The sequence below is a fragment of the Argentina anserina genome, chromosome 4 (genome assembly GCF_933775445.1).
Source record: "Argentina anserina chromosome 4, drPotAnse1.1, whole genome shotgun sequence".
In the NCBI taxonomy this organism is placed as follows: Eukaryota; Viridiplantae; Streptophyta; class Magnoliopsida; order Rosales; family Rosaceae; genus Argentina; species Argentina anserina.
This window is the reverse complement of record NC_065875.1, coordinates 22,341,412-22,575,624: the sequence shown is the minus strand read 5'-3', so window position 1 is coordinate 22,575,624 and position 234,213 is coordinate 22,341,412. Positions and strand designations below refer to the sequence as shown.

At 38.1% G+C, this 234,213-nt stretch overlaps 26 protein-coding genes, 1 long non-coding RNA gene and 4 pseudogenes across 35 annotated transcripts; 14 read left to right on the top strand and 17 right to left on the bottom strand.

Moving 5' to 3' along the window:
• The first annotated feature begins 11,626 nt into the window (after window positions 1–11,626).
• Window positions 11,627–12,771, top strand: LOC126791976 (transcription factor MYB62). The gene is made up of 3 exons (XM_050518484.1): window positions 11,627–11,812; window positions 11,916–12,045; window positions 12,143–12,771. The coding sequence occupies exons 1-3, from the start codon at window positions 11,659–11,661 to the stop codon at window positions 12,738–12,740; spliced, it is 882 nt and encodes a 293-aa protein (XP_050374441.1). The 5' UTR covers window positions 11,627–11,658; the 3' UTR covers window positions 12,741–12,771.
• Window positions 12,772–14,003: 1,232 nt separating this feature from the next.
• LOC126791955 (glutamine--tRNA ligase) lies at window positions 14,004–20,196 on the bottom strand. The gene is made up of 23 exons (XM_050518458.1): window positions 19,937–20,196; window positions 19,768–19,818; window positions 19,514–19,585; window positions 19,301–19,400; window positions 19,120–19,215; window positions 18,828–18,889; window positions 18,629–18,730; window positions 18,441–18,533; window positions 18,139–18,291; window positions 18,006–18,061; window positions 17,539–17,629; window positions 17,382–17,468; window positions 16,927–17,124; window positions 16,733–16,831; window positions 16,319–16,450; window positions 16,083–16,219; window positions 15,872–15,971; window positions 15,712–15,795; window positions 15,333–15,433; window positions 15,140–15,245; window positions 14,951–15,040; window positions 14,735–14,870; window positions 14,004–14,278 (listed from the first exon to the last, which is right to left on the bottom strand). Exons 1-23 carry the CDS (start codon window positions 20,075–20,077, stop codon window positions 14,187–14,189), a joined length of 2,379 nt encoding a protein of 792 aa, XP_050374415.1. The 5' UTR covers window positions 20,078–20,196; the 3' UTR covers window positions 14,004–14,186.
• A 420-nt stretch (window positions 20,197–20,616) lies between these two features.
• Window positions 20,617–23,422, bottom strand: LOC126791964 (mannose-6-phosphate isomerase 1-like). The gene is made up of 5 exons (XM_050518470.1): window positions 23,027–23,422; window positions 22,772–22,939; window positions 22,055–22,267; window positions 21,367–21,633; window positions 20,617–21,192 (listed from the first exon to the last, which is right to left on the bottom strand). Exons 1-5 carry the CDS (start codon window positions 23,366–23,368, stop codon window positions 20,854–20,856), a joined length of 1,329 nt encoding a protein of 442 aa, XP_050374427.1. The 5' UTR covers window positions 23,369–23,422; the 3' UTR covers window positions 20,617–20,853.
• Window positions 23,423–26,864: 3,442 nt separating this feature from the next.
• Window positions 26,865–28,622, top strand: LOC126791977 (uncharacterized). The gene has a single exon (XM_050518485.1). The coding sequence runs from the start codon at window positions 27,249–27,251 to the stop codon at window positions 28,089–28,091; it is 843 nt and encodes a 280-aa protein (XP_050374442.1). The 5' UTR covers window positions 26,865–27,248; the 3' UTR covers window positions 28,092–28,622.
• Window positions 28,623–34,244: 5,622 nt separating this feature from the next.
• LOC126791973 (uncharacterized) lies at window positions 34,245–36,067 on the bottom strand. The gene is made up of 3 exons (XM_050518479.1): window positions 35,068–36,067; window positions 34,868–34,945; window positions 34,245–34,584 (listed from the first exon to the last, which is right to left on the bottom strand). The coding sequence occupies exons 1-3, from the start codon at window positions 35,965–35,967 to the stop codon at window positions 34,579–34,581; spliced, it is 984 nt and encodes a 327-aa protein (XP_050374436.1). The 5' UTR covers window positions 35,968–36,067; the 3' UTR covers window positions 34,245–34,578.
• Window positions 36,068–38,181: 2,114 nt separating this feature from the next.
• LOC126791993 (uncharacterized) lies at window positions 38,182–38,861 on the top strand. The gene has a single exon (XM_050518504.1). The coding sequence runs from the start codon at window positions 38,239–38,241 to the stop codon at window positions 38,734–38,736; it is 498 nt and encodes a 165-aa protein (XP_050374461.1). The 5' UTR covers window positions 38,182–38,238; the 3' UTR covers window positions 38,737–38,861.
• A 1,172-nt stretch (window positions 38,862–40,033) lies between these two features.
• LOC126791959 (cysteine--tRNA ligase 2, cytoplasmic) lies at window positions 40,034–43,795 on the top strand. Its single transcript, XM_050518466.1, has 9 exons — window positions 40,034–40,277; window positions 40,489–40,552; window positions 41,322–41,483; window positions 41,682–41,852; window positions 41,935–42,216; window positions 42,322–42,447; window positions 42,903–43,136; window positions 43,224–43,334; window positions 43,424–43,795. The coding sequence occupies exons 1-9, from the start codon at window positions 40,108–40,110 to the stop codon at window positions 43,637–43,639; spliced, it is 1,536 nt and encodes a 511-aa protein (XP_050374423.1). The 5' UTR covers window positions 40,034–40,107; the 3' UTR covers window positions 43,640–43,795.
• Window positions 43,796–52,568: 8,773 nt separating this feature from the next.
• LOC126791384 (zinc finger protein GIS3) lies at window positions 52,569–53,595 on the bottom strand. The gene has a single exon (XM_050517832.1). The coding sequence runs from the start codon at window positions 53,480–53,482 to the stop codon at window positions 52,739–52,741; it is 744 nt and encodes a 247-aa protein (XP_050373789.1). The 5' UTR covers window positions 53,483–53,595; the 3' UTR covers window positions 52,569–52,738.
• Window positions 53,596–63,858: 10,263 nt separating this feature from the next.
• LOC126792409 (chaperone protein dnaJ 15-like) lies at window positions 63,859–65,340 on the bottom strand (annotated as a pseudogene).
• Window positions 65,341–66,884: 1,544 nt separating this feature from the next.
• LOC126789882 (chaperone protein dnaJ 15-like) lies at window positions 66,885–70,819 on the bottom strand. The gene is made up of 11 exons (XM_050515947.1): window positions 70,456–70,819; window positions 70,188–70,311; window positions 69,728–69,810; window positions 69,542–69,653; window positions 69,359–69,463; window positions 69,183–69,233; window positions 68,857–68,946; window positions 68,604–68,712; window positions 68,352–68,500; window positions 68,219–68,272; window positions 66,885–67,348 (listed from the first exon to the last, which is right to left on the bottom strand). The coding sequence occupies exons 1-11, from the start codon at window positions 70,584–70,586 to the stop codon at window positions 67,109–67,111; spliced, it is 1,248 nt and encodes a 415-aa protein (XP_050371904.1). The 5' UTR covers window positions 70,587–70,819; the 3' UTR covers window positions 66,885–67,108.
• Window positions 70,820–71,382: 563 nt separating this feature from the next.
• Window positions 71,383–77,771, bottom strand: LOC126792920 (zinc finger protein BRUTUS-like). 2 transcript variants are annotated; one of them, XM_050519432.1, is made up of 14 exons: window positions 77,321–77,771; window positions 76,895–77,104; window positions 76,237–76,431; window positions 75,830–76,155; window positions 75,262–75,487; window positions 74,901–75,069; window positions 73,541–74,782; window positions 73,202–73,394; window positions 72,884–73,105; window positions 72,634–72,771; window positions 72,256–72,490; window positions 72,100–72,159; window positions 71,927–71,998; window positions 71,383–71,839 (listed from the first exon to the last, which is right to left on the bottom strand). In XM_050519432.1, the coding sequence occupies exons 1-14, from the start codon at window positions 77,600–77,602 to the stop codon at window positions 71,699–71,701; spliced, it is 3,711 nt and encodes a 1,236-aa protein (XP_050375389.1). In that variant the 5' UTR covers window positions 77,603–77,771; the 3' UTR covers window positions 71,383–71,698. The 2 variants fall into 2 exon arrangements, with proteins under 2 accessions (XP_050375389.1, XP_050375390.1); XM_050519433.1 differs by having other exon boundaries at window positions 73,202–73,379.
• Window positions 77,772–80,676: 2,905 nt separating this feature from the next.
• Window positions 80,677–85,904, top strand: LOC126790548 (uncharacterized). 2 transcript variants are annotated; one of them, XR_007671744.1, is made up of 13 exons: window positions 80,680–81,043; window positions 81,125–81,272; window positions 81,524–81,678; window positions 82,093–82,275; window positions 82,662–82,737; window positions 82,832–82,909; window positions 83,257–83,342; window positions 83,714–83,787; window positions 84,404–84,449; window positions 84,694–84,803; window positions 84,920–85,094; window positions 85,249–85,366; window positions 85,617–85,858. XR_007671744.1 is itself a non-coding variant. In XM_050516828.1 (12 exons), exons 1-12 carry the CDS (start codon window positions 80,780–80,782, stop codon window positions 85,794–85,796), a joined length of 1,575 nt encoding a protein of 524 aa, XP_050372785.1. In that variant the 5' UTR covers window positions 80,677–80,779; the 3' UTR covers window positions 85,797–85,904. The 2 variants fall into 2 exon arrangements, 1 of the variants encoding a protein (XP_050372785.1); XM_050516828.1 differs by lacking the exon at window positions 85,249–85,366 and having other exon boundaries at window positions 80,677–81,043; window positions 85,617–85,904.
• A 130-nt stretch (window positions 85,905–86,034) lies between these two features.
• LOC126791621 (glycosyltransferase BC10-like) lies at window positions 86,035–87,617 on the top strand (annotated as a pseudogene).
• A 1,868-nt stretch (window positions 87,618–89,485) lies between these two features.
• Window positions 89,486–91,767, top strand: LOC126790975 (glycosyltransferase BC10-like). The gene is made up of 2 exons (XM_050517365.1): window positions 89,486–90,417; window positions 90,959–91,767. Exons 1-2 carry the CDS (start codon window positions 89,851–89,853, stop codon window positions 91,604–91,606), a joined length of 1,215 nt encoding a protein of 404 aa, XP_050373322.1. The 5' UTR covers window positions 89,486–89,850; the 3' UTR covers window positions 91,607–91,767.
• A 923-nt stretch (window positions 91,768–92,690) lies between these two features.
• Window positions 92,691–94,450, top strand: LOC126792408 (glycosyltransferase BC10-like). The gene is made up of 2 exons (XM_050518832.1): window positions 92,691–93,278; window positions 93,788–94,450. Exons 1-2 carry the CDS (start codon window positions 92,691–92,693, stop codon window positions 94,448–94,450), a joined length of 1,251 nt encoding a protein of 416 aa, XP_050374789.1.
• A 494-nt stretch (window positions 94,451–94,944) lies between these two features.
• LOC126791802 (probable leucine-rich repeat receptor-like protein kinase At1g68400) lies at window positions 94,945–97,780 on the bottom strand. Its single transcript, XM_050518290.1, has 2 exons — window positions 96,431–97,780; window positions 94,945–95,799 (listed from the first exon to the last, which is right to left on the bottom strand). Exons 1-2 carry the CDS (start codon window positions 97,773–97,775, stop codon window positions 95,132–95,134), a joined length of 2,013 nt encoding a protein of 670 aa, XP_050374247.1. The 5' UTR covers window positions 97,776–97,780; the 3' UTR covers window positions 94,945–95,131.
• A 3,717-nt stretch (window positions 97,781–101,497) lies between these two features.
• Window positions 101,498–103,644, bottom strand: LOC126791803 (LEAF RUST 10 DISEASE-RESISTANCE LOCUS RECEPTOR-LIKE PROTEIN KINASE-like 2.1). Its single transcript, XM_050518291.1, is given in 4 exon segments — window positions 101,498–101,750; window positions 101,753–102,667; window positions 102,877–102,918; window positions 103,240–103,644. Coding segments are annotated over 4 exon segments (1,317 nt in total). The 5' UTR covers window positions 103,400–103,644; the 3' UTR covers window positions 101,498–101,550.
• Window positions 103,645–121,735: 18,091 nt separating this feature from the next.
• Window positions 121,736–128,058, bottom strand: LOC126792407 (rust resistance kinase Lr10-like). The gene is made up of 5 exons (XM_050518831.1): window positions 127,888–128,058; window positions 127,263–127,455; window positions 127,112–127,144; window positions 125,970–127,005; window positions 121,736–121,796 (listed from the first exon to the last, which is right to left on the bottom strand). The coding sequence occupies exons 1-5, from the start codon at window positions 128,056–128,058 to the stop codon at window positions 121,736–121,738; spliced, it is 1,494 nt and encodes a 497-aa protein (XP_050374788.1).
• A 3,480-nt stretch (window positions 128,059–131,538) lies between these two features.
• LOC126791799 (LEAF RUST 10 DISEASE-RESISTANCE LOCUS RECEPTOR-LIKE PROTEIN KINASE-like 1.1) lies at window positions 131,539–170,426 on the bottom strand. 5 transcript variants are annotated; one of them, XM_050518282.1, is made up of 5 exons: window positions 169,655–170,423; window positions 169,362–169,394; window positions 168,762–169,001; window positions 167,424–168,653; window positions 166,810–167,107 (listed from the first exon to the last, which is right to left on the bottom strand). In XM_050518282.1, exons 1-5 carry the CDS (start codon window positions 170,388–170,390, stop codon window positions 166,983–166,985), a joined length of 2,364 nt encoding a protein of 787 aa, XP_050374239.1. In that variant the 5' UTR covers window positions 170,391–170,423; the 3' UTR covers window positions 166,810–166,982. The 5 variants fall into 5 exon arrangements, with proteins under 5 accessions (XP_050374241.1, XP_050374240.1, XP_050374242.1 ...); XM_050518284.1 differs by lacking the exons at window positions 166,810–167,107; window positions 167,424–168,653; window positions 168,762–169,001; window positions 169,362–169,394 and adding exons at window positions 131,539–132,020; window positions 132,165–133,267; window positions 133,527–133,562 and having other exon boundaries at window positions 169,655–170,426; XM_050518283.1 differs by lacking the exons at window positions 166,810–167,107; window positions 167,424–168,653; window positions 168,762–169,001; window positions 169,362–169,394; window positions 169,655–170,423 and adding exons at window positions 131,544–132,020; window positions 132,165–133,267; window positions 133,527–133,562; window positions 133,999–134,759.
• LOC126791804 (probable protein phosphatase 2C 15) lies at window positions 147,653–150,848 on the bottom strand. The gene is made up of 9 exons (XM_050518292.1): window positions 150,481–150,848; window positions 149,750–150,142; window positions 149,345–149,516; window positions 149,082–149,235; window positions 148,933–148,996; window positions 148,729–148,836; window positions 148,502–148,627; window positions 148,160–148,392; window positions 147,653–147,993 (listed from the first exon to the last, which is right to left on the bottom strand). Exons 2-9 carry the CDS (start codon window positions 149,957–149,959, stop codon window positions 147,771–147,773), a joined length of 1,290 nt encoding a protein of 429 aa, XP_050374249.1. The 5' UTR covers window positions 149,960–150,142; window positions 150,481–150,848; the 3' UTR covers window positions 147,653–147,770.
• LOC126791805 (nicotinamide adenine dinucleotide transporter 2, mitochondrial) lies at window positions 155,910–159,794 on the top strand. Its single transcript, XM_050518293.1, has 9 exons — window positions 155,910–156,304; window positions 156,404–156,487; window positions 156,760–156,866; window positions 156,977–157,022; window positions 157,146–157,255; window positions 158,420–158,514; window positions 158,743–158,831; window positions 158,938–159,032; window positions 159,166–159,794. Exons 1-9 carry the CDS (start codon window positions 156,223–156,225, stop codon window positions 159,547–159,549), a joined length of 1,092 nt encoding a protein of 363 aa, XP_050374250.1. The 5' UTR covers window positions 155,910–156,222; the 3' UTR covers window positions 159,550–159,794.
• On the bottom strand, window positions 160,164–161,084 carry LOC126791806 (uncharacterized). The gene has a single exon (XM_050518295.1). The coding sequence runs from the start codon at window positions 161,004–161,006 to the stop codon at window positions 160,560–160,562; it is 447 nt and encodes a 148-aa protein (XP_050374252.1). The 5' UTR covers window positions 161,007–161,084; the 3' UTR covers window positions 160,164–160,559.
• A 619-nt stretch (window positions 170,427–171,045) lies between the features above and the next one.
• LOC126791801 (LEAF RUST 10 DISEASE-RESISTANCE LOCUS RECEPTOR-LIKE PROTEIN KINASE-like 1.2) lies at window positions 171,046–178,043 on the bottom strand. 3 transcript variants are annotated; one of them, XM_050518286.1, is made up of 4 exons: window positions 177,132–178,043; window positions 173,075–173,104; window positions 172,477–172,746; window positions 171,046–172,339 (listed from the first exon to the last, which is right to left on the bottom strand). In XM_050518286.1, the coding sequence occupies exons 1-4, from the start codon at window positions 177,898–177,900 to the stop codon at window positions 171,366–171,368; spliced, it is 2,043 nt and encodes a 680-aa protein (XP_050374243.1). In that variant the 5' UTR covers window positions 177,901–178,043; the 3' UTR covers window positions 171,046–171,365. The 3 variants fall into 3 exon arrangements, with proteins under 3 accessions (XP_050374243.1, XP_050374246.1, XP_050374244.1); XM_050518289.1 differs by having other exon boundaries at window positions 177,138–178,043; XM_050518287.1 differs by lacking the exon at window positions 177,132–178,043 and adding an exon at window positions 173,341–174,544 and having other exon boundaries at window positions 171,048–172,339.
• Window positions 178,044–188,651: 10,608 nt separating this feature from the next.
• Window positions 188,652–192,063, top strand: LOC126791132 (F-box/kelch-repeat protein At1g57790-like; annotated as a pseudogene).
• Window positions 192,064–192,073: 10 nt separating this feature from the next.
• On the top strand, window positions 192,074–192,579 carry LOC126792405 (low temperature-induced protein lt101.2-like; annotated as a pseudogene).
• Window positions 192,580–195,319: 2,740 nt separating this feature from the next.
• On the top strand, window positions 195,320–198,753 carry LOC126789958 (uncharacterized). Its single transcript, XM_050516053.1, has 6 exons — window positions 195,320–195,976; window positions 196,058–196,269; window positions 196,984–197,269; window positions 197,394–197,479; window positions 197,559–197,650; window positions 198,278–198,753. Exons 1-6 carry the CDS (start codon window positions 195,656–195,658, stop codon window positions 198,508–198,510), a joined length of 1,230 nt encoding a protein of 409 aa, XP_050372010.1. The 5' UTR covers window positions 195,320–195,655; the 3' UTR covers window positions 198,511–198,753.
• Window positions 198,754–199,164: 411 nt separating this feature from the next.
• LOC126789959 (putative glutamine amidotransferase GAT1_2.1) lies at window positions 199,165–201,307 on the bottom strand. The gene is made up of 4 exons (XM_050516054.1): window positions 201,060–201,307; window positions 200,213–200,946; window positions 199,908–200,111; window positions 199,165–199,822 (listed from the first exon to the last, which is right to left on the bottom strand). The coding sequence occupies exons 1-4, from the start codon at window positions 201,148–201,150 to the stop codon at window positions 199,583–199,585; spliced, it is 1,269 nt and encodes a 422-aa protein (XP_050372011.1). The 5' UTR covers window positions 201,151–201,307; the 3' UTR covers window positions 199,165–199,582.
• Window positions 201,308–202,177: 870 nt separating this feature from the next.
• Window positions 202,178–203,957, top strand: LOC126791525 (uncharacterized). The gene is made up of 3 exons (XM_050517983.1): window positions 202,178–202,489; window positions 202,570–202,775; window positions 203,382–203,957. The coding sequence occupies exons 1-3, from the start codon at window positions 202,397–202,399 to the stop codon at window positions 203,692–203,694; spliced, it is 612 nt and encodes a 203-aa protein (XP_050373940.1). The 5' UTR covers window positions 202,178–202,396; the 3' UTR covers window positions 203,695–203,957.
• A 1,060-nt stretch (window positions 203,958–205,017) lies between these two features.
• LOC126792029 (reticulon-like protein B14) lies at window positions 205,018–205,757 on the top strand. The gene is made up of 4 exons (XM_050518536.1): window positions 205,018–205,076; window positions 205,179–205,305; window positions 205,412–205,481; window positions 205,600–205,757. Exons 1-4 carry the CDS (start codon window positions 205,018–205,020, stop codon window positions 205,755–205,757), a joined length of 414 nt encoding a protein of 137 aa, XP_050374493.1.
• A 5,190-nt stretch (window positions 205,758–210,947) lies between these two features.
• Window positions 210,948–212,400, bottom strand: LOC126792028 (uncharacterized). Its single transcript, XR_007671911.1, has 2 exons — window positions 212,163–212,400; window positions 210,948–211,243 (listed from the first exon to the last, which is right to left on the bottom strand). It is a non-coding gene; the product is annotated as an uncharacterized LOC126792028 (long non-coding RNA).
• A 4,375-nt stretch (window positions 212,401–216,775) lies between these two features.
• On the bottom strand, window positions 216,776–221,213 carry LOC126790280 (uncharacterized). Its single transcript, XM_050516458.1, has 12 exons — window positions 221,074–221,213; window positions 220,903–221,001; window positions 220,726–220,810; window positions 220,309–220,378; window positions 219,618–219,678; window positions 219,484–219,537; window positions 218,473–218,629; window positions 218,291–218,387; window positions 217,942–218,051; window positions 217,651–217,757; window positions 217,328–217,438; window positions 216,776–217,228 (listed from the first exon to the last, which is right to left on the bottom strand). The coding sequence occupies exons 1-12, from the start codon at window positions 221,185–221,187 to the stop codon at window positions 217,112–217,114; spliced, it is 1,182 nt and encodes a 393-aa protein (XP_050372415.1). The 5' UTR covers window positions 221,188–221,213; the 3' UTR covers window positions 216,776–217,111.
• Between the last annotated feature and the right edge of the window lie 13,000 nt (window positions 221,214–234,213).

The following is a 234,213-nucleotide window of genomic DNA, read 5'->3' as shown; positions in this document are numbered from 1 at the left end:
AGAAGAGCATACAGTAGACACAGGATGGAGAAAAACTGCGCGTGGTTTCTTCACAATGAATGTAAACGACGCGTGCTTCCCACGCTCTGTTAGTTTATGATAGTGGCCATACTCCGCTAGAGTATGGAATACACTCTGGTAAATCAAAAGGGGAGATAAGAAATACAAAGAGAGAGAGAGAGAGAGAGAGAGCGAAGAGAGAGATGTTTGGTTGCTGTTTTTTTGTTAGTTAGTATTGTACATTAATTAAACGGTGTTTGTCTTGAACTCGGTGATCAATGGAGATTTCTTGACTTTTGCTGAGCTGTCATCACAATAGCCTTTGGATTTCGTGTGAATGGTTAGGATTGAAAACTGAGGACAACTAAGGATAAACTTCAGGTAAGAAGAAGATCCTAATCCCGATTTTATATTATTGTGATTTCAATTTTTAGATGTGTATTTTAGGTCATAAAATATCATTGACCTTTGTTTAGGGTTTGATTAACTATCATTTGGATTTTCAAGATGTGTAAGCGAAGTCTTAAATGTTACTGTATTGTTGCGTGAATGTATATGTGATTTTTGTCTTTGACAAAAAAAAATATTGCATGATCTTTAATACATACTTAAGTTATGTTAACGTGGCAGGATTTCAACTTAGAATCCGTCTTCTTATACAATAAATAATAATATTAAGAATTAGTGTCTTTCAAAACATTGCAGTCAAATTCAAAGTCTAAATGATGATCTGCCTACTTCTTTGGTTAAGAATTAGTGTCTTTCAAAACATTGCAGTCAAACTCAGAGTCTAAATGATGATCCGCCTACTTGTTTGGTGCCAAATTCTAGTTCACTCCATACTACGATAAAAAATTATTTTATTAACTCTCACTTGCCAATCACGCAATTGTGGCAAAAACAACGAAAAATTGAAGATGTGACAAGAGACTTGTAGGAGTTAATCCCACCTTCTACATGCTCAATGCCTTGTAAATTAAGGCATAGCTAGCTAACCTCAATCCATATTTCCCTTGTAGCCAACTCATTTTGAGTTAAATCAGGCTCTAAGATTCAAAACTCTATGTTTCTATGTTATTTGGATTGTCAACATTTCGAATAGAGGTGGTTCTAAGCTGTTTGCCAAAAATTAATAACATTTTTCTTAAGGGGAACCCATCTTTCTATGAGTTAGAGAAAACTCTAATTATGCCAGTCTCCACATCTTTACTATCAGCACTCTTCGTGATAACCCTAGTATGGTTATCTTATGGCCCCCAATCCTGTTTATTAGAAGGGTTTCGTCCCCTCTCTCTATCTATTTACTATCAGCAGATCATTCATCTCCATGGTTGCTGGTCTGCAAGTGATACTATTTTGAGTTGTCATGCTTCGAAACGGTGTGATGATTCAGGTGAGTTGCTCATTCTTTCTATTGATCCATACTCTTCTCTTACTCGATTTTACCCAAGGTGGATTCACGATGCTGCCATGAGGAACGATCATGATTTGCTCTATGGTGGTGGTGGTGGTGGGGAGATTAGATTGAGTAATACCTCCACACTTCTTAGCATCAACATGTGTTTAAGGCTGCATCTAGATCTTCTCAGACATGATAGATATCGATTCATGTAAAGCTTAGAAGCTCTCATCAACGCAAGTTTGCTTCATCGGCTAGCGATGGGGGATGCTTGGTTGCGACTAGGGTTGACAGCGGCCAATCTACAATCCCTTCCTAGGGTTTCACAAGATAAGTTTTAGGTTTGGGCTTTGGAGCATGGGTCTAAATTCAATATTATTTTCGTTTAGTTTAATATGTTGTTTATTGTTATGCTCATATTAGTCATAAAATAGGCTAACTTTTTTCTTTTTTTAATTTTGAGCTTATTACAAAAAAAATAGTTTTCTACTGCATGCTAGTTTTAAGTTAGAGTCATAACCTCTTGTCTGATGTTTTGACAAAGCAGATAGCAGATGAGTATGTATTGGTTATTCCGACCTCATAAAATTTCTATAAAACTTATTGGTTTGCCATAAAAAAACAAAAAAACTGTTTGCCTGATATTTCATTATAATAATCTTCGCTGTTCTATTTTGTATCAAAATTACGTACTTTTATTTTCTAAGAAACGACTCAGCCATTTAACTATTAAAAGTCTGTAATTGAAGAACAAAATAAAGCTGAGCACAAATGCTACGGGAGTCATGTCCGGGGACTACATTGTACAAACTTCTAGGGCTTGGGCCTTGAAAGGCCTTCAAAGTCCAAAGAGTACAAAGCAGAGAGTTGGGCTTTGATCATTGATCATATATATATATATATATATATATATATATATGTGAGTGAGAAACTAAGTTTGTGCTCGATCACTGGATATTCCATTCCTAGGTCCTGCAGTAGGCTTTAATTGAGGGATTTGTTCCAAAAGTAGAAGCTGCAAGCTACCCTAGCCATAATATATCAGCATCAAATCTTCGTTCTAAGCTAAAGAATATATAAACATATATAACATGTGTAAATCATGCATGAAGTTGTGTGTACGAGCTGCAATTCAATTACGTATTCGAGATGTTTGATATTTCAATGAACTTGGACGAAACAAATGCCTGCAGAAAAGTCTGTGCGTACATTGCATATACACAATATGGACAACTTAAAAGGAAGTTGAATTTTGTGACCTAAACATTGTAGTACAGCTTTACAAACAATATAAAGGATCCGAGCTTGCAACAAAACAAAACTTGAAATGTACAAGTCTCAGAAGAACTCAGTCCTCCCAAAACATATATATAGCTTTCTGAATGACATAATTGCCTTTCAATCACCATCTTAACGATAATCACGACGAGTAATGAGGTGGTATTCATGCTATTATCTTCGTTGAATACTTGAATAGAATCGAAAACTAGCAATTTCTCCGGATGATCGATACGTTTATCTATAGCTTATATATTCATCATGATGTAGCATGTGATAGATGACCCGTGTATTTACTGATGTTCATCAGAGACTAACCAACTGATTGCATCGTTCAAACTTTGTACTTGTTGTGAAATTTTAATTGTAACTTGCAAACACACGGTCGTTAATATAGTGAGCAAATACGAGGTCATTCCAAATGAGAATCGATTTGATCCTAACTTAATTAATTTACTAAGAACACAAAAACAATCAAGATATGGTTTTAATATTTTCAAATGACAAATGAGATAAGATTAAAGGAAGAAACAAACAAGATAAAACCTAAGGTATAAGAATCAACCACAAACAATCATATTTATATATCAATACAACTAGTGGATTCTTTTGTCTCTCTTGATGACAATTCTCGTATCTATGTCATTCTCAGGTACTATAGACCATAATTTTCCTTAAATGTATGATGCTCTCCCTCTCGAGTAAATGTCGTATATGTTAGTTATGCTGTCTATCTTTCTCAAGTATAAATTTAACATGTAGGACTCATTACGCTCTAGAAAACAAGAAAATCAAGAAAATCAAGAAAATCATCATTCTCTCTCGAGTAACAATGTAATTTAACCCTTAAAAAACAATGTAATTCACCACACTTAATCACAAGAAGTTTCATAAATTATATTCCATCTTTATTTCAAAATTTATTTTCGAATTATTATATACAAAGCCCTAAGTTTATCAATCAGATAACTTAAACATAAAACATCAATTTAAATAGTAATCAAGCATTCATCAAAAAGAAATTATAAATTCATCAATAAAACATCAAACTATATAAATAATCTTGAAATGACATTATCCTAACCCTAGAAAAATATTTAACAAACTATAATTAAGGAAAACATAACAAAAACATAAAATAATGGAATAGTGAAGATGAATGGAGGGTCTGCTCCTTTAGAGTCTACATTGTACTCCGGAGACCTTCCTCTCATATGAAGTTCGTGCTCCCTTATATAGAGAAGATTCTTAGTTATCTTTGACTTCAGTTTTCTTCTAAGACTTGGGTTTCAGATTCCTTACTTGATATGAAACGGGAAAACCTTGAAATATCTCTTGTAAAAGTAGGAATCCATGTACTATTTGCATCTTCATCTGAATCATTGACCTTGATGTATTGAAATTGAATGCACTTGTGCCATGAAATAACTATCCATGAATACTAATGAACCCGGACATGTTTCATCTCTGACATCTCGTCATTCAAACGATTATAACTTCCTCTTAGAGTATCAAAATCAAGATTCGTAAAATCCTACATAAAATAGACTTCTGCATCTTTCTAATGATATAAGGCTCATGGTCTAATTCGATTCATAACTCTCTCAGGAGGTCGGCAAAGTTAGATGTTCTGCACATACAGATTCTGATAATGAAGTTTATAATTGTCATTTAATCTTTGTTAACTCATTTTAGTTTTTTTTTCTTCTCTATTGGACACAAACACAAATTTATAAAAACACTAATAACATAAATATAAGAGACTATGAGCACACTAGTAGTCCAATTATAGTGTCAATGATTGAAAATGCATGATCATCATCATAGTGGCACAGACATAGTACAACGTACTCTCTCTTTCTCAACCACAGTTCTCCATTAGAGCTGGCATGGGTCACCACTTAGAACACGCGTGAATCCATTGTGGTTTACGACTGATTTCAGTTCTTCATATCTTAGTCTCAATAATTGCAGGAGCTGAACAAATAGAGTGGAATTATCCTGGTTCATATTAATCTTCAGCTTTCTTCACAATCAAAAATAGGAAAGGTGGCAACATCATCTGATGGAACCCTCGACTTAAAATGGAAATCTCTTAGCTTCCGGTAATTGATTCTTATGTGATATCATTGCCCTAAAATCCATTTGAATCTATTCAGTCCTTTGAGCAGGTCCCCCCCCCCCCCTTCCCACCTTGAACGCTTCCTCTTATCTGATCAATTCATAAACATCTCTTAAGGATGAAATGAATTCATTAAAGAGTTAGGAAATATTTCAATATTTCAGTCATGATATGAGGATAATCCTTTATAAAGTGAAGAAATTGTTGTTAAATTCTCCTTTAGAATTATAGTATGAAATACTGCAGAATTCCTTCTCCTGGTACGTGTTACTATTGATACAAGCAACCAATAGAAGCTGCCTATATATCATCACAAACTTGAACTTCATCTATCCAGGACCCTAATCTCAAACCTGGGGTTTTATACCCTTTCCTTTTTCATATAATCTGTAATGTTAACTTATTAAGGATGATACCAGTAATCTTACAGCTGTTGTGAAGCATTTATCCACCTTCTGTAGCTTCCAACTCCCAATCATTAAGTGGAAGTTGAAAATTTTAAGAACATTTATTTTGAATCACAAAATATTGGTTACTCTGTAGTTTGAGGGTATCGACAGTTTACTCCTCAGTACTTTTAATTTCAACTAGTCACTTTTTGTATAATTCAACATTACACAATTTGGTCCAACCGTTAATTGTTTGTTTAGTTATGCCGTCACTTTGCTAACCTGGAATCTTTTTTATGCCAACTCAAGTAGTTATGTCCATATCATCATCATCTATCTTAAACTGAAAATTCTCATATTCATCATGAGCATGCCACCAAAGTGACCACACTCTCTCAGTCACCAACATGGGCATAAACTAACATTCTCTAAGTCCTCTTTAACCTCACTTTCTGGTCTCCGTCTTCTTCACCATCAAAACCAATCTCCAAATCTCCCACTCTCTTCCAACAGACTATTCTCTCCATAGGCATCTTTGCCACCGCTAAACCATCAAAATCAAATATCAAGGACTTCACCTTCTCCACCCAAATCATCAAAATCAGACATTTTGATATGACCAGGGCAAATGCTTAATCTTAATTACAAGTCAATATGCTCATTAAAAGATGTTAACTTTGGAAGGACAAACCATTCACCTGTGCTCATCGCTTTTCAGCGCATCCTTGTCGACGTAGGCTTTGGGTTTTACCATGAACTTATTCAGGTCATCCTCATTCGGGTATAACCTAATATCTAGGGTAAGTCATGCGGGAACCACTATTAAATGAGACGTACCAAAATTTCGGCATAATCTCCTTTGAAAGTAGCGAACCCTTCTTGCACAAAAACGACACTTCTATTTTAACACATCCAACCTCAACACTTGGAATCTACGTGCTCCCTAATATATAAACCAAACTCCATCACAAATTCAAATTAATCAGAGCAAAGTAAAACTACTAAACTGATATAAGCTACAAGAATGAGTATGCCTCACTCCAGGTACCTTTGACCTCCTCAAGATTTTCTTGCAAACTGGGCGGTTGAAAAACAAAGGGCACATGAGAAAATATTTATAAAAAAAACACGTTAGAGTGAGTAGACAAAAAATCCATACTAAAATAAAATAATCGATTATAATTACTTTCTCAATTTTTTATATTACGAAATATTGATGCATGCAATTTAAGGTTATAAATAATGTAATTCGAATGTGAGTTTTAACGAGAATTATCCATTTCACTTTCGATCTTAAGACAAGGAGCAGTCACCACAATAATATAATAACCCCGAAACTTCACACACAAGACCGTTCATTACTCACAACAAATGCAAGACCTCAACACACAACCTACAAGTCACACGTGGATCCCCTCACTCTCTGAATAAATAAATAAATATACACCTGAGGTCCACTAGTATATTACCTCTCTTCTAGTGACTCAGTAACATTAGCAAAACTTATGGTATCTTACTCTCAATAATATCATATCACTGCCGGTACATCATTTCTCTTCTGATTCTAGTAAAAGTAGGCCTCATCATTTAGCCCGCGGATCCGAAAAGCCCGAGGAGGCCCGCAAGCCCGACGGGGTTTTACCCGGCTTGGCCCGCGAGAAAGCCCGCCAAAGTCCGCTTCCATGGGTAGAGGGCCGGGCTTAAATTAAATGTGTGAAACCCGGCCCGCTAAAAGCCTGCAAGGCCCGACCCATAAAAGCCCGCTAAAAATAAAATATTATACATACATATTTTATTAGGTTTAGAATAAAACTATTGCATTATGAAGCAAATATATGAATGAAATTTCTCGGGATCGATCGACACCAGTCGATATGATCGGTATATATATTTAGTGACCCTGTAAAAATTTCATCCAATTCGGACTTCGTTTGGCCGTCGGAATTTTCTGTAAATCGAAAGCACCACTAATATGCCATAAGGGAGGACTTATTACAAATATGCAAATGCCGAAAGCTGTTTGCATATATGAAATCACCTAATTTTTGTTACCTATCGTGCGCGGTTGAACTGAAGAAATCTATTTGGAAAAGTCCCGGTCAATGGGGTTTCAATATGTCAAAACGCCTCTTTTTTAGTTGACCGTTGGTACAAACGGTCAAACCATGTCCAAAACGGACGAAATGTTTACGGGTTCCCTAAATATATATACCGATCACATTTACTGGTGTCGATCGACCATATTTCGAACTGGAGTTGTCGATCGCCGAAGTGTCCACTAATGTATTATAACCTTTATATTAGGTTTATAATAAAACTATCACATTATGAAGTGACTATATGAAGGAAACTTATTGGAATCGATCGATACCAGCCGATGTGATTGGTATATATATTTAGTGACCCTGTAAAAATTTCATCCAATTCGGATTTCGTTTGACCGTCGGAATTTTCGATAAATCGAAAACACCACTAATATGCCATAAGGGAGGACCTATTACAAATATGCGAATGCCGAAAGCCGTTTGCATATATGAAATCACCTAATTTTTATTACCTATCTTGTGCGGTTGAACTGAATAAATATATTTGGCAAAGCCTCGTTCAATGGGGTTTAAATATGTCAAAACGTCTCTTTTTTAGTTGATCGTTGGTACGAACGGTCAAATCATGTCCAAAATGGACGAAATTTTTACGGGTTCCCTAAATATATATACCAATCACATCTACTGGTGTCTATCGACCATATTTTGAATTGGAGTTGTCGATCGCCGAAGTGTCGACTAATGTATTATAACATTTATATTAGGTTTATAATAAAACTATCACATTATGAAGCGACTATATGAAGTAAACTTCTCGGAATCGATCGACACTATCCAATATGATCAGTATTTATATTTAATGATCATTTTAAAATTTCATCCAATTCGGACCTCGTTTGACCGTCGGAATTTCCGGTAAACCAAAAACAACACTAATATGCCATAAGGGGGGACCCATTACCAAGATGTGAATACAGAAAGTTGTTTACATATTTGAAATCACCTAATTTTTGTCACTGATCGTGCGTAGTGGCAATGAGAAAAACCATTTGGCAAAGCCCCTGTCAATGGGGTTTTATTATGTGAAAACGACTATTTTTTTTGTTGACCGAAAATTCCAAGGGTTAAACGAGGTCCGAATTGGATGAAATATTTACAGAGTTCCTAAATATATATATTGATCACATCTATTAGTGTCGATCGACAATATTTCGAAACTAGAATTTATTTGTGACTTTTTTTAGAATGTTTTATAATAATTCTTTTATTGTTTCAAACCCTTAAAAATTAGAATATTATATTTTTTTCTAATACAAGCGCGCAAGTCCCGGCCCGTAAAAACGCGCAAGGCTCGCTTTAGGTGGGCGGGCTTAGATCTTCATATTTGTGAAAATACACGGCCCGGCACAGCCCGCCACTTATTTAAATTTATTAAAGCCTGGCCCGGCCCGTTGACGAGCCCTAAGTAAAAGGACTTGCACCGCTAATCATAATAATATTATCATGTCATATAATATGCCCTCGAGCAATAATAATACTCTCAGGCTCCCAATACCGTCACGTCGCGCTAACTGAGAGGGTATTAGGTTGTCGTGGTATCGTCGACTATACCATATCGCCTCTCAGGCGGAAAAAAAAATCATAAGATACGGTTCTTAACCGTATGAAAATAAATCAATAAATCAGCTAATTCATCCCCTCTCTTCTAGCTTCACATACATGTGAGACCACTATTTCATCCCCTTTGTTCTAGTGTCTCAATATATCTCATACAGTCTATAAACTGACCCCGAGTCTCACCCGGTAACATATGACTAAACACCCTTCTCAATCCACAATAACTGTTGTGTCCCACTAGAATGAGAACTCATATCATACTACACAATATCAACCCCAAACGGAATATCCGATAACACGTGAACTACAAACAAAGCAACCCCACACACTCTATCATCCACACAAGTCGCATAACCTATCCGGCAAGGAATGTCGCAACCCACCACCAAAACCAACACACATAACTGTCATCATATCAATTATCCACCAAGCCAATCATACAATAACCATCATTATCAATACATGAAAACAAACGATCATTTTGAAAATAAAACGCATGCATACATATACATATATAGGAGAATTTTCAGGTGTGGACGTCTGTACCTTACGTAAGATACAGATTCGCCGATTCCGGTGAAGGCAGGCTGCAACGGCGGGGCAGACCACGACAGCCGCACTCCCCACCTCCCGGAGGTCCCGTCTGTGGCGGTCGGAGCTCCATCGGCTACCCACGGCGGCCGGAATCGCGAAATCGCTGGAATCTGCCCAGAAACTTGATTTTTGCAGATTCCGGCCGCCGTGAGCCACCGATGGAGCTCCGGCCGGCACAGACGGGATCACCGGGAGGTGGGTAGTGCGGCTGTGTTAGTCCGCCGCGCCGTTGCGGTCTGCCGTCGTCGGAATTGGCGAATCCGCACGATGCGGACATCCGCACCTGAAGCGGCATGTACATATATATATATATATATATATTTAAAAACAAGGTCCACCCATCAAGTGTAGCTAGTAGCGTCCAGAGTCAGGATCCCCGTCGAGCAAAGTATTTGAATGTTGTCCTGCAATGAGGACTCAATCGGCCGAAAAATGCAGAGGAAAGTTGGAGCAGCGCACCGAAATCCAAATCGAGATGTAGCTCGAATCACTGCCCAACTCCGGTCGAATCATGCTCAGAAGGAAGAGATAAGACGATATGTAGTAGCCCCGAGTTCCAAAGTTGCCAGAAAAGGCCGCACTGCGGCATTAACTTTCAGCCGGATCTTGCGGGTGTTGCTGCGCCGTACACGGCAGTTGGTGGGTGTCAAGGTTGCTCCCAAATAATTGAGAATGGCTAGACGGTTCGAACGGGACCGGTGGTGGCGCTCTAATCGGTGGTCGAACGACCGAGACGTTTCCGGGGAATCGCGTGAAGAGTGGCGCGAACGAGTTTTTGGATTTTCTGATTTTTTTTTAAATTATCTTCCATTTAACCCCCTAATATATACTATTTTCCAAAAAATGCTTTAAACCTCTTTTGATTCGTAACTTTTTCATGCGAACTCCGATTTGGGTGTGTAGCATGTCTACGAACTCGTATCGACGAGCTTTCCAACTTCTGTGAATGAAGTTTTCTTGAAAAGTCAATTTTTAGAGTCGCTACACTTAGTACGACTCTCAATTCGAGTAAAAGGTAAAAATAAAAATCATAAGGAGAGGTAAGAGGTTCAGGGTGTATCAGTCCGCCTCCGCCACCACTAGCTCTCCTTTCTACGCCTCTGCTCCCACTTCTTCGCCATCACCATCATTTGGGACTACCGCTCAATTTGGCTCAACCTCTTCTGATGTGTCACCATTGTTTGGGACCACTACTCATTTCGACTCAACCTCCTCAGCGGCAGCGCCACCCTCTACCACCACTCCAAACTTGTTTGGAAGCTCTGCTCGTTGTTTGGACTTTGGAATGTCATCTTTGAATATGTACTCTTTAACAAGTTGGGCAATTAGTTATGAAAGAAGTTGGAATTTCCTTTCTTTTGTTTCCATATGGAGAAGGAGGGTTATGTGTTTGGGTTTGGAGGTGCGGTATTTCGAGATCTTTAAGATAAAAGAAGTGACATGTATTTTGTTATTTTCTAAAAGCATATTTGGTTCTCACTTCTTAATACGGTAATGTTCTCAGTACTATTTGGGTCTTTGGAAGAAATAAGTAGAGCGTTGAAAATGTGCTTGCATCAGGCATCATTATATTGCAACCACATTGTCAATATCAAATATAAAGTTTCCAACTAAGATAACAACCCTATAATTCCACGCTTAACTTTGTATTTTTCTTGCTAATAAAGCAAATATATTTTGCCTAGTCGATCACGTTTCCTGTACAGAGAATCCAGATTGACAATGGAAGGAAAGGAAGCAATTTCCCTGAAGAAACACCTACAGATATTTCATTTTCATTCTCAATTTAGGACCAAGTGATCTATTCGATCTTCTCTTTCTATAGGACCTTTTCAAATCTATCTAACAGTAACTGTATATGATCAAAAGCAATCAAAGAGTATTGGACAAAATTCAAACACATAATTTGCTATCTTTTTTCAATTTTGGACTGAATATATAGGTTCATTTTGCTATGACCTCAACATCTCTAGCTTAGCCACCTAACACGTATACAACCAAACCTCTCTCAGAACAATTCCATTTTTGTCAGTTCGGAAAGGCAGAACCATGTGGACACACTCTTTTGGTTCAATTCTTATTATTGAACTCTATTCTGCTCTATAAATCTTTGCCTTTTATTTCTGTTCTTCAAGACAAACAACTTTGTAGCACCTCTCTCTCTCTCTCTCTCTTTCTCTCCTAACAAACACATAACCGACTAAGGGGGCATCCATGGCTGGTGTTGCAAACAATGCGTCCACAAGTCCTAAGGATGAAGAGAATGAGCTGAGGAAGGGGCCATGGACGCTTGACGAAGACACCCTGCTGATACATTACATCGCCAACCACGGTGAAGGCCATTGGAATGCCTTAGCAAAATGTGCAGGTTTGTTATAATAGTTGAGTCTCCCTGTCGTGTCACAACCTCATATATAATGATCAATGAAGTAAATGAACTCATTTCTTAATATTTCATTAAACTTGGTCAGGATTGAAGAGGACAGGAAAAAGCTGCCGATTGAGATGGCTGAATTACTTGAAACCTGACATCAAGCGCGGGAACCTTACTCCACAAGAACAACTCATGATCCTTGAACTCCATTCCAAGTGGGGAAACAGGTATCATTTACAGTGTTAGTTAGAGTTATAGCATACATAGTGTTAACTATTTAACTTTGTATTGTTCTGACTCCTGTATTCACTCTGGGAATGTCAGGTGGTCGAAAATAGCGCAACATTTGCCAGGAAGAACAGACAACGAGATTAAGAACTACTGGAGAACAAGGGTGCAAAAACATGCGCGCCAACTTAATATTGAGTCTAATAGCCAAAGGTTTATTGATGCAATTCGATGCTTCTGGATGCCGACTTTGCGTCACAAGATAGAGCAAACTTCTTCACTTAGTTTAGACCATTCAACTTCTCCTTCCAGTTACTTGACTTCTCAGACCTCTTTAGCTCCTCCTCAAACTTACTCAGTTCCTCCTTCTCCATCAAGCAAGGTGGTCTCACACGTATCTGATTATTCCCCAGTTGGAATTTCAAGCCCAAGTCATAATAGTCTTACCTCTGATTCACTTCTGTTACAGCTGCCACGACTTCCAGAACAACCAGCAACTTCATCCTATGCCTTTGAAGCTCTAAGTGACAATCATTATGTGGACTATGACATGGAGGGTTATAGCCTCGACCCTGTTCCAGAAATGGCCTATTACGATAGTTCACAGTTTTATTGCCAGATGGCAGAAAGCGATTGGATATCTGGTAATTACATGACTGACACTATGGAACATGCAGGGGATGTGACATTTTGAGGAAAGATAGGGTGTATTGTACTCTTAAGTGACCAGTTTCATGTATAGGACCATTTAGTTGTAGAGCTGCATTAACTGATGGATGATTTCTAGTATCTGATATTCTGTGTTTGAGCGTTGAAGTAAATGTACTGTCTTTGTAAAAAGACGACATCTTCCATGGCTGTTATCACCGGCCTTTTTCAATTCAAATAGTAGCTCTATAATCTTCAACTAAAAATTATGAAACTGCAGTAACATACAATTTGAAATCCTCATCTCTAAGAACACTCCTTAAACTCAAAGCATATGCTATTGGACAATGTGTTCTCAACGGATCAATCACTTCAACTATACAGGGACAGCTTGTCATGTACAACTACGATAAACCAGTCAATCAACTCCCGGAAATTTCGTGTTTTTGATATTTTTCTAGTCAAATTATTACAATCTGAGCAGCTGTCATTAAAAAAAAGAAAAGGAAATACAAGTATACAACCAACATAACCCCTGTTTTCCCTTTCTTACTAGGATTCAAAGTTGCTTGGCTTCTATTCACGTCACCCGGTGGAAAAGGCATATACGTGCTATTCCAACGGTGAATGATTTAGCTCTAACCAAGTAAGATTCTTGACTTGACTAGTCTATAGGTTTCTCCAGTGGGTATATGACTATGGGTATCTTATGCTTAAATGTCGGTCGTCATCATAGTACAGATTTTGTGAGTAAGTGAAAGCTGATCTGTTTGATTAAGTTGTGCCCGAACATGTGACCCAAAGGCGCTAAGTTTTCATGTGAGGCTGGAAGCCAAGAACGCATGATGGGAAAGCAGAATATGGTTAACTTTATCCTCAATTCAATCCCTTTCAAACTTCAATCAAATCAATCGTCCTTTCACTATCACAAGCAAGCGTGAAGAGACGCAACTCCATTCAGTCAGAGGGAGGCTGTTGATGAGAGGCCCTCTCTTCCTTTCTAAGTTGTGTTAAAAACTAAAGACTCGAAAGAGGTTTCCTGACCTCTGTTATTGCCCATCCTCTGCAACTGAAGCCAATATTTTCCGCAGCCACTTCCCACCCAACCCACGTTTTCTTTCATGTACACAAGTCCAACACAAGAAAGGCACTTAAAATCAAATGACCGAAAGAACCAGGGAGAGCCACTGTCGTTTACCTTTCTAGCAGAAGACGAGTAGGATGTGGAAGTAGTAAGCTCTATCCACTGCACTTGTATAACAATTAACAAGACAAGAATGCACAAAACTAGAAGTATGGCAGAACAGACTAGGATGACAACAATGCAATGCTAATTGTATATATAACTTTGTAGTATAATTGGTTTGAAATATACACAAACAGTATGGTTGAAATAACATCAACTGTCTAAACATGATTAAAAACAGAGGTCAACTTTCGCGATAAAACTACCCACTTTTTTTTTCCCTGTTGAGGCTTCCAAAGATAAGACCTACTTCCCACTCTTGTAGCTATCACGCAGCGTGACCGTACGATTAAATACAAGCTTCTCAGGAGTTGAATCTTTGTCGACCACAAAATAGCCTGGAATTGCATATCGGTAGAAAGTCAGAAAAGAAATCTAGAAATATCTCCAAATTCATGAAATATGAGCAGAAGTCATCTGGAGTCCAGCCACTGTATATAACGCATTACATCTATAGCTCAGCAGTCTTGACAAATTTGAGACTATCATTTGATATATACGATTCTACGGTATACCAAAGATTTATTAGTTAGATTTCCAGTAAAAGGGTTTTTATTTTGTTTTATTTTGTTTTTTCTTCAGGTAAGAGGTTCTTTAAAAGAAATTTTCCAAAGACATCCTGAGCAAAGCTAAGATTAGGTGAAGAAGAACAAAAAAACTAGTACAGAAGTGATAAAGGTAGAATATACTGGACGTGATGCAAAGTTTCTCCCTTGTATTTATGAACTCATGCCTCTATGAAAGCGCCCCTATCTATATCTATAAGACCACCAAAAGTGAATGCAGAAACTTACCAAGTCTTTCGAACTGAAATGTGTCACCAACACCAACACCATTCCCAAGTGATGGAACAGCAAATGCATTTGGTATCACAACTTTTGATTCATTATTCAGATCAGAAAGCCAGTCTTTCTCAAGCTCAGCAGGATTCTGGCACAACCACAATTTTTGTTAGGAAAACAGATGATTATAGAAGGTAGGAAGGTCTTAGAAAATAAAAGATGGCCAACCTCCGACTTGAATAGTCTGTCGAACAATCGAACTTCCACTTTGAGTGGATCAACCCCAGGAGAAGGTTCAGCGGCCCAATGCAGCACCCCCTGTGGAATACATAAATCCAAGGATTCAGGAATGAGTAAGCAGCAGCACGTAATATTGAATCACACTTTAAATTTTGGCACAAGAGAAAGATTATAAACCTTTGGCTTTGTCCTCTTCTCTGGATCATACTCAACCCGTATCTCAAGTACAGACTGATTATCCTCGGCTAAAACAGCATCCACACACTTGATAGGACATGCATATCTGCAACCATGAAGAAAAGGAATATTACTGGGAAGTATACATCTGCTATAAAGTGGCGTAAATATAAAGAACCTGTGCCATATATACCTGAGCAGGGCAGATTTTCCAGGAGCAAGTCCAAAGTAGTCCTTTGAGTCCTTAAGGCGAAAATCGGAGCGCTCAATGTAAAACACTTTGGAAAATGGAACCTGATGTGTATGCCAGACAACATAAGCCACCAACAGTCATAAGTACCACACTTGAAGCAACATTTGAATCAATACAACAGGTAATAACTTAATAATTGATAAAGGTGGTGGCAAGAAAAAAAGTGATATTGGCCAAAAGAAGCTAAGCAATCCTCTTTAAAACTGAAATCCAGCATCCTATATTCATTATCTACAAATTGTATGGGCACAAATACTGTAGGACTTTCATATCTAAGCATTTCTAACAAAACCGATTGATCCATGGAATCCAAGGTTACCTTGTAGGACTCCGCTTCCAAATCCGGCCACTTTCTTGCTTCACAGTCTTTTATGAGACCATCTTTCCAGTTGGTAATGACGACCTTGAAACCAGAATTGATTGGTCATTCAAAGAGCGAAAATCGTTGAAAGCAAAAACAATGGAAGCAAGATTTACACCTTTACAGGATCGAGCACAACCATTGTGCGGGGAGCTGTTTTATTAAGCTCTTCTCTGATGTGGTACTCAAGACGACTCAGATGAATCATACTACAATCACTGCAGCATAAAATCAAAAGTTAATAAATGGTAATGAGCACCATAAATCTTATTGTTATTAGAAGTGGCTCAATCATGATAAATGATATCCATATGCAAATTATATTCGACCTTCTTGTAATCCCAATTCCTCTAACAAACGTATTAATGGCAGTCGATGTAACACCCCGACGTCGTAAACCAGCCAGTGTCATAAGACGTGGATCATCCCAACCATCAACCCACTTATCAGTCACTAGTTGATTTAACTGCGAAATAAATAATAGTTGTGAAGTGTGGAGAAAACTCATACATGATATTGAATATTAAATTCTGAATGAATGAAGCACATCCAGTAGTTGACTCACCTTACGCTTTGACATAACAGTGTTACTGACATTCAGTCTTGAATATTCCCAAACATACGGTTGATATAGGCCCAGAGAATGCAATAACCAGTAGTATGAAGCACGGCGTGTCTCAAATTCTAAAGTGCACAACTGCCATATTCATAGACAAGATAAATAAATAAATCAGCACTCTTTACAAGTTAAACAGAACTAAGTAGGAAAGGATAATACAGTGTCACATAGGAATGCTGTTAGGTAAAGAAATTTCAACTAGTGATATGTGAGCATAGCATTCCGGGTATTATTATAGACAAGAAACATAATGATTCCGCTTGCTCTGGAAAGACAAATTACTCAGATAAATATAAGGACCAAAAATTATTCCACTAAAGTACATCCCATAAGAATACCAATTGGAGGTGTAATACATACCGAATGGGTGATATTCTCAAGAGAATCCACAATGCAATGAGCATAATCATAACTTGGATAGATACACCACTTGTCTCCAGCATGCGGATGAGGAGTAAACTGACAATAATAAATAGATAAAGATAAATCAACCCATAGTATGAGGAAGACATAAGCCTGGGGATTCAAAAAGATTATTTAAGGTAGAAACTTACTTTGATCCGATATGCAATGAGGTCATACATGTTAAAATTATCACTTTGCATATCTTGTTTCATTCTTAAAGTCGCTTTCCCTTCTTCAATAGCGCCACGCCTCATATCCTCAAAAAGTTTAAGCGACTCTTCAATTGGCCTGTCCCTCCAAGGGCTGTTCATCTTTTTCTCCCTGTACTCCTTTATCTCATCCCCCGTCTAAAACCAATGAGAAAAAGTAAGCATTCTTCTCAAACCAATGAAGACTAGTTGACAGCACCCAAACCATTAAATTTAAGTATAACTGATAATTAATAATACTATCCCTCTAGTTGGAGATATTAGCTAGCTAGATATAAGATATGATGGGTCGGGTAATGGTACTGAATTCTACCAAAGACTTGTCCATGTAAGTACACAATACTAAGCATCAAAAGCAATTTCCAATGTATTTATTTATTCATATAACATATAACCTGATGATCAACATAAGCGTGACCGCGTCGTATGAGCTCTACTGCCAAATCATACAGCTCTTGAAAGTAATCACTAGTGTAAGTTATCTGCACAAAAGTTAGGTGTTAGTTACCGCAAGTAAAATAAGCAAAGTTTTTTACCCAACAACTCTTTTACCTTGAACGGTTCCCAACCCATCCAACTGACAATTTCCTGAATATGATCAATATATTCTTTTTTCTCAGCTTCCGGATTTGTGTCATCAAACCTACAAGCAAGAGAGATAATTCATATTGAAAATCTCTTCAAACTAAACATACAAATTTGATAGAAGATTATTTTAAGTCTGCGATGGTAAAATATTAATACACAATACCTCTAGTGTGGTAACAGTTACATTAACATTGCAAAAATCATTACAATTTTTTTTATAGTTTTGATACGCAAAAGGTTTTAGGTCAAATAGTATAAAACCTTCAGCAATATGGAAAGCCAAATAGTATGTCATACAATTTTATAGAGTTAAGATCTCAACTAATAACAGCACGTCACTTATAGGTTTGCATGTTTGTTATCTTTCATCTTCTTATTAGAAGACAAAACATAATTAAAAGGCTGTCAAAGTAACAAGGAATGACTCTCACCTCAGATAGCAGCTACCACCTCTCTCTTTAGCCAGGCCAAAATCAATAAACATTGCCTGATGAATAGGAGATGAGTATAAGTTGGACCTTAAAGAAGTACATATTTTAGCCAAGAAACCATTTATATCCTTACCTTGGCATGGCCTATATGTAGATATCCATTTGGTTCAGGAGGAAAGCGAGTTAAAACTCTCCCCCCAGTCACACTCAAGTGTTTTTCAAGGAGTTCCTTTGAATTGCAACATCTCAGAATAGAACCATCACTAAAGAATACTGAAGTATGAACCTGAAAATTAACATTAGAATAACAAAGTCCTTTAAACGACCTCCAAGTAAGATTTGGCAAATGAGTTAAACAGTTGCTGGTTGGTAAGAAATCAATGCAACACCAATATGCAAGAGAAGAAGAACATAAGAAAATGTGATTGGTATTACCTTAAAGTTCTCTTCTGGTTGAGGGAATATGGCATACGGATTAAGAATTTCTTCACTTGGTTGTTCAGGGGTAGAAACAGCAATAGCTTTTTCCTACACAAGTAGGATGAAAGCAAGAGAAAAATGAAGTGTTCAGTTATCTGTCAATAGCTTACAGGCAGAATGACTAAAGATTATAAAATGCTAACCTCTACTTTAGCAGGCTTCTCTTTCTTCTTTTTAGGAACCTTTACATCATCTTCAGCAGTCCTTTCACCAAGCAATTCACGCAACTTTGTATCAATTGATGCCTGTAACAGTATTAGGCATATGGCATTCAATCACTTAATTGTTAAAACAATATTATATCAATTCTAAAATACAGTCAAAAGATTATAATGAGATTACCTTTACAATTTTTGGGTCAGCCCATGGATGTCTCTTCCTAAGATGTGCAAATAAGTCACCCACTGGAGTCAAATCATAGAACACAAAATTTAATTTCCAATAGAGTACTCATGCCGCATATATAAATAATAATAATTAAAAAATGGAGAGACAGGGGATTGTAGGGATTGGAATGATGAGTTCCATTAGATTGTACGGATTGAAATAAATATGTTTACAATGCATGTTGCAACAATAACTCAATACATGTATCACATGAAAGCCTATACAGTAATCATTTAATAAGACTAACCATTTGTTTTATAGCGCTGCTCTAATATTGCAGTCTTATTCTCTTCAAAAACCTCATCAACAGATTTCTTGATTTCTTCTTTTGAAACTTCAACACCTGCTCGCAAATTTTAATAAGGAAATAAATTTCAGAAACCACAACAACCTTCCACTATATAAAATATACAAAAGCACAATCCTACCAACACCACATGCTTCTTCAAATTCACTTATTTCAAAGTTTCCTGGCCCTGTATTTGCAAAAAATAATAAAGCCGCGTCTAACTGAGCCGGCATTTTAATCTGGAAAGCACAAACTCTCATGAGCTTATAGAAAAACAAATGCAATAATCAATTATTGAATCATAACCACAGCAAGCACTTCAAAATTAAAACTCCGAATGTAGGTCACCAACCTTTGAAGACACAATGTACTCTGCCAATTTCGGCCGATGCACAAGGGCATTTGCTGGAAATTTCGTAGCAACCTGCCACAGATGGTATAGCACAACTATACATTAACAACAAAGCCATAAATTCTTACTAGAAAAATCTCGAAACCGGCGCAAGCTAGAATTCCACAGGACTATAAATTACACTATCATTTACCGAATTACACTCATTTTTACCGAATTAACATCTTAAGCAGAACTAAGTTGAACCTACTCACCGAGTATAGAAGATTACCGACGCTCCGACTACATCCATCGGTAACCGCAGCCTGAGATTTTGAATCAAACCAAAACGAATAAAGTCCATAGCTCTAAACAGGAATTAAGCTACAGAAACAACGAAATTGAGCTCATCGGAGATGAAAAATCAGAAGAAAAATCGTTTACCTCGTGAATAACGGCGGTTAGATTGGCGGTGACCTTGTTGTTAGCGATGGTGTTCTTGGCCGTCCGGTCATCCAGTCCGACCTTCAAGAAGAGATCGAGGTTCCTCTCCTTATCGGCGGCGCCGTCGTCCTTGGAAGGCATCTTTAACGGCGGCGAAGGAGAAGCGAGTGGAAGCTTAGCTAAGAGGTGAGGTGCGGTGGTGGAAAACCCTAATTAAAACCAGGGACTGGGAGGCAGCGAAGCAGACAAGCAGTGTGCTGGTATCAGTGGGTGCGTGGCAGTTTTACTTTGCGGCAATGGCGTGAATTGTTTCTTTATATCTGTGGGCTTTACTTGGGCTTCAAGGAACGGTTTGACCCGAATGGGTCATCGCTCGGAGAGAAAATATCTTTGTGTCGATAATTAACAACCAGAATCTTGCAGAATCTTGTATTTTCGGGGATACTATCTCGAGAATCTTTTCACTTCCTGTTTGGACGAGCATGTTAGAATGACGTGGAAGCTATTTCTATTCTTTGGAAACCCGGTCACACAATGAAATTTCTTCGAATAAACTTTCTCTTAGTTTTGTTGACCAAGAAAAATTCATGATATCTGATATAAAAATGTATAATTGAGGAAAACGAGTTTAAACGACAGTTCAAAATTGAAGAAACAATTTGTATCAAGAGTCTGATGTATTCTGTAGCCAAAAACAAATAATGATACATTCCGAATAAGTATTAAATTAAATTAAATATACATATTAGAACTGGCTTACAAACATATGTTGTTCAGTTGTAAGAAATTCGGAGAAATAAAAAAATTTAAAGAATAAAAGAGCATTACTACAAATGCCTACGGACAAGAATTGTCTGCATATGATCTAAACTTGTGAAGTAAAATGTGATAGTAATTCGGTAATTCTTAAGTGCAGGCTACAAGTCCCTAAAAAATGTGCTGTTCGCCCCCACCCTATACAAATGTAGTTCTGTGGATATAGCAGTAATGCTAATCTTGGTGTGGGCAGGCACAAATAGAACCTCCCCCTCCTCAACTATATCATCATCTGTGACAACGTCATCCTCAGCCAAACCTGCATCAAACCTGCCTTTTCCACCAGTGACTAGGAAAAGGGATGGTCCTATGACGGCGGGAAACACCACTGAAGCAGAATGAGGAAGATTACAGGAATCGACTTCAAATTCTTCAAATGGTGGGACGAATCTTTTTGTGTATGCGTTCATAGAAACTCCTTGCATAATTTCAGGAGCTCCCTGCAGAGCAATAGAGGAAACGGTAAAGATCAGTGCTACTAAAGAGAACGAATGTGGTATACCGCATACATCATAACCAAAACAAAATGCAAGAATATTTAATTAAATGATGAAATATCCCTCTCCATAGATCTACTATCAAACTTATGCATTTATGTACTTTTGATCCATTACCTGTCTGTACTTGAGCATAGAAAGAAGTGTCTGAACATCAATTTGCTTCGAGGTAAGGCCAGCTCGAACAACATTGTCAGAGGTAGCCATACATTCAACACATTCACCAGAAATATATGCATGGGGTTCATTTGGCCCACAGTACAATGCTTCACCACGTTTCAGCTTCACATAGTTCAGGAAAAATGCAGCTATGGCACCCACATCAGCTGGATATTGACTCTCTAATCTGAGTACCAGTTGTTCTTTTACTGTCAATTGCCTTTTCTGGTCCAATCAAGGAGAATAAGGTTATTGCAAAATTAAACCCAATTGGGTTATCAACATTCTATAGTGGACGAATCAACATCTCAGTCCTACTGACCTGAAACAGCATTCTCACTTAAATTTGTCAAGTCTTACCATATTAACTTTTACTGAGGAAGCTAAAATACTAAGCAAAAGTAGATGGTAACAACAACTCTCTTGTCCTGCTGATTGATGAATGCAGATACCTAAACTATTTAGCATATCATGAAGAATGGCCATAGACCTTTCAAATTTTATACACAATGTCACCACAACAAATAAACATCTATGTTCGTAGTAGTGGTTGCATCATTTAACTAAATTGAGTTAAACCAGCATCAAGCATATTTCTATCCGTTATGCAATAAAAATTCACAAAGATTGCAAAGGTGGCATTTACCTTTTTCTCTAGATTAAGACGTCTTTTCAGTCTGGATATTATCTTGGAAATTGTCTCTTTGCTTGACAACATAAGCCGACTGAACATGGCCTCTAAATCTGTGTTTACTTTCCCGTTCTCATGTCGCTCACCTACAAGTAGAATTTTCTCTGCATCTACTACCCCAACCAATTCGGCTATCTCAGGGACAGTACGAAGCATTTCTTTTAGCTCCTGTGATATAGACAAGCATAGAATAAGTAACCAAAAAATTTAATAATGATATAAAGCAAGAGTCATTATTTGACATATGAAACTAGAATGATATAACAGAGCAATTACAAGAGCTATACTAGCCTATCGGTACTTCTCTTTCCCTTAAGTTTTATATATTGGTTTTTCTTATTTTGCTCATGTATCATTATCTCTACGATTTCACAAACGTTACTGAACTCCAGCTTGAAAAAGTTCAAATATGATCCATATATCATTTCTTAATTTCAACTTCAATCATTTTCTTCTTAATGCAAGTATGCTTAACACAACTATGTCATGACAAGTAGTAATAAACCAAAGCAAAAGCAGAATTGAATGCTCCTTCACTAAATATCTCTATCACTAACCATAAGAAACCTCAACTGAAAGTGGTTACAGTCCAACCATGCCAAACACATCATATCATCTACAGCTACCAAAGTCACACACACACACACAAATGAGCTCCAAAACCAATCTCACCTTGAGACTAGTGAATCCACAAAGAGCCTCAAACTCGGTCAGCGCCAATGCCACTTCAGGCTTGTGATTATCATCTTTATAAACACTAGGGTGCAACTTGTGCAGCACCCTGGCCATCTCCTTATCCGGATGCGCCTGTATCGACAAAGCCTTCTGAACTGAAAGCACCTAAAACAAAACACACAACCACCCAAAATCAAACTCTGAATCCTAAAATTCCGGATATAATAATGCAAATCGGAAATTCCATCAAACCTTGCACAAGAACGGAAGATCAGGGCCCCACTTGTGGAGAACCTTCTCTCCGAGGACACTCGGATCCCGGGCGATCCACGACTTGAGGCTGACCGGGTCGTGGTCCGACCCGGGATCATCGGCATAGGAGGGGCCGGATTCATGGGTGCCGATCCAGAACTCGGCGTAGGGCTTGGAGGGGTCGATGTCGGAGCCGGAGTTGAGGGCGGAGAGGCGGGCGACCTTGGAATGGTGGCCGAGAATGCCCCAGTCGTAGTTCTTGACGGAGCAGCGGAGGCGGACGGGTTTGCGGGTGGGCCTCCGCTTCTTTTTCATGGTGTCGTTGTTGGTCCAGGGCTCCATTGTGCTAGCTCATTTCGATTGCGGGAAGGAGGAGGGAGATGAATATATATAATGACAGAGAGCCCCAAATTGCAGGGAAATGGGATTGTGTCGGTGGTGGAATGTGGAAATGGTGAGAGGCTTACGAGAGCCGATGGTCAAAGGTGTACGTCGCTCCGATGGGGTCTTTGGCTGTTTGCTTGGTCCGATGCTATATATATTTTGCGATGCACGACCCTACATCGAGGCTTTTTTTTAATCCGCTGACGACTTTGTCCCTATAGTTGGACCTTAGAAAATGTACGAGCATACGATATGACATTTTGGTCCTCCTCTCAAAGACCAAAGAAAAATGGAAAGCAAGACCAACTATCTAGCATTGCTATATGAGATTCCTATGATATCATCTTTCAGTCACTAAAGCTGGAGGATCATGCAAGACGCAAATTCCCTTAGTTGGGCGTACCGTTCTTAGCTAAGATGTCAGCAACCGAGGTTCGCACTTTCTAGATTGAACAACCTGACAATCCTCAAACTATGGTATCAAGGATCTAAAATTCATCACAATAGTACCTAGAAGGCTAGAACCCTCCTTATTTAGTATTTACAAAACTACATCTTGCGCACAACTTGTTTAAATTTCATGTCATAATAGAAGTATGTTAAAGTTATATTAAATTGAATGCAATTAAAATTTTATATATATATATATACATTCTCTATCCAGAGTGAAGTTCACTCTGAAATTACAGAGTGAAGTTCTAATTTTGGTACATTTTTCGGTCAAATATTTTCATCATAAGCGATTCAATATTTAGGTATGGTATTCAAGATCATCTCTACAAAATTTCATCTAATTCAGACATCGTTAAGGTATTGAAATTAGATTAAATCAATGAATGAATTAAAACTGTTCAACGTGAACCGTTCGTGTAAATCTCAATTTTGAAAGCTCAAACCATTGTCAAATTGAATAAAACTTTGTAGAGATGATCTTGAATACCATACCTAAATATTGAATCGCTTTATGGTGAAAAAAATTTGAACGAAAAGTGTGCTAAAATTGGAACTTCACTCTGTAGTTTCAGAGTGAACTTCACTCTGGATATAGACTATATATATATATATATGAATATGTTATATATTGAAAAATATATTTGAACTAGACCGTGAAAATAAACTGAACATAATGCTTGTAACTCATAATTAAGAATAATGTGAACGTACGATTAAAATTAAATGTCCGTAGTAAGATGTGGAACTAAGGTTTTCACATACACGGATGTGATTTATGAGGACCTTTTCTCTTGAATATAAAGGAATAAAACTATCAATTCGTCATGTTTGTTTCACACGTTGTACATAGGGTAAGGAGTAAGGACAAAGTCGTCAGCTCAAAAACCCGTCAGCTCCTCAATTACAGGGACAAAATGGTCAAGTTGTTCACCAAATAAGCCAGTGCGTGTTCGCGCGCGTATCACTCGTGAAAGCTGTGGTTGCGTTGGGTGTGTTAAAGGAAAAAAACTTGCGTACAAACTAGTATGTACGCGTGCGTCCAAACTCTCGTTTATTTGCACACTTTGCGAATATAAATACATGATTTTAACCGTTCAAATGTTTAGTTTATTACTAAAGATCATTTTTGTAAAAGATCAACATAAACAAAAATCGTCTTCATAGTCGATTGCATCAAACAAATGAACGGTTATGGTGAAAGTTAGTAGTCTCATGATCAACCGTCAATTTGTTTGATACAATCGACTATGAAGACGATTTTTGTTTATGTTGATATTTTACAGAAATGATCTTTAGTAATAAACTAAACTTTTGAACGGTTAAAATCATGTATTTATATTCACAAAGTGTGCAAATAAACGAGAGTTTGGACGCACGCGTACATACTAGTTTGTACGCAAGTTTTTCCCGGTGTTAAAAGTCGTATCTAGGGGCTATTTCGGAATTCTACGTCTCAATCAGAATTTTGTGGTGGGTCTGGCCTTTTTGGGTGTTGCTAACGATATGTGACAACGACACCGTTTTATAGTTCAAGTTGATTAGTTATATCTCCATTTGCTCCAAGTATCATTAGTCATTTAGTCTAGGATATGCCTAGTGCATCTTAACTAGATTCCCGCCACTGCAAGGACATAATACCATGTGGGCGGTGGGAGGAGGAATGTAACCAAGCCCTACATTTGGACCGTACGATATGGTGGTGCCATTGAACCCTAGAACTAGTCGAGTACCAATCGGGTAGTGTACAGATATCTCTCGTCCCCCCAGATTTTAAGTCTGCATTAAGATCATTGTTTCTTATATTCTGTTCGATCAAGTGCAACTTGTGCGAAGAGCTTGTTAGCTTGCTTCACTTAATTGAGCATTAAGAAATGAGAATTTAAATTTTCACTCCAAGTTCACCGTCCACATTACTTGTTTACTATTTTAGTAACTTTTATTTATACGTTATACTATAGAATGTAAGAATCACTAGAAATTATTATTTCATTTCATATGGGGCTAGTAGACTACTTCCTTATCTCTTTCTTGTTAAGGTTGTCAATTTGGTTGTTACAAATGCAGGGGCTTGAGCATTATACCAGTTCCTAGCTTTTACTATACTCATCACTGTCTTTGCCCCTAAATGGGGTAACAAAGTAACATATAAGCTTTAAAATAAGATGCACCTTAATCCACACCATCAGCAACTCATTATTGAACAACCCCACATAGCGTGCCACATTATTGTCGCCATATCAATCATCAAAACTCTCTGTCAGTCAGTTAGACTACAACTCCACACACCCTTAACCCTTTGCCTGCTCACAATCAATAATCAATTACTATTACCTCTAAAAATTTCAGAAATTGTTTGAAGCCCCTTGTTGTAAATCTTCAAAAGATGTAGTATGTTATAAACTTATAATGCTCTCGAAATGAAATCTTGCTTTCATAAACAATTGAAGAAGGAGGGTGACTTCTATGAGTTCTATCAACAAAAAGAAGAAGAATGGTGACTGATATAACAACATCAAACTTTGAAATTCAATATTCCGGAACACTATATAACTTTGGCTCAAACAACCTCTTAGATATGAATATCTGACTGGTATTTTTCACTTATTTGCAAGTTCTAGTACTAAATAGAAAAAACTTAGCTAGCTGTTTTATAAAAATATATGGCAACTAGATCTACCCTCAACCAGTTGTTCCCCCATGCAATTTTGTTCCTTTTCATGCAGAGATCAGATTTTGGGTTTTAATAATCTGCTGAATGTGCGAAATTGCACATGGATTGGTACTCTGTGGATTGATTTGAGAAAGGAAGCTTACCAAGTTATAACATATGAACACATTTTGATTAAATGGCTCCAAACTTTTCTTATCTTCTTTTTTGGACCAGAAGGCAAAACAATCCCAAGAATAAGGCTATTTGCCTCCTAATAAATCCTCTATCACTTTCATCCTGGGATTTCCATCCCCAAAAGTTAAAGTTTCATAGAGAGGAGGGATTCTTTAATAGCCTTTCGGTGCTTATTCAACCACGTTGATACTTTTTACTCTTTCCTGTTTCTTTTTCTGATAACTTGGGCAATATAAGCAGTAGTTTCAGTTCTTCTTCTGCATAACTGATCCGACTCTCCATCGAATTCTCAAGCTCAGACAAGATGGTAAAGCTAAAGCTGCAAGTTTGCAGCCTTGTCATTACCATGTTTCAAATCCATGCCAGCTTTCCTTCTTCCTTTGACTCCAAATCAGTTGACATCCCTCATCATTTTTTGGCTCTCTGGTGATTCAAATTCCCCTTCACCTTGTTTTCTTTGAATTCAAAAGCAGTGGCTTGTAGCAAGTTTGCAAGAGTTACACTATCTCTCTTTCTTATGAAAGTTTCCTGCTTTCAACTATGGCCATTGAGGTGTGCTCGGAGATTTCCAGCCCCGGATTTAGTCCAAGAATTTCGTTTTCTCATGATCTCGACAAGGCAAACTCTCCGGTGCCAAAGGAAGAGCAGCAGCAGCTGCTGCAACGGTTAGACTCCTCTCTAGTGGATTCAAGTTCCGATTTTGACTTCTGCATTGTCAATAATATCAAGCTAGAGCTGTCTTCAGCCGACGAGCTTTTCTCCAATGGCAAGATTCTTCCAGTCCAAATCAAGCCAACTCCCACTACAACAACTCCCAAAGAAACCCTCCTTCACCCTCCTCATCAATCTGCAACAAAGAACACAGAGAAAAAGAGGCTGAAGGAGTTCTTAGAAGACAGCAATGCCGAAGATGAATCTAATGACAATGAAGAGAAGCCTCCGATTGCAAAGCCTTCCTGGCAGTTCAGGAGAAGCAGCAGCCTCAATTTCGATAGTACAACTGCTCGAGGTATGAACATAATCCGATCACTCCATTTTCTTTCGAGAAGCAACTCAACTGGATCAGCTCCAAATCCAAAACAAACATTTACCCCAAATCAGAAACAGCAGCATTTGCAGAAAAACCAATCTACCAACTCAAGAAGAAGATCATCATCAGCATCATCATCATCATGTTCAAGTAGCACTACATACTATCCTTACAACACTTCACCGCGGTCACTGAAGCCATCGTTAAGGAAGAGTGGATCTTACGGCAGCAATGGGATAAGAATTAGTCCAGTCCTAAATCTCCCACCGCCTTACATTTCGAAAGTTACCGTCAGTTTTTTCGGGTTCGGATCTCTGTTCTGTAATGGTAAGTTAAAAAAGAAGAAGAAATGAGATGTCCTCATGTTGAGATACAGATGCAGAATTGCAGATAGCTGTCCAACCATGTGATCATACTCTGTAAAATAAGAAATGTTTAGGAATCTTTTCTGGTAATGTATAGAAGAATAGTTCATCGACTATTTGAGGTTATTACTCGTGAAAACTACAGGGGAGAGAAGTGTAGGGACAGTAAACTCTGCATTTCATATCGAAGTGTTACAGGCTTAGGAGACAAGATAAACAAGGTATCTTTCTCTCAAGCCACTCACATCCCATTCTTTCATTTTTCTCTGCTATTGATTCTTTTTTTATATATAGCACAAACCAAGTATATACGACTCTTTTTTTTCTTCGTTTGATTAAGGGTTTCTTTTTGTTCTTTTCTGCTTTGCGTTACTTAGGATCTTTTAGATTTTGTTTTAAATCGTAGGATTAGCACAGAAAGACAGGTTAGCTGAAGAATCCATCATCTGTGGAAAAGGAGTCATTACTCCCTTTCTTTAGTCCTCAATCATCATTTCCCCAAAGCAAAGGTGTTTAGAATAGCTCATGACATATCTAAACCCCTGGTATGATTTGGGTTTTAAGTAAATCAGGAACTGCATTAACCAAAACTGCTAATAAAATAGATTAAGAACAAGGTGTTAAGATTGAATTTCCATTGATCTGTCTCATTACAATAGACACATATATACTGTCAACCTATACAATTACAATGAATGACTTTCCTAATCTGAGATTGTCATTCCTAACTGAGATGAATCTGTAATGACAATGGCATATAATCATGATTCAATTAGGAGAAGAGAATCAGGATTGATTGAGGATTCAGAATTATTCAGGCTTGACATAGCGTAAAACGCGTTTCACTCCTACAAGATGAGGAGCACGAGGCTGACTCATTACTGAGACAAGGAGTTGACTACAAAGGCAAGACTAGGGCGAGTGATGGTGAGGTACTGCAAAGAACCAACTATCTCACGAAATATCGTTGGATTTGGAAGCAAATCTCCATCAGTGGCAGTGATGATAGTTTTAGTTGACATGGGGGTAGTAGCAGGTTTACAATGTAGCAGATCATGCTTGACAAGAAGACCGTGTGCATACTTTAATGGGTTGATATGAAGGCCACATGAATCACTTATGGTGAAGGACATGATTCATCGACAAAGCCAGGAGGTTGAACCATGTACACATCTTTGTTCAAGAAACCATGTAAGAATGCATTCTTGACATCTAATTGACGAAGAGACCAGTGATGTGAAACAACAAGGCATAACACAGTGCGAATCGTGGTTGGTTTGATGACCGGGCTGTAGGTTTCTTCATAATCCATGTCGTGTTGCTGGTGAAAACCTTTGGCAACAAGCTAAGCTTTGTAACGCTCAACTGAGCCATCAAGATTGTGCTTGATTTTGAATACCCATTTACAGCCAACCACATGTTGAGACGGAGAAGGAGGAATCAACAAAGCATTGATTTTGGTAGCCATAGCATCACGCCACTTCTCATGTTTTGATGCCTGTGAATAACAAGTAGGTTCCAAAGAATCAAGAGTAGTAACAAAAGCTTAAGGGATTGGATACTTAAAGGTGCCATCTTGTCGCTCTCTTGGTTTGGTGACGTCCTTGAGTCTAGTGCGCATGGAATGAGTGGGTGGGACTGGTGGCGCTCGGGGAGGACGAGGAGCTGCAACTAGCAGAGCGACAGGTGAAGGAGGCGCTGATTGGAGATCGGCGATGTGGGATTTGCCGGATTGAGGAAGAACTGGATCTAGAATAGGCGCGGATTGAAGGTCGGCGGATGGCTCGAGAACAGTTAAGGCTGGTCGGTGGCGGTTGTAGGTCAGGAATATATGGCGGGGCGGCATTGGTGGAGGGGCCGGTGCAGAAGATGAAGATGGAGATGAAGGAGGGTCTGGAAGCGCTGGGCGCGTGGAAGGACCTGCGTTGGAAATTGAGGGTGACACCGAGTTATGAGGAGGTGAAGGAGATGTTGGGCTCGGCAGGTGGGCCTGCTGAGGTGCAGATTGGGCCGACGTACAAACTAGTGTGAATTCCACAGTATGAAGCCGTGGGAGGTGGTACATGCAAATTTTTGTATGAGAAAATGATTCTCGTTAAATAAAACATGACACGACACATAGACCCGACTGGTTTTGGGATTGAGACACCGATAGCCTTTATGAATGGGACTATAACCTAGGAAGACACACTCTAGACTACGACTGTTGAATTTGTTGGACTCATTTTGACCAAGGTGAGGGAAACACGAACACCCAAAGACCCGAATAGAGGAATAGGAAGAATGACTGTCATAGAGACGAAAATGAGGAGTGTCCCAATTAAGTGTGGGAGTAGGAAGCAGATTTATGAGATAGACTGAAGTATTTACACCATCAGCCCACAAATTTTGTAGGACCCCTGAGGTAAGGAGAAGAGTGCGAGCAACTATGGCAATGTGAAGGTGTTTCCATTCAACAAGGCCTTTTTTTTGGAGTATATGGATAAGAAAAGCGTTTTTGGATTCCCAAAGACCTACAAAATTGAGATAATGCATGATTGACATATTCAATGCCATTGTCACTTTGAAGATATTGAATAAATCCATGAAAAATGTTACGAATCAATGCTACCAGCGTTTGAAAATGCGTGAGGACCTCATTTTTCCGACACATACGATAAACTCATGCCATGTATATCGAAAATGTTCATCTGTAAACATAAGATAATATCGGAAACCAATGACAAATATTGTAGGGGACATCCAAACATCACTATGAATACCTGAGAATAATGTAGACGAAAATTATTATTAGCAACAAAAGGCAATGTTTGTGACTTGCTAAGAGCACAATTATTACAAAAGGAAGTAAATGACAATTTGGAACCAATAGACGACCCTAAATGAGAGAGAACAAAGGACGAAGGACGGCCCAAACGATTGTTCCAGAGAGATGAGTGAACAAAAGCAAGAGCTTGGGGAGCAAAGGACGCGGAAGACAAGGAGAGAGGATAGAGACCATCTTTACATGGGCCCCGAAACAACAAACGACTAGAATGTAAGCAATATATCTGATAAAAGTCAGGAGTAAACAAGAAGAAGACAAAATTATCCTTCATAAAACAAGCAACAGACAATAGATTTTTACAAATAGATGGAATATGGAAAACATTAAGTAAGGAAAAACTAGACGATCCTAAAGAAAGAGGAAGGGTACCGGTATGAGAAATAAGCATATAACTGCCATCACCCGTGTAGACATTGTGGGGACTGGTGTAAGGCTGAGGCTCATTGAGAGGCAAAGCAGTCATGTGATGAGTAGCTCCCATGTCCGAATACTAGTTAGGATCACCAGAAAAAAGAGCACCAACAAAAGGAACAATGGATGACGGATATTGGTGAGGACATTGTGCTGCATCATGCTGATTGGAATGACAATTCGGGCACCACTGAGGAGAAAATCTAAGAAGCTTATTAACCCATGGGGGTGTGAAGCCCAATTAAAAGGATAATATGTTGGGGGTGCTTGATATTGAGGTTGTGCACTCGGATAGGACCACGAGGTATTAGAGGAGGAGCCGCGTTTGTTGCGATTTCCAGAGTTTGAATTATGACCAGACTGAGCAGAACGGGGCTGGGAGCCTGGGACTCACGGTTATCACGCCGGGAAGGGCTATTTTCATGGGAAAAGGCAGTGGCAGGTGGAGCTTCTATGATGTGTGACTGCTGAGAATCAAAAGCAAGGATCCGAGCCTGGAGATATGTGAAATCAAGGAGAGAGGCTTACTGGGTTAAAGGCATGCGGAGCATAAGGTAGTCAGATCCAAGACCCTGATGGGTGGCAAGCACGAGATCTTCATCAGAAACAGACTTATTGATGGCGGCCAACGAATCAGCAATGGATTTGGCATGACAAAGATAATCGTCAACATTTTGATAGCCTTTCTGAAGGTCAAGGAGCTGCAATTTGAGGCTGGAGTCGCTGGCAACAGGGTTGGGAGTAATTACGAGCAAGATAATCACAAATATCTTTAGAGGTATTGAACCCAACGGTGAGCTAGAGAACTTTTTCAGTTAGCGTGGTGTGGAGGAGACTCACAATCTACTGATTGACCTTCAACCATGCTTTGTACTCTGGAGTAATGGTGGTTTTGGCGGGCTCAACGGTGGTAGCGGCGGTGGTGGTTGTTTTAGGAGTAGGCTGAGGGACGGACCCATCAACATAGCCCCAAAGGTCAGTCCCATTAAGATATGGTTGAATTTGGTTATGCTAGGAGAGATAATTAGTTTTGGTCAGCTTTATGAATTGAGAAGTATGTTGGGAAGGAGGGGAAGGTTCTGCCATGGAGGAAGGATTGAATGTGGAAAGACAGAGAAGACGCTAAAATCTAGAGGTCAGGATCTGTTTTTAGGCTGATACCATGTTAAGATTGAATTTCCATTGATATGTATGAATACAATAAACACACATACTGTGAGCCTATACAATTACAATGAATGATTTTCCTAATTTTAGATGATTGTCATTCCTAACTGAGATGAATACAGTAATGGCAATGGCATATAATCATGATTCAATTAGAAGAGGAGAATGAGGCTTGATTGAGGATTCAGAATTATTCATGCTAATACAAGGCTATACAGCTAGAATGAAGATAAGAAGTGCCTGGGAATAGAAAACTGAAATGGAAATGAGGGGTGATAGATTGCACATGGAAAATAAAAATTGGATCCAGAAAGTGCTGGTTGATGTCAGATTGAACTCTCAAAACAAAAAAGCTTGAGATTGGAGTTGGAGTTCCCACTTGTCTCAGAAGTGGTGGACTGGAGATAGAATGCGTTTTGAACTTTGAAGCACTTGGGCCTCTAGATAGTTGAAGAGAAACAGACTACTGCTGGTCTGAAGAAGCAAACAAGCTTCTGACGCGTATTCAAAAGTCAAGGATGCCGAGTCAAACAACAGTCTTTGGACCCTGGGTCTGAGTATGAAATTTAAGTGCCAAAGAGAATAACAAGTCAGCCAGTTCCACCCAAACCCCACGAGTCAAACAAGGGACTAGTTACTTGCCACGGAGCCAATCTCCTGGACTCCGTCCGGCAAAGACCAAAATCCAAATCCAAAGCCAAAGCCAGCCACAGCATAAGCAATAGCAAAACAAAAGTGAATGATAAGAACATCATGGTTCATGAAGACGGTTGAAAATCACTGAACACAAACTCAAGGGCAATTTGCTTCTCAAATTACTCAACTTCAAAAAGAGAAGAGGCGGGTTTCAACGTTTTACTATTACCAGCAAGGTTGAGGCAAAACAACCGAGATGAACATGTCTACATCATCGTGTCTGGTTTAAAACTTTCAGCATACGCGAGAATAAGAAAGAAAATGACAATTTACATATCTGGAAGCAGAAGTTACTAGTTTTGTTCAATTTTCAAATAACTTGGGAAGAGCATGGTCATGAAGTCCAGCATGCTTTCCCCTATGGGGATTAACAGGGGAATAAAAAGGTATGCGTCTCAAACCAGTAAGAAAGATGAAAAAGTTGAGCAATATAAGGCGAAAGATTCCATTGAACTACAATGTAATCAGACAAACTGACCAACTCTATACGGACCACACCACACAAAATATCTCGCAGAAGTACCAGTAAACAATGAACAAGGAAGTTGTAGAAATCACCGATGTATTTGATGACAGTTAGCAGGTAAGGAAATGAGGGTTTAGCAAGGATGATTAAAACTAGAGCGTACGTCAAAGCAAACATCAGGAGTATTCGGAATACAGCGAAGCTGTCAAGGGCAGTTAAATCATGGTTTGTGAAAATAGATCAACAGTAATGTGTGATCACCAAGCCAAGCAACCAAGAAGCAAAAACAAAATCCCAAATGGTATCACATTTGTGTCCATTCCCAAGAGAAGAGACTATTGATTACTCACTATGAGGAGAATACTACAGGATATGGAAATGAAGATTCCATTTTCATACGAACACTCATCCCCCAAGCGAATCCTCTTCTCTCACATTCACTTATTTCAAGACACGCATTTAAACGAAGAAAACAGCAAAAAGACTCAAACAAATTGTCAAGCAGTAGCCAAAGAACACATCAGATAAAGATGAAGACTGAGTACACTGATATTAATGCGACTTCAACATAAGACAGTCACAAAATCAAGATCATAGAACAGGCATTATATTCCATATAACTAGTTCATATAAGAGTAGCCAACCAGCTTACCTTTATTTACATTTATTTAGAAAGAGGAAGAAAGAAAGAAAGAAAGAAAGAAAGAGAAGATGAATAATAATTAACAACAAAATCATTGTTCCAAAGCAACTGAACATTAAGCAGTGGAGGGGATTCGACCTTTCACCAAATTCCCATTGTACAATGTGTACTGTGGCCTACCACTAATTAGCGCTACCAGCAGCAGCAGAAGTCAGAAAACAGAGCCTTGAAACAATCAGCACAAGCCATCTTTCCCTCCAAACTGCTACCTCTGCAAAACAAATTAAGTTCAAAATCAAGAAAAACAAACTCAGAGAACTCAGTCATCAAAAACAAGCTCAAGTCAGTAAAAAGCAAGAAGAAGAAGAGCGGGAACTTCGAAATTCATGTTCTTCTTCTCAACTTATGATCCCACAGGACAAGTACTCAACTACAAAGAAGCCAAACTGTCATAATTCAGACGCAGACCTTGGGAACTAATTTCGATCATTCCGTTAATATGAAAGCTTGAAACTTTCTGAAATTTCAGAGAGAACTTATAAGAAAGCAAATACCTTGACATTTTCAGGGAACTCAGGGACCTTGTACAAATCAGCCGAGACCTCCGTCAACCACATACCGGGAAACAACGCCTGTAAAATCCAAAACCACCACGAATGTCATTATTTGATTCCACAAAAACCAGAGGAAGAAGAGTAACTTTGGTGGGTAAAATTGCGGGAAAAAAAAGAGTAAAAATTTGGAATTGACTTACATCCAATTGCTTCTGCACCGCTCTAGGCCGCTTCTTGGGGCGGCGGGGAGGGCGGTGGCCGAGCATCTGTATGAAATCCTCCTCGATCTCCTTCTTGGAGAGCGTGGGTGAGAACTTGGGCCTCTCCTTGGGCCGGTCCTTCTTCTCCAGACCCGACCCGGAAGCCCCTCGGACCATCCTCGGCGACTTGCCGCCATTGTTTCCCTCACTCCTCAACGGCGAGTAATTCGCCGCCGTCTTCCTCTCCTCAATTCTCAAACCCTTTCCGCCACCGCCGCCAATTGGAGCCTTGCACTCCGCCCTCCTCTTCCTCAGATTCCACGGCCTCACCGCCGTCGCCGCCGCCGGCGACGATCCCCCCTCCTCCACAGCCACAGCCTCGCCTTCCTCCTCCTCAGCCGCCACGTCAGTAACAACAGCGGCGGCAGCGGAAGCAGCAACCGGCGCCGGCGGCTCGTCGTCGTCGGTATCCGACGGCGGGCGTCGCAAAATCGCGTCTTTCATCTTATCCGCGGCCGTTTTGAATTCAAACATGAGCTTCTCCCTGACGGCATCGATCCCCTCGGCCTCTACGCCGTCGTCGGCGCTCTCGATCCTCGGCCTCCTCACCCTGCTCCGCCTCTCAAACTGACCTTCCGGCTCCCCTCCCCGCCGCCGAGCCACCCCCGCCGCCGATCGACGATCATACGCCGGCGGCGCGTCGGCTTCGGCGTCGGAATCATCCACCTTCATGCAGCGGAGGTGCCTCTGGTTCCCCCACTTCAAATCCCACGGCAGACTGAAATTGTGAAGCGGCTTCCCCCCTGCTGCTGCTCTCTCGGAATTCATCGCCGACGTCGTCGTCGAATTCTTCGCCGCCACCACTCTCGTTCTCTCCTCCGCCGCTCCCGTATACACCATTGATCGGAGACTCAGATGGCTCCACCACTCTCAGATCACACAGAGTCCCCTCTCTCTCTAAATTTTCTCTTGGTTCTCTCTCTCTGGCTCTATTTTGCCCTCTTTTGTTTTCTCTTCACAAATCGCCGGGAAACGTAAGTTTATATATGAGTGGGGGAGAAGGGTAGTCTGCGTCAGGGTACGTTTTAACGTTCGGGTTTTGCCCGAAAATTAGAGCCTTCTTTTATTTTTTCTTTTTTTCTTTTTACTTGCCAGAAGGAAATGTCGTTTCTTAAATAAAAATTCGTGTTTGAATTTCCAATTTTGGGCCTTGGCTAACCTGCGCCGTTATGTTTTTGGCGCACCGCGGGGTTTTCCCGGGTGATGCGTCCCATTTTTGTGCTATGGGTCTTTCATCTCATCAACTGGCCGTTGATTCAAATCTTATTGTTTTTCTTTTCTAGATTGATATTGAAACATTAGGTTTTCAATGTGTTAGTGAACATTTTCCACTCGGAAAATCCATTGAAGAAAAGTATATACTTCAATGAGAAGGTAAATAACTTCGGTCTATACTCGTAAACTTTTTCAATTTTTTCTGTATTTTTTTATAAATATTACATCTTTAATTCGTATTCACATCTTAGGTTCAATATGTACATTTTTAATTCCGAAAACCTATTAAATGAGGATAATATACTTTAACAAAGATGTAAATGACGTCAGTCTATAATATACTTTAACGAGAATGTAAATGACGTCAGTCTATAATATACTTAAATATGAATGTAAATGGCGTCAATCTATATCAAGAAACTATTCTGGTTGTTTTTATACTTAGTTGTATATTACATTTTACATCTAAGTTAATTGTTGGGTGCAATGTGTACATTTTTCAATTCAGAAACCTATTAAATGAGTATAATATGCTTTAACAAGGATGTTAATAACGTAAGTCTATATTACTTTTTAGATTATTTGCATATTACATATTCATGTTCAGTTGTTTAGATTCGATGTGTACAATTTTCATTTCGAAGACCTATTAAATGAGGATAAAATGCTCTAACGGGGATGTAAATGATGACGATCTATATTAGCGAACTTTTGGATTGTTTCTATACTTTCTTAGATATCATATTTGTTAATTAAAATGTACGCAAGTTGTATTTGCAAGCCTATTGTTGTCCCCGACCAACTGAACCTCATTCATGTACAGTGAACCACAATAGATGGTCAACGTATGTTCCAATAAGCCATAGGTTTTACAATAACCAATTGTGTATCGTACCCGGAGTCCAGGATGTAAGGCTAAATGATACTAATACCTTTTTAAAAAAAGGATGCAAAAATATCGCCACTCTATATTAACAAGAATTTAACAATCGATCATGATTCTTTACATTGCTTTATCGTGGATTAATGTATGAATAATATCGTTACTTACCGATTTTATTTTGGACCCCTCCTAATGTCAAATCCTAGTTCCACCCTGATTAGAGGATGTTATGTCATGCTAGACTTCAGTTGACATTGGCCGGAGACGAGCCTCTTGCATTTGGGCGTGTGGTTTGGTCTTAATTCATGGAGAACATACGATCATTCAAATGATTAGTACTTGAAGAATGCACGATCGTTCGATGAATCATGTTTTCTCAATTTCAAAATCAACATTCTGAACCATTGCTAAAATAAATGCTGCAACAAACACTTGTAATTAAAAAAAAAAAAACAGACTAACAATTAACTGCAAATGTAAGCTGACACTGGATCAACACGGGGGAATGTGTGGGGAGAAAGAAAACCTAGACCCTACTCCATACGGTATGCATATTGTCACGTAATCAGGTTTGTGTATGCATGTTTAATGTTTTAATACAATAACAACTTAACAAGGCACTTCGTGCACACAAAAAAAGCCTCAATACTTCGCAGAATGCATGTGATCATATACACGAAAGGTGCCCCAAATCTGGTTTAATTCAGTATTCGAAACCTTGTTCATCAAAGAATTACAGAGATGCCAGGAAGGAAACCCACTCGGGGTCCGACTCCAACGGCTAGTTTCTTATTCTTATATAAGAAGCAACCGACCATTATGCCCACTTTTTACAGCTAGGCTCCCAACCACCAGTAAGATTCGCTTCTCTTCATTCCTTTTCGGCATCCTCTATAAATTCTTTGATCTTTCTCTTTGACTCGATCAACCACATGAAAGCCTAAGCCTTTCTGAAACCAAAAGGGGAGCGCAACTGATCCCAATCTCTCCTTTCAGCTCAGACTTCAGTGAACATGGCCCGAAAACACATGCCCGTTTTGTCGAAGCTCCTTCGTGTCTTCATCTTCATTGCCAAGGTGAGGAAGCTCTCGTTCGAGAAGTACTACTCGTCACTCGTAAGGAAGTCGCAGAGAAACCGAAAGAAGCTGAGGTTTATGGAGAATTACAACTATGGCTTCCACCGCGAGTACGAGTTATCGCCTTCCAACACTCCTCTGATTCGCTACCCTAGAAAGCACTTCGCGAAGAACAGAAGCTCCCTGGACTTGGAGTCTCTGTTATTTCTCTGCAAATGCTGGGGTAGCCTCAAAGTGCTGGAAGGCGAGGACTACGGAGACTTCACCGTGGAAGCTCTTCCGCCAAAAACTGATGGCACTGGAGATGCAAATACGTTGGTTCTGCTGGAGCAGTCGTTAGATTGGGGTGAAGAAGCTTCGATTGATTTGCGGGCTGAGAGGTTCATCGAGAGATTCTATGAGGACATGAGAATGCAGAGGCAGGAGTCTATTTGAATTTGTTAAGATTTTTGGGAGCACATATTGTATGGCATGTTGCTCCAAATCTGTATTTGTTATTTCTTTTTCCTCTCCACAAGATTATTTTTTGACATTGTACGTGGAGATTGATTGGTTTGCAATTTTTTATATTTTTTTTGGGATAATACAAATTTTCATTGGTTGTGTGAAGATTTGGAGTTCTGTATGATTTGGGTTTGATCAGTTCATCATCATCGATCCCTAAACGTAGTGTTGGTGTCCATGACCTGTCTGTTTAGCACCAGCAATATTGGATTTTTTACTTCCTAAAATCTTATATGTTACCATTAGCTGGATCTACATGCAGAGTTCAATACAAATCCAAGAGTGTTTCTCCCGACAATGCCATCATGAGGTTATAGAAATACACTTCACAAACGGATAGACAGTTCCCAAGTTTTATCTTAAATTTGTGATAAGCAATGTAGCGTAGCACCATGCACGGTGTATGTATGTTATGATTTAGAAGTTGGAACAACCTTATTCGTTTTTCCTTTTATTTTGATAACGAAGAATAATACATCACAAATATTGAGAGGCAAGGATATTTCATATTTGCAATCTGTTCACTAGGAACTTATCGAAGAATACAGAACTAGATAACCATATGGTTCTAATGGTTTCAATTACGTATATTGGTTCTCCATGAGAATCAAAATGTTTATACTAGACAAAGAGGTCTGGTAACGAAAACGGTCTTCCATCTTCAGAAGTTCAGAACGATGTAGAAGTTTTGAACAACTTGATTTATGAGCAAGATGTAAGCAGTGTGCACATCATGGTATAGTAATACCACAACTGCATATGTTTATGTAATGGAGTGAACTAATTGACCATTCATAAAAGGAAGAGGAATATGATCTAACGTGAAGTGCATTTGAAAAATATCTAGAGTTCAGAGTTGAAAATAGTAATCAAGAAGTCGATTATAGTTAACTGATTAACAATTTTGTACTTATAAGACGGTATTTTATGTGAAACCATCATCACATTTATCTATTTGATCTATCTAAGTGATCGAAGCTTGAGGGTGCCATACTCTCTCTTCTAAGCCTGGGTTGTTATTGCAAACTTGCAATTTCAATTCAACTTGATGAATGGTTGCCCCAGACCTTCTTTAAGCTGGGTATTTGTAATACAGTAACTAAATTTCACCGTGGTATCTTGATTAACTTCCCCAATCTCACCGTAGTAACTTTCTTTCTTCACCTTTTACGACTCGGTTACTTTTCGTTTTTCCTCTTCTATTTGTTACATCGACCCCCAAATTTATTACTCGGAGCTCATTCTAGGGTTACGTTTCATCAGAACTCAGTAGGGAGCGAGCGGCGGGTTTGATCGGAGAAGATGGACGAGGAGAAGAAGTTTAGGCTTTACAATTCCATGACCCAGGAGAAGGAGGTCTTCAAGCCCCTCGTCCCCGGCCAGGTCAGCATGTACGTCTGCGGTGTCACCGCCTACGCTCTCAGCCACATCGGCCACGCCCGCGCCGCCGTCAATTTCGACATCCTCTACCGGTAAATCTCACCGATCAATTTGCATTTCTCCGATCCACCATCATTCCAACTCGAACTGATATCAAGTTTCTTACTGTAGCATAAATTGGGAATTTTATGGATCTATTGCTGTTTTTTTACAGTTGTTGAGAGTAGTCTATGTGAGCAATTTACCTGGAATAGGTAAATGAATTGAGTAATTAGTTAAAACAGCGACATTGAAATTGCGCAGGTACTTGGAGGAGCTGGGTTATAAGGTCACCTATGTGAGGAACTTCACTGATGTCGACGACAAGGCGCGATTTTTGAACTATGTCGAATGCCGATTTGAACTATATTCTTTATTGCCTGCACTTCTCTTATGTATACTTGGTTTGTAGGAGTTAATAGGGATACTTCATAACTTAATTTTGTTGTAGTTATGGGAAACGAGTTACACAGATTAATATGAGAAAGATAGTGTGGACAAGAAGTCGAAATGTAAATGGCAACCATGCTAGCTGCTCACTAATCTAGAAAATTATCGAAATATATTCAGTATCAATTCTCTATTCACTGTTTTATAAGATTTTGACCTAATTTGCATGTCCAGAATCAGTTTGCGAGCTGTTTCTTTAAAATTGTTTATAATCAGGATGTGCGAAGTAAATAAGTCATTAAAGTTTATATTTATCAGTTTATCTACCAGTTGATTTGGAAATTTGAAGCATCTCTTATGTCTGGCTGTGGCCATTCATTGGTCTGAGTGAGTTACACTCCTTCATTAACTGAATTGTAGATATATAAGGTTTCCTACTATAGTTGCCTTCTGTTTTTCATGTCATGGTATTTATATAAAAAGTATTCAACTCGCAACATGAATTCTGATTTATCTTCAGTTCATTTCATCTCCCAAATCGGTTTAAGTAGCTGTTGTGCTTAAAGTATGCTCTGTAACTTTTTTTTTAATTATTTCACTGTTCTTTCTTCGTACATTGATTACCTATTACCTGATTCTTTTATTTTCTTTTATCAGTTTAGTATACTAAAAAAATGCTGAAGTGTGCTAATGTCTGGATATTTCAGATTATTCGTCAAGCAAATGAGCTTGGGGAAGATCCATTGAGTTTAAGCAATCGCTTTTGCCAAGAATATATCAGTGATATGGGAGACCTCCAATGCCGCACTCCAACCCATGAGCCACGTGTTTCTGATCACATGGAAGAGATATTAGCTATGATAACACAGGTTCTCCAATGCCTCACTCTGTTTCATTTTTCTTGTGTTTTTTTTTCTATTTACAATTATAATTTTTTAAGACAGGTAATCTATATCACCAATTTGAGTTTGATAGTGATAATGCCTCTTCATTCTTTCATGTGTGATGCTTCTCTGCTTTTCTTCTGTCACCTAAATGTCATTTTAAATAGTTGTCTCATCATGTAGATCATTAACAATGACTACGCCTACGTTGTTGATGGTGATGTATTCTTTGCTGTGGAAAAATTCCCAAACTATGGGCAATTGTCTGGGCAAAAGCTGGAACACATGAGGGCGGGTGAGCGCGTTTCAGTTGATTCAAGAAAGAGGAATCCTGCTGATTTTGCACTGTGGAAGGTCTGAAACGTCACAAGTTATCATGTTGTTAGAGTTCTTGTTAATATATCTCAAACTTACAAATATGTCAAAATATTTTCAGTCTGCAAAGCCTGAAGAGCCAAGCTGGGACAGCCCTTGGGGACGAGGAAGGCCAGGGTGGCACATTGAGTGCAGTGCCATGAGCGCAAAATATCTTACGTTCAACTTTGATATTCATGGTGGTGGTATTGATTTGATTTTTCCACATCATGAAAATGAAATTGCTCAAAGTTGTGCTGCATGCCAGGAAGGTTGTGTCAGTTACTGGTTGCACAACGGTCATGTTACTAATAACAACGAGAAAATGTCAAAATCACTGGGAAATTTTTTCACAATTCGTCAGGTAAACTGGTACATTTATTTTCTCTGTCTGCCTAAAAATTATTCTAGAGCTTGTACAGATTGCCATCTTTTGTCAAAATTATATGCGATATCCATTCTGTTGCAGATTACTGAACGGTATCATCCACTGTCTTTGAGGCACTTCTTGTTGAATGCACATTATCGAACTCCTCTCAATTATACTGTCTCCCAGCTGGAGAAATCATCAGATGCAGTGTATTCCATATACAATGTATGACCTCGTGTCCCTTTTTAAGATTTGAATAATTTGTAGTTGGAAGTTTGTTCCTCAGTCCTTTGCTAGTCAACGGGCTAGCGTGCACTTCAACTATTTTTCTTGTTTTGCTTTTCAGTAATTACTCTATTTTGATTTCTAAAACCTGCTATCTATCTCATGGTGTCTGCAAACAGAATTGTGGTGTTAAACATAATGCATGTTGGTGATATATATGAATTTGTGGGGTAGTTAACTTGTTAAGATTCAGACAATCTATGGACAGTCGGATAATGAGCAAACAGAATTGTACTGATTGCTGTTCTTGTGCCTACTCTTTTTTGGAAAAGGTCTACCTGTGCCTCGTATTTGCTAATACAGGAAGCAAAGACAATCTCAATAATGTCGTTGAGTCACTTATAAATGAATCTTGTGTATAATGTCTGGTATCTTATGTTTTTTTTAATTGTTAGACTTTACAAGAATGTGAGGATGCTTTATTACCATTTCAAGATGGGGCCCAGAAGGAAGGTGCAGAACAAAATAGTACAACGGTTAGGATTACAAAAGAAGCCGAACTATTGATCACCAACTTAAAGGATGAGTTCAAGGCTAAAATGTATGATGACTTGAACACTGGAAACATACTGACCGGTGCTTTTAAAGAGGCTTTGAGATTTATAAATGGTTCTTTGAAACCACTCAAGGTAAACCTTTGGCACTAGTTCTTGACTATCTTTTATATGCTTCTGTGTGTATGTGTGTAAGATGGCACTTTTTTTTCTATTTTCCAGAAGAAGAACCCCAAGCAACAGCAACTATACAAGTCACTGGTTGAAACAATGAAAGCTATTAAAAAAGTTCTGGACACGTTGGGGCTGTTATCCCCCAATACATACTCTGAGGTGATATGCATTGCCCCCTTATATTTATATATATAGGATTGAATGCTCTTTGGTTCAAGTTATAAACAAGAATGATTTTCTATGGACAGGTAGTACAGCAATTAAAGGCCAAGGCGTTGACTAGAGCTGGACTTACTGAAGATGATGTGCTGCGTACGATTGCAGACAGGACATTAGCAAGGAAGAACAAGGATTTTGCAAAAACGGATCAGATCAGAATTGAAATGTTGGAAAAGGGTATTCAGATCATGGATGTGGGCAATGAGAGTACCTGGAGACCTCGTGTTTTTACAGAACAAGAATAGTTGAAATTGTTATTAAGATCTGATCACATAACTGATGTTATGTTGAGTTGTCAGTAGTCGTAGTCAGTCTCGGAAGATCCTTTAATATTGTTTGTTTCTTATACTATACAGGGTTCTGCATTATACAATTTGGATAAGAATGTTGATTTGGTACCATTTCCTGTTAGTCTGAGGTGGATTATATAGGAATTTTATTTCATCATTTGCACGGCAGTTCTGGGTATCATTATAGTCCAATTCAGATTGAAATATTGGACACGCCCTGCAATTTCATTGTATCCGCAGGTGCTAGTTTATGATGATATATGCTGAGAATGGCTGTGATGAGTTCATTCTGAGATTCAGAGATTGGATATGGTCAGGATTCTCCGATTCTGTACGAGTGGAGCGAAGCACAATACGGAAAAGGTAATTTGGGATTCAGAATGTAGCGATAAGCAAATTGATCTCGGAAGGAGGTCAAAACGATTGGGCTTTTATGGGGGACTACGATTTTGTTTGAGAGGAGCAAACACTGGACTCTCGGAAATTCTCTTTGCCCTCGAGCAGCGACTCACTTAGCCTCTTAATTAATTAGTCTGGCTAGTTAGCTATGGTGTGATTGTGGGAAATTAGTAAGAGAAAAGGTTTATTTAAGTTCACAAGTGACAGTACAATACGGTGAGAATGTGAGATGATGGATTGGAAATTCTTTAGAGAAATGGTATCAGAAGATAGATTTAAAAAAATATCCCGTCATTAGTTTAACATGTTTTTAGTATAATTGTTTCAAGTGACGAAGCGTAAGAATGAAATTTTGAGTTTTAAACAAAAAATTAACTCGGTTTGCAAACTTTTAAAATTGAAAGTCCATGTCAAGATTTTCAATACTGTTAGTTTCAGATAGTTTAGACATGTGAGAAGATTTTGAAATACAGGTAGAAGATCATAGCCCTGACAGTTTTATTTGTGTAATTTTATGAATCAATAAAGCTCCCGTGGAGTTAATTATATATTTCAATGTGCTTAGCCACACTTGAAGATGCACCATTACTCTCATTTGCATGTACATGGGCACCATTAGCTTCACTAAATATGGAGGCTATATATTAGCATCACCAGATATGGGTGTCATTAATTAACCTGATTATCAATCCTCATTACCCTTGTGAATTTTTTTATGCTATTGTAGTACCACGTGACAATGTCTAGGGGTACTCATTACTTATTATATTTCGACACGTGGATTTATTACACTAAAATTATAATCTAACATATTTTTATTATTTGTGAAATGACTTTCATGTGTATTGATGATTTATGATTTAGGGTTAAGGGTATAAGGTGTAGGATTTAGGGTTTAGAGTTTAGGGTTTTAGAAAGAAACCTAAAATAATCTTTAACAAATAGCTAAAACATAATTTTTCTGATTAAATCTTACGTGTCAAATTGTGATTGAAATGATAGACCACTTGATATTGTCACGTGGTGTTACGGTAGCACAAAAAAATTTCTCTTACTTAGTTACTTCTGCAGGAGATAGGGAAGAAAAGTTCACAACGGGCCACTGAAACCCTAATTGTAAAACTCGCAGTTTTCAGAGAGAAATTAACTACGTATACGTAAATATTGCCTCTGTCGTATCCTTGTTATTCCTTAAATGCACCAGGTAGATCTATAGTACGTATTATTATAGTTGTAGAGAGGTCAGGTTTATGAGTTCAGAAGTAACTGTAGTTAACAGTCTCGAACAGTCGAACCTGCATTGGACCTCTAGGCGCAACCAACAACCCATTCATTACCTTCGAGGCAGTCTTGAAGGCTAGGGCATAGGGCCATAGTTTTAACTCCAGATGAAGGACGAACCCTTTAAATCTGAAACAAACCTAATAAATAAGCTCCATACCAGAACCCTTCAAGCTTTAATTTCGTCTGATTCTGAGTCAACAAGAGAGATAGCTGGCTAGAACTGGACGTAGGACACTCTTCTTGACTGAGATGTCTTCTCCTGAAGTTTACGAGCAACTTCCATCTGATTAATTCTTCCAGGTTGAAACGACTACTTGGCACAGTTGACTACAAGCTATGTTTGTGAAATGCCACCGATTAGAACACAAAGTCCAAATCAAACCCTCTATCAAATGAGAATGAGTAACTCTGAAGACACCATCATTTCAAAAGGCAAGTGATAATTGCTTTCAATTCGAATGGCGGTAGCAAGCCAGCAAGGTCTGAAACCTAAGTGCCAAGTAGGGTCGAACATAGACAAATTTGTGGCAAATCTCAATTCCCACGACGCCAAAAATTCATAAATAACTACCGGTAGAACAAAGTACATCAAAGTGTGTTTGTGCAGCATGTATGGCTTAGGGCACATGCATGGCTTCGTATAAAAGCGAAAGGGAACAGATCGAATGCCGATCGTGTTCAGATTGGACCTAGCTCATGCTAGTTCAAGAAAAAGGCAGATAATGAAAGTGCCTAGCCATCGACCTGAGGATACGAAATGGCTTTTGAAATGTTGTTCTTTTGTAGCTTTAGATTCATCATTATATATAATATATTATATGCTCCCTTGAAAGTTCTTAGCGCCCCGCGCCCGACAAGGAGATCATTGGCAGTTGTATACATCCAGGGCCATGGAGTCCCACAAGTTTAGCTAAGCTAGCTCATACATAGTTTAGGTCTTCGAGCTAGGGAGTACAATTCCTAGTTCACATCTCAGTTTTGTGAAGTTATTATATTCACTCATGTAGGCATATATCAAATCAAGCTTGCTAGCTACCTAATTTTATACAGCACCTTATGATCAGAGGTGGCTAATCATGGATTAAGGACATTTTGAGAGGTGAAAAGACAACATATGCAGTTATATGTGTCTACTGCTTTGAGGCACTTCCTAGTTCCTTCCGGGGCCGGTCCGAGGGATTTGAGGCCAGTGCGAAGAAAAAAAAAGGACTTTACACAAAAAAAAATTGGAAAAATGAATAGAGTTAGATTTTTTTGGAAGTTTGAACAAAGATTGTGAATTGAAGATTGTAGAAAAAAAAAAAAAAGACTTATCGGCATAAGTCAGTTGGAGAACACAATTATATAGTGTGTAGTTTTACATCATTAATTATATTAAATTTATTATCAATTAACAAATAAATTTAAAAAAATAGAATTTTAGACCGTGGGCCCATTGCAGTAGCTGGCTGCCCTCTCTCATGGCCGGCCCTGGTTCCTGCAGAGCAACAATTGCTACTACCTTTTTTTAACAAATACCGATCGCGAGTTTGCTGAGATGGTGGGCTGCATATAAGACGATCGTATGGGTGATCTTTATCCTACACTGAATAATTGACAATTATAGGTGTAGTTGTTAATGTGTTTAGTTACTTAATTAGTGAACCTTAGGCCGGGGAATTTGAGAGATAAATCGGTTGGATTTATTATGACTTTGTGCTTGACATAGTCACATAGATGGTCAATTAAGTTGGTAACGATGCCAATGCTCAATTGAAAGTGTCGTCAGCCAAGAATAATCGATAAGTTCTTCAAAAAAGTTGTTGATGGTAAGTATTTTGCTGGAAGGATTAGAAAATTAATCATATGTTGCTCGATCGTTTTCAATTTACTCTCTTCATACGTTTTAATTAGTATCTTACTTTTAGCCTTTATTAGATTATTACAGATGAAAAGATCTTTTTCATTCTTCACTAAATCATGTACGTTGTAATGAGGAATTTTTGGTGAGTGAGGCGATTTCCCTGTTGCTCAACCTATATATTTGTTTTTTTAAGGACCTATATATTTGCTAAACATATGGAGCAACTGACATATGTAATTACTATTTATGACTTAACTGAGTTCCAAATGTACAAAAATCTGAAAGCTAGGTTAGCTAGATAGCATCAAATTGAACCATATATATATATATATATATAGTCCCTATCCATAGTGAAGGTTCACTCAGGAGTTTCAGAGTGAAGTTCCAATTTTGGCACACTTTTCGGTTAAATTTTTTCACCATAAGTGATTCAATATTTAGATATGCTATTCAAGATCATCTCTATAAAGTTTCATCCAATTTGACAATGATTTGAGCTTTCAAAATTGAGATTTATACGAACAGTTCACGTTGAACAGTTTTAATTCATTCATTGATTTAATCTAATTTCAATACCTTAACGATGTCCGAATTAGATGAAATTTTGTAGAGATGATCTTGAATAGCATACCTAAATATTAAATCGCTTATACTGAAAAAATTTGACCGAAAAGTGTGCCAAAATTAGAACTTCACTCTGAAACTTTAGAGTGAACATTCACTCTGGATAGGGACTGTATATATATATATATATATATATATATATAGCCCTTCTTGGTTGCGGAGGTCCGCACCAAGATTTTGGTGCGGATTTTCATCTTTTTACCACTTTTTGATCAAATTTTCTCATCTCCACCGTCTAGTATCTAGATAATATTGTGTAGATCATCTCTGCAAAATTTCAGCCAATTTGGTAATCATTAAGGCCCTAAAAATTGTGTTTTTCTGTTTAAAATATGAACGGTAATGGTTCGACAGAATTCAGTCCGTCTATTTGTTATTCGATTTTGAGGGCCTTAACGATTACTAAATTGGCTGAAAATTTGCAGAGATGATCTACACAATATTATCTAGATACTAGACGGTAGAGATGAGGACATTCGATCAAAAAGTGGTAAAAAGATGGAAATCCGCACCAAAATCATTGGTGCGGACCTCCGCATTTGAAAAAATCTATATATATATATATGATTTTCGATGTCGAAACATCAACTCCCACTTCATTGGAAAACCTGTTGGATAATGGTGGCAATGCAAAACACACGCAGAGATGAAACTTCATTATTGGCTGTAGTAGAAGGTCATCTATGAACTCAAGCCACACATATATATGTTTCACTTGAAGACTCGCAATATATAACACAAGAAAAAGGCTGCCTATCTTCTCTAGCCTTTATCATTGATCAATTAGATGCAACCATAAAATCACTTAGATATGGGTATCTCATGATTTGAGAAACCATATTGATTCCTCGGTACCAGGCTTAATTAGTTTTAGCGTCCCCATTACTAATTAACATTCTTCATTTTGTCATATTCTTTAGGCGTGCATTATTTAACCATCCCAATTCCGCTTAATTGGATCATGATGACTAGGAACTGAGACGATAGTAATTGAACTCTCATTCATCATTTGATTTAATTAAGTGGAGGGTGACTCTGCCTAATATGCACACTTATATAGAGCTAGTGACTAATTACAGAGATTGAGAGAAAGAGATTTGGTTTGTGGAATGAAGTCATTGAAGTGGATGTCCAAATCAGTTTCATGCCATTGATGAAACGTAAAAAATTGGGATATGAAGTACACCACATTGCTTTATTGGTTAATTATATGCTAAATGCAACGCTCTAACTTAAGAACAACCCTTCTCATGCAAGTGCATGCATAAGTTTCTCGAATCTAGGTTTGTATATTCTTGCACACCTTAGCTACTTCCCTCTTTTTCTTCTTAAACCGCTTCAACTTCATAACCAGCAGATATAGTAGTATAGGTAAACCCCAGAAATCATCCAATCCAATCCAATCCTTTTTTTATTGTACTTGTACAATATAACCTCGATCGATCGTCAGCTTAATTTTCGCTATCAATTCTTTCATCATACTGTAAAGAAATTACAATAAAAATGTACAAGTATTTGTGAATTAAAGATCAAGTACCAACTCAATCATCGTAAATTAGTTTGAGTAATAAACATACACAAGAATATGGGGCATGCGAGAAGTTGATTATTACTGATTAGAGCTTAATTATATGGTGTGATACATTATTCAAAAACTTACAAAATTTGCAGCAGAAAGGCTGTGGGTATTTTGAATAAGATGGCTTGCTTGGCAGGCATTATTTTGCTTTTCTGCAAATTGTGATCAAACCCTTTCAATTATCCGTCTTATTTTCCCCACAAGACAATACAATTAGGACTAACCCTAGCTAGCTACTACTTGTTTATAGTCTATTTGTCCTCAATCTGCAACCAATTATCCTCCAATATTAAAACCCTAGAAGCCTCGTTAAATATCAATTAATCTCTTAATTAAAAATGGCTTGGTTTGACTACTCTACTGTACGTACGTGTGTGATTTTGGACTTGTTTGCTTCATGACTTGGTAGTTAAGTTCAATTAATCTATGAAATTAAGCCTGGTTCACTGCTCTATAGTAGGTGTTTGACTTGATTAAACCCAATCAAGCCATTTTATTTTCAACTAGGTTAGCTATCCAATCAGACCGGTACTGATCGATCTAGCTAGAGCAATCTCCATCTGTTGCATCTCATTGGTCTCACGTTTCAATCACCACCAAGTAAGATGATCAAGAGTGATTGATGAAAAAAAAGGCACCAGCTACCAAACATGAGTCGATTTCAGTCGGAGTTTTCCGTTACCGGAAATCTCCTGAAATTAACAGATCACAATCATCACATTGCTTAATTATCTTTCTTCAATAATTGGTGCCATTCTATTTGGAATCATATCACAGTACGCGAATTTGTCTCTTACGAAGCAGTGAAGAACATCTTGGTTACATGCTAAAGCATATATTGGCACGCCATGCATTCATGTCTAAGACAAAACATTCTCAAGGGAACATCGATCATGTATATAATGGAGAAAGACATAACTCAAAACCAGAAAGTACTACTCCTCCAAATATACATATAGTCGAATATATATAGTTTCTGAATAAATTCGAAGAATATATATAGAAAGGTCTAGCAAGTTCAGGGGACTTTAGTTATGTTGGCCTGGCCGGTGCGAACTTCATCAAGATTTTATATAATGAATCACGGCTTATTACTTTAAGCCCTGATGCTCACTCGAGTAGTCAACACTAAATTGATTCGCATGAGATCTATCTCATACCGATCCTTAACTTTACTAATGGAATAAATTATTGTTCACATTTCAAAAGGCAAATTTTTATAAACAGTACACAAAGTTTAGCTCACTATTAATATTAGGATTTTATGTTTCAAATTATTAACTTTGATACATGAATTTCGAAAACTAGATAAAAACCTATACATGCAGTGATAGACGTCGTTAATCAGAATAGTTTTGACCAAAACTGAAGGGACAAAATAGTCCTTTTATAGGAATTGATATAAGAAATTTTTATGTAGTTTTGGTAGAGGTCGAAGAGAACAGCTGAGGTTTAAGATCTTCAATGTTTTCTGGGTTTTGACAGAGATGATGAAACAATATGAAGGTGAGTTAAAACCCAGATCCATACCCAAAACAATTGAAAAGATCGACCAAACTCATTGGAGTCATTGCTCTTCTTCTCTTTACAGGTCGATTTGGTGACCCATACATTTTTATTCTTCTTCTTGGTCGAATCTTAAAATTCGGTGCGTTGTTGTACCGAAACAGTGATTTGGGCAACTGGGTTTGATTTGGGTCCGAACTAGTGGGCGTAAGAGAGCTTGTGCTTGGGATATGCGGGTCTTCGCCTTCGATTGCGGTGACGGGTTTGTATTATTCTTCTTCTTCCTCGTCTTCGTCCAAGTAATTGGATGAGGAACAAGAAGATGAGAGATACCATTGATTACGGTACGTATTTCCAAATATAAATCAATCTACTGACGAAGATGGAATTGCAAATTCAGAAACAAATATGCATATCCATTTGAACTTTGTGATTTGGATATGGATTATACAGTAATGTAGTTTGAATTTTATGGTTGTGGATTTTGTTAGAATGTAGGATTTACCTTGCAGTTATGGAGGGAGTCTGTATTAGACTCAGGGGTTGAATGATGGCCCTGTTCAATTCGAATGGTTGTGGCAACTTGGAAAAATCTGGTGACCTTGAACAAGGTATCTAGCAAATCTACAACCAAGTATCCAAGCAAGGCCATATCGAAAAAAAAGTATCCAATCAATGTTCTGACTGTTGAATGCAGTAGGCTGAGAAGGGTAAATACCAAAATGTCCCTATAGCAATGGAGAATAACATGCAATTGACCGCGTTAGTAACGGCATGTATAGATTTTAACTAAATTATTAAAAGTCATATACCAAAATTAATGATTTGAAACATGAAGATATTAATAGTGAGTTATACTTCGCGTAAATTTTTCACCATCTCAAAAGTACTTTACAGTATATTCAACATGCTAAACAACCAAAATCTGACGACACACAACAAACCAAACAATTCAAACAACATATCGATCCTCCTGGTTAATTTCTTCTTATTTTGTTCTATACTTCTAGTGGAGAGTATCGAACTTATATTTCGATCTTTCAAACTTTCACTATGATCTTAAGTTTAACTTTCTTGAGGGACCCAACTCAAGTCTGTCATTAATTTGTAACAATTTCGAGTTTAAACTCATTTAATTAGAATAGACACATAATTTCTACACTCGCCTTAACTATTAGCTTTATCATTCCTCGACATTCTAGACTAACTATCGCAAGGTTTATATCCCATTTGATTCAAAGTCGAGTAGCATGACCGTGTGAATGTATTGTAACCAGTTCCAACTTCCAACAAGGAAAAGGACTCATCATCATTTGGACTTGGAATAGATTGCCGCAAAGGATCTTCAATTTTACATGATTTTCACATAAAGCAATCTCGACTTTCGTTTTCCTCTCGACTTTCGTTTTCCCATGACCTAACGCCTTACTGTTACTTGAGTCATGACTTGGTATTAGGTACACATCAAAAACACGTTGCCGACGATCCTATGAGACTCCAAATTTTCAGGTCCCACTTTCATCATTTTAACTTGTAAATTGGGACTGGGATTCCGGTTTCAAATCTCAAAGAATGTAGTGGAGATTCAAACCCAAAACCTAGAGTATATAGTAATTAATCATTCTAAAACCACATAGACAAGCAGAGAATGACAGTAGAAGAGGGTAAGCTACTCCAAATTCAAAAATGTTTTCTTAAAAATGAAATAAATAAATAAAATTGGAAAATGTACAAGATCTCAATACTGAAATAAACATTACGTGCCCAGCTGAATCTAAAATGGAGACGATGTCACTTCTCATGCCGGAGGAGCGGGGAGTCAGAGGCTAAGTTGCAAATCCAAGCCCAGCCCATCATCAAAACTAGGCCCACCATCCCCCGTGAACCTACTCAACGAAGGCCCATCCGCTCTTCCATGGGCCCGGTGGCCCTGCTGCACTTGCTGCCCCATCATCGTCAATGCCGACTCCGCTCCGCCGCTTCCGCCGTAGGCATAACTTCCTCCAACCCTCCCATTCCCCGAGGCTGCCGGAAACACACACCCGTGGGACACCTGGAACTGCGTTGCAGAGCGAGGCACGTACACCCACGAGGGGGATGCAGGAGACGCCGCCGGAACCATCACCGACCCCGTCGGCGCCAACAGGTGATGCGGCGGCGCGAAGGCGGATATTATAGGGTTGCGCGCGTACGAAACGGCAGCGTTACGGCTGGCCTGAAGCTGGGCCCGCTTGATCTGCTGCCTCTCCTTCTTGTGCGCGTTCTGGTGGCCGCCGAGCGCTTGCGAGTTGGCGAATTCTCGGCAGCAGTACTGACACTCGTACTTCCGGTCGCCGGCGGTGGAAAACGCGCCGGATTCCGGCGATCCGGAAGGAGTGGTCTTGTTGGAGTCGAGCACAACGGCTTCGTCGACGTCTTCTTGGGGCTGGTCGACACTGAAGCCAAAGAGTTTTAAGCGCGTGGTGGTAGGACTAGTAGCAGCAGAAGCAGGAGCACTACTAGTGTTGGAGGTGTAGATTGGTCTGGTTTGATATTGTAGCTCTCTTTCTGCAGCCTCTGCCATCCTAGGAACACAGAGAGAGAAAGGGAGAGAGCTTCAAGATGAGGGTTACAGAGAGAGAGAAGGGAAGAGAAAGAAGGGGAAATGACTCAAATGAGGATGTAGTGGAGTTGTTGCATGTGTTGGTGTATTTATATATAAACAGAGAGAGAGGTCTCAAGCTAATTGACTCTTTGATGGTGATGATGTATATACTATGATGTGTATGCATATTTGCTACAGAGAGAGAGAGAGAGAGATGGTTGCGGTTGCGGACATCCCAAGAGTGGGAGAAGAAAGTGAGAGTTGTAATACACTGTAAATATTAGGGAAACACACGACCCAAGAAACAAACTCGGGGCCCCAAAACCAGATTGCACTTGTCTTGCTCTGGCTTTGCCCTATTCTCACCCCTGCATGCCAAAATTTCAGGAATGCCCTTTTGATTAACATGAGGAGGCTTCCTTCCAAATAAGTGATTAGATTAATTACAGGATTGGTACATATTTATATGCATAGTTTATGTTATTTGGGGGTTTGTCATTTCTGAGTGGAGAAGAATGTGATGCATCTGATGCTGAGTATGGTACTACTGTGTTGTTTAACTTTCAATTGGAATTAGAATAAGAATTAGATGTATGATTGGGTTTGTCTACAAGCTAGGGTTTAGCTTAGCTTAGCTTGTTTGTAATTTATATTGGGTGCACAAAGCAAGCACTATGCAAAGCATATGCACTAGTTAACTAATAACCAACAAGAATTGATCGATTAGTTTTCATTTTCGTGAACCGGACGATTTGGTGTTGGGCAGCATCAGAGACTGAGACGAGGCTTTCAATTAGAGGACTACAACCTCATCATCACTCTCATTAGTCAACAACAAGGAAAGATTAGGTTAGAAAAGTCTGGGCAAGTACTTGTAAAATGGGGCCATCTGATGGCTTAATATATTGCGCTTTGGATTAATCAAGAAAACTTTGGGGGGAAGATGGCCAATACCGAAGCTGAAAGAACGTGTTTAATCAAATTAAGAAACCTTGGCTACAGAAGCATCAATTCACACATATATATATATATATATATATATATATATATATATATATAGCACATTAAATCGACATTATTCATTGATTTAACATCAATTGTCATCGACTTAAATTTGTTACAATATAACTATTTAATATTTTTCAATGTGTTTTATACATTCTAATTTTTATACTATTATTTAATTAGAATTTTACTCTAATCAATTATAAATTTATAATTAAATAAAACTTAAAATTTAAAACTTGAAATTTTATTTCATAAAAATTAAAATTACATAAAATTTAAATCACATAAATTATAATTAAATAGTTAGAAAATACTAGTATTCATGATCTTTTGTTGTATCAGTCAATATTTCCAAATAATAATCATCGTCGAATGACGGAGGTAACTCACGTTGCCTAATTTTTTTGCATTCTTTTTCTTCTCTCTATCATAATACTCCTTATTTGTTAGAGTAAAATTGATGGTTTGCATCACTATGATTGCCTCTTCTCTAGTATGCTCTCTTTGCTCCTCCTTTTTTTTTTCTCTAAGCATTCTTTCCTCTTGGGCCTTCATTATAGATTCTCTTATGCCGCTTATGTGTTCGGCAATTTCCAATCCGACTTTTGCTTTTGGAAACAAAGTTGAAAATTATTCGTTCTATTTTAAATTATTATTATTTGTCACTTTTATTTATAATTTAGTCATCAATTTTAGTAAGTGATTTTTGTTGGTTCATTAAAAATTATTAGTTTTGTATCGGTAGTGTTGTATATTTAAGGAGTTATTACATTAAAAAAATACAAGTTTAATTCGAATTTGGTGTTGTAGTATATTATTTCAACAAAGAAACATATAATTGTTTTTTAAATAATGAAATATATATATTCACTAAAAATATTGATATGTATTTATGAAATTATTCACTAAAATAACAATAAAAATAATTTTTGAAGCATAACCCACATGTATTACTGTGATACAAAAGTGTATAAAAAGTAAATAACACTTCTAACAGACTTTTGTGTCACATTAGCACACTAATCCATGAGTTAGAGACGGAGTGTACCGGTGTAGGAATTGTGGCTGGATAACTCATGGATAAGATAGGAAAATGTCTAAGGTCTAAGGTACTACTTTTGCTTAAAAGGCTCATTCGGCGACACGTTATAGATAGGCCCCCATCATAGTTGGTACGTACGTACCCTCATATATATGTGCTTCTCAGTTTCTATAGCTATCTCGTACGTACGACGTATATGTTAGATTTGTCTCATGCACGTACAATTTCAGAAGAAAGGTGAGTGTGAGTGGTTATGATCTATGAACATAACTTGCACCGTAGATTTTGAATTTGAAATTAGCACAAATTTGAAAGTTCGGTTTTCTTAGGTGAAAAATTAAAATAGTAACGTTTATCGGCTACACTAGATTGACAGCTTGTCAACATGCAATCGAGTGTCAGATGTGTATAGACGAGTGTTTTAGTTTTAAAATGTATATTATATATAATGTCCTACTAATAAAGTAATGAGTAAATTCAATTGTACCATACAACCTTGAGCCTCCGAGTGGATCTCGACAAATTGACATTAAGACAATAAATAAAATTTCTCTAAATATCCAAGCTATGTCTACTTAGTAGATCGTGACAGGTTATGTCATCCTCTTAAAATTAACGTATCAGTTGTCATTCTAGATTATCCCAAATAATAAATCAATATCAATAAAAAATATTAAAAATGATATATTGTTTCATAACTGTTGAGATATATAATTTCATTAATATAAAGTGAGAACGACCCATATATATGAGCGCACAATTATAACAAGGGGCAATTGACCATTTGCGCACAAACAAGCCAAAAGTTACCCAACTCAAAATTTAATACACATTCTAATGTTTTAAAGTGGTAAGCCATATATCACTTATACCTTACTAATTTTATCTTATGGTGGGAGATGTTCACTTTACTCCTAATCTAATTCTATCCACTCACCTCCATCTCTCTCTCTCTCTCTCTCTCTCTCTCTCTGACGACGACTCCGATATATACTTTCTCTCATCTCTCTCTTGTTCCTCCATCGCGTTCAACAACGTCCTCAATGTCGGTTCAACCAAGACTCGATCGACACCATCGTAGGCGATTAGAGGACGACTGACTTAGATTGATGTTGATGACTCTATTCGCTTCATCTTGGATTTGTTGACGTGGTACAGTCGCTGACGATCAACATAATGAGGTTGTTAATCAGTTCTAATGGGGATAGGTGAGAGCAAAACGTTATGAAACACCTCCACGAGCTTAGTTGAATAGATATGTAGCTCATATACAATTGGATAAAAGGTTTGAATCTCTAGTTTACTCACCATGACTCAGATGAGGACGATGAGATCATGGTTGTCGTTGAGAAAGAGCGAGATGACGAGGTCATGCTCCACTCCGGCGGGTTCATATATGAATTTGGCTATATGTGATATTTCTTTGTTTTGTTTTCAGTTCAATTCAAGTTTCATTGGTGGTGAGCTCTATTCGAAATATTAGCGATATCACCGATATATCGCTGATATTTCGAATCCAATACGATAAGAGCATATCGGTCAACGCAAAAATGATGGTCAACGGTCAAATATCGGTCAAACTTTGATTATTTTTTTTCCAATCTTTGTTTAATTTTTAATATTTATTTCCTCTTTTTAAAAAAACTTATATTTTTTTTCATTTTTTCATATATATTTTTGATTTATATATATTTTAAATATATATGATGAATTTCAAGTCTAAATAATCATTCTTAAATACTTATTTTTATTTTTAGATGTCGCTCGTGTATTTTAATTGTCATTAAATCAAGTATTTATTTTCTTTAGTTTACTTAGTACCGTTTTTTAGTTTATTTGGTACATATTGAAGTATAATTTTATAAATTTTATTGAAAATAAGTAAATCCGATAAAACCGATATATCCCCGATAAAACCGATATATCCCCCGATATATTGTTTTACCTCTCGACCGATACGATACCGAAAACGATATTTAGACCATTGGTGGTGAGGCTATTATGGCTTTTGGTATTAAAAAGTTTTGTTGTTTTTATTTTTGGTGGTAAAACTAATAGATACCACTCACCACCCCCGAGTTGAGTGTGATATATTGGTGTCTATGGTGATTTGCCATATTTGTATTACCAGTAACATGTTTTTCTAGTACTCAATAATGTTTTTAAGCTATTGGGACTTAGTAACCCGTTTAATGAAGGTCAGTAATGTGTTTATAAGGATGTTTGGAGTCAATAATTTATTGTTAGGGGACACTGGGGCTAGTAATTAATATATTGTTAGGGATTACTAGAGATCGGTAATTTATTGTTAGAGGTTATTAGCGGTTAGTAATTCATTTCTAGTGGTAGTGGTAACCAAATTTATAATTCCGATGACAAGTAACTGAAATTTTGATTTTTGATGACTAGCAGCTTGAAATTTATATTTGATTATTGAGGGTTAATAATTTATTATGGCGAACGGTGACCAGACTCCGGCGATCAAAGATCAGTGTCGAAGTCCTGTGAATAGTGGCCGAAGTCCGGTAATCGGTTCCGGACTCTGACGATCGGCGGTCGGAGTCCGGCGAGGTTTTGGTAAAATATTATCTCTTATAATTTTTTTCTCTCTAAATATTTAAATAGATGAGAGTAAAATAGTAAAAAAAAAATTTAAAATAAGAGTTTTTATACTATTTAGTCAAATAGTATTAGATACTCTTATAGTGATTGGTCACATGTTAAATTTTTTTATTTAAATAATCGATGAGAAGGCTAAATTAGTATTAAATTGTCATTTTTCCTTTATAACAAACACCAATTTACATGAGCGCACAAAAGAAAAATGCACCAATTAATACGTGCATTGAAGCAATAATTAAAGCTAAACACGCACACACTCACAGAGTTGTTAATTGAGTAGGAACGAATTAAAAAGAGATTACGAACTTCACGTAATCTTGGGGGTAGTTTAAAGCTGTTGCAGTAGCGGAACGAAACCCTAGGAAATGAAGATAACATTAAACCCAACTATTTTCTGTGTTTCCCTGACCCCAACTGCTCCTTCGAGTCTTAAACTGCCAGAGAAAACAAGCCTATAAAATTTAAAAAAAAACTATCACCCAAAACTTGGAACATTCAATTCACTTCTTCAATCAGTTCAATGTCTCCATCGATCTCTAATACTTCGCATGCACTTCCCAGTTTTACCCTCACAATGATCGATCTGCAAGATAGATGGCTCTGGAATGCGGAACTCAAATCTCAGGAGCCGACACCTCCCACCAATAGAGCTGCTCGAAGTTCTCTATATTTACTTGAAAGTCAAAACCTCCATGCATGCAAATCTTTCATGGCGGAGGCCCCAGATCTATTACCGTCAAGCTCCCAACTCAGTTTGCATGGCCCAGATGTCGCCATCGTCATTATCTTCCATATCTAGCTACAGATACGCCTGCCCTCCACAATTGCAAAAAGTTTAGCTTCAACGAATTCTAAAGCAGCTGCAGTAGTACTGGTAATGATGGCAGTTTTGTGATTAGAGTCAACATCGGAAGCTCTCAACTCAAGCTAAGCTCTAGCATTAGCTAGCTAAGTCTAAAGTGTTCGATCAGGTGTGTTTTGTTCGGTCCTACCATTACGTGTTGATGATGAGTGATTAGATTAGATTAATCAACGTTTAATTAGCTAGGGATGTTTGCGTGATTGACGTTGCGATCCACGTTAATCAAATGGATGAATAATTTACTTTCTTTTGGAAGAGATCTCTGCGAATCTTACTAACTACGAGAGAAAGAGAGAGAAGGTGAAACATAAGTGATCGAATTTAGCTTCGTAATCTCCCACTTCCATTAGATGGGGATTAGTTTAATCAAATTGTTAATTATTATTGTTATCAGAAAGCTCTTTTCTTTAGCCTCTGGTTAACCCTAAGTCTTCATCAAATCTCAAATTCTGACCCACCCTGTCTCCTCTTTCTCATCTGTTTTATTTCTATTTACTAATTAGTCAAAAAAATTCCCAATCCTAAAAATCTACTCGATCAGATCCCCCATCATCATGTACATCATCACCTTTGGAGCCTAAAGCTTGCAAACTTTTCGACCGTTTGATTTGATTATTAATCACATTACTTCCATAACAAATTAGCTAATGAAACATGAATATCGATGTTAGGTAAACGAAAGTCAAGCTGTCGATCATGGTTAATTCATCACATGAGTGTTCTTCGAATTTTATTTTTTTACCTTTTTTTTACCATCAATTATGGAATGGGACGTTGCGACTTGTGAACTGTCTCTAACTATGTTCAAGTTATAGAACTTATTTGTGGCCCGGTACATTTTCTTCTTCTTCCGGGTTTCGTACCTCTTTAAGTTTTCAGCAAGCAAGACAATGCAATTTGTACCCTATTTTGTGACAGAACAGTCTTTGTACTTGCTTATTACTACTCATATGTCCCTTTTATATTAATGAAACTGATTACTTCATACGAAAAATTTAAGCTGATGGTACTTATCCGTTTTACATAATTGTGTTATTTAGGTTACTTTGATAATACTGCCTAGTTATACTGAGATGGTCATCTAGCATTTAGAAATAAATATTTTCATCATGCAGTAACACTCGTTTCAAATTACAATGCTCTCTCTTTTTTTTTTTGTTGTTGAAGAAAACTCTTTTAATTCATATATATATATATATATATATATATATATACACACACATAAAAGAGACCATCTCAACATATGGAACACAGATGAGTTATTGGGGCCAGGAATAATAATTCATAAGGCACATAGATTTAGGACTTGGGATTACAGATATCTCTGCAGTAACCAGTTTGAAATGATGAATCATATACTAATTTATTTCCGTGAACCTAACAACATACTTCTTTTTGGTTTCTTAATTGGATTCAATGATTTTGATATATATCAGGGTCTCTATATTGACTATTAGGGGAGCAAGGTAGGCAAAGCAAGCTAATCAGCAACTATATACATGGGGCTTCATGGAGTTGGTCCATCTCTAAAAGAAAAAAAAATGTAGGTACTGAAGTGATTGATCTTCGATCGATCAAGTCCATGTGTGTGCCATAAAGGTTGAAGAATTCATCGAGGCTTGTTAGTTGGGAAACAGTATGTGGTTGCTGAATAACTTAATGAATTGTCTCTCTCCCAGGTTGCTCTGTTTATTTCTTGTTATATTAGAAGAAAGTTACTAATTTTCCAAAAGAACTATCAAGGGAACTAGGGAAGTTTAGAGCTTAGACAAACCAATGATCTAGCAAAAACTAGGTAAATTTCACAATATACCTGCAGTTAGTATCATACTCAATGCCAAATCACTTTCTAAGTGTAGAACTATATATAATACCTTTTGATCCGAACTCACTTTGCAAACTTACTGTCAGATTTAAATTTTACTTGTATTAGCAAAATCTATATTTTAGATATTATAAACGCACTGATATCAAAGGAATAAACATGTCGTCAAAGTTGTTTTAAAGAATGTAGACATTTCAGGATATACGTAACCAAGGTCCCTACATAACCATACTCATCGATCATCTACCGGATTTCACTTTACAAAATCCTTGATTATATTGGTTAAGGGGAGCATATAACCAACACAAAACTATTAACCAATGAACTCCAAAACATATTAACGTACACATTGGATTTAAAAGGAGAAAGATGGATTGAAGTCATTGAACATGCTGCCCAAGAGGGAATGAAATATATAGGGGGGAAATGGCTTCAAAAATTCATATTAATAGATTTAGGTATTTCTGTTGGATGTTGTTACACAGGTGACATAGGGCACAAGGTCGTCTCCTCTGATGAAGGGTTACGCATGTGAGGCTGCACCTCATTGGTTCCTCACTATTTGAACCAACTCCGGTAGGGCCGTAACCGCACATTGTGGGACCGACACACACAACCAAGTCGGAGGTCGTCAGGTCGACGAAGAAGGCTAGGGTTTTATAATTGTGCGTCCAATCAGATGGAACTTCTTCTAGAGCTGCTTAATCCTTTTGATTTAATTAACTTAACTACTGTCTGCTTAATTAAGCTTGTTGTAATGGTTTCCACCCCATCTTAGTACAAAAACCACTAAAATTAGGGCCTTAATCATGCTTTCATTTTCTCTCTTTTTTTTTTTAAACTTTCCTAGCCAATATTATCGTCTTAAGATTTCCCAAATCCCCATTATGGCCCGCCGAGTGGTGCTTAATTGCTTATTATTGGTTAAAGATAATTAAACCCAACATAGTTTATATATTTGGGACATGATCCTACTTGCTAGATCATGTTAGAACTCCATTAACTTTCTAATCCCCTTTTGTTTCTTTTGGCAACCCATTACTTTTGGAATGATCCAAAAACAATGTGGTTAATCCAAGCGTTGGTTTGGTTTTTCAAATTGGAAACCCTTTTTTGGATATGTTTTGAGTTTATTTTTTTCTTGATCAGGGCAACAAAATCCCAAACAATATGGGGGTGACTCAAATAAGTCCCTCCAAGTAATCCAAGTGACACTACCTACTTCTTTCTCCAAATTAACAATTAGGGTGTAGGGTTTGGGTGGAGTTAGCTTTAAGTCATGTGAAGTGACCCTCTCCCTCTCAATTATTTAACTAAACACACCCCATTATCAATCTAAGCTTGATTAGAGCTAAACAATAGATCACAGTCTAAAATGTTTATATATATATATATATATAAATGCTTTTGGATTAGAAAAATACACAATTGGAAATCCGTGAAGTGAGTTAGGAGTATAGTGGGACTTTGGTCAATCAATGGGACAAAAGAAATGTGCTTAGCAAAGGTAAATTAAGCGAGTGAGAGAGGGACACATAGTCGGCTAAATACAACCCCAATTAACATGTAACCCAAAAACAACATATGTAAGCTAGCAGCTGGGAGACACCTGCACATGACATGACACAAAGAATGCATTTGAAAACTCTAAGATTAGATTCTGCACTTCTATCTTCCTGGCGTTTGACACAAGTTCAACGCCACTAGCTAGCAAGTCTTCATTGCCACCTTATTCTGTTGACTGCTTCAATCCCTTGATTTCATTTTTCTCCCAAATTCCAACTTTTCATTTATAAGTCATGGCCATAGAGTAATGCATGTATTGAAGTTTATTTTTTATCAAATAAATAATTTAAATATTATAATGAGAGTCGAATTTACTAAATTCCACAAACATAAAGGAGATTGTTGCCGCTAAACAAAATGAACGTACCATATTGTAGATAAGTTATATACTTTTGGCTTTGAAAATATCATTTTGAGATATAATATTATAAGTCACGAATGAAAAAACAACTTGGGGTCAAATAAGCTAAAGACATAATTACAATTTTTTTTCTTAATTATAAGCATTCTTCTTATGTTCAAGAAATCCTAATGTACACAAATACATTGAAATATTAGTATTGCCACACTAAAGCACAACATCTCTGCTAAGATAGAAGAGTGTGCCTCAAACTTAGGTACTTCCACATGTTTAGACAATGTGACAAAAGATTCGGAACCTACTGTTCCTGAACATGGGAATCTCCAATCTAGGACAAGTAAGGAGTTAGGAGTATAGTCAGTCATATATAAATAAGAACCCATTTTTAGGCACATGTGGGACTTTGTCATGGACAAGGAGTTTAAGCATTTCCTAATCTCAATTCTACATGATTTGCTCATCTCTTCGGCTTAAAAAACGAACCCCCAGATATAAATTATGCCTCTATGCCATGAAGAACTTGTCCCTTGGGAACATCCAAAGAGGTTTCATAGATAAGGATACATAAACTTAAAACACAGGTCAAGACAAAGGATGGGTTGATTAAAAATAGGGTTTGAGAATCCAGCTTTGCTTTTAATAGATGCCTCCAGAGGTGTTCTGGTTTGGCAATTTAGTCCCAAAGCAGATAACCTAAGATGGTCAGGTCCATATTTTAAGGAATCGACCATATATTTTCCATGGTTGTTTACTTGTTATTAATTAGTTGCTTGGATTTGGGGAAGTTATATATTAAGCTTTCAAAGAGAGACTGCAATAACTAGGCCTAGTAGGCCATTCTTATATTACAGCCCAACCATGACTGGCGAGGGCCCAATCTCTCCAGAAAAAAGGATAGAGGCGATTAAAAACCTCATAACTAAATCTAAATAAGCAAACTCAGTCAACAGACAAAGGTATCACTTGAAGATTTATACTTCAGCATGGTTCACCTAGATTTTTTACCTTTTTCTTTTTCAATCCATGATTTTGGCTTATCAACTTCTGGATCTTTACCAAGACTGTTCTACTAATTGTCCCTCACAGTGTAAGAAGAATATATACTGTCTCGTTTTTTTAGCAGCTCATCTACCTGCAATCACAGTACTCATAACAAAGCTCACAACTAGACATTCTTTGCTTACATAAATATTCATGTGCAACAATCAAACTTACATATTGTTTTTCAAGGGGTATCTGTTTGTCACTTCTTGAAAGTCTGCGAAGGCCTATAGAAAATATTGATGAAATGAAGTAAACTATTGTAGATTACAGCCATCAGGAGTAACAAGTCACTGATTAATTACTAGCTGACCACAACTAAAAAACATGCGAGGGTTCACAATAAATATATACCTCCTTGAACTCAGTCTCAAATTTGTGAATTTCATCTCTCTTTTTTAAGATCTGAGCCTCAACTTCTCTAAGTTTACATACTTTATCAGTGGATGACTCCACACTGAGTGCCTCGATTTTATAGGGAGTTTTCTTGAAAAAATTATCTCCTGAAGAAATCAGCATACTGTAAGATCGTGATAGAAATATTGGTGAACAGCAAGGTTATGCCAGGGAAAAACTAAAATTAAAGTTGTTCATAGCATAAACAGCGGATATATGACTACCAGCTTTTAGTTGCGAGACCTCACAAGGATAAATACCTTCCAAAGTTTTAAAAAATGCAGCTGGAGCCTATAATAAATAGGATATCTATTAATTCACCATGAACAAGTGATAAATCTTATTACAAAAGAAGAAATAAAGGTGTGCATACCGCATTCAAAGTAGAATCCATTATGTATACTTGAAAATGCAGAAAATACATCCCTGCAGATGGTACATTGCATATCATCTTACTATCTTCCTGTACAGGGAGGACAGTCATTAACTCGACTGGCTAGTTTTGCAACTGTCACATGTCAGATAACAACTGATATTTAAGAAACAAATTGAAAAAATGAACACAATAAAATCAACATCTAAGCAGGTAGGCTGGTTGTGCAAACTTTTTTCTATAAATATATGAGGTGCCAAACATATGAGATTATGAGGTGCCAAACTCTAAAGCAATTGAGCCAGTTGTAGAGTTACAGAGATGAACTGACATGGGATATATTTCGTACCTGTGAGACTATATGATAACCACCATTATTGGGATCTTGCTCAAGATAAAGCAACTGGAAATGATAACAATGTAACGAGGAATGTAAGAATTGTACTAGCAATACACACGAAACATGAATAAATCAAATACGAGTATTATGCACCTTAACTCTGTTTCTTCCATACGTAGTAACTCGCACTACAATCCCCAACTTGGCTTGTTGCTCGCTGATCGTTACACCAAAATAGTGGGCACACTGTTTCTTCACCTGCAGAAAATCACAGAAATTACAGAAGCCAAAGAATTAGCACTACGTTGCAATTGATGATACATAAAAAGTAAAAGCGATACACCAAACAGTACTATTGCGCTCAAAGCAAGAATCACCTTTCCACTAATTGATGTTGCAAGAGAGAGATGTTTGTCACGACCCCGAAATTTTAAGTATAAAATTCGAAAATCGAAGCCATGAAAAGCTCAAAAATAATCTCATTAATTCGAAATTATCTTATCATCACAGTGGATCACTACTGAGTTCATGGTACAACTCAGTTAAATTGATTATTACAAACTCAACTTATAATTCAAGCATTATATCAAATGGAAATGTAAAAATCATCTCAATCCTCACCACAAGATAAAATAAAACAACTTTAAAGTCTTCAGAGTTGTCCGTTGATTCCGCTATTCCACACCTGCGGAACTATCCCCTACACCATCGAATAGGTGTACCGGGATTGTAAACACAAACCCGGTAAGCTTTGCAGCTCGTATGAGTAAAACAACAATATAACTCGCATATAAATACATAATAAAATACATAAAGCATTAATCATAAATGCACTCATGAGTCATTAGACGGCCCATCTGGTTGTCCAATAATATCAAAAAATATATGTGCTCATGAGAAATCGGGTAACCCCTATGTTTACCCAAATACATTTATAATACGGGTACTCATGAGCGCTGGTACACCTCTGTTACCCTTCATGTTAGTACGCCGTTCGACATTGGGCAACCACTTGCTACCCAATATCCAAAATATGGGTACTCATAAGCCGATAACCCATATGTTACCTCTCATGCAGTACACCGGCAGACAAACTAGAGCTCTAACTGTATCGTAACTGTCGCCTGGCCAAGGCTAGGTTCCGACATGCCAACACGCCCGAAGACAGGTCCGAAGACAATAAAACGTTTTAACATCACTAAAGTTAAAACCACGTACAAAACAATCATCACATGTAAATATTAACGCTATAATGAACTTATTTTCAAACAGAAATTATGACAGTGTATAGTATAGCAAACCATATATATGTACTTATTTTACCAATTATACACATACACAATCCACTATATTATATACATATCATAGTTTATTCTTTTTAATTTAGTGTAATTATGAATCTCCGCAAGGGTAGATTCGTCACTGTGAGATTTTACTCACCTTATAATCTTGAGCGTAATTTCCACAATTCTTCAAGTAAATCCTTTACTTGTTGTGTTGATCACCTAGAATAGATAAGAAGTGAATTTAGAAGCGTTACGTAAAACCTTAAATGCCGAAACAGTAATAATGTTTTACTGTTCAACAATTTATAAGGTGAGTACTGTTTCGGCATTTAAGGTTTTACGTAACGCTTCTAAATTCACTTCTTATCTATTCTAGGTGATCAACACAACAAGTAAAAGATTTACTTGAAGAATTGTCGAAATGGCCCAATCTAAAACTAGAGTTCTGAGACTGAAGTGTGTTCAACTCTAAAGGTTTTTCAGCATGAGTTTTTGTTCGTTGGAGTCAAATTGATGATGAATATATTAGAGATGTATTCAGGCAACACATATATCAGTTAGGATCGGCTTTTGTGTTCACCGGAAGGAACTGCTTCAAAATAATAGTTCGTATTGTTACAAGACGGCGAAGACGCTGAAAGAAAACTGGCAAACTTGAGTGTCATGATAATTTATACAGATGCATTTTCTAATTCCCATGTTTTACAGACGCAAATCAAAAACAATACAACAATGGGCAAACCTATAAGAGAAAAAAAAATTCAATCAAATACAAGAGAAGCCTCTGTACGAGTAAAAGGCGCAAGCATTTGCATGAATTGGATATATTTAAGGTCTACCAGTAACGGAAAGCAAAAAAGAAGAATACTGTCCAGACCCTTAATCAAAGCTTCTTATCTGATGCCGATCCTTTGAGGTTAAGATTGAACCATTTCTTTTTAGCTGATTTGTCCTTCCCATCTGAGCCACCATCCTCCTTTGGACTCCCAGCCCTTGAATCTTCGTCAGGGGTTTTGCTACTACTTCCATTGCTTATATTACTACCACCCACAGCATTATTGCCCGTCTTGGTGACAGTGAAAGATGAATGAATACTGTCTCGTTGTTTCAGCAGCTCATCTACCTGCAAATTCAAATTCATGAGCACCAATTCATGAAACAAAAAAAACAAAAAAACAGTCAAGCTTCAGATGATGAAATGTTTCAATAAATGAGTCAGAAAAATGTATCTACTATACTACCCTCACTATACTACCTAGTACCTACCATCATCTCAGAGTGATTCAAAAGAAGTTAAGGAGACTACATATTCATCAACTGTTCAGACATGGAACATTGAACTATGACCCCCATGTCTAATTTGGCCCTCCACTTATGCATCCTGAACTATAGGACACGTCCAGTATCTCTCTTATGTCTTCATCATATATCCTATAACTATTGCGGCAAGGAAGCTCATGCCAATCATATATCCTCCTGTTTCTACCACTACTAAGACATTCCCCAAGCCATACTTCCACCCACAACCTTTCTTACTCTACAATCTACATTACCTCCTCTTCCAACCTATATGGCTTTAGGCTTCACATATGATATCATAGTTCACAGACAATGGAACCCTTCACTTTTCTTTTTCTCTAACTAATACACTAATATACGATTTTTGATGCTGTTGTCTTAATCCTTGAATGTCAAGTTAAGTAAAAAATCTCTCAGTAATTGATTGATTGGGCTGACAAAAGGCTGTTAGGTATTCCCCTACAGTTTAGGAGTTAGTTTCTTAATCTGAAAGACCCCAAACCTGGTCATATGCTTAAACTCAGGCATATCTTTGTTGGTTGAATCAAATTTCCAATACAGTTATACATAAAATCTAAAAGCAAGACTAGGAAAAGAAAAGGAAATCGCCAATAAATAATGCTCATCAGCACCATTACATATGCATCCATAGGTGATATTGTAACTGATAACAAAAGCAGCAAACATGACTTACAGATTGCTTTTCCTGGGTGTATCTATTTGTCACTTCCTGAAAGCGTGCCAATGCCTACATAATAATAAATTGATATATTAGCAATAAGACCAAATCGTATTCCAAGCCAATAAAAAAAAGTCAGGATAAATACCTTCCTATACTCGGTCTCAAATTGGCGAAGCTCATTTCTTTTTCTTAATATTTGAGCCTCAATATCTCTAAGCTTATGTGTTATATCCTCATAAGACCCCACACAAAGTGCCTCAATTGTATAGGTAGCAGTCTTAAAGAAATTATCTCCTGTAAAAAACTCAGTGCATGTTAGTAATGATGATAAGCAATATATCATGCAGGAAGTAGGAAGCCATGGACAAAGAATATGGGAGTGAATCAAAGTTTATACCATAAACAGCGAATATATGAGTTCCAGGTTTTAGTTCTGAAACCTCACAAGGTTGAAGACCTTCCAACCTTTTAAAAAAAGCAGCTTCTGGATCCTTTGCCATGGCTAACTACACCACCATCACAGGGAAGCAACACATTTTCAGTATAAAAAAAAATGGAAATCTATCAAAGACCATTCCCTCAACCCCACCCAAAACCAGTGGTGAGGAGTTTAAAAAAGAGTGAAAGGCACACTACAAATACTAGCATACCGCGTTCAAAGTTGAATCCATTCTGTATACTTGAAAATGCAGGAAATACATTCCTGCAGATGTTATTTTGCCGGTTTTCTCACTATCTTCCTGTACAGAGAATAGAAGTTGGTTAAGCGAAAAATTCTCATAAGTGGTTCAAGAAAAATTCAGTAATTGATAGGCACATTCAAAGCTACGTGTTTGCCTACAAGGGAGGTCTTATAATCCTATTTAAAAGATATCAGAGGATTACACTCCCTGATTGCAAACATGTAAAATTCACAGCAGTTACACAGCTATTATTATAAAGTAAGATGGAGAAACATGGGAATATTATGGAGTACCTGTAAGGCCAAACCGTACCCAGCATTGGCATCTTGCTCAAAATATAGTAACTGGAAATCACAACAATAAAAAGCAAATGTTAGTATTGAACCAGATATTATTAATAACAACTTGGATACCTCATGGTTTTAAATATGGTCAAAATGTTAGAAGAACATGATGCAAATGTGTATACCTTAAATTTACTTTGTGCAGTTGAAGTGACTCTGACTACAATCCCTGCCTCGGCTTGTTGCTCACTGATTGTTACACCAAAAAAGTGGGCACATTGTTTCTCCACCTGCAGGAAATCACAACATAAGTAAAAGCGATGCACCGAAATCAGTACTTTAGCACTAAGATATGAAGCAAGAATCACCTTTCCACTAACTGATGTTCCAATTGGGAGAGGTCTAACTGTAACAGTACCATTTAGAGCTTCTTCAAGCACACTAGCTGAAATTGTAGTCTTGATCGGGACACCCAACTTGCTATAAGGAAATGTATATAAATTATCAAGCAGACATTAATTCGAACCACAAAAGTCTGTCTATCAATATATTACCTGAATAGAGCTGCAAACATTGTATTGACAGTTCCAAGATTTGACAAGTCAATTTCCATGTCCATGCCCTCAGCATCAATGGCCTGGAAAGCGAAACAGAACCTTTAAAAATGGGATGCCCCACTCAATAGCAAAACAACTAGGAGATTGGCAAGGCCGAGTCAAGGGTGCTGGGGTGGCATCAAATGATTCGTAGATATATATTATAGCAAAGCTTTAGATCATTGGGCATTCTTTTGCCCGATAAGTTCATCTAAAGGAAGTGAACATGTCTCACTTGATGGTTATAATAACATAACCAATTAAAATGTAGTAGCACCAGTATATGCAATCCTTTGGCCATAAGTGTATCTTTATAACATACGATTCAATAATCATAACAAACCTAACAATCTTACACACGAACTCGTTCATAAACCAAAACACTGCAAGAGAAAATGAAACAGAAGAAGAGAAAGACCTCGAAGCCGGCATTGTCATACTGCCTCCTCTTCTCGGGGTCAGACAAGATGCTATAGGAGAAGGCAACCTCCTTGAACTGCTCTGCCGCCTCCGGATTATTGGTGTTCTTGTCGGGATGATACCTAATTCACACAATCCCAACATTTGCATGTGAAAACAAACTCCAACACTGGCATCATAATCACTCCCAACCAAACCAAGTAAATCGATACTAAACTTTAGCCAAAACAAATGGTGCTTAAGAGATTAAAACGGCTGAAACTTACTTGAGAGCGAGTTTGCGGTAGGCAGTTTTGATTTCCTGATCAGAAGAATCCCTAGAAACGCATAACACTTCGTAGGGGTCTCGCCGTAGCGGCAGAGCTGATGTGCCTTCCAGTTTCGAACCCGACCCCATCTCTCTCTCTCTCTCTCTGCTCTGTAATAACCGAGAGGACCACAATTCAAAGCTTTTCTTCTTGGATCGCTCTCTTTCTTTCTCTTTTTCTCAAATCTCGGAAAACGAGGACGAGTAGTAATAATGAGAAATTACAACGATTTAAACGAGTCGAGGTTTGACCTGTATCTCGGATCGGAAAAGGGGTTAACTTGAGCTGGATGGAGATTCAAGCCTGACCCAAAGCTTCTCTTCTTCTTCTTTTTCCTTTTTCCTCTTTAATAATATTTTTGCCGTCTTGAATGGTTTTTCTTAACACGGTGGAGATCCGCACGGGAAGTCGCGGGGTAAAACCGTCAAACTGATCTGAAATAGTGTAATATGGTAAATACGATTTATAAGGAGCAACATTAAATTATTACATACTGTAGTTGTAAATATGAATTGCAGAAACTAAAAGGTGACCCAAAATTATGGACTATATAATGATCAATTTATTCATTTTGGCTGACCTGACAAAGACAGAAATCATAGAATGTTGGTTGAAGAGAGATAACTGAAACTCATCGAAGTCATAAGTTTGAGAGATGATACAAAGTGAAAAATCCCAACTTATTATATTGGCCAAACAAAAGGGAAGAAACTAATATTCGTCCAATGTGATGTGCACGAAGCACGATTGGATATTTGGATACGAACTAGGAAGGGTTTACAATCCCAAAATAAGCGCGGGAGCCAATTTGGTTGGGTCAGCCTCTCTCTCTCTCTCTCTCTCTCTCTCTCTCTCTCAAGTACAAATTCATGATCAGTTGATCACTAACGTTATCAACACCTCGCTTGCGTTTCTCAATTACAAAGAGGTACAGAGGTTTTGGCGACATCTCGGACCCCCGCGGAAATGTAATAAAGCCTTCCATTATATTTCAGGGGTATGAGAATGAATAATACATGGAATGCTGAATAAACTATAGTACAGTTCTTCATGGTACATAGTGAGTGGCCGAGTCCAATTTACAGATTTGCCGGATGGTAGTGACTGTACATACATACAACTGTATGCAGATGAAAACTGAGAGCTGGGAATGTGGGAGTGGGATGTAGTATGTCAATGGCATCATATCATATGTCACATCTCAGGTGCTTGATGTTAGGCAGTGCGGGGTCGAATCAACCCTAATTACCTTTGTGTTATAGGATCCACAAGAGCCGCACTTGTGGTACAGCCAGTGGAATCGCGCTGTCCCCTTCTTATCACAGTCATTGCACAGGATATCCTGGACAAACCCAAAAATTATCAGCTTTTAGCTAAACAAGATTAAGAGACGAAAGCGCGCTAAAAGCAGTTTGGATAGTTGGTTTACCTGACAGCGATCCCTGTATTCTTCTGGGAGTTCCTCAGAAGCCAGTAGTGCATCAAGCATGCCAAAGTAAACCTACAAGTTGAAGGAGCAAAAAGATTAATCAAACTTCCACCGACCATCATAAAGAGATTCTGATAACAGATGTGCACAAGTGAAGGAGTTACTATCATTACCGCCATATCTCCTAAAGATCTGCTGCAGATTGGGCAAATGTAGTGACTACAAGTGTATGCCTGAGACAATGAATTAGGGAACAGAATTACATATCAATCTTTCACCAAACCTACTGTTCTCAGACTTGTGAATAATTTTTGTGCAAAAGCACAAACCTGGAAGCAGGCTGAATGCATGTAATGGCCGCAAGGAAGGGCTCTCACAGTAGCACTTGATGTGAACAGAAAGTCGCAGCAAATGGGACAATTTATTTCTAACCCCTTCTCCCTACATTTGTGGTCTAGCAACTTCATCCCCAGGCAACAATTGCACGTCATGCAATGAAAGAAATCAACACCAAGTCCCTTCCCAACACGGCATAAATTGCAGGAAGGACAATGATAAACTGTCCTGGTAATAATATAAACAAGATTTGTTAGAAATCAAACTTTTAGACTAAACCCAGATTACTCAAACAACAAAGTTAGCATTCATCTAGCTTAGGTAACAAAATTATGAAAACCAGCAGAACATAAGTTATGACGGAGTTGTACCTTTCATCATCAAAAAATTTGCAAATATTACAATAGTACTTTGCCATCAAGAATCCACCACAGGAAGATGTTGCACAGACTGGTCCCACAGGCTGAATCTTCAAGCAGCGCATACACATCATTTCAGTTGTAGCCTTCCTGCATTATAAATAGGAGGAAGCACCAACAGTCAATATCCAATCATAAATTCACATAATCAGTACAAAATGTCCTTCAAACGGAAAAGATTCTAGAGTCAGCGTGAGGCTACCTATCCATTGAATGGTCGCTCACTTCATCATGGCAGAACCTGCATGTATATAGTTTCCCACAGCAACTGGCATGGACTTTACAGTTTCTTTTGTAATGCTTACAGCCAAACACTTCCTTCTCTGAATCATGAAATGACGGTGTACATCCAAGCAAATCTTCACCATCTGAACCTTCAAGTGCACCTCCTTGAGGTGATTGCTGTTGAGATGCTATCCAGCGACTGCCATGACCCATTACAGGATCAGAACATATAATTAGAACATTGATACAAATCATGGATGGACAAGTACAAGTAATGATTAAGACATGAGCATACCTAGTCACCAAATTTTGAATAAGATATGCTTTTCTTCTTGGATCAAGAGTTGAATCCCGAGCAACTTTTCTTATTTCTGATTCAAGCTCATTCTGATTCATCCGAAATATGTCTTTCCATCCAGGTTTAAATGTTTCATCACTCTGTTCCAAGCTAGCATATGCATCCGCATCCGAAACTGCAGATGCAAAATCTAATACACAATTAGAATGCTAAGCATATCAAGAGCAACAGCTAGAAAGCACAGCCTATACGGAGAGGGAATTCTTTCACACAATAAAAAATGGGAAAGAGAGAAGGAACGTTTTTAAGGGACAATAGTAACAGAATTATACTGACCGAGAGAAGTACAACTTTCTGGTGTCTCTGTATGTGAAGATTCAGCACAAGTTCCATCCCACCATTCGTCAAGCCACTCACTGAACATAGTATTTTTGGTCGCCTGCTTCCATGTGTCCATCAATTTATTCTGTTCTTCCTGAGTAAGAGCAGCAGTTACCCATGGCAGCATTGATTGGAGAACCTCTGCACCTGTAGTACCAATTATCCTACCAACAATTTTATCTTGTTCCTCCACAGAAAAGTGTTTATCAAACAATGGCCACAACTCGAGTTCTTCACGGAAAACATGTTGGTCCAATGTCACTCTAATGGATTTGCACATGCCCTGAAGCTTTGTGGCTAGCTCAATGTACTTTCTCAAAGTATCAGTATACTCAGAAGAATCATGGTTACTTCGTCCTGAATCACCAGACACTTTTCTAATGCTCATCAATTCACTAAGTTGTGCTAGCTCAGAAAGAACAGAAAATATATCCTCAAACAGTTTCTCTTCTTGCTTGTGATCCAGTGTGTAAGAATGGCTAACATTATGAAGAGTCTCTTTTGCTTCCAACGCTGGGAATACAATGTCATCCTCCGCATTACTATGAGCTCTATATAGACCCCATAACAAACGAAACCTACCAGAAAAATGCCTGATAAAAGTCTCGTTGCAATCATTAAGCTTTCCAGATTCAATATCCAAATACTCCAAGTCTTTACGTATAGCTTTATGGAATTTAAATATGTTATCAATAGGTCGTGTCCCAGTACTAGCATCCGCAGAGCTGAAATCTGTTTCCCAATTGAAAAGACTGGAGTTGAGTGAAGGAGCTGAAGGATTAAAGGATATGGCACGCAGAGATTTTACTGCAGTTAGAGAGACCACTGCCAAGTTACTGTCATTCACTCCCAACCCTGGGACACAGCATGTCTGATTACTGCACGATATCTGAAAAGTATTTCCATTGTCTAAAGGCTGCCCTGCTATAGTTTCTACAGATGACATCAGGCTTACACACTTGGATGGCCTTCGATTATCATCTTCTCCATTTGTTGATTTGCATAAAGGCCTTTGCTTAGTGGAAAACAAAGAAGTGCACAAACATAATGGTTTCTTGCCGATCACTTTTTCACTATCAGTCAGTGTCATTGCTGGACTACAATCAAATGCACTTGAAGACAAACATATGTTCCTCGAACGACCTTTGCATGCCCACCCAGAAAAAAGAGTGACCAATGCTGAATCTGATGCTGGAGCTGCAATTAGATGACTCTACCAGTCAGACTAGATATTGAGAGTACTGAAAATGGTATACAGACTATACAATTTATTGAAATAGCAATGCCAGTATTAATAAGTTAACAGATGATCAACCTGCTAGATAAATGTTCTGAAGGAAAAAACTAGCTTCTTCATCATTAAGTGTTCCTACCAACCATGGTAAGACACATTCAATCAACTTCAATGGCATCATACATAAGCTTTGATACAGAAGTTCTCGTTGTCTTCTAGGGCTAAAATGCTTACGGGCAAGTGGAAGCACCTAAAAACGCGGACATAAGATTTCTGAGCTGTATAAATGTTTATCAGAAAAACAATATTGCAGGAGCATCAGGATTAGATCATGATGAAAATCGCAACAGTCCCTGATGATGTGTTTTAACACATCTCTTTTGTTGTCAAGAAGGCCTATCGAAGATAAGCTAGTCGTACTGGAAATAGAATTAGTACTCACCTGAAGTTCCTCATTCTGGAAGTGTTTCAGTATGCTATCAATAATTTGATCAGCATGAGAGCACAACTTCATACAAAAATCAGAAGTAGATGATTCAGCTCCTGCCCTCTGGATGCTTTCCATGAGGCGCCTAAGCTTGTCAAACTGAATTTCTTCATCTTTATGCTCCTGAGCAAAATTGAGTTCCGCATCTAGAGCAGGGAATATAATTTTGTCCTCAGCAATGCTGCAATCAGAAGCAATAGAAATTCAATGTCCAGTATGAAATGCATGTTATTCCTACTCATCTTTATTCAGTTTTTATAGTTAGTGATCCTTCATAGACATGCCCAAACAGATACTCCAATTGCATAGAACCCAGGACAGCAAAAAAAAAAACAAGGACAGAGAAAAGAATTGGTCCAAGCATGCACATAAATATGCAATTAACAGATTGATTCCTAATAATCTACCCAATTCACAAGGATGAAAATATTATTATTTGAATAAGAGAGCTAAAATTAAAAGAAATGTCTGCTAAAAGGAAAGGATTTGTAGCTGAAAGAAAAAAAAAATGTAAGCAGCATACCTATGAAAAATACAAACTTCTGCAATAAATTGCAGCCTCTTGTTGAATGCAGAAAAATCAGAAAAGTCACCAGAAAGTTGAATCTTCCTGGCTGCCTCTGCTATGTCGTTCAACTCTCTTTTTATAGCATTATGCCATAGCAACAATTCATCTATAGGATTTAACATACTACTGGAATGTTCAGATTTGAGCTCCACACGTTTCCGTTTACAAGTCTTGGACGACTGACCTGTGCACTGGGCCTTCTCTCCAGAATTGTGAACTTGGCCCTCGGCTTTAATTTTGCAGGCAGAAGCTTCTGCTCCTTCCATCCAGGAAAATACAACCTTCACGTCATAAAACTTGATGTCAACATAATACCTCTAAATAACCATCCTAAAATGATGACCCATGAAAAGAACCCTCACCTGCTGCAGAAGCTTCTCTTCTGGTATTACCTTGCTCAAATACTTGTGCATATCCTGACGTTCATCACATGATATGGAGGATGAGAGCCATGGAAGAAATTCCGCCATCATGTTAACAGGAATACTGCACAGAAACTGCCAGACTAACGATGCCTGTTCTTCACATGAAAACTTCTCAATAAGCAATGGGAAAACCTGCAAAATTCAAAGAACAAGCTTGCGCTCATATACCGCTATAAAGAAACAAAGTCTCAATCCAAGAAAATGCTCTTCTCCATTAATTTTTCAACAAGCCAGAATCAAATCATATCCATTGGCCCACTTCGAAAAATATTAATGCGTCACAAGTAGAGAAACTTAAATGTATTAAGTTAACTAATATTCTGATGAGCTAGGAACAGCAAAGTGAATTCCACTTCAGTTAAAAAGTACGATTAAGATTGAATGGAACAGCCTGGACTGCAAAAAAGATTACACAAAAAGGCCAGAACCTCCCAAATATTCGATAGGTTGCTGTTAGATAATTTCCTCCGGAGAAAGATTTTCATCTTATCAACTATGCTTCTAGAACGTATCACAGTTGAATATCAACTCGAAATTCACACAGAAAATAACAACCAGCCTAGAGTAATCAATGCACGAGAGAATCAAACAACACCTGTTCCTCTTCCTTGGACATATGCTGGCTGATTGATGTCTGAAGAGCTCCAGTACACGAAGCCAGCTCTCTCCGGCAGCTTTCCTCATTCTGCATACTCGAGTTCAGCAGCTCAAACAGCTGATCAAACAAAACACTCTCTCCTTCATGCTCGAGGGAGTAAGTTCGAGCCACATTCTTCACACGTATATCCAGAGCTGGAAAAATAACCTACATCACCCAAAAGGCCAAAAACAACAACTCCTTACAGCCTAAATCTAAACACACATTTGCATAGTTCATAGGCCAATAACACTCCATAATCTTCAATTTAATACTACAAAATTAATCAAAACACTAAATTAATTACAGCGCAAAAGTTGAAATTAGAAAATGAAAGCTGGAATTAATACTAGTACGAGTACAATGTTGAGAGCAGAAACGCACCTCGTCCTCGGCATTGCAGTGGTGCTTATAGATGGAGCGGAGGAAGTGGTAGCGCTCCAGCAGCGGCTCGATTCCGGCGGGGGCTCGGCTGGTGGCGAAGGCCACGGCGGCGCGGTGGAGGCCATCGAGCTCGGAGCGAATAGCCTTGTGGAAAAGCAAGAAAATCAGAATCGGAGACTTGTGCGAAGAGTTCTTCTGAGAAGAAGCGTTGGACGGAGACGGATCGAGCGGAGTGAGCGGACCGGCCATTACCGCCACACCACCGCTAAACGGTGCGGCCATATTTATACAATATAGTAGACGAAGAGAGAGGAATGTGATTCAGATTTCCAAAAACCCTAACGCAATTTCAGGCTGGTCACCTAAATGGGCGATACATAATAATGATGATAATCGAAGGCTCAGGTCTTTTCAATTTTCCATTGCGTTTCTGTTTTGTTGTGGCCCTTGTGGAATGTGTGTGCTTCTACGAGGAGCGAGGGAACAAGCTTACGCTTCTTTTTGGGGTAGAGATAAGGGAAGGGGGGCCATATTGTAGTTGTCCACGTGTCGGGTGGAAGGGCCACGGTGTACTAGCCACGGCGGGGTTTGAATGGTTTGGCTTTATGGGCAATCGGGTCTCAAGTAGTACACGTGCTTTCCACGCGTGAGTAGAGACTCCACCACGGTGGTTTTGTCGCTTTCCGACCACGTAAGCTTCCACTGAGTGAGGAAGAATCCGGCTGCCGAGAATTGTTTTTAAAGTGAAAGCGATTGGCGTATGCGTCTATTTCTTGCCATGACTCCATGAGCAGTGGTTTATCTGTGCGCTATTTATCTCGTTGGGCGGTGATTTGTTAGCTGGCCGGTCATATTAACACGTTAGGAGTTATTTAGCCGGAATATTATGATAGGATTAAGTGGATCCGATATTATGCCGCGACGTATAATTAGAGGATGTCATGAATAAGGATGGATTAGAGTGTGAGTTTGGAGCTCTACCAATAGTCTTTTAGTTCGGAATGATTCTCTTACAAAGTAAAAACCGATCTTTGTTTTAGGCTCTTAGCAAGCATAGTTTGCGGACGTAGATAAATCACGAATATCATGGTTTGTCGGTTTGGATAATGGAGATGTATACTCATTGTACTAGTTTGTGTTCTTTCAACGATGAGAACCTTACTTTTCCAATATACCAAAAGAAAAGGAAAGGTCGAAAATGGTGTGCCTAGATTGATAATTGTGTCAATATGATCGGAGGTTGTGGTAGCCTTGAGGCAGCATGCGGCATGCTCGTGTTGTCACAAATCTCCCACAGCGTTGGAGATTCCGCAGCGATTAGGCTCCCATCTGTCCTGCATGGTGCAATATATAAACAAGACATTTGTGCATGTAATTACTCTACATTGCTTTCCCTTGAGTTGGAATTTTTGCGTTATACATATGAACACTACTCATAAGACATAGCTCACAGGCAGAAGTTAAGTTTGGCTTATTAAGGATCGAAAAGACAGAGAGGATCAAATCCCTAATCATACTATGCACGACTCTAATCGGAGCACAAAGTTGTATAATCGTGTTGTTGATTAGGTTTTGGGGTGTTAAGTGGATGATTAAACAATGTTAGTGGCGCGTGGAGGGCTTATGGTTGCCACACATTGTCGGTTAAAATAATTGCGCACGAAACTAGTGCTATTGGATAGTCCACCAAACCACCACTATTGCCACACCATGTAATCCATATTTTTCCTTATCCAAGCAATATGTAATCCATGGATTCTTTCCATGATAGTATCTCACTATCTCCTCCTAAGTTTCTTTAATTGGGTCAAGCGCTTCCCATTTGATTTTCATTAAAAAAGTAAATAAACTAACAAAGCATGTACTTTAATTAACGTCTCGGTGCTTTGATTCTTAGATACAACAATAATTGAAGAACAAAATTGTTGATTATCATATTACTTGATAAGCCAGTGAGCTTATTATTTGCATGTTGCAGAATGATATTCTCATATGCTTTTAGTAGGTTGTTATGCCATTGATAAATTTCTACTGACTCATGATAGGGGGCTATATATAAATTTGTGTTTGAGTTTAACATTTCACTATGTACCTCATCTTGTCTATATACATTCCTAGCGTAATGAAATGAATTATATGTGATCACCCACTGTATTGTTGATAAAATATAATAGTCGCGTATGAATCATCCATGATTATCCTATTTTATGTTTAGCTTCGAATGATCCAATACCTACATCTAATCCATAATCTATATTTGGAAAATTTTATGTTATTGACACAAACACTCAAGATTTTCAAGTCAAGTATCTTGGTCCAAAACTAACCTCAAATAATCATAATAACTTGCACTTTCGTAATGAGAACTATATGAAACAGTACATAATCTTGGAAACCTATTTCCGGATAAGATTTTCCACTTTCGACTTTTCTTGTTCGCTGGCCAATTCAGTTTCCACTTCAATCAAATCATGCATGCTGCTCTTTCTTCAGTGGCTTAGCCTAGGATATTTCATTTCATTGTCCATCTCAACCGTAACAATGTCCCAATTGTTTCTTTTTATCTTGTTGGTTGGGTGCTACTACACTTGTGCCACCATCCATGATCCATCCCGGCCAAGTGACTTCATCCAACTTACACGTATATTTTTCTTTACTTTTTAACCAATTAGATTACATGTGTGCTTGCAATGTTATCCAGATAACTTGGATTGTTGCAACTTGAGTCTTCATTAACGAGTAATTAAATTGAAAATCATTGATATAACATATAAAAGGTAAATATTTGTCTATTAGTCAGTTAGACAGTTGGAAATCGAAGTTGAACGTGGTAAAATGTGAGAACCAGCGATCTTGCTCGTCACAACTCCTCTTTTATGTCATGAAGGCACATATACAGTCAAACATGTTAATTTGTGTGACAAAAATAAGTAAACCTAATAATTAACAAGAACAATCATGACCTGACATCGTGTTTATAAACTTGTCACACACTCGTGATCAAATCAAACATACACAAAAACTAAAGAATAAAACCTATAGACACGCCTCTTTCCAGGTGATCCAACTGCAATGTTGCACACATAGGGGGGGGGAGGGCGTATAATTAAACCAAATACAAGTTGATGCAGTAGAAATTTAGGGTTTCTAAAACACCAACCCGATCTGATCAGATAATCCTTCCATTTGGGAGGGCTTGAATTCTAAGAAGGGTCTAATCCTTCTAGAATTGTCCCCGAGAAGTGGGCTTTACTCAAGTTCAGCCCAATTCAGCACCAACTGTTTATTCTTTTTCCCGGCAAAGTCAAACTCAGTCTCCCACAGTCCCACACTATTCCACCACATCTTCAACTCCCGCGCGGGTGCACCCGTGTTTGGTACACCCACCTTCAAATCAAAACACCTACTATACTCTCTTCCTTTGTTATTCTCCTCTTCGCGATTCAATTCAACTTCTACATGGCGACGCAGCACAAGCTCGCCGTGATCATCGATCACCCTCAAAATGACGCCGCATTTCTCCTCGTCAAGCAGACGCGCCCTCCCAGATTCGACGACGACCAGTACGACTCTTTCCCCGATTCCGACCTCTTTGACTTGCCCTCCGCGCAATTCAACCTTGTAGAACCTCCATCCCACTCCTCAATCGCAGTTCACGCCGCACAGCCCTGGTCGGAGATGATAGATTTGACCAAATTTGACCTCGATTCCGCTCTCAATCAGGTACCTGTGACTTCCACAGCTCAATTTTAATTTCTTTACTGATTAAACCCTTAATTATCATTTATCAATTTGGTTAATCAGGTTTTGGAGCAAGTAGGGTTCAAGGCAGCTGATGCTGGAGACTGGAGGCTGTGGAAGTACGTGGAGGAAGCTCAATTTGGGCCTGGGCCGCCCATCAATTCGGTTTTCGTTAGGGCAAAATCGATAGCCGATCATCAGAATTTACAAGGTTTGCTAACATCACTATCACTCCAGCATTGTGATATCTTGCTTGGTTGCTCAAATGTTCCGATTTTATTGCCTAGCTTTTCAGTCCGATTTGATCATTTTGTTATATCAATGCCAACTATCTGCTAGGAGTTTAGGCAAGTGATGTAGTTAATATAAATCGTGCACCTAGGAGGAGTCGGAAATGGTGAAGAAGTATGCTGTTTTTGGTAAGATTTGGGGAGGGGACTTATGTTGAATGTGCGCATGCAGAGACGTGTAAGTGGATGTCTGTTGAAAGCTGTCTAAGCTGGCTTCAGGAAGCGAAACCGAGGAGTGAGCGTGTGGGGCCTTTGATAGTTGCTGGCCTTATAGATGAATTTGCGCAAACAAGAGAATTGAAGATTCCATCGAGCTTACCTTATCAGGTTTGCTTACTGCATTTTCCAGATGGATTGTGCATGCTTTGAAAAGCTTCCAGGTTTTATTTAGTTAGAAGCACTCATAATCTGGTAGTGATTTGAAGTGCCTTTTCCTCTTTTTATCCGAAATAATACCCACACACCAGCTATTGAACCTGAAGGAACCTAACTAATATGTTGGTGCCAGTGTCGTGCCATTTCCATTCTCCTTGGTTATACCTAACTTGGCTACTATATGCGCTTCAACTGTCAATATCTGATTTAACAGCTTTAATGAGAAAATAAGTTCAACAACCAGGTATTCAACTACTGGTTATGATTATTAAATAAAAACTCCACAATCTTTATCAAACACTACATATTTATGTCTTTGTATGTGATTTTATGGAATTACTGAGTAATTATTTATTTTCTATTCAGGAGTACCCTCCTGGTGTTGTGCTTGTACCTATGGGAAGCAGGACGGGAAAACCTTTCCGTACGACAAACTTGGTTGTTTTTGCACCTAAAAATGTTCCAAATGATTGTGGAAAGGATGGTTTTATCGCATGCGGAGATGCATTGATAGTGGATCCTGGGTGTCGGTCTGAATTCCATGAAGAGGTATGACATGTGAATTTACTCTTTTTCCAGGCCTGTTTAATAGGAGAAAGTATTGAAAAAGAACTACTGGGTGCTTTATCTTGATTATTACAGATTTTATTGTGATTGAAGATTTATTGAATCCTGGAACCAGTTATTATTATTATTTTGTTGTTGTTTAGGTTTAGCTATCTTTTGCCAGGCCTGTTTAATAGGAGAAAGTGTTGAAAAAGAACTACTGGGTGCTTTATCTTGTTTATTTTACAGATTTTATTGTGATAGAAGGTTTCACGAATCATGGAACCAGTTTTTTTTTTTTTTAATCTGTTGAATTTCAATAAATTCCATACAGATGCTGTACCAGTTTAGTTCTTAAAACCAAGACATTTTTTTTTCTGTGTTATCAGCTCAGACAAATTGTAGCTGCTTTGCCAAGAAAATTAATAGTCTTTGTTACTCATCACCATCACGATCATGTGGACGGTAGGTTGCGTACAAATTAACAAAATTTAGGACACACCATCATTTTATTTGGATTGATGTGCAAGTTTTTTTGTTTGTTTTCTTCTTTTACCAGGACTTTCAGTTATTCAACGTTGCAATCCTGAGGCTACATTATTAGCACATGAAAATACTATGCGACGCATTGGAAAAGGTTGTGACTGTAACATTTTGTGTTTCCAGGGACTAAAAAGCCTAGGGAGAAAGATATTAATCTCAATTTTGTGTTTTCCCACACTGTTTCTAGTGATATTCAAATGTGTTTGAATTTTGAGAACTAACATATTCCTCACTCGCTCAGTGTACCAGTCTTTCTGTACCCTCGGTTGAGAACATTATGTTAAGTTTCAAAATACTAGATTGACTATGATAATGGTTAAGCATGATAGATGGATTGTTTATGGGAATAAGGATACCAGTATCTAATTGTTACCTTTCTACTGTTTCCAAGCACTGCTTATAACTTCTACTTCCTAAACTCATGGTCTTATGGGTTAACAGATGACTGGTCTCTTGGCTTTACCTCAATTTCTGGAAACGAAGAGATTTGCATTGGTGGTCAGCGATTGTCTGCCATTTTCTCTCCGGTATTTCTCTTTCTTTAAATCATTTTATATATAAGACAGGATTTAAAATCAAGTGGGCAACCATATCAAATTTATTTTTTCTCCTCATGGAAGTGTCTATGAGTTGACCTGGTAGAAGCTCACATGTGCTTGAGATATTCTATGCCTTCATTACTTTGAATTCTCTAAAGAACTCGCTAAGTTGCTATAGTGATAGCAGCTGTGCCTTCTGTTTCTTTAAAGAAAAGCATGAATAAGGTTATAGCAGCTATATTACAGCTAATATATTAGTTTACTAATGTAATCTATCTTCTTGATATAGTCTGTAAAATTTCTGACACAAAACTTGTTCTCTATGGGTAGTTTTAACATTATCAAATTTTGAAATTCAGGGACATACAGATGGCCATATGGGACTGCTTCATGCTGGTACTCATTCATTGATTGTAGGTGATCATTGCGTGGGGTAAGTAAGATACAAGAGAATTCTTGTTTGCTATGACCATATGTGATTTGAATTGCAGCATTGGAGTAAAGGTTATAATCTCTTATCAGTATTATGTTATCGCTAGGTAGCATGAAATAATGCACCGAGAGATATTGTTGAAACAGTGTCATTGATAGGATCAACTGTCTTCATATGATTTGTTGTATTTTGGAATTGAGTAGAATAAAACAGTAGAATAGTGGAACAATTACAGATGGAATAGAGGCACCTAAGAATGAAGTAAAATAGAAAGAAAAAAGAGATAGCAGCACGATAGTTTAGAGTTCAGTTACTACTGTAGATTCACATTTACTTATAAATGGGTCCTGTTGCTTTTGGGATAAATGCTAATATAGAGTTTCCTGAGTCTGATAATTTGACTAGGGTTAAAATGATGACAACATCGTATCGTAGACTTTATGGCAAACTATGAAATGATTAATCATGTTAGCTAAAAGGTTATGCTGTTGCCTCCATCTTCCCATTTCCTCTAAATAAGTAGTGTAACATGGGATTGATTCTCAAATAGGTCTATAATAGGTGTGGCATTCTTATATGTTGGAACTCTACTAAGAAAAACTTTGGTTTGTTTCAGTCAAGGTAGTGCTATACTGGATGTTACTTTCGGCGGAAATATGACTGTAAGTTCAATCTCGTGTCACACATAGGTTTATTTCCTAGTCTAGTTAACGAATGTATGTTACTTCCGGTGGAAATATGATTGTATGCTCAATCTTGTGTCATACATAGGTTTATTTCCTGGCCTAATTCATGGGGGTGTCATTATAGATCAGACCCGAAAACAACTTTATATTTACTATATGAATGAGAAGCTCTGTTTCTCTTTTCGTTAAAAAAAATCTTTATTTCTCTCTTTATTTACAGGATTACTTTCAATCAACGTTTAAATTTATGGAGATTTCCCCACATGCTCTGATCCCCATGCACGGGAGAGTTAATCTATGGCCAAAGCACATGCTTTGTGGATATCTCAAGTAGGAAACATAAGGCTCTCCTCTCAAACATCTGAATTTGGCCTAAATAGTTTTGAAAAATCATTTCAGTGTAGCTCTGTATCAAATAATGAAACCTATGAGGGTTGCTTTTTCAGGAACCGCAGAGGTAGAGAAAGTTCCATCTTGAAAGCGATAGAAAATGGAGCAGAAACATTATTTGACATAGTTGCAAATGTATATTCTGAGGTTGACCAGAGCTTTTGGGTTCCTGCTTCATCAAATGTGAGACTTCACGTGGATCACCTAGCCGAGCAAGATAAGTTGCCAAAGGTAAAGGTTTCATATCAGAAATCTCTTTCTTTGGTTCGGTATGGTAGCAAAGTCACATGCATGTAGATTAGTGTTGGTGGTTCCAATACACATTTTGCAGCAAGCATATCACACATTAAATCCAGATTCAAACAATTCAATTTAAGCTGTGCAGGGATTTTCTTTAGAAACTTTCTATCGCAGCTCAGTTGCATTTTCTGAGAAGGTCGGTAAATTATGAGCCCAAATGAGGAAGCTGCTGTCTCTCTGGTCCCCTTACAAACTACCTTTAGGTTGGACCCTTTTTTTTTTTTTTGCAACTTTTCGCTGAAATTATATTGATTGTCATGGTACAACTGCATGTGCATTGTAGCAGCTACCACTTGCAACTTCATTGAAGATTTAGAATCTAGACAACCAACTTTGCCTGCCAAATTTTGTTAGTTCCTTACATTAATTAGCATCAGAGAACGAACAGTAGAATATTGTTTATTAGTCCTAGTGAGTGGGGCTTTATAAAGTTTACTGCATTACTCCATGTAGGCATTTTCGATTCAGAAGTTCCAGAAAACTTGTAGATTGCATTTCGTCTCTCGATGGATGTGGGCTTACCTCAGTAACAGCGTCCTCATAAACTGTTCAAAGCCAAGAATACCTCGTCTTCTTGTTGCCGGAGTTGTAGCTAGCTCTGCTGTGTTGTACATGTTTAAAAGACGGGATTAGTTCCATGTAAGATCCTCTTTTGAAATATCTCAAGTAATTGCCATAAACTGGCCATAATAATGTGTTGATACGTATACAACAGTTAGATAATAAACTGTTAAACTGTGCTGATGAAAAAGTTTAGAATTGTGCACTTTATTTTAAATATTTGTTAGTTATGATGTAACTGATACTAGCTCATGATATTGATGATCTCTGCCGTCTGTTGTCTAGGATGAACTTCATGGTCCATCACGTACCCCACACCATTGTTATGGCACTTCTCATGTGCTTTGGCTTCGATCAAAACGTTTTAGCCTACCCCTAGCCCAATCCTGAAACTTTTTCTCTGATCAGAAGAACTATAAATTTGTGTGGCTTCTCGATCTAGGTTTCACAAACACAACCGGAAAGCAGAACGCGAAAGCCAGACAGATGGGGCAGGGTAAGCTCACAGTGATCGTAAAAGAGCTTTCCACAGGTTATGTTCATGTTAAAACCACCATCATACTCTCCTTGTCCGTAGCATTGCTTCTTGTCGTTCTTGGTATGTTTATTATCGATCAAAAACCTGCAAAATTTTCAAGCTCAGAGTACTACATCATCCCTCAGCTGAAGACATTTTCCCCTCTCACTCCTAACTGCACTTGCCATGCACAAAGTCACTGCAACTCATCTGTTTCTCCGCCGTTACTCCCTACTAGTACTCTTCCAAATCTAAGTGATTACATAGCTCCCAAAGAGCTATGGCATTCCATGAGTGATCATGAGCTATTATGGCAAGCCTCTATGACGCCACAGGTCACTGAATACCCTTACAATCGAACACCAAAGGTTGCATTCATGTTCCTAGCAAAGGGAAAATTGCCGTTGGCGCCTCTTTGGGAAAGGTTTTTCAGGGGACATGAAGGCTTTTACTCGGTTTATCTTCATGCAGCACCAGATTTTAAGAACGAGTCACCCGAATCCTCTGTGTTTTACAAGCGAATGATACCAAGCAAGGTCAGAAAGTTACACAAATTATCTTAAAGGTTGCGAGTTTGCAACTTTAGATTCGATGATTCATACTGAAAATCTATTATTTGCAGGAAGTTGAATGGGGAAAGGCGTCAATGGTCGAAGCAGAGAGGCGCCTATTAGCCAATGCCTTACTTGACTTCTCAAATGAGAGATTTGTACTGCTCTCTGAATCATGCATTCCCCTTTTCAACTTCACCACCATCTATAACTACCTCATCAACTCCAACCACAGTTTCATCAGCTCATTTGATGACCCGAGAGGAACTGGCCGGGGGCGCTACAACAAACTAATGTGGCCAACAGTGACATTGTCCGATTGGCGCAAGGGCTCACAATGGTTTGAAGTTCACAGAAACCTTGCCCTAAAGATAGTATCAGATACAACTTACTACCCTCTATTTAGGGACCTCTGCAACCCTCCTTGCTACAACGATGAGCATTAGATGGCAACTCTAGTGAATAAAGTTGGCCCCGGCATGAACTCAAATAGAGGCATTACTTGGGTCAATTGGTCTGTAGGAGGGCCACACCCTGCAACATATATGAGGCAAAATGTGAATGAAGTGTTTCTAAATCAGTTGAGACATGGATTCAATTGTACCTACAATGGTGGCATCAGTGACATCTGTCACCTCTTTGCTAGGAAATTTCATCCCAGTTCACTTGAGCCCCTACTCAACATTGCTCCGGCTCTCTTCCAGTTTAACACCGATAATATTACTACCACTAGATAACACCAGCTGTATGATTTACATCAAGCACTGAGTATTTGTATTGTTACCTTCAAGGGTTAACTTCGGGCTTGTCATAATCTTAACTCGATCACTCACCATTTTCGGAATTCGGAAGAATTCGAACTCCTGATTTATCCTTATCCTAATCCTAACTAATTCACCTCTCTTATTACTTGATCAGCAGTGAATGAGCAAAGAAAAGTAGGTGAGATTTGCCTTTGCATAATTGCATTGAATATAAGAATTGCAACTTGTGTTGTGCAACAATTTGAAACCATCAAGGGGGATCGTTTATTTAAAGTCTCTAGCTGTAATGTCCAGGGAAGTCGGTCATGATGGATACGCGGCCATCAGTATGGACAAGAGACAAAGACTAAACACTTATCATGCACTTTCTTTGTTTCATTTTGGGGCATATGAAATTATGAATAAGACCAACGCTTTACTTTCAGAAGGCGAGGCCACCATGCCTGTTGCTCCACCACCAGTTGATTACCTAGCTTGGTCTCTCAAAATTTAAATTTCTGACCTCAAACTAGTTCTAGATCTCCTTATTTCGATTATGCATGTTTAAAACTTGGCTAGCAGTCTTCCTTTCGGTTATTTTCGAATAGTCAAGGTCCGCATATGATAGCTCAGATAGTCATCATGCAGAGACAAATTTATTTTGACAGTAAGAATAGGGTTTACGTTCTATAACTCTATAAGAAGAGAGTTTCTATATTTCTTCCGGGATGAATCTACACATTCAAAGTATATATGATTAATACTTACCTTATACGTTCATACCAATATATTTAGGTTCAAACAATCATTCTCTTAGATACATGTAACTTTCACAATAAAAGAACGAAACCATCGAATGAGGTATGTTTAATTTCACAATAATTTTGCACCACACAAATTAAAGAAGCTCTGTGATTAATAGATAATAAGCTTCAACAGCAACAAAACGAAGATTAGGAAAGGGTTGTCATCATTAGTCGACAAATTTCCAAGGATTGAAGTTTCAATCAATAGTTGCACCATATCCAAATGGGAAAAAAATTGCGGTTGATCACGAGACTACTAACTTTCACCACAACCGTTCATTTGTTTGATGCAATCGACAAAGCAAACGATTTTTGTTTATGTTCTTTTACAGAAATGATTTTTAGTAATAAACTAAACTTTTGAACGGTTAAAATCATGTATTTATATTCCCAAAACGTGTAAATAAATGAGAGTTTGGACACACACGTACATACTAGTTTGTACGCAAGTTTTTTTCATCCAAATGTAACAGTCACGTTGATTTCACCAGAAAATTCTTGATCGATACATTTCCATGCAAATGAACTATATATTGAAGGAATAGAATCCACAGACCAGAGAGAGAGAGAGAGAGAGAGAGAGAGAGAGAGAGAGAGAGAGATTGTATCAGTTCCCAAAAGCGTGGGCGTTTTGATCAAATCATCCCACAGCAATTGAATCTGAATGGTCGTCGTTGGAACCATACGCGTCCCCATGCAAAGAAAGTGCGTTTTTCACAAGGACTTGCTATTAGAAAAATTATTTAATGGCGGCTATAACTGGTATTCTACTGATTTTTTGTAACATCAATTTTGATTTCAAAGTCCACACAGATAGGTAACGCTTCCGTCGACGTTTCAAAACCATGATCAAAATTCAAACACAATGTAACAGCAAAATTCAGAGTTCGCATCCCACAAGGAAAGTTCTTCTTTCCATCAATATCTACGTTATTATTCCCTTCCTATTTCACATAACAACCCAAATCAGTCTTTGTTTCTTACTCTCTTCAACTGAATAGAGGGTTTTATAGTCACCGAAAATCTGGGTTGTAGATAAAGATTTCGAGGTAAAAAAAAGATTCACAACGCGTTTCATCTACATTAATATTTATAAATATTCATTTCTCCATTTGCAGAATGGGGAGAAAGAGTCATACTCGTAGTCCTACTACGAACGCCTACCCCATGGGTGTTTAGCTAGAAAGGTATAATTAGAAGCTTTCATCGATCATCATATATGGCCTTAAATTCAAGACCGACACCATACCCTTTCTCATTTCTTCTTCCTCTCTCTGTCTTTGCTAAAAAAGGTCCCTGGTGAGACTTACCCTTTTTCTCTTCCTGGGTTTTAGTTCATACTGATACAGTCTTAATCTGTATCAAAGATTTTCATTGATATATACAAGCTTCGTATATTTACAGAGTCTGTTTTGTCAATTTCCTTGGTTCTTCTTATCATTTGATTCAACTTGGGGGATTCCTAGTTTTGGTATTGAGGTTTCTTGTATATTCGTTAATTTACAAGAGATGAAGAGTGGTGGTGGTGCTACTACTCAGAATCTGAGCACCGTAAAATTTGTTCCGAAGCTCATCAAAGTTCAATTCCATCATCTCATCAATGTCCTCTCTTATTTCCTATTCTTTGGTGTTGGAATAACCCTTGGGATGATCCTCACCTTCTATCTCAAAGACTTTTCTTTCAGTCTCCAATTGGCTCAATTCTCCTTCTCAACTTCTTCCAACCAAAACATGATAATGCCTAGTGTGACAGCTGCACAAACCAATTTGAGTCACCCCCACCACATTGGTTTACAGAAATTTCTGAAGCCCCCTGAGATTTTGCACGACATGGACGACGATGAATTGCTATGGAGAGCTTCAATGGCTCCTAAGATCTCAGAATATCCATTCCGTCGAGTTCCGAAAGTTGCCTTCTTGTTCTTGACCAAGGGACCTGTTTATTTGGCCCCATTGTGGGAGTTGTTCTTCAAAGGGCATCGAGGTTTCTACACGATTTATGTGCACTCCGATCCGTCTTACAATGGATCGTACCCTGAAAGTCCGGTGTTTCAAGGCAGAAGAATTCCTAGTCAGGTCAGTGTTTATCAATACGGTTTAGGATTGCGACATTTTTATGAGGCATGATAACCAAATTACAGAGGAAAAAGTTCAGTGAAATATCAATGATTTTACTTTTTCAGTTTTACCTGAATGTTTTATTACTGGTTGGAGCAATGGTGAAATTTAGACTTTTAGAGGGAAAGTTGGTTCTGGGAAAGGGGCAAGTTCAACAACTTATAGCACAAAGTTGATCCAAGGTGGATATGCTCTGTTTATGTCAATAAGAGTGCCTTACAGTTAAGACTTAAGACATCCTACCTACTTAACCAAATCCTTGATCTTCAAGTCACTGAGAATAAATCTAAATATATTTGTATGCAAATTATGATCAAAATGATGCAAATAAATGGGTAGCTAGAACTTTAATCACTATGACATAATTTTGGGAGCTCATATTTGTTAGGCCTTGTACTTTTGATAATAATACCTGCAGAGTCATGATGTCATAGTGTTGATCGATGTTCATCTACTGCTAAATTGTTCTCACAACTTCAATTTTTGAAATGCATTGCAGGAAGTGGAATGGGGAAATGTGAACATGATTGAGGCGGAGCGCCGCCTATTGGCAAATGCAGTACTTGACATCTCAAACGAACGCTTTGTTCTTCTCTCGGAATCATGCATCCCCCTGCACAACTTCCACACCATCTATAACCACCTTATGAATTCGAACAAATCATTTGTTGAGGTCTATGACGATCCAAGTAGTGTTGGCCGGGGGAGATACAGTCCACACATGTACCCGAAGGTCTCATTGTCACAATGGAGAAAAGGGTCTCAGTGGTTCGAGATGAATAGAGAACTTGCCATTGAAGTTGTTGCAGACAAAAAGTACTTCCCACTTTTCCAGAAGCACTGCAGAGGCTCATGCTACGCAGACGAGCATTACTTGCCAACATTTGTTCATATGAAATTTCCGGCAAAGAATTCAAATAAAACCTTGACCTGGTATGATTTTTCGAGGGGAGGACCGCACCCTGCAAAGTTCATAAGAACAGATGTGACAGTTGATCTGCTGAAGAGCTTGAGGAATGGTACCAAATGTTTAGATTATCTAATGACCGGCAACACTTGTCATCACCTGTTTGCTAGAAAGTTCACTCCTGGCACTTTGGAGAGACTGCTGTGGTTTGCACCAAAATTGATGCAGTTCAACAGATAGATATCTATACGGTGATGATTCATCAGATTCATCATCACTAATTTATTCATTCTTGGATTGATTAAGTGTAGGGTACAAAATGGAAATTGGTCTTTCGGATTAGTTTAGGGTTCTTTATTTGAAGATTACACAGAATACAGTTCTTTATTTTCTTTGGTCAAGCCTTTTGTTATTCTAAGTACCCCATGAATGATCCATAACCCAACAGATAGCGAAATTGATGCAGAAAAATTTACGGAGACGAATGCTCGATCTTTCGTTTCATATAAATCCTAAAAAGTTCTTCATTCTTGCGTTAAACAGTGAAGTTAAATAAGATGAATTCGAACCAAAACTTGCAGAATGAAGCAACTTGTTTATGAACTATGTTCAGGATCTTCTACTTAAAGAAGGTAAACTGAGGAATAATACTATTGGCAGTCTTTAGAGATGATCTTGTACCCGTTTTTTCTTAACTTGGAATTTACGAGCTTGATAATAGCTAATTATAATCACTAAATGTTATGATCCGATTGTTATGACCTTTTTATTCATTTGGACGTAAGCAAAAATTTCCCAAATAGAACAGAAGTGTTACGTTTTTCTCTTCTATATCCAATTTATGGGAAATACTAAGGAATAAAATAAGAATCCTGATTTCCTAAACCTCAAGTAGTCAAGTTATTAATCTTTTTGAGCTGTAATCAAGGTTTTGATTCTGATTTTTCTCACAAAAGAAAATAGAACGAAATCAAGCTTCGATTTCATCTCTCACATAGTCACAACTCACATTCCAAATAAATCTAAACTTCCTAATGCAGACAGGTCGAAATAGAGAGCCACGCCTCTCTCCCGGCCGGCCTATCTATTCCATTGGTTGCTCCAAAAAGTCGTCCGAGGCACGTATAAACTATACAGCCATATATATATATTGGTCAAATTCTCTCTGCCTTGGAGAGCCACCTTTCTTCACCGCCATCACTTTCCCTAAGCAGTTTTACTTTTCTTTCTTCATTCTTCTCTTTGTTTCTTCAAACACGTCGATCCCAAAGCTTCTTAAGATCAAGAACCCTCTCGTGTATAGTTTCATAAAGCTAACCTCAATATGAAGGATCATAACCACAACCCTTCAAAGTTCTTCCCTAAGCTAATCAATGTCCAAGTCCACCTCCTCAATCTTCTCTCTTGTTTCCTCATCTTTGGGGGTGGTTTACTCCTCGGAATCGTACTTGCCTCTTCTTATCTCAAGGACTCTTCCTTTATCTTACAAATAGCCCAACTATCAATCTCATCATCATCATCATCATCATCATCTCCGTCCAATAATGCCGATATTACACATGAGCTATATAGTCCAAATGACAGTGTCACAATGTCTAACATGACCGAAGTTCATGTTGGAGCGTTCGAGGAATTTCTAAAACCTCCAAAGGTTTGGCACGACATGGACGATGAGGAATTGTTCTGGAGAGCTTCCATGGCCCCTCGGATATCAGAGTATCCATTCCACCGAGTTCCAAAAGTTGCGTTCATGTTCTTGACAAAGGGACCAATTCATTTGGCCCCATTGTGGGAGAAGTTCTTCCAAGGGCATCAAGGCTTGTACTCAATCTATATCCACTCAGATCCGTCTTACAATGAATCCTCTCACACGGAAAGCCCCATTTTTCATGGCAGAAGAATCCCAAGTCAGGTAGTTTTTCTGCTCATCACTTCAAACTGTATACATAGTCCCCTAGTATATTTTCATGATCTCTTTCGTAATCTATAGTTCAATATTTACATTTTTGGTCGAGTCTTATTTGATCTAAGCCATGATCAACTAGCATAGGTCATAACATATCATTTACCTGAAGAAGCAAATAATTGAGGGTTTACACATTGTGATCTGCAATTAGTCTCTACATTTCTACCTAGCTAGATGTCTTCAATTTCATAAGAAGTAAGATTTGGAGGGAAAAGTAATTTTGGAAGGGGTGAGTAAATTTGAGCAATATATAATGTAACAACTTGATTGACTGAAAATTCTAAAGCCAAATGTGAAGGCATTTGATTACTTGCTCAAGAAGTCTTTCCTCTGTTTAGACATTTGAGAACGTGTTAAACAGTTAAACTACCTTCTTTAAATCACAAAACATATTAACATTTTGCTCATCATTTCATTAGAGATTGTTCTTATCGTGTACTCTATATCTATTGCAGAGAGTAGAATGGGGACATGTGAACTTGATTGAAGCCGAGAGCCGCCTAATCGCGAATGCACTTCTGGACATTTCAAACCAACGTTTTGTTCTGCTTTCAGAAGCATGCATACCCCTCTTCAATTTCTCCACGGTCTACTCTTACCTCATGAACACCAACCAGACTTTTGTACAGGTCTATGATGATCCAAGCGCAGTTGGGCGTGGCCGATATAGTGAAAGCTACTACCCTCAAATCACATTGGATCAGTGGAGGAAAGGGTCGCAGTGGGTTGAAATGGATAGAGACCTTGCGATTGAAGTTGTTTCAGATCAAAAATACTACACAACTCTCCAAAAACTCTGCGTAGGCTATTGCTTTGCAGATGAGCATTACTTGCCAACATTTATGAACATAAGATTTCCGGAAAAGAATTCAAATAGGAGTGTGACCTGGGTGGATTGGACTAGAGGCGGACCTCATCCTGTCGAGTATGCAAGCACAGATGTCACGGTTGAGCTTCTAAACATTCTGAGGACTAGCACCTGGTGTGAATACAATGGAAGGGGCACAAATGTTTGTTTCTTGTTCGCGCGGAAGTTTGCGCCAAATTCTTTGGATAACCTACTGAGGATTGCACCACAGGTAATGCAATTCGACACAGACATAAGGAGTACTAGTTAGTATTGTTAGATTGGATATACTGATTGAGTCTAGAGTACAGAACGAAAATGGTCATGTAGCATTAGCTCTTTTATGCCAATCTTTTTCTTTCATGGGTGATTGGAAACCCAATCATAGCGACATTTACCTTTAAATTTTGGCTAATTAGAAGCGGGATACGCAATTTATACCAGCTCAAATTTACATATTTCATCACTCTATTATAGTCCCAAGCATTTCTTAGATAAGGGAGATATCCTGCCTCATCGGATGAGGGCGCCCTACCTGTCCGGCAGGGAATCCAGGGATAATCATTCCGGTCGTTTATGCACCTATCCCTAATGGAATTGAGAATGAGTAAGAAAAGGATTCTCCAACATATCACCACCATTTTCCGATTACGTACCTCTTATTCTGATTATTTGAGTTGTATCCGGAATATTCATCAAACAAGTTTTCACGAATGAATCCATCTCGAGTGCGGAGAATCTATTTAGGATAGAACTGTGAGCAAAGTTGATAACATTTGCTGATAATAAAACTCTGTATCCCATGGCTTACACCCCAAACCAAACACATAACATGAAAAAGCAAGTTAAGAAATTGGAACTGCCTAGCTAAACCCTAAACCGATCAAAGTGATCTAAGAGCTTTAAAATCCCATGATTTACAACGTAGTGTCATCATCATCGTTAGTGGTCTTCACTGACTTGCTCCGCAAGTGTCCTCCGACAATGCAGGGGACTCCGTCATGGAATCACATGCCTCATGAGGCGGCGACACCGCCACGCCGCGAATCTCATCGATCATCTTCACCACCTGGCTCATCCTCGGCCGTTGATCGGGCATAGCCGCTGTGCAAGCCATTGCCACCTGCAACAGCCCCACCATCTCCTCCTCAATGTCCTTGTACCTCATCAACTCCAAGTCAAACACTTCAGCAGTCCACTCCTCCCTCACCACAGACTGCACCCACCTTGGCAGGTCCACCGACCCACCGTATCCCCCGCCAGACCCGCCATCCACCACCGCAGACGGGCATTTCCCGGTCAACATCTCCAACAGAAGAACACCAAAACCATACACGTCAGACTTATGCGTCACTTTCCGACCATCCACCAACTCCGGAGCTCTGTACCCACACGACCGCGGCGCCGAGGCCGTGGAAGGCGAAAACGCCGATAGTCCGAAGTCAGAGACACGAGCATTGCCGGTCTTGTCCAAGAGAACGTTGGTGGATTTAATGTTCCCATGAGTGAGCTTAAGAGGAGCGCAGGAGCTGTGAATGAAAGCCATACCCCGTGCAGCTCCGGCTGCAATTTTCAGCCTGGTGGTCCAGTCCAGTGGGGTTCGTCCAGGGCCTCTGTTACCTATAATCCAAAACAACCCTAGTAAGATGATGATGATAATTACATGTATCAATTTCCAAACAAAGCCCTAGGGCTTCAGTTTTTGGTCCTATTGAACCAGAAAACAGGGAAAGAGACTGGTCACTTAAGCATCAAAGAAAGCAAAATAAAGATTAAAGATGGAGACTATAAAAGCACACAGGGACAGACTGTCCTCACAGCTCGTTCCGCAAATCGTAATTATGTGCTTTTTTCCTGTTCACTTTGTCTTTAATGGCTCAGAAGCCTACTAAAGCAACTGTGGACCGCCCATCCCTAATTATATAAGATCGATTCTTAAAACCTAGGGAGGCTGAAGCCGTTGGATTTAGTTCCTTTGCCGCACAAAAACTAATCCGACGACTCTGGCTCTCTAGCCAACAAGCCCCACAAAAGGCTCTGCAGGTCACAAGAATCTGGTCTTTTCCAAAATCCAAACACATCATGGTCCAATAAATTCCAACATCCATGACCAACTTCTATTTCTTAACTAAGATTTTATGGTGCATTGAAACATAAACATGCACTGTTGGTAATTAAACTGATTTACTAATCTACCGTTCATGGAGTTAATCAAACTAACAATGGGATACAGAGATGAAGCAAAACTTACCATGAAGCAGCCAGAACAAGCTACCATTGGGCATGTAGTCATAGACGAGCAGCTTCTCCTCCCTAGCGAAATAGTAAGCCCTCAAGCTCACCACGTTAATATGGTTAAGCCGGCCCAGCACCGCCATGTGCTGCTCGAACTGAGTCTTGCCACCGATTTGAGCGTCCTTGAGCCTCTTCACCGCTACAACATTACCATCGTCCAGCACCGCCTTGTACGCCGTACCGAACCTTCCTTTCCCCAGCATCTCCGCCGAGGCTCGGAGAAGATCCTCCAGCTCGAAACGCCTCACCCCTTCGAAGAACACCATCTGCCCCCTCTCGAACGTCGGCTGGCCGCCGGAGTAGGGGCTCGACGAGTAGACTATCTTCTCCGTCTCCAGAAGCTTCGAGCTGCTCTTCCCCTGCCGCATTTTCACCGACAAGTTCCGCCAGAAGTAGCAGTAGAGTAACAGCGACACTAAGAGGAGCACCGCCACGTCGCCGACGATAATGGCGATCAGCGCCGCCGGACTTATCTTCGAACCGCCGGAGTGGCGTGACGTGGACTTTCCTGATTTAGCTGACGTGGAGGTTGAAGGGAGTGAAGTCGGTGAGGATGCCACTACGGTTGCTGGAATTACAGGGGAGGCAATGGCTCCACCGGATCCGGGTCGGGTCGGGTCGGTGACTGTTTTGCAGTTCTGGAACGGCGACCCGCAGAGACCCGGGTTTTGAGCAAATGCAGACTCGGAGAAGATGGACAACGACTTGGGAATCTCGCCGTAGAGACGGTTGGCCGAGACGTTGAACTCCTGGAGATTCGGGAGGTTGAGGCCGGAAATCGGACCGGAGAATCGGTTGGCTTCGAGGCGGAGCGTGAGGAGGTGAGTCAAATGGTTGACCGTCTCGGGAATTGCACCGGACAGGTTGTTGTAGGCCAGATCGAGGCGGTAAAGGCGGAAGAGTGACGTAAGGGAAGCGGGAAATTCGCCGGAGAATTCGTTGTAGGAGAGGAAGAGGAGCTTGAGGGAGGTGAGGTTGGAGAGGTCGGGAATGGGGCCGGAGAGGCGGTTATGCTTCAGGCTGAGAACTCGGAGCTGAGTCAACCCGGCGAGTGGAGAGAGCGAGCCGCGGAGGGTGAGGCCCTCGAGGACGAGGCGGGAGACGCGGTTGCGGGTGCAGGAGACTCCGGCCCAGGCCGTGCATGGGTCGGAGGAGGAGTTCCACGTGGCGAGGGAGTTGGAGGGGTCTGACGTGGCCTTGAAGGCTAAGAGAGCCGAGGCATCTGGGTTTGAGGCTGCGTGAATTATGGAGATGAGGGAAGGAAGAAGAGAGAGGAAGAAGAAGAAGGGCTTGGCTGCCATTGTTGTCTCTGCAAATGAGAGCAAGAGTGAGACTAAGTGTGAGAGTGAGGAGCTGAGCTTAGTAAAAAAAGAAGCGTTGGGGTGATTATTGTAAATAATGGGAAGTCGAGGGGTTTAAGTAGAGAAAATCTGGGGACTTGAGGTGGATTGATCGAGGGGAGAATGCTGGTGAGATTGTACTTGGTTTTACTGTGGGGGGTTTGACAGTAATGCCCTTGACCTCTCAGTGTCAGTGAGTAGTGTAACGCTTGGGATCCATGTCGCTTCATCGTACTAGAGTGGGGATGCGTTACCCGGTTACCGTCAGATTTATTGCCGTAGATGTTAATGACTTGCTTGTTGAGGAGCGAGAGTGATGGGGAGAGATGAATACACGTGGGAGTTGGGCGTGGCGATCATGAGTGAAGCGTGAGTTTAATAGGCTTAATGTGAACCGTGATACAGGTGATCCTCCGTACTCTCACTAGCGTGTCCTGCCCCCACATGATTCTTTTTTTTTTGAATGGAAACCCCCCATGATTCTTAAATTGAGTCAAATGTTCTAATTCTTGTTTAATGTTGATAGTTGATACGATTAATAAAACGGTGAATAGTAAAAACGTGTTATTAGGTGTAACACGGGGACAGTCGATACCAAAACTTTTTCCATATGTGATGCCGCTAAGTAGCCTACACTACCTAACCAGCCTACCCACTTCTCTCACTCAATTGTCTATTGCACAGCAGAAACTATCTAACAAGCGACAACGAGCATATAAGCCACGCGCACACACACAACACAAGTGTTTACGGGAGTCCGCTCCCAACCTTTAACTCATTAAAGGATCAAAAAGATTACAACGAGTACACAAAGTGCTTTCAGCCTTGATCTACCCAAACTCAATCTGCCTAGCCATTCACTTAGTGCGCCTACACTAATCACTCAACCTAAGGGTACAATGAGGATACAATGAGGCTTACAGCCTTCGCAATTCCGACATGCCCTATCTGCCTAGCTCTCTATTATGTTTCCATCACCCTTACAATTGTTCTCTCCTTGCTTGTGTTCTCACAGTCTCTCGATTGTGATTACATCTCTCGTTCTTTCGTTCTACCAATGACAACCCCATTGGCCTAGGTTATGTTGCACTACAATTGTGCATGGCGGTTGATACCCCCAACCGCCCTTGTGTGATGTGGCAGCCTTCATGCTTGCCAAGCAAGCCTTGTAACTCCCATGACACAGCCCACTGACTTCCCTACTGTGCATGAGTAACTGCTGGTCCTATCTTCAAGCTTGAGTCGCCACCTTGCATGAGTAACCACCCACTCACTTGGATAACTGCCCACTGCTTTGGTAACTGCCTTGGATAACTGCCCACTACATGCTTGGTAACTGCCCACTGCTTGGAAGCTGCTCAGTAACTGCCGTGTATGAGTCATACATGCCCCTGCACGCCAAGTGTCGCAGCCTCTGTCGTCGACTTGCATGCACGCTGTGCGCGCGCATGCTTGCTTGATGCATGTGCTTGTCTGCCATCGTACCCTTCCATGCGTGCTGCTGTCTTGCATCCACGCCTATGATCAGTGCTAACGAGGCTAATCTCTAGCTTATAGGTCTGCCTGCTCCGTGCTAGCGAGGCTAACATCCAGCCAATTGCCTGCCCAGTGCTTGCCGAGGTCTGCTGGCGAGGCTAATCTCCATGCCGTGTCAGATCTGCCCACTTGCTTGTTAGCGAGGCTAATATTCAGCCTACAGGTCTGCTAGCGAGGCTAATCTGCCCGCATATGCTAGCGAGGCTAATCTCCAGCCCAACCCTTGCACTTGTCTCCGCATCCTTTGCATTGCTTGGCACCTGACTCTGTGCTTGTAAGGCTCCTGCTAGTGATGCTAATACACAGCCAATCACTGTGCTAACGAGGTTAATACCTCCGCTATTGATCTGTCTTGCTTCTTGCATGCATTCCTTACATGCGTGAGCCTCGTTGAGGCACGGCCCAATGCTCATGCCATGCCCAGCCTATCAGACTCTAAGGTTGTAACACTAGGCCATATAAGTAAGAATTAAACAATTACACAAAAAGTAACTTAATCGACCCCTAATGTAGTGTCTATACGCAGTGAGATTGGTCTAATGGAAATGTATTAAGCCATAAGTGATGCGAACGCTCCAAGAATGCTCACGGTGATAGGAGGGAGGTCTTTAGTTCGAATCTCAACTCGTGAAAAACACCCTAGCTCACCGACTCACACCCTAACTCACCCGTCTATGAGTAAACGAGAAGAAGAAATGTCTATTTATCCCCTACTAGGGGATCCTAATAGGAGGTAGTCATTGATATAGTATATTTTGTATTGAAAGAAAACTATTAGTGAACATATGTCCTCTCGTGTGGACTAGTGTTAGCTCAACTTACTTAGGTACTGGTATCAGTCCACACACAAACGTGTGGAAAAACCGTTTTTTAGAAAATTAATTCTAAAGTACAGTTATTATAGAGAGAAATTAGATATGTAAAATAACTTATTTATCTATTTTTTTCAAATTTATTTATTATTTATTAATTTGGCTTTTACAACTATATCATTTATATATTGAAAACTGAATTGAATCAATCTATAATATAATATTATTAACATATTTTCACAAAAAATTTAGTTGATAAAGTGTGTTTGAATTATAAGATGAATAACCAAATTTTGTCCCCACGAGCGTAAGTGACTAATCTTCAATTCAAGCAGCAACATTGACTCGGTGAGGGTCATGGTGGTCACGTATGTTTTGAGATTTATTTTATTTTGAAACTAGTTACACCTATGTACTGGGTTTTATATTTTTCTTACTTCCGGTGTGCGTATTCCTGATTCTTATACTTTCTGTATTCTTTACGTACAGTATAGGAAAGGACTGACAAAAGGGTTGATCGTCTTCGTCTAACTCTTTTGAATTGCCATTTCACTTTTACAGTTGTATTGGGAGCCGCTAGAATAATATATCAAATCAATAAGTCATTGCTTGGACTTGCATTGGGAACTTGTTAATGTTATCAAAAGCAGCATGAATGGATTATTACATTGGGCGTATTGTTGATCATTTAGTCCAAAATGAGATTGATCATATAAAACAATAGTAACGACCTAAGTGCAATTTAAACAAGGGGTTAGACCTTGGTAATGCATATGAGACGACTTTATATTATAGTATCTTCTTTCTTTGGGGCAGGTAGGGTTCAAAATTGTCTTCCATGTTGAGAGCTTTGCAAAAGAAAAGAGTAGGTGGGAATTTTAAACTTAGCTTTACAAACCACTTGACACACACACCATTTCAATTTTCAAACAGCGAGATATTTGTACGGGGCCTTCACTATGTTCATGCGCTTCAAGAAGCCTGTGCTCCTCCCTGAGCCCAATTACATTAGCATGGAGGCTGGCTTTGCTCAAGCAATTTTTCTTGCCACTCATTCCTAATTCAAAGAGGAAACCAGAAGGACAAAAGGGAAAGAGAGAAAGCATTTTGATTACTATTATCTTAGAACCAAACTGCACACCAACATGTCATGGAAATCTTCTTTCTTGACGAGGATTTCACCCCTTGTTTTCCTGTCGGAGCTTGGAAGCATGCTGACAAAGTTTGAATGGACACTTGTGCAAGGAACACGGGAAGATTACTAAAGGAAAGTCTTATTGATCGATCACATTGTTATGTAGGGTCGTCATCATACTTGTTCTTGACATGCACAAATTATTTACCACATTAAGATTCCTTTGAAATACAAGTATATTAAATATGGAGTTCTATTGTAGTGATACCAAAGTAGAAGAATGTGGTGATTCTAGGGGTTTTGGAGGAGAAGAAGACAAGTAGGGGTTTGGTGGTATCTCCAAAGAATCAATACTCCCTTCCAACATTTCTATCACTTGTTTCATTGCTGGCCGGTTTGAGGGATCAGTTTGTATGCACCATAAGCTCACAATTATCATCTCCTTGCTCTGAATTTGTCTTCCTCGTTCATGATATTGTGCAAGCCAAGTTCTTGATCCAATTCAAGTCGCCTATATATCCAATGGGGAAAGTATATCTCACTTGTATTTTCAACTTCAACACTAATGTTCCTTCTTCCTCCAACCATCTCTGAAAGCATCATTCCATAGCTGTACACATCGGATTTGTGTGAGACACCACCAAAATTTCTACAAAACACTTCTGGAGCAATGTATCCAGCAGTACCTCTAGCACCCAGCATTGATACAATACTCTCATTTCCCTTGCATAATTTAGCAAGGCCAAAGTCTGAGATTTTCGGCGAGAAGTTTTCGTCAAGAAGAATGTTATGAGGCTTAATATCAAAATGCAAAATTCTTGTGTTGCAACCTCGATGTAGATATGCTAGTCCTCGAGCAATGCCAAGTGCAATTCGTTCCAATGCTTCCCACCCCAACTGTTGATCTTTTTGTCGATTCTTTGTATCAAATATGAACTTCTCAAGAGATCCATTAGGCATGAATTCATATATAAGAGCTCTCTTTGAACCCTCAAAACAATATCCTGACAAGTTAACAACGTTGACATGGGAAGTTCTACTGATGGCTGCAACCTCATTCATAAACTCTTCTCCATTACCTTTTGATGTGTTCAAGATCTTCACCGCTACAAGACAACCATCGTTTAGTTTTCCTTTGTATACACCACCGTAGCCGCCTTGTCCTAATTTATTATTAAAGGAGTTGGTCATTTTCTTCACATCCAAGTAGCTGTATCTCTTAACTTGAATTGGTCCATAGTCCATTTGAAATTCCTGAACAGTTTCATGACTGCGAAAATTGTTCATCCAAAAGAAAGTAGATTTCTCAATAAACTTTCTTCTGAAGCAGCGAATTACAATGGATACTATCAGAAGACCACCTACAACACCTGATCAAGAATTAAATTAATCTCACATTTATGCGGTACGAGATGTCAGGAACCAGCGCTGTAATATTGCCGATTGATATCCAAATTTTGAATTCTGAAACTTGATCATGTACTGGGGCACTTGGAAATGGTTTGATTCCAAGGGTCAAACCGTCAAACACTTTATCATATATATATTTTTTAATTAATTGAAGTGTGATCAAACTTACCTAGTCCTAGGCCCAGTTCAATCTTCACTGCCAATGCATCTCCTGCAATACAAATGGCAAAACACCTAGTTAGGCGTTTTTCCAATAATTATGAAGTTTTTGTTTAGTTTCTTTCCCCTTACCTAGCAGACAATTCCATTTCAACAGGCATCAGCCGCCTGGTTTACTTTTTAGACCAACCAATCTAAATGTATTGCATGAATTAGACCGGAGTCCCTATCATCAATGGTAATAGTTTCTATGGCAGTAATATTTATCTATCTAACAATGAACATAAAACATTGATGATAAACGGAGGAAAACAAGAAGGAAGACACAAAAACACAAAACGTTCATGATAAACATTCATGACAAAGAACTAACCTTTACCGTTACAGCTGACGGGATGAGGCCCATCTGGGCAGAAACATCTGAATTGAGACACATTGAGATCGAAACCACACTTCCCCCCACTGCTCTCGCATTCGCCGCAGTTGTCTGCTATCCATTTCATAACAAACCCTCTTCTCAACACCTCTTGCATACCCAACTTAAGAATATCACTCCCATAATCTTCTACGGTTGTATTAACAACCACTTTGCTTCCACACTTTTCAGACACCTGAGCAAATAGTTTCTGTTGATCCCCAGGAAGCGCCAGAACGGAACTACTAGTCCCAAAACAACCGATTTTGTACTTGGAAAACGACTCATCACCCAAAGCTGAGGTGCAATTATATACCAAAAAGATTTCTTTTTGTTTGGGAAGAAGGTCAAAACGACCAGTAGGAAAGGTTATGTTTGTGACTAAGGGAATACAAGAAGGTGAGTTTGAGTTTGAAAGAGCTTTGTTTGAGACGACAAGAGTTTGGTGTTGGTAATTGATATTGTGAACTATGTAAACATCTCCCGCCAATGGAATTGTAGGGTGTTCTGATAGAGCGTTTTATTAAAACGTCTATAATAAACCCTGTAAAACATCATCGTTAGTATAAAATAAGCAGAGATCGTTCTTTCCGGGGAATTGAAGGGAACTCTAAACTTTTAGTGTTAACAAATAATGAGGGGTTTGAGATTGATTATTAACTACTCAAATAAAACCTAAATTATTATTTACATGATCGACTTCTCTTTAACAAACTTAAACCAAATTTACCATTACACCACATAATTACAAGTTCGAACCTATCATGCATTCTAATTCGACCAATTACATACTTTTTAGACACCAATACAATTAGAGCCTTAGGGGATCATCTAATCATGCAAGATTTCAATTAACATTTAGATTGACTTAGGGCCTAATCTAAATTTGCATGCAATCGAATTCAATAACACTTAGAGTAGAAATCAAACAAGATTACATTTAAGCACCAAATCTTTGTTGGAGACATGTTTCATGTGTGGCGTCACCCACCATGGTTTCACATACAAATTTCCAGAATTTTTACCACTTTTAATCAACACAAACCGAACCTACTTAGGGCATGATTCGATTTGTCAATATGGTTGATGAATCTAGCACTCAAACACAATCTTAGGGATTGCATCCAACCACTAAATTCATATGCACATATCTGAAAATTATCTAAAAATATGAGAAAGATGATTAGAACACAACAATAGAAATACAAACTCATTAATTATAAGAACATAGATTTGGCATAGTCTCAAAAAAATATCAAATACAACTGAAATTTAAAACAAATACAAAACCAATATTTCCACATAAACAACAACTTACAATCTTCATAGACAAAGAATTGTAGATTAACACAAATAGACGAAGCCATGGAGATGAGTTGCGAGAATCACACGTTGTAGGAACCTTGGAGGTGTGTCTTCAATGGTGAAACTCGGTGGAGATGATGATGGTTTTGGGGTGGACGGCTTGGCTAATTTGTGAGGGAAGTTTATGGTGGTGTTTTGGTAGAGTTTTGGCTCTTGAATGCTAATGAGAAGTCATCCTATTTGAGAGATGAAGCCATGTATATATAGAGGAAAGATGGAGGGTTTGAAATTGCTTCTTTCTTCCTATAAACATGCCATGCTTTAATCCCCTAAAACATGCCATGTTTTATGCCTTTAATGATCATCTTCTATTTAATTGTTGCATGACTTGGCTCCATCTTTTTTTTTTCTTTAATTATCTCTTCAATCCAATCTGAAAATAAGAAAATAAAATCATAAGTAAGAGATAATTAGTTTCAAAACCTAACAAGGATTCCTAGTCAAACTAGGACTCTAAACCAATTATGCGTTTTAACTCATGTAAGCACAAAAATGCATCCAATACCGCTCAAGACTCTTACTACGACTCAATGACTCAATAGTACAACAATATGGGCTAAGCAAAGTACAAATTGAGGTAAAAACATGTTAAAAACGTCGCACAAAGTGCTCCTATCAACTACCCCACACTTGGGTTTTGCTAGTCCCTTAGCAAAATAAAACTAAATGATACACTATTGCCCCTAAATGATTGTCTCAGAATCTCAAAACACATAGTTTTCAAGTTTAAGTATTTGAATGTAAGCACATAAATTCCAAGTTTCATAAACATGCTTCATAGTATGAATAAGTCAGATACGAGACAATAAGCATTTAACATGTTTAGTCAATCCAATCCTCCTCACGAGGCATACTCTCTTCTTTTCACTCAGATTCATGGTTATCATTCACACATAAGTATATGCAAGAGAAAGGATATTAAGGCATCAAATAACTTGCATATTTCAACAAATGAAAACACTTTGTGAATAACATATGAAAACCTCATTTAACAACTAAGTGCACAAATGGACCAAAACCATATGCTCAACTCTTGTGATCATCTCCACAAACCAAGATTTGCTCATTTTAAGAATCATTAGGATCATTAGATAAGGTAAATGTTTAGGCGTAGCTAAAGGAATGGAATATCAAGGAATCACAAAGGTAATCCTATAGACTTAGCAGAGTAAACATCATCCTTATAACACCACACACCATCAGGGGCCGAATATAACAAGTTGGGCACAATCATCATTCTAACCACAAAGTGAACATGGACAAAAGTCAAGTAAAAATTTTTAGACCTTCAATTACAACTCAACTCCAAATCACAAATGAAAGACAACATAAGATTTTTTCTTTTCTTGCCGAGTTCATCATTCTTTTTTTTTCTTTTTTCTTGTTTTTTTTTTTCGGCAATGCTTGCTTAAAAGCTTGTTGATTTTTTTTTTCAAATGTCTTCCACCCCACACTTATTTCATGTATCATCACAACATCATCTCAATAAGAATTCTGCCAAATCTATAGGACAAGGTAGAGGTAACTATACTAAGCATGGAGATAACATAGGTGATGAATAAAAGACTCAATGTAGGCTCAAATGTGGTTCAACTAAGGGGTCCCAAACAAGGCACATATAGGGATACATGGTTGTTTGGCTAAAGTGGTGGTATTCCTAGAAATGATCCATAAATCATTTTCAAAATCAGAGCATTTTATGACTTAAATGTTTCAATAATCACCAAAGTGAGTTCTAGTAAATTCTAGAGTCCATTAAAAGCTATGACACATAGTTATTGAATATGCAAAGAATAGTGAGGTTTATGAACAACCACGAAATTTCAAATTACATCTCATGAAGAAAGTAAATATAGGCTCAAAAACTCACAGGTTGTTATGGACTTTAAACTGACCAAAACATGTATGTCATAATCAATCAATCGAAATCTCACATGTTCATACCAAATCCACATCATCAATGAAACTTACAATTCAATTCGTATGAAATGCAAAACCATCATCTATGTATTTTAGAGACATAATCATCCTAGACTTTAGGGGCATCCTAAAACTCAATAAAGCAATACAATTTTTTTTTCATTCATTTTTTGGATTTTTTTATATCATGACACAAACAATAAATCAAAGCAAAAACAAACAATCAATGATCTTGCAACCCTACCCCACACTTAGAAAATTACATTGTCCTCAATGTAAGCTCAATAGTAAGAATGTAATTCACAAACATAGAATAAGATCACATATCAACACATATACAATTCAACCATAAAAGTGAAGGGATTAGAAAATTCAAACTCCCGTAGACGACTCCTCCACATATACGGTTGAAATGGGTTGCCTCCCATGCAGCGCTTGAGTTTTATAGTCTCTCAGCCTAGACTCTCTCATGTTCATTCTCATTTAGGCGCATCTCTCACAATTGTCTTCTCATGCGTGTGCTCCTCATATGGCTCATAGTAGGGCTTAAGTCGATGCTCATTCACGTTGAATGTCTTCCCTGTTTTATCATTTTGAATCTCAACTGCACCATGAGCAAACATGTTAGTAACAACAAATGGGCCAACCTAACGCGAACGAAGTTTCACTAGAAACAACATAAGCTTCGAATGGAATAACAGAACTTTCTGGCCCACTTGGAACTTCTTTCCTCTAATCATTTTTTTGTTATTATTTTTCATTTTTTTTGTTTTTTATTCTTTTTTTAATTTTTTTTTTAATTTTTTATTTTATTTTATTTTTAATGTTACGAAATCTACATAAAGTATTACTAAGTCTAATTGATTTTATTCACACACAATCCTAACATTTAAGGTACGTGGAGCAGAGGAGCTAACTGTGCAACGGACTGAAACAGCCCCAGGTAAGGGTCTTGCTTTATCCGATATACCTTAAAAGTTAGAATATCATTTTCTTTTGAAACTATATACATCTATTTATACAAAGTTATTTTATAAGTTATAAAGCGAGGTGGACATGCGGCCTAAGTATGTTGTCTAGACACAAACTCATTCTTTTGTTTCAGAAGGCTGGATAGCTAGATTCAGAGATAGTCGCAAGGCAGGACTCATTTGTTGGACACCACGGAGGCTACACCCTCGAAAGGATGTTTCCACTATCGACTCCATCACCGAGATGTATGTCAGTCTATGGGCCTCTGAGATCCAATTTTGTAAACCTGGAACCAGGGTAATGAAAATAGCATGCCCCTTACTCAGCTCGGAATAAATTTGTGTGTTAGACTGCTCGCAAAGTGTTAATAAAAGCCGCCCTCAACCCCAAGTGACCTTAGCAACGTACAAATGGAGGGTTAAGGCTAATATTAACAAAATGGACTTTACCTATTCCGTTCACTTTATAACTTACAATAAACTAAGCATAAATAAACATTTAGTTTCTTTAAAAATTATCTAAGTGTAACAAGTATCCTATATGCATACTACAACAAAATTAAAACATTTATCACATTTTTTTTTAAAGTTTAATTTTTACTGTGCGTATTTTACTGTACACATACATTTATTTTAAATTTTTTTTTCGATTTACTATTTATTGTATACAAAATTTATTGTTACAAAAATAATTTTTTTTTACTTTTTATTTTTTACAATTTATAAGTATTTTTACATTTTTACACTTTACAAAAAAAAGTAAAAAAAAAATTTACAGAGATTTACTTTTTTTTAGATGTAAAAAAAAAACTTGTAATTGTTTTTACTAAATGTTACTATTCACCGTACTATTCACATGAATTTATTTTTACAAATATACAATATAGTACAAAATTAACACTTCAAAGAATTGAGATTTTCTCAATTCCCCGGCAACGGCGCCAAAATGATAGAGCGTTTTATTAAAACGTCTATAATAAACCATGTAAAACATCATCGTTAGTATAGAATAAGCAGAGATCGTTCTTTCCGGGGAATTGAAGGGAACTCTAAACTTTTAGTGTTAACAAATAATGGGGGGTTTGAGATTGATTATTAACTACTCAAATAAAACCTAAATTATTATTTACATGATCGACTTCTCTTTAACAAACTTAAACCAAATTTACCATTACACCACATAATTACAAGTTCGAACCTATCATGCATTCTAATTCGACCAATTACATACTTTTTAGACACCAATACAATTAGAGCCTTAGGGGATCATCTAATCATGCAAGATTTCAATTAACATTTAGATTGACTTAGGGCCTAATCTAAATTTGCATGCAATCGAATTCAAAAACACTTAGAGTAGAAATCAAACAAGATTACATTTAAGCACCAAATCTTTGTTGGAGACATGTTTCATGTGTGGCGTCACCCACCATGGTTTCACATGCAAATTTCCAGAATTTTTACCACTTTTAATCAACACAAACCGAACCTACTTAGGGCATGATTCGATTTGTCAATATGGTTGATGAATCTAGCACTCAAACACAATCTTAGGGATTGCATCCAACCACTAAATTCATATGCACATATCTGAAAATTATCTAAAAATATGAGAAAGATGATTAGAACACAACAATAGAAATACAAACTCATTAATTATAAGAACATAGATTTGGCATAGTCTCAAAAAAATATCAAATACAACTGAAATTTAAAACAAATACAAAACCAATATTTCCACATAAACAACAACTTACAATCTTCATAGACAAAGAATTGTAGATTAACACAAATAGACGAAGCCATGGAGATGAGTTGCGAGAATCACACGTTGTAGGAACCTTGGAGGTGTGTCTTCAATGGTGAAACTCGGTGGAGATGATGATGGTTTTGGGGTGGACGGCTTGGCTAATTTGTGAGGGAAGTTTATGGTGGTGTTTTGGTAGAGTTTTGGCTCTTGAATGCTAATGAGAAGTCATCCTATTTGAGAGATGAAGCCATGTATATATAGAGGAAAGATGGAGGGTTTGAAATTGCTTCTTTCTTCCTATAAACATGCCATGCTTTAATCCCCTAAAACATGCCATGTTTTATGCCTTTAATGATCATCTTCTATTTAATTGTTGCATGACTTGGCTCCATCTTTTTTTTTTTTTAATTATCTCTTCAATCCAATCTGAAAATAAGAAAATAAAATCATAAGTAAGAGATAATTAGTTTCAAAACCTAACAAGGATTCCTAGTCAAACTAGGACTCTAAACCAATTATGCGTTTTAACTCATGTAAGCACAAAAATGCATCCAATACCGCTCAAGACTTTTACTATGACTCAATGACTCAATAGTACAACAATAAGGGCTAAGCAAAGTACAAATTGAGGTAAAAACATGTTAAAAACGTCGCACAAAGTGCTCCTATCATGTTCATCAATGCAGGAGATTTGAAACCCCGGAAAACCGCAGTAGGCTTCTTGCTGCCCTGGGATGTAGAACGGAAAGCTTATGTTTTGGCCCCCGCAAGTGCTGGGGACACTGCAGTTTTGGTAATATAAGTCTACAGCAAATGAGGTTTCTGATATGAGAAAGAAAATGAGGATGCAGAGGTTTATAATTGGGGGGAAGAAGATGCTCTGCTTCATTTTGGATCTTGAAAATTGGATACAAAGTAGAAACAGTGTTGAATGACTGAGTTATAATGTTGGATGCAAAGCTATGTGGAAAATCAGGTTGGTGTCAATGGTGGCCCAGATGGAAGTAACGTTTGAGTGGTAGAAGGCAATTATTTGACTTGTTGAATTACTCAGAAGAATGAATAATGAGTTTGCCGGTGGATCCTATTAACTTGGTAGATATCTGTCGATACATGTTTTTCCACAGGCTAAAAACCAAAGCTCGACATATATCTGTCGATACATGTTTTTCCACAAGTTAAAAACCAAAGTCAATGGTCTTATAATCATGTCAAGCTTAATATCAAGGTAAGTGTAGATTAAGCACGTCATGCATTTCTCGTAGACCTAAACTACGTTTTGGGGCTTACATAAGGGGTCGTGATTTGGAAGGTAAGGGATCTTGAGAGGCTCCTTGTCGAAATAAAGTACGTAAACAAATTTTTGGCTTGGCAACCAAAATTCATGCATTATGTGACTTTAAATTTGACATTGAATTAGTAGAAAAAGAGATTTTCAACCCAATAAACCCAAAGCTCATTTCTGACCCTAAACCCATCACATGACCCATATCCATTTCAGTTACTTCTTCCTCATTTGACAAACATGTTCTATCATTTTTGTTGCTGGGACTGATACAGAGAGTATGGGAGAGATAATCACTCGCAAATCCTTCAAGATCTCTTTGATTTCTTGCCCTTACAATCTCTTAGAGTGATTTAGGGGGCTATTGTTCGTGATGCCAAGTGAGTTTAGGATTGACGAACGTTCTCTATTTGGAGCGTGTGTATGCGTAGGCGTGCCAGTATGTACGTACGTATGAGAGTGTGTTGACTGTGATTGTGCTGTCTTGACTTCTAATGTCGGCGAATGTGACGAACGTTGAGAACTTTAATTCGCTTGGTCCAACGTGTAGTTTGCCTGGTCTACCCAAGCCTTCTTTCGCGTCTCATTACGAGTTGCTATCGATACTTAATCACTACGTTGTGAGTAAGCATAGCTTTAATAGGTAAATTGGGTGTATCTTGTGACTTGGACACAGTTTAAGCAATCAAATGTATCGTTGTCAAGGGAAGTATTAAACCCAAAGATTATCGTACCTCAGGGATTAGTGGCTAACCCACAATCCTAGGCTAATCGGTACCTAAAGTCACTAGTGCAAATAAAGGAAAGAAATTAAAATAAAGAAAATGCTACTCTAAGGCACCAAGCCTTAGTAATGCTTGGTCTCAGTTCGCACTAAAGCCTAATCACAACTTCAGCCTAGTGATGACTATTTTAAAATGAGTTGATAGGTGTCGGGAATTTGAGTGATTAGATGAAAAGACTAAATTAAACTAACAAAGACAAATAAATAAAAATTAATGAAACTAAACAAGAGGGGGGGGGGTGGGAATTTGGGTACTTGGGATCTATCTAGCGATTTCAATGTAACGAACACATTTTAAACAAACATATATACATATCGACGATTACCAAATCATGTACTTAATGCCGATCAAGGTCACTAAGCCAAATTTCCTTAATGTTGTGTTTGGATGGAGGAAAGTATATGTGCTATTTTTATTAAAGTTTGAGTTGGTGAAGTTGGTTAAAAGTCAAGTATAATTAATTTTAGATAGGGTTGCTTGTAGGTTTGATTCCTACATTCCTTTTTTTCATCCCTGATTTTTTCTCCTCCTTCCCAATTCTTTCATTTTTCAATCATTTTTTTGTTTTTCTCTTTTTTCATCCCTAATTTTTCTTCTCCTTTCCAATTCTTTAATTTTTCAATTTTTTCTCTATTCTTTTACTTTACATTTATGTCTACTATTTTTTATTAGTAAATCTATATTTATTTCTATTCTCTCATCTTTTTGTTTTTCTCTTTTTTCATCCTTGTTTTTTTCTACTCCTTCCCAATTCTTTCATTTTTCATTTTTTCTCTATTCTTTTACTTTACAGTTTTGTCTATTATTTTCTATTAATAAATCTATATTTATTTCTATTATCTCAATTTTCTCATTATTTTTTTTTAGTTACAACATATTCTTTACAAATTCTTTAGATATTTAATTTTCTATCACAAAATTTTTTTATGCCTTAAACCAGCCATACCCATTCTTCATTCATAGTTCCGCCCCTATTAGCATCAACTCTGGTTCAATAGAAAATATCATCTCCTTTATGATTAAGACCCTCCTCTATCACCATGTTATGGTGTCAATGCTGACACATCCAATGAAGTCTCACCTCAGTCATTTCCCTTCAATAACCTCATTACCACACAATTTGATCAGTGTTCTTACTGTTAGAAGCTTCAAAATCTATTTGATGCTTCGACAAGCAAGGAAACTGCAACTTTCATGCTAGTAGACCACCAAATCTGAGTTGCGAGGAATATCATTGTGATACATGCAATACCAACTTCCTAAATTCCTATTGCAGAAGAAGAATAATATGATTACTCCTGCAAAAAGGAAATGGCTCAGAGCAAGAAATCTAAGCATCATGCACTCAAAGCCTTATCCAAACCAAGCAACAAAATATGTCAAGCTCTATCTTTGCTACTGACACACAATTCAAAGAAAAAAAAAATTGATACCAAAGTTCACACCGCAGTAACCATTCTAGCTACTATGCAAATCTTATTGAGATCGGTCACAACACAGCACCCAACTTTATACCCGATCCAGCACCAAGCGACAAGCATACTTAAGCATGCCAAAATAATTAAAACAAGCAATCATGCTCAATCAGACAACAAACAACATTCAATCAAGCTACAAACACTATCATTCAACCAAGCCAAAACTTCTTTACCTGCAAAGAAAACTCAAGCAAGCAACATGCAATACTCAATCAAGATGAAAACATCAGTCCAAGCAAATGACTACTTATTTAAGCCAATTCCAAGTAAGAAGTAAGCAATACTCAACTCAGGCAAAAACGTTAGTGCAAGCAAATTAATACGTACAAGCCAATTCCAAGCGAGAGGCAGCCTTAATTGTCAGTCCCCCAAATAGTATGCTATAATACTTGGAGGTTGATTGAATTTTAGCACATGATCGTTCCATATCATTGTTCAAAACTTCAAACATGCATCTTTCAGACCAACAATTCAAAAAAAAAAAAAACCTTATACAAGCCAGTATCCTTTAAACTAGCCAAAGCGTGTACTGTTTTCTACCATACAACACTTTTCCAAGCCTTTTTACAAGCCAAAGCCATTTCAATGCTAACCTATGTACAATTATAAAGGTGGGCTCACTATAGTTTGCTTTCTAGATTGTTTGTCCCCGTAGCTCACAGTTTTTCCACACTTTTGAGACTGGGTAGAAAGTTAAATGACAAACCAATATCATTACTGTAAGTCTTTCTCAAACCAAATAATCAGTTACTGTATCCAAAGTTTTAACCCTACAGCAAGTGAAACCCCTATACAGTAACAGCAACAGGTACTACTGCATGAAGTTTGCTTATAGCCTTATACAACCATTTGATTCCTCTGCCATGGAAAAGTCACAATTTCAATAAACAAGTTTGATATCCACAAATTCAATCCTTTACCCACAATATTCTAGCAACGACATTAACTGAAACTGAAACCCAGTATATGCTTACTGCAGTAATGAATACCATTTATCATCCAAACCATTCTCCTAGACTAAAGTTCTTCTAATTTTGTGCCCAAATTCCAAAATTCAGGACATTCAGCTCTTCCCCATATCCACCTTCTTTAGCTTTCATTCATCTATAGACCTATCTTTTGTAGTCATCACCGTACCAATCAAAAATTGCACCTACATCATGTTCTTTGTACATAAGCTAAGTGCCTATACAGTAAGTCAATCAAACAAAGATCCATGCAAAATGCATATGCTAAATTTCAAGCAAAATGGATTTTCATGTTCTAAAGCATTCATTTAGGAAGCAGTAGAATTCATGAATCACTCCTGCACAATATATAGCATACAAGACCCCCCCCCCCCCCCCCCCCCCAAAGCATACTCATGAATGAGTGTAACATGCGACACCATGCCAAAGCATATCATATCACAGTAATTAATCTGCCATATTAATTCACCATTGGTAATCTGACAATCAAACAAAGCACAACTCTTTGTACCAATGCATGAACAAGCCACGCAAAGCCATTATCAAGCTCAAGGTGAAATACAATGCACATGCACTAAAAGCAAGTAACGGCTGCTGGGCAATCTCCACGCCAAACCAAGCCAAGCCAAGATATAACACGTTCATCCCCTTGCCTAACGAGCCGATACATGCTAAAGCCTTATTTTTGCAACCATGATGACACTTATCAAATGTCTGTTCACAATACCATGTAGAAGCCACAATTGCAATCTCTCAAACACCATCCGTTTTCATCAAATACCATCCCAAACCCTAAGCTAATACAGTGTTTACCGCGGTGGTGAACAAACAAATTTATCATCAAACCCCTGCATCATAACGACCTTTTCTAAAATCCTAACCAAACTCAATAATTCAAAAGCTTAAAATGCTTTCCACATCCTCTTTCTCCAGTTCCTAACAATCTATAGACATATTAGCTCATATACCACCGCAGCACAATTACATACTCTCATGCTTAGTTCTTTGAGCTAAGTGGCTGTCCAGTAAGTTAGATCTATGCTTATACGCAAATTTCATATGTCAAACACCAAGCAAACAAGCTTTATAATGCTCAAGGCATTCATTATGCACTATTGGAATTCACATGCTTTACGAGGCACCGTGAAGTTACTTATTACAGCAGAAAAACATGATGCTTGCAATCGAGTCATGACTAGAATGAGGGCAAGCAAGTAGTCACAAACTAAGTCACAGAGAAATATTGAGACTACCTCATCAGTCATGCCATATGCAATTAAAAGAAGAAATTCAGATTCGTTTTCCAATGCGAGGGTCATCCTGGAATGATGAATCTCAAACAAGGGGTCCACTTGAGACTCCAAATGAACAAATCATAGTCTGATGTTGTGTTCCAATTGCACCTCAATTTATCCATGGTTCTGGGGGCTATACGTTAAAAGCTCAGCAGTTCATTATCAATGCCGCGGTGATCACCGCATCGACTGAAGAGGCACACCTACAATTGAAGATGCTTGCTTGTTAGCTATGCCCATATTGAATCAAGCTAATGTGAATTCATATACAACCATGTCTAACTAGAAGTCACAACAACAATTCGCTCATTCAAAAATCAAGCCATCAATTGCCATTAATTACTAAATCATGCCTATCTATGCTCTCTTTACCATTTTGTAGACATTTGAAGCTTACCCATTCTCTTTCCATTTAAAAGCCTGAGAACAAATTGCCACCGTAGTATCATCACCTCTATTGTAGCTAGCCATGAGAACAAATTTCCCCAATTTATCGTGTTGCTGCATCAGACGAGCTTGTATTTATCAGAGAAGATTTGGTCGTAGAAATCTGATTTGGAGAGGAAAGAGATTCGGCTCTGTCACCTCTTTCTCCCTGCAGCAACATCTCAAATGAACATATCCTCTCTGTTCTGAGTGTTGAAAAAAAGCCAAGTAGAATATTTTCCCAAGCCCATGCCTACGCACTATTTTGCTCACCACTGTCTCCATGCTAAACATACTGCCAAGCAATTTACAACCAAAGAAGACACGCTAAGTCATACACAAGCTCATGCTAACCACTTACTCCATGCCAAGCTCCTCTCTATCAAGGTCGCACATCTATGATCTATCCGAGACTAATGGGAGGCATGTCAAGGTTAAACAATCTATTTGATCAAGTTCCATGCACTCCCTCTTGGTCCATCAAATGACTGAGGCAACCAAGCCTAAACTGCAATGCACATGCCTAAGCATGGTTATCATAAGCTCAAACGAATTTAAGTCTAGCATATGCCAGCTCTCTTTCTACTTAGGCCAAACACAAATCAAGCACGCAAAAGCCAAGCAAAGAGAGTAATTGCATCTCTTTTCATCAGTCATGCAAAGCAAACCATCAAGCATTATTACGAGCCAAATGCGAATGTCATCAGCATTTATAAAATACTTTATATGCTCTCTTTTTCATCTCGCAAGCTCCATTTTACTCGAGTCATGTATCATATACCACTCACATAGATGCCTACTCCATTTTCATTCATTTGTCCACATATTTTCTCAAATACCGTTGTACACTCTTTGTTACAAAGTTTTAATTGCGTAAAACGAATACTCTCTTCTTCAAAATATCATCCTCACACTTTATCCAAACATGCTCATGCTTTACTTCTAAAATCACTTTGTAAACACTTATTTTTCATTAAAACCATCACGATCATGTGATGAATATATTCATTTACTAGGCTCCAAGATCTCTTGATCATCAAGCCAAGCATTCATTCCATACAAAGCACAATGCTTTAGTCATTGTGTTTCAAATTCACTATTGTTTTCCCCCTTGATCATTAACCATTGTACTTCTGCCCAGCTCATTTGGACGATCTCTTTATTTTATGCCTACTCATTCTTTTTATTATTATTATTATTATTATTATTATTATTATTATTATTATTATTATTATTATAGATAAACATGCGCTCTCTACCTCCATATAAACCTAAATGCTCATCATGCATATTTGATATTCATGCTTACCTCGAGCAACTCTTTTATGTACCCTATTTTATAGTCTTTGCATAGCCTAGATAATCAAGGAGGCTAATGTTGATGCTCGTTTTTCCAGAATCTCAGTCAAAGCTTGACATGCAAATATTCAAGTTAACGACCTTAAAGTCACGACAAAGTCCAATATCAAACCAAGCCAAAACACAATAGACAATCAAATGTAGACCTAAGCTATGTTTAGGGCTTATACAGGGTTTGTGGTGTGGAACGTTATGAATCATGGGAGGCCCTTATTTGAACGAAAATTCATTAATAATCTTGAACTTGGGGCCAAGATTCAAGCCTTACGGGTTGAGTTTTAGTATGGGCTAATAAGAAAAAAGGACAAAAACCCACAATCCTTAATGCCCAAAAGCCCAGCCATATCAGAGTCTAACCCAACCTGTTTATTTTCTTCAAGCTCACCTTTTTTCCATGTAAAAGGAAGGCATGTGAATCAAAATTGAGCTGCTGGGAATTGGCTTGGCCAACTCCGGTAATCTTTTAATACCATAGAGAATATATTTTCATTCTCGGGGTGGCATTCGGTTTAAACGGTTCGGTTTTGGGCTCAAACTGAAAACTAAATTGAAATTAAACTTCGGTTTGATTCGATTCGGTTCACGGTTCTCCAATAGGTCAAACTGAAAACCGAACCGAACGGTTCGGTTCGGTTCAGTTCGGTTGTTTTGGTTTTTTTTTTTTTGGAAAATTTTGTAAATTTGAAAAAAAAAAAACTGAATTACTGAATGAGACGTATAGTTCCATACTTCCATTCGAGGATCTAAACTTTTTTCTTACCCAAAAACAATCATTTCTAACAATCAAAACATTATGATTTTACACAATTTATAGTTTCATACATCATAAAATACAAATTTAAAGTCCAAACTTCAAAGTAAATTGAGTTCACCAAAGTCCAAATAAACATGAAATTTTAAAGTCCAAACTTCAAAGTAAATTGAGTTCACCAAAATCTAAATAAACATGAAATTTTTCATAACAAATGAGTCTCCTTGTGAATGCCATAATCCCTCATTCATCAATTCTCAAGACCATGAAGTGGTGTTTGATGTCAACACATCATTCCAAACATTTCCCACTACCATATTTGAACATGACTCCTTTCGTAATTCTACATCCAATATTAATAAGAGAAACATCACATATTAGAAAATAGAAAAGTATGATGTATATAAACTTTAAAACATTAAATATTAGAAAACATCAAATGTTACCTTCAACAACTTCATGACATATTTCAACCTCTTCCGTACTGAGCTCATGACTTATGAGAACATTATCATTCGTAATCCAATTTGAAGAAATATCAACGCCTCCACCATTTTAGGACTTAATGAAGCACGATATAGATCAATCACCCTCCCACTAGTGCTAAAGCAAGACTCCGAAGCTATAGTGGAAACGGAAATAGCTAATACATCCCTAACAATGCGTGCCAATATAGGGTACTTGTGAGTTCTATTTATCTTCCACCAATTTAACAAATGGAATTTCTCATGATCACTCTCCATAGCATCTCCAAGATACCTATCAATGTCATTGTTAATGAGTTCGCTTTGCTCTTCTCCTTTCTTCTTTCTCCTTCAACATCTTATCAAACTCCGTTAAACCCTCAATTGAAGTTGCACTCCCTACATTCCCCTCATTAGACACTTGAGAACCACTAACACTAAATTCTTCATCTTCCTCATAAACCTTGTAAATATCATACAAGAGGTCTTTCACCATCTTTGAGTTCACCTCCACCCTCTCATCCATCTCCCCAAATAAAATCTCAAAATAATCAACTACTTTCTCAAGCTTATAACGAGGATCAAGTACAATAGCAATAAATATATATTGATTTAACTTATCTAAATCACCCCAATACTTATTATACTTTTCTATCATAGGTTCTCTAATCCCAATCAAATTTGGATTAACTTGTGCTTCTAAAAGACACTTAATTCGAAGCAAATTACCAAATGTATCATGGATTGAAGGATAATGAGAACAACATACCTTCAAGGTGACATCATAAAACGGCTTCAAAAAATCCATATAGCCTTATGCTTCTTCCCAATCAAAACTACTTGGAATGGATGGAGTGTTGCCGTCGAAAAATGATATAGCATTGGGCTCATCACAAAACATCTTATCAAGGACTTTGTGGAACTTATAGGAATATCTCAACATCAAGTAAGTCGAATTCCACCTAGTCAGCACATCCATAATCACACCCCATTTTCCATCAATTTTCATCATCTATTCCCACATATTGAAATTGTTAAGTCTTTGTGGGGAAGACCTAACATACCTCATCGCTGAACGAATAAGCTTGATACAATCATTCATCACACCCAACCCATCATTGACAATCAAGTTGAGAATATCAGCCACACACCTCATTTGCAAATTCCGGCCTCCATACATAATGACATTTGGATTTCCCCAAGAATTCACTCTTCTAATAAGATCTCTAATTGCCACATCATTTGCACTAGCATTATCCACAGTGATAGTGAGGGCTTTGTATATACCCCACTCTTGCAAACAACTCTCCAACACCGCCGCAATAATCTCTCCCTTGTGATTGTGAATTGCACTAAACTTGATGTTCTTCTTGTGCAACACCCAATTGTCATTAATGAAATGTGCCGTGATCACCATATAGCAAATATTTTGAACCGAAGTCCATGTATCTGTCGTCAAACACACTCGATATCTACTCAACATCTTCTTCAAGTTCTCCTTTTTCCGCCAAGTACCTCTTAAACACCAACTTTGCTATTGTCTTACGAGAAGGGGTCACCCAATTGGGATTGAGTCTCGACACAAAATACTTGAACCCATCTCCTTCCACATGCCTAAATGATAACTCATCCACCACAACATAATAGACACATGCATCGGTCATCTCCTCTTGATTAAACTTCCTAATAGCCAACTCATTACTCTTTGGTTTCCAACACAAAATACTTTGCCCCGAAGCCTTCATCTTCTCCATATTAGGAGGGTACTTGCGGCATTTGTCTATGTGATTGTTCAAGTTCGTAGTGCCATTGCCACTAGGATCGGCTAAATACTCATTTCCACAATAATTACAAACTCCCTTCACCCTTTTCGTAGTGCCCTTGCTAACCAAGATCCTCTTAAAATGATCCCACACCGGAGCCCTTTTTTTTTCCTTCAACCGTGCCAACTATGTTTCGTCACTTTATTCTTCCTCTTCTAAATCAACCACCGGGTTGCCAACACTACTAGCTTGAGTATGAGTAGGAGTAGGAGAATGAGCGGGGTCATGATTGGGAGTGGGAGTGGGAATGGCTGCTATTGATTCACCCATATTTACCACATTCTAAGATAGATAAACAAGAAAAATAATATTAATAATGTTGTAACATACCATATAAAGTTATAAACAAGTAATAAAAATTAACATTGATAACAATGTGATATGGATGCACTTACACTTGCACTTGCACTTGTGTTTCCCCCATTTTTTTGTAATGGTACTCTTGGTGTTAGGGGCTGTTGCGACTTTCCTCTTCATTATAAGAAATTAAGCTGTCAAGTAGGGGATATTAGACAAGTTTCATGACAACAAATTAAGCAGATGCGTGGATGATTATATAATATGTGTAGCTTGCAAGTTGCAAGTTGCAACTTCTTCTTAATGGTTTTCTTTTTTCTCTTTCTTTTTTCTCAGCTATTGTAATAAAAAAAATTGAGTTTTAAGACTCCATGCCCATAAGCTCTCAACTCGGTTGATTTAGTACTGTTATAGTTGTTATATACTATCTGCCTTTCTTTGCTTTGATCATAAATAATATAGCTTGTATCTCAATGTACATATGAGTTTATGGTGTAGATATGAAAGATAATTACCATATTCCATAATTCAAAGATAATTTGTTGACAATTTTCACTAATTGAATTGACAATTTGTTGACATGAACTAATTAACCAATGCCATAAGCTCTCAACTCTAAGAAATAGCCAGCACAATTTTCTTGGGCACCAAGCTAGGCAACAATTTGAGAAGATATAATGTGTGGCCACTTCCCAATCATATTAGCATGTTGAACCATGTCCACACCTCCAACAAGCTGAAAGGAATAGGTAAAGAAGCTAAGCCGCATAAAAAAAGATTAAATATATGTGAATCAATAAGAAACAACACTTGTTTAACATCTAACAGCCTAATAAATATTAAAACAGTATCATCTAACAACCTTATAAATATTAAAACAATAACATCTAACAGCCTTATGACATCTAACAGCTTTGTTTAACATCTAATATATACAGCCTCTAAATTATTCCAAACTGTGTCTCCTACATAAGAAAATGCCACAGGGGACAGAACTTGAACCACTACGAAACAACCACAAGACTTGTAGGCATGATAGTTTTGAAATAGATATCATAATGTTTCAGAATTCTTCTTGAGTTTCTGCCAAGACCACCAGGGGATGCATCATCACTATCATGTCTTATAATGCCGTATTCCCATAGGTCTTATACTATTTTATTGCTGGCTGATTGTTACAACTTAGTGTTGGTGATATTTTTGAAGCTAGAGTAGGTTCTGTGGAGGACTACAGTGCTTTTGTTCATCTACTATTTCCTGATGGTATGTTTCTCTTAGTTATGTTTTAGCATTTTTCTAAGTGTTGTTTATTTATCTATTTTTTATTAAAAGAGAAAAAAGTTCAATCTTGTCATATATTTCTATGGAACAGGTCTTTATCATCTGACTGGACTAGTACATGTCTCGGAGGTTTCATGGGATTTAGTTCAGGATGTAAGAGACATGGTCTGATGGATTAAGGGGATTGGTAGCTTATATAAACTTATAACTAGTACATATTACTTAAACTTATGATGCTAATGGGTAGTTCTTATGCATGGAGATGCAATTGTGGGATGATTTCTAGGAGGAAGATCCCTCAACACTGAATTTACACAGCAGAGTAAACAGAATTTTAAATGCAATCAAAGTGAAACGTCACTAATCCATAGAAAATGCTATAATTGATATTTATCTAAATTATAGGATGGGGAATGATATTCTAATAAGTATTAGCTATTTCTCTCTCTAGTTTCTTTAGCTAGAAAAGCTTCCTGGTGTAGCCATAAGTATTAGCTTAAAGGGAACAAGAAAAAAAATGTGCCAGACAATGGCAATTGCACAAGCAGTTTCCGGAACCAGTCAATAATGAACACAAGACATAGAAACTGCACTGACCCCTTATGGCTACTAAAAAGAAAAAGACTATGCGAGAATATACAGCCATAATATCAAGATTTTCATATAAAGGACTAACCTTCTTGACTGCTGCTTCCACAAGCTCTTTGGGTCAGGCTTGGTAACTGATGGAGTCCGGAAATCCTGCAGTCCTGCACCTACTGAAACAAGTTACAATGGTCAATTACCTATTAAATCCTTCACCTACTAATCTAATGTACTACCATTCTGGTCACATTTATCTATCACAAATGATGCAGGTACATTTATCTGGTCACATTTATCTATCACACTAAGCTCAAAGCCTCAACAACCACAGATCAAAATAAGACTACATTTAGTCACTAGAAAACCACAACAAATTATGCATCGGTCACTCAACACATTAAGCATTTAAGCTCAGAGTCTCAAACGCCACAGATCAAAATAAGACTACAAATCCACATACTTCCATTCTTTAACAGTTCAAGCTTATTTAGAACAATACGATTAATTCCTAATAAGATCAAAACTTTAACCAACTTATATGAAACTACAAGTCTACAACCATGTCCAAAGTACAAACAGTCTCAAACTTCAACACAAGTTACAGAACCAGGCCTATAACAGTATAACAAACTAAGTTCTTCAATGGACCGAATGGTCAACCTATAATTACATCCGGATTTAGATTCATTTCATACCCTTTCTCTACTTCAAATTCAATTCAAAATCCATGAGGACCAGCCGACCAGCATGAGAAACATAGAGAGATTAGAAGGGCAGGGCATACGAAATGAGATTAGGGATTTACCTGGAGGAGAAACTTGCGATGTTGACGTCGGGTAGAGAGACTGCGACTCTGCGATGCGGCTAGAGTAGAGAGACTCGAGACTTTGATGCCGACGCCGGCGATGCGGTGGGTCTGCTGAATCAAGAATCTCTTGGTCTCGGCCTCTCGGGTTTTCGGGAAAGTGGGAAACGGCGGATCGTGAACTAGGGTGAGGACTGAGGAAGTGAGGAGTCGAGGGTTTTCATTTAGGGGAATTAAAATGAAACGACGTCGTTTCATTTAGGGTTTTATTTCAGTTCGGTTCGATCAAAACGGTTCGGGTCAACCCCTGAACCGAAACCGACTCGAATTTTTTTTCAGTTTTTCGGTTTTTTTTTTCAGTTCGGTTTATTCTTTGGTTCGATTTTTTTTCAATTTCGATTCGGTTTTTTCAGGTCGGTTCTCGATTTTTCGGTCCGGAGTGCCACCCCTACTTTTCCCAATATCTTAAGACCATGATTAATGATGATTTCTAGGAGTTTTGAAGAGATTTTGACCAATATAATACTTGTTGTCCCAGCAGCAGATTCTGGCGAGATTCAGTAAACTAGGGGTAGAGGAGTGGCGGCACTGCCCATCACAAGCCTAGGGCTGCTAAGGGTCCTTTTGACCTACTATTCCATAGCCTCACTCCGATTAATCAAAAACTCAATATAAATAGAGCCAAAAAATCATGGCTGGGACAAGGACCAGAGACCCAAAAAAAAAGTACCAAAGCTTTAAGAGAAACCCAGAAACTCCATCAGTCCATCCAAAACCAGCCTAGACATCAAAACCTTCCCTTGCAAGCCACGCGTCCTCAATCTCAATGAACTTTCATGCATTCAGCTCATTCACCACATCTTTATATAAGTCTCATCTATCTCTAAAATTCACTGTTGAAAATTTGGAAATCACTTATAAGAAGCACACAACAGCAAACTCTTTTAGATCTCCATCCTTCGGGATTTGCTGGGCCTAGTTCTTGTTACTCAAACAAAATGGATGAGATTCAATGCTTTCCCGTAGCAATTTTGCTGCCGTACAAGCCTGATTGAAAAGTCTCTCACACATATTAATCAACTTGAGGTTAGCTTAATTCGCATGTTTACTTCTATGTGTATAAAAATACACATAATCATCTTGCTAAGGACGTGAAGTCTTTAACGGTCTCGAATGTTGTTGCTAAAGACGTGAGGTCTTTAGCGGTTTGATAGTTGTTCACAAGTTCCCTTGAAGAGGTCTTAAGAGTAAGGTTTATTTGAGGGGTCTTGTTTAGTAGTTGTAATGATTTGTATGTTGAGAGTTGTGTATTCTTTTATGCTCTTCACCCATTTATATAATAGTTAGATTTGAGTTTCAGCGGTTCATTCGTCTTCAAATAATTATAGATTTTTTCTATAGAGAGTTTGATTCTGATTACAATAAGGATTCTCACGTCCTTGCCAATTTTGACAGCTCATAATTACTTGTGATCTTGACAAACAACTTCCTTATGTAAATAGGATTCCGCGGATCCTGTAAAATAAAAATAATAAATATAATTTGGGCCTCATGTATCGGCTTTTGGACTAAATCACTTAGAATTTAACCTGTTGTTAAATTGGGCTCAAACAACTTTGAAAGCCAAGATCTGAGAACGCCGACCTATTTCTTTACCACCACTGTACCTAAACACTGACCACAAATCTCTCCGATGAAGTGAAGAGAAATCCCAAGAACCATCGGTCCTTAAGGCTCCCCTTCCCTTTCAAGCTCCACTATAAAGATGGAGACAGTTGTTGTTACAATCCAATTTCATCCCAACCCATATAAAACCCAAAAAACACTAGCAAGAGATCATGATTTATCTCTCTCACCCAAACCACCATTCACCATACTTTATTCACCATTTAAATCATGCAATCCCATCTTTACTGAACTGACAAGCATCCAGCTTCCTTATCACGCTTTCTATAAACTCCTTGTTGTTTATCGATTTGTTGTTGTTACTATCAAGTTCATCACGACAGGAATTCTTAGATCATTTCTTGATTGGCTTTGGGTCTAGTCGCACCGCTTCAAAACACCCTCTTACAATATCAAATGGAAAAAGAACCATGTACACTTGTACAGTAATTTTCACTTCATAATGATCTTGTTAGAGTATGAATAATATTGAATCATAGCTTCACTTTCATATATTTTTTAATAAATATAAATATATTGTTAATTGTACACACGAATGCCTGAATAACCATCATCGGCGGATGCAAGGCAAGAGCTGGGGGGGAGGGCTCAAGCCCACCCTAGAATTTTGGAAAAAAAAAACTTAGGTATATATATAGTTTTTGGTATTACACTAAATCACTAATACTCTCACTCTCTATATTCTTCCCGATATAATTCTAAGTTCTCTCAGTCTCTCACTTTTTATCAACTGTTAGGTACTACACTAAATCACTAACACTCTCACTCTCTATATTCTTCATGACATAACTATAAGTTCTCTCAGTCTCTCACTCTCTATCAACTGCTTGGTACTACACTAAATCACTAATACTCTTAGTCCTCTCTATCATTCCCGATATAACTCTCAATTTTCTCAATTATCTCAGTCCCCCACTCTCTATCAGCTGCTTACTTCAGTGCATTCTCCAAATCTCCTTCATTCCATCAAAGATTCAAAGTCTCACATCCCTCTTAGTCTCTCCATCACTACTGCGCATTCAATTCTACACCTCACTCTCTCAGACTTCATCAACAATTTGTAAACTTATATAAGATTATTTTCAATTGGGTTTTCTTATTTGACTTGATTATGTTTTAATTTGTTTCTAATCTTACTTGGGTACTTGTGTTTTTACTTAGAGTCTCTGGAGGCTGGACAAAGGCAGGCATGGAGTGACAAATCAAACAATGGGGTATTGATTTCAAATACTAAATTGAGAATTTGATTATGTTTTTTTTTGTATGAACTCTAAGTTTTGTCAAATGATTATTGCTAAAATTTATACTTCTTATTGATTTACAATAATTTAATTTTAGTTTTAGGTTATATTACTTCTATTACAAATTAACAATTAATATGGAGTTGTGTCTGCAAGGACTCGACACGTCCTTCCAACATTTCTATGACTTGTTTCATGGATGGCCAGTTTGAAGGATCGGTTTGTATGCACCACAAACTCACTATAATCATCTTCCTTGCTCTTACTTTGTCTTCCTCATTCATGATGCTTTGTAGGCCAAGTTCTTGATCTAATTCAAGACGTTTGTGAATCCAATGTGGAAAATATATATCGCTTATGTCTTCAACTTCAACACTAATGTTCCTTCTTCCCCCAGCCATCTCCGAAAACATCATTCCGTAGCTATACACATCAGATAAGTGCGAGACACCACCAAAGTTTCTACATAACACTTCTGGAGCAATGTATCCAGCAGTGCCTCTTGCAACCAACATTGACACAAAGCTCTCATTTCTGTCACGTATTTTAGCAAGGCCAAAGTCAGATATCTTTGGCCAGAAGTACTCGTCAAGAAGAATGTTATGAGGCTTAATGTGAAAATTCAAAATTCGTGCACTGCAACCGGGATGCAAGTACTCTAATCCTTGAGCTATCCCAAGTGAAATTCTCTCCGATATGTCCCATCCCAAGCGATGCTCCTTTTGGGCAGTGGGAGCCTTTGCATCAAATATGAACTTATCCAGAGATCCATTCGGTATGAATTCATAGATAAGAGCTCTTTTCGAACCCTCAAAACAAAACCCCAACAGGCTAACAATGTTGACGTGGGAAGTTGTACTAATGGCTGCAACCTCATTCATAAAGTCTTCTTCAACACCTCTTGGTCTGTTCAAAACCTTCACTGCTACAAGACGGCCGTCATTGAGCTTTCCTTTGTATACACCACCGTAGCCCCCTTGTCCTAGTTTTCTTTTGAACGAGTTGGTCATCTTCTTAACTTCCAAGTAATTGTATCTTTTAACTTGAAGTCCTCCATAGTTCCTTAGAAAGGCCTCAACAGTTTGCCGCTTTTGGTTTTGCTTTGTCCAGTAGAAGATATAAGTTGATAACTTTTCCCTAAAGCACCACACAGTAACCACAAGAACCATCACACCAGAAATTGCACCAACTATAATTGCACCAACTATAATAGAACAATTTTGTCAAGAAACATGCACAAGAATCTTTGAAACAACTGTTAATTAACATAAGAATGTCAGATATATCATAATTACCTATTGACAACTGAATAGCCAAATTTTCTGATTCTGCAAAATCAATGATCATTAATAAGATTAGGGAAATATAAATAATTAACCAGATTAAAGAGGAAAAACAAAACCGACAATATACCCCTATAGAATGCTTCAGAGTTTTCAGACTAACCTTGGTCAGGGCAGAAGAAAGCATGAAGTTTATCCGGGCAGAAGCACGTTGGCATACCAACACTAGTTCCACATTTCCCACCACCCTTCTCACAGCGAATGCAGTTTCTGGGCGCTGACCAGCTCACCAAATAACCTGCTTTCAGCCTCTCTCTTATTCCCGCAGCGCTGCCAGTAACATCGGTGTAATAACCCTAAATTTCAAACATTTTAGTTTGATTTGAATTCTATAAAAATTTCGAATTTTAATTAGAATGAATGTGTTTGGTGGCGACGTTATTAAACGAGAAACGGAAACGTTCTCGGAACTTTTGAATTGAAAAACGTTACATTTCCGTAACGTTTATATCGACTTTTATTCTATCGATCGTTTGCAAAAACTTCCTTCACGAAAGTTGTAGAACTCGTCAATACAAGTTCGTGGATATGTGACGCGTTCTAATCGGACGTCGTACGAAAAAGTTATTAACGACGGAAGTTAGTTTCCGATCTGGAAAAGGGTATAAAAGGAAAAATTTAAGGGTTAGGGTTTCCATTTTCGGAAACCCTTCACCCCGCCTCCCTTTTCCCTTTTCTCTCTCTCCCCTCGCGATCCTCTCCCTCCCCGAGCTCTCTCTCTCACTCACTGTCCTCGCCGGCGATCTCCTCCTCCACTTGTCCGTGTCGCACACCGCCGGCCTGGGAAGCTTCGCACGGACGACCGCAGCAACCCTCGAGCTCGCCACACCTCCCCGCGTCGGCGTGAGTCTCTCCGCTCCAACCCGAGGTCTGCAAGTTCCATCGCCGCTGGCATGCATCCCTCCGACGATCTCCGGTGACTCCAAGGCGTGGATTAGGTAAGGATGAGTTGAATTGATTGTTTGTATGGTTGTTTGGTGTGGTTTTGTTGGGATTGGAATGATTTGTTGCAGATCGGGGGAGGAGGAAGGAAGAGGGGGATACCGCCGCCTTAAGCGGCGCGTGTGAGGGCGTGGATGGTCTAGGGGCGGCGTGAGGCCGTGGCGGAGAAGAGGGGAGGAAAAGAGAGAGAAATGGGGCGGCGGTGGCGTGCTACGCGCCGTCCCTGGGCTCGGCGCGTGTGCCCCACGCGCGGCCTGCCGGCGGGTGGCGCGTGTACCCCACGCGCCGCCACGTGCGGCGGTGTGACAGTGTTTTCCGCTAAGGGTATTTTGGTAATTTACTTAAATGTAAATGTAACTTTTATTTACTACGGTAAATGTAATTAAATTTTACCTTCGGTAAATGTAAATATAAATTACTTTCAGTAAATGTAAAAAGTAATTTGTAAAAGGTAATTAGTAAATTTTATTTACTGAGATTGTATTTACATTTAAATAGTACGTATACGTACAAAAATACGTATTAATATTTATACGTACAGAAATACGTATGAATATTTATACGTATAGAAATACGTATATAATATTTATACGTACAGAAATACGTATTAATATTTATACGTACAGAAATACGTATATAATATTTATACGTATATAAATACATATATAGTATTTATACGTACAGAAATACATATAAATTGTATATTTGTACAGTAACCGTGAATAGTAACACTGAACAGTAATTTCGTAAAACCGAAAATTGCTGAACAGTAACCGATTATTACTGTTTCGGCATTTAAAGGTTTACGAAACGATTCTAAATTCTTTTCTTATCTTTTCAAGGTGATCATTAAATCGAGGAAATGAATTATCATCGGGAATTGTGGAATTACGCTCGAGTCGATAAGGTGAGTAAAATCTCACGTATTTACGAATCTACCCTCGCGGTGATTCAATATTTTGCAAGGGTATTTAATAATGAATTACGAACATGTATACAATATAGTGAACTACATATATACTGTATAAATGGTAATAAGTATATATATATATATATATATATATATAGTTCATTATGTTATGTACTGTTATTAATTCATTAGAAACGGTCATCTCAATGACGAGAAATTGTGTATTGAGCATGTGTTTGTGAAATATGACATGTATAGGATATAGTAAACTATATATATATTGTATAAATGGTAAATAAGTACGAATATATATAGTTTTCTATATATTATACTGTTATGAGTTTTATTGCGATTATATCGAGCATAATTTTGAAACGTACAATATGATGTGCGATTATTGTACGTGAGTTTAACATTGAGTTTGTTAAAAAGTTAATTTGTCTTCGGACGTGATTTAGTACAATATGATGTGAGATTATTGTACATGTTTGGCAAGTCGGAACCTAGCCTTGGCCGGGCGAAAGATACGATACAGTTAGAGCTCTAGTCTGTCAGCCATAGTACTTCATGTGAGGTAACGGGTGGTTATCTACTCATGAGTACTCAGATTGTTTGGATGTTGGGTAGCGGGTGGTTACCCAATATCAGCGTAGTACTTCATGTGAGGTAACTGGTGGTTATCTACTCATGAGTACTCAGATTGTTTTGGATGTTGGGTAGCGGGTGGTTACCCAATATCAGCGTAGTACTGCATGTGAGGTAACGGGTGGTTATCTGCTCATGGGTACTCAGATTGTTTTGGATGTTGGGTAGCGGGTGGCTATCCAATATCAGCGGTGTATTACGAGAGGGGTAACAGATGTGTACCAGCGTTCTTGGTACCCGTATTATAAATGCATTTAGGTAACCAGAATGGTTACTTAATTTCTCATGAGCGTTTTATTTCATATTTCATTGGGACAACCAGATGGGCTGTCCATTGACTCATGAGGGCATTTATATTGTTGATTGTGATTTTTCGTATATATTGATATGCGAACGGTATTGTCATTTTACTCATACGAGCTATAAGCTTACCGGGTTTGTGTTTACAATCCCGGTGCACCAATTCAATGGTGTAGGGGATAATTCCGCAGGTACTGATTAGCGGAGATTGAGTGACGACTCCGGAGATTCGAAGTCGTTCGTATCCTGTTCGTGGTGAGATTTCTGGCGTGGATTTGTGTGAGAATTTGAGTGAATTTATTTGTAAGCTTTGTGAGAGTTTGTGAGGGTTATTACATTTTCCATCATATTGTAATGTCGAATTATAAATTTGGTTTGTAATAATCGGTTTGACTGAGTTATATTTGGAACTCAGAGATGATCCGCTGTGCACGTTAAATGATTTCAAATTCTTTGAGATTGTTTTTGGTGTTCTAACGACTTTGAAATTTTGAGTTTTTAGGCTCGAAATTTTAGGGTCGTTACAATCGGCGTACACCATCGTCCTTTCTTCTCCACACTTCTCAAGCGCATTTTCAAACTGTGGATCATCCTTGGTCAAGGCCAGAATTGTTGTTCTATTACTGGCGTCCAGCTGCTCATAGCAACCAATCTTGTACTCTGGAAACGACTCATCAACCAAAGAAGAGTTACAAAGGTAGAGCAAAACGAATTCCTTTTAATTTGGAGCCAGCCTGAACGGATCATTTGGCAATGTAAAATTTCTGATGTATCCAATACAACCTCCAGGGGGTTACTTGATCAATAAGACTACTTTCAGTATTTTGTGAGATATTCTCAAAAGAAAAGAAAGTATTTTGTGAGACAAGAAGAGTTTGGGTTTCGTAATTGATTTTGTTGATCGTTACGTAGCTGTAATCTGGACTATTCAATGTGAGGCTGCCAGTATTTTCACTGCAGTGCAGCTCAAAACCAGGGTAGCCGCAATAGGATTGTTGTTGTCCGCTGAGGTAGAAGGGATACTTAATGGACAGGTTACCACAAATTTGGGGAACACTGCATTCTTCATACTGTGAGTCTACACCAGATGAGGGTTTTAATTGGAAAAGAACAATGAGAACACAGATATTCATCAAGGCAGAAAACAGATTACATATTCGAGATATTTTCGAGCCAGGGAAAAGAAACTATTATGATGTATGAAAAACTATTATGCTTCATGAAGTCGATCAGACTGGCATGGAGAGACAAATTATATATAGCGTTACAAGTAACAGTGATATTCTTCGAGCTAGTCTTCGGGGTCGCAGTAAAGTCACTGCTGATGATCTAACTGAACACAGTTTCCACGAAGATAACTGTACGTGTTGTTGTGTTGAACAGAAAGACGAGCGAGAAGAGCAAAACGACTCATTCCACATTTTGATTTGGACTTGGAGAATAATTGGTTAACACAGTTTCCACGATGATAACTGTGTTGCGTAGGAGGCACGTTACCTAGACTGTAACAGGTGCTTTCAATATTTCCAAGTCTTTTGAAGTGACACGAAGTATCTTTGTTTGAAATTTCTAAGAGGGTAACTATTCGAGTACTTATTTCTGGTGACCTTCAGGTACTAAACCACGTACCAAAGCCTATATATTTTTAGTTTTGTGCGACCATTTTATTTCAGGCTTCCTCGTACGGTATAAATTCGAACTCAATCTTGTAACATGATAGATCTAAAATTTCAAATACAATACAGAGTGATGTTGTGCAGAAATACTGATACCAATGTAGTAGAAGAATTCTGCGAGTACAGGGGATTTTAGAGGAGAAGTAAGAATAGGGTGGTATTAGCAAGGACTCCACTCTCCCTTCCAAAACATTTGCGACTTGGTTCAGGCCAGTAATTTCACCAACTTGTCTGCTCCACAAGCTCGACATTATCATCTAGCTTCCTTGCTCTTACATTGTTCCAGTTATTGATGAAGGCCAAGTTCCTCATCCAGTTTAAGACGCTTGTAAATCCTCATCAATGTACAATTTCAAGTTAACAGTGTACGTAAAAGCTGCATATAGGACTGTATTAGCATTAATATTCATCTGTTGTAAATTGTAATACACTTGGTCCACAATGGATTTATCAGAAAATGGAATTTGACAAACAAAGTACATAGAATTGATAGAAAACTACTGGTAAAGTGCAGTGTTTACTGAATTGATACCGGTGTACTAGAAGAATCTACTATTGCAGGGGATCTTGGAGGAGAAGACAAGTAAGGCTTGGGTGGTATCTTCAAGGACTCCACGCTCCCTTCCAGCATTTCTATCACTTCTTTCATCGCTGGTCGGTTTGAGGGATCAGTTTGTATGCACCACAAGCTCACTATTATCACTTTCCTTGCTCTTTCTTTGTCTTCTTCGCTTTTGATACTATCCAGGCCAAGATCCTCATCCAATTCCAGACGGTTGTAAATCCAGTGAGGAAAGTATATCTCACTAGTATTTTCAGCTTCAACATTGATGTTCCTTCTTCCCCCTGCCATCTCCGATAGCATCATTCCATAACTGTACACATCGGATTTATGTGAGACCCCTCCAAAACTTCTACAGAACACCTCTGGAGCAATGTATCCAGCTGTACCTCTTGCATACAACATTGACACAATACTCTCTTTCCTATCACATATTTTCGCAAGGCCGAAATCAGAGATCTTAGGCAAGAAGTTCTCATCAAGAAGAATGTTATGAGGCTTGATGTCGAAATGCAAAATTCTTGTGTTGCAGCCACGATGCAAGTACTCTAGACCTCGAGCGATGCCAATTGAAATTTGATCCAATGCTTCCCATCCCAAGTGATGATCTTCTTGACTGTTACTTGCATCAAATATGTACTTCTCGAGGGATCCATTAGGCATGAATTCATAGACCAGAGCTCTTTTGGAACCCTCAAGACAAAACCCCAACAAGCTGACAATGTTGACATGGGAAGTTCTACTAATGGCTGCAACCTCATTCATAAAATCCTCTCCATTACCTTTAGATCCGTTTAGGACCTTCACTGCAACTACAGGGCCACTTTTTAATTTTCCTTTATAGACACCACCATAACCCCCCTGTCCTAATTTTTCTTCAAACGAATTTGTCATCTTTTTAACATCCAAATAGCTATATCTTTTAACTTGAAGTGGACCGAAATTCGATAGAAAGGCCTCCAGATTTTTACAACTTTGGTTTTGCTTCTTCCAAAAGAAAATAGATGATAACTTTCTCCGTAAATAGCAAAGTGTAACCAGTACTAGAACCACGAGACAAACCACCCCAGCAGCTGGTGATGAAGAAATAAAACACAACTAATTAGCTTTCTGAAAATGTTTTGGTAAGGCCGGCCCCAAACAATTAACAAAACAATATTTACTGATATACTTGAGAAACTTAACCCCCTGTTGGGGACTTGGGACGGGAATTGATAATTTTCTTTCATGAGTTTAAACTCTTCTTCCACAATAACTATCATGATTTCATGTATACCAATGATAATTGAAATTACCAAATTAATTATTCAATTAATGTGTTAGATACAGTACCCAGTCCAAGTCCTATCTTCTGGCTCAATTTTGTTTCTGCAGCAAAGAAAAATGGTATAAGCCAAAGAAAAGAAGACTGAAGTGGCAAGAAACTCAAGACGATGCGTAATCAATGCTAAAATGTTATCATATCATTCATATGCTAAAAAGAGTTGATGATATATAATAAAAGCACAACTATGAACCATGATACAGTCACTGCAAATAGGTTAAGTTTGCATCTTAATATGTACACCATTTGGTGGAACGGAACAAATAGGTTCTCCCTCGTCTGCCTGGCATATATGTGCCTCCTCTAAATGTTATTTAGAAATTCTTGAACAAAGTGCATCTTCTCAAGAGTTATATTTTCTTGAATCAACGAAATTGCATCAAGGTTTGACAGAAAGAGAAAATAAAGGTTTCGTGTTTCAGCGTTTGGCACAACCAAATTATGTGTGGTACCTAGCTATATATATTCAGATGGATATACCTTTTGGTGCTGCTGAACAATAATTAGGTTGTCCCTCGTGTGGCAGCAGGCATATGCCTCCTCTAGAATAGCATTCAAAACATTCTTCCATTTCTTCGGATACTGTCACTTGCAGGATGAAGTTAGTAGTGAGGATAGTGTTATGTTGATTCGAAATATTCCACCCCGCAATAAGGGGGAGCTGAACAACTGAACACTGTGGTAAAGGTGGCCATGGTATATTATTGGGAGCAAAATAATAATAAGTATGGGAAGCACTTATGCAGCCGAATCTAAGACGATTATGATCCAATTGATAACTATCCAGGATATTGCTGCATTTTATCAGGGTCATAGTGGATGTGGAGGACACACTGAATCTTGGAGTAGGGCTGGGAAGACTTAATTCCTCGAAGTTGTCATCACTGCAAGGACGACTTTCTAAGAGCTGCTGAAGATCTTTGCTGACGATGATAGAAATATTATAGATGCCAGTGTCCTCGCTCTTTGAGATTTTAGTAAATTCATGCCAGTCTTCTCCCTCTTTGAGTTGGATCCTCGGAGGAAGCCCTTCAGAACAATTAAGAGGAAACAATCCGCATTCAGGAGGATGTTCCTTATATCTGAAGGGGAAAGAGATGCTGACATCTTTACAGAAGGTGGGGGCACAAAGTTTGGAGACTGTCTCTTCTGCAGCAGAGTGAAGAACAACAAGATAAGTGAGAAGAAATGAAATAAACAAGGTGACAGGAGCCATCCAAGAATTCCCAGCTGAATAACAACCGGAACAAAATGTGCTGTTAAAAAAGAGTTCTGTTAAGATGTTGATAAGTAGGAGTTTGTAACACGCTAGCTCAATTGACTTGGAAATTGGTAATGCAAGACTCGGAACCTTTCTTCGGATGAGGTAGTTTCCTCCTCATCTTCAACATTGACTGGCACCAGATAGACGTCAGGTCTTGACTCTTCGAACAATGATATAAGCTATCTATCTTGCTTCTGTAGCCAGATCAAACTCTAGTGCTGAGTTTATACCGGAAATTCATGAATTACAGTATATAGTAATATACAACAAATGTCTAACAGCTCGGCTGGAGCCGGTACTAATCATTAGCCGAAAATCCCATGACTCTTCCTTAGTATAATACTAGAATTTTACCCGCGCGTTGCTGCGGTTCATTTCTAGAATGACTAATGATGAATCAACTACCCAAGGAACTTGGGAATAAGGAACATGATCAAACAAAACACGCAAGGTTTAAACAAAAACATTATTCGCTTAGTTATATAAAATGACATGATAATGTATTCAGATATTTACAAAAATGTGGATCATCGTATAGCTTTTTCATCACAGTAGAGCAATAGTTTCCACTGACAACTACAATCTCTCTGTACATGCACAAAGTGAGTTGGTTCCTCGACTCAAAGAGGAGATCTGCTAGGAATGTAGCTAAGCTAAAGCATTTCAGAAGTAGCTCAATCAAATCTTGTCATGTTCCACATCGTTCTAAAATAAAAGCACCTAGTGACATCAACCTTCCTTCTAATCAAACTCTTACCCCTTCATCAATAAATGTTAGCAGTTACTCTAACATCTTATAAAAAAGAAACTACATTATCAAAACACTTGTCCATTTTCCGTTCTCTCTAAGGCTCAGAAACCTGTGAAATTAAACACATGAGTGTTCCAAGTTTTCAAAAGCAGAACCTATGTCCTAAGAAAATCAACGATGCCAATACCGCAATTAAGAATGAAAGTTGGAAATAAACATAAATTTTATCTCCAGTATTTTCAATAGGTTAACAGCACATTTTACAACTAATAAAATAATTATGGAATTCAATAATGAACTTAAAGTAGCTAAATGCTGGTTTGTGATGTTTTTACTATATTTCAAAAAATTCAGAAGCTCAATATTCATGCTTGGTGTTCAATTATAGACTTTCCTAAAACCTTTGGGGTAGTCTCCTAATTGTAGTGGAATTTTCAGTGAACAAAAAATGTTTTAACATTCCCATTGAGTAAATGAAACATAAAATAAAAGATAAGTAAACATGTTAATATCCGAATCTATTAAATCTACCCCTCATTTTATATGCATGATGCATCAAAGAAAAAAACTTGAAAATATAACATACATACCTTCAACTGTGCCCAGAATTCCACTGAAATTCAAATTCGTCGTTGTAATCACCATCTTGGTTCCACCTAGGATTAAAGGATCAAAATTCATATGTGCAACGACAATTTCTGATGCCAGCTTGATATAGGGAAATAACTATAACTATACCTATAATAAAAACAACTGGAGGTGCTCATCACAACAGAAATAAAAAAAATCTCAGTAATGTTAATGTACAAAACAGACTTATCTCAATGACCCATAATTCATATCATAGAGTTTTAAAAAGATTTTACCTTGACGATTGAGATTTTGAGATGAGGTGCCAAGTGCGTTGCAGCGGGTTTCATGACCGGTATGATAATTTGAACCTTTCTGCTTAATTTGTATCAACTATAAAGTTGTAGTTTTCAGTGACGTTTTTGAAATCAATATATGCAAAGTATATGTGGGCAATATGTTTAATTAGTACCAATATATACAAAATATAGGGATGATATGTTCATCTATTATCAATGAAGACTATCCTAATATAATCCAGTACAAACCAAAACCATTCCCTCCCATTCTCATTACTGTACAGTTGCTAGGCTCCACCTTACTCACTGAATCACCGACTTTTCCTACATTAGATAGGATCATTGGCTCCCTCAAAACTGGATTTCACCATGAAAAGATGTTCAGTGTAGAATCTTGAAGAAATGATAAACAAACTATGTCATTCCATTTCAACATCAGATAATGTGAAAAAAGGCTCTTTTTCAAAATATAGATCATTGGTCAACTATAATGTGGTTTATAATTACGGTAATATTGAAGTATTTATCAATGTCTTCTAACTTTTCCTACTTCAATCACTTTTTATATATTAATCTTTGATATCCCTAACAGCCAAAAGCATCTGAATGTAATGAACTTCTGAACAATAGTGTTGTTTCTATCCTGAAAACAAATGCTAAGATCTCTGTCCACATATTGAAAAAAAAAAGTTTTACCTTACATAGCTTTCATTTAATCATGCTGTTTTCAACAACCGAATTCCAAAAATAATGAGCTGATGCAAATTAAGTAGCTAAAGAATTAAACAAATAATCATTAACAAAATTGTTTTCCCATTCTTGTTACAGCTCTAATTTTCATATCGTAAAGGTAAGCATTCTAATTAAGATCAATTACAAAAAGTTTCAGGTTTCTCTTCAATTTGGATGTTAAATTTATTATACACTGACCACCAACTTTATAACAACCCATTTTTCACAACTTACTTTTAAAAAAGGAAGTAATGAACTTCAAACACTTTTAATATATTAACCTTTGCTATCCTTAACAGCCAAAAGCATCTGAATGTAATGAACTTCTTTGGTATTCTCAAATAACCAACGACACTCACCCGCTATCCTGCATCAGTGAGATTTGGTATTGTTGGTCTGCTTGAATTTGGGGTAGTTGATCAACTTTTTCTTAAGAGTTGTCAGCCTACTTGCAAGAGATCCAGACCGTAAAAGTGAGAATTGATGAGGTGAATTTGTTGCTTATCTGCCGATAGCAAACACATCATAAGCAGATTGTCACATAGGAAATTCATTATAAAGGTGTCAATGTCATAATGTCCAAGATGGGAACTCACCTAATTCTTTCTTGGGTATGCTAGATGTAAATGAAAAAACTGCAGGTCTTTGAAGTTGTGGAGATGATGATCGCCTTCTACTGCACATGACATGACTATAATTATAATGATCATCATCTTAAACACACGACACACTAAAAGATTCTACATTAGCCTTTATTTGACTGTAGTCGGTGGTGTTTCTCTGATTGTAGCACGAACACCTTTGCAAATTCCAATCAGAATTCCATAAGAAAAACCAAAATTATGCTAAACTCTTGCCTTACTCATATGCAATTTTCCAATAAAACATAAGAGAACGTAAAGCAGATTACTATTCTAAACAAAAAATGCCTCTCATCTTCATCGTCTAAATTGCATCCTTCGTATTAAGATATAGTTTTGTTGGATCCTCCCATGGTCCGACCATAAACAACATCGACTATTAGGTGACGGATACCTTGTAGCAACATGACCAAAAACTTTATTAAATTTAATTAACTTGCAGCCGTCTTTCCTCTGTTTCGACGGATTAGCAATCACCAACTCTATGGTGATATGCTTCTGGCTTTGCCCAAGAAGGAATGGTTGTATTTGACAGTACACCCTGACCTTACCTTGAAGACAAAAAAGTGTCGTAATCAGTTTAAGGTGCACTGGAATCCAAGTATGGCTATAGCATGTATATTTAAATATGTACCTTTCAGATCCTCCACCTCATTGTACCGCTTTTAATTCCCAACCAGAAGTACATGGTACTTATCAGCTGTATCTGCTAATGATCCTCTGAGCTCCAATCCTATTGAAGTTACAAAAGCATACACTTAGTGAAAAGATGACAATCCTCAAATGAACAAACAGAATACATGAAGTTGTAATAGCAGAAGATGTAGATTCACTCATGATTTAATTGAATTCATAATTGTAATAGCTTTGTTTTGAATTAGCTTTGCAATTAGAATATGGTCATATATCATTAGCTTTATTGAATTCTCATGATCACTCAACCATGAACCCGCCTCAGTTAATTCATCACTCAGCCAAATGATCACTCACCTATCTTGCAAATGGTGATGTATCATTTGTCTCTATTTCAACCATGTATGTTCTCATCTTGTCTTTCCAATTCACTGTATCTTCCTATTTTTCATCACTCTGAATTTTGAACAAAAAGTTCTTCAACATCAGATTCCAATCAGAATACGGAAAGGATCAAACCTAGAAATTAGAAAGACTGATCAGAACCTACATCATCGAAACCCCAACTCAGTTATATATGATGACATGATTCAAAGCACACAAACACAATCACCAAGGAGAACATAAGGGAGATAAAGAAGAAGAAGATTCCTAGATAAAGCAACCCAATATTTGTTTACCAGGTTTCCAATTGAGCAGTTTGTCTCCTTCGACCGAGATTTCTATCGATGGCGAGCCAAGAAAAAATCCAAAATCTTAAGAGCCGATCCAAAGTGCCTTTCCTCTTTCCTTCCTCTCCTCTGCACCTTATTTCCTCCTATTGGCAGAACCCAAATCAAAACCGTCCTCAATCTCCCTGATGATTTTCTTCCTTTCTTTCCTCCCCACGCACTCGTAATACTGCCCATGCATCGTGAAGAAGAAGAAGGTTGAAGCCTCAAATCGCTTCCGCAACCAGGGTTCTGCCCCGCAAGCAAAAGCTTCTTAGAGAGAGGATTAGTATGAGGGAAATAAATATCTGAGGAAGAAACCGAGATTTCTATGGAAGTTTCGGGATGGCGAGCGAAGCAGTGAGGATAGGAGCAGAGGAAAAAAATGACGCGTGGCGAGCATCACTGTCATTTACTATACCTACTTGAATGGCAGGAACGCAATTAAGAAAAGATACAAGGCACAGTCGTAATTTCCATGCGAGCTGGGAACAATGGCTTAGCTACAGGGCACCGACCTACTCAAAAATAGTATATAGTAAATTAGAAAAAGAGCCCGCGCCTGGGCATTATAGTATGTAATTTTCCTTACCTCTATCAGAAAACAGTAGCACAGTATAATACGGATCAGGATCCTCTCCTAACATATTCCCAAACTAAGCTATCTAAGCTTTTTTTAAGATCATGACACGTGTCCACATGAAATCTGATAGCCTATAATATTAGAGCTTAGCAAGTGTTTGGTCACTTTGGTGAGTCTGCAATTGCAAACATACAACCTTATAGGCAAAAAGCTATACGTTTTTTGAGCCTTATAAGGTAAATACACCATAAGGCAAACACTAAAAATCTAGAGCTTGATTTGGGGGGTAAAAAAGCAACTTTCTTTAATTAATCACTCCATAAGAACAAAGTAAATAATCTGTTCTTTTAAACAAAAACAAAAAATTGCAGCTGTAATGACAACCAGATAACCAATTTGGAGTGTTCCATTGATTGAAACAAGAGTTCAAATATATCACCAATAACATTCCAATTTCCAATAGCAAGTGCAAGCTATCATTTTCGGTTGGCCAATCCATTTCTTATATAAACAAAAAAAAATCTGCACAATTGCCTTACATAAAACCAAAGAGGCCATTTTCACCATTTCTCTGCTCACTTTTCCTCTTACAAAAGCAAAAATAGAAGCTTGCACAACCAGCTGTAAAAAACCAAAGAGATCATTGTATTATTGTCCTTATATTATATAGATTAATGATACAATCATATATATGAAATCATAACTAGATTACCTTTTAATATCGGGGGGGGGGGGAGGGGGGGGCATGACAATATGAAATCACTGGGGATCGTTGTTTAGATCAAGTTCCTAGTACATATAATGTATAGTGAAATGCATGATGATTAGTTATATTGAATTGTAATACCACAACTATTAATGCAAACTGAATATTGATGTACCTAATTACAAGCAAGAAACTGAAGTGAAGAGGCAGATAAATCATTTTCCAAAAATTGATCTGCATTACTTGTAAGGATTGGATCAAGAGAATTGCCAAGAGTAAGATTTTCCGCATCCCTTGTTAGATCAAATACATTATTATCCACAGTACTCAATGGATCAAGAGTCACCTTGTATACATTATCTATCGAATCAAGAGTAACCTGAATGATAAAGAGAATGTAAAAGAAATAAAAACTCCTAGTTAACATAAATAAAATTAATCAAACTAATAAGTAATATTTAGAATCAAGAAAACAGTTTTTACCTCAATGAATTTTTTACTGGATTGGCTTCGTCTTTTATTTTTGTTCATGCTTATCTCTAGTTGACTCTTTATTCTCCTTTTTCTTCCATTAGAAGTTTCCCTCTTCTTTAACCCCTTTACATTCACCACATTACCATCTGAATTGAGTATTTGTGTAGTAGGAGTTGATTGAGTTGCATTCACCACATTACCATTTTCTTTGAGTACTTGTGTAGTAGGACTTGATTGAGTTGGATTCACCATATGACCATTTGCATTGGTATCCATTTCAGACCTTAGCAAATCTTCAATTTCTTTTGCTACCTTCTCTGCATTAGTGATGGCTAATATGTATGCTTTTTCATTTTCAGAAGCCCTGCTTGATATCCGAGTGTAGGTGGAGCATAAAGACATGTATCTAGAGGCTTGTTGCAACTTAGGGTCTGGTTGAATTTCCCGCCCATTCATGTCTTGAACACTTTCAGCTCTAGCTTCTTTGGTCCATCTTTTCATGATATAATGCTTAGGAATTTCTTTAATTTGTATAACTTCTCGAATGACCTTGATAATGTGTCTACATACAACCCCTTTCATCTCAAACAATTTGCAACTACAAGATAATACATCATCATTGTCTCTCTTCACTTGGCGTTCCCTACAGTAACCATCTCTGATCACTGTATATGTCTTTATACCATGAGTGTCAACACAACTTATGATAGAAGCTTCTAAGGATGATTCAAACTGACATTGAAACTCTTCAAATATAAGTGTAGTGTAGACTTTCCTAGCTTCAGCTAGCATTTTGACATTCATTTTCAGAATAGACAACCTGAAGCGCAATTGAAATTCTGATATGGACTCCTTGTACCTTTTGTCAGCAACCATCCTCTCAAAGTGTGTAAAAAATTCTGACAAATTATGGTCAGATTCTAAATATCTTTTCAAGGCAGCGTTGAAACTTTCACTCAATTGAGTGCTTCGTATTTCAGCAAACCATACCCGCTTCACATAGGGAAATCCCCATTTTTCTCTTAGATCATATATGCCACTCAACCATGTATTATCACGTGCACCATATTCATCAACCATTGCATCCCAAGCTGATATAAATTCATCTTCATCTTCAATATTCTCCATGAACCTTGACAAAATACATGTGATTCCACCCTTGTCTGTCAAAAAACTCGCTCCATGCTTTATAGCATTTTGCATCATATGCCATTTGCAAAGCCTATGATAGGTATGAGACATAACTTGTGGAAGAGCCTTGGCCATTGCAGTGCATTGATATGTGAATATTGTTTTTGGAGCCTTTCCCGAAATTGCCTTCAAAAAAGTCTCAAACAACCATATAAATGACTCAGTTGTTTCATCATACATAAGAGCCGCACCAAATATAATAGTCTCACGGTGATGATTGAATCCAACAAATATAGCAAGAGGTCGATTACATTTATTAATCTTGTATATTGTATCAAAGCTAACAACATCCCCAAATTGGCCATAATCAAGGATCATTTTAGCATCTGCCCAAAATATGTTTGTTAAATACTCCTCATTGTCGAATTGCAGAGCATGGTAGAATGAAGGATTTTCTAATGCCTGATCTTCGAAATATTTATTAATATATCCAGCTTCTCCATACTTCAAGCTTCTCTGCCTCCTTGTTCTCATGTAATTTTTTTAAATCTATCTTTGTATAACCAAGAGCAGCTCTTCCACCTGCCTGCTTACCCATCAACTCATACAGGGATGCGACATCAACTCCGGAATCACGTACCAAGTCTATTTCAATGCTTTGAGACTCTTGTATTTTTCGCTGTGAAGGTAGCAGGTGAGAACATTCTTCTGCTACAAGAGGATGATTGTGCTCTTCAACAAAATTGGTAACATATAACTTATTAATCTTCCTGTTCATTTTAATACGAAGTTCTGCCTTACAACCTGTTCTTGTCTCTGCTCTACGTTTTCTAGACATGAAATCCCTCTTATCTTTGCCACGAATGCCTTTCTTACAGCAAACAAGTACCCTTGAAGTGAGTTCGTTTGTTTTTTTTATTCTTACCATAACTCTGCCTCCTAATGCTAAACCCCTCTTTTCCTCCATATCTGTTATAGAAGTCATAGGTTGCTTGTTCAGTATCAAACTCCATTCCTATTCTAGGTTTCCAATTTAATCCCAAATCAGAATCCTCTACATTGATGTCTGTTGTACCAAAAGGATTATCCATCTATTGACAAAATTTTTTTTATCCATCTGCAACCAAACAAGCACAACCAAAACAGAGAACATGCACAACCAATGCAACAAATTGATCACCCCATATCAATATATTAGACAACAGATACTATTTTACAAGAATAGATGGAATCATGAATGAAGCAAATGCATAAGTCAAACTCTCAAGCACGAGTCTATATATGAAATCAAAATTTTGAGAATAAAAGCAAATCAATGGGTAGTATACTTACCTGTTGCAATGGGCAACAAAATCTTATAGGAAAGTGAGATTGAAGATCCGATCAATCTTCCTCCTTCAAACAATTTAACTATTGTTTTCGGGTTTGTGGAACCATAGATTTGATGTCAAATTCACTACTAGAAGAAAGATGGGATTGTGGTTTAATTGAATGAGGTTGTGTTTTCTGTGTTTTCTGTGTTTACTTCATCAAGAGCGCCCAACACCATAAAAAGAGAAACATCGGGAAAACAAAAATAACCCCGCGCCAATAATCGATTTCAGTTCTGAAGGTTATAGAAAACCTACGATCGTTTTATGTCATCATATCTCATGTGGACACGTGTCATGATCTTAGAAAAAGCTTAGATAGCTTAGCTTGGGAATAGGTTAGGAGAGGATCCCGATCCGTATAATACATGAGCACACACTAATATATGTGTTCTCCAATTGAATAAAATTACCCTATTGGAGTTTCCACAAACTCCACTGTGATGTACTTTATCAAGAATTCACCCAAAAATGAGTTGCAACTGTAATGAAGATGTCATTAGTAAGATGCAAATAGTGAGTCCTAATATAAGCACTTTGTGCGACGTTCTTAACATTTTTTACCTCCATTTGTACTTTGCTTAGCTCTTATTCTTATACTATTGAGTCGTAGTAAGAGTCTTGGGCGATATTGAATGTATTTTTATGCTTACATGAGTTAAAAACGCAGGTCTAGAGTCCAAGTTTGAGTATGAATCCTTTTAGGACTAAGAAACCTAGTTGGATTAGGAGTCTTCATCTTTCTACGTTTTGGTCGCATTGGCGATATTTTGAGAGTCCTTCTTGCACTATGAATCATTGTTAGGTTCGAAACTAATTATCTTTTATTTATGATTTTATTTTCTTATTTTCAGATTGGATTTAAGAGATTATACTATAAGAAAACAAGGAGAAGTCATGCACATGGAGTCATATCATCAACAAGTCATGCAACAATTAAATAGAAGAGATAAAAAAAAGTGAAGAGAATTAAGAGATTGAGTCATTGACGTGGGAAGAAGAAAAGAAGAATGAATAAATAAATGTGAAGATTAATTAAGTGAAAAGAAAAGAGATGGAGCCATGCATATGCAACCTAAAAGCTAGAAGATGATCATTAAAAGAATAAAACATGGCTTGATTTAGGGAATAAAACATTGCTTGATTTAGGGAATAAAATATGACATGATTTAGGAAATAAAGCATGGCATGATTTAGGGAATAAAACATGGCATGATTTATGGAATAAAAATAGCATGATTATTGAGTTTGTATTTCTATTGTTGTGTTCTAATCATCGTTCTCATACTTTTAGATAATTTTCAGCTATGTGCATATGAATTTAGTGCTTAGATGCAGTCTCTAAGATTGTATTTGAGTGCTAGATTCATCAACCATATTGACACAAATCGAATCATGTCCTAAGTAGGTTCGGTTTGTGTTTATTAAAAGTGGTAAAAATTATGGAAATTTAAATGTGAAACCATGGTGGGTGACGCCATACATTAAACATGTCTCCAATAACGATTTGGCGCTTAAATGTAATCTTGTTTGATTTATACTCTAAGTGTTATTGAATTCGATTGCATGCAAATCTAGATTAGGCTCTAAGTCAATCTAAATGTTAATTGAAATCTTGCATGATTAGATAATCCTCTAAGGCTCTAATTGTATTGGTGTCTAAAAAGTTTGTAATTGGTCGAATTAGAATGCATAATAGGTTCGAACTTGTAATTATGTGATGTAATGGAAAATTTGGTTAAATTTGTTAAAGAGAAGTCGATCATGTAAATAGTATTTTAGGTTTTATTTTAGTAATTACTAATTAATAATCAATCTCAAGCCCTCCCATTATTTGTTAACACTAAAAGTTTAGAGTTCCCTTCAATTTCCCGGACTGAACGTTCTCTTCTTATTCTATACTAACGATGATGTTTTACATGGTTTATTATAGACGTTTTAATTAAAGTTATATCATTTTGGCGTCGTTGCCGGGGAATTGAGAAAATCTCAATTGTTTAAAGTGTTAATTTTATACTATATTGTATATTTGTAAAAATAAGTTCCTATGAACAATACGGTGAACAGTAATATTATGTTAAAAAAATTACAAGTATTTTTTACATCTTTACAAAAAGAAAAAAAAAGTAAATCTCTGTAATTCTTACTTTTTGTTTTTTTGTAAAGTGTAAAAATGTAAAAATACTTATAAATTGTAAAACAAAATTACTTTAATTTTTTTTAAAGTGTAAAAGAAAATAAATAAATAAATAACTTTTTCTTTGTAAAAATAAATTTTGTGTACAGTAATCAGTAAATAAAAAAATAATTAATAAAATAAATATATGAATAGTAATCGGTAACAGTAAAGTGCGTGTAGTAAATAAAATATGAACAGTAACTTTATAAAAAATTGTTTTATTCTATATAATGTGATTAATGTTTTAATTTTGTTGTAGTATGCATATAGGATACTTGTTACACTAGAATAAATTTTTAAGGATTAAATACTTGTGACACCCTATACTTTAGGTGTAAAAACAGTTTTGTCCTTTTACTTTCAAATTTAATATGTATATCCTTTAACTCTTATTTTTTAACAGTTTTGTCCATGCCGTTAGTTGACCGTTAAAAAATTCCATTAAGCCGTTAAAATGTCTAGAATACCCCAAATTCAAATCATATTTTTTTCTTTTTTTCTTATGTCTTTTTTATTTTCTCTTTTGGTCTTTCTTTTTGTTTTTCTTGTTTTTAAATTTCATTCATCATATGTGCTATCAAATATATATAATTGTAATCAACACAAATTATCAAATTAATGGTAAACATCTTATAATCAATTGGATAATACCTAAAATGACGTGTGAGTGTCAGTACTCAAATCCAGTTAGAAACTTCTTTTATATTATGATGCTCTACAAACATATTTTGATTAATTTCTATAATTCTAAGACAAAAAAGACTTCTACTATCATATCCATACTTTGATGCAAAAATAGTTTCAAATTATTTATTTCCAACTTGATGTTAAGCAATTGCCATTAATTCTCCTCTTGTTTACAATTAATTTGATAATTTGTGTTGATTACAATTATATATATTGGATAGAACATATGATGAATTAAATTTAAAACCAAGAAAAACCAAAAGAGAAAATAAAAAAGGCATGAGAAAAAGAAATAAAAAAATCTCATTTGAATTGGGGGTATTCTAGGTATTTTAACGGCTTAATAAAAATTTTTGACGGTCAACTAACAGTTGCTGCATCTGAACAGGGTAAGGTTGTGTGTGGATATATAGACGATAGGGTTAGAGTCCATCGGAAGACTTGAATCATTGAAAATGTCATCATCACAGGCACCTCCGTTTAAGCTCATTACGCGCTTCTGAAGCGTTTCGTCATTGATGGAAACGGTACTTGCTCGAGTGATGCTCTCAAATCGAAACCAGTATCCTCCCTCTTTGAGTTGGATCTTCGTACTACGCCTGTCAGAGCAATCAACATTATAATATCCGCATTCAGGAGAACCCTGCGTTTCATTTTTGAAGGGGAAGGAGATGATGCCTATTTCATTACAGACGAATTCTTGACAACTCTCTGCGGAGTAAAGAACCAGAAAATGTGCAAAGACATAGAAAGTGAACGCAGCCACGGTAGCCATTCAAGAACTTCCAGCCGATCCTAAAACATACAAGCTACCACTAAAAGAAAAGCACCTACTTCTCTGATTCAGAACAAAACTTCTGAATGCATTACTAACTTACCACTATTTCTTCCAAAATATGGAGTAATGCCCAGTTTAAGTGTTTAACACGCTAATTGACTTGGGAATCAAATAGGAAGACTTGGAAGCAATCGAGAAAATACCAAAGGTCCGGGCACCCACCTCATATTAAACGCAAAACATTTAATGGGTTCAAGGGGCTATCTGATCCAAGTCTTGGTTAACACTTCCCCAATCCTATATGAGTAAAATCAATATACCTCAACACAACCAATTCCATTGTCTACCTTTTAGTTTTACCTCACCATACCCAACATATATGAATACTCGAACCATTGCAAACTCCATGGTAGGGATCTGCTTTAAAGCGCATCTGAAGCTCTTTGATAAATGTAGGTTACATGAACACTATGAACCATTTTACACTTGAGAAAGATGACCTATAAGACAACCATTTTTCAGATTTGCACGAAAAACACATGGAGATAAAATCATAGAAACAGAGCGGGGTTTCTTTAAGTAACCAAGTCTTCCTCAATTCCTAAGACTCATTTTACATTATCAAATTTACATATACATTTCATCCATCACTAGAGAACGATTTAAACAATGGCCGGCCTAAGAAAACGGGTTACGAAAAAATTGAATGAAGGGTTTAAAGAATAGGGATGAACAATGAAGAAGTTACACTACTCTTACTCCACTAGGACGTTTTCCTTCCATGGCGTCCTTCTTATTACGACAATCTGAACAGAGGAAAGGCCCTTGCCAAGGCTTTGAACTCATGGAAAAGATACCACCAGCATGAACAGATATTCCCTCACTTGGTGCAAGGTCATCTTGGCATACAGCACACATAAACAACCCAGATGTTGTTGATTGAGCCATGCACTCAGCATTGCCCAGCCTGCAACACAACCATTTATTTATCAATTTCGGATACTGAAATTCACGGCACATCATTTTATGGAGAAGCCAAGCAACATCTAGAAACTTCCTACTCAAAAGAACAATAGTGCTGAAAACTTGCTTCTGAAAGGACAACTAATATTATGCCAATCTAATAAACAAACCTTTCAGCGAGCATAGCAGAGCCTTCTTCAAATAGTTCTTCCACAATACCCACGGCTGATAGTTTCTTGGATAGTTTATGTGCAGAATCACGCGACTTCTTCCTGAACAGAAGGGCCCTGAGCTTGTTCTGCTTTTTCGGGGGAGTTGGAGGCTGTACCGAGTTATCAGGAGGGATTATGTCAACAACTATACAGGTTGTATCATCCTTTAAACCCCTTGACCTTAAAGCTTCCTACACAAAAGAATTTAAATATTTGCGATAAGAATTAGTTCTTGAAGTTCATTATATATGCAAACTTAAAGAACAAGACACAGGTGGATGATTCAAAACTTTAAAGTACCTTCACTACTTGTCTAGCAGCAAGTTCAGCGGGCAACCCACGGCAAGATTTTGCTGCCTCTTCTGAGGATAGGGCATCCCAGATGCCATCAGAAGCAATTATGAGCCTCCCTCCTCTATTGGATAGCTTTAACACAAATAAACGATATCAGGTTTCATGTTAACAAAATACTTGTTGTCGGAATGAACAGAAACAAATTTGCTTCAGCTCAGCAAGGCAACAGATACCTTGACTTGTTTCACATATGGTATTGGAACTATGAACTCCCCGACATCCATGTCTCCAATCGACCTAGAAAGGCATAAACCTCCTGGCCAACAACGAAGGGGACCGATCTGCAAATATTAAACAGCACATAGATAAGAATCATATTTATTATTTGAACAGGTATCTTATTTCTTTTGTCATTAACAACCATTTAGAGTCCTCACCTCAGCACCGCCAACAATGCTCAACCTCCCTACTTCCCCGCCACTTGCAGCAACACGCTCCCTCCTGCAATTACAGAACGGTTATTTATGACTAACCATTACAAAATCCAGGGTACATGAATCTGATTCTATAGATAGTCAATACGTACTCTTCTACATTCTCTTCAAGTCTATGATCAACGGTCAAAGTGGAAACCGCACCGCCCTGAGTATCTAAGATACAACGTGAGTCTCCTACTGATGCTACCGTCACAGTCCATCCATCAACTATTACAACAGTAGCTGTTGTTCCAGAAGTTTCTCCTGGAGAATACAAGTATAAAACAATCAGTGGACTTCTTCTAGTGCATGGTAATGAAGTATGACTTAAAACAAGGAAAAGATAGGCTTATAGAATCTGCAAGTTACATGCCTCTATTTTGAAAATCCTTATCAGCCTTCACAAACCCCGCAACCAAGGCCCGAGGTAAGGTTTGGAGCCACTCATCTCTTCCTAGTCCCCTGGGTATAGCACCCAACACATGATTTAACAAGTTCTCCCTTGTATATATGGCTGCTGCATTTCCATTGTGCCCGTCAAAGATCTGGCAACAAAGAAAATAGCTTTAACATACTGCTACACCCTATTGCCTGCAACTATCTGCTTTACTAGCTATGTCGGAAAGTAACAGACCACTAAAATCCAATCAGACCATTTAAATTGAACAAGTTCATCAATTTGTAAATGCCTCATGGTTCAACAAACTCTATAAGTATATAACTGCTGAGCTGTAAGAGTATGATTCTGTATGCACATATAAGAGATACTCATGATTACCGCAAATGCAGAAAATGTTGATGAAGAATTTCCGGGCACTCGCTGACCATCAGTCTTGATCAGAAAATAATCCTCCCCCTTCCTGGATTGAGCTGCATGCCCGTACCTCACAGTTGGCTTTTCCATCTTCTCATTCTTCAGCTCTCTGCTGATCAATGCAGCAAGAGGCACCAGATTATGATGATTACGCCTCCCCTCTGTAGACGTCATACCTCCCACACTACTATCTTCCCTAGAGGCCCAAACCCTTCAATTTAACCAACTATGCACCTCAAAAGCATACTAAAACTAAACAAATCCCAATACTTCAAACACTAACAGCATTCAAACACCAATATCTGCACTCGATGAATCTCAAATATTCCAACTTGTTAAAAGCAAACTCCAGCTGATCTGCATCACTGCATGTACCAATCACGAAACCAATTACAAAAACTGAAGAACAAAGTCGATCAATCAGAATAGAAATGCTAAACCAGCATAGATGTTATATTCCATTGATTGTCCACAAGATTTTGAGCTAAGGACAATTATTAGAACCCAAATAAAAGTTTCCAACTTTACAGAACAAAACGAAAGACACGAACAACGTTCGACATGCATTTCAGCTCACCCAGATGACAAAACTTCCAGATGTTTTGTTTTTAGTTTTGGGTTTCTGAGAAACCAAAGAGAAGAACAAAGATTCGAAAAACAAAACGAAAAGAGAGAGAGACAGAAATGTGGAGTACCAGATAGAGAGAATGTCTGAGTGTGAAAGCCAAGCGCAGATCCGATTGCGACAGTAACAAGCAAACACCGGGGTTTAACAGCAGAACAAGAACAGATAAAGAAATCAAGTCCGATACGAAACGCGTTTTGGTGACCGGGCATGAACTGTAAAACCCAATAATCAAAAACCCAAATCTCCAATCTTTACAATTAAAAAACAAAGGAAAGAGAGCTTTGAATTCTTCTCCAGTCAGCTTCTCTACATTTTCCACCCACCAAACACACACACAATTTAGAAACTCAAAAAACAAATACAAAACCGATCTCAGTGTCTGAGATTATATGTTGGGTGTGGGAAAGCTTAGCTTTTTAGTGTGAAGGGAAAGGAGAAAAGCGGGTTTGGCTGACAACAAAGCAATGCATCCATACATAAACCCACATTGTGCTGCTGCTCCTAAAAGTCGGTATATCTCTCTCTCAAAGCTTTACCCTTTTTTCTGTTTGGGTTTTTTATTTTGCCCTTCCGGGAATGAAGTTACTGATTTGATTTATTGAGTTTTAAGAAACAGCACCGTCTGTCTGTTTGTTTGTTCACCTAAACAGATCTTGAAGGAGAGTTTCCCGGCAATTAAATCGCTTAACAGTCTTGAATCTTGATTCATTTATTTTTCTTCTAATGACTAATTATTTCCCATTTATCTTTTATTTTGGTGCGTGTTTTGACATTTTTTGGATTTTTGTGAAGAAAATATCTGAGACGAGATAATTTTGAGAGCGAATACTCCTATATATAACCTTATAATGAAGATTTTATAGTAGTGATTTTTTAACAGCTTCATCATGTTGGAAATATTAGTAGATGTGTGACACAATCGCTTATTCTAATGTCCCATTATACAACAAGTCTAATGTCAGATAACTTTGAAGACGTTCAACTTCACGCTACCACTAAATAATAATGAAATTTTAACTTGATAAAGAACTTGCATCTTATCTATATTTTATAAGGCGATAATATGTCAAAACATTAGAGATACCAAGCCTACCTAACCCTGTACATTGGACTAGAGAGTTATTATTTATATACCAAGCAACGTTTTATCATATGCGAAGTGATATAGTAATTTTAATTTGTCATGTCTGAAATCACATTGTACGTAAACTAAAAGTAATGTATCTAGATCAAGAGACACTTGTAAGTTTATTTCCTCAAAATCTCAAATCATTCTCTTTGACACATTAGAACATTATGTTTTGCTAAAAAAATTCAAAGAAATGATGCGTTTGTTGGCCAATATATCCTTTTACCTGTATCTGATGTTGAAGCAAGCTCACGGGAGATGTTCCGGTGCAGTGGAGTGCAGGATTCCAAAGTGGCATCTGACCAGTATTCCCAGAGCTTTTTTTGGGGAAAGCTGACACCTGTATGGGGTTTATACATGTGTTACTGTGAGGGGCATTGATATTGACACGCGGTGCAGTGCGCACGTTCTTTGTTCTCTGTGCTGCAAGTGTAGGGTTACTATCTTCTGCTGCTGAGCTCTTTGTGGCCCCCGTATTCCCCTAGTCAATACTGATGGTGATGCTTATAGGACCACCCTGGCTTATCCTGTGGTGCAGTACGCTCTATATCTCCTTTTCAGTTCATTATTAGAATTAGTCGCCCCCATTTATTTTTAACAATCGTTCGACTTGTGCGTTATTACAATGCAGACGTAATTACCAACGGGTTGGATCATAGATGATGTCTATCGTTCTAACTCTCTTTTTTTTTCACGCTAGAAGAGGGTGTTTTACTTAAATTGCTCGTCTTGATAGCTTACGACAGCACCATATAAAATTGTCTTCGTATTTTAAGGCCATGGAAAAGAAATTATAGTTTCGGTTTGCGCCTAGTGTTGGGAAATATCCATTATTCTATATGAAAATCCCCAAAACAACATATTGGAAGGAGGACTAACTCGTAAATGGTGGGTATGCATGCCAACTGATTTGATCGGTGCACTTCTAAAGAGATAGTGATAAAATGTAGAAAATTCGAAGAAACTACTAAGGTCAGATCGGTTTGATTGCAGGGGATCCAACGTAATTGTCTGTTGGTTTGATGAGATTGAATAGCATATTTTGCTTTTGTTGTTACTCTTGGTCCTTCGAACTACAATTAAAGGTTAATTGTATTGTTGTCTATTGTTGGCCTAGCTTCCATGAAAACAGATCCTTGCCCCTCCTCCTGCTTATACACAAGAAGCACCAAAACAAAGAAACAGAAACACAATGGATTAATTAGTGTACAGTATACTTAAGTAGTTTAACTTGCTGATTAGATTAGCCCTAAATTTCCGAGTCTGAGCGTCGTTTGTCGAATCATCTCTCAGTGAAAGTGCTTGTTAATTGAGTGAATACTGATTAGGTACAACTGCATGTGGTTGTGGAATAATGAACTTGCCCATAATACTATAAGCAGGGTAAGGGTTGTAGCTCTCATGGGGCTATTCCATAATTTCCCGATTATAAATATGAATAACCTGGTATCCTATGTCTCATATGATTAGTGTTAACGTAGGCTCCATGATTTGTAGTGACATGCATGTTAATTTGCATCAGAACTAAACTGATCGAAAACTAGAAATAACTCGATCATGTAGCAACAATGCTCGAAACCATTATTATAAACTAAGAGCCATCATTGGGCGACCAGACTCTATATATAATGTCATATATCTGGGAACCCTGGGATGAACAAAGCTGAAACGTTTGCATGTGCTTGCAGCGAGGTCAAGGAAATAAACTACTCTCCAGTAAAGCAAATCTCATGCATGTAAGATATGTCAGTGATTTGATCATGATTAATATATACAGACAATACAGGACGATCGAGTTCGTATAATAGGGTTTCCTTTATTCCTCTAGCTAGCGGCCAAGAGATTTATTTAGAAGAGGACTATTATATAAATATATCAATATCGATCAGTATGATTATGACAGCGGCTGTGTTTGGAGATGGTGTAGATCACAGTAGCAAATTGTGAAGGATATGGAAGTGTCATTTAATTCATCCACACAGAGTTAATTGTAGATAGCCGGGGAAGTTTGTAGTTGGAAGAAGAATAGCTCATTTGGTGGGAGCTTTAATAGGGTGGCCGGAGGATTTGCATGGAAATTGACCAAAGATATACAGACCAGAATGGCAACTCATTATTATGTGTTGTGTCTGCCTTATACATGTCAAGTCATTCTCAACCAAGTTCTTCAATATGAAATCTTCACCAGAACTGGCTAAGGACATTGATATATGGATAAACTTCTTCTATCTTCAAGCCTCTAAGTTTTAAATAACAAAAAATTCATATAATTGACAAAACCGCATTATTTATATGTCACTTGCACTTGAAATCATGCTCCTTAAATTTACGTAAAAACTTTAATTACCTATACATGTCATTGTATTTTTCGTCGACAAGATAATGTGTGAGTTTAATATAACGATAATAATACTCAATTTCTATTTGCTATATTTCAGCAATTATTCTATTTGGAAGTATAGTATATTGTCGTAAAATGGAGACGCAAGACTTTCTCGTAAGAATAGAATATGCATATAACTAGATTCATCCCCAACTTTTTTCAACCATGATATGCATGTTTACAGAACTTCTTACCACATTGAAATTTTAGTGAATTCAATAATAATGCCCAAACAAATTAGACGCTTGTTATCGTCTCTTCCTTTTCTTGCTTTCAGCTATGAACTCCCAAGGTAGAAATTTTCTTTGGAAAGAGAGAGAGTTATTATTTAGAAACAAATTCGTCGCATTTCTCTGACATTTGAGCTACTAGGCAGCTGTAAGCGTTTCTGGTCCCGCAACACCCAGTCTGTTTAGCCCCACTATCACTTTTATTGGACAATCAACCACTTACTGGGCCCCAGAAGCAAGGTTCATTATCCTGATAAGAGATATCTTTGCTATACTTTTTGTTGGGGGTTCAGATTTAGCCCAGCCCAAAATTGGTCCCTTTATGTTCAACTCAATACCAAAAGCTTGCGCGTCTTATTTTTGATCATATCACTTCATTTGTCGTATGAACTATGAACCATGGCTTATGACTTGCAGTCTTGCATTTCTATACTTAGTAAGGGAGAACTCACAAGAACACAACTAGCATACCTCGTGAGTTTGGCCTCTTGAGTTTTTTTTCCATATTATGAGTTTAAATTCTCTAATAATCTGACTGAGTTTGACAAATAGAAATTGTAGGTGATTATATGAGAATTTTACACACACCGAGTTAAATTCTAAAAATTACAAATTGAAGTTTCTGATTATGAGGGAGATATTATAATTTTTCTATTACCTTATTACCACATTTTTCTAAACTCACCACACTTTTATACCAATATTTACCAAACACTTCAAGTACTTACAACTGATTATTCTCATAACTCAGCTGCAGCTGATTATAAAAAACTCACATCGGGACCAAACTCGCAATTTGTTGTGTAGTTTTGGATGGCCAAAGTGGGTGTATGCTGTGCGGTTAAACATGAATCTCTTGATCAGTTATTCCTGTAGTTTTGGATGGCCAAAGTGGCCAAAGTTGTTCCGAAATATCGTGATTCTATAGGTACAAACCACAAGTAGGCCAGACACATTTGATGAGGCTTACCCAAGTTTAAGTGCATTGGGCCTTGGAAGCATAAGAAACTAAAAGAAGTTTCATAAAGGGAGGCCCAAAATCAGAGAAAGAACAATAATTTTGGTGAATTTGTAGATGCAAAGAATGTATGATGGAGCAGATGCTGAACAACTGACAGGGGATATCAGCTTTTGTACAATGTGGTGGTGGTGAAATTGTGCGATCGGATTGCATGCGTACCGTATACATCCGCGTAGGTTAGATTTTTCAAAATAATACTGTTGAAAACTTGAAATCTTCACAGAAGAAGTCCCACATTAAAAGTTAGGCCATAATTTTCTTTTCATAAAACTGGTTCAAACTTCAAACCTAACAACTATTTCTTTGTCAGGCAAACCAATGTCACTGAGTCACTCTAACACGAGTTTGTTTGAGCTATGAAACCTATTATTGGCTTACATCATGAAACCTAACTAATCAAAAACAATTCCCCATAAAGTACCATCCCCAACCTCTAAAAGAGCCCAAACAATAGGTAGAAACAAATGTAACAAATTCAATAGGTTATTGGTCTCCATTATTTACTCGAATCAGAAGTTCAGAACTATGGAAACATATCGTTAATCGTTCATTTGTCACTCAATTCCTTTTTTTCGGTTTTTCAAACTTCTAACTCGACGTTATATTTGGTCTAAGTAAATCGATGCATAATTTTCACGGATATTTCTATTTTGTTGGGACTTTTAGATAAATAGAAAACAAGATTATATGACTGTGAAACCATCTGAAGAAGGGAAGTAGCTACCCAACCTTTGTCCTGATATTCCCCAATTGGGCCATTTCCATTTCGGAGCTTCCTCCTTCCTTCTCCTTCTTGTTCCCCTGTCTTTATTCACATCCTAAACCCTTCAAACACGAGTCAGGTACTCCTGGAATTCATAGTCTCTCCAACCCCGTATACACTGTACCTGACTCCCCCCCCAATTCAAATGTAACCCCATCCAAACTCTACCAACTCTTTAAGCCAAACCTATATATACACACACCCATCAGTATCCATCTATTCAATTCATACACGCCCATGAAATTCACCTTGCTTTGAAAACCCCAGCTTCGGGATTTCCAAGATGGGCGGCGAGGCGGCCCACCATTCCGACCACCAGGCCGTGCGTGATGTCCTCTGCCACGCCGTCTCCGGCGCCTCCGCCGGTCAGCTTCCCCTCTTCTTAATTTATAGGGTTTCGATAGCCATTTGGGAATCTGTTGAGATTTTTGGGATTGAAAAATTTGATCTTTTTTTGTTTTCAGGTTCAATGGCGGCTACGTTCGTCTGCCCTTTGGATGTCATCAAGACTAGATTACAGGTCCACGGCATGCCTACCGGTCAAAGAGGTAACTTTGGGTTCTGTTAGTTGCTGAATTTGGTCAAAAAGTTTGGATTTTTAACACTCCCAGATTTACTTGCTGATGTATTGGAATTGTGTTAACACTGTTTAATAATTGAACTTTTAAGTAATGCCTTGAATTTGAGGGTAGTGTGTCTTGTTTTGCACTGTAGAAGCGTTTACTTTTGGCTCATTGCATTGCATGCATTAGACTTGAAGTTTCTGTTTATGATAACTCCTACTGTATACGGTTGAGTGATGAATGCATGTTGTGCTCAGGCTGTATCATAGTCACGAGCCTGCAGAACATATTAAAGACGGAGGGTATTAGGGGGATGTATCGTGGTCTTTCGCCCACGATTCTTGCGCTACTTCCGAATTGGGCGGTGAGTAATGCTTTCTGTTGCATTGCTTATGCTGGACTTGATTTATATTATTTTCAATGTTACATGCAAATTTTGTTATTTATATCATTTGTAATGTGTTTTGTGTGTAGGTGTATTTCACAGTATATGAACAACTCAAAGGCCTACTCCCACATGGTTGGTGTTTAGTTTGTTTATTTGAATCTGTGTTCGTGATATTGAAGTTTTGTGAAGTATGTAATAGTGATTTAAGAGACTATTCAGTGGTTGTTTCAAACATTCTATATTGTTGAAATGTAGAGGATGGCAGCGAACTGTCAATTGGTGAAAATATGATAGCTGCTGCTGGGGCTGGGGCTGCCACAGCCATTTCAACAAATCCACTGTGGGTAGTTAAGACAAGACTGCAAGTGAGTTGCTGCTCTTATGCTTGCTATTCATTTTATAATGATCGGTAAAATGTATACTTATGTTCTCAATACATGCAGAAGTGATAGCTATACCATATATAGTCGATCATCTTTGATTAATTGTCCAATGCTGCATATTTCATTAAATGGTTGACCGTTCTGATAACTTTTAATATAGTTCTCAGCGTGTACATATGTGTCTGTTTCTGTTTTATGATTTTATTAATCTGGTTAAAGTTAGTTACTAGAGTTTTTTTTGTTAGCATAGAAAATGCTTCATTATGTTGCTGTCACCGAAGAACCTGAACCAGGCGTTTTAACTGGAAATAGGTAGATTTTGGAGAATCATAGGTCATCCAATATCAGTCTTAGATCGATGCAGTGGCTATGCAGGCATAGGTTTTGGATAAGAACATATGAGTTCAATATCATCCAACTTTTTAATTCCTGTTATGAAGTAACGTTTACTTTACTTTTCTTTTCTCTTAACTTCATTTAATAATTTATGTGTCATTTTTAGTCAAACTATGTTAGTCTCTATAGATTATGGATATTATATATCTCATCTTATTGAACATTTTGGGACGTAAAAGGATTATAACTATATGTGCTAGAAAGCACCAAAATCAATTACTGGGTTACTACAAACTCTCTATATCAACCTTTTAACTTGTGATAACTCACTCAAGGCAGCCACTCATTAGGACCTTTGACTTTTCGAGCAGGCTGTTCGGTTTGGGAAAAAGTCTATATGGTCCAACTATCATGCTGCTAACATCAAGTGTTAAATCAAAGTTCTGGAAAAGCATTATAAAACTCTTAAGGATTATTAGCTTTAGTGCACACGTGTTTGGCTTTGCTTGCAAAGCCAATGCGTTTTGCTAGGTTAACTCACCTTCTTCGGGCAATATCTTCTTTGGCATTTGTTGAATTGAAGATCCATGATGCACTTCAACAGTGCTTATAGGTTTTCAGGAATTGTGGGAATCGTATGTTTAGGGAATCATGTTGACTAGGATAATGTCTATTGACCATATGATTAGGTATTGATAGCTTGGTATTAACCTCGTCATGGTTTAGAGATTCAAGACACTCTGGTTAGATTTATTAATTTGACCTGTCTTTTAAGGAAATTGATATATTTTCTTGGTTATTTTCATATAGACACAAGGAATGAGGCCTGGTGTGGTTCCATACAAAAGCATGAGATCTGCTTTCTCAAGGATAGCAACTGAGGAAGGGATGCGAGGTTTATACAGGTCATTTCTCCTCTTCTGAACCATTGCATATGGATAGAGAATATCATAAATGTCTTTTTGTATCAATCAATTACTAATCAAAATTCTCATGTTTCAAAATCACTATTAGATCGACTGAAGTTGTAATAGTTGTGGGGTAGTGGTTTTTAGATCAATTTATCGGATGGAACCTTAATTCTTGTCGTCACAGTTGATGATACCTTTTTGGTTGTGTGTGGTTTTGAACAGTGGGATCATACCTTCTTTGGCTGGGATAAGTCATGTTGCAATTCAGTTTCCTGCTTATGAAAAGATAAAATCAATCATGGCAAAAGAGGGTAATGTGATACGTTTACTTGTTTACTTTTTGCTGTTTGTAATAAAGGAATCTGCAGTATTTTCTTATTACTATTTGGTGTTGATTGTATAAGATTTAATTTTCAGATAAGACTACAGTTGATAAGTTAAAGCCCGGGAGAGTTGCCATTGCCTCTTCAATATCAAAAATTCTCGCCTCTGTAATAACTTACCCTCACGAGGTACATTCATTCTATTTGATTAAATTGCATGTTATCATGGACTGGTTGCTAGTTGAAAATCTTGTTTCTTTCTCTCTTACTATCATATGCTTTTCTTTTCTTTGTTGCCCTATCTGAATCAAGTTATATGCAGGTCATACGTTCCAGGCTTCAAGAGCAAGGCCAGGCTAGACATATTCAACCGAAGTATGCAGGGGTTATTGATTGTATTAAGAAGGTGTTTCTAAAGGAAGGCCTTCCTGGTTTCTACAACGGTTGTGCTACAAATTTAATAAGAACAACACCTTCTGCAGTTATTACATTTACCAGTTACGAGATGATACATAGGTTCTTGCGAAGAGTTGTATTTTCAGAAAAGGCGCCAGACCGCCCCAAATCAGATGGTAATGACAAACCGCAGCAAGGAGATAGATGCAATGTGGGAGATGATACTTCTTTGCGGCAACTACAAACCCAATCAAGTAAGGGGGGATCGATTCCTGTTGGAAACAAAGAGCAGCTAACAGCAAGACACTGATCGACCATTGTGCCTTTTTTGAACTCAGATTTTGGTTGAAAGAAATTTTTCTGTAATAATGAAATTATAATACAGTAGATAAATGTAATTACATTTGACTTGAGAGGGAATGAAAAAGATGATCTGCGGTCCGAGGAAATGGCACATCATCTCATTAGGCATCCATATAGTTAATTTGAGTTCTCTTTGATGTGAAAGTACAGAATTATAGCATTTATTTGATGATCAAGAGTCTCACTTGAAGATTTGCAGTCTGTTATCTATTGTTACAAATCTTGCCATGTTTTGGAGTCGAATGCCATCCTCATATTGAGGCATTATTGCAAGATAAGAATTTTCAAAAGTGGTGCTTCATATATCAAAATGCCAAAGGTTGAGCCTTTAGTGGTGGATGAAGCAGAAGCATGCCTATTATCCTTTGCCTTTTCCTCAAGGAAACACTAGTCACTTTAGCACATGTATATTAGTGCTTTCTCAGCATCCATGGCTCTGGTCCAACCTTCCAATGCCACTTTAACTTTCGCAAGGAACCTCAAAGAAAAAAAAAGACAATTGGCTCCATTGTTGACACAATCTTGGATTTTGATTGATTATTTGATCACATTACACTCCACTTTGCAATGTTGATACAATTTACATGACAAAGGATTTAGAGCAGCCTACACCGACGACCAAACCCGGCATCATGTTTTGCTTCTCCGGCAGGACTTCAAGAACTCCATGAAGTTTATAACAAATATTTACCTCAAAACTCCCACAATTTTAGCTCCACGAAGAACACGATTGAATCGAACCTAATCAAAACCCCGTTTGTTTTTTTTATTTAGGATAAACTGCCCTTAATTTATTAAAATAAAAACACCGTAAAATGCAAGAAAACTTTACCTCAAGACAAAGATTGATGTGAACAAATTGTTTTACCGCGCCAATTTTAACGAAATTATAATAACGTGTACAGTTGTACATTGCACTATCACTCCCAGTAATTAAACTCGAGGTAAAGAATTTTTTTACTCGGGAATAGTAACCAACACAGGACGCCAAGCCCTCCTCAACAACGACCTGTACCGGAAACCGGTCCAACCCGGCCTCGGCGCACCCGGCCCAACTCCTCCTCCTCCTTCTTTACCCACCACCACCAACCCGAACTCCTCCCGCTTCTCCATCTTCTCAAACCCTTCGAAAGGCGGCGACGAACCAAACAGCTCCTTCAGGCTGTTCCTTTTCTCCGGTCGCGGCTCCACCGGCGCCGTCGACTCTCTCCGCCTATGCGATCGACGGCTGCGGCTCCGGCTGAGAAGCATTAGCAGGCTGGGCTTCCGGCGACGGAGCTGGATCAACGGGCTCGTTCTTGGACTTCGGGTCGGGCTCTGGGCCGCTCCGCAGTGTAAAGTTAGGAGCTTGAACTTGTGCAGAGTCGCCATCTTTAGAGGTTTGTTGCTGCTGCAAACTGACATGTATATATGAATATATATGATATGATGGAAATTTTTACATTGGTTTTTGCTGGGTTTGAATTTAAATGAAGAAGTAGAATGATTACATGGAGGAGGCAATTGATGGGTTTGTGAAATGGAGGAGAGGGTGTGTTGGGAAGTGGTTGCTTCTTTTTTATACACTCTTGAGCTCTATAGTGATTTGGTTTTTCTCTCTTTTTCACCAAATTTCAAAAGAAAGGATTTTGAGGTGTGGTAAAAAGAGTGTGTGAGAGGGAGAGGGGGTTCATTTTCCCAAGTAAAATTCCAAATTTGGTTGATCTGGAATCTGTTGGGTTCTGAAAAAGAGGCAGACACACCTCATTCTTTGACGGGGAGACAAACTGAAAAGTCTGTTTTAACCTTTGTTTGCAGATGAAGATATAATCACACTTGATTCTAATCTAAGCATCTTCTAGATTCCCAGTCTTTAGGTTCCTAGTTAGATTCTTGAACTGTAGAAAATATAGAGTAGTTCTACTGTATAGAGTTGAATTATATTAGAAGGTTTAGTAGTTTCTGTTCTGTTGTTTCTGGCCGGAGGGGGCGTTAAATCATATCATATCATACAGTCCAAAACTTGAGAAGATTATCAATTAAAACAGAAAGAAGAAGACAATGCTAGAAGCCAAAACACAAAGAGATCTTAATTGTCATTGTAATCTGAAATATACACACATAATCTGAGCGTTAATATCAATACCCCTTTTCTTTAGCAAGAAGTGGTATGCTTAACTAATCTATGTGTTTAATACTTTAATCTACTGTTATCATCAGATCAAGTAGGTGAGTAGAATATAACTTAAAACCATCAAATTGGCCTTGAAATATATACTCATATATCTTGTTTTGAAATCTAATAGGAATGGGACAGAGAAATAAAAAATGAACCTCCGGCAATTTTGCTGATGTAATAGATACGGGTAGAGAAATTTAGTCAAGGGGGTGGCATCATGTTCAACCACCCAGTCTCTTTGCCATCTGTGGAAGGGAACCGGGACCAGGACGGCGTGTACTATATTTCTGGGCACCAGCATCACCATCTTAGGTGTCTTCGATCTCTTAAGTCAACTCATGCTTCACACACTAGTGGAAATTGTGAAGAGCTTCACCTGTTTACTAATTTTAAAAGCTTTCAGAGTGAACTTTTAGGGATTGAAATATGACACATTCTGAGTAGCCAAATTTTAGCAATTAGGGTGTCAAAGAGATATAATCCAGTATTTAATTATATGTTATACATACGACATGGATTTTTGAAAGACGAGACATCTGAATATTGCACATATAACATATTACACATTAACTCTTGATTATGCACTTACGCAGTGCTTAGAATTTTGAGTGTTTTGAACTATTACCTCTTGCATCATTCCTTCTAGGTTTGATTTGAGTAGGGCTGAGTTTCTTGGAGAATACGTTTGAAGAAGCATATTTTTGTTTGTTTTTAGTACCTCAGAATAAATAAGCATCCTGCAAGAAAGTACAGCACCTCCATTTCCACTGCTTAAACCTTCAATGTGAGAGAACTCATAATTAATCTCTTTCTAAAGAATTGGATGAAATTTTCAAATAGTTGAGAACTGTAAATAGGATATCTGATCCAGCTAATATTATAAGGCTCAATGGGAGGAGTCCAAATGTGTTGAAGCAGAGAAGAGCCAACCTCTGGGACTGAGGCATTGAAGAAATGGGACCTCACATTTGAAAATTAGGGTGATATTCAAAACTATAAACTCGGTTCATGATCTGCATAGAACATTAATCCCCTGTTGAGGCACTGTGAATGATTTGGTTTGCATCGATACAAAACACTTGTAAGCATGCAGATATTTGATTGAAGGTGTTAAATAGCGACAAGCGTGGCCCGTGGACCAACTGTACCGATACTATCTCAATTTAACCACCTCACAGGTGTTGGATTTTAATCACAAAAGGTCTCGGTACAATATGTCCCCTCACGTGCAACCTAATTTTTAGGTCTGCACGTGACAGATTAACATCCCACATACTAGGACGAAATAAACCAAGGTCCAGTAACCAACGACATTTGGTGACCATCCAATCGGAAACTCTCCGATGGCATGATAATAGCACCCATCTTGGGCTCATGACAAAGTGGCACCCAACTCGGGCCCACGACAGATTTGAGGCGCGACTGGAGAGGGACCCGCTCTGATACCATGTTAAACAGCGACAAACGTGGCCCGTGGACCAACTGTACCGATACTGTCCCAACTTAGCCATCTCACAGGTGTTGGGTTTTAATCACAAAATGCCTCGGTACAATTGGGTATTATTCACCCACTTATAAGCTTTATTTTCTTTGTTACTTCTTAGATGTGAGATCTCTTCTCTCCAACAGAATGTATATTAATCTTACCTAGTCCTAGTTTTGACTCCAAGTTATCTCCTGCAACATAATTTGTGAAGGAAAATGTTGTTACCCAAGCAAAAAAATATTTAAGTGGCATTGTTCAACAGAGAAAAGATAACGATAAAATCTAATATCCTTTTTTTTAATGTGTATGTGAATTTGTATTTCTACCCTTTATCTAACAGCTATACACGGGGATTGGATAAGGTGCAATAGAGGAAAACAGAAGCTCCTGTCAAGACATCCGGCCCTACGATTTTGCATGAGAAGATGTCTGAGAACAGAGAAAATAAACAAAGCCACAGGAGCCATCAAAATGGTTTCAGCTGAACATCCAGATCAAAGCACAGCAAAAAGAAAATATATACTTATATAGTCCCAAATCAGGTATGTCTGAATTATTTTCTTCAAATGTTTATTCTGCATATATTGAGCATCTTCTCTGTAAAACACATCACGTAGTTGGCTAGTGACGAGAAAATAAGCTAAATGATATAAGACTTGAATGAAGTAATTATACTGCTTGATATTGATATATTTGATCTGATACAATTCTAGCTATTTATAGGAATTGATTTGAACATTAGCACTATCACTAATGATGAATCCTAGCTGTTCTAGCACCATGAGTAACATGTTTGTTGCTTTACACAACTCACACACAGCTCACTTATGCTAACACTCCCCCTCAAGTTGGCGCATACACATCAACCATGCCCAACTTGCAAAGTGAGTCATAAAAAACATTCTTGGACACTTCTTTGGTGAGTATATCTGCAAGTTGCTCTTCTGTAAGAACAAACGGAAAACAAATGATCTTAGCGTCTAACTTCTTTTTTATAAAATGACGATCAACCTCTACATGTTTTGTACGATCATGCTGCACAGGATTTTGTGAAATATTAATAGTTGCCTTGTTGTCACAGTACAGTTGTATAGCACACTTAGGTTTAACACCCAAATCTTGTAGCAAATTCCTAATCCACAACAACTCGCACACTCCCTGAGCCATACCTCTGTATTCTGCTTCAGCACTAGATCAAGCTACCACATTTTGTTTCTTACTCCTCCACGTAACAAGGTTACCTCCAACAAAGGTAAAATACCCTGATGTGGACCTCCGATCTGTAATATTTTCAGCCCAGTCTGCATCTGTGAAGCCACAAACATCAAAGATATTGTTGTGATTAGAAAACATTACTCCTCTCCCCGGAGCTGACTTCAAGTACCTCAAGATCCTTACAACAGCATCCATGTGGTCCTCACTGGGGTTATGCATGAACTCACTTACTACACTCACTGCATACGCAACATCTGGTCTGGTATGTGATAGATAAATCAGGCGCCCGACTAGCCTCTGATAACGAGGTTTGTCAGTAGGGACTTGATCTGGATACTCTGCTAACCGATGGTTCTGCTCAATAGGAGTATCAATGGGAGTGCAGTCCAACATACCTGTCTCTGTTAGTAGATCAAGGATGTACTTCCTTTGACACAGATAGATACCATTGCTTCCCCGGGCTACTTCACTGTCTAAGAAGTACTTGAGTGTACCTAGGTCCTTCATCTCAAACTCTGTGGCAAGCTGTTTCTGTAATCTATCCACCTCAACAGTATCATTCCCAGTAACTACCATATCATCAACATATATAATTATGGCTGTTACCTTCCTTTGTTGATGTTTGAGAAAAAACGTGTGGTCTGAATTACTTTGTCTGTAGCCAAGTTTCCTCATGAATTGTGAGAATTTTCCAAACCAAGCACGAGGTGACTGTTTAAGACACTACAAAGACTTTCTCAATCTGCATACGGAGTTACTTGGGGAAGCGGCCACATATCCAGGCGGAAGATCCATGTATACTTCCTCTGTTAGTTCTCCATGAAGGAATGCATTTTTGACATCAAAATGCCTAAGTGGCCAGTTCAAGTTAGCAGCGACAGAGAGTAATACCCGGATAATGTTCATCTTTGCAACAGGTGCAAATGTCTCATCATAGTCTATGCCATATGTCTGGGTGAACCCCTTTGCTACTAGATGTGCTTTATACCGACTTACTGACCCATCCGGATTATGTTTCACTGTAAAGACCCAACGACATCTTACAGTCTGCTTGCCATATGGTGGAGGTACAATCTCCCAAGTATTGTTCTTTTGTAATGCTTCCATCTCTTCCTCCATTGCTTTTCTCCATTTTGGATCTCCCAATGCATCTTGCACTTTGTTAGGTACTGATACAGTAGATATTTGATTCACAAATGACTCATATGACTTAGATAATCTTTTGGTAGATATAAAATTGACCACTAGATACTTGACTTTAGTCTGAAGGGTAGGTTCATATTTTTTTGTTGGTTGTCCTCGAGTAGACCTATTTGGCAAAACATATTGTCTGCTATTAGCCCTAATAGAATGACTAACCTCAGATGAGTGATCTTTTGTACCAGGAGAGCATTGGTCAGGGGTATAAATAGTGGTACGGGAGACATGAGGGGCAGTTGTGTTGTCAGCTTCTGGTGCCTCAATCTCTTGAGTGACGACCTTCGGTGGTGCCTGTGTGGCTGACACGTTGGTAATTTCAACAGAACCTGTTACCATATCGACTGGCTCACTTGTCTCCCCCTCTCCATGATACAGCTCTTCAAAATATGAATTCTCCCCCTGAAGAGCAGTATCAGAAGAGGAAAAATAACTCATGTCTTCAAAAAAGGTAACATCCATAGTGACATAGTACTTCCGAGTAGGGGGATGATAGCACCGGTACCCTTTCTGATGTCCTCCGTACCCAACAAACACACACTTAACTGCCCGGGCATCCAACTTAGAACGTTGATGTTGTGGAAGATGTACAAAAGCAACACAACCGAAAACACGGGCAGAAAGATTATGAAAAGAGGGTAATGAGACATAAGATGCAAGCACCTCATAGGGAACTTTCCCCTGAAGGACACGAGATGGAAGACGATTAATAAGGTGGGCGGAAGTAATGACAACATCACCCCAAAGGTATTTAGGCATGTGGGCACTAAAGAGAATACATCGAGCCATATCAAGTAAATGACGATTTTTTTTCTTTCAGAAACCCCATTTTGCTCAGGTGTGTAAGGGCACGTTGTTTGATGAAAAATCTTGTGTGTGTTAAAGAACTCCTGAAAGACATGATTCATATATTCCCCCCCCCCCATTATCAGAACAAAGAACTCGAATGGTGGCATTGTATTGTGTTTGGACAGAGGTATGGAAGGCACGAAAAGCTGGAAAAACCTCATCTTTATTTTTAAGAAGAACAATTCATGAAAGACGTGTGCAATTATCAATAAATGACACAAAGTATCGCATTCCTGATACAGTAGACTCTTTAGAGGGTCCCCAAACATCAGAATGGATTAATTCAAAAGGAAGAAAACTTTTAGGAGAAGTACTAGGGGAATAAGTAGATCGATGGCTCTTGCCTAAAACACATGTCTCACAACATAAACAAGACTCGTCCACACTAATAAATAAAGTAGGCATGGATTTTTTCATAACACTAAAAGATGGATGCCCTAAGCGACGATGTCATAACCAAACTTCACTTAGCTTGTCAGAAGTGGAGAGTAAAGCGGTCCGAGACTGTCCCCCTGGTTTGTCCCCTGCGTATGTCAGATCCAGATGAAACAACTGGCCCCTTAGATACCCCCGACCAATTACCCGTCCGGTGAGAAGACCCTGAAATATCACATACATAGGAAAAAAGGTCACAGAGCACTGAGCGTCAGCGTTCAATTGGGGAACAGATATCAAATGATGAGATAAAGCAGGTACATAGAGTATATTGTAAAGCTCTATGGTGGGAGTAATACGAACAGACCATGTCCCTAACACGGGAAATGCCTCACCATTAACATTAGTAACATATGGTATGGTATGGGTGGAGGTGACAATACGGTAAAATAAGATTTTTCATAAGTCATATGATCAGATGCACCAGAATCAATAATCCATGTATCAAAACTAACAGAGTGAGAAATATTGAAAGCCATACCAATTTGACCACGGCCAACGACGGAGGTTGTAGGTGCTCCTCCAGCAGTATGATGATCATGCCCAACCACACCATAGATATCAGGTTCCGGAACTAATTCAAGAGCTGCTTTAGCCCGGGGATAATTAGGCCTCTTAGGCCTAAGGTGTGGATATAATTTCCAACAGGTCGCACGAGCATGGTTAGTATCATGGCAATAAGAACAAGGAGGACGAGGCTGATTCCCGAAGCCTGGTGGTGGTCCGCGTCGATGAAGGGGAGCAGAAGGTGCTTGTGGAAGAGGTGGTGCCGGAGATCGAGCATGAACAGTGAGACTACTGCTCGTCCAGGTTCCTATCACGGAAGTTGGTGAAGATCCTGCCTTCGTGTTCTTCAACAAGCCGATCCGGTCACAATGTGGTGAAGGAGATGGCTGTATACTGTCTTCCATCCTTGCATCGCAGCCTGTTGTATTTAGATTCTTCAAAGCCTCCAAAACCTCATACATGTTAGGCCTTGCATCCCTATCCTGCTGAAGACATTGAAAAGCCAAGTCCGCCACTGCAATGGTCGTCCTTCTAACTTCATGATCGGACTCAAAACCAAGACATGAATCCACCAGCTCACTGTATAAGCCATTCTGAATCCTGTTTATGGCTATGTTAGACAGATTGATTTCCTCCCTATGCCTCATTATATCAACTGCTGGTAATGATGATATAAGCTCAATGAGAACAACCCCAAAACTATAAACATCACTCTTTGGAGTTAGCTGGAAGCATTCGTGATACTCTGGATCAACATAACCAGGGGTGCCTTGTGGTGCAGTTGAGACATGAGTGGCATCAAGGGGGAAAAACCGGGAGATCCCAAAATCAGCAACTTTCACAGTAAAGTTGCTGTCAATGAGAATGTTGGTAGTCTTCACATCTCGGTGTACTATATCCGAAGCATATAGGTAAAACAATGCGCTTGCAGTTTCTTTGGCAATTTTCAGGCGAATCGGCCATGTGAGTGAGCCTGTGGCAGCTCGGTCTCCATGGAGATGATCAGCAACAGTGCCATTAGAAATGTACTCGTATACAAGAAGGAGATCACGGCTGCGGCCTGAAGTACATCCATAAAGTGTGACTAAATGTTTGTGGCGCAGATGAGTAAGGATTTCAATCTCATTCATAAATTGTTCTACTCGTCTGGAGTTGTGCTCGTATAATCGCTTGACCGCAACTTCTCGGCCATCTTTGAGTTTGCCTAAATCAGATGGACCAAAAAGGTAAGCGCATGGTGTTCAATTTACCAGCCTAATGTAGTTTGAAGAAGAAGAAATTAGCAGAAACATTTAGTACTGCTTGCTCTTACCATGGTATACAATCCCGAAACCTCCATCTCCAATTTCTTTCTCACAATCAAAATGATTAGTTGCTTCCTCAAGTTCTTTATAGGTGAAGACTGGAACACCAAGGTAGACGCTGCGCCCTTCTAGGTCTGAATTTGGAGTGTTCGTTGATAATAGCAAGTTTGAAGAACCACATTTTTGTCTGTAACACCATAGAATAAAAAAGCATGCTGCAAGAAGTGCTGGTACTCCAAGTCCGATACCTAAAGGATGCAGTGAGAGAGACGAACTATTAAGCAAAAGATACCCTTATAGTTTACTGGCTGCTTAAAAAAGCCAGTTGAGTTTGATCTAGGAGTGGGATGTGGCTAGACTTTCTACTCCTAGTAAATACTGATTCACTGTAATTAACAGCCTTTAGTGGAGAAAGCTTACAATATATTGATGTGTCTAAAACCTTTAGCCAGGGATTATGGGGAATATATATGATCAGGTACAAGTTCTAGAGATAGTTTGTATTGGAGAGAACTATCGTGTTATTATAAGTTGCTCATATCATGATATGATACTTTAAAAAAAAAGTTGAATAAGATATATTTCGATTGGAAAGATATTGCTCTTACCTAGTCCTAGCTTCAAATTCAAGTAGCTTTTTCCTGCAACATAGATTACAAGTAAAATTTGGTTAGCTAAGAAAAGGAGACAAGAAAACAGACGACATTATTTGACATCTCTTTGGTGTTTATGTCTCTGTTTTTGCATCTTTGATTTAGAAACTTTTTGAACAAGTGTGTTTTCTCGAGAGTTATATTTTTTTGAATCAACAAAATTGCATCAAGATATGACAGAAAGAAAAAAAATTCGTGTTTGGCAACCAAATTATGTGTAGTACCTAGCTATATTCAGATGGATATACCTTTTGGTGCTACTGAACAATAATTAGGTTGTCCCACGTGTGGCAGCAGGCATATGCCTCCTCTAGAATAGCATTCAAAACATTCTTCCATTTCTTCGGATACTGTCACTTGCAGGATGAAGTTAGTAGTGAGGATAGTGTTATGTTGATTCGAAATATTCCACCCCGCAATAAGGGGGAGCTGAACAACTGAACACTGTGGTAAAGGCGGCCATGGTATATTATTGGGAGCAAAATAATAATAAGTATGGGAAGCACTTATGCAGCCGAATCTAAGACGATTATGATCCAATTTATATCTATCCAGGATATTGCTGCATTTTAACAGGGTCATAGTGGATGTGGAGGACACACTGAATCTTGGAGTAGGGCTGGGAAGACTTAATTTCTCGAAGTTGTCATCACTGCAAGGACGACTTTCTAAGAGCTGCTGAAGATCTTTGCTGACGATGATAGAAATATCATAGATGCCAGTGTCCTCGCTCTTTGAGATTTTAGTAAATTCATGCCAGTCTTCTCCCTCTTTGAGTTGGATCCTCGGAGGAAGCCCTTCAGAACAATTAAGAGGAAACAATCCGCATTCAGGAGAATGTTCCTTATATCTGAAGGGGAAAGAGATGCTGACATCTTTACAGAAGGTGGGGGCACAAAGTTTGGAGACTGTCTCTTCTGCAGCAGAGTGAAGAACAACAAGATAAGTGAGAAGAAATGAAATAAACAAGGTGACAGGAGCCATCCAAGAATTCCCAGCTGAACAACAACCAGAACAAAATGTGTTGTTAAAAAAGAGTTCTGTTAAGATGTTGATAAGTAGGAGTTTGTAACACGCTAGCTCAATTGACTTGGAAATTGGTAATGCAAGACTTGAAACCTTTCATCGGATGAGGTAGTTTCCTCCTCATCTTCAACATTGACTGGCACCAGATAGACGTCAGGTCTTGACTCTTCGAACAATGATATAAGCTAGCTACCTTGCTTCTGTAGCCAGATCAAACTCTAGTGCTGAGTTTATACTGGAGATTCCAGAATTACAGTGTTGTCAAAATCTGGCAAAACCTAGCAATTATTAAGGTAATTCTCTTCTGACTGAAACTCATAGAAAAGTCTAATTATGGAAGAGACTAATTGGACCATGTTTAACCAAAGAGTGATACAAACATATCACCTTTCAGTATCATTTTTTTTAAAGGACGCAATAGCTCCAACAAACTGGGAGCCTCCATAATATTATTAGTAGAATCATGATATAAGGGGGGGGGGGGGGGGGGGGGGATCATGCCTAAACCCCTACAATTCTTAAGAACATCCTCAAGAAGAATATCCTGAATAATAACAGGACTCTCCTCTAACCACATATGGTCAACATGCTGACCACTAGCAAGGTGAGCAAGCATATTCACAATCATACAGTCCAAGAGGACTAAAGCTTAGTTGATTAAATATTAGAGTAACCTCAAGTATTTATACAAGCCAAAACTCCAGGAGATAAACTGGTCTTACAATTGCGCCGCAAAGTATGAACATAATGATAATTATGTAAAACTCCATTTAATATATACATTCCCTCATGCATTCCTAGTAATGATGTGCCTGATTGGATATGTTTTCCTAATAGTAGCAAATCAAGTAGATGAGTAGATTTCATATTTTAACCCATCTAATCGAATCTGAGATATACATTCATATCATTTATGTAGTAGTTCAGTATAAATCAGCAACTGGCATTAGGTGTGCTAGACGAAGTGCTAGGCCATCTTTGGGTCACGGAGTTTGGTGAAAATGGTGGCTTGATGTTCTTCAACAACTGCAGCTCATCACATTCTGGTGAAGGTGGTGGCTGTATACTCTCTCTCATCTCAATATCATCAAAGACCTCGTTCCGATTCTGTGGAACATCTTTTCCCCTTTCAATCATCTGCAACGTTTCCAGAACCTCAGACATGGTAGGCCTTGCATCATTGTCCTGCTGCAAACATTGGTAAGCCAACTCCGCCACTGCAATTGTCATCCTTTTTACTTCATGATCTGACTCAAACCCAAGACATGAATCTACCAGCTCACTGTATAAACCTTTTTGAATCTTGTTTAAGGCTATGTTAGACAAATTGATCTCATGCCTATGCCTAGTTATATCAACTGCTGGCAGAGATGATATCAGCTCAACGAGAACAACCCCGAAGCTATAAACATCGCTCTTGCTAGTTAGCTGGTAACACTGGTGATACTCTGGATCAACATAACCAGGGGTACCTTGAGGAGCAGTAGAGACATGAGTGACATCAAGGGGAAAAAGCCGCGAGAGCCCAAAATCCGCAACTTTAACGGTAAAGTTGTTGTCGAGGAGAATGTTGGTAGTCTTCACATCACGATGCACAATGTCAGAAAGATGGAGGTAAGACAGTGCATTGGCAGTTTCAATAGCAATGCTCATACGAATAGGCCATGTAAGTGGACAACTTTCTGCTAAGTCACCGTGGAGATGATCAGCAACAGTTCCATTGGAAATGTACTCATAGACGAGTATGAGTTCACGGCTGCGGCGTGAGGTGCAACCATAAAGGGAGACTAAGTTTTTGTGGCGCAGACGAGTGAGAATTTCAATTTCATTCATAAACTGTTCCTGACGCTTGAAATTGTGCTCATATAAACGCTTGACCGCAACTTCCCGGCCATCTTTGAGTTTCCCTAAATTAGATGCATCAAAAGGCCTTTTGGTAAGATAATGCATAGTATTAAACTTCATTGATCTCTTTAATTTTGCCTAACGCAGCTGATATATTATTTTGATTTAAAACAAGACAAACACTCTGTGTTTCTCTTACCATAGTAGACAGCTCCAAAACCTCCATCTCCAATCTCTTTTTCACTGTCAAAATGATTAGTGGCTTCTTTAAGTTCCTCATAGGTGAAGACCGAAACACCAAAGTAGGCATTGCCCCCTTCTAGGTCTGATTTTGAGTAGGGCTGAGAAGAAAAGTTCCTAGAGAGTCCTTTTGAAGAAGCAAGGTTTTTTTTGTAACACCTGATGAGAAAGAAGCAGGCTACAAGGATTCCAAGGATTCCAAGGAACACTGGACCTCCCACTACAATACCTATTGCATACAGGTGAAAGAAGTCAAGCTTTGAAACCAAAGAATGGATAGATTAATACAAATCAGTTTTAAAAAGTACAGTACTGTTTCTGGTCCCTTGGAGAAAATTGAATTTGATGTAAGGTGTGTTCTAAAGCCTCGTTAAAATTATTTCTCCCACGTGTTTAAGAACATCTTTAAAAAGACAACTCAGTGCAAGAGATTTTGAATTGTGCAGAAGGTGTTCATTTTTATGATATGCTTAGCAAAGTAATCCTCTGCGTCCAAAAACGTGTTACTTGGATGCTATCTATATCAATAAGATTGTAATTGAAGAGACTTATCTTACCAAGTCCTAGCTTCCGCTTCAAATTCTTTTCTGCAACACAGCAAAAACTTTTGTTAGATAAAGCAGAGAAGATTGGAGTAGCAGAAATAAACACAATTATAAGATAAATTTGGCCCACAGTTAGTCCATTCAACAAAATCTTCATATTTTCTCAAGAATATTGCTGGAGGTAAGGAATCCAGTATGGCAGGACAGAGCACGGGAAACCGGTGATGTAAGTGCAGGAAGCATCTATTTCTATGCACATAAATTTTTGATGCATTTACCTTTGTCACATTTGTATTGTCCCTTCTCATCCTGGCATTTACCTTCTTTTGCGACGGAACAATTGAACTGTCCCTTTTCGTCGAAGCATTTATTTTGTGCATGCTCACATTTAAATTCTTCTTGGTCTTCTAAGCATTTACCTCCACGAGTAAAGCACTGGACACATTCATTGGTAAATTGCACTTCAAGGGGGAATTTAGCAGTCAATGCAGAATGATTAAAGAAACTGGAAAGAAAGGATGAAAGTATGGGAATCTGAAAGGCTGAGCAGTTTAAACTATCATGTGATGCAGTAAAGTATGTGTAATTTGCATTCCTGCAGGCATAGTTAGGATCCTCTGAAAGAGATTTGTCCATGGTGTTGCTGCATCTGAACAGGGTAAGGTTGTGTGTGGATATATGGATGATACGAGTAGAGTTGGGAAGGCTTAAATCACTGAAAAGGGCATCATTGCAGTCATCTGTTTCTAAGTTCTCTATGCGCTCCTGAAGTTTGCTGTCATTGATTGAAACGCTACTTGCTCGAGTGATGCTTTCAAAATGAAACCAGTAACCTCCCTCTTTAAATTGGATCTTCGTACTACCGCGGTCTGAACAATCAACAGTGTAATATCCGCAATCTGGAAATTTCTGCGTTTCATTTTTGAAGGGGAAGGAGATGTTGCCTACTATATCATTACAGAAGAACTCTTGACAACTCTCTGCGGAGTAAACAACCAGAAAATGTGCAATGACATAGAAAACGAACACAGCCACGGTAGCCATCTAAGAACTTCCGTCTGAACCCCGAACAAACTAGCACTAAAACAAAAGTCACCTACTTCTCTAAATCAGAAGAACTGTTTACTTCCATTCTAAAATACTACACTGATATAATGTGTAAGAGTGCTCTGTTCAACACGGTATTTGACTTGGGAATCAGATAGGAAGACTTGGAACAAAGAAACAAGAGCTAGAGGTGGGCACAACCTATGAAAAGCTTGACAAACACACTCTGCTGATTGGCTAAAGCCCATGCATGAGTGAGTTTCCTTCCCAACTTCGTCATTGACACAGATCATTACGAAGACTTGACTCACTACTTGACTCTTCAAACCAAAGATATTATTCAAAATATGATTATGGCCTTGACAAAGAACCCCTTACAAGTTGCAACTCCTGGGAACCACACGTATTACGGCAGAGAGAACGTGAACCATGCTTTGGGGCTCTTTTGGGTATTTACTTGTGTGAACAAGCCGTAAAAATCATCCATTTTTCTGGTTACGACGTCGACTGCAGGGTATATGCAAAGTCTCTCTCATGACAAAAAACGAAAGAAATCTTTTATATGATTTGACACTATTGGCTGCGGAACTTCAATGATCCGAAGATTGAAAGTTCAAAGCCTAAAGTCGTGAAAGTGTTCACTCGATTATTTAGTGGGAAAGAGTTTGATGTTTTGGATCAATATTGGACACAAAGAGTCTGGGTCATATGATAGTGGACAGTAGCATTTCCTACATTACAAGCAAGAATATCAGCAGTTGCATTAGAAAAACGTAATACTAATGTGAATCATACCCAATTGTCATGTTCTGGCGGTTTTGACGATGCCAGTAGGAAAGGCAATTGAGGAAACGCGTTTATAAGGGTGGTGTTAGACTGTTAGTCATATATGAAGAATAACATTTGTCACTTCTGTACATATTGCCCTCTTACCTAGGGCTTCTTCAATCTAATGGAGATTCATTCCCTTCTCTGGTCTTAAGCTAGTCGGAACGAAGCCTGCTAGCTTCACTAGATTTAAGAAATGTATTATCTGGAGATGTTTGGTATTATAGTAGCAGTTGTGCACTCTTTGTTTGTTGGTATTTGCCTATTTGGTAGAATACATGAACCTAGTAATGTTCTCGTGATGCTTATTTATATGGGGGTAAATCTCTACGTTCCCCATCCCATTCTGCAATTCATTATCCGAGTCTTGATTGCAGCTATACCGGTCCCTTTCTCTAAAAACAAAAATATTAAAACTTTTGCTGGTTATTGGATTGAAAACAAGGGTGTGTCATCGCTCATCTTAGTAAAATATATGGGCTTGTTAGAAAAATTAGCCTTGTTGCATATCCAAGAGACCAACACTTAACACTGCCTACCTTATCTCCTACGTTTTTGTTCAAAACTTCAAATGTTACGACTCTGCAACCAACTATGAAAGACTAGGTTTTCATAAGCACCATCTCCTTTGAATCTTGTCTTGAAAACCTTCATTCACTAACGTACTATCTGAAATTAATTCTGGTTTAAAAAATCAAATGAAACTTTGAAGAAATTAGCAATCCAACAACCTGATTTGGATCGGTCAGAGCTATACTCCAGGAACATGATATCATAAGGATTTCAATGCTTGCAACCCTTGGTTAGCTACCTAAGTTTATACAGTTTCATTACAGACCTTTGCTGCATATAGGTGCTTGTTACTGAGTCAAGGCAGCTGCATTATATTCTAAGTTTCTAACCATATCCGACTACCTTAGAAATTCATCACCATCTTAGGACAGTAAACTGTTGTCTACTATTGTCTTCACTATTGCGTTGTTGGCTTGTTGCTCAACTCCTAAGTCAGAAAAATGACACGAGTCCATCATCTCTTATTGACATCTGTGAAGCACAAAGAAGACTTGAAGCAATGCACGTCAATGGCACTCAGAGTTCGTATGACTCAATCTCTCTACTAGTCTACTTTTAACCAGCACAAAGTCATCCAAACTCATCATGCATTCCAAATTTCCAATTGCCAAACGCTATGATAATTTTCATTATTAACTTACTTAGATTCATAGAAAATTTCTACTACTTTTCAATTACAGTAGCTAAAAGTTTATGGGAGAAAAACTTGTATCAAGGAAGCTGGTCTAATTTGCAGGAGTGTTTAGGTAACAGATATAGTCGCCTAATAGGGATCAAACTACAACTGGCAGAGTTATAGTTCGTATATAACTTTGGTCAAGAATAATGGCTGGTGAGGAATGACCAGTAGCTTGGTGGCACTGAATGTGACCAATATACATCAGTAGGTTTGAAGTTTCTAAATCTAATATTTCTGCTCCATAAACTGAGTTTCCTTACTTACACAAGATTTGCTGAAGTAATTCTCTAGAAATTGTCTGATAAGGCGATGTGACTGCAATCACTGCATAGTGGAAGCTGGAATATTGGGTTCTGCACTTTTTGCTTACCAACTTTTATCATTCTGTGATCCAGAAATGGCTTACTACGTGTTCCTTAGAAATCAAAATTAAAGGTTGAACAAAAATGGGAAGCATGAGATAATAACATCCACTAGCAAGGTGCACTAGTAGTAAAGGACTACCTACACTGGAATCCATCTACATCTTCTTTGCATATTCAAGTGCTGTCCTTGTCGCAAAGGTATGTAGTTCTTGGCTTCTTGCTAATCTTGATATATGTCAACTTAAAATGATACTCACGGTTCTAATCTAACCTCTATTTATATTAACAGTCATATAATTGATTCTCAATTATTATGAATATATTCTTTGGTTCATTTTTCTAATGTTGCTGTTAGCTAGCTGATTGCGAGTTGCGAGTTCTCCACTCAACAGCCGCCTGGTTAGATTAAAAGATTAAATGACCTAAATGTATTGCTTGAATCAGAGTCCTTCCTATCATCAATGGTAATAATTACCATGGCAGCCAGCAATAATCTATCTAGCTATCTAAACAATGAACACAAAACATTCATGATAAACAGATAAAGAACAAGAAATAAGACACATAAAGAACTGACCTTTACCTTTACAGCTGACGCGATGAGGCCTATCTGGGCAGTAACATCTGAATTGATGCACATTGAGATCGAAACCACACTTTCCCCCACTGCTCTCGCATTCGCCGCAGTTGGCTGCTATCCATTTCATAACAAACCCTCTTCTCAACACCTCTCGAATACCCGACTTAAGAATATCACTCCCATAATCCTCTACGGTTGTATTAACAACCACTTTGTTTCCACACTTTTCAGACACCCGAGCAAATAGTTTCTGTTGATCCCCAGGAAGCGCCAGAACGGAACTACTAGTCCCAAAACAACCGATTTTGTACTTGGAAAACGACTCATCACCCAAAGCTGAGGTGCAATTATATACCAAAAAGATTTCTTTTTGTTTGGGAAGAAGGTCAAAACGACCAGTAGGAAAGGTTATGTTTGTGACTACGGGAATACAAGAAGGTGAGTTTGAGTTTGAAAGAGCTTTGTTTGAGACGACAAGAGTTTGGTTTTGGTAATTGATATTGTGAACTATGTAAACATCTCCCGCCAATGGAATTGTAGGGTGTTCATCAATGCAGGAGATTTGAAACCCCGGATTACCGCAGTAGGCCTCTTGCTGCCCTGGGATGTAGAACGGAAAGCTTATGTTTTGGCCGCCGCAAGTGCTGGGGACACTGCAGTTCTGGAAATGAAAGTCTACAGCAAATGAGGTTTCTGATATGAGAAAGAAAATGAGAACATAGAGGTTTATAAATGGGGGAGAGAACAGCAAGGTTTGATGATTCATTTGCGAGCTTCCGATTTTTGGGGAAGACGATGAAGAAGAAGATAATTCAGTATTGAGATCTGTATATGAGGAGGATGATATGTTTGACTTGATGATAAGGGAATTGAAATCTCTGGCAGCTCTGGACAGTCGACACTTTATTTTTGAGAGGGGTTTGAGCCATAGAAATCTGCCTCACATCTTAAGACTCTTCGAAATTTAAAGCTGGGTTGCCTAAATAGTATATGGGGCCATATTCTAACAGTCATACAACTTGACCAGTATATTTATTCAATTCAACTATCTATAGAGCCAGACGTCAGAGTGGAAAACTGGAAATAATACAATGTCAAACTGGGAAATTATCGTATAATAAGCACCAAGAAAATGAGAGATTAATCGATGTTAGAGGTATAATATATCTAAGTGCAATCTCTTTTATCAATTGAAAATAAGATACTACCAACCTAGGCAAAGGAGTTGGTCACAAACGCACCATACATTATATACACAAAGAAACAATCACGTTCTGCATGCATTTATGTTCCTCATTTTCTATATACTAGCATTGTACCCTGAGATACACCTTTTTTTTACCGCACAGATTTGCAGAAATTTATTTAAAGTGAATTCTTAAAAAACAATCATATTATGTAATTATATTTTCTATGAAAGATAATTTTGGGACAACACATTGGTGATATATTTGTATTTTGACATTACTGTCCTTTAATTTCGTTTATGTGTGATGATAAAAATATAAGGGGCTCAATTTGGCAGTTTGTAATTTGGTGAAATTTTTAAGCACTCACTTTATAGTAGTAGAGTTTGGTTACAAGAAGATAAAAAATTTAAAACAGTATCTCAATTTTTCTTCACTATTAAGATCAATATCTCATCTTTCTAAAATATCTCAACTTTCATCTTCCACCCAATTTTAGTATATCAACTCACAATGTCGTTAGTCCTGTTAACTTTTTGAGGGCAAATTCGTCCATTTACTTTTAATGGAATTAAAATCTCAAAACCGATTAATTCAACTAAACCCACCACCATCATTGCTCTTACCCGGTGTACTTCTCTCTTCTCTCTTTCAAGATCATATTTTACCTACTGTAATCGTTGCTCTTGAATCATTGTGAGTGATTTTGTTGCCGACATGGCAACATACTTGAGATATTTTCGTGTGGATGGGGAGCCACCAACACTCTCAGGTAAACCCTAAAATCAAGTTCTCTGTTTGTAAAAGCTTCCACGTTTGTCATCTTAATCATCGATTTTATATAGGAAAAATGAATAGGAATCAAATTGGGGAAGAAAGAATGATTTGTTTTGTTCATGGGCTCGATTAAAGTAGTTTTTCTCAATGGGTTCTATTAACATATATACCACTTGTCTCTATTTGTAATTCTTAATTCTGATGTAGAAGATGTTAATGAATAAGTTAATCTTAGGCTTTTAGAGATTGGCAGGTACATGTTTATTGCTGGGAACCCTTTTTCTTTTTCTTGTTTGGTTAAAAAAAACAAAATCTAGTTTGTGTGGGATATTACTGATTTTCAATTTTCAGTTATTTTTAATGGGTTTAGTAATTGATGTTGTTTCCTTGCTATTTTATGCAGGTGATGTGTTCACCATGAAAATTCATCATGGTGGGAGGTTTTACAGCACAAATGGTTATAATAGGAAGTATAAGTGCGGAGATGTGGTGTATTTTGATGGTTGTGATGTTGATAAGATGTCTTTAACTGAGCTAAACTATTGGGCTAATAACTTAGGTTATCGATCTGGACTAATAGCATACTGGTTTAGGATTCATGGTAGTGAGGAAGGCACAGGGTACCTCAAAATACATGTGCGATTTTATACCTCAAAATATGAAACAGTTGGAGTTTTACAGTCTTCTTAGCTCCAAAGTATGTATATTCTGAAGAGGAGTTATGCATATTTCAACAAGACCTTTGTTACATTAGTTATCTTGGTCATAGAATATATGATATATAAGAGGATGCATATACGATGATCCAAAATGAAGAACGTGTGGAAGAAGGATATGAAGAATTTGAGAATTTCATGTATGAAGTTGGGGCTTATGGTGATAATGAAGAAGTTAGGGCTGAGAGTGTTGTTGATCTTAGAACTGGTCCAATTGGTGAAGCTAATGTCCCCACTTGACAAAGTTCAAGCCAATTTCCCAACAAGAATATTGTTGACAAAGGCAAAAATAAGGTGGTTGAAGGAGATGTTCCAACTTCTAAGAAGAGGAGTTGCAAACCTGCAAAACAAGCTTATAGAAGGTATTCAACAAACAAAACCTGCAAAACTTGATCTAGAGGAGAGTGTTCTAATGTAGTTGGGAAAAAAGAAACCTATACTTGTTTGTGAGTCTGATAGTTCAATAGATTCTGATGACCCAGATTTTAATGATATAGTTGACTCAGACTATGAAGACGTGCTTTCAAATGATGACGATGTTGAGTTTAGAAAGAATGTGGATGGTGAAATCAACTTAGATAGAGAGTTTGAAGAAATGGGGTTTGAAAGTGCTAATTCTGACAATGAAGTATACGATTTAGATGTGGAACTAAGTTTACATGGTTCTTCAGAAGAAGGAGAAGATAATGGTACGTTTCCGGTGAAGTGTAGAAGAAGATTTTCTTATTGGAAAGAGTTCAACAAAAAATAGACATGGTAAAGCCTACATTTAAGATTTGCATGCTTTTTGCCAACTCAAAGGAGTTTAAGCAAGCTGTTAGGAAGCACTCAATTCTCACTAAGAAAAAGCTTAGATTTCCAACAAATTCAAAACACAAGATGGTTGCAAATGTTACACATCCATGGGTTGCCCTTGGAAAATTTATGCATCTGCACTTAAACCAGGAAACCCTACAATTATGATCAAAACTTTGAATGATGAGCATAAGTGTACTCTTTTGAGAGGGAAAAAAGTCTATCATCTAAATGCTCTTTTTATGGCTGAGGAGTTCATGGACTTCTTCCTCAATGATCCTAAATGGTCAACCGCAGGCATGCAAAATGCAATAAAAAAAATTTTTTGGGATGAAACTGGGGTATCAAATGGCACATAAGGCCAAAGCTCAAGCAATGAAAAGGGCACATGGGAGTGTTGCAGACCAGTACAACCTGTTGAATTCATATGCACATGAGTTGAAGAAAAGGAACCCAAGGACCTCAGTATGGATACAAACTGAGTTAGATGGAGAGGTAGTTAAGTATAAAAGAATATATATATATATATATATATATATATATATATGCCTTGAAGCATTGAAGAAAGGTTGGAAATAGGAGTGCCGACCTATTATAGGGCTGGATGGATATCACTTAAAAACTGTGATGAAAGGGCAGATTTTATCTACTGTGAGAATTGATGGGAATAATGAGATCTATCCTATTGCTTGGGCTATAGTAGAATCAGAAACAAGAAGTTTGTGGCAGTGATTCTTGGAGAACTTGAAAGAAGATTTTGATATCCATTACTCAAGTCATTACTCATTCATAAGTAATAAGCAGAAAGGACTTGAGCTAGTGATCAAAGAGCTATTTCTAGAACCCCCACATAGGCATTGTGCTAGACATCTACATAATGACTTCAAAAATGATGGGCATGTAGGGTTGGAGTTGAAGCAGAAGTTCTGGGTGGTGGCCAGAGCTTGTACCATGAAGAGTTATGCAGATGCAATGGATTATTTAAAAAAGAGTTCGACTAAAGCATATAACTGTGCAGTGAAAAGGTCTACCATCCATCGGAGTAAATCACACTTTCATGAAAAATTCAAGTGTGATGTTTTCCTCAACAATCATTGTGAAAACTGGAACAAAAGTGTTCTAGAATCTAGGAAGAAACCTATTCTTCCATGCTTAGAGGATATCAAAATAGCTTCAATGACTAGATTGGCAAATAGGAGAAATAGTGGACCAAAGTGGAGGTGCATGATTAGTCCAAGGGTTGAAAAACAGTTGAAGAAAAATGCTGAATGGACCAAGGAATATGAACCAAGGGAGAAGTGGAAATAAATATGAGATTCAAGGATTGAGTCTAGAATGTGTAAGTGGGGTGGTGTCACAACATGTTGTGGCGTTAGATTTAAAGTCTTGTATATGTAAGAGATGTGATATCTTTGGTCTTCCATGTGGCCATGTTATATGTGCTATCTACTCAAAGGGAAAATTACCGGATGAATTTGTGGACCAATATTTCCCCAAGGAAAAGTACATGAAGGCATATGAGCCAATCATATATCCAATAGTTTGAGTGCAAGAATGAGACAAGATAAACATACTTATTGCACCACGTCTAGTAAGAAAATAGCCGAGTAGGCCTAAGATGGCTAGAAACAAAGAGGCTGGTTAGTGATATTCTTTACTATGTTGATTTTCAAGCCTCAATTTTTTTAAACTTGTTATAATTGCAATTGCTTTTATTTTTTTATTTTTTATTTTTTACATAGGTGAAGTGCAATCACCTCCTGGAACGAAAAAGCTTCCAAAAGTCTATTACTCTCAAATTAGTTATGGTGAGTGCAATCAACTAGGTCACAATAGGAGTACATGCCCCAATTTGAAAAACTAGGTACATTTGTGCAATTTATTTACTCTATTATACTTAAGTTACTAGTGGTTCAGTTGCATAATGTGTATAGGGTCCCAATGCTAATGAGCACTCCTAAGTTGAAGAAGAAGTTTATGCCCCTAATGTCATGCCTCATGTTGAGGTTCCAACCACTAATGTGCAACCCCAACTTAATGTTCCAGCCACTAATGAGAAGCCTCATGCTCAAATGGAGGTTCTATCCCCTAGCTTTGTGTAATAACCCGAATTTTTATAAACTAAATGTCGAGTATTTTTAAAGTGTTAAACTTGTGAAATTAATTCAAGACGACAATTGGAGGTTTGCGACATTTCGAAACGAAAACGGAAACATTCTCGGATCGTTAAATTAGAAAACGTAACATTACCGCAACGTATAGATCGACTTTTATTCCGTCGCTCGGTTCCAAAAACTTCCTTTACGAAAGTCGTAGAGCTCATCGATACGAATTCGTGGACATGTCATGCGTTCGAATCGGACGTCGGACGCAAAAGTTATTAACGTCGGAAGTTCGTTTCCGATTTTAGAAATAGTATAAAAGGAAGGAGAGGATATTAAAAATCAGGTTCACCCGAGCTCGGGTACTGTTCACCCGACCCAAAACCTTCTCCGGCCGATTTCTCCACCATCTGACGTCGCCTCGTGTCGTGCCACCTATCAAACTAACGGGCTCGACGAGCTCCATCTTTTGGGCTACGCCTTGCACTTCGGCGACAACCACACACGGTGTAGAAACCGCCGGAAGTTACTGCTGTGGCGGCGCCGCCTCCTCCGGCCACCATGGCTCGAGATTCTTGGGGGGTATTACTTGTCTCAGTCCCATCAACATTCCCACAAAAGGAATCGAGCCAAATCGAAGTGTAAGTACCCGAATCAAAATTTCAATTTCTAGGGTTTGTGAATAGTGCCGAATTTATGTTCTTCGTTGTTTGGACTGTTTAGGCTCGGATTTAGACCTTGGTGTCAACTAGAAAGTTGTTGGAAATGTTGTTTAGGTTGTGGTGGTGAAATTTGGTGATGATTGGTGGCGGTCGGTGAACAGTAACACAGCATGAATAGTACTGTGAATAGTACTCCGCGCGAATAATACCTGTGAATAGTAATCTGTAACAGTAACTGTGAATAGTGATTTGTAACAGTAAATGTGAACATTGTCATGATAAACAGTAACTGTGAACAGTGTTTTGACAAAAACATTACATGTGAACAGTGGTTTAGTAAAAACAATGATTAGTAAACATGAACAGTGTTCCGTGAACAATGTTTTATGAACAATATTTAACTGTGCTGAACTCGTCACCTGATATTTTAAGTATCATTTTCTAAGCATTTATCGTGCTATTAGGTGACTGACGAAACGAGTGAGGAAATTACTTTCAGGGTCGTGTTGCACGCAGGAAAGAAGGTGAGTAAAATCTCACATATTTACGAATCTACCCTTGCGGAGATTCAAGATTTTACAAGAGTTTTTAATATTGAATTACGACATGTATACGATATAGTTGATTATATATATATATATTGTATAAATGGTAATAAGTATATATATATATAGTTTGCTATATTATATACTGTTATAAATTCATTGGGATTTGTCATTTCGATGACGAGAATTAAATATTGAGCATGTAATTTAATTTGTACAATATGAGGTGTGATTATTGTACGTGGTTTTAACATGGTGTTTGTTAAAACGTTTTGTCTTCGGACGAGTTTTGTTTTCGAATGAGTTTTGTCTTCGGACGTGTTTATGAAATATGACATGTATATGATATAATGGATTATATATATTGTATAAATGGTAAATATGTACATATATATATAGTTTGCTATATAATATACTGTTATGATTTTATCGTGATTTATGTCATTTTGATGACGAGATTTATATATCGAGCATGTGATTTTAATTTGTACAATATGATGTGAGATTATTGTACGTGATTTTAACATGGAGATTGTTAAAATGTTGATTTGTCTTCGGACTTGATTTCTGGTACAATATGATGTGAGATTATTGTACGTGATTTTAACATGGAGATTGTTAAAATGTTGATTTGTCTTTGGACTTGATTTTTGGTACAATATGATGTGAGATTATTGTACGTGATTTTAACATGGAGATTGTTAAAATGTTGATTTGTCTTCGGACTTGATTTTTGATACAATATTATGTGAGATTATTGTACGTGATTTTAACATTGAGATTGTTAAAATGTTGATTTGTCTTCGGACTTGATTTGGTACAATATGATGTGAGATTATTGTACGTGTTTGGCAAGTCGGAACCTAGCCTTTGGCCGGGCGAAAGTTACGATACAGTTAGAGCTCTAGTCTGTCTGCCGTAGTACTGCATGTGAGGTAACGGGTGGTTATCTGCTTATGGGTACTCAGATTGTTTTGGATGTTGGGTAGCGGGTGGCTATCCAATATCAGCGGTGTATTACGAGAGGTGTAACAGATGTGTACCATCGTTCTTGGTACCCGTATTATAAATGCATTTGGGTAACCAGAAGGGTTACTTAATTTCTCATGAGCGCTTCTTTTCATATTTCTTTGGGACAACCAGATGGGCCGTCCATTAACTCATGAGTGCATTTATATTTGTTTGATTTGTGGATTTTCGTATATATATATTAATATGCGAGTTATATTTTCATTTTACTCATACGAGCTGTAAAGCTTACCGGGTTTGTGTTTACAATCCCGGTGCACCAATTCGATGGTGTAGTGGATAACTCCGCAGGTATGGATTAGCGGGAATTGACAGACCGCTCAGAGGACTTAAAGTTATTTATCTCCAGCTTGTGTGAGGATTTTGTGTGACTATCTTGTGAGTTTGTTATGAGGATTACGCAATTCCATTTGTTATAGTATTGAATTATAATTTGGGTTGTAATAATTGGTTTAACTGAGTTGTATTTTGAACTCAGAGATGATCCGCTGTGGCATTTTAAATGATTTCGATTCGTTGAAATTGTTTGGTGTTTAACGACTTTGAAATTTTGAGTTTTTAAGTTTGAAATTTTGGGGTCGTTACACTTTGTGCCTATTAAGTCACCACAATCAAACAATGTTGTCTATCGAACACAAGTAATTAGTGTTATTGATTTGAATCTCATATTTTTCTTGATGTGTTTGTTGTGGTTTTATGCTTATTTGTGTTTCTTATATCATCCAGCGTACTCAACATGCTTCATCATCCATGCGCAATAAATACAAAATCATTTCACAAAGGAAACCATTACCTCTGAAATGATGACATTGTGGAATTAGGCAATTTGTTAATTACCATGTTTGTTGTTTTTGATGAGATATGGCTGTTATGAACCCTAGTTTTTATTTGGTTTCATGTTTTCGAATCCTATTCCGAACTTATTTTGATGCCAAATTTAATGTCTATTGTTATGCATTGCAAAACATGAAATCAATTATCTAACTTTTGAGGACTAAATTGTTGTTATTAGTTATGTCATGATTAAAAATTCCCAACAACTTGTACAACAAAAAATGAAAAACAAAATCAGCAATAGGTTAACCTTGTGTGCTCATATTGATTAATTGGCGCCAAAATCCAATATTGTGGGCAACTCAACTTGATCTACAACAGTGTGTATTGGTGGGAAAAAGTAATGAGACAGAAAGTCACATAATTGCCCTCAAGAAGTTAACAGGACTAACGAGGTTGTGAGTCGATATACTAAACTTGGGTGGAGGATGAAAGTTGAGATATGGTTTTGATATTTTAGAAAGATGAGATATTGATCTTAGTAGTGAGGAAAAGTTGAGATACTGTTTTAAAAAATTTCTCTTACAAGAATGTTGTTTAGTTATGTTTCAACTTTCAAAGGTTTTCAGTCTCAGCAATAGTCAAAGGTTTTCGGTCTAAAATTTCTAGTTCAAATTCCCAGATATCTACTTGCCCACTTTGTTTCGGTTCCTTAAGCCATCTCCAACGTATTCAAGTTAAGGGCTAAAAAACATTAAGTGAGAGCTAAAGACATTGTTAAGGGCTAAAATTGCCCTTAACAATACTTTTAACCTTTTGAGTGAGTTTTTATTCTCATTTGTTTATTCAATATGTCCCCCGGTCACATTTTATCAACTACAATTAATTTTAAATTTTTATCAATACAATTAATTTTAATTTGGATGATTAATACAATTAGTTTCAATCTTTGTTCATTAGTACAATTAATTTTAATTTTGATTCTTAATTCAATTTCATTTTAATTTCAATAATTACTACAATTAATTTTAATTTTAATTTATTAGTAAAATAAATTTTAATATTAATAATTAATATAATTAATTATACTTTAAATAATTAAAATTAAGAATGGTCTCAACTTATTTGATTAAAGAAAAGAGTCTATATGAGGTAGAACAACTAGCAATGTGATTGCTTCAATACTTTTTATATTATATTATCACATCAAATATGGTTCAATGAGATATATTCTAAAATTTGAAAATGAAAAAAATAATTTTGTTAATTAAATATATAATTAAAATATTCTAACTAACTTCTTAAAAATAATCTTAATTACTAAAATAAGAATTTAATACAAAATTATGACAGGTTAACATATAATAATATATTTAAAATCTTAAAATATAATTTAAGGCTAAATTTTAATCCTAACGGGTTGGAGACGGATAATATCACATTGATGAATATTTTAATTTTACAGGGCTAAAATTTAGTCCTGGGGTTTTTTTAGTCTTTTGGGTTTGATATGACATTAGTACTATTTTGAACAAAATACTTGTCACTTCTTCAATTTTTAGCAACTCTACAGTTTAGTTCTTAATGTTTCAATTTCAACTGATCACTCCTTATACATTCAAATTTTAAATAATTTTGTCATTTCTTTAAGTCTTTGTCAAACTACACCGTTAAATGTTTTTTTTCCTCTTATGTGATGTTTGCAAAGTTAGCAACTTAACGGTACAATTGGACGGAGACTTAACGGAATGACCAAATTATTTATAATTTGAAAGTATAAGGAGTGATAAGTTGAAACTGAAAACATGGAGGACTACATTGTCGAGTCATTAAAAATTAGAGGAGTAACAAGTATTTTGTTGTACTAATTTCTCATGATATTGGCCCTAGTAGAAAGAGTGGTTGGTTGTACATTGCTTTCAATTCATTACTCTGAGAAGTCTCTCTCAGTCTCTAACGAAGATGATATATGTGTCTCGCATCCTTACTTGTGGCATGGGGTGTAGGGTTTGTTAACGTGTGTGAGCTGTGTAAAGCAGCAAGCCATGTTACTAGAACAACTAGATTCATCATTAGAGATAATGCTAACAGCAATGCATTGTTGAATTCATTTCCTATAAATAACTAGTTCTAGATTTGTATCATCAATTCAATTCAAGCAATATACAAGCTTCATACATTTTCTAGTGGGTTGACGTTCATTCCTCTTCCTTGGATGATTATTCGACTAACGAATAAGAATTGGGGTTGAATTTGGAATAGGGTTCAACTGATTGTAGAGAAGTTTGAGGAGACTGAATTTCTTCTCCTTTGCTGGGGCAGCTGCATTGGGGAGACAATGGAACGAAGCATATATGGTAACCTGCTCCACAAGTTCTATAGCATAGAGTATAGAACTTGAGGTCTCGCAATGACTTGAATGTACAATTGTACATCATAGTATGCTATCATATATTCTAAGCTTCCTTAATTCTTCACCATCAAGACTAAGATCTTACGGTGTAGGAGATGCAACACAAAGGGGGAAGATAAGGGTAACTGCAACATCTCCAAACTATGTCTCCCAATATGACAATTTCTCCGACACCAACAACCTGAAAGCATACAAATGATGTAGCCATGAACTAAATCAATATTCTTCTTTGAGCCACCAAATTGATGTCAGTTGATTCTCTATGGTACCTTCAGGTTGCAATAGAGTTTGTGTAACAAATATTGGATTTTTAACAGTTACCTTGGTATTTATCATTATCATTACACTACAAACACATTTATTTTGTGGCCTTTATTGGTGTGAACATGCTAAAAAAACATTCACACTTTTAAATGACCACGCCGCTAAAAGTCACAAAACATACGTGTCATTTGCAGCTTTGCCCATGCTTTTTGTAGTGGTACTATATACTATTTTGTATTTACAGCTCAATACGTAAGAACGCAGAATCCCTCACTTCTGTCTCCAAGTATATAAAGGTCCGAGATGAGCCGCAGCGGCGCAGCCCTCTCTCTCCGTTCATCTCTGATCAATCTTCCGTTGAATTGACGGCGAAATCAAGAAGTAAGCTCTCTCTTCTAGCACTAGAGAAACTTTCTTTATAACCGAAACATGATTAGCTCATCTTTTTCGCTCCGGCTGATTGGGTATTGATTTGGGTCCTGCTCACTCCTTTCGCCGCAAATTTCAAGTTCAAGTTACATTAGCATTTCCTCGCCTTTTGGTGTCTCACTTTGTCCAGAAAATCTATCTGCTTTAAGCATCATGTTGAATTTGTGGTATAATAGGTTAATACGAAAAGTTTTCATCTTGAAATTGATTTTTGCCCTTCTTCTTCTTTTCTGTTGCTAACTAATCTAATCCCATTGTGGCTTATTAATGGATGACTATTCTGTGTGCAAATAAGAGCAGCAGGTGTGTCATTGTATGCTTAAGTTCAAACAACCTTCATGCATGTTCCATTGTTCTTTTAAATTCTTAGTCCTTTTTCTTTATTGATTGTACTTGTCTTTATTTTGTGAAAAGAAGCAGCATTGCAACAGAGAAAGGTATTAAGGAAACTCAGGTTTTATTTTTCAAATCATTTGTCTTACCCAAGACATTTTGTTTGACTGCGTTAGGGGTTTTGCTCAAATCAAGGTCTACTTTCCCTGCTTCAATTTGGTTGCTGAGCTATGTTTATATTTGACTACCTGTTATTTTTTTATCTGATATATGTTCTTGCTTTTTATGACTGATGGTATCAAGAAAAGAAAGAGGCATATTTGTGTTTTCATAATTTGATTTTCTTAGATGTAGTTTGAGGATGATCATGTTACCCCCTTGATACCGTCCATACTCATTTCAATGGGAGTGGTATACCTTTCCTTTAAGTTGCTTGGCACTATACCTAAGACATGCTCTTGCTTTTGCAGGTAGCTAAGCGCATGGAGCTGGTGAAGGAAATCAATTGTACTTTGGTAGAGTGATAGCATTTCATGCCTCTGGTAAATTTCCGGATCTATGATGCTTTCCAATTTTGTAGTTTGTTGTTAGCTGCTAATTAATTTATAATTCACGGAGCCTTTCGTTCTTTCTGGGTTTTCTCATTTGTTTCTGTTCACTGTTGTTGTGATTTGGGTGAACACTTTGAGACCTTTGTTTCAAGGGCCTTTTTTAGATGCAGAATCTACTATGCAGCATTACTATTCAGCCAAGGGTGTTTTTTTGTTATGTAAATGGCATAAATAGCCTATTCATGTGCTCTAACTCTTGTACTGACCCTGTAAATGGCATAAATCGTCTTGTTTTTCATATCCATCTTTAGGCTTGGAGACCAGAGAAACATATATAAGCTCCTGTCTTACCGGTGTCTTACCGGTTTGATCTATTATTAGAACACTTGTCTTTAAAAACATTTCTAAACTGATTTTTTTTTAATCATCAACAACCTGCACCCAAATATCATCAGAGCAAAATAAAACCTGCAAGAACCACCGATGTTATACAAAAATCACGGAACCACATAGCTCAACGCAAAGAATCATCCAAAGACTTATATGACCCTTTTCAAATTTTATTTGGTTTTATAATCATAGATGATTTCCCCAGATTATGTCTACTTACAACCACCATCCAACTGAAGCTCATTAAAAAAGTTTTAAATCCAAGCTGCCTTTTAAGGGCATTGTACAACTCTGCATTAATCCAGTCTTATGTCCATTCTCTTTTACATCAGCTGAAAACATAACTTGTGGACTTAACCAACATAGTTCAAGTTTATGATTTAATTTTGGTTTATATTTTCTTTTCCACAGAAGTAGAATCATAGAACTGCACTATGGGGCAAAGAAGGAGGAAGAAGAAGCAGAAGAAGCATGTAGATGTTGATTGGGCAGGTCTGCCTGGCAACATACTTGAGATAATCTTTGAGCGACTGAATTTGATGGATTGCATGTCTATAAGTGATGTTTGCAAATCTTGGAGAAGTGTTGTTGCACAAGAACTTTCTGGTTGGCAGGGGAATGGGCTCCCTTGGCTCTTGATGTCCGGTGAAAAAGACAAAAGGGTTAGGACTTGTATCAGCATACTACAGGAGCAAGAGTGGGAGATGTTGCTTCCGGAGGCCTATGGTAGATACTGCTGGGGATCATACCAAGAGTGGCTGATTTTAGTAAAAGACCTTGGCTATTTCAGGCTTGATATCAGCTTGTTTAATCCATTCACTAAGAAACAAGTTCATCTTCCTGGAGCATGGAACTTGTGTCACAAGATGGTTCTATCAGGGCTTCCCATTCTTGAAAACTTTATCTGCATGCTGGTTCATAGTCACTCCCAGAAGCTTGCATTTTGGGTTCCAGGATCTCAATCATGGTTTGAGCATAAGCTAGATGGTGAGCTAGATGGTGAACCATATGTGGATGCTGTCTTCTCCAATGGAAGTTTCTATCTCATTGGCAATGGTTTTAACATTTGTGAAATCAAGGGTGTTGATATTCTGACGCTACTGCTGCTTCTGCCCCTTTTGCTTTTGATATTGAAAGACATTATCATGAAGTAACAATGCCAGATGAGCATGGAAATAATGGTGTGCTGAAATATCTTGTTGAATCATGTGGAGAGCTTCTACTTGTATGCAGGTTCTATAGCACCAAACCACATGCTGTGCTTGTAACAGATTATTTTCAAGTGTATAAACTGGATTTTAGCCATATGTCCTGGGAGAGGGTAGATAGTTTGGGAGATATAATCCTTTTTTTGGGCAAGTGTTGTTCGAGATCAGTATCTTCCAGTGGACTTGGTCTGAATGTGAATGATTGTATTTATTTCTCCAATGATCACGCTGTTCCATGGTGGAATGAGTGGGATTCTGATCATCTTGATGGCATTTCAACTCACCGTGGTCTGGACAACAGTGGCAGGAAGGATTGGTCCTTTTTCAGCCTCAGGAATAAGAATCATGAAACATTGTCTATTCGCTTCTGTGGCAATCGTGACAAATGGGGGCCTGTTTGGTTTACTGCACCGCAGTGATGGTGCTGTAAGAATCTTGTACTTACCTAGCACTAAATTCATCTCATCTGAGGGTATCTTGCTGCAGTTGGCGTATCATCTCATCTGAGAGTATCTTGATGCAGCTGACATAACAAGTTTTGGAGATCATTCCCAGGTACAAATGACATTGTACAGCCCTAGTGTAGAGGCACATTTTGAAAGTTAATTAGGAAACACCAGACCTGTATCTCTAATCTAATATTTTTGTTAGTGTAAGCAACTTAAATGAAGAAAATGGCTTTCTTTTTTCAAGTCCATGAGCCTAGAAAGCCAGAAATGTTTTAGTTTATGTTTTACCATATTCTGGTTGTTGCATATCATACAATGGAAGCAGTATCTTCAACATTCGTCATATGTGGACCTGTGGTTTATTCAGTACAAGCAGTAGATGATCAAAATTCCATGGATTTGACTGATTCTTTATTTGTATGAGTTTGTTGTTGACACGTTTAGCAAATTTTTTTTAATGGCAAAACTTTGATTAGAAACCTCTTTTGGAGATTAGTGGTTTAGTGGGATTAGAATAAACATAATTGTGACAGTTGGCCTTGTGGATTCAGGGAAATAGTCAAGCATACCGTGCAGGATAATATATACAATAATATAAACAATCATAGGACTATGTCATAACAAATGGCCACTGGAATTGGCCCAACCCAAGTATGGTCATCAGAGATTCAGAGGTTCAAAAACTTTTCTCTTACTGATCTCAGCCATATTTCTTCCACCAGTTGGGGTCTTCCTTGGTTTATGGCTGTGCAGTGGAGTTCTTGATATGTTTGTTGCTGACAATTTCGGGATATATACCAGGATATGTTCTAGTGGGATAGCTTGAGATGAGATTTTGGGTTTTGAGGAAATAATGGCAACCACATTGTCATTTTGCCCAATTTGGTGATTCTCACTGTTGTGATCTGTAATCTGGGATCTTAACTCATCTTCCTTGTAGAGGTTCATGTGTTTTGTTGTGTTTTTCTGTCAAAATTCTATCATGGGTAGTTTGCAGACAATGGAATAACTTGTGAGCTGCTTGTTTGGATCGGCATCTGCAGAGACTAATATGTATAGTTGTACTAAGTTGCTTGCTTCTCTTGAGGAATTGTCTTGTGACCAATTTTATACGAATAGTTTAAGGTGGTGATTTGATTGTCAAGATAAAGAAAGTATGATATTAAGTTATGTGACCAATCGTGTTACCAATGGCCTTAAATGATTAAAATCATTTAATGTCTTAAACGATTCATCTAATTGTGTTTTGTATTGTATATTTATGATTATTTCGCGATATGGTATGATGTTAAATGTAATGAAAGTCGTTAAATTATAATTATTTACCGGCGGAGTTAAGCAGAATTGACCGAACCCTAGTTCCATGTCCCCTCATCAAAGCAAACAACACAATGTGAAGGGCATCAGCGAAGTAGTGGTGGACTCGAGGGGGGTGTTGTTGGGTTGAGAGGTTTCATCTCATCCTCAAAAATATAAACGCAGCGGCGGATCCATGATTTTTACCCAGCTAAGGCAAAATAATGTTACAAATTCTTCCTTTAATACATAATTGAACCAAACAAAAAAAGTAATTACATAATTAATTATATAGAGCTAGGTTGCAAGCGTAAATGAATCAAGCTAATTAATATAATGACAAGTTTAATTCCTCTTTGGGGAGATTGTTTCATAAATTGAGGCAAAGTTCTATTAGAACTATGCAGCATTGTGTAGTTGTGCTATGTCTCCTTAACTATTAGAGTCCAAAACCATATCGTCTAAAGAAACAACATAAGAAGAACGCCAACAAGTTGTTTGGTGTCCCAAATTTTACCCTTATTATGCGATTTTATATCCCAACTTGTTCAATCAAAGGTGAATAACAAAATCTCAACCTAGGCATTTGCCTAAGCTGGCCTATACATGAATCCACCACTGTATAAACGGACATGTGTTTGGTATCCCCTGCCATTTGATGCAGCTCAAGTGTTTTGGTAAGAACCACCAAATGTGACGTGGTATCTGAAATTTGGTCACGAGGGTTGCTTTGATAACATTTCCAGAAAATAAGGGAAAAATGGAAAAAAAAAATTCAGGGGGCAGATGAACATGCATGTAAACTTATAATCATCGTGTGACCGACACTTACTCTTCTGGTTTCCTTTTTTAGGGCTTAGTCGGTCTTCGAACATTAGTTTAATGTAAACTTGGTTAACATTTTTATGGAACTTGGAAGTGGAGATAGGAGCAGAAATGGCATTGTGGTGTAATATGACACGCCAATAAGGTCAATGAAGTGTGACACAGTTTTCCTTTTGGTTTATGAAATTTGATGTTTGACCAGTCTTACACAGACTGCAAAGGGTTTGGTTAAGTTGATTAGGCACTCCGTAGCCATCAGATGTTTCATTAATCATCATTATTTCCAGTGTGATGTTTTAAAAAAATTAATCAAGCAATTCTGCTTAGTTCTTAAGAGAAATAGAGCATTTAAAAATCAGGATGGGGAGGATTGGTTTTAATTGTTGGATTTGGAGTATCCTATTTTTACGCAATTCACATTTACATGGTTCAACAAGTAAAAGTGTAGTATTATTTGTAGTAGTGGTCCTTATATATCGTATTAACAATCTTTGACCTAAAATTGATTTGGCAGACTTTAGATGTTCTAGTAAAGTAGAGGATAAATTAGACTTTGTTTTCCGTTTACTAAATATTGAGACACTTGAAATTCTCGTTTTATGTCTATCTAATCTTCATTATTGTTGCAATGAGATCGAGTATTTTAATCATTCGTGCACGTCTTTATCAATCAGATTAACCAATATAAAAAAATTACGTTTGAAAAAAACATCAATTCATTTATAACTCATTTAAACAACAATTGTGTCGCTTCTCTATGAGTGTATGACAGAGAAATATACCAACCAAATATAGAGTTTGTCGACACAAAATCTAATCTGAAATAGAAAACATCATCATCAAAGAAAATAAGTAAAGATTTCTGAAAAAGGAAATAAATCAATCCATTTCCTATCCCAGGCAGGCGACCGTTCGAACGGATTTGATCAAAACGGGGTGTGTTCTGACACGGCGCGTCGTCTCACGCCCCTAAACGAAGCTCGTGGCTCAAATCAATAAGCGACTCTCGAGAAAATCGAATGGGGATAAAGAAGGAAAGAACACCTCCCCTTCACTTCCACAGAATCTCACCATCCACGTGTGAAACATTTTCCCCACCACCCACACGTGTCGTACATCAAATCCAACTCCCTAGTGACTAATCCGAGTGGCCTCAAATCCACCAATCCCAGCTTCGATAATTAAAGCCTTTTAACATCTTTTATTTTATTAGATAGTTAGATAACCCTCGCCACGCTGACACACGCAGCAGCCTATTTTCCTTATCTGCCCTCGTCAAACTCCAATTCCCACCCTCACAATCGAGTTTAAGTCAAGACAAAATTGTAATTCCAAAAGAACGTGGGCGCCCAAATTAAATGGCGATCAAAATATATATATATGTTTTTATTAAGTTATTCAAATTGTTGTTCTTCTCCTACCCCTACGCGGTGGCTGCCCATTCATTTATTCTCAGAGCCCTGCTTACCTCCATTTTTCCTTTCTTTCTCTCTTCCTCCGTTTGAACTGATTTTACCAATCTGCCCCTGGAAACCTGCCTTTACCATACCTATTATACTCCCCACCAGATCCATTTTCAGTCCCCGTCTCCATTTTAGTTTTGCCATCTCCTTTTTCTCCAATCCGTTTCCGCGATCTGATTGTCTCATCGGAAAAGCACAAATCTATATACACTCCGGCCGATCGAGTATTTGCATTTGCGGTTTTCGATTACGTTCACTTTCCTGAGGTTTAAGAGGCTACCTGGTTTCTGTTATAACAGTTGTAATCTGAAATATGTTGGGAACGGGATTACAGGCGACGCGAGCTCGCGGAGAGGATCGGTTTTACAATCCGGCCAGAGCGCGTAGGGCACACCAGAACCAGAAGGCCGCCGAGCAACTCCGCCGAGCTCAGAGCGACGTGACGCCCAGTCAATCGCCTTCGCTCAAGGGGAGCAACCCGAGCCGGGAGCCGGAGAACCGGGCCGGTTCGGGTGAGCATCATCCCAAACCGGCTGCCGTGCCCGCTGGCGAGCCGGGTGTAAAGCCGTTGAGTAATCTGGAGCGGTTCGTGCGGTCCATCACGCCCTCAGTTCCGGCTCAGCACCTCTCCAAGGTATTCAATCAATCTGCGAGTAATTTCATTGTTGCGATTGATTGGTGATTAGAATGGTGTACTGGTTGTTGATTGGTGCAGACGACGATGAGAGGATTGAGTGCATGTGACGTAGAGTTTCAGCCGTACTTTGTTCTTGGTGATCTGTGGGAGTCTTTTAAGGAGTGGAGTGCTTACGGTGCCGGAGTGCCTCTGATTTTGAATGACAGTGACTCTGTGGTTCAATATTATGTCCCTTATTTATCCGGTATTCAAATATACGGAAACTCTGTCAAGTTGTCAGCTAAGTCGAGGTATTGCGTTTCGCTCTCTATTTCTCACTTAGTCATGCCTGGGGCAATTGGAGGAAATGAATTGCATTGTTGAAGTTCTAGTTGATGTTACAATCTGTTCGGATAAGTTTGGTTTCTATCTTTAAATGCTCAATATAATGTTATGTCAGCCGAATGAACATGTTGCATGATTGTTGTGTTCAATGGGCATTTTTTGTGACTATTATTTGGATTAAAGATGATGCTTATTGGCTGTCTCACCTTACTTTGGGGGAGGTGTGACCTCTCTAGTAAACACTCATAAAGGGGAAATGTTGGATAGAACACGTCTTTTTGTTGCTGTCCGAAAATAACATCTGACATTAGTGTCACACCATGCATTCCGTCGACAACATTATCAGTTGAACTGATTATCTGGAGTGCTAGTTTCTTTGGGAAAGAAGTGCATTATTTCATCTCAAGTCAAAACAATTAAATCCTCTGTTTTGTTCTTTCCTTTCTTGTTCTAGCCAAGACGTTTGGCACATGGAAGTAGATGGTTGGATTAGTCATGTTTCTTCATACTTTTTCCATCAAATTTTATATTCCTGTTAGTATCAATTGAGGGGTTAAAAAAAAAATATTATAGTGTGTTCAATGTGCATACGTTGATACGTTGATTGATTGCTTGACATCATATTAAGATCAATTTTGTTTATTCTTCTACTGCGATCTGATGGTCCTTCTGTTTGATAGGCGACCAGATGAAGATAGTGACAGTGATTTTAGGGATTCTAGTAGTGATGGTAGCTGTGATTTTGAGTCGGATACGATAAAATATTTGAGAGAGCAACGGAAGCATCAAGTGTTGTCTAGTGAAATTCCTCAAAGGTTAGAAAGAATAGCTCTGAGAGATCAGCATTATCCACTCCAAGAGGATTGCTCTAGTGATGAGGGTGAACCTGTTAATTCACAAGGTTGCTTATTATTTGAGTATTTTGAACGTGATCTTCCTTATTGCCGTGAGCCTTTAGCTGATAAGGTTATAACCGAACTCATATCCTGATTACCATTGTGTTTAAAACAAGTGGGTGGTATTTTATTTTGCTTTTTAATAATATTACTTCCTGGTTTTGGCCGTTGATCTGAACTTCTCAATCTTACAGATACTAGATCTTGCATTTCGTTTTCCTGGGCTGAAGACAATAAGAAGTTGTGATCTACTTGCTTCCAGTTGGATTTCTGTTGCATGGTACTATCAAATTCTGCCTTTGGTTTAGTGCTCTGGTACACAATCAGTTGACTGATTGAGTTTGAGTGGTATGTTTCAGGTATCCAATTTACAGGATTCCAACAGGACCAACTTTAAAGGATCTTGATGCATGCTTTCTGTCATACCATTCCCTGTTTACCCCCATGGGAGGTAATTTGTAATTTAGTTTTAGTTTTTACATCTATGACAATGGTGCTCTTTCAATGATGGAAGATTCTTTCATGACATTTCATATGTTTACATCTAAATACTACAATATATTCTTATGGTATATATATATATATATATATATATATATATATGTAGGCAGATATTTAGATAGGCTCCTTTATGATTTACTCTTGGAATATGTTATTAGGTTTTTTTGTTCCAAATTATAGTATATCTATGTCGGCTGATATTTAGACAGGCTCCTCTAGATTTTAATCTTGGGATCTATTGTTTAGTGTATTGTTCTGAGTTACAACCTTGCAAATACTACCGCAGTGTGATATGAATAAAATATACCTTGAACTACTTCGTGAATTCTTTTACATTTAGGTGCTATTCGGTTATCATGAGGTAGTATAATTATGAATAAGACGTGTAAGAAAATCAAATTTGTAAAGTTTCGACATCAGTGGCGTATCTCAGTGTGCACAAGTGTTTTCGTGTCAAAACAGATGCATAATGGTAGAGAAGTACATGGAAGATAGCATCATTTGGTGTGAACTATACTGGTTAAACTTTCTCCTTTCTGTCACAGTTTTCTTATGTATGCATTATGTTATACTTCAGGTGTACAAGACCCTCGAGCTCCTGTAGTGACATATCCGAGTGACATGGATAGCATCCCTAAGATGTCCTTGCCTGTATTTGGTCTTGCTTCATACAAGTTCAGAGGGTCCTTGTGGACTCCTAGTGGGGGTTTGGAACGACAATTAGCAAACTCCCTCTTGCAAGCCACTGATGACTTTCTAAGGCTGCTTCAGGTCAATCATCCAGATTTTCTGTTCTTCAGCCGTCGGTGATATCAAGACACAAATGTGATGCTGCTGCCACTCTAGAAGTTGAAGCCTGGTTGCTTTTTTAACAGGTAGAAAGTTGCTTGTTTGCTGTATCCAGTGAAACTCAAGGTGGCAAGTTGGTTTTTGGTGATTTTCTGTTTTGGGTTTCTGTTATCTACTGAAAAGACGAAAGGCAAAAAAAAAAAATGAATGAAACTTATAGAAAGTGAACCTTTGACATGTTATGCTGGCTATGTGAAATATAGAGTTAGATAAGCTATAGATGGGCTAGTTAAATCAAAGTTGTTAGCCTAAGCAAGTTCATCTTGCTTGTTTTCCATTTGTATTAGCAAGGGTATATTATGAAGAAAAAAAAACCAGGCTCTTTTTTTAATGTCCTGATAAGTTTAGTGTGGGGATTTTGATAGATGCATTATAAGTGTTGGCTTCAGATTCCCCAAATTTGTACGAGTCATGACCCCCATTGTGTTGTGAATTTTAGTAACAGTTGACATTATTAGTCTGTTTTGTTCAAATTGTCATCCTTCTTCCAATTTCCCATAAGTTGTTTTTGTCAATTCTGTTCCTGATCATTTTAAGTTCTATCTGTACTTGAGCAATAGTTCTAGAATGATGAACCTGTAGCTCGTCAAAGATTCTTTAACACAGCTATCAAGTAGGAAATATATCCCAAAAGCCTCAAATTTATGTATGGCTGAATGGAGTTTAGATTCCTGATAACTGTCATCTAAATTTTTGGCGCTCCAAGGGCTCCAAGCTGGATACTGAATTGTTGATTAGTGTTGCTTTCAACAGTACTAAAACAAAGCAGAACATGATAAACACTGCCTGGAAATGAACCAGCCCTCTCGAACTACTACTGAATTTTTTTGCCTCTTTGAAACTAATTTTCTGCCGACTATCATCAAATCGCTCTAGCATTGCTCTCGGGGATTGAAGTAATGGAACTTTTTACATTGTTAAGTAATAAAATGAAGCAGAAGATGAAGCACTGGCTTGGAAGGAAGCTTAGAACTCCAGCAAAGTAAAGGCTTTGGGATATCATGTGGTATGCAAATGGAACCTAAGCAATGGATCAGCTTGCTGGGTCGGTTATCATCTTCTCTAAAGAGTCGGAGCATATCTGAGTCATGATGCGGTAGAATGACATCAGCTCTGATATCTGCTCTATGGACATCTTCCCAATGATCGCCCTTGCAACTCTTTCCCTCTCCTCACCCATCTTCATTCGCTCCATGTACGCTGAAGCATTTCTCACCGTTGCACCCATTTGCTTTAGCCTTTTCTCTTGTTGTAAACTCAATGCTGTATTTGACTGTAACGATGCAATACCAACTGTAAGTATTGAAACTAATAACATGGTGTTAAATATCTTACGATGATTCATTTATCTTACTGACCTCAAGAAACTCAGCTCCAACTTCCAGTTCAGATTCTTTGATTGACATGCTTCCACGCTTAGTATACATGTTTTTGGCAACTGAGAAACTCCTTAGGAGGCTCTTTCTCTTCATCTCTAGCTCATGGCTAAGCTTTGGAGCCTTTGGCACGCACTCGGACTGACTGAGCTTCTTTTGGAAAGCTCCTACTGCTTTAACAAATTCCTGCATTGATACCATACTAGTTAGGCACAATATTGTGCATTCATTTCATGAACAAAACTTGGTGATCCCAGCATTATCAATGCCTGATATATAAGCATTACCTTATATGCATATGCACATCCTGGATACTCAAAATCGTCTGAATCAAGTTGCCGCATTCTCTCCGGATGAAATTGAAGTCCCATGATGAACTTGCCTTCATCAGGATTATAAACATCAGGATCATAAAACCCTTCTATCAAACCATCAGGGGCATAAGCCATCGGAACAAACCTCTGCGCCAATCTCTTAACACCTTGATGGTGATAACTATTAACCCTCATCTCCATTTTCTCTTCATCCAAAGAATCTCTAAACCATTGATGAAGAGGAGTCTTCTCCACCACCTTCACCACATGTCTATGTCCATCATAATCATCATAGTTCATATGAGTCACTCTCTTATTCTGATCTTTGCACTCTTTCTCAAGTTCCTTCTCAACATCTTGGTACAATGTACCGCCACAGGCCACATTGAGTACTTGTGAACCTCGGCATATTCCCAAGTAGGGTATGTTCCTCTCTAGGCATAGTTTCGCCAGCCTCAGTTCGATGGAGTCTTTCTCTTTGTCAATGGCAGTGTCACTCGAATGTAGCTTCCCAATTTCTTGGAGCTCCTCGGTGGAGAACCCCGAGAGCTCTGCGTCGTAATGTGATGGATCTATGTCTTCCCCTTCGCATAGGAGGACCCCATGGATTGGCTCGAAGCTTTCGAGTAGGGTATGGACTCCACTGACTCGTGGAACAATTATAGGTACTGCTCCATAGCTCACAATTAGATCTAGATGATATTCTCCTGTCAAAATATCGAATGAGAGTCAAAAAGATCAATAACAACGACCATTAGTGATGATGAACACAATAATGTTGTAGCCAAAGCCCCAAGATATTAAGAGATCAGAAACCAACCGACGAAATCTACAAACTTGTTCTTGCGGACGGTGCGGCGGGAGACGATGAGAACCCTAGGCAGCACCATTGAGAGATCTGAATTAGCCATGGAGTTGGAGTTGCAGGATTATATATGACCTAATACGGCTATAGAGAACCAGAAGGAGTAAAGAATTAATGAAAAAGGATTTCTTTTATCTACGACGTCAATTCTGGCAAAATTGTGGGAGATTGTAGCACTGAAACAATTTTGTTGTTTTGTTTGGATTTGGTCTCGTTGGGGGGAAACAGATATTCAGGTTGTGGACAAGAGAGAAGAGCAGAGGAGTTGGTCTGGTGTATTGCTGTTTCAGATTGATGAAGGGGATTAGGAATTGGCCAAAGTGTTTGTTAGCGTTATAGTAGGATCAAGATGATGATTGTTCTAATTGATGCATGTCAGAGTCAATGAGAATCCTATTTTCATAGGACTTGCAAGGTTGCAGGTTTGACTTGGGATTTTAGGAATCTACAATTAGAAAGGAAAAAAATAAATAAATAGAAACGGAATTAAAGCTTAGTCATTTCATTCCTAGCCTAAACTGGAAACATATTCGTAGGGCTTATGAACGATATTACTACTTTGTCCTTGATCAACGTGTGGTTAGGCCTGAGAAAATATTTTAGGTAGAAACATGCGGCCCACTGACTAAATATGCAACCTGCTTTTAAAAAAAATCAAAATTAACAGTCAAGATACCGTAACATCATACTCCACAACAACATTATCGATGCGTCTAATGTTGTGGCAACATTAGCAACAAAATTAGCTTATCGAAATATAAGAGTAAAAAAAAGATACGATCAATTGTTGACGCAAGCACCTTAACATGATAATATCTCTAATGATTATAGCAGACCCTTAGTAGTCCGAACTAATTCCTCCTTATGTGTTTTGGTTACAAGTAATTAATTTGGTGAAAAGTAGAGGCACTAGCTCCACTAGACCCCAACATTGGGAACTTGAGATACTATGTTGGGCTGATTCAGTCCAGGCCGAAAAAACACATCGGTCCGGGAAACCGGTGCTCCGACAACCGAACCAAGCTCCACCTCAGAGCACTAAAAACTAAAATAACTCATATCATCACAAAAATAAAAATAGAAGGCAACAAATCTAACTTGCTTACCTGCAACCCTCTGTTCACACTGGGACACATAAACACAACCCTCCAAAAAGCAAAACCAAACTCACTTTCACTCTTCAGTGTCTCTCATCACTTGTGTAGAAACTAACTAGAACCAAACCCCAAACCAATCTCCGTTCCAGATTCTTCAGACGCAGATACTCTCAACTCTCAACTCTCACCTCCACTATGGCCCTCTCCGTTCCCATAGTGACTGTCATCACCTCCCTCCACCTCATCGCCTTCATTTTCGCCGTCGGCGCCGAACGACGCCGTTCCACTGTACGTACCCTTCGTCATCTCTTGTCTCTTACTATTGTTGATACTTGTTCAAATCTCTGAGTTTTGTAACTGTTTCTCAGGCTAAGATTGTCCCCGACGAGTACGACGAGCAGACCTACTGCGTTTACGGCACCGACGCTTCCACCGTCTACGGTTTGGCCGCGGTTGGCCTTCTTCTGCTCAGCCACACTGTGCTTAACGCCGTTACCAGGTGTCTCTGCTGCGGCAAAGGCTTGGTCTCTGGCTCCTCTACTACTTGGACCGTCTTCTTCTTCGTCTTCTCCTGGTAATTATATATCATCCTACTTTCATTACTAATCTCTTTAGGTTTGTTGATTTGATCCGCAGTTACTATGATTTTTACTTTGGTTTAGTGATTCGGTCACTCATTTCAGTCATTTGGCATTGCTGGTTTTGGATCGGTTTATTTAATTAGTGATTTGGTAAAGTTGTTGCTGTGTATTGTATACTTGCGTTTGTTTAGAATATGGTAAAGTGTAGAAAAAGAGACTAATGGTCATGATTAGTGAGCGATTTGGGTTACTTTGGCTACCTTTACTCTTATGCTTTTCAGCTTTTTTTAAGATCGAACACTCTTTAGTTTCCACTAGTTTGACATTTGGAACCTACAAGTTTTCTTCTATCAGGCTCGTGTTAATTCACGGGCATATGATTTGAACTATTACTTTGTGATTCAATATAGCCAATTTGACAGAATTTGTCGTGCACTCATGTTTGAATGTGGCAATCCACTTTAGGCTCAGAATTAAGACAAGTATATAAGCTAGATCGGTGTTCAGTACATGTTGTTCTTTCTTCTCGACCTTTTTTCTGTACATGAGAATTCCATTTGCTGCATTTTAATAAATGGAAGCTTGAACTATGAAAACAGGACGACCTTTTTGGGAGCCGAGGCATGCTTATTGGCTGGGTCAGCAAGGAATGCCTACCACACCAAGTATAGGGGGAAATTCAACCTAGATGACCTGTCCTGTGCCACTCTCCGTAAGGGCGTGTTTGCTGCAGCAGCTGCTCTTACACTGTTGTCGCTGATAGGGTCAAACCTGTACTACTGGTCACATTCCAAAGCTGATACTGGTGGGTGGGAGAAGCACCACAATGAAGGTGTTGGCATGGGTGAATCTAATTATGGGCAGCATGAGCAGCAGCAGCAAAAGCAAACCACTGGATTCGAGAAGGTGTAATGCTGCTATGATACAGCTTTGTTTTGAATGGCGGCCGTGCTGTGGAATGAGGTTGAGCAGATCAGTATTGAAAGTTTTTGTGGCTTCTACTAGACTTGTATATGCTATGTCATGATTGTCATCTGCTCCGTTAGAAATGTGAGTGAAATATTTTGGTGAACCATGGAAGTAAAATTAACATATTCCATCAATTAAACCTTGTAATATGCACTACTATGTACTTGTGTTTGAAAATTCAAGTTGTACTCCCCAATTTGCTCATATTCAGGATGGTTCTTTCTTTTCCTTATTTCATGGCATGTCTTAGTGTATTATAGCACTAGCAGGCCTCCTTTTTCAATTGTGGAAGCAGGGTGTACATCTATCTATTTTCATTAACATATTGTAGAATGCATCCCACCTCTACTTGTCTGAATGTCTGATTTTTACTCAGATTGCGCAAAGAGCATGACTTTAATTCAGTGCTAAACACCAGAGCACGGCTCAAACAATTAATTAAGAACTTGAAATCATAAAAGCGAGTTCGATACGGACCATCAAAACTTTGAGACCTAGATTGCCAAACATGACATCTCAAATGTCATCCAAGGAAGCTTATGTTGCAAGTCAATTAGGTTTTGGAACATTCCTGCTGCCCACATCAGAATATTTTCCCTATTATTAGGCATGATAGCTATTCCAAATTTTCCTTGCCAGGATCTCTTTTCCCAACAAGCTTAGGTGTGCGCAGCTAGTTACCAAAATATGGCAGCACTTGTTGTAAGATGTAATATCACCGGCCCATATATACTTGCTTAAATTCTTTGCTACATTCCTTTTCCTTGTAGTAATGAAAACTAGACTTCTCACAATCGGACAACCTATGCCTATTTATGAGCAAAGAATCAGAACTTCTCTTATCTGACAATTAGAGTGATTTAGGTTATTGTGGGCTAGAAATTGTGGTTCGTTCTAAACATCACATTGTGTTCTTTGCTGGTGTAAACGGCCAAAGCTTCCGTAAACTCCCGTATCGTCTGATTTCCTAGCAACCTTTTGCAGTAGAATCATGTCAACGTATAGGCCTCTTCATGCCATTCTTGGAGGAGGGAAAGGTAAAACTCATCGTACATTAGCGTCGTTATTACTGTATCTGTAATTCTGTATTTCTTCGTAATCCACTTTTGAGATTTGACTAAGTTTGCTTCTGGTTTTGCAGTGGCTGACATAATGTTATGGAAGGACAGGAAATCAGCTGGTGTAATCTTATTAGGGTTCACCACATTATGGTTTTTCCTCCAAGTACTAGAATACCATTTTGTATCTCTTCTTTGTGACACCCTCATGCTGATCATGACTCTTGGAATCCTCTGGTGCAAAATCGCAGCACGAATATTCAATAGGTAGTTAACTGCATAATGTGTTCATATTTGACATGCATAGATGCGTAGATATTGTTTAGTTTTTGGCTTCAATCTGACTTGAGCTTGGTTTTGTATTTATAGGATGCCACAGGAGATCAACATTCAACTGTCACAGTCTGCTTGGATATACTTCATTGGAACATTTAACTGGTTCCTGTTGAAGTTATGTGCAATCACATCTGGAAAAGACTTAAAACTCTTCTTTGTGGTACGTAAATTTTCTTTATTCCTTCTTTTCCTCATAATTTAACTTTCAGTTAGTCTCTAAAGATCAGCCTTAATTCTGAATTAATGCTTATTGTGTATATTTGCAGGCATTGGCTGGTCTATACACGATGTCAACTACAGGAACTTATATCAGCTCGCTGAACCTAATATATACAGGTAAGTAAGATATCACAGGCCAACACATTTCCATAGTAACATATATTAGCTATGAATTTAATCCTTAGTGGTTTTGGTTGAAGCTTACCTTATGTTTTAATTCATGACTGTTATGTAGTTATTCTCGCGCTCGGAACATTGCCAGCTTTGTATGCAAGATACGAAACTCAGGTTGATACAATCGCAGCCAGATGCATCAAAGGCGTGAAGAATTTAAGCCAATTGTTTCATGTCAAAGTTCTTGACAAGATACCAAGGCACAGGAAATTGAATTAGATAGATAATCATGAATTCATTTGAGACAGCATGTTGATGATCTTATGTTCAATATCAAAAATTAATGTTCACTCTTTATTTAGGTGCTTGAGGTGAGCCCACAACTATTTGAACTCACTTTCCTTTGGTTTGTTGGGCATGTGTAAACTAAAGGTTATCATGCCCGGCCACCTTAAGAATTCATGAGTGGCCCAACGACCTGACCCATTATTTACTTTTACAGTAACACTTGTTTTATTTTCAAGTGGTCTATTGTTAATATTTTTCCTTGTAACTTTTTTCAATAAAAATGATATAAACATTAAAGTTCTCATTAAATGAAAATGATACCTCCAATCAAAAAAAAAAATGAAAATGATACCTCTCGAATGAACAAAAACAAATTATCAAAAATGTTACTGTGGAAACCTGAGCGAACAATACTGCAAGGAACCAAGTGAGGAGATCAAAGGAAATCAAGAACAATAGAAGGTAGCCATATATGCTTCTAGTCACGAACGCAAGCTAACTCAATAGCTTTAATCACTACCATCACCATTATGTGAAGTAAGTTGAAATAGTGTTATTAAGAACTCTACCATCGAAATTGAGGAGTCGTATATTATGGTAAATTTAGTAATGTCAAAGCCAAGTGTATTCAAACTTCAAAGCACAACATTGTAGAGAACATAGGCATGACATCTACATACCATAAGGTTGTAAACTTGTAAATAAAGGAATACAATAGAACAATATTCTCTGATTGTATCCAATACTCAGAGAAGAAGAACGACAAGTGTGAATATCTTGTTCTTTCTTTATTTCTTGACGAAGACAAATGTTAGTACGCTGCAAAGTACTAGACATCAACGATTGACGTCCTTCAAGATTGTGGAACCCTGCCGCATTCTTGTGAAATATGTCCTGTTGTATAAGTCGGCCGGATTCATCAGCAGCTCCGAACTTTAAGATGATCGAAACCACTGCAGATAACATCGGCGACCTCATCAGTCATCATATTGGTCGCTTTGCAAATTGGAAACATGCTTGACACGACAAGAAACCTAGTTTCAATGTTTTTTTTTATAATCCCCTGAGTGGTTCAAAATCCTTGTTTCTGATCCAGAAGCTGACATTAAATCTGGAAAACATGGTTGCCTCTTGGTTCTTGCTATATATAGATTTCAAGTATCTCTGCGGCTAAAATGCGGGCTGGCAGTACTCGAGCTTCCTTGAATCTGAAGCAGTTAAACTAGCTTGCGTCGGTGGACGGGCCTATGGTTGCACTGAGAGTTCTACCTCAAGCATATATAATCATATATATGCACGGCTGCAATGAGTCCACATCCTTTATGTATATGACATATTTAAGTTTTCTTCAGCTAGCATATATATCTTTTGTGTCTGTTTTGTTGTATTATTGGCCGCACTGATCAACTCCCACGTTTTCTTCAGCTAGCATATATATCTTGTGTCTGTTTTGTTGTATTATTGGCCGCACTGATCAACTCCCACGTTTTCTTCAGCTAGCATATATATCTTGTGTCTGTTTTGTTGTATTATTGGCCGCACTGATCAACTCGGAGTGGGAGATGATAAAGATTGATATGTATATTTAGGCTACTCCTAACCAGTTTACCTCAGCATGATTGGTGAGTTCTTCATCACCAATTACGTTTGCAAAAGGCAACCAAGTTCCGTTAAACTTTATTATGCTACCATTACTAGCAAGATAGACATATTGATAAAGAAAAGAAAAGAAAAAAGTAAATTTTGTATTTCTGGCTATTTATAAAACATATTAGTTTTTTTTAATTCTGAATCATATATAATCATAACACGCACGGCTGTCATGAATCTATATCCATGGTCTCTATATCTGAAACACTCGAGTTTCTTCCACTGCAAATATCTAAATTATTTGTATGTAGATATGATTGAAAATGTATGTCTCATCATCCGGCACTAAGGCCTCATCTCGCTCTATCCTAAAAAGCTAAGCCCAGCCTGACCTGCCCTAATGGCCCAAGCCTTTTTCTATTAGGACAGGGTAATGATTGTGCAAATAAAACATGATTCTACCCTACTGGCCATATTGAGTCTTTTAGGGCTAAGCTCAGTCCAACCCTAAAAGCCTGCCTTTTTTTTCCTAATAATAACATATTTTTCAAATATGTTTTTTCTATGAGAACTCCTATTCATATCTCCCAAAATAGTATCTTGACCTCCCTACTCAATAGACCTCCAAACTATTTTTATAAGGAGCTAAAATGGTACTTATACCTCCCTTATTTCCCCAAAATACCCTATATTTCATGCCTTTTAAATCAATTGTTAAATCTACTTCAGTTTTCGAACATTTCAAAATATTTTTTACCACTGAAAACCAAGATCTTCTCATATTCGTAATATATATGGATATAGAGAAAATTAGCTATAAGCCCAATATTGAAGCCCCCTCTTTAAAATACATCCACACCCAATTTTTCTTTCAATCTATACCCAAAATCTTTTATTATCAATATTTATTCATTTTATAAATGTCTGATCTACATTTCTGATACATAAAAAGTTATATTAAATTATTTCCTTATTTTTAGGTTTTTACATCCATTTGAATATGGAATTAATGAATTTCATCCATAATTGTTTCATTATTTTAAATTCATATTACTAACTTCAATCTATATTTATACTCATCACTAGGCTATTCAGTTTTACAAGTTTTTCGTATCTCTTTGTTGTTCTTCTTCCATCAGTCTATCCAATTTTGTAAAGTTTTACACAATTCTTGTTTTTAAGCAATATGAGCTAGTAAAACGAAGATTATATGAGAAATTCTTATTGTGAGGTACGTACACATCTTTGTTCTTGAATGATTTTTTTTATTCATGTTAGATATATTATAACATAAATCCACTGCAAGAGGTATAATATTGTTTTGTTGGACGAGAAGCATAGGTAATATATATACACTACAAAATCTAATAACGAGGTACATTAAAATTATATATGTGCATGTTTTCCTCGATAAGAGGTACAATATAAAATTTCCCTATAGCAAGAAAATGCTCCTAACCTTTAGGTTGAAATTAAAATAGATACATATTTACTAGGTTAACAATGTTAACTTCTACCTTTATGTTAGGTTATAAAGAGATGAATGAATATAGAAATATTAGTGCTGCAAATAACAACCTACCAATTTTCAAGTTTTCTCTTTATAAATTTACATTTAAGATAGATAATTTAAATTACCAAAATATAAGTATTATATTCATTATCTACCTTAATTTAAATTAAAATTACAAACAGAATTTCTATAATTTTAGCAATAATAACGAGTCGATGTGCAATCTACAATTAGGTATTTAAAAAAGAATTTAATTCACTAACTAATCAGATATAAATAGTGACAACCTATGTAATTATTGTTCAAACGAAAGACAATTTATAAGTTTAATTGACAATTTTGAGAAAAAATTATAATTAAATAATATGTGGGTTTATTTTAAAAATGTGTATCAACAATGGGTGTAAAACTAAATACCCCATGGATCTATGAACACCATATAATTGCAGTAATAGTAGATTAAATTTTTCGGGTAAGCAGGTGGCACAAACATGAGTCTTTCCAATTAATAAAATGGCAACTGTACGTGTTGTCGATGACCAGATGACATTAGAATGTAAAAAGAAGAGGTGAAAATTCAGTTTGTTGAGATGGAAGAAGAGACCTTGAAATACAATTATAACCAAGGCTTCGATTAGAACGAAGGCATTTGAATAGGTTTAAATCATTTAATAAAAAATGAAACCAATGACCGGGTCCAGACTTAATTTCTTTGATATGTTTGTTCTGATTATTCTCCTCTATCATCAACCTTTTGGAACTCGTCATCTTCAGATTTTCAGTTCCATTCAAAATTGCACGGCTTCCATATAATGGCCAAGTAAACTCTGATCCTCATGTTCTTCTGATCAAGTACTTTGGTTTCGAACTTCTTATATGATCGGCACTTGTGGAATTGCACAATTATTAGATCTCTCCTCCCAAATTTTCTAGGTTATATATCATGGAGGTACAAAGTTTTCTATTTATTACTAATAATTCTAATGTGTCTTTGTTAGTAATTTTGCATAAGTTGACTTTGTCAACTATAATTCAGAAAAAGAGAGAGGTTCAAATGTCAATTTAGAATGTATGAATAAAAACTTTTTTCTTCTATTACATATGCAATAGAACTTATTTGTTTTTGTTTATTGACTTTATTGACTCTATTTTTGGTTATTTATGTTTTGTTAAATAACCCTTGATTTTGAATGAAAGTTCATTGAATATATGAATATAAGCACTTCGGTTTATATTTATAATTTTCTTAAGCTAAGTCTATTATATATGTGCATATAAAATATGATTATAAGTTAAAAAGAAGAGTCTTATATTACATGTATAATTATATAGTTAAATATTGAGGAAAAAAATTACTTCAATAAATTTATTTAGAGATTTTTTTTAATGAACATAATGTGATGTTTGGCCCGATTTAGCCCTATTTAGAGGGTCAGCGACTCAGCGCAACCCGACTTTACTAGACCATTTTAGCTCTAAAGGAATGAGCTGGTATGGCGGGCCGAAGACTTACAAACTAAAACCTTAATCCGGCCCTGAATTTTGTTGAATTGGTCAAAGCTTAACCCGGCCTTATCCTAAACCTAAAATTTAGGGTATGACTAGTCCTAGCCCGGCCATGATGACCCCTACTGTGAGGAAAATAAAAAGAAATAAAAAAATGAAAGAAAACAATCGACCTCACATTAGTACCTTGTCTACTGCATTTACTATTACTAGCATAAGACTGGCTCTCCTCTCGGTGGTTTGGTATAAACAGAAAAATAAGAAGTCTTTCAAGCAAGCTTTGGATGAGAGGGATAAGGCGAAGGACCTGAGCTTATTTATTTGAAATCTTAATCCCTTACCCCATTGATTCTCTCGCAGAAAAAATGCCACCTTTCTCTAGTGCTTCATTGGAGTTCTAAGCTAAGTCTTTTGTTGTGAGAAATTTGGAGAAGTCATGCTCCTATATATGTATAATATCAAACAGAGAGTTTCAAATTCGTTCTATTGTTGAAGAACAAGAAAGAGGGAGAGATCGTAGGATTTCGAGCTACTCAATACAGTCCAACTGCCTTCATGATCACTCAAACACAAATTAAAAGAAATATTATTATTAGATCCAAAGCTTATTATACATGAACTAATTCAGATTTGAACTAATTCACTCCGGAGGCACAAACACACCAGCAGGCAACAAAGACCTACAGTTTTAGTCTACGATCTCTTACTTCTCACAACACATTAAACCATAGCATATATAACACTCAGAGCATATAAGTATATGTATGTAGAGCTATCTTGTGATGCTTCAACAAGAAAACTCAGCATCGAATGGGCGTTATTGGCCTGATTGAGGTAGTATTGTGCAACTGGCCATCACTTTATATTCCTACAAAACGTTTAAACATCTTTATAATCGCGAGTGAAAACAATCAATATATGACAAACATGAAATATCATAAAGAAAATTATCTTAAACAATCACTTCGATTAATAATTATAGAAGTCATATATAGCATCCACTAAAAAACGATAATTTAGGTTTTAAATACACACCCTATATCTCCTAATACACACCTTTTTATTTTATTTTTTACAAAATCTGATTTAAGTATGTTAAATGACTATAATATACATATTATTATTGGAAAAGAATAAAGAGAAAACAAAAAAAAACTAGTCTAGGTTTTTCAACCTAGATGTACGTCTTTGTTTCTATACCTCATAATTGTCAAAAACGTAGTTTTCAGTTTGTTAATTAGCTTAGTGGTTCAACTTATATTGAAAACAGTTGGCTATTTTTTGTATCAGATTTTAGTTTTTCTTTCAACTTTATTGATCAAGTATTGCATGTGAGAATGGAATAAGTTTAGTTGAGATGTTGGGTTACAAGACTACACTACTGAATAATAAGTTCATATATGATGTCAAACGTTTCTAGTGGAAAACGTGAGAGATTAAAAAATATGTGTTAGTTACATTATAATTATACTAAATAATAAAATATTCCATGATATATATATATCGATAAAGGGTAATTTTGGTATTTTAGAGTGTGCATTTAGAGAAGAATTGACATGAAATTTTGGATTAGTAATGTAATAAGAAATGGGTGTGTATTAAGAAAAATGAGGTGTGTATTTAAAACTTCTCTTTCATATGTTATATTGTTGATTATTATGTCATCCAATAAGTAGATCTATACAAATTCACACTGGATAATACGCTCGATCAAACACTTAAAACCTCAAAATTTAAGTGTGAAAAATGTAAACAACCAACTGACATATTTTTAAAAGACCACTTACCTCCCCTAAAGATTGGTACATTTTGGCTGTGATCCATGGCACCTTGTGTATTGTATTGAGAAGTACTAGATTCTCCTTGGTGTGCAAGGTTGATTGGGTAAGGAATCAGTTGTGGCTGAGCAACAGTATTAGTATCGAATGAGCTATTAACTGTAGGCCACATTTGTGCAGGGTTGAATGTCGCCGGAGACAGAGATGGAGGGGGATCTTGGAATTGAGGGAATGAAACAATACTTGAATCGGAAATTATGGGCGAGTTTGGAATGGGAGTTGAAGGAACAGATTGAAAAGGAAGACCTGCTCTACCTGCTGTTGGATGACCACACGTATTAACTTTGCCCATTCCAATACCCATTCCCACACCCATCGGCAAATATGGCATGTATGTCATGCTCAGCATCTGAATCGAGCACACAATTGCACATATTGTGAATTAACATTATGTTGTAACACAGGTATGAAAAATAAATGAAAGGGATCGCGGAAGAGAGAAAGAGAGAGATAAAGAGATACTTGATGTTGACACTGAAGGCATTTGAGATAATTCGCAGCATCACTTAATATTGAAGCTTGATCTGTCTGAAAGGTTGGTAAGGCAGAACTAACATCAGTATTGACATGGCATCCGTTAAGACAGATATATCAGTATATTTATTTAATAATTCAAGTCTAGAAGAAAAAAAAAAGACAATTTATATTACAGAAAAAGAAGAGGGGGAACATTGGACATATCGAAGATTATTTATAGAGAAAGAGCGGCGGCTGTAGATTTAGGGTTTTGAACAGCATGTAGTCATGGTTCTCAAAACCGAGCTTTGGCTCTTCAGTGGCACCATATTACTGTTCAAGGTGCTACTTTGGAGGTCATCCGGCCAGAAGCGGAGGACCAGTGACGTCGCTGCTCGCAAGGTCGTGCTCCGTGAAATGAAGGAGAGAATCAAGAAGACCAAGGATGAGAAAAAGCCAAAAAGGTAATATACAAAAGGCTGCAGCGAGCTTCCAAGTGCATCAGTTGAACTTCATATGTTTATATCTCAAAAGAAGAAGAAGAAGAAGACACTACTGCTTGAAACACCTGATGACCAGCAAAAACAAGCCAACCACACTGGGATCGAATAGGTATCATAAAGTAAGAATTGAGGGTTGTGCCATGTTTCGTACGTTGTTGTCTTACAGCTGTTTAAATCGTACACGTGTTTCTCTAAATCGTTGTATTGGCATCACTATTAGGAAGGGGAATCGAAGAGTGTTTTTAGACAAATAACAAGGCAGCATGCAGTCCGTCTTGATTGTATTTGGGTGCATATATATACAGGAGGTCGATCATATATGATATAAGAAGCAAAGTGACCTGAAATTAATCAAACTACTCACAAGTAAAGAAAAACGTACCTTATTACAGTTCGGTATGAGTTTTCTCAACGTGTGTATTCTTTCTTTGATTGCATTTCTACGGTTCTAAAGAAGTAGAGAAGTATTCACTTATTCATACCGAGACGATCCATATAAAGAATTTCACATATTTATACTAACTCACCTTCTCAGACTGGTTGTGAATTTCATTCTTTTGTGACGCCGATCGTGGTTTTTTAGGTGGTTCATTCTCTTTTCGAATGAATTCTTCTTTTGAGATCACGGCTACGTCGTCCTAATTAGAAAATCAAAATTTTAACGTTAGATGAATGAAATAGGGTTTGAATGAAATTGGGAAATAGGGTTTGAATGAGATAGGTCAGACCCTTATGCATATATATGGGTTGTGATCTTACCTTGTTAAAACATGATAGTAAAGTCTTCTCATCTGAGATAGTATGATGAGATGCAAATATCGGTTTAGGAAAATTAATATTATGAAAATCTTCAAATACTTCATCTCCCGGTATTGAGGAGTTTAACCATACAGAATGTTCTTGAATTTGAGGATTGACATGATTGACAGCTACTTCAGTGAAAGAGTTGTCAGCTACAACATTCTGGGAGTTGACAGCTACTGTAGGAGCTACAGTAGGATCAGGAACCAGAGTAAAGTCTCCGTACTGAAAATATTGGAAATCAAACCCTTGAGTAGTAGTACCATACATCTCTAAATCCGGTTGATTTAAGTTCTGCATGACTAGCGTAGGCTAGATGGGAGAAACTTTAAAACATCTGAAACAAAAAAGAAGATGAATCATGAAGGAAACTTCTCCTCCAGGAGAAGAAATATAAGTGTGGTAGAACACCAGTAGTAGAGTAGAGACCAGAGAGAATAAGCAAGAAGAAGAAGCCCTTTGCACTCTCAACACTGCTTGGTAGGAAACAATAATTGAATTGGTGGTATTAATAGGAAACCGCTAAAATGCCATGCTTCTCTCTGCATGTGGAACTTGTCCGCTAGTGAGTTGTTTGCTGATTTGAGTTTGCTCGGGAACGGAGTACGTCCAATTGTCTCCTCTGCAAGTATATCTGATCTCCTGACGATTCCATTACCTGTTGGATAGGCATGAACACACGTGGACACAAGCAGGACTTGTGGCAATTCCCTCAACCTTGGCTTCCGAGGAATGAACAACAATTTTGGCTTCCGAGAAAAGAATTGCGCGAAACCACTAATTAACCATGACAGAACAAGAAAAAGAAAATTGAATCCAATTGAGGTCCTTGGTTCGTAATGCATCTAATATATTCGTCACTCGTTGAAGAGTTTGTGTATAATTTGAACTTCTAATCACGATAACTGTATGGCTTTGACCAAGTAATCATCATTATTGAGCAACTTCAATTCCTCCTTTTGGATTCGGGTTGAGGATATGGGCCGTGAAGGTTTTTTTTTTTTCGCAGCAACAAAAAATGAGGAAATTATAGGTGTACTGCATTTATATACGTACTTGTTATATGTACATGAATTAATGACGATGATGAGAACTTTTTTTTTTTTTTTTAAGAATAGGTGTGTCTTCACTTGACTATTTTTGGTTGATAAAAAGCCAAAAAAGAAAATATAAATCTTTGATTTTAGAGGCTGCAAGCAGCAAGAGAAGAAAACATAGTATCATCGTCATGTAATACTGGCGTCATATCGAGTCTCTATAATATAAGATGAGCATATCAAATAACAGAGCTTTATTGGTATACATGTTGATCATATATGACAGGTTTGTATGTTACTGTGTACCGTTTTTAAAAATGCCAAGTTGAGAAATGTTTGTGTTTTAGTGTAGAAGATGAAGATCCATGTGAAACTGACGAGACCAATATATATGGCTCCATTTGATCATACCCCATGCATGTGATTATTAACGTCCGCTATAGCAAGCAAACAATGTAACCTCACACTGCTTTAACTTATTCGGCTACGTACGACTGTAATAGTGTAATTCTACATAGCTAGCTAGGGTTCTGGCATGATGCTCTACTTAATCCAGTCATTAGCCGCTTGTTTATTACTTGATATATTAAACAAGCAAAAATCTTATCGTCTCTGTCTCTGTCTCTTGAAGCAAGTCGTCAGGGCTTCTCCTTGGCTTGTGTCTTCACCTCCGATCGATCCCACTATGGGTGCTTGATGGCACCAGCACCCATATTTTCTTTTGATTCAGGACAAGTGGTCATCCCTTGGTCGGCGACGCCAATTCTTCACAACAATTTCAAAGAACTACTTATTCTAAATATTATATATATAAATGAATTTGGATCATAACACTTCTACGACAAAAGAAAATCATAACACTAGTTCACAAAGTGATCGATGAACCGAAAACGGAAAAAAAATTGAGAATTGGAGATGAAGATTCATTCATTTCGTTGGAGACAGTCAGAGCTTAACTTTATTTTTATTTGGTGTAGTTTCCATTGGTCATTTGGCCTTCGGTTTCCTTACTCTGAAGTCCAAAGTCATCGTTGTGAACGAATAATACTATATACAACATTGTGTTGACCAATTACTAGATACCAACACCCCTCGAACACGGTGTTGGTCACATTTATGAATACAAAAAGTCCCTGGATATGATTCTCTTAGCTTAATAGAAAAGAAAACACGTATTATATCGATCACATAAGAGGGGGCTCGGTCAACGTGTTAAAAGCACTGAACCATTTCTATATAAGAAGAAGAAGAAGAAGAAGAAGATCCCATATGGCCAGGATTTTGAAAGACTTGGCCGGTGGAAGTGGCGAGAGTTTAAGCAGCGCTGTGTGTCTCTTCTGGGCAGCTTTGGTCACTTTAGCTCTTATTTCAGCTATCATTTTCACGTGTTCAGATGGTATGCCCAATGACGATAAACCTTCCAACACCACCCACAATGATACTTACGGCACAGCTTGCACGGCCGGCGGTTGCGGTGGAGCATGCGGGGCTTGAATTCTTTCTCTACTGCATCAGAACCAGCAGCACTAGATTTTCACCTGTGTTTTGATGTATATGACAGGTTTTAGCATTCAACTTTTATGAACAGATACAAGGCAATGTTTGATCTTCATTCATCCTATGATTTAGTGGATTATTTCCAGATACAAGTAGTAGCCTATTTGAACAGATGAGTGCACTTATCATGATGAAAGATATTATTTTTCCAAGGAGAGACTTCTTATCTGAGTTTCTGATATAAGTGGCTAACATGTTGTCATGAGTATACATCAACTATCAGATGCCTTTCCCCATAGAAATGCCAACCAATGAGAATACAGACAACTTGCAATTCAAAGTTCAAGGGACCACAACCAAAAAGCAAACTACAGATTACAGTAAATGATTATTCAAGTTCAAGATGCAAATCTGACTTGCACTTTAGTTACATCATATATCTTATCTCAAGCACAACAAGGAAATACCTCTTTGGTATAAGATAAGAGCATAAGCACATGGATACTCTTTAATCGCGTTCTTATTCACGCATGCTACATATCATATAAGTCAGAAATACTTTTCACAATCAAATACTGTAGGCAGGAGAATATTCAAATTGTATTTACTTTCCAAGTTTCTTCCTGATCTCGGTGGAGGATATATCCATCCGGAACTTCTCTGGTGGTATTGAAATGAACATATCTTTTAGCTCTTCTGGAATTTCAAAATCATCCAGTACCTGCGAAAGTAATATGAAACAGAGATAGGCACTTACATAAGCATACAAGGGATGAGATATGTGAAGGTAGTTTATGGAACTTCTTACATGCAAACATACCTTGAAAACACCATCTACATTGCGACCACCCACAAGAAAAGTGGACCCCGTTACCTTGCATCTGAGAAGTATATCTAGCATTTTTTTGTAGTCCCCGTCATAGTATTTGGGCTGAGAAAATATAATTTTTAAGTAGGGAAAGTTAAATATCAAATGTAAGCTTCACTCTCACTGAAAAATAAAGAGGCTTGTTGAAAATTATGATAACCATTAACCAACATTATGAAGTTCTATAAACCACCAAAATGGTGTGTAGTCTATTAGGTGAGTATATGCTTCTTCTTTTTTTAGAATTCCTCAAATGTAAGATAATAATAACATACATTAATCAGTCTTGCTGCTGTGTCAGCACCAATCACAAACGTACTGCCTGGGAAAAGTTCAGCTTTCTTATAAAAATATGGCTGATTGGATATGATTACCGTTTTTCCTGTCAATCAAAAATAAAAATTATGACTTACAGTTCAGAAAATATAGGAAAACGCATCATTACCTCAAAAAAAAAAGAAATACCCCAAGAGATGCTGGTAGTATAGCACTCAATCACTCATTATCCATCCGAACACCAAAAAACATTAAATGAAAAAAAAATGACAGAAATTAATCAGCCTCACCAGCTTTTTCAAACTGCTTGACACGATCTTTAATTTGCGATATCAAAAGTGGAGGTTTGTCAGCATTGATTGCAGACAGTTCAAAGCATGGGTAGCCATTGCCACAGATGCTGCATAAAAATGATGGCTGATAAGAACACTATACATTCATTCTCATTTGATAGGTTATACGTCTCCAAATGAATATCAGGTGAGCAGATTCTGAACAGTGAAATGGTTATATCAAAAGTCTTTCGGGTGGGGAACAAAGTTAGCCATTACTCTGATGAATCCCAGGAAAATAAAACACTGGTGAAGAATCCAGCAGAGAGACAGAATTAAGAGTTGCAGTAGAAATAAGCTGTTGTACCTGGTAGCAATCTCTAATAGTTTGAGGTGGCCTTCATGTAATGGATTAAAAGAACCAGACAGTATTATCTTTCTTTCTGGAATTGGCACAGAATGCTCTGGAAAGAAGTTCATACAAACTTGGTGAGGAACAAATTGACAGACACGTATGAGAACTGATTGAACCTAAAGATTAAAACATACCACTGGAAAAGGGATAAACCTTGAAGCATATTTGCCCATTTATAAGTTGCTGTAATTCTTCATCTTCACTGAACTGCTTTTCACATTCTTCAGGCACTTCAGATTCAGTGAGATCTGAAACAAATGTTCCGGGAACTTTGCACGCATTTGCAATTGCCTGTAACCACATTGATAGAAAGGCTGCATAAGAAACAAAATTAACATATGAGTTATTGAGTTTACAGAAGTTACATTTTGCAAGTAAAGAAAAAGTGAAAGATATAGAATTACTCCTTAAAAATATTTCTTTTCATTAATAAGGTCCAGAGAGAAATTTCAAAAATGATAAATTTCAGTTTACTTTGTCCTATGAGAGTTTTGGTCCCTAACCTACCAAATCTTGTTCAGAAATTATACTATGTGTGCCTGCCTGTTAGTTTAGAAGGCCAACAAACTTTATAAAGCTAACACAAATTGTCATCTGCCTCACACATGGCCACTTATTCGATCAGAATGCAGAACGTCTGAGCGGGTGTAAAAGTTAATTTTCCTGTGGACAGAATCCAATTTTGGGCTTCAGAATTCTAAGAACAACAAAAAATACATGAATTATTCTCAGAAAGTACAGCTCAAGTCTCCCATAGAGGGTAAAAACAATCAGTTTGTCCCAAAAGGACCATGAAATAGTGTAGATCAAGAAGCTTTTGTTAACTCATAATGCTTTTCAGCTTTTGTCTTAAATTGAATTATGTATTATAGTTCGTGCACAAAGTGTGACATTTGAAATGTCAGGCACAATATAACATAACAAGGGTCAGAGATCAGGGAGGATATTTGAGTTGAAAGAAATGTCTAAATATGATCAAAACAATATAAGCTAAAAGTTGATAGTGGCAGGCTGGCAGCCAGGTTATCAGTGACTACAATACTCAGCTGCAGGAAATCCCGACTCAGCGAAAGAGAGAAACATAGGACGTAAGCAAAAAAAAAACATATGTACCACAAATTTTGATCACAAACCATGTCACACACCTTGAGTACAAGATGACTTGCAACCATATCTTCTTCCTCTCGATTTCGTAAACCCTATAATGATGAAAATCAGGACACAATAGAGTGCAAAAATTTGAGATCATGGTCAAAATAAAAATAAAATAGGAAATTACCTTGGATAGGGTGACTGTTGATATAGAAAGTCTGTCAGATGTCCTAGTTGACAAATAAAACCTACAGATCATAAATAAATCATATTAACAACTGATAAACTAAGACAAAATATAAGAGACACTTTAGTAAGGACAATAACATTAATGATACAGAGTACATACTGTAAAAAGAAAATTCACGTAATAACTCAGAAAATCATACTCATTGTTTAAAACTCAATTTTATTATGATATCCAAGTACACAAGTGATCAACAAAAAGATCAACAATGACATTAAAAGGCACTTTACGTTGAAAAGATCTTGACAACAAGTAAATAAAAGCATATAAACAATGACATTAACCGACTGGAACGAAATACACTAAACATTCATTGAAAATGCAGTTTACTAGAGACGATTATGTCATGTAGGTAGACAAACTTGGCTTTCACTGTTATAACTTATTACATGAATGTCTTTGCTAATACTTACTGTTATCAACAAAGTTCTAAAAAAAACAGTGCCATACTGAAAACGCCAAAAGCACAGAACTGAACATTGACAAGAGTACCCTCATTTATGCTAAAATAAACCATACACAACAACTTCATGAAGCAACGCGGAAATATTTGCCCTCACTCTTTGCCAATATATATGTGTAAACAAATATTAATAGCTAATACACACAGGAACCACATATCTACACACACCTGTGGTCCCCGAGTTTTGGACGCGAGGTAGCCAGAGAACCAATGAAACCCACACCAAGAACTGGGGAACCTATTACAAACACAAACAGAAGCCACAATCAAATCTCAAATTGCATTCAAATCTAACCATTTCTATCAACAGATAGCACCTAATAATCCCAATTTCGCAATAGACTGTATAAAAATTCTAACTTCTCCACACAAAAAAAGTAATCACTGCAACACGACCAAACCAACCAACATAAAACTAACAGTGTGGATTAAACCTAACTTGTTTCATGATCCTGCAACCAACATAAGACAATGCCGAAAATGCGCCGCAGTTAAAGCTTCAGAATTCCTTTCATAAATTAATGGCTATATTCATACATCAGTAATCTGTAAACACACACATAATCAATGTGAAATAATAACAACCTGGTGAGGAGAGCTTGAGAGCTCGATTGTAAGCCAACAGAGCCATTTCTTCAGCCGTGTGCCGGCTACAAATCTTGTCCGGAATCTATGGCAACAAAGCAACAGCCTAACATCAATCTTTACACAGATTTAAAATTGATCAAAACTTTCTGAGCTAGTTAATCGAAGACGACGAACTTTGCCGAGTAATTGGATCATCGACATCCGGGAATAAGGCACTACAGTTTCGAGGACAGTGCTTGAGGCTCCGGGAACGGAGAGCAGCCACGCCACCGCCTGAAATATCAGTCTCAGTTAATTTGGACGGATTCTTCAAGCGGAAATTGAGAAGATGAGAGAGAGAGAGACCTGAGAGGCACCGCCGGAGAGATAGAGAACGGACTGGGTGGGAGTAGAGTGAATGGCTTCCACTAGTGCTCTGATTCCAGTGTTCATCACACTCATACCACGAGTCTCTGTCATTCTCTTCTTCTTCTTCTTCTTCTCTCTCTATCATCCCATTTTGTTTTCACCCGTGGATGGGAGCTCCTACGACGTCGTTTTGCCCATCGGTCATTAGCGGGCTCAGTATATGGGCCTTAACCGGGAAGAACATGTACAGTAACAATAGTCAATAGATGTAGCACATTGTTTTCACGTTCACCCGTTGATCAAGAAATTAACTTACATTTCCAAATGTGGTTGGACCTTTTTCTATTGATCTGGTGGGCAGGAAGCAAACAAGCAATTAACTTACATTTCCCGCCCACCTATCTAAGCAATAAGCACCAAGCAACCAGGAAACTCCATGAACAAACATGGGAACCAAACAAGGACCAACAAAACAAAGAAAAACCAAAACTAGGGTTCAAATGATAACGAATCAAAAGCAAAAAGTGAAACGAAAAAAACAAAAACAGAGGCCCTAGCGACTACAGACGCGCCCTCACGCGCATCCCAATGGGAGCCCCAGAGAACACCTCAACTAGACTTAATCCTACATCGAAAGATGAGAGAATAATCTACCTCAACTCAACTATAAAAACGACAAACTTTTGACATCATAAGGTAAGCAAACTAAACCACTCACTATTATTCTGCATAAATTACTATTGACATGACTTGATTATTGGAGAGTTGAAGACCCCGCCGTCGTGGTCTCCACTTTGACGATTAGTGCTACTTGTGACATGAACGGAACAAGGAACACGGCGTATCTTGTGAACGAATAGTATTGAAGCATATTGACATAGCGCAATACACAACATTAACATTGGCGTCGTCTGTGGGAATACGCAACAAAAAGTTCCCGTAAAACACATGCAACATTTAGCGAAGCAACTGCACTTCGAAATGAGCACTCCTAACTCTTTACCCCTTATTCCAACCGACGGTCATGTGGAAGACATAACGGACCTTAGCCTCAACCATCCCCTACCCTCCACAAATGACTATATAATTCTCACCCCTACACCCGGGACGGTCGCCAGCACTAGCGCGACTCCTGATCCCGTGATCGCTGCGAGGATGGAAAACATGGCCAAAGACCTAACCGAATGCCAGCAACGCTAGGCACTCGAACGGGAGAAGGTTGCAGCTTTGTAGGCCGAACTCGACAGGATGCGAGCACAGCTAGAAAGGGCAGAACGCAGTCGTCAGCATGAAGAATCACAGCGCGAAGGTAGCGCGCAAACAAAAGGGTGGGAACAAGTCAATCTAAGCGTCAGTTTGACCCCCTCCGAACTCGCTAGGAAGCGGCCACTATCTTCCAGGCGTATTTGCAACCACGAAGAGGGAAGCATGAGCGTCACTTCTCGCTCACGATCCCATACCACTGGCCATAGTACGGACCCCATGTTAGCCTTGATATTACAGCGGTTAACCGCCATCGAGCAACGGGATGCCAATCCGCGGTGCCAACCAGTATTCGCGGCCAGGCCGGGTCCATTCACCACGCAAATAATGAATATTATACGCCCATCACAATCTAAGAGTCCAAAGAATACACCATACACGGGCGAGGGCGACATGTTCTGGTACATTGATAACTTCAAAAAAGTCACCGCCAGCAAAGAATTTGATGACGTCACACTCTGCCACCTGTTCAGTGAAACATCATACATTGCTGGCATTCGCCGGGATGGAACTAAAGAGTTACCAGTCTTATACGCTGGCAGAGCTATGAACGGCCTAGAGATGCGATACCCGACACTGGAACAATTAGCTCTTGCGCTTATCGTCGCAGTTAGACGACTGTGCCATTACTTGCTCACAGTATCCACGTGCTTATAAACCAACCCCTCAAACAAGTACTGCAAAATCCATAACACTTGGGACGACTCAGCAAATGGGCTATTGAGTTGACATAATTTGACATCGAATACAAGCCACGATCCGCTATAAAGGGCCAAGCCGTAGCTGATTTTAGCATAAATGATTCCCCGAGATACGACTGAGACAGCACCAGGCAATGTCATTACCCGCACCACAATTTTTCCATGGAACTTACACATGGATGGTTCCAGTTGCGCCAATTCTAGTGGTGCATGCATCATTCTGAGGGGATCGAGGGGACTAGAGCTGGAGTACGCTCTCAAATTCAACTTTACTGCCTTCAATAATGTAGCGGAATATGAGACACTAATTGCAGGACTACAGTTAGCCCTCAGCATTGGCGCACTAGTATCAATATATTCAGCGACTCTTAGCTGGTAATCAATCAAGTCACCGGGTCTTTCACCGCCAAAGATGAGAAATTAGCAGCCTACTTGACATACGTCACAGCGTTATTAAAATGATTTGAATCATATCTTATTACCCATATCCCGAGGACTAGTAACGCAAGGGCGGACTTCTTAGCCAGGCTTGCCACGACGCAGCCACATCAGTGTCACAAGGATACCAGGGTCGAAGTGCTCCACCATCCTTCCACTCCTAGACTTTATAGGAGATATACCATATAGAACGACATTAAGGCTCGTGGATGGACGAGATCATAGCATTTAAACATGATGGAAAGCTACCCGAAGACAAGGACGTTGCAAGACAGCTAAGGAGACGCGCGGTGAGATACCACTTGCAAAACGACACAATCTATCGCCAGGACCTCCTGAACGCTAGTTTAAGATGCGTTACAACTGAAGAAGGCAAACGGATCTTGCAAGAAATTCACAGTGGCGACTGCGGTAACCACTAGGGCAGTCGTGCACTAGCTGGAAAGACACTACGAACATGCTATTACTAGCCCACACTTGCTGCCAACACACAAGAGCTAGCCAGATCTTGCCATAAATGTCAAATACATGGGCATATACCACAACAACCCTTAGAACCACTATCATACATAGTCAGCCCATGGATTAACTGCATCTGGGGCATGGATTTAATTGGCCCACTTCCCGTCGGGAAGTGCCAATTTAAGTGGGTCATCATGTGCATCGACTATCACTCCAAGTGGATTGAAGCCACACCCTTGGCCGCAATAACAACTGAGAAGGTCCAACATTTTCTACATCACACTATCTTTTACTATCATGGTACGCCAGAATCTATCATCACGGGCAATGGCACATAGTTCAATAATGACCACCTCATCACATGGTACAAAGCAAGAGGGACTACGCTCAAGTTCGCCTCTATCGCGCACCCCAAGACTAATGGGCAAGTAGAGGCCGCCAACAAGCTAATCAAGGGTCTCCTTAGGAAGAAATTGGATGCGGCAAAGGGGATTTGGCCCGAGAAGCTTGACGAAGTACTATAGGAAATCCGCACCACGCCAACAGAGGCCACGAGCGAGACACCTTTCTGTCTCATATACGGCACAGAAGAAGTACTCCCCATCGAAGTATTCCATCCAACACAATGGGTTTCGTTGTTTGACTCTGAGACCAATTCAGAAAATATGCAACTAGATAAAGACCTATTAGAGGAGAAGCGCATTGCAACGCACCATCACAACATCCTGAACAAGTAGTGTGTGGCACGCTTCTACAACTCCAGAGTAAAGAGCAGAACACTCTAGCTCGGTGACTGGGTCCTTAAGAAGGTTCAAACAAAGGTCACCGGTTTACGTCCGAGATGGGACAGACCATATAAAGTCGTCGAGATCGTTGAACCCAACACGTATTATTTGGAAGATAAGTACGAAGAAAGACTAGTCCACCTTTAGAACATGGAACAACTTAAGTACTACTACAAGTAAAGGTCTGCGCATAGCGCAACACAAAGACTTGGATTGTTTTAAGTACTTACGGCACACTACCAAAGCTATCTTTGTACACTCGGCTACGGCCAGGCTATCAATGAAATGAGGAATTTTTCAAACCATTGATCCTTACTACTCCAGTACACTAGCGTATCATGGAAATTAGATTCCTTCGACAGACTATTGCATTGTGCGCGCAACAAAGATAGTATTGAACATGTAGCCAAAAGTATAAAACAACAATCTAACAACGTTCGCTACCACAATAACACAGGAAACAAAAATAACTTCGAAGGCCCAAGGGATTTACTTCATTAAATCAAACAGTACGGCACATGGCCTATTACACATGAAAGCTTGAAAAATACAACGGAAACAAAAAAAAATGAGGCGCATCGGGTACGAAGGAGGTTCTTCCATTACGCCTAGTCTTTTAACTCCCTTCATGTTCCTCCCCCACAGCTTAAGCTACGCCGCGTTGTTTAAGCCGCATCACTTGTTCACGCAATATCTAAGTCCGCCACTTGCCCCGATTCACCTTGCGGCGATTGTGCATCATGGCGCTCTGCGAGGGAGAAATAGGAGAAAGAGTCTCCGGATTAGAATCAGACTTGTCATTATCACAAGATAAACCAGTAGAAGAAGAGTCAGAAATTTCCTTACCATTTTCCTCCGGCACTTCGTCCTCTGCAGTAGAGGAAGGCTACGAGAAAGGCGGTACCACCTCATGCGGCATACGTGGCGCTTCCAACCCCTTCTTCCTCAACTGAAACTCGTAGTCCGCCAGATCCAACATCCCCAGCTCCTGGAGTTGCGCAATCATGTCACCTACGGCCGTGACATAGTACCCTTCCAGGTACTCCGTCATCTCCGGTGACACCTTAAATGCTGCCACTGCGCTGGCTGTAGCCTTCTCCACTACGCGCGCCTTCTCCACCTCTGCTTCCTCCCTCACCTGCCCGAGTAGTCTCTCTGCCTTGACCAGAGCTGACTGCGCTACATCTCTTTCTACGGTCATTTGATGTGCCAGAGACTCGGCTACCTCCCGACGGGCAACCTCTTGGCAAAGGTCTTCTTGCAGGTTCGCTGCGTTCTCCAGCTTAGCCCGGGCATTGGCCAAGTCATTATCCAACATCAGCACTCTTGCTGCATGATTGATGTCATGTTCAGTCACTGAGCCCGACACGTTGGCCTATCTAGACGAGCTTCTCCAAGTCCGTTGTGCCCAGCTAGCTTAGTGGACTACAATCCAAGGCCAAGAGGTCCTCGTACACCCTGGATTCAGTGAAGGTTATTAGCCCCTTCTGGGTAGTCTTTTGTCTCTTCGGCTACGGTGCATCAACCTTCATATCTACCACCTTCTCAGGTGTGGCGGTGGACTTCGCCTTATGCTGAGTGGCGACCGTTTTTTGTGCCTTTTTCTTCTTGCCCCCCTCCAACTACTCCGCATATATGGCCAACCGCGGATCGGTGTCTATCTATCCCATAGCTTCCACATCGCTACGGTAAGGCAAGCCTTGCTCATTTGATAAGGATGCGTGTGTCGGTACGGGCAGGTCCATGACATGCGACGAGTCCTCAACCCGCTCACGGCAGCGTTTACCTTCTTATTCGCCGCCGCCGATTTCTTAGCCATCACACGTTGCAGCATGGTTAGAGCTAGTCCTTTTGTATCCGCAGTTACGTTGGGATCTTCTTACTGTAAGAACCTCGCGTAGCAAACACGCTCTGACTTATCAAAGTTCCTGTTTACCGAGAGCGTCATAGCTACACACACAATTACGAATCAGTACGCAAAAAAAAAGGCGTAGTGGTGTCACTCACGATGACGGCAGAGTAATCCTTGCTCAAATAGCATGTATGGGTTGGTCAACACCTTTAAGTCATGAATCAAGTTCTGACCTTGGCACCTCCACAAGTACGTCACACGGTTGATACGGTCAACTTCGCGTCCTGATAACACTAACATTCTCCCTACTGCGCAACATAAGAACAACCATACATCAGTACACAACTATTATGCATAACATAATCAATAAAATTAACACATACAGTTAATTGCTTGAAAGTGTGAAGGAATGCGCTTCTCCGGGAGATACTCTTTCCCATACTCCCACTCAATTTCTACGAAGAAGCTATTATTTCGCCAGTTAGCTTCTGAAGAGGGCCAATTCTCCAGCACATAAAACTCGCTACGTCCGTCCCGCCTAATGAAGCGCACAGTTCATCCATTTTCGTTACGCTGGTTATAGTCTATCTTGAAGAAGTGAAGTACCTTCGCCACAGTAGGAAACCAGTATCCTGACAAGTGGAAGAGCGAGCAGAGGCCGAGAATAACCCGCCACATATTATAGCTAACTTGTCCAAAGGCCAAGCCAAACTCTGCCACCAAACATTGCAGTCGCGGATCCAACGGTAATTCCACCCCTAGCCGCAATACGGAGGGACTGACCAGCGCGTATCCCTCGGGCAGTATCGAGCCATACTCTTCCACGTGGCCGAGCACTGCAGCGAGGTCTGCCCCCTGCGGCTTCTCCACTTCTGATTTCTGCACCCCGCCATCTAACCAGCGCTTTACATGCGCTGGACTCAACGCCGAACTGGATGTACTAGTCCCAGAAGCGCTCGCAATACGCACGTGCACACCCCGGTCTTGACTAGGAATCGGGCACACCTCACTCTCCCCGATCTCCTCGCATCTTGACTCTATCGTACTAGTCGATCGCTAGTTTTCCAATTCGCTAGTACCCTCACAAAGACTGCGGCATGATCCTCACAACGCGACTGACTACTCCTGCTTCGCCGTACCAGGTTCAGGTAGTTAGCCTCCAACTCACTCGTGCACGATTTAGATGATGTTGACATGAACCATCTCTCCTCTGCAGGCGCGGAATCGCTGTCAACTCACTCGTGTACGACACGTGTTGCCCACAACGCGAATAGCACCTCTCTCGGCCCACGTCATAATGCCAAAGATAGCGCCTAAAAGACGTCATACGCGTAAAGATTTACTACGCTATGACGGACGCACTACGCTCAAAGATAACGTCGAAAGACGTCTTACGTGTAAAGATTTACTACGCCATGACAGACGTACTACACTCAAATATAGCGTCGAAAGAAGTCCTACACGTAAAGATTTACTACGCCATGACAGACGCACTACGTTCAAAGATAGCGGCTAAAAACATCCTACGCGTAAAAATTTACTACGCAATGACGGACATACTACGCTCAAATATAGCGTCTAAAGACGTTCTACGCGTAAAGATTTACTACGCTATGACGGACGCACTACGCTCAGAGATAGCGTCTAAAGACGTCCTATGCGTAAAGATTTATTACGCCATGAAAGACGCACTATGTTCAAAGATAGCGGCTAGAGACGTCATACGCGTAAAAATTTACTACGCAATGACGAACGCACTACGCTCAAAGATAGCGGCTAAAGACACCATATGCGTAAAGATTCACTACACAATGAAGGACGCACTACGCTCAAAGATAACGGCTAAAGAAATTCTACGCGTAAAGATTCACTACGCAATGACGCACACACTATGCTCAAAGATAGCGGCTAAAGACGTTCTACGTGTAACGATTTACTACACAATGATGGACGCATTACGTTCAAAAATAGCATTCAAAGACGCCATATGCATAAAGACTTACTACGCTATGAAGGACGCACCATGACCAACAACAACACCCAAAGATGCTCACCACACAGTTTATTAAACCGTCCGCAACTCAGGCGACATTCCTTAACCTGGGAGTGGGGGGACTCCGGGGGGTTTGCGGGATCCACCGCTGATTATGGAAAAATGCTTGATTTTAACTCCCCAGTCAAGAAATTGCCTCCCTACACTGGGAACTTGGGGGGACTTGTTGGCATAGGCTTATGCCAGCCATAATCAACGCAACTATCAGCACATTAAGACCTATAAATAGCCCAGCCTCGCAGTACCAGCAGAAAGGCAGCCGCACTAGTTGTGTAATGAGCCGCCCCGCGGCCCAAACTGACTACGGATTGGCCATCACGCGCATCCAAAGGGGAGCCCTAGAGAACACCTCAACTAGACTTAATCCCACATCGGAAGATGAGAAAATGATCTACCTCAACTCAGCTATAAAAGGACAAACTTTTGACATCATAAAGTGAGCAAACTAAACCACTCACTGTTACTCTGCATAAATTACTATTGACCTGACTTGAGCATCGGAGAGTTGAAGACCACGCCTATGTGGTCTCCACTTTGACAATTCGTGCTACTTGTGACAGGAACGGAGTAAGGAGCACGGCGTATCTTATGAACGAATAGTGAAGCATATTGCCATAGCGCAATACACAACATTAACATTCTCATTGCTAGATGTGTTGATGCTTTAAGAATTGTGGTTATTTAATGATGGTTGTTATATGATCATATTGTTAGTTAATTGTATAACATTAATTACTTCTATCGGAATTAGTATTAGGATCGTGGGATTTATTATCAGGTAAAGGTATGCAGATTAACGCCGAGTGTTGGGTATTCATTCGAGTTATGGTTTCGGTTATCTCAGTTAGTTGGATTGATTAGCTTTGGCATTTACGAGTGAGACTTTAGGGTATGGCGGTAACGTTATATGTGTGTGAGTGAGACTCCGGGAGAGAGGGGATGAACCGGGAGAACCGAAAGAGATGGGATAAACTAGGGGTACCAGAAGAGAAGGGATGAACTGAAAGAACCGGAAGAGAGGGGATGAACCGGGGGAAACCGAAAGAGAGGGGATGAACCGGAGGAAACCGGAAGAGAAGGGATGAACCAAGAGAACCGGAAGAGAATGGATGAACCGGAGGTACCTGAAGAGAGGGGATGAACCAGCAGAACCGGAATAGAGGTGATGAACCGGGGGTACCGGAAGAGGGGGGATGAACCGGGGGTACCGGAAGAGAGGGGATGAACCGAAAGCGGTATTGATATTACTGAGTCGCTAGAAGAGAGGGGATGTACTGGCAGGGTTCCGATAGAGATTAGAAAGGAGAGGACTAGTGACTCACCGAGGGTCGTATGGTCTCGTGTTTACCTCCCGAGTGAACGTCATTATAAGTGTAAATTTACACGGTTCAGTGTTTATAGAATGATGTATGATTGTTGTGACCCCGTTGTCTTAGTGGGTTGGGTGGTTGTGGTATAAGACGAGTTACGAGCTCTCGGAGTCCAACGAGATTAGGTAATGAACGTGGCATACTCCGTCATACTTTTTGAATTATATTTTTGAATTGTGTTTGTGGAGTTGAAGGTTTGGGGAGCATGGTGGCTCCAGGTGTTGAAGTTGTATTTGAGATATTGAGAGTGTCTTTTGTGCAAATTGGAATGGCTACTTTCTGGGGAGACTATGCCGAAATTTTTGGTATATCTCCTTTGGCAGTGGTCTCCACACGATCTGCCTCGATATTAGGGTATATTTTGGGGCAGGTCGTGACAACTAGTCCCAGCGATCTTGGAGTAAGCTTCGTTGGGAATTCAGGCATCTTCAGCTTTTTTGGAGGGGCAGTTCTCTGAGTGTTAGCCACAAAATCCTCAATCGTGTGTCACGTTGTCGCTTGGTTTGCAAATCCTCAGCCAAGCTACCAGCTATCATATGCTCATGATTACCGATATAAGGAACAAGTGCGAGGCTATTATCAGTAGTTTCAAAAACATTCTTTCGATTAAGCACCACCGGTTTGTGGAAACAATAAGGCTCCGTAGAAGCTTAGCTATTTGAGCTACTAGCATGTAAATCAAACGTTGGTTGCACACTATATGTAGATTGGACATCATTAGTACCCAAAAAATGAAACAAGCCATGCTTAAGAGCCAAACCTGGATCAGTCAATAAGGTTGAGAGGTTTGGCAAGCTAGGTTTTGCCGAGGTACCCATCAGCCCTGCAGATGGAGCCTTGTAGCATTGTCCTTCCTCATGCCATATTAGATTGCACTTTTGGCACCGTCCTTGCAGCTTATCATAGTAGAAGAAAATCTCTTTCTCAACTTGATCCGAGAACTTAATCAGTTTCTTCATCACAAAAGGATGATCGAGGTTGTGAGAAACCCTAACCTTGATTTTGTGAGAAGCTCTCCATTCCTTTATCATTCCAATAGAGGAAACTACCAGCAACCATTGCCACCATTTTGATACGGTTCAGCTTCTCAAATCTGGGCGGAAATTCTTCAGATAAACCCAAAAGTACAAGCGATCCATAGGGATAGAAATGATGTATGCAACCCCATCATATTCTTGAAAAACGATCGGAGCCCTAGCGTAGTACCAGGGTCCTCCATTGATCACTCTATTTGCATCCTTGCCATGGTTGAAAGTGAAAAGAAATCTATCTGGGGTCGTTCTTGCACCTGGAACGATCCCTCCAACGTCCATATATGACGAAAGTCGGAACATAGATCCAATGCTGATACCCTTTTCGAAGCCACCGGCCGCACTAGGAGGAAAGCTTGGCCAGAGCCCGCCGAGCTGTTATCGTCGTTATGGACACTTGAGATGTCGAATACATCCGGACTCGCAATAGCGAGTTGTTTAGCAAACTTTTGGGTAAGGGAATCAAGGTTTGTCATGAGGAGAGATACAATGAGGGGAGGGATCAACGATGGCGCCGAAACCTCGCCTGAATGCAACCTAGACAGACTAGGGATCTAAGCGACTAGAGGGAGCGTCGATGTGCTAGGAACAACCCTAACCATTTTAGTTTTTCTCTTCGTCACTACTCCTTACTTGGTGTAGTATATTATTTAAACAAAGAAAAATTCATTTTCAAGTAATGAAATATATATATATATTTTTACTAAACAATATTGATATGTATTTATGAAATTATTCACCAATAACAATAAAAATAATTTTTAAAACATGACTAACGTATACTAGTGCGACAGAAATAACCAGACATATTTTTGTGATATACTGCCCATGAATTAGAGACAGAATGTGCCACAATGTTGGCCATGGCTCTAGGTTGAAGAAGGTTATTTCTGTAGTTTCCATAAATTATAAACGAAGGCCCCTCGACCAACCTACGCGTACAGTAGTGACCGGTCTATGCATAAAACCAAGGAACAAAATCTCCCCGATATTTCCGATATATCCTCCGATATCTCCCTTTTTCAAAAAAAACGATATATCTTAGGGGTAAATATCTTATTTTTTCCCGTATCTGCGATATTTCTCCTATAACATAAAATATCTCAGATATTTCTCCGATATTTATGATATATCCGATATATCTTCGATATTTTAGAGAAATATTTGAAAATTTTCACTTTAAAAAATTAACTCAATTTAAGGATGTCTCGGACTCTTCTTGACCTGGATTTTTTTATTAATTAATCACCTCGAGCCTCGAGGGATATAAAAAAATAAGACTAGAAGAGTAGTCCTTCAATCGGCTAATTTTTAATTTTTCGTAAAAGATATTGAAATGAGGAGTGAAAGTTCAAGTCTTAACTCTTAAAAGTCAAGCCATATCAGTGACCAGTGCTCTCATTGACCTTGAGAGAATCCAAAATAAAGGGTCATAACATAGTCTCACACTCTCATGACGATCATAAGAGAATATCCATAATTTTAGTAACAAGTGTTCTCCTCGAGAAATATAGAAAGAGTAGTAATCTTTATCTCCTTGACGTCATCTCAAAAGATATCTAGATAAGGAGTGTTCTCCTTGGGCACTATTGAGAAAAGTAAGAAAACATGAGTCATATTATAGTCTTTGTCTCCTAGAAGTTCTCTTATACCTTCATAGATTGCTAGCAACCTGTGAACCAATCATGGAAGAATGATAATACTGAAATTTGACATGCGTATTTTAGCACAAACGGCTTCCTCTTCTGCTTGTGAAAGAAAGTGGAATACTTTTGCTCTTATTCATACAAAGCAAAAGAACCGTCTTGCATGTCAGAAGTTGGAAAAACTCGTATACTATTACTATAACATGAAGTTACGACTACATGATAAAAAAACAAAGGATAATGTGATCAATGAAAACAACTATATCGATCTACTTCATGTTGCTAGTGAACCACTTCAGAATGACATTGATCATCTTCATGATTGGATTATGCATGCACACCTCGATGATGAAAATGGCAACCCTCATCCACATGTCGTAAAAAAGGCAACTGATTTTGGAATTGATGTAAACAAGGTATTATCTAATGAAGTTGGAGACCCGGGAGATGATTCTGATAATGCTAGTGTGTGGGGCGGTGTAGCAACTCCAGATAGTTCAGATAGTGATGATGATGGTGGTGGTGGTGGTGGTGGTGGTGGTGGTGGTGGTAATGGTGATGGTAGTGGTGGAAGTCGACAAGGTGGTGGAGATACAAAGTTTGAATATGGACAATTTTATGTAGGTGGAGAATTTGAGCAGTTTACTTGTGAAAGTAATTTTGATCATGCAATCCAAGATGAGAATCATAGATCTAGAGCAAACGGTCATTGTGCGCAACAACAAAATAGGTGCAGGAGGAGGACAAGAGGAGCCATTGATGATCAAAATATTTCATTTGATGTTAGTTCAGTTGCCTTAAGTTTTGATTCTATCAGTTTAGGCACATAGCACAGTGGGATGTCAAACGAATCACATAAAGTCAACTATCAATCTGGTCATCCTATTTACAATTATGGTCAGTTTGGAGACGTTTATGATCAATTATCGAGTTGGGTTCATCCTTACTATTCCCTTCTCGGAGAAACTATTAGTAGCTCAAAAGAGATATATGTCTATCATGTTAACCATTACAATTCGTACTATATGGCTCGTATGTCTTGGGCAAAGTATTGTAGTTTTGTTGACCAACGTGTATCTTTTCAAGCACCTAGAGCCTCTTTCTGGTACTAGATAAAATTAATAATTGTATTTTTTTGTATGTAATTCAATAATAAATAAATAAATAATTTCGGAAGAAAAACGATATTTTTTTTCCAATATCCCCGATATATCTGATATCTCATTTTTTCAAAAAAAACGATATATCTCCCGATACTGATATATAAAACTGATAAAAGTCAGCCAAGTGGAGTCCACCACTGACAAACGGCTATTCTTAGTCTAACTGTAGTCTCTAGTCTCTACCTACGCTCTCTCTATTCACATGTCAATTTCTCATCACCATCTCTTCATATTCTCATTTCTCTTGCATTGTACTCAAGTGTTGGAGCTGAGCTAGCTTTGCATGGAGATTATCCTAATTTTAGAAATCTGTATATTGGGTTGGTGGTTTCCAATGAATTTTAAATGGTCATTGGTAGGGAGCTTAGTGACT

Bases quoted from the DNA above. Each gene is read 5' to 3' on its own strand.
- LOC126789882 (XM_050515947.1), bottom strand. From the start codon at position 70,586: ATGGGGTCGGGTTCGAAACTGGAAGGCACATCAGCTCTGCCGCTACGG. The intron at 69,234-69,358 runs GTATACACATTT...TGTGATTTCCAG, and splicing joins CTGCACAAAGTAAATTTAAG to TTACTATATTTTGAGCAAGA. The intron at 68,713-68,856 runs GTATGCTAGTAT...ATGGTGGTGTAG, and splicing joins TGGATTCAACTTTGAACGCG to TTAGCCATGGCAAAGGATCC.
- LOC126791976 (XM_050518484.1), top strand. From the start codon at position 11,659: ATGGCTGGTGTTGCAAACAATGCGTCCACAAGTCCTAAGGATGAAGAG. The intron at 11,813-11,915 runs GTTTGTTATAAT...AAACTTGGTCAG, and splicing joins TGCCTTAGCAAAATGTGCAG to GATTGAAGAGGACAGGAAAA. The intron at 12,046-12,142 runs GTATCATTTACA...TGGGAATGTCAG, and splicing joins CATTCCAAGTGGGGAAACAG to GTGGTCGAAAATAGCGCAAC.
- LOC126791806 (XM_050518295.1), bottom strand. From the start codon at position 161,006: ATGTCAGTTTGCAGCAGCAACAAACCTCTAAAGATGGCGACTCTGCAC.
- LOC126791384 (XM_050517832.1), bottom strand. From the start codon at position 53,482: ATGGCAGAGGCTGCAGAAAGAGAGCTACAATATCAAACCAGACCAATC.
- LOC126791801 (XM_050518286.1), bottom strand. From the start codon at position 177,900: ATGAATCATCAAACCTTGCTGTTCTCTCCCCCATTTATAAACCTCTAT. The intron at 173,105-177,131 runs GTCAGTTCTTTA...GCTGTGTTGCAG, and splicing joins CGTCAGCTGTAAAGGTAAAG to AAAAGAATTTGAAGCGGAAG. The intron at 172,747-173,074 runs GTAAGATAAGTC...TGTATGCAATAG, and splicing joins GAAGCGGAAGCTAGGACTTG to GTATTGTAGTGGGAGGTCCA.
- LOC126790548 (XM_050516828.1), top strand. From the start codon at position 80,780: ATGGCGACGCAGCACAAGCTCGCCGTGATCATCGATCACCCTCAAAAT. The intron at 81,679-82,092 runs GTTTGCTTACTG...TTTTCTATTCAG, and splicing joins CATCGAGCTTACCTTATCAG to GAGTACCCTCCTGGTGTTGT. The intron at 82,738-82,831 runs GTAGGTTGCGTA...TTCTTTTACCAG, and splicing joins CCATCACGATCATGTGGACG to GACTTTCAGTTATTCAACGT.
- LOC126791993 (XM_050518504.1), top strand. From the start codon at position 38,239: ATGGCCCGAAAACACATGCCCGTTTTGTCGAAGCTCCTTCGTGTCTTC.
- LOC126790280 (XM_050516458.1), bottom strand. From the start codon at position 221,187: ATGACAGAGACTCGTGGTATGAGTGTGATGAACACTGGAATCAGAGCA. The intron at 219,679-220,308 runs GTGTGTGTAGAT...TATGATCTGTAG, and splicing joins CCAAAACTCGGGGACCACAG to GTTTTATTTGTCAACTAGGA. The intron at 217,758-217,941 runs GTGAGGCTGATT...TTTGATTGACAG, and splicing joins CAAGCAGTTTGAAAAAGCTG to GAAAAACGGTAATCATATCC.
- LOC126792407 (XM_050518831.1), bottom strand. From the start codon at position 128,058: ATGCATGCCAGCGGCGATGGAACTTGCAGACCTCGGGTTGGAGCGGAG. The intron at 127,456-127,887 runs GTGAGTGAGAGA...TTTGAAATTTAG, and splicing joins GGAGATCGCCGGCGAGGACA to GGTTATTACACCGATGTTAC. The intron at 121,797-125,969 runs GCAGACACAACT...TTCAGTGTTGAG, and splicing joins GAAGGACGTGTCGAGTCCTT to GGATCTTCCTCCTAGAAATC.
- LOC126789959 (XM_050516054.1), bottom strand. From the start codon at position 201,150: ATGGCTAATTCAGATCTCTCAATGGTGCTGCCTAGGGTTCTCATCGTC. The intron at 200,947-201,059 runs GTTGGTTTCTGA...ATATTTTGACAG, and splicing joins CAAGTTTGTAGATTTCGTCG to GAGAATATCATCTAGATCTA. The intron at 200,112-200,212 runs GTAATGCTTATA...GTATCAATGCAG, and splicing joins GATGTGCATATGCATATAAG to GAATTTGTTAAAGCAGTAGG.
- LOC126791799 (XM_050518281.1), bottom strand. From the start codon at position 170,390: ATGGCTCCTGTCACCTTGTTTATTTCATTTCTTCTCACTTATCTTGTT. The intron at 169,002-169,361 runs GTAAGAGCAATA...TGCATCCTTTAG, and splicing joins GAATTTGAAGCTAGGACTAG to GTATCGGACTTGGAGTACCA. The intron at 168,654-168,761 runs GTAAGAGCAAGC...CATCTGATTTAG, and splicing joins TTTCGGGATTGTATACCATG to GCAAACTCAAAGATGGCCGA.
- LOC126791973 (XM_050518479.1), bottom strand. From the start codon at position 35,967: ATGGTGTATACGGGAGCGGCGGAGGAGAGAACGAGAGTGGTGGCGGCG. The intron at 34,946-35,067 runs GTAAGTCAATTC...TGGATTTTACAG, and splicing joins CGGTGCAGAAGCAATTGGAT to GCGTTGTTTCCCGGTATGTG.
- LOC126791955 (XM_050518458.1), bottom strand. From the start codon at position 20,077: ATGCCTTCCAAGGACGACGGCGCCGCCGATAAGGAGAGGAACCTCGAT. The intron at 18,890-19,119 runs GTTAGTCTTATT...ATTTGACTCCAG, and splicing joins GCAGCGCTATAAAACAAATG to TGGGTGACTTATTTGCACAT. The intron at 17,630-18,005 runs GTGAGAGTCATT...TCTTGCTTGTAG, and splicing joins GGTGGTAGCTGCTATCTGAG to GTTTGATGACACAAATCCGG.
- LOC126791804 (XM_050518292.1), bottom strand. From the start codon at position 149,959: ATGACGTCTACAGAGGGGAGGCGTAATCATCATAATCTGGTGCCTCTT. The intron at 149,236-149,344 runs GCATGTAACTTG...TGTATTCTCCAG, and splicing joins TAAGGATTTTCAAAATAGAG to GAGAAACTTCTGGAACAACA. The intron at 148,997-149,081 runs GTACGTATTGAC...CTGTAATTGCAG, and splicing joins CTTGAAGAGAATGTAGAAGA to GAGGGAGCGTGTTGCTGCAA.
- LOC126791525 (XM_050517983.1), top strand. From the start codon at position 202,397: ATGGCCCTCTCCGTTCCCATAGTGACTGTCATCACCTCCCTCCACCTC. The intron at 202,490-202,569 runs GTACGTACCCTT...ACTGTTTCTCAG, and splicing joins CCGAACGACGCCGTTCCACT to GCTAAGATTGTCCCCGACGA. The intron at 202,776-203,381 runs GTAATTATATAT...CTATGAAAACAG, and splicing joins TTCTTCTTCGTCTTCTCCTG to GACGACCTTTTTGGGAGCCG.
- LOC126792920 (XM_050519432.1), bottom strand. From the start codon at position 77,602: ATGGCCGCACCGTTTAGCGGTGGTGTGGCGGTAATGGCCGGTCCGCTC. The intron at 75,070-75,261 runs GTGAGTACTAAT...CCGCGTTTTTAG, and splicing joins TCCAGAATGAGGAACTTCAG to GTGCTTCCACTTGCCCGTAA. The intron at 71,840-71,926 runs GTAAACCAACTA...GGGTTTGTCCAG, and splicing joins AATACAGGGATCGCTGTCAG to GATATCCTGTGCAATGACTG.
- LOC126792408 (XM_050518832.1), top strand. From the start codon at position 92,691: ATGAAGGATCATAACCACAACCCTTCAAAGTTCTTCCCTAAGCTAATC. The intron at 93,279-93,787 runs GTAGTTTTTCTG...TATCTATTGCAG, and splicing joins GCAGAAGAATCCCAAGTCAG to AGAGTAGAATGGGGACATGT.
- LOC126791805 (XM_050518293.1), top strand. From the start codon at position 156,223: ATGGGCGGCGAGGCGGCCCACCATTCCGACCACCAGGCCGTGCGTGAT. The intron at 156,488-156,759 runs GTAACTTTGGGT...TGTTGTGCTCAG, and splicing joins CATGCCTACCGGTCAAAGAG to GCTGTATCATAGTCACGAGC. The intron at 157,023-157,145 runs GTTGGTGTTTAG...GTTGAAATGTAG, and splicing joins CAAAGGCCTACTCCCACATG to AGGATGGCAGCGAACTGTCA.
- LOC126791802 (XM_050518290.1), bottom strand. From the start codon at position 97,775: ATGGCAGCCAAGCCCTTCTTCTTCTTCCTCTCTCTTCTTCCTTCCCTC. The intron at 95,800-96,430 runs GTAAGTTTTGCT...TTTGGATTATAG, and splicing joins CTTGTTCTGGCTGCTTCATG to GTAACAGAGGCCCTGGACGA.
- LOC126792029 (XM_050518536.1), top strand. From the start codon at position 205,018: ATGCTGATCATGACTCTTGGAATCCTCTGGTGCAAAATCGCAGCACGA. The intron at 205,077-205,178 runs GTAGTTAACTGC...TTGTATTTATAG, and splicing joins GCAGCACGAATATTCAATAG to GATGCCACAGGAGATCAACA. The intron at 205,482-205,599 runs GTAAGTAAGATA...ACTGTTATGTAG, and splicing joins GCTGAACCTAATATATACAG to TTATTCTCGCGCTCGGAACA.
- LOC126791977 (XM_050518485.1), top strand. From the start codon at position 27,249: ATGGCCATTGAGGTGTGCTCGGAGATTTCCAGCCCCGGATTTAGTCCA.
- LOC126791959 (XM_050518466.1), top strand. From the start codon at position 40,108: ATGGACGAGGAGAAGAAGTTTAGGCTTTACAATTCCATGACCCAGGAG. The intron at 41,484-41,681 runs GTTCTCCAATGC...CTCATCATGTAG, and splicing joins TATTAGCTATGATAACACAG to ATCATTAACAATGACTACGC. The intron at 42,217-42,321 runs GTAAACTGGTAC...ATTCTGTTGCAG, and splicing joins ATTTTTTCACAATTCGTCAG to ATTACTGAACGGTATCATCC.
- LOC126789958 (XM_050516053.1), top strand. From the start codon at position 195,656: ATGTTGGGAACGGGATTACAGGCGACGCGAGCTCGCGGAGAGGATCGG. The intron at 196,270-196,983 runs GTATTGCGTTTC...TCTGTTTGATAG, and splicing joins AAGTTGTCAGCTAAGTCGAG to GCGACCAGATGAAGATAGTG. The intron at 197,651-198,277 runs GTAATTTGTAAT...GTTATACTTCAG, and splicing joins CCTGTTTACCCCCATGGGAG to GTGTACAAGACCCTCGAGCT.
- LOC126791964 (XM_050518470.1), bottom strand. From the start codon at position 23,368: ATGGAGCCCTGGACCAACAACGACACCATGAAAAAGAAGCGGAGGCCC. The intron at 21,634-22,054 runs GTAAATGCCACC...TGATTGGACCAG, and splicing joins GTCTTAATCTAGAGAAAAAG to AAAAGGCAATTGACAGTAAA. The intron at 21,193-21,366 runs GTAATGGATCAA...ATTGCTCTGCAG, and splicing joins CTATGCTCAAGTACAGACAG to GGAGCTCCTGAAATTATGCA.
- LOC126790975 (XM_050517365.1), top strand. From the start codon at position 89,851: ATGAAGAGTGGTGGTGGTGCTACTACTCAGAATCTGAGCACCGTAAAA. The intron at 90,418-90,958 runs GTCAGTGTTTAT...AATGCATTGCAG, and splicing joins GCAGAAGAATTCCTAGTCAG to GAAGTGGAATGGGGAAATGT.